General features: G+C 33.2%; 1 protein-coding gene across 2 annotated transcripts; it reads right to left on the reverse strand.

Annotated features, from left to right (window-relative positions):
• Window positions 1-49,373: 49,373 nt before the first annotated feature.
• LOC108909803 (zinc finger homeobox protein 4) lies at window positions 49,374-208,303 on the reverse strand. 2 transcript variants are annotated; one of them, XM_018714234.1, is made up of 6 exons: window positions 208,234-208,303; window positions 188,226-188,264; window positions 153,425-155,795; window positions 146,540-149,562; window positions 138,908-142,094; window positions 49,374-50,100 (listed from the first exon to the last, which is right to left on the reverse strand). In XM_018714234.1, the coding sequence occupies exons 3-6, from the start codon at window positions 155,760-155,762 to the stop codon at window positions 49,475-49,477; spliced, it is 9,174 nt and encodes a 3,057-aa protein (XP_018569750.1). In that variant the 5' UTR covers window positions 155,763-155,795; window positions 188,226-188,264; window positions 208,234-208,303; the 3' UTR covers window positions 49,374-49,474. The 2 variants fall into 2 exon arrangements, with proteins under 2 accessions (XP_018569750.1, XP_018569751.1); XM_018714235.1 differs by lacking the exon at window positions 49,374-50,100 and adding an exon at window positions 121,477-121,731.
• Window positions 208,304-288,358: the final 80,055 nt, after the last annotated feature.

The raw sequence follows: 288,358 nt of genomic DNA on the forward strand, positions 1-288,358 counted from the left end.
CCAAACAATTTAATTACATTTATTTATATACCTGTTTGTTATTAATCATGCATAATTAAGCACAAAGACCTGCGTCACAATTTATTTCAATTTATACACAGAAGAATGTTCGATGTAACTTATGTCTAGAGGAAATAAAACCCATTTCTATTCGAACGGTTAACTAAAAACCAATAAATTTGTCAATTTAACACTAATAGATAATTTATAGAAAAACAGAAAATAAATTAACTAAGTTTTACGTGTTTGTGGCGGGCGATCATTTCATTAACAGATTAATTCTGAATAAATTAATTAACAACATTCGCCCAACGTGTTTGTCACTGCCGTTTAGATAAAAAATAATATATTAATTAATTCAAATATAAATATTAATGGGTCTGTGACATGCTGCAATAAAATTAATTATGTATTTTCGACTATAAAAAAATGCATTAAAGGGGTCTTGGTGTTCTGTAATTAATAATCTAGACTTCGTAGACTTCGCAGTCTGCTAGCTGTTGAAACTCGAATTTTTTATGACAGTAGAATCCAATAAAAATATAAATTAGTATAAAACTAATAAACTTTTGCAATGAACTGTACATTTATTAACACATTTTTATCGTGAGATAAGAAATGTGAAACCTGAAAGATAAGTTTTGTGTTGACAGGAAGCAATAAATTTAACAAATTTTGCCGGGGCAATCTAATGAAATTATGATGTACAGACCGTCAGAAATAAGTTTGCATCTGAAATTGCTCCGCCCATACATGAACTCGACATAGTATCTTATTCCTTTTAGCCGATTGTGTTCCTTCTCAAACTGATTAAGTAAGAAATGCAAACTTATTTCTTGGTCAAGTTTAAACAAATAGTTTAAGAAATGACATTATTTTCAAATTAGCCCAATTTATTTTTTGAACTGTCCAAAAAGTTGATTCAAAGTACGTACATCGTAGATGTATTTGAATTAAGTCAAATGTCATAATGACAGGAAACAATCGCAATAAAAAGAGAATTATTACGGGTCACTCCTACGATATTTTTTTTAGTTACCGTACTTAAATATAACCATTCACATATGTCTGATATATGACACTTTAAAAGCATAAATAAAAACACAATCGTTAACAAGACCCCACACAAGTTCATAGAAATAAATAACCCGATGAAATTTATTTGTCATTCATAAGCTCTAGCAACAAACACGCTGGCAATAACAATGCTCCTAGAAAAATAACCAGAATCTCAGCAATTTATGATCTGAAGTATGCAACTTTGCTGTGTCGGCTTGTGAGTCATAATGCAAAAAGTTACTGAGAATTAATCATTGAAAAGTGCGTGTGGTACAGATCTTACACAGTTGTTGTGCCACAGTTAGGTTGAGCTTTTCTTAAATAAATGACAACGGTAGACCACCATGTGGATCGTTCAAACACATTTAATTGCAGTGAACCCACTGAGATTACAGGAATTTCCGCCACACCATCACTCACTGTAGCAATATTTTCGGCAGAACGGCCAGTACGAGGTTTGTTTTTTTTATTGATTCTATGAATAGTTTCAGAGATAAAGAGGGGGGATGTATGTGATTTTGGTTGTAGGCCTGAGTAAGCCTCACGAAGTTGATGGATTCAAAAATTGAGGCATGTATTGAATTTTGACCAGTAGGTACAATGTAGGCCAGGCAAAGGTCGTTTGAAGGTCAAACTGAAGAAAAGACTTGTATTGAATTTTGACCAGTGAGTGTTAGGTTTTCGGGCTCGCAGAATCTCCCCTGCGAGGAACTGAATTGAGTTTAAGTCAAACGAAATGACCTTGACTTGATTTCCAGGTGACCTTATAGGGCTAAGCTATCCCCGAATTCAAGTTCAGCGACCTCAAAAGCATACATACTGACAGGATAACATTCGTGAAAGGCATTTTCTTTATTTTGACCTTGAAATGATCTTGACTTGACCTAAATGTGACCTTGTAGGACTAAGCTATCCCCGAATCCAATTCCCCCCCAAAAAACTTATATACGCACTGGTTAAAATTCAATACAAGCATTTTTTTAGTTTAATCTTGAAATGACCTTGAATTGACTTGAAAGTGACCTTTAGGGTTACGCTATCTCCAGATTCAAATTCTGCGAGCCCAAAAACCTATACACTCACTAGTCAAAATTCAATACAAGTCTTTTCTTCAATTTGACCTTGAAACGGCATTTACTTGACCTCCAGATGACCTTAAATAGCTAAGCTATCCCCGAATAGAGGCTCAACGATCCCAAAAGCTTTGTACCAACTGGTCAAAATTCATTACATGCCTCAGTTTTTGAATCCATCTACTTGAAACTTCGTGAAGCTTACGCAGGCCTACAGCCAAAATCACATACTTTCATAACAATTCAAATCCTGAGTTACTTTTGGGACACTGACATACCACAATGATATTTTCAGAAAATGTTATTATTTAGATATGAATATGTATACAATCTTCATACAAATAAATGTGAAATTTAAATAATGTTATCTTGCGCAGAGAAGCATATTATTTTTCACATCCGGCAAAATTAACTGCACTTCTGAGGGTACTTAATAAACACATAAAGGAAGAAGGAGAAATTCGAGAAAGAGACGTGTTAATTTATGTAGGGATTCCTGAATAATAAAGAAAATGAATTCAAAGTTTACACTTCTCGCTATATATTGCTTGGTATCGAGTGGAAAATATAAAATCTCAATTAGTGTCATCCCGTGTTTAGTCGTAATTAAAGTTCGACAGTTATACGACAGCTTGCTGGGCATAAAATTAACGTTAATATTCAAATTCGAAAATCAAACTTTTGTTTATAGCCACGGATATATCCACTCTAGGTTTTTCATTACTGGTTTTAATAATTACTTATTCCATTTAGTAGATTCGTTCGCCCACACCCGTGTCAAATGACAAATGATAATCGTATGAAATAAAATTTACATTGTTAATAATTTCTAATTAATGACATTTTAAAGTGAACATGCAAAATGTTTTAAGATATATAGCTTTTTATTGCCGGACCCGGATTTATGAATTTATAATTGAAATTAATGAGGTTTAATTACTTTGTTATCTCGCGCAGATATCCTTATCTCCGCCAGGTGTATCTTGTGACTGTAAAACTTTTTTTCAACGGCAATTAGCTGGAAACCGCTAGCTCTCATCCGTCATCTTGTTTGCTTTGCCGTTTAGCGATGTCGATGTCTGTTAATGGCTGTTATATTTTATTATTTCGCTTTGTCAATATTAGAATTTTTTTATTAACACATGCGCTAATCAAAACTCAAAGAATAATAATTTGACATGCTCTTAACTATAGTCTGTTTGGAAATGAAAGAGAGTAATAAAACCCCGAGATAAGAACCGGCCATGGGCGTGATAATATTTCGTTTCAGGTAATTATCGGGTAACACTAATGCTAACAGGTAATTGGTGTACATTAGTATATTTTACTGGATACATCATAGGGCAGGAGCCAGTGTATTGTGACAGATCAATCCAGTCTTAGAGCTGAATATACGAAGACGTGCTAGTGCAGTAGAGTAAAATTCGACTTGTGTTTAGTGACTATTGTGCCAGTGGATATAATATTGTTTGGGTAAAATGTCGAGCTTATCAGATTACGTACCTGCTAAACGCGTGAAAAGATGTGCGCTGTCTCAGAATGAGAAGATTATTATATTAAATGTATTTAATGCATTGAAACACCAAAATCCTACCAACAGTGTTGACGACATCGTGGAAAAGTGTTCCAAAATGACAGGGATTGGAAAATCGACTATCTACAGACTTTTAAAGGAAACAAAAAATGAACAAGATACTGTAAATCCCCCAAAATCATCTACAGGGAGGTCAAAAGTCGTTATAGATGATTTCTTCAAAAATGTCATTCGCAGAAAAGTACACTCATTTTATTTTAAAAAAGAAATACCAACGCTAAACAAAATTTTAAGTGAACTTTCAGAGGACAACGATTTGCCAAAAATCAGTAGAAGCAAATTATGGGCCGTCTTACGAGAGTTGAATTTTTGCTGGGAAAAGCAGAACAGGAAGTCAGTTCTTATCGATAAAGATGAAATTATTTGTTGGCGAAGATCCTACTTAAGATCAATTAGAAAATTCCGTGACGAAGGGAGGAATATTTATTATCTAGACGAAACTTGGGTCAACGAGGGATATACTGTAACAAAAGTATGGCAAGATAAAAATGTAAAAAGTTTTCGACAAGCATTTTTGGATGGACTTTCAACAGGGTTCAAGGCACCTTCAGGTAAAGGGCGAAGATTAATAGTGACACATATAGGTAGTGCCAGTGGTTTTGTAGATGGCGGTTTACTTTTATTTGAATCTAAAAATACAGGTGACTATCACGAAGACATGAACGCAGATGTTTTCGAAGAGTATTTTACACAGATGTTGGATCTTATTCCTCCGGGGTCTGTAATTGTCATGGATAATGCCAGTTACCATTCACGGCAGACCGAGCGGACGCCTACGACTGCTTGGAGGAAAGCCGATATAATTCAATGGTTATCCGGAAAAAACATTTCTTTTGAAACAAATATGGTGAAAAAGGAACTTTTGACACTTGTCAATCTTAATAAAGATCAGAAAAAATATGTTATCGATGAAATGGCAACAAATCGCCAAATAACGGTACTACGGTTACCACCTTATCACTGTGAACTTAACCCAATCGAATTAGTCTGGGCGCAGGTAAAAGGAGATGTAGCGCGAAATAATACGACGTTTAAATTAAGTGACGTGAAAATTTTGTTAAAAAATTCCTTGGAACGAGTAACTGCAGATAACTGGCAAAGATGTATACATCATGTACAAAAAGAAGAGGAGAAAATGTGGGAACTCGATAATTTAATTGACGTTACTGTGGAACCTATCGTTATCAATCTAGGAGACGAAGATAATTCATCAGAATATTCAGAGGATGAATTTTAATATACCTACTTTTTTATTTTCTTTATTGTACATTTATACAACACTACATTTACTCACCATAATTTGAATTTTCAAAATACATATATTTTTGTGTGGAATAAAAGTCTATTCATTAAATTTAAATAAATATTTTGATAATAATATTGAATAATTTTATTTGAATTACTAAAAACCCTCTTAACCCGGTTATGATGCTTAAAGTAGCCTCATGTTTTGAAATGCTGTTTTTATATTGTTTACTTATAAGAGAATTGGACCGAGAAATTGAAGCGGCATAGACAAAGACGGATTGTCGGGGATTAAATTTTAGCTACCTGCTACAATTTAGTACAACCCGGTCACGCAAAGTTTTTTTAAAAGTACACCGATAATACATAATATAAAAATATTGAATATAAGCACCAGTACTACATTTATTTACGATTTGCCTACATAATAAGCTTTTATTACTCTCTTTCATTTCTAAACAGACTACAGCAGCATTATATTTTTATTCTTAAATTTTTCTTCAGTTTCACTGCACATTACCAATTTTTTGGAATAAGTGTAGCCCTAGTTATCAACTAAATATTTAAATAAAGTTTTAGTTTAGATTTTCACGATACTTCCCAATCAACTTTTCTTGTCTTAGGCGTAGATGTGTATTGGTACAAAAAATTGCATCGTTCTTTTATATTCAGCAGGCATCTCGTTTGTCGGACAAAGGAAATATTTCTCTATAATTAATCAAGGAGATTAGAATAGATTAAAAGGGGCTGCGGACCATCGGTCCGTCCATTCAGAAAAACGAACCAAAAAATCATTGAGAAGAATCCCCCGTAAATTACAAGAATTGGCGACGAGGTGCCGTCTGATTAATAACGCGGCAATCTTTCTCTCTCTGGGACCGATACCCTAAAAAATTACTTTGTATTCTAGACTAATTTAAAAACTTAAACACACAATAATTGCGACGACCTAATTGCCGGCCTCCGAGCCGATCGTAGAGGCGAGAATTGGGGCTTTTGGTGGACGCAGAACCGAACCCAGTTCTTTATCGACGCTCGGTACCGACCAACCAAAGTACCTGTTATTACCGGCTAATTTGGGCGCAATTAAATGCCAGTTGTAATTATCTCATTTTGTGGCGTCGGAATGGGCTGTGTCTGACCAAATGTTGGGCGATAGTGGTGTGGGTAGGTGAAAACGTCTAGGCTCGCATCCTGTCCGAGATTAGATGCCTAGATCTCGATGGTGCTGACTGAAATATTTATCGAAAGTTCTTCAAAATTGTTAAAACTTTATCTTTATTCTTTGATATACCTAACAAATGGAACAGGCTTATTTTTATTAAACTACTTTCACATGTAACGGTGGTAACGGATGTATGTATAAGTTTCTTTCAGATCATACAATCTGCAGCAGTTTTGGTTAAATCCTATGGATTTTGGAAGACTTTGACTTGTTTCCCCAGAACAGCAAATTTTAGAGGAAGTGGGAGAAAACCCTAGCACTAGAGCTAGGTGGATTACGGCTCATGAAGCTATTCTCAATAATCAAGCACTCCATTCATCACACTGTGGTGCCAGATTAACATTTTGTAAATGAGTATTGAGAGAAACTATCCTGATTTAGTAGCATCTTTTTCACGGATGAGACATACTTTAGAAAGACGTTCATTCATATTTCAATTTTCATGTCATAGATACAAGTTTGGGTTGATCATGCCATGCAGTTGTGGAACCCAGAGATGAATGATTTGGTCTGAACATTTGGATTAGTATTCCAGCAGACAAATAAATAGATCTATTGGACTGCTTAGTAAATTAAAGAACCTTTTACGAAAGACGTTATTGTCAGTATCTGAAAAAGTGCTACTAAATATCAGACGTGGTTTGCGGTGCTTTTCATTTCTGACAGCAAGTTTGGGAATACCCAAATTAAACTTAAGAACAAAGGTGAATTGAACGTTGTGAATCGATTCAATGGACTCTTAGGTCGCCATACCTGAATATGCTTCTTTGTTTGGAGTTAATTTGGGATAAAAATTGGTAAAAGCTCAGAACTTGTAAGTTCTATAATAATGAATAGAGGACAACACAGATTTGACAGATTTCAGTTTTAAGATGTAGATATAGCTTTCATTGACAGCTTGCAAGAACGTCAGTTTGAACACTTTCTCAATGAATATTCTTGTTTGTCCATATTGTATTACAAGTTTATATGAAATTAATCTCATCCATTTTTATCAAAGAATTTACTGTACCCATAATTTATTTTTAGTGGAAACTGTAGTTTCATAATTAAGAAATTAAAATAACGTCTTAAAAAAATGCTCCAAAAAAATGCATTTTTCATTGATATAATAGAAAATAACAAATAAATAATAAACTCGTGAGACCTCCCATTTCATTTACCATTTTTCTATTTTAATTTTTACTTCTTATAAGAAACGATTTGATTGACATGTTAATGACTACAACATTAAAAATTCTACAGTTAATTTGTATTTTCAGTGCACACCGTCTACAACGTTATTGGGATCACATTTTACAATTTTCTTGGAAACAATCTGTTGATAACTGGTAAGGGTAATTTATCACATTACTTACACAAAAAAAGCAAATATAACTGCCATTATAGAACAAATTATTAAGAAGAAAAGATATAGTAGATATTAGCCATTATGACAAGTGCTAAAATAGGCAATATCATAAAAGTAGGCACATGAATGAAATATATTTTCTTAATAAAAAATCAAAATATTGTTTCTTTAACAAACTTCAAAGTGTAAAAGATTTACAATTAATTTAATCCATAAGATGATGATAATAATTCATATGTATCAGCTTAATAACGCTGCCAGATATATTCTAGGTCGGGTTTTCAATATATTTTGATAAAAGTGATGTAATTATTTATTTTCACAAATTCTGGAAATTTATAAAAACTTTGTAACAACATTTTACAAAGAATGTCACTGTACANATGTATGTATAAGTTTCTTTCAGATCATACAATCCCTTCTGCCCCAATATTTAGCAGTTTTATCAGCGGTTTCAAAGATGGTGGCAATTTGGTTAAGTCCTATGGATTTTGGAAGAGTTTGACCTGTTTCCCCAGAAGAGCAAATTTTGGAGGAAGTGGGAGAGAACACTTGCACTAGAGCTAGGAGGATTACGGCTCATGAATCTATTCTCAACAATAAAGCACTCCGTCGATCACACTGTGATTAACATTGTGTAAATGAGTTTTGAGAGAATCTATCCTGATTTGGTAGCATCTTCTTCACGGATGAGACATACTTTATGAAGTATGAAGTAGAAGACAAGTTTGGGTCGATCAGCACCCCTAGATATGGAACTCAGAGATCAAGAATGGTTTAGTCTGAACATTTGGATTAGTATTCTAGAGACAAATAAATAGATCTATTGGACGCGTAGTCAATTAAACGGTTCTATATACGCAAGTGCTACTAAATATCAGACGTGGTTTGTGGTGCTTTTCATTTCTGACAGCAAGTTTGGGAATACCCAAATTTGGCTTAAGAACAAAGGTGAAATGAACGTCGTGGACCGATTCAATGGACTCATAGGTCGTCAGACCTGAATATGCTATACTTCTTTGTTTGGAGCTAATTTGGGACAAAAATTGGTAAAAGCTCAGAGCTTGTAAGTTCCACAACAATGATTAGAGGACAACATAGATTTCTTTAAGAAACTTCAAAGTGTAAAAGAATTACAAATAATTTAATCCATAAGATGAAGATAATAATTCATATGTATCAGCTTAATAACGCTGCCAGATATATTCTAGGTCGGGTTTTCAATATATTTTGATAAAAGTGATGTAATTATTTATTTTCACAAATTCTGGAAATTTATAAAAACTTTGTAACAACATTTTACAAAGAATGTCACTGTACAATCAGATTTTTGTTTCATCCTTGGGAAAAATCACCATCATTTTCGTTTCAACTTTCTTTTTTTTTATGTTTTCTTTCGACACATTATAGTATTCTTTGTACGTTTTGTACAACCGTTGAAAAGCTTATAAAAATGCACTTTTCATGTTGAAATAAAGCTGAAAAGGAATTGTACTATAAAGTTTTGTCATAATTAAAAAATTCGCAGAAATAAAAAACATATCTTTTTCCAAAATATCTCTGAACACCCAACAAGCTAGAGCTACGAAATTGAATGACCTGAAATCATTCCTACTGTCTTTCGCTCTCATAATAGATGCATCATCAAAATGTCCAATCGGCTATAGTAGATTTTCATATAAGTACTCAAGTTTCAATCCAATATCTGCTATTTGGTACATTTAAATGAAGACGTAGAGAGCAAGGAATTATTACATTCCACTTCTGTTGAAAGCATATTCGATAGCTATTTCCATCGCTTATAAAGCATCAAAATAAAGTTTTTTTAGCTATTGGCTCCTTAGAAATTAATAAGGTTGCACCATGTAACTTTATATAGTTATTATTTTATAGGATCTTCTGACGTTTTTTTCCTTCGTTTTTCTGAATGAACGACCGCTTCAAGGTTCCGCCGTTAATCTGTTCCTAATCTTTTTGATTAATTATACAAAAATATTTCCTTTGTCCGGCAACCGAGATTCTCCACAACTTCACAGAAACGCCTATGAATATTTAATTGATGCTCGGCTAAAAACCAGTAGTTGAGCCTTTTTTATTATTATTTTAAATAATTTATTAAGCGGGACTACAACGAAAATAAAAGATTAACGGGAGAGTTATTGGACACAGACGAATTATACTCGTAATAAATTGAATCTTAAACGTATACAGCTCGGATTTGAAATTATTAATATGTTTATGAGGAAAACGATCATTTTTACGGCAACCCGACGATTTATACCTCAACGATAAAGCGTAGGTATGGGTATAATTAGTTTCTAATTTCTCATATTACAATATATTTCCATATGCCTTGACTAATAATCGTGTAAATATTAACAAGTGGTTGCTAGGGAGATACCCCGACAACTCTATCAACAATAACCAACTAATCATCTCTTCCGTAATGTGGCATTTGAAGCAACTGGTAATTACACAAATGAATGTATTTATGTATTTATAAAAAATTATATTAATTTGTTCGACTGTAATTTCGTTACTAGGTGCTGAATTATTTCCTCACATAAAACTTATTACTTTCGTCCAAAATATACTACACTGAAAAAGTGTTAATACAAAAGTTGTTACTAGAAATTAAGGGCATAGAAAAATTAATTTGAGTATCATTTATTTTGTTTTCTTTTAACACTCCCCAGATTAGTAGAACCACCACTTTCATTCAAATATTACAGGGCTACCAATAGATACCATCATATATAATTTTTTACGAAACTAGTTTGGCCCGACTAAAAATTTTAAAACGATATTTTGCTCACTTTTGGAGGAATTGGAAAGATTGATTAAAATAATTATCCCTCTAAAGCTACCATATACAGGGTGATACAAATTAGTAGCTCAAGCAGTTAACCATATATTCTTTGGACTAAAAGAATGGCACATTTCTTAAGCCAATTTTTTATTTCAGAGACCAATTTTCACAATACAAGGTTGTCAAAATTAAAATTTAAAAAATGGTTTTTTTGAATAACTCCGGTGATTGGGAGATATTTATTTGAAATTTAGCACATAATTTGATTTTAAGTCGGCATACTTTTTGTGTAATTTTGGTTTCAAATATCAAAGCGCGAACGGAGAGGAGGGGGGTTGCAGTACCCATGGCCCCCTTTTTTTTAGTACGCCTATGCTTTCCGAATATTTTTTGTCAGATAAAGCGGCGATTTCTTCTATTTTTTTCACTCTTGTAAGTTTTTGATTTGGGGCTCGGTTTAAGAGATATTGTAACTTTTTTGGATATGCGACATCAATTTAGTTGACGTTAGACCTTAATTTTGGATTATGGATAAATATAAGTAAATAAATAAATTCCGTTAGAAATTTCAGACTTATGCTACTTTTATCAATTTTTTGTGCTGGATTCATTTATGTAAAGAAAACTATAGCATTGCATTTAAAATATTTGTGAAAAACCCATAAAGAGGCCTTATTTTGAAATAACGCCATCTATAGGTTTCTATACTGAAGTAAATGACATTACGCACTCACCACAAGATAAAGCATGAAAAAACCTTTCCAACGAGGTATAACACTATGGGCTTTTGATGAGTTATTCCCCCACCCTTTATGTGGAGAAATAGAACAAAATGTCAATAACAAAAGTTATGCGCAATGAATCCAGTTATCTATATTTTTGCACCATTTAATATACCTTAATAGGAAACATTTCTGAGAAAAATTCAACTTTATGTTTTGGTACGTAGATTCGAAACGATTTCTTTTGATCGATTTATTCAATATTTTTTTTCCCGAAGCTCTAGCGCCTATACTTTCCCTAATACCGTACCTCGCCAACCTTAATGGGACACCCTGTATATATCCCGTGTTCATTTCCTTTTTTTTAATTAAATTTTTTTTAATAGATAATTTTTATTTAGATTTTATTTGCGCTACTGCAACTATTTTTTTTCTTGGTGTACACATGATGAAAGGGCTTCTTTTTCCTCGGTATTAATATTAATTTTCCCCATGTGTCTATGTATAGGTATAGATGTAACACCTACATCATGTATTTGTTTGTATTTCAATAGGTGGCTAATAGAAAAAAATTCCTCACCTCAACACACCTTAAAATAACAGAAACAAATTGATATAAATTACATTCGTTCGAATTAGATGATTAAGATAAATTATCAGGATGTTAACAAAGGAGGATCTATCAGATGACACATTTGTATAACCAAGTGACGAAAATACATTTCATGTTAATTTTGACCTGTAACTGATGAGTCCCATGTAAAGAACATTTAGCTTTCAGATATACCACTTTGTCGCATTAGAACGCTGAAAGAGTTTGGTGAAATTATCTACGGCTAACTTCTAAATGGAAGTAACATTTATCATACACGTTAATGTGTCTCTTCTTAGAAAAAACTCGGGGATCTATTTCCTTTTTCATGCATTAAGCGAGGAAGATGTTTCGATGTGGGTATTGTAGATTAGTTATCTTAATAGTGACAAATGAAAATTACCGCAAATTTAGGTGCGGAGTTTCTAAAAATTGCGTTATATCATAGCCAAGGTTTTTATCCATTAATCGAAGATAATTTTCCCCATGCATTCATTTTACAGAAACGTTATTTGCTAATTTTAAAATGCTCTTTTCAATTCCTAAATTAGATTTGGTGTACTAGCACATGATTATGTTTGTTTAAAGATAATCTTATCATTAGTATGTAATTTCCGGTAAGACACCTGTACGACTCCGCTCCAGAAGACATACAACAAAGATGATGACACTTGGATTCAGCAATCCACAGATTGATAAATCACAAAGCCCCCAAACGCCTAGTTTTAAGGGATGTAAATCAGTTTCAACAAACGTATGAAGATTTTCTGCAGCCCAGTTTCTATCATTTTGGCTATTCACATAACCTGATATGTGGAACCATGCTTCGTCAGTAAAAAACGAGAAGTCAAACAAATTATTAGGTATATATTCATGTTGTCTGGATACCACTCAAAGTACTGCAATCGTCTTCAATTCTATAGACTATAGAAAGTAATTATTTGCATAACAGTTACCTTGTATGGGTTTAAATGCAGTCGTTATTTTTAAAGATTTGTGACATGTTCCAACTGAAAGTCCTAAATTTGTAACTTGAGGGGTTATTTCTTCATTTATCTATCTACCGTTATGACCAGTATCATAACAATATTAATTTTAAGGGTTTTAATAACAATAAAATAAAACAAACAAACAAATAACGACACAAAGGGCTCGAACAACATTATTAATTAATTTATTGACACGAGACAGCGTACCGAGGTTTAGGGAATGCGCGATCCATAGCAAAATTTGAAATGACTTTATCCATTATTAAATTAACCCGAGATTCTAAAACTAAGTAGACTGCTCAATGTGGAACCCAAGGAAAAACTGCCTTTTCAGGAGATCTCCCCTGAATTCGACACCTCGCCTCGACACTCCCATTTCTTGGGTCCAGACTTTTCTGTCCTTATCTTACTGGCAGGAACCCTGAATATCGGGACGCTTTGGCATAGCTATGTCAATAGTTACCTAATGGACTGAATTTACATTTATATAAGTGATTCTGTGACTAACTGGACTTACAAGTAACCCTAGCCTTCCTCTAGTGACTCCGTGTAGCAATACGGGACGGATTAGTCAATCTCATTTAATCTATTCTTATAGCTTGGAAAATCCGCCTGAAAACCAGCTATTTGATCAATTATTATTTTTCTAACAACTTCTAATAACTTTCTAAATGCATTTCGCGCGTTATTTGGAATATCGAATTTTCTGTTTATACCAGATGCTCAACACATGGCCCCGACAGCCTAAGTGAACTTGTTAAAAATTATTGCTAATTGCAAAAATGTCAATTTAACGTCATCGGTCATAATAATTTGATGAGGACGTTTTGCGGATGTTTAAATAGACAATTTAATATAACTACTTTTAATAACGTTAATTTAACTTTGCCAAATGGACCGTTATTCTTCCAACGACAAAGTAACGATTTTCTAACGTAACACGAGTTATTTACTAACGATAAGGACGCGTTGAAAATACGTTTTAAAAACGTTTACTGAGTTCTGTCTCCTGGCTGTCTGCCCCAGTACTGTACTACCGATTCAAATTCCTTCAAACGGTCAGCGACGCTCGCGTTCCTTGCAAGTGTTGCAGTTCGGTTGGTACCCCTGGAGAGCCCGGGGTCAGATCTCGTCTCACGAACGAACACAATTACACCGTTCGTGGGTGTATAATCGCTTCTCCTCGCGGACCTCCCACCCTTTCTCCAGCCTCTTCTACGGCCAGGCGACGGACGGAGACCAACGATCCGGATTCCTTTGCCGGCCGAGAGTCCATATAGCACTGAATATAATAGGGGAATTAGCATACACTGTGCCGCAGCGAGTCAGATGAACGACCGCGATGGAAAGTGCCGCGGCTGGTCGAGTATGCGCCTGGCCTTCTGCTATAAGTACACATTATTTAATAATTATTCTGATAAATCAAAATAACAAATCATATATTTGAGCTCGCGGTGCGGTCACGTTAAAAATAATTTTCTTTAATTACAGTTTATTACTCCTTACTTTACCACCGATGAATGTTGATATTTAAGGCTGCTTTCGAGGGATCGATTACGTATGCGAGCGGCTTATTAATGATCGTAACAATTATGTAATTATTATTCGTTATAATCGGGCGAAATAATTGGCCATGAGTTATGTTCTCACAGGAAGTTCGAGGAAATGAAGGGAAATCATCGCCGCGTTCGACATTTAGAGGTGATTAATTTCATTTGTAATGGATCATCTGCGGGGACAAAAAAGTTGTTTTCGTAATCGCGATTCCGAGGCCTTTATGCAGGTCGAGACTTTTCATTACAGTACTGCAAATGGAGTTATTAGGAGAAATATGCATATAGCATGGCCAGAGGCTACGTGAAAAGCACATAATGGCAGAGCAAAGTATCGATCTCCATACTAACGTTTTGCATTTATTATATTTACGGCTAATTCTGTAGACACATTAGATTTCTTGTGCATATATTCCAATATACAAAATTGGATTTAGACCTGGAAAATCTCGTTCATTAAAATTCTCAACGTCATATACACAGGGTGTTCTACAAACTCTGTGACAAACTCTGACAGATGATAGCTGGGTTAATTTCAAACATTTTTTCTTATAAAATATAAAAATAAAATGCTGTAACAATAACACAGCCCCACAAAAAAGGATCGGATCTGGTATTTGTGTATCTATGTATTTCCATGTATTTTTTCCGCTGAATCCGAATCTGCCTTCAGATTTGGCCCAACGGGTCTGAATGTTCGGGAAAATTAAAAAAACAGGTCAAAATTCACAAAAAAAATCACTTACGATCGACGAAATTTATAAAAAAACAAATTATTCCTCCAGCTCACTGGTCGTATGATTTTTCACTCGTTTAATTCCAATTTATCATCATAGTCAGAAAAGCTGGTCCAATTTCATTCAAAAACAAAAAATAGATCAAAATGCTTAAAAACGCCATTTTCATGGCATAATTCGTGTTGCAGAGTTCTGGATCCATCTTTTTATCCACCCACCTATTTATGAGTTCATACATCCTTCTATCCAGTTGTTCATGCATGAATACGCATATTTATTCATCCACCTGTACCAACTATAAAACCCACCCGAATTTTCACCCCCAAGAACGGCGGTGACAACATTTTTAAAATTATGGCGATGGTACTGGCTCTTTGAAATTCATGAAATTGATATTTCTATTGCAGTTTGCCGACCCCTGTTCTAGGCTGTTATCTATCTCTCAGTACAAAAAGTGGATAGATGGATGGATGGGTGGGTTTTATAGTTGGTACAGGTGGATGAATGAATATGCGTATTCATGCATGAACGACTGGATAGAGTGATGTATGAATTCATAAATGAGTGGGTGGATAAAAAGATGGATTCAGAACTCTGCAATACGAATTATTATTACACTTACATTGTCTTTTTTTCAGCTACTTCAGCGACCATCCCTTGAAAAAACGTTGATTGATGTACTTCGTTAAGGAAATTCTGCAGATATTAAAAACAGTACTGTATATTTGGTTTTACATTGAGTCTTTTTTGTTTGTGGAGTCTATGCCAATTTCGATATTTTAATGGGGAGATAGACAAGGAGAAAGATAAGAGTCGGTAAGAAGTCTATGACTAGATTTTCGGAAAAAATTGAACGTGAAAACCGCATCTGCATATCTTCGTTCGTTTGAGATACAGATAGAGTTTTTTATCTTCAGTTAATTGTGTGATATCGAACTTACAATGTTGTATTTTTTTATTTTTGTAAAAAAAATTATTCTATATGTAGAATTCAGTAGCTATAATTTTTCTATAATTTCCAGTTTTTCAGTTCTAATCAATGCATCTGATATATCAATGAAAAAAGTTCACTACACACTGAATTGTATTATAAAAGATTTCAATCGTAAAAATATTTGGTGTCTATTCATACCTCTACAAATGTATTTGTCTTGATGTCATGTATGACATCATTTGAAGAAACATTTTGCGCATTTAAACATTAAAAAATAATAGGTATAATATAAATTTATTTAAAATATCCCACAGCATTTGGATTTTAGCAAGAAACTGAATAAAAAATCATTTTAGAAAGTCGAATTTTCAGGAAATAAAGAAGTTATTCGACATCACAAATAATAATTATTAGCTGAAAATAAAAAGGCATTATTCGTCATAGCATATTATGTGCAATTTAAACATCAACGCAATAATATTTAGGAATAGTCTGAATACTATAGAGAACATAATTTATAAACCTTAACATTCTATAACTAAAACTGACTTCTTGAATTACTTAGAAGATGGTGATCACCAAAACTCAGGCACGAATTTTAAAGAGGGTGGAATGTTATCTTTGTTTCAAATCATCCGAATATCTTAATTTTCCCTCTTTTCGTTTAGATAACTTGGCTACCAGAAACACAATTTGCATTAATTCTTTTATCTTGACTTTGTATAAGTATATTTTTAATCCATTTATGTTTGACCAAAAATTGTTGAGAAAAAGTACGTTATTAAATACAGTCTAAAAAGTACAAAATAAAATGAGTTGGATATATGTTTATTTCTCTAGAATAACAAAAACAATTTTGCATATTATGCTTTGTCTAATCTAATATAATAATCTTTCATAAAAGGGTTTCATATAAACAAAATGTTGTGTATTAAAAACTCAACTGTTAAATTTTGCCATTACTTCAAATGTAAAAAATTACTGTAAAGAACATATTTTGTTTTCGATTTATCCCGAGGCACAGGAAGTAATAAATTATTTATATAATGAAATGCAAAACAGTGGGCGCTGATATCTGGAAAAAACCAATGTGAGGGGGTTGAAACTTCCCCCAATCCCCAACCATCCCCACAACCGATGACCGTGGATGTCATTACGTGATTGCGGCTGGCCAAGTAAACATCTCCGACGATTTATCAAATCCGAACAATACCTGTTTGACTGTTTGCACCGCCCTTAATAATCTTAATGATCGGGGATAAAATCTCTATATAATTTTATTCCTCTTTCCATGAAGTAGCTCTAGGCCACGTCTAGTACACCACCTCGTTGCAGTTTCCTTTTGCTTCGCATAACTTCATCGTTGTGCGCATCAACGGGACAGGAATTATTTTGCTAAATTCTAGGACGCACAAATCGCTTCAAAATTCGTTATTTCTAATGTTTTCACCATAAAGTAGTATATCGGAAAGGTATAATTTGCACTTCCTTTACTCTGTGTCAGTTTCAAAATACATTAATTGACACATCTGAGTAAGTTGATTTGATGTAGCTCATGGAACCGCTCATCAGGTGCGTGTCCCTGAAATATCATTTATTAGTTTAGTACCGATGTTAACCTCTATCCTATCCATTTTTCATAGACCCAGATTGTTTGAAACTGAAACGATTTGACATTATCTGAACGGATATTAATTGATTAAGATCAAGTTTTTGGTATTTTTTCCAAAACACCTTGTATATAAATTTAAGTTTTAGATTATCCTTATTTGAAAAAATCTATTCAAATATAGAGTTAAATTAGAAATAACAATAAATATATTATAATTTATATTTTGAGATAATCTATACATTAATCGACTGTGTAAATATTTATTTTACGTATTCATTTGTTTTATTTTTAGCAATTTCTGTACTCACAGCACAATACATTCGTGACGTAATAGTCCACTAGTTTTAATTTATTTTTTTTTTTCTATTCTACCTAGGGATTTTGAACCAAATCTTGTAATTTATTAGGAATTCATTAATTTTTTATACCCCGAATTCTTGTATCGCGACTGTATTGAACGTGTTAATCTCACTATTTACTAAAACTTCATTTATTTCACCTATCAGAATAGAAATCTAAATTTGGTAAATTGGTCGTAAATTTACCGATTTCTGTTTTATCTAAACATTCACCTTTTATTAATTGTACACGTTTTTCTTTCCATTTCAGATTAATACGATATTTATTTCCGCGTCTGGCCTTATATTTACTTCATTTGAATATAAAACGGCGTAATATTTTTACTTAGCAGTCGTTTTTATTTAAATAATAAGCATTAATAGCTCATAAAACAAATTTTTCAATGATTTCCGTCGCGTTAAAACATTTTCAACCACGAATTAAAATAAATATCCAGAATTATGTTGCTAGATTAATTTGTATTACAAAAGTAGATGTATATCTCTGAATTTACGTACGTATAATTATTGCGTAGAATTCTTATTGCTCTGTTTCGCCGTTGTATTTCAACCGAATTTTGAAATGACCTATTTTAACTCGACGTGTAGTTTATGTGATTTTAACATCAAAACATGTAGGAAAACATCTTTACGTGCTTTAGAAAGTAAGTACATTATTAGTATATAATAATTTGAAGTCAGTGTGAACTTCTGAAAATGCGAGGGATATGCCCCTCGAACTACAACGACGTTTTAACCGATGACGTGGCAACTGCAACTGCAAAAAGAAAAAATATATTTCTTTTCAAATTCAGTTTATATTTTACTACTAAAATCATTTAATAATCAGTGCATACTTTTGTTTAAAATGAATTGTAAGCATCGAAATAAATTCGGTACTCCATAATAAATATTATGTAAATATATTTTAACGATTTTTTTTACAGTTTTTTAGGAACCAAACTAATACTCATATTACAAATAATAGGTCTCAAGGAATTTTAATATTCAGTTGCACCCAAATCACCGAAAATGCTCTGGTATTAAAATCCGAAATATCCAGATTATCTGTAATAAATTTATCGAAATTTGCAACACCCTGCACTGTAATGAATAAGCAGGAAAATTAATTCTTAAAATTTCTGCAAGAAATTTAAAAATTATTACTTTAGTGCCTCCAATAATTTGTATATTATTACATTCTGCAGACCCTAAGGCGGTTAGCAGAAACACGCGAATTTTAATTAACAAATAAGTATTACTGGCATATTACAAATAATTATTTTGTTTTAAATGACATCATTATACACGCTTTTACACAATACTCGAATGTGAATGTCACTTCTTTCTAATTGTTTACGATTTTAAACTAGTAGTAATAATAATAATTTTTCTATGTTAATTTGATTAGAAGCTAAACAAAACATAAAAAAACAAATATAAGCAATCATTGAGATGTATACACCGCAATCTAATTATGTCACAAACAATTTCAAAAATAGTTTTTAAGAAATAGAATAGCTAGAAACTTTTATTTTGAAACATTTGTTTGAATCAACACCTTTTGTCTCCAATAAAGACTGTATTGTCTAAAGTAATTCATTCATAATCTGCCATATCATTAGATATCTGCATTAATGATTGCATTAATTATAACAATAGCGTTGCACATACAATTGTGCAAGCAATTAAAATACCAACATTAGCAGTATCCGCAGCAATATGATACAGTTATTATTTGCTAACCACATCTGGATTAAAGTTAAAAGTAGTTAAATTAAAGTAAAAGATGAAAATTTTTGAAATTAAGTATTTTGTTGCATAGTTTATAAATTCAATGTAGAATGGATCCTCTATAGCCATTTACATAACATTGTTTACATGTATATACCTATTGTCCTCACTCAGACTTGGTTTTTAATTAACTAAATATTGAGCAAAAAAATAAATCACTCATAAATGATTAATTAAGATATACAGTGTGAAAATTAATTCACTTGGCGGGGCCTCCTCCTGTCCTGGCTCAGACCCGCCAGCTGAGATCCCCCGCCGCCGACTAAGGCCTGTCTCCTGGCGATCACGCTTTTCTGGAGCATCTACCAGGTCCCTATTAACTGTGGTTGAGATTACAGAAAATATGTAAGTGGTGCCATCTTCACGGGGCGATTCAATTTACTCTGATTTAGGTACAAGTGCACCAAAAACGAGTTTATGTGAAAAATTTATTTAAAGAGTACCTATATTTGAGTGAAAGCGCTCACTTTTAGTTTAAACAGGTGTAGGTATTAATTACAGTTCCAAGATACGTGTATTTTTGACTCGACTTTAACAGTTTCCAATAAAACGTCATTACCTTCGAAATCACGTCTTACTCCTTGGTCATATTTCTCAATTTCAAATTCCTCCGAACGAGGAGGAAGAGCCGCCGAACTGCCATGAATTACTTCCTCCTAATTCGACACGATTATCCTTTAAAAGTGTCCTTCGTAAGCCATTATCAACTGATACAGAGTGGAGCTATAGATCATGTTAAGGCCGGGCGTAATCTTCATTATTTCTAATTGTCCCGGCACTACGTGCTAACGGGAGGGAATAGCCCAGCGGAACATTGGGAACGGCTTCGAGGGCTGGTCGCAGGACGCAGAAGGTTCGCCTCGACGGCTGTACACATATGTATCTATACCGGGCTAGGGTAGTATATTACCATTAGAGTCTGTGTGCTCGTCCAAATAAAATACTCGCCCGGAATACGCTAGGAATGACATATTTACGAGGGCGGATCCGCAGGCCGGCTGTTATCTTAATATTGAAATATTTTTGCTGAAAATTGATATTGTTATGAGTTTGATATGTACGAAATCTGGGGCTCTATTTGCATTATTTAATTTGAGAATATGCGCAATATATTTTATATATGTCGGGATAAAAGAGGGAATATATCAAAATTATGAATTTTATTTGAATAAAAATAATGCAATAAGCAAAGGGGGGAACGCCTTGCTGGAGGATATACATGGAAGCTTCATGATGCTATAAGAAATGTTTCCGTAGAATAACGTAAGATACGGACAGGCCTAAAATGGTTTACCAAGATCTATTGTATTTCATAATTTCGTAAGTTCTAAACATATAATATTTATTGCTTCAAATGGAACGTAAAACTAGCCAAAGCGTTTCAAAAATCACTTAACTTCCGAATCGGCGGATCGTGAAGTAAATTTTTACTACACTTTCCAATGCAGTGACAATGAAAAATATTTTTGTACCCCCGCTAGAAGCCTGTCTCGCGCCATCAAAGGCCACCAGAAAGTCTTTAACACACCGTTGGGCTGAAGAGAAAAGTACAAGTTTTCGCTACACTTTTGAATTAAAATTTTTAATTTCAACACCCTGTAGTTGCCAAACTATCAACTTTTGGATAAGGCATGTTTGCGCCAATGGTCACCATTTCACGTGTAGTATCTTCAGCTTTCGACTTTTCCATTGTTAATGAATCATCCTGTATAAAAAAAAACTAATTGTAGATTTATGTAACACTGTTACACCCTGTAGAACTATTTTAACAATATGTAATTTCTCCTATGTCAATACTGTTTCTATACCTCATCTATAATATTTTTTAACATATTTCTGTGCTTTTTGCTGTTTTTAGGTGAAGGTGACACTTTGCGAATATTTATGTTAATAATAGTAATAAATAACGAATTAAAAAACATTTTAATTCGATGATTGGATTATGAAACATTTTGTTCCGAACGTACTATTTCGATAATACCCAGTATGTAATCATCTCTGTTCCATTCCAATCTCGATCTGAAGTACGGAGAGCAATGCAGCGGCTTTTTTCCATAATTAAGTCCTATAAATGGTTTCAGTTATTTTCATCAGTCTGTCACGCATGACTCGTTGTGTGTAAACCAGTTTTTCCATTAGGATATTAAAGTTCCTCTTTATTTTTTTTTTGTTTACTGCAAGTAATTTGCAAATCAAAAGCTCGGGTTGGAAAATATTTAGTAGCTTTGATTTTAATTTGATTAATTTTTTATGAGAGTTTAATAAAGTTGAGTACCGCGATTTGCTCTATCGGAAAAACAAGGGAAATGGGAGAAACGACAATTTAAGATGGGATTGGATCTCCACGACTAAATAACGTGTTCTGTTAAGTTTTTTATACACTCCTCAATATTTGCATTACTTCACGTACATACATTATTATGGACATTATTTTTTACTGCACATCTATACAGGGTGAGTCAGAAAGAATGGGTCAACAATAAACTGGAGATACTAGACACCAAAATATTATGTTTGCGCTCATCATGCCTTATACAAATGTCGCTGGTTTAAGGAATACAGGGTGTTCAAGGTTTAAATTTTATTTTGAAATTTCTCAATAATGGGGCGCCTGCACATAGTACACTTGCCGTTAGAGAATGGTTAAATTTAAATTACCCGAATCGCTGGATTGGTCGTGGTCGTGATGGCCCTGTTTGTTGGCCTGCACGTTCACCCGACCTAACGCCTATGGATTTATTTTTGTGGAGACACATAAAAAGTATTGTTGCCTCCTTAGAAGAACTACGCTTAAGAATATTTCAGGCAACAAATGACCTTCGCAATAACCAAGAACTGTTTGTGCGAGTGCGTTATAACTTCAACAAACGTATTAGGTTATGCTTGCAGCAAAATGGAAATTATTTAGAAAATATTCTTTAAATTTAGTTTTGCATTTCTTGTTTTTCGTTTGTATTAAATTTTATTTCAGATAAATAACTTTACCTAATACATGTCCCATAGTCATAAGTTATCAAACATTTTTCATTAATTAGTAGCAAATTATTCTTACTGTTATTATTAAATTACCAACTTATTGACAGAAAGTGTCAATTTATTAATATGATAAATAACAACTTATCATAACAAATAACAAATATCCGCCTACTTTATTTTTACAAATTTTCGCAATTACCCCTTTAGTGAACGATGACTCATCTATTTTTTTTACTAGAAAACTATCGGTTTTATCGAAAAATTGAAAAAGGTAAAAAAGTTGCGCAATAAATCAGTCTTCCCAACAAATATTTTTAAATAAATAATTTGCCTCATATAAAAAATTTCTAATAAAATATTGCAATGGGGTTGACTGTTTTACTCCTTTATAAAATAAGCCAATGATCGAACAAATATTGAAAAGTTATCTCTTTATTAGTAGGATGCTCATACCAAGTTTCGTGTCTCTAGCATGCGCCATGTTAAAGAAAAAAATTGAAATGTGAATTTCAATCCCCTCCTTTAAGAGGGTATATCGCCTGAGGGGTGCAATTTTCATATAAGGTATTTTTACTTCTATCCTCTTATTTTTGGCTCTACTGGTACCATTTTTGCTTCTTCATTTAAAAACACGCTGTAGATAAAAAAACGGTCAAGAAAGTTAACTTTCCCGTACTGTTTGCTTATGGTTGCTTAGCAGCGAACTAAAATACTAGAAAACAGTATATTGGGGTTTGAAATTGTCCCGAAAAAATACACATTTCTGAAGGATTGAAGAAAAAAAATATTTTGCTCAATATTTTTTACTTATGGCTTTCAATTTTTATAAACTGTAATAATTGTAAGTATGAATGTCAGCAAGTGTTTATGCAGCGCAAGTTATGTGACGATTGTAGATACTCTCCAATTAAATACGTTTCCTTTGAATACCCTTTAGCCAAGGTAAACGTCGCAAGAACACAATTAGACAATCGAGTAAATTAAATTAGCTGCCAAGAAAACATTCCGTGGTGCTTTATCGCAATTAAAAGCAAACACATTCCCGGTCGACGATACAATCTAATAACTTATATCAACCGCACAAATATTTTATCTCTTATTATTGTTTGCCATCTTTTTCAAATTACACACCCGACATTACGGCGGTGTGTACATAAATCCTGATAGAGATAAATCAGCGGGCACAGATTGCAGTAAATTAACGGAAAATGTGGCGCTCTAAGAAAGTGAAATGACAACACCGATGAAATTAAAAACGTGCTTCCCCGCTCCATCACGATTCTCATCCGCAAATTCCGCTCTAACAGGCACTAATTCCCATCAAAATATTATAAGGATATCCATTCGATTCCGATTCCAATATGGGTAATGACGGGAAGATGGGACGAGAATGGTCTTTATGCAATTTAGAAGGCGAACAATTTCATGAATAATGCTGGAACGGAGACTTTCGGTATAATTTTATACTGGCCGTTTCTGGATTCCATGAATTTAGACCGGCTAATTTGGTTTGTATCGGAATTTGTTAATGCGTTTCATTTGCAGTATATTCATATCTTGATTTGAGAGGGTTCCTTTGAATAATCAGTTCCAGAAACTCCAAGAATGTTTGCCCAATTCCCAAGTAACATTTTTTGCAAGTTATTTTTGTAAACTGTCAGAACGTAACTAACAAACAATTGCTGAACTAGGAATTAACACGGATGAAATTTGAGTTTTATTGGATCTTGATGTTAATATTACCACGAACAATTGGGAAGAGGTTCTTTAACACCAAAAAGGTCAGAATATTGCAAAAAAAATCTCTTATTGGATTGACATATGCACTCATAGTATTTCAATTAATAATACAGCCTGGCAGGAAAAAATTCAATGTGTGATACACTAGACCACCATACCCATACGTTCTTGGGGTCACTGATTCCGAAGCCGGTGTCCGTTTGATGAAGTTAGCTCATATTCAAGATTATGTCAAAGTCCTGTTTTTTTTGAAAGTAATACTTCTGAATACCGTTGGGTCATTATGTCACACATTCCCTTTCCGGGTATTGTCACAATTTCCAGCATATTCCCTAGCTAGCAGGATTTGAAATATCCTCGCTGTGAAATCTATGAGGCATGATGACAGTAACCAAGATTCACTAAAATTATGTATTTATCTGATGAAATATGATCCATGGATTATAAAAAACGTATTTATTTTTGTATTATGAGCGAGATTGACAATATTTTTGATAAAATAAAACTATAAAATACAGCAAACCGCCATGATAGGTTGAACACCAATCAGAACAAATTACGTCACATCCATGTAAATGTCATTCTGTGTCATTTGTACTTCGACAATATCCACAGTATTTATCTTCGTTTAAATATTTTATGTTTCCCAACTATCAGTTGCTTTAATTTAAACAAATTGGAGAATAGATAGTTGAAGATACATTTCAATAACGAATCATTTCATCTCTTTGAAACTTTCTGTTCTGGAAACGTTATCAAAAAAGCCTTCGTAGTATCTGGGAAGAAGAACAAATTACATCATTTTCCACATCTTTTTATCCTCTCTAAATACTATATTTTATGAAATAGTACACAGTAGATTAATTATAGCTTTTGATCCACCTCCTCCAACTTTGTTTCCGTGTTCCAATGGTTCTAAAATTATGCCAGGAAATATCTTAAATCCTGAGCGCAAATCTTGTTGTTAGCATTTTTTAAGAAGCGGTTTTTTCGTGGATAAGTTGGTTATCCAACAGAGCCACTTCATTTTGGTCACTTTGCTATGTTTCGGAATAATTATGCGAAAATACCTACAGAATTGAAACTTCTGGTAGCCAGAGTCATGTGACCTGCTCACCTATGACTATCAGGAATCTTATTTTATCTGCTGTAATTTTCCACATTTGTTTCTCAGTGCACCTTGTCAGGTGTGTATATACAGGGCGGCCAAGTGAAAACGAAACAGAGCCATTTTCAGGAACTGCGTCAAGATTGTAGAAAAACGCTCAGACCCGTCGATTTTAGATCAAAGGGGGACATTATTTGCTGGTATTTTTGACTCCCTCGCTTTCACTCCAAAATATTTAAATGGCATTGGGGGTTGAGTAATATTTCTTTTGAAAGCTCTTACAATTCCCTTTACAACAGACTTTAAATTTTATAATTCCGCCAAATACTTATTAAGAATTTTGATTTTAAAGTTGAAACTTATGTACAAACAATTAGTAACGGTAAAAATGTCAAGTCATTCGAGTAACGTACGCCAATGGTATAAATTTAATATTTCTTGCTTAACATTGGCTTTTGGCGATTTGTTATCGCTTTCGTAAAAAAAAACACATTTGTAAAAAACAGAAATGAATGCTATACACACACAATGAACGTAAAATTAGTGGATTCCAAATTATTTTCTAGTATTATTTGGAAGCGTTGGTTGGTTGGTAGTTTATTTAATTGTGTTTTTGAAAATTAAACACTATGGTTTATTTCATTGCGGAAAGGGTAGATATCATTTCGCTTTACTTTATGAACAATAAATGTGCGAATAGAACAGCTCAGCTATTTAATGAATAACATCAAGATCGACATGTCAGGAGGAAGTATGTTCTAGAGTTAGTAAAAAAAATTCAAGAGACAGGGAACGTAGCCAATAAAAAACGAGAAATTGAAAAACCTATAGTTAATGCAACTAGAAGTTGCAGTTTTGGGGCAAGTTCATCTTGATCCTACATTAAGTACGAGGCAGCTGGCATCTGTATCTGGGATCAATCGAACTAGCATACAAACCATTTTGAAGAAGAATAAATTCTATCCATACAAAATACATTTAATTCAGGAACTTCATAAGGATGATTATGACCGCCGTTTGCAATTTTGCGAAATAATGAGTGAGCGAGCAGGGAACGATCCACAGTTCCTTTTTAACATCTGTTTTTCTGATGAATGCAGTTTTTTCTTGAACGGGACGGTAAATCGTCACAATTGCCGCTATTGGTCCGATTCAAACCCAAGAGTTTTTCACGAGGTGCATACACAGCAGGAAAAATTAAATATATGGGCTGGAATTTTCGGTGACCGGCTGGTGGGTCCTTTTTTTCTACCTGGTAATTTGACTGGCCAAATGTATTTGCAATTACTGGAAGACGCTATTGACCCTGCCTCGACTGATATTATTGAAAATGTTCCAGAGTATGATGAAGATCATTTGATTTTTCAACAGGACGGTGCTCCTCCGCATTATGCGTTAATTGTCCGTCAGTATTTGGACCAACGTTTTCTACGGAATTGGATTGGGAGAAGAGGCAGCATTGAATGGCCCCCACGATCACAGGATTTATCGCCCCTTGATTTCTTTTTGTGGGGAAACGTAAAAAGTAAAATCTATAAAACACAGACAGTGTCGCTGGAAGATTGCATCAAAGAATCGTCGACGAATGCCGTCGAATCACTCCGGAAAAGCTTCGGAATGTGAGCTAACGTTTCGAACAAAATCTGTATTCTTGTATGGAAGCGGTCGGTCATCAGTTTGAACATTTAATCAACTAAGTAGTAAGTAAGCAACTAAACATAATTTAAATTTAAAAATATAAATTTTGTTCAAAGTATTGGACGGAATTATAAAATTTAAAGTCTGTTGTAAAGAGAATTCTAAGAGCTTTCAAAGAAATATTACTCAACCCCCAATGCCATTTAAATATTTTGGGGTGATGCTTACCTTTGCTTGGGGGTGAAAGTGGCGGAGTCAAAAATACCAGCAAATAATGTCCCCCTTTGATCTAAAATCGACGGGTCCGAACGTTTTTCTACAATCTTGACGCAGTTCCTGAAAATGTCTCTGTTTCGCTTTCATTTGGCCACCCTGTATAATATTTCTTACCCCGCAAAGAGCCATAATATTTACACATGCACAAAAACCGCATTAGTGTCATACCAACATGCAAACAAGTGTAATACAATTATATTAAGTAAGAAAACGGATCCAGCATGCGGAATGATTTCATTATCGTTTAACGTGTACGTTTTAAATCAGAACTCGGCTCTCAGATAAGGGAGCAGGAATGCACAGAGGCTGACGCAGTATGCAAATGTCGCATTCGAGCTTTCTCGTCATAGGCCGTAGTTAGCACACCTTTATTTTGCAAAATCGCGATTCGCAGTGCAGTCCACGTGTGCTCGTGACAGTCAACGGAACATCATTAGCTAAATTGAAAGCTGCATCTTAGGAGGACAGTCGACCAGCCGGGGACTCAACTTCGCATATGAGCCACCTTCGCGAGTATCCCACTGCGCAGCCGACGTGTTTGAATAGCACTCCAGTATGTAGATATAAGGAAAAAGCTAGTTTTCGGTCCAAATGGCTTTCAATCGATAGAGGACGACGGAATTGGAATATTCTACATCTTATTGAGAACTTCATTATTATCAATTATTGTTGTAAGCCGCTACCAAATATAGGCGCATGACCAAATTCTTACGCGGTTGCTTAGGATTTATTGGCGGCCGGGCATAATAATCTATTTAAATGTTCCGCTGAGATGTATGAGATAGACGTAATAGAATATTTTTATCTCGGGAAGATAGAAATGTTGAAAATGACGATAATTCTGAAGTGCACAGTAATTTTAATGTCCATGGGAAAGTTATTATAATAAAACTTTTATTGATTCGGTTGGCTTCGGAAGTTTGATAGATAAAACTTCGAGTTATATGCGAATAATAGGTCCAGTCTCAAAAATTGACTGATTTACAAATAAGTCGATATCAAATATTAGTAATAGTAATAGTAATTAACTTAAATATCTCAGTAAGGATACACTGTAAAAAAAATCACTCAAATGCACTCAATTTTACTCAATAATGTATCAATTTGCGTCAACACCTGATTGAGTGAAATTTTCACTCAATTAGTATGAATACAACCAAAATTTTATGAGTGAAACTATTAGAAACTATGAAACAATAGAAGTGAATGACTTTTGACTCAATTCTGAGTATGTAAAACCAATTAACAGTTAACTTTTTCTCTACGATTTAAATTGAACTAAACTGAGTAATTTTGTACTTTGTACTACTACAATATATTATTGTTTTTAATTATTGTAATCAAACCAATGCATTTAATATAATGGGAACAGACAAAGACAACGCACGACAACCATAGAATGGAGTGGAGTCACTCAGTAATGAGTGATACTCAGGTGACACTCAGTTTTAGTTCAAATATTATCACCAATGAAAAAAATTAACAAACAAATTAACAAAATGTTCAATATTGGGTGAAAATGTACTCAACGTAAATTTGCAATTGGAAAATATATTTAGACTATAAGGCTTAGAGGTCAGCATCAAAAGTAAAAATTCTGATTAATTAAAGAACAATTTCAGACTGATAAAAATATATTCTGACAAGAAAGTTCTGTTAAAAAGAAATAGAAAAGAAATTAATAGTGAATCCATTCAAATCATATTGACAAAAACAAACTGTCTGCTAAAACATAATTGGCTTCAGAGTCATCATCAGTCTCAAACCAATCCCACCACAATAACAATAAAGATGTTAGTAGGAAGTTTAATCAAATTTATATTAAATTCAGTATACTAATATCCCCATTTTTTTTCGAATATTTTGTTGCGATGAAAATGTCACAATAAAACATAATCGTGAAGACTGAAAAATTCATTTTGAAAATGTTCGCTTTCCAGAATTAAATAATTATCTAGAGAGGATTTTTTTAGTAGAATATTAACTTAGTGCCTATCCAAGAGTTATTCAAGTATATTTATAGAAAGAAACTAAATATTCAATATTAGTAACTGAAACAAATGTCCAAACACAGAGATTTAACTCTAAAAAATGAGTTTATTTCATAGAACTAGATATTAGTACACTACTTAATGCGCAACTGTGAGAGCATGTAGGAGAGTGGAACAGCATCAACCATTATTGGTTTTATATATCAGAATAGAGTCAAAAGTCACTCAATTGTTATTAGCAGTAACTCACTCATTTCTGATGCAATAGTTTCAGTCAGTTGTACTCATACTAAAAGAGTGAAAATTTCACTGAATCAGACAGAAAATGAGTAAAATTGAGTGAGATTTGAGTGATTTTTTTTACAGTGTAGACATTATTTTATACTAAATGGACAGTTTATTATCTCAATGAATTTTGGAAAGTCACTGAAATTATACTCGCAATTAAATTATGATAAATTAACCCATTGAATTTGTTATTTGTGCATTAATTCTATTTGGACAAACTGATGTATTGTAATTGCTGATTTTTCAGGAAATCTAACGAAGACAACGAACTAAATGAAATAATATGTAAATTTATTATCAATTGAGATGAACACACTGTATTTCAAGACACGACACCGAGTAATAGTAGAGAAAAATTCATGAAATTTTAATGTAGACTATAAGAAAGACATAAATTACTTTTAAAGAAAAATAAAAATCTCATTTCATAGTTATTTCATATCAAAATTAAAATATGATCATTCAAAATTTAACTAATACATTTTAATAGAGAAGCATGAAAAAAAATAAAGTTTAGGATCGAAGTGGAAGCATGAAATCAAAAGAAAAATGCTACAAGAAAGGCCAATTTAACAATTTTACAATTAAATAAACGTTAAATAAATTAGTACAAAAGAAAATTCAAATATTATAGTATCAGAAAAACACATAAGCTAGAAGTTTATTATAAAAATTGTCATGCCGAATTCCATATAAAAATATCTTGTAAACTAGTTTTAAGATGTAAAAATTTACTACGCAGTTACAAATTACAAATTACGCCGTAATTTATTAAAAATAAAATCACATCGCAATATGTTGGAGATAAAGTGCGCAGTTAGAAAACAATACCTCATGGATACAAGTGACCAATACAAAAAGGACAAATCAGAAATTTTACCTTCTAACGGAAAACAACACAGTATTGTTTCGAAGTAAACAAGTTGGAAGAAAAGGAAGTTGGTCCCAGCCACAGGTTAGGGGTGCATGTTATCCTGTAGCTCCCCAAATAACATCGTAGAAAATCAGGGAACAACCAACTCACACAAAAACCATCTACAAGAGACGAGAACAGCTGTAAACCCACGACTAAAAGCGAGGTTAGAGTGACGATTGAACATTCCAACGCTGAGATAATGGAAAATGTAAGTCCAGTTGCCTAAGCATACTCTCCAAAACCTAAATTAGAGTGTTTGCGAATTCGAATCAAAAACATTTTGTGAAATCGAAAACTTCATTTCAAACCATAGACAATATCAGTGGATAGAAATTAAAATCATATTTTTGAACATTTCATAGCATAAGGATTAGGTAGTTTAGTTTCTGTGTTCTTAATTTAAATTAATTTGTTCCGTAATACATTTAAAACAGTACTAATTGGTTAACCAAACATTTTCTAAATCATGTTAGGTAGAGTTAAGAAATTTATCAGTTATTTAGTCATGTAAAAGTCCATAACAAATCTAGTTTCTGTGTTTCTTAAAATATTGTTCGGAATTTAAAGATGAATAATTAATAAATGTCATATTGTTAAAATCGTTAAAAATTTGATTTCATTCAGTGTTTCTTACTCAAATCAATAGTGATAGTAAATTTGAATAATATTGAACCGCTTCTCTGAGATAAGAACTCATGCTAGTATTCTGAATAAGTGTTTTTGAGGGACAGTGTATCATTGATTACTAAACATTCCTATCTACACTGTAATAAAGTGTACACTGTTAATATTATTTATGCAAGATAAAGCTGCCGGAGGAGAGATAAGCAAAACCAAGGTAAGAAAGTATAATTCGTTGAAATTTGTCATTGTTATTGCTTAACTTTATACTGAGAACCTGCGTCCAATAAAAAAATTTTGCTTTCAACACACACGAATTACATTCTACACAAAAAAAGGTGCCCAAACGAATATTTAACCATTAAACATTACAAAAATTATATACTATACTAACTAACAAATACATAATAGACAAAATACACTGAATTAAATTACACACAAATCAAATTAAATTAAAAATTAAAAAATTAATATTAAAAATAATACAATATATCTTATTACTAACTGTTATTATTAAAACGTAGATATCAATAGATCTTCTTAAACATACTCTTCTTTTAGAACAGATATAATACTTCCATTTTGTTTAACTTCAGGAAACTTCCCATTAAAAGTTGCGACAATATCTCGATATGTATTCCTTTTATTTAGATTGATATTTTATTAGAAAGTACATATAGAAATAATTAAAGCATAATAATAGGAAATAATTAAGGCATCTTTTCCAGTAATAAAAAAAGGTAAGTATGTCAATTAAATTTGCTTTTCAAGAAATAAATTAAAATTTAATTGTGCCAGCAAATATTTTAATTCAATTTAGCTGTGAAATTATCTTTGAAAACCAAATATTTTATACTTTCATCCAAAGAAATGTCTTATTAATCCCAAAGAAACCTTTAATTCGCCAGACACAAATTGACACTAACAAATTTTATTTCTCTCAATTAAATCCTTTCCTCAATGCGAAATTACAGTTACAAAGTATACAAATCAATACAAATAAGTACATAAGATAGTTGATCATCTCACAATTTATATCAAATAAAATAACAACTGTGCGCAATAGATAATATTAGTAAATTAGGTAATATTTTGTAGTTGAATGTTCATTCTGTACTATTTCGAATTTATTATGAATTTCCTCAAATACCCGCGGGTTATTAGGTTGTGTAGTACAACAACCATATAAACCAATATATCTGCTGACATATAAAACCAAACAGATGCCATCCAATGGAACCGCTGCTGCCTCACGACATCACCGGCAATCTCGCGGTATCCCTTACCTCCCCATCGAGGAAAGCCTGGGCAGAGCGACATTGACGCACGGGAGAGTCACATATCAGCTCCGGTATCACATTCTGTATATATGGGATCTTTACATAATGACATCGATTGAGTCTATCGCCGTTCCTGTGAGACTCTTTTCAATTTTCAATATTTCCCTACGAGCTCTTGATGTTTTATTCATTGCACTCAGCGGCAGCGCCATCTTGAGGGACTCAATCAGACAATCTTATTGGGATGCATGTGTACGCTTCTCATCTGGCCGAAGACAGGCAGGCGGCCCCCGAAATGCCGAACACCTTAGCGTGTGCCCTAATGTCTTTCGGTGGAGGAGGAGGGGGCCATGATAAGTCGCACAGGTACGCTTGGGAAACTACAAAGAAAATGTGTATAAAGGCAAAGTATAAAACAGCTCATAAAACTAGATTTTGGGGCACCTATATCCTGTTCTTTTTTTTTTAGGTACATTTTGCGATGATTACGTGTGTGGTCATGTCTTCCAGTATGAAAAATTTAAGGAATCCTGGTATTTCAACCTTTATTGTCGAAACATGGCGATTGTCTTGTTCTATTATTGTCGTACCAAAAATTGCGAATTCTTGTTTAGAAAACTCTGACCCAAATAGCCACTTTTTGTTTACCTTTTCCTAATAAGCTATAAATATTACACTCAGAGGTTCTGCTTCTGGTTCCCATGGCAACGTGTGACCTATAACTTAAATAATGTTGGTATCCATGCAGAGTTAAATAATCTTTTCTTTGTAATTCAGAAAGCGACATGCAAAAGAAGGTAATAGCTACAGCTGTCCTTTTTTTCTTTCGTCTTCGATTAAGCCTTGCTAAGCGGAGTCCCAGTCGGGATCATTAATAAAACAAACTTAACAAATCACAGGTAATTACCATCTAACTTTGTTAAAATTGGTTCAATTATAGAAAGTACAACTTGTCATTTACAACATTGTCCCTAATTACAGCGTGACAGAGCCGGACGAATAGAATAATGTCCAACTCTAGCGCCTAAGTAATTTTAAATGTGAAACACAATTGCTCTAATTACAGTGTCACATTTAGATGCCATGGGGAACTAATAAAAATAAAGTACGTAATCAGTTTGTAATTTGGATAAAATGCTCTAATTGGAGTGAATACATTATGCTTCCACTGAAACTTAAACTCATCAATCATGGAACGTACTGTGTACGAGTCAATTAAATAATCAATGCTATAAGTGAGACGTATATCTGGCTAAAAGCAAGGCAATTTAAAGGCAAATGTATTAACGATTTATAGAAGAATTGAAAGAAAATATATGGAGGTAAATCAAGCACACCTAGGAACAGAACATCTGACACAAATAAAGCGAATTAATGATGGTTTAAAGTTAATAAGATAAAAAAATTAAACAAAGAAATATAGGATTTCAAATCCACAACTAAAACCCACGAGAAAAATCGTGTAATAAAAAACAGTGCAATGAGAAAAACCCAGCAACAGTTTAGGTACTTGGAGAAACATTGAAAGTCAGAAAATAATTAAAAATAAAACAAAGGTCAGTAATTTTTACAATTGTCAAAAGTCAAATAGGAACAAGAAGAGGATTTAGGCAACTTAGAATACAAATGCAGGTATAAGTTGCAGAATAAATTCTAGGGAAACCTAAGCAAAATAAGAAGGAACCAGATACAGAAGAAAGAAAATACCACTATTAGGCTTATCTGGAAAGATGCAACAGACACATCAAAGTGTTTTACTCATTAAAATATCTGTCCATTATATTTGTCAGCTAAAGCAGATATATAACGTGCGTAAACAGGACTTTTCAAAAATAGATATTTCTAGTGGCACCATATTAGCAACATGTATCGGAAAGTTAGATCATCATCACTTATATACTCTGAAAATTTTATGACAGATAGAAGGGCAGTTATTGCTGCTAAAATGACAGTATGTTTGTGTCATCGAACAAAGAGATTAAATTTTGTTGTAAACTTGGTAAAACTTTTAACGAAACAGTAAAATTTATAACTTGGTTTTTTTAAATGGGACACCCTGCATATTATTGCAATTTTGAATTACTTGGTTAATATTAGGTAGACTTTATTAAATGTAGATGATGTTTAAAACTTTCCGTTTTCAAGATAATCAGTTGTTTATGAAAAAAATCACGATTTCAGCTCTCTAAATAAGACTAGATAACTTCTAATCCGTATGAGTTAGAAACCTGTAGTTTTCACAGTTCGTTTTCTCATAAATTACTCTATCTTGTAATCTGTGAGCAAAACTGGTACGTTATTCAGGCTCGGAAATACTGAGACCTACATTTAATAATCTTACGAGTTGAAAAACTTTTTCCTCAAATGACCCATATTAATTGACGTGCCCTTTCTACTAATATAAGATTGTCCATACTTATCTTTAGTAGTTTTCCAGAAAAGTCAGGTTCTTTTCTAAAGTCCGAAAAAGTAAGTAGCTATGTAACAGGGTCAAGAAGGCCTTGCAAAACCACTTTTCTCTAACATTTTCTCATGCCTGAGACTGACAGTGTCAATATTTAGCTAAAGTGTAGCTAAAGGAATGTCGCCTAACAAATAATCTAGAGTGTTTGTTAAAAAGTTAAAGAAACTGCTCCAGTTAGATACTAGTCAAAAAAGAATGGTCCAATGACATGGGTTCCCAAAATTGCTCCCCACACGTTCAAAGATCATCGTTGGCTATGAGTTGTCCGGAATTGGTGAGAATTTACTGTGTCATAATAATGGCAATTGTGACTATTAACGAAACCATTTTAATAAAAAGTAGCCTCATCGGAGAACATGACCCGTTTAAAAAAAATCATTTTCGTGCTTTAACATCTCAAGTGGCCACTGACAAAACTCCAGTCTCCGTTGAAAGTCTACTTTTAGTAACTCTTGGTGTAATTGGATGCGATAAGGAGGTTCTGAGCTGTGCTTTTGTAAAATCCTATGTATCGACGTTGTTTTAATACAATTGCAAGGCCTTCTTGACGCTGTTACATAGCTACTTTTTCGGACTTTACAAAAGAACCTGGTTCTTCTGGAAAACTGTTAGAGATAAGTATGGACGACCTTATATCAGTCGATTTGGCTTTCACCCATGACAATTAATATGGGTCATTCCATTTGAAAAAAAAGTTTTTCAACTCGTAAGATTACTAAATGTAGATGTCAGTATTTCCGAGTCTGAATAAGGTACACGTTTTGCTCACATGATTCCAACAACTTTAATTAAAACAATTTTTTTAAATTGTACAGTTATGGAGTTACAGAAGAATCCGCCTTAGGTGAAATACTCTGTATAACACTACAAAAATTATAAATATAAAATTCTGGTACGAAATCTTAAAGAGAATATATTTATTAGGTAATAATCGAGTACATAGTGTGTGCGTTCTTTTTAAAAATATTTCCGAAAAGCTTGTAATTATCGTAATTAATTATAGACGAGCTTTTTTGAGAACAATTCCAAAACATAAACCTAAAAGTATAACCTAAGTATTGTAATCCAAGTTTTGAGGTTCCGAAACCATCATTAACTAAACCACCCTTCTTAAATAAACCAAACTTAATAGACCAATTTTCCGATGGCAATTATCCTTGCATCGCGGCGACTGCTATGTAATTACAACAGTTGTGGCACAGCCGGTCATCACCACATCGTATTAAAAATTAATCAGTCGGCCTGCACAATTAACGATAAAGAAAAAACCGGACTCGACTTTTAAGTTTTCTCGTCACCCCGCCAGTAGGCTTAAAATTACAAGACTGCTACATTGTACTGTAATTACATTGTCACTGGTGCGGGAAAAAAACGGCGCGGGGACTCTGAAATAACTTTTTACGACTCTCCCGGCCTTTGTTTTGCGTGAATTTTTCACCTCTAAGTGGGCATTAAAATTTTAAAGCAGAGTACCCGGCTGGTAAGTCTCGAGTTAATTAATTTTCTTCCTCGGCGGCGTGTTAATTTCATTAGCATTTAAACGAGTAATTACGCTTAAGTGCTGTTAGCACAATACTCGCTGTGAGTGCAGTAGGACGCTAGATTTTAGATAAGAATTAGAGGTGCAATTATGGCTGTTTAACACTTGCTGCTCAACGTAATCATGTTGCTCGTGTGCGGGAAAGTATTTATGGTTTTTAAATAACTGTTGTCTGCTCGCCATGTTTTGAGGAGGACGGCAAACGGCCCCAGTTAGTCTTCATTCCACCTTGGAGCAAACATAATTTAATGAACATCTCCACGGATATGTATTAGGTATGTTAGTAATGTTAATAATAACATAAATAATTGTTTGCTAGCTAAGGAATTTAAAACTAAAAGTTCGTCTGGTCCTTATGATGTACCAAACGTAAGAGAGCAGTCAATAGTTGTTATTGTTGAGCCACTAACACACGAGTATCTATACAGAGCGTGACGTGTATAATCTATAAAAATTAAACTACAGCTTCCTGATGATATTTGTAATAGGAAAGTCTTATACGAAAAAGTTCTATCCTCGCGTTTTTTTTTTTTGTAAATTAAAGTTCATTTATTCAACGAAAATGAAGGCCGAACCTGTGTTATTTATTAAAAACTTTGGAAATGTCTTTATGCGATCGGAGGATAAGGTTGCATACCTTATATTTTAAATCGGTATAATCTAATACTGGTAAGGTTACATTGTCAAAATATTTGTGCTGTCAACTGATTTTGTATTTGTATTGAATTCATTATTTACTTAATTATTAAATACTAGGTTTTACCCGCGGCTTCGCTCGCAGAGTGATAGAAAATCTTTCGTAAAAAATATTTTTTTTTTTGAATAAAAAGTATCCTATGTTACTTCTAATACCTCCAAGAATATGTGTACAAAGTTTCATGATGATCGGTTAAGTAGTTTTCGCGTGAAAGCGTAACAAACAAACTTACATTCACATTTATAATATTAGTAGGGAAGTGAAAGATTCCAGACAAAATTGTATTTCCACGATAGTGACAGTGTAATTTTTATAAAGAAATAAAAAATAAGAATAGCGTGCCGATTACATTAAAAACGAGATTCCTATTTCTTACTTTGCTTAATTTTATAGTTTGTGCGCAAACTAGTTTTACAATGAACCGAGAAAACAATGCATTTACTATTTCCGAATGTGTAGATATGGTGTTAGTGTATGGTGCAACCGGAGAAAATGCGCTCGCGGCGACTAGGTTGTACCGAGAACGATGACCACAACGTCACCCCCCCCCCTGTGCAAATACAATCCTACAGTGCGTTCAGCGGCTGCGAGATACGGGAAGTGTTATTCCTCGAGGGGAAGGACGTGGTCAGCAATGAACCTTAATGTTGAAGATGCAGTCTTGGAAAATCTTGACGAAGACCCACAATTAGTACTCGACGACTCGCACAGCAAGTAGGAACCTCTCGTACCGTACATCGCATCTTAAGGCGCCAGCTGTTGCACCCCTATCATCTGCAACCATTTCAACAGATTTTACCTCTGAATTGTGATCAACGAATGCATTTTTATGGCAATGTGCCACTTAAGTAGACTTCCCTGCTTATGTTTGTGTAACAGATGAGGCGACATTTACCCGTGATGAAGTGAATTTCCATAATATGCACATATGGGACGATGAAAATCTTCACGCGATTAGGGAAGCTCATTTTCAACATCGGTTCTCAGTAAATATTTGGTCTGGCATAATAGGCGATGTACTTGTGGGTCCCTAATTCTATGAAAACGACTAAATGGACCAGCATATGCTAACTTTTTGGAGAACCGGTTGCCTGAATTATTGGACGATGTGGCATGCATGTTTTATCTTCAAGATGGGGCTCCTCCACACAGTACTCGAGAAGTTACGACACTTTTGAATGAAATGTTTCCTCAGCGATGGATTGCACGCTTTGGTCCTGTGCCGTGGCCACCTCAGTCACCCGATCTAACACCAATGGATTTTAGCAGAGCAGTCGATACACAAGTTATTATTATCTAAATAAGCCGATTATGATATATAGGGACACCTTTAAATTGGGTAGTTTGCATTCCTTGTACAATAATGTAAATTTCCAGCATCTCAATCAACGTATCGTGAAAAGTGTAACATCAGAGTCCTTAGATGTAACTATGGGTGTGCCTCAAGGATCCATTTTGAGCCCCGTTACCAAAAATAATGAAATATTTAAATACAGAATTTTCTCAATACTATGTATCTTGCTTTGTGTATTCTATTTTACTTGAGTTCTGTAAACACTTTATATATTCTGGCACCAATAAAGTAAACTTATAGTACCACAAAGTAAAAGTTTTTATTCCAAACCGTTTCGAAGTTATTATGAAATTCCCTACCTTATTTTAGGCCTTTACAGGGCCTCATCTTCGTAAATAGACTTAATTGAAAAAAAGTTTATTGGAAAATTTTCGTAATTTTCCATGCCACCGTAGTGTGCTTTGTACCACATACTTACGGATCACCCTGTAGAGGATACTAATTAAATAGGAAATCTGTAACTCCGTTGTGTTTCAACGAATCTTGACGATTTTTTTTAACTTAAAGCTCTTTTCATAAGATTTCCGAATATGTAATAATATATAACTATATCACGCTCGTGCGTCGTATATTTCATTTTGCAACTAAGGCTTAAAAATAAAAAAAAATCCGGGTTGCAAATTTGAAATTAAAAATAAAATGATAGATTTCAATGTATTATTATGAAATTTACCATGAAAAAAATCAGAGCGATTGTGGAAGATGCTCGGGATAGTCCAGACGAATAATTAGTTAATTTGTTTATAAGGCCATAACTTGTAAACTATTCAACTTACCGATTCCAGATTTCGTGTGAGTTATTAGACAGTGATAAGGAATGAGAGGATGCGATGCCAAAACGTTCTGGTAATAATAACGCAGTTTATAAATGTTTAATTCAAAAGTCATAAATAAACGTCTTCTGTTTATAATATTTGATCTAATCAATATTTTTTGACGCTCGAGGGCTAGTTTTGTAGGCCTTTTGAAGACGAAAAAAAGGTACCTTACTGTTTTCTCGTGGAAATGAACGGAAAAAAGTGATAAGCGAAAAACGTGAATTTACGTAAAAATTATACAATTAACCAGCCTGTAAACAATCTTCACCCCAGTTTTATGACTGTGGAAACTAATATGTTATTGTACATAATATTTAGCATCTATAGTGATAAATTCAGCTTGCCGAAACAAAAAGTCGCGTCCAACTCTAGATTTCCTGGCCTATACAAATCAAAAACAATTGCATATGGCTGGAGCTTACTTTTTGTAAGAAAATGGATTATCCCAACCAATTGGATTGGTTCAACATTTAAGAAATTATGTGAATGCCGGTACGCTTGCTGGAACATTGTAAGATACTTTATGAATCGATGTGTTGATGCATGTATGGACAGCAGTGCAGAAAATTCTGAGCGCATGTTGTAAAAATCAGGTGAGTGGACTGCTTATTTATTTACTTATTTTGATAAATTTCATTTATTTTTATTTATTACTGTTTGAAATTCTTGTTAGATGACTTGCTACTGTTTTATAGTTTACTTAATTTAATATAATTAAAATTTTGTGTGGGATAATAAGTTTCCTCCTAAAATTCCCCACCTTTCCATTTCGACAACAATGCATGTGTATGCATACTAGTACATTCAACGGCGACTTATGACTATTAGGAAAAAAGTTATAAAGAAAAATACAATTTTCACAACCAGATTATGATTCGTATTTCTAAGATAGACTAGAAATATGACACCCATACATACAAAATTGTGTAAACCAAGAAAACAGGTAATAAAACAATAAAGACAAGTGTATAAAATGAACCTGGAACATCTGACGTAATTCTTAGTTAATTGATTCACCATTTTACTTCTTTGGCATTAATAAACCAGCCATCACTCCGCTTCCAGTCGATGTTCGCCGCTGCTACATATGAGTATTTTCTATAATCGAACCCCAAATACATATATACGTTAGGTGAGGATCAAGTATCCAAGCGCCCTGCTGCTTGGAGCCCCTCAAACGCCGCTCTCGCCACCGAAATCCGTCTGGCCGACTGCGCGGGGTTAAAAATCCGCCTGATGAAAAATAAACACGGCTTTCGTTTTTCCTGGCAAAGCAGATTTCGGCGTAGACTTCAAATAGCCTTTTAAGAATTACCGGGGCCCTTACATCAGTAATTGCCTTAATTATTGAGTGCGTCTCTGAAATTATAATGGCATATTACTAATTTAGTATGTTAATGGCCTTGGGGAGAGAGGATATTTTTAAAAAATCTCCTGATATAGTGTATTAATATTCAGTGGCTGGAGCCATCAATTAGTGAACCGCTGAAACTCATACTTGTTATTAAATTATCACGGAATCGATCCCTCTGACGGATTCCTTGTCTTTGGAAGCGCTGAATATTTAAGTCCGGTCCAAATTAGATGGGATAAATAAAAGAAGAGGCGTATTAAAGAATTTAAATTACATGCATTGCGCTTGTGGAAGAGTGTAATTTAATAAACCCAATTTAACCCTTAAGTACCTACTGACGTGTCCTCTGGCAGACTGCCTCTATTTTTCAAATTGCAGTTCTCCTTTTAATTAAAAAAAAAAATTGAAGTTTTCCCTCAGTTTATTCTCAAATGATAATATCGGACATATTTTCTACGCATTAAGCTGATATTTATACAGGGTGTCCCATTAATATTGCGGAAAATTCATATAAACATATGAGACGTCACTGCTTTTTCTTAGGTATCATATTTTTTTTATAATTATGCGATTAAAAATACAACTTTTTTGTCTCTTTAATTTTTTGATATCTTGCTTCGTTTTCGAGCAAAAACTTAATAGCTTAAGTGTGTGATTTTAATAAGTACTTGAACAGTGTAGTTGACAATTCCTGCTTGTCAAAATGAATTACACAAATAGTGAAATGTGCGATATGCATTTTCTTTATGGCCTTGCCAACGGTAATGCATTAGCCGCCAGACGCCTCTATGAGCAGAAATACCCTAATCGTATAACTCCTCATTATACTATCTTCACCCGTCTTCGTCAACGAAAACTTACCGCAGGAAACGGGCGACCCCGCACAGCAATAACCCTACAATTGGAGGAAAATGTACTTCATGAAATTGAGGACACTCCAACAACAGACAGATTGCTAGAAACTTAAATGCAAGTCGTTGTACAATTTTCAAGATTTAAAAAAATATTTCTCTATACCCTTATCACATCCAACGGGTTCAGGCAGTTTTACCGACTGATTTTCCGTTAAGATTAGATTTATGTCGATGGATACGACACAAAAATTGGGGAAAATCTTCAATTTCTAGCAGAAGTACTATTCAGAGATGAGGCGAATTTTTCTAGAAAAGCCATAATGAACTTCCATAATAATCATGTATTGGGGGGCGAGAACCCAAATGCAATATTAGAAGGCCGTCATCAACACCAGTTTTCACTTAATGTATGGGTCGGAATTGTGGGAGACCACTTAATAGGCCCATTTTTTTTTACCACCGAGGCTTACTGGAGATGTTTATCGACGTTTTCTTGAGGATGAATTGTCCGTACTTTTGGAAGATTGCCATTAAGGTTGCAAATGCATTTATGCACGATGGTGCTCCACCCCATTTCAGTTTAGCTGCACGTGAATATTTGAACAATATTTACCCAATTCGCTGGATAGGTCGAGGAGGCACTTAACTCTGGCCACCGAGGTCTCCCGACTTAAATTCGTTGGATTTTTTTCCTTTGGGGTCACCTCAAACATTTGATTTATACGATTCCAGTGCAAACCATAGACGAATTAAGAAACCGCATTGTCGCATCCTGTGAAATACAGCCGGAATATTTGAACGGGTTCGCCAATTAATGTGTCGTAGGATAGATGCCTGTATTATAGTTGAGGGTACACATTTTCAACAACTGTTGTAACCCTTGTGTATGTAAAGTATTTTTCATATCATTGCTGCTTGTTAAATATTTTTTCTTATGTTTCTGTTAATATTAATTATTTAAAAATATATTATTTAGTGAGTTATTGTTTCTCAGCTTGTTACATTGTTTTTCCTTCAAATGTATTGTTAAAATTGATTAATAAATAACTAAAACATTGAATTTATTTTCTACTTCCCTTAAGAATGTGCATATGAAAGGAGATTAATTTTTTGCGCAAAAGAATTTGTCTTTTGTTTTCTGCAATTACATAAGAACAATTTATTCCAAAATTCAATCGATTATCTCTATCTTTAGTAAATACAGTCAACTGCATTATATCAAATATTTATTCACCTTTACCCATTATGTAAATGTTATTATTTTCCAAATCTAATGATATAACAAGCAATTTATATTTTAGGCATTTGTAAAATATTTACAAGTAATAAAACTCTACGAATTAATGTAATTTGTGGATAGATGTGGACAATAAAAACTTCCGGATGGAAAACCTTTTTTTTCCATGGCTGTACAAAGATGTTTGTGCTACCAATTCTATTATTATAAAACTTTAAATTTCAGCCTTTATTCATTTACTTCGATAAAATGTCGACCTTTGTTAATGTCCCAATGTAAAGATATTTCGAATTCGATATAGAGATATTCGATATTGAATTCAGTGTCGATTTATTGTAAGATTTACACTTTTTCTATCATATACGTCATTTCAATGTTGCGCTGGTTGACGAACGATAATTATTAACCATAGAATTTGATCAAATTAGAACTGATTCGACGAAATTCGTGTAGCAAAAGTTAACCACGTGTTAAATTTCAATTAACTGAAGCAGTAAAACCACAGAATCTAACTCACCGTGAATTTTTTTGCGTCGTCCTACATTGTTTAATTTATTTAACATTAAAATAATCTTGGGAAATGGCCTGAAATATAGGATATTAATAAAGTTTTTCCTGCGGGACTTCATCGGCAATTGTATGGGAACTAATAAATCAATTCAATTTTTAAGAAAAAAATTTGCGTATTATGTTGCGGCGTAATAAATTGCTATTAGTTTTCTGAAAAACCACAAGATACTGTCGAAAGCGTATTTTGTCGATACACCTAATGAATAATTAAATTATCTAAAATTAATGGTGACACTATTAGGATGAATATACAGTGATATAATAATCCGCGAGTTTATCTTTGATTATAGACAAGGAAAAAAAAGGTTTTCATATATCAGAAATGCTCCATCACGGCAGATTTATTTTTCCGTAACCTCAAAAAATTGCTCAAAATCAGTGGAAATCTCGATATTTTGTTAAAATAATTAAGATTTAAATTAAAGTACACAGACATGTTAACAGGGTGAAAACAAACACTTTTTACACCTACACTTTTTCCTCTAAAATGCCCCCTTATGGAGTTACAGCCATTTTTAACAAATTCTCGGCATTATTAAAATGCTCAAGAATGCATTTTAGAGAAAAAAGTGCAAGAATAACAAGATTTTATTTTGACCCAAGAAAAACAAATATACGAAAAATTAAAGAAACAAAGTATATGTACAGGGTGGTCCCGAGGTAATGGGCCAAAATTCATAGGTAGATTCCCGAAACAAAAATATTGCGATTTAGCCAAACTTACCTTAGTCCAAAAGTTGATAGTTAAAAAGATACAGGGTGTTAAATGTAAAATATTATTTTAGTTTATTTCCATTTATTTCTTAATAAAGGCAAATATCTACACAAAATTTTGGGGTTTGGGGTTCTTTGGATAGAGGAATTGAAATTTGTTCACATTTTGGTTATAGTTCATAGAGGGCGCCAGCTGCCGTAGATTGAAGGTGTTGGAAACGACATAACTTTTTTGTACTTTAAGGTATCTCATCTTTGGTATCAAATTCTTGTTTTCTTTACACAAAAAAGGTAGACTTTATGAAAGTAGCTGTCTCGCACCCTTTCCAAGATATTTGGCTTTGAAACTTCCAATGCTAATAGTTGAAATAATTAAAATAATTTAGAAATGTCAAAAACAATGGTTTATTTAGAATTAAAAATTGTAATGCGCAGTTAAATGGTAAACATTAGTAAAAAATATGCCTTTTGACAATAATTGCACAAAATGTCCTCTAACTTCAATACATTTATCAACACGTTTATTAAAAGATTGTCTTATTTTAAAGTATAAATCCTTAATGCGAAATGACTTTGCAGCATTTAAAACCTGCTACTAAAGTTCTTCTCAAGTGTTTATAGTTTCTCCATAAACAACTGATTTCATGTAACTCCAAAAACGACAACATCGGCATTCTATCTCAGATTTATGTATACGAGTATACAATTTAATTTGTATTGTAATGTAATTTTAATTAGATACGAATAATATTTAATAGAAATTAGCATACAAATGACAGCAATAAAACATGTGGAAGAGATCAATTATTTGATTTTCGTCCAAATCCAACTTAAGAAACTTTATCGCTAAATTAATAATACTTGTAGGTACTTAATTGTAATTTAATGCAACAGCATTGAAAGTTTCAAAGTCAAATATCTAGAAAACGGTGCGAGATAGCTACTTTAATAAAGTTTACCTTTTTTGTGTAAAAAAAGTTGAAAAATAAGAATTTGTTACCAAAGATGAGATACTTTAAAGTACAAAAAAGTTATGTCGTTTTTACCACATTCAATCTACTGCAGCTAGCGCCCTCTATGAACTTTAACCAAAATGTGAACAGATTTCAATTCCTCTACTCATAGAACTCCAATCCCCAAAATTTTGTGGGGATATTTGCATTTGTTAAGGAATAAATTTGAAAAAACTGAAATAATATTTTACATTTAACACCCTGTGTTCGTTTAACTATCAACTTTTGGACTAAGGTAACTTCGGCTAAATGTCAATATTTTTACTTAGGGACTTTACCTATGAATTTTGGCCCATTACCTCGGAACCACCCTGTATTTCAACTATCAACAATGTCAATATACAAAAATGTTGACGATTTTGGAGAGAACTGATTTTGTAAGAGTGAGTGTAGAAAAAATATCGAAATCCAAAAGTTCTAGACAAGAGACAAATATTCCAAAGAAGTTTTTTTTATAATATCCTACGTTTTATAAATTCTTAGATCGTTTGAACATTCTGTACACTATACCCATTAATAATATATTTCGCTGGACTAAGAAACTGTCGCCGTTTTGTAAAATATGTATAATTTTGAGTAAAATATGAAAAGTGCCAATTAGACCAGTGCTAAAGCAATGATCAATTGTGCTAACCTCACTAGAGTGATATGCATTCTTTATATATCTACGTGTTTATATTTAATGCCGGTAATTAGGAAAACTAGCACCTGAATTTGTGGGTCGATAGTGACACTTTGATTAATCGATAGAATAATACAGGGTCGTGAAGACAAAACCGCCTTTATAATTTACAATAGCGACGACCTAAATGATGCCAACTATCAATTAGAAAGATACATAAAAATAAGCACTGTTTTGTCTGTAAACACCTTTCTGACTTCGAACTGACAGTTTAATCACTCGAACATGTTAGACAAATAATTATTCATAAAAATGCTTAGACCCACAATGGTGCTGGGTTTGTTAAAAGAATTCTTCGTAATTATTAATATAGTTTTAGTTGGGCGCATCGAAGGCTGGCGGCTTAATTCTTTTTTATGAAGCGTAATTACACGACAGAATTTGAATTTAATAGATCATTTTGCCATAAGATTGTTCTGCCCGGAGCAACCCGTAATCGTTATTAATGTCGATATTAATCCTTCACTTTTTAAAAACCAGCAATGAAAGTATAATCACAGTTATTAACATTGTTTCTCGTATACTTACCTTAATTTCTTATAAATCGGCGAGCCTTAACACCACGGAACAGTCCGGATCTGATAGTTAATCTTTATTATCACGTGGAAAGGGAAGGGATGATTTATCGGCGACTTTCTAGTATCGTCTAATATATTTCATGATAATAACTAATCCAATCATATTGATTCAAATAATTACATTTTATCGGATAATAAATTTCCTCGTGGTATGCCTCGCTTCAATAATTATTCGGTTTTATGTAAATTCGAATCCGAAAGATCAATATTAATAATTTCGATTCCAAGGTAAATACATTATAAAAGGTGGTATCATTATGCAAGCGGGAAAATGAAATCCATTAACCTTTTTATTGCGGGGTATTAAGTACAGTTAAGGAGAATAGTAAGTAGGGTAGGTAAGTGATATGAAAAATACACGGGGTTATGATAAACTATTTAGTTTATTTGACTTTCATATACACTCACAATTGAGAGCGGCTGAAGCCGTAGGATACAAACATTTACCTAGTAATTATTATTATTAATATTCATCATCTGATTTTTTTTCTGGAAAAATAACGGAACCATAATTCTCCTGATTGCTTTAACGTGAGACTATCAACTCAAAGTTTGAATATTCCGTTTTCAACTGTAGAAAATGTAAGAAAATTGTGGTAGGCTAACGTAAAAACAAAGTATTTTAGTCGGTAGCAGCAAAATAGCAAGACGGCAGACCCGCTTTAAATGCGTACACTCTCTCAAACATACAGTCTATTTTTTCATTATACTTAAACTTAAATAAAAATATTTACATCACAAAAAATAAATTACCTATGCATTCAAAGTTATGTAAAACTTAACCTAAAATCACTGTTTTGTCAAGTCTTGCGCGGCAAAAAACATATAAACATCTCGAAAAATAAATGCCAAATAAAAATAATTTATACAAATGTATTCAACACTTAGATACTAAGTTTTCCTCTCGATATATTTACAAAGATGTTCGCTAAAATATGCTCCTTCTATTAAATTAAATATTACTGGCTATACACGGATATCGGCCTATTAAAACTATAAACAACAATGAAACAGTTGCCGATCAAGAAATGGCGAGATGTCTGCACGCTGAACGAAAACAATGTGCACAAAATATAACAAAAAGAGGGTCCAAAGAAAATGGGCACCAAACAACAATACAATAAAATACATATGTACAAAAATCGTGCAAAAATAGGACCAGTAAAACAAATTCATAAACAACTGAAAGGGCTAGTGATTCGCAAATTCATTGTTCTACTTCAAGAGGAAAAAACAACAAAAATGCAAAGATCAAACAGTAAGGTGCATCTCCAATGTGAGTTAAATTTTTTTGGGTCTACCCTTACCAGTACACCTCCTTGTACCTTAATATTTATTAAATTCAAAAATTAATTTAACTTTTTCAGTATTTTAATAGCATACAAATGGAACATTTAACTCACATTGGAAAAATGGTCGCAATGGAAAGAAAAAATATGCAAGCAAAGCAGGGAGTGTTAGTAAAAGGGAACCGTTAAGCCACATCTTTGTAAAAATAGGCGGAGAAAAACAGATTGGACTCGGAACACAAAAGAAAAGACATCATACGCACCTTCTATAAATATTAGTTTTAATTTTTAGGAACAAAGTACCATAACAAATGGGGATGCGCGAGACTCGTCTCGTCGACGATGCCTTTCCTTTTGGTCGGGAGCGGTGTATGAATGAGAGACAAAATAGTAAGTATTAGTAGTGACAGGTCAACGTTAATATCAGACAGGTAAATGAGTATTGTCTAATAGTAAGTAGAGAGCTTGGTAGAGATACTAGATACTTTCCGCCAATGTTTGTTAGTAGTTTTTTGAGGTATATAAAAGTAAAATGAAATCGAAAACAAACGTATAAAAGTTCAACAGTTTTATGCTGTCTTTCACCTCAATAAATTGCGATATGAATTATATAGTAGGAACCACGATACGGACGCTGAGGTCCAGCAGTATTCAAACAATAAATACACACAGACTGCTCTAAACGTAGCAATAATAATGTATCAATAATAATATAATATGAATAGTAATAATAATCGTGTAATACGTCAGAAGGTGTCACATTCACTTAGCATTGCTAGGTTGCGACAAAGTCGCGCCGCGACGTCCGCCGCCGTAGGATCGGGGCGTGGGGAAGGGGAAGGTGTCGGGGAGAGCGGGCACGCCGGGGGACGCCGGGCGCGTCGCGCTATATCAACAATCACACTTAGTTCCAAAGAAACTCACTAGTATGCGAGGCAGGTCATACCGAAGTATTCCCCATTTTTGAGTTATTTTGGATACGTAAACCTAATATATTTAAAATTTTAAATATATATCTACTACTATATATACGTACAATGCCGGTGAAAACCAACGTTAAAACATAATAACTATATTATTACTTAAAACACCGTATCGATTATTATTAGTAGGAACCAATTTTTTTACTGCTGGCCAGAGGTGGATTCTGTCGCTCGTGATGAAGCCGCATTCGTCCGTTCACTCTCACCAGCTGATATATTCAGTTACATATACATATATATGATAAATACAGCATTTGCCTTATCAACTTTAATAATTAGTGTAATAATAATAAAAGTTTTTGTAATAATTTAATAATAATGAATAAAAAAGCGACCGGGCTCGGTGCGAGTCGTTTTGAGGAACTGTCGAGCCCGGCCGATAGGAACTTGTTTTACTGGGCCGGTAGGCCCTGGTGGACCCTCGCGGGTACCGCATGCAGTATCTACATCTCGATAGGAACATTTTATGTCGCAGTTTGATATACACAGAAAGTCGTCAGGAACTTGGCCGAGGCCGCTGTCCAGAGCGCCGTCTTAGCCGGAGACCGCCAGCAGAAGCCCTCAACTTATTAGTTAGTAACTATACGTTGCAATAGGAATCATCAGACCTAATCAACTATACAACATATACACAACTACACTGACACATCTACAATAACATAACATGATAACCTTTAAAAATATATAGTACATCAGCTGTAAATATATAATTTGATCATTGCTTATGACTTTCGCTAGGTTTAGGTAGTTGGTTGGGTTCGGAATGACAACCGGCGTCGAGTTCCTCTGCTAGCCGGAGCAGCGCGACTGATACTCCTCGTCCTCCGGGGCTCTCTCCTATTTATCTTTCTCTTCCGTTCATGCCATTAATGCCCGGCGCTCGTCAGAGGCTGGGGCACGTCCGCCGGCGTCAGGAATCTCCTCTTGGGCTCGGAGGGCTGACAGAAGGTGTTCGAATTGGAGTCCATCACCTGCTGGGGTGACTCCTGAGCAGCGCGGGCCGCCAGCAACGTGATCTGGTTCACCACGTCCTCCATCTCGTGGCTCAGGGGCGATTCCGACGGCGGAGGTAGCAGGGAACCCATCTTGGCGCTGTTGGTGCCGGGGTTGAGGTGCGCTTCGCTCTCGCAGTGCTTCTTCAGCTCCATGAGGGTCTTGAAGCGCTCGCCGCCGCAAGATTTACACTCGTAGCCCGTTTGTACTATTCGGAAGGCGCCGCGACACTCCTGGTTGCCGCCGTAGCAGTGGCGTTGGTGGGTCAATAGCGGGGATTCCCCGGGGAAGGCCAGACGGCACTTCTTGCATACGAAACACACCTCCACGTCGACGTCCCGCGCCGGCAGGTCCGGGGGACGCTGGAAGGAGTCCGGCAACTTGAGGGTGGTGACGCCGGGTTCCGAGTTTCCCGCCGCCACCTGTTCCAGGACGGGCGCCGGCAGCGGCAGGAAGGATGGGCCCGAGCCGGTGTCTAGAAGCAGTCCTCCGGCTCCCCCTGAAACAACGGAAAGGTGGTTAAATAAAAGAGAAACATGCCGTTTATAATTAAATTAAAATTATAAATGTTAAGCCGGTTATACATGTACGTAAATTCAATAACGCGCAAGCAATAACGTGCGTTAGATATGTTTATTTTCAGCATAATTATGTAGTGGAATGGAGAAATGAGACACCCCCCCTAATCATCCACATACATACCCACCAACAACCGACACACAGCTACTATGACAGATACTAATGGCAGAAAAATGTGAAACAACCTAAAGGACCCCGCACAAGCCTTATGGAAATGGATCTCCTCTGGATCTCTCTCAAATTTTGGGAATGAACTCTTCAGAGCATCCTGATCAAAAGTTCTCATGTGCACAAAACCCGGAAACCGCTCCCAACCTCCCAAAATCACCCCCAAAGGTCAGGGGATGCATTTGGCTCATTATACCACACCATCAAAAAAAGTATCAGACCCACACATGCAATATATGGTTGCGCTGGACATAAATATGTCATCATTTTTGCTCTAGCATGTATCAGTCTTTAGCAAATCGCTGAAGAAGCGTCATAAAACTGAAGAAAGAACATTGTGGCCTGTGATTCACATGCGATAGGTGGTTTCCGGTGTATTTTGCACGCTGAGCTAGAAGAAACTATCGAAGAAGACGAGGAACCTATTATTGGATATTACTGCACATGTCAATCTGGTGCAAGAACATTGGGAAGTTGCTGCCATGTAGCATGTGTCTTGTGATACACGGGATATGCTGGGCATCAACCTCATATTAAATATCCTAGTACAGTATTGTTTGAAGTGATAAATAATTCACGATAAGTTTGATTAAAAATTAAATATATGAAAGAATTAAAAATGGCAAGAAATACACAAAAAAATCACAGTCAGATATAAACAGATACAGATAGACAGAAGCAGACTCAGACAGACGTAGACACAGATAGATGCAGACTCAGACAGACGCAGACTCAGACAGACGTACACACAGACAGATGCAGATTCAGACAGACGCAGGCAGATGCAAACGCAGATAGACGCAGACTCAGACAGATGTAGACACAGTCACAGACTCAGACAGACGCAGGCAGACGCAGACACAGATAGACGCAAACTCAGACAGACGTAGACACAGACAGATGCAGACGCAGATACAGACATAAGAACCAGAAACTCATTACGTCCACGCCGTTGGTACTGGGTAACGCAGAAAATGGGTAACATTTTTGATATGAATCCGCATTTAGAGTTGATTCTTCCGTTTTCAGTAAAACGCTGAAGAACCATGGTGGTCTATCTTCAGTTTTCTGAAGCTTCTTCAGCGATTTGCTGAAGACTGATATGTGCTAAAGCAAAAATGATGACGTATTTGTGTCCAACGCTCAAAAATGCACCGGAAACCATATTATATTGCATGTGTGGGTCTGATACTGTTTTTGGTGATGTGGTATATTGAGCCGAATGCATCTCCTGACCTTTGGGGGTGATTTTGGAGGGTTGGGAGCGGTTTCCGGGTTTTCTGCCCATGAAAACTTTTGATCAGGACAAATGCATTCCCAAAATTTGAGAGAGATCCACCGGGATCCATTTCTATGAGACTTGTGCGGGGTCCTTTTATGGCGACATCGCTATTTTTACAATTAAATAAATATTTGTTTTGTAGTAACTTGCATTACTTTTGACTGTAATTTAATTGGTGTGCGCTTTTTTTTCAAAAGTTATGCTTGTATCTGCAACAGTGGCGATAAATAATACAAAACTGGCGATGCTTGGAATCGATTAAAAAATTGGAATGCATATTTATACATGCGATAGTGGCTATTTTTAAAATTAGTGTTAATACACATTATAAAATATGCTTTTTATAACTGGCTGTACAGGAACGGAAATAAAAAAGCTGCTAATAACAGCCGTATAAAACGTTTCGATTTTTACAACCTTTTAATTTTAAAATGCTGGCTATCCGAGCCATAAAAATTAATGGAATATTTAAGACATTGTATTTGGACAGGATCTATCAATAACTCCTTATCCTTATCCTTAGGCATTAATAATTATTGCTACGATTTATTTTTATAGGCATGTTTGATAGCGCCCGATGTGTTCGATGGCTAATTAGTTTGATAATTTATGCACGAAATATTGTTCTTGCAGTCGTTGATCCGGTCTCACTGAAATAAATGTTGTTGTGACTAGCGAGTGGGCCGAGACTTAACTACGTTTTAATCTGGACGAATCTAATACACAACCTGATACAAATTTATACAAGAACATGTAGCGTTGGGCCTGCCTTAATTCCAACCGACCATCAGACTATTCTTCCATTCCTCAAACTTTCGTCGCGCTTTTGGCTCGCGTAGCGCCGCTGCACAGAATGTTCGGTTTTAATGTATCGACAACTGCGTTATCTGCCGTATTCGAATCTAATGGTGTATTTATTTATTTGGGGACGTGTGGAGCATTTTTAATGGCGCTCCGTTAGGGACTTTATGGATTTTAAATACGTTCTAATCGGGATCGTTGATAAACTTGTTTCGGCGCATTCTGCTGATTTACTGCAGGTAACTGTCTCCACTGCTGAGACGCGTAAGTCGCATTACCTAATATTTCATTTTTATATTCAAGCTCTCCGAAAATGCTATCTATATTTGGCCGGGTATTTGTCTTTTGAGACTGTTGACCTTGCTAAGTCATCGATAGTAATGTCCTCTCTTCAGTGATATGTCGCACGGCAGGAATACTGTTTACAACTCAACACGGGTAAACGAGAACTTAGCCGTTGAAATTGTTACATTTAAAACTCGAATAATATCAAATTGATGGAAGCAGTACATTGTAAAAAAATTAGTGAAAGCAATAAAGGTACGAAGTGAATTCATTTAGTGGAATTATTGAGTACATTTTCACTCAGAATTGAATATTTCGATAAATTTACTCATTTGTAACAATATTTGAACTGAAACTAAGTATTTTAACTCAAATATAAGTATCCGTTAAGTAAGTTCTGCAGATAAACTCGTATTTGGTACACTTGTAGATAAATTGGAGTAAATGTCCTCATTATTGAGTGCCCCCACCGCATTTTATGGTTGTCGTGCGTTGTCTTTGTTTATTCCCATCGTCCCCATTGGGTCATCTCGTGGCGTGGTGTATGGCGTGTAGTGCTGGACAAGTGTCCGTTAATACGGTTATTTTGGTGTAAATTATGTTTAAATACAGGAATTTGATTACAATAACTAAACACAGTAATATACTGAGTCTCGATTAATACTTGGTTAATAAACGGATAGTTAAATTGTTACCTATTCTTACTTACGTATCTATAACGTACAAGAAAGGTTATGGCAATCTATTCTTCCGATCAACTAACCAATTCCTTTAATCGAAACCTAATATATTGTCTCTAAAACAGATCTGTGTAGAAACCATTGTGGCTGCTTAGTAGTTTATGACTTCAATAAAATGATATTTAAATTAAAATTGAAAGAAAATATAAAACCAATTGTGAGTAAAAAATTACTTTATATACTTTGGAAATTTTAAATGTACAAAATTTAGAATAGAGTCCAAAAGTCACTCACTTGGTAGTTACTCGGATTTGAGTAAAATTCACTCACTTCTGTTGCAATAGTTACACTAACAGAGTGACAATTTCACTAAATCCGGTGTGGACCGAAATTGGTACATTATTGACTAAAATTGAGTGAAATTTGGGTGAAATTTATTTACAGTGTAACATTATTACTCAATAGGGTTAAGCCATCTTCTGCCTCACGAAATATCAGCCAAATTATATGAGCCTTAGTAGAAAATATTGATAAATAATGTGACATTTCGAGTTATATCCTTATATCGCTCCTAGATCCTGAAAGTGAAGCAGATAAAGTAGAGGTAGACATCAGGACAAAATAGTGAGATAGAAATTGAAGGAGTAGAAGAAGATATACAACAGTTTTAACAAGCATCTCAGGAAAAATTACTTTGAATTAGTTTAATACCTAAACTAACGTAAAATTACAAGCTTTAATAATAAAAAAAATTATAATATACAGGATGGCATAAAAGTATGGGAACCACAAAAAATGATGATGAGATATGCATTTTCCGGAAAAAACAAATATAGGGAAAATTAGGATTTTTCCCTGGCTATTCAATGGTTACCATGCCATGACCACCGACCACTGACCACGTGGTCATTATGGGGTCAAGACGATTTTTTTAAATGGGAACCCCCCTTTTTGACCCCGGAAATGGAAAGAGCGGAAAATTTTACGTTCAGATATGACTTTGACCATTTCAAAAATTTCAAAATGGCGGCGAAATCAAGATGGCGGACGAAATTTTGAAAGTTAACCGATTGTCACCAAATTTTGTATATGGAGGTTTTCGAGGTCGCTGATCACGAATCCGAGGTCAGATGTTCAAAATTCAAGATGGCGGATCTAATATGGCGGACGAATTTTTCGAAAATCAACCGATTTGCGCCAAACGTTGTATACGGGGGTTTTTGGGGTCGCTGATCACGAATCCGACGAAAATTGAAAAATTCAAGATGGTGGACGAATTTTTTGAAAATCAGTCGACCCCAAAAACTCCCGTATACAACGTTTGATGCAAATCGGTTGATTTTCGAAAAATACGTCCGTCACATTAGATTTTCCATCTTGACTTTTTTAAATTTAAACATTGCCTACATATGTCAAAAATATTAAATATCCTCTAAAATCCTCAATCCTACACAAATCACTATTATTTTTTTTTCCATCTAAATCTCCAACCTGTACCCCGCAGTGTATTTGTACCAGTTTCCATCCTACAAATCTTAATCACGTCGTCAACAAATTAGTAACGCACAAACTGCCCATGAATTATTTATTTGATTATTTATACGGATGTTGAGATGGAAAGTATCTTTCCTCCCATATCTCATCTCGAAATGACTCGATATAATTAATTATCAGGCACGAACAGTTGAAGGCGAAGAAATAGTAACATATTCAACGGTATCAGATGAAAAAAAATTGAGGGAATATGATTATCGTAATTCGGTATCCGTTATAAGCACCTGTTTGTAACGCCTGTAAGGTATGTTGTTACCAAATAGTTACGAGTAATACTTTGTGAGAAGCAAATATGGTCGCTGCACTAGTTCTAGTAGACAATACCTGTTTTACTCATGAAAAAGAGTAATGTCTATAAATAATTTCTAAATATTCTGTGATTATAATATATTTTTAATGAAATCCAGTTTACATTGAAAGATAAGGAATTAAGAATAGTGCAATTCTATTCAATGTTTTTATTAGATGTGATATAAAATGATATCATACAAAATTTGAAAATTATTTTAAGAGATACTGAGACATAAAAGGCATCTGGCCAACTGCCTTTCTTGTAGAAGTAATCTAAATTTCTGTTCTTTAAATAAAAGTAACAACATTTTTTGCAAATCTTGTTGGTCGAATCGACATATTGTTTTCTCTAATGGAAGATTCCCTTTCAAACAAAACACTTATTACGTTCTGTCGACTATAGCTAATTATTTGTACATCTGACTAGGCGAGGATCTAATACTAAAGCTTGACTGGTAATAAATCCACAACGTTAACGAAACGGTCATTAATGCATCTAAACTCGAACGTTTAAAATTACTCTCGAGATATTATCGAAACGATAACCAATGTACAACATGTACAACCATTTGGAGTTTTATTAGATTAAGGTAAACAAGGTAAAACTATTGTATCTCATTAGGGTGTATTTCAATTATGCTAAGGGGTACATAAAACCTATAGCTATACTATGGTAATAACTATTTAGATATATTTTTCAAGTTTTAATAATATATTTGACGTGATTTATATTTTTATACGCATATTAAAGATTCCTAAGTTACGTGTTAATAATGTATCCCAAACTTTAGTTTTAATTATAAAAATAAAAAATTACAACTTTTAGACCTTGTGTAATTGTGATTGCAATACAATATAATAGACTAGGCGATATCCACGGAGATTTTTGGCTTTTTGGCTTTCAAATATCACTAGGAATGAAATTTTTTCTATGCGCATAAAAAACACGTGGGCTTAACTTTTGGCGGCACAATATGTTAAAAAAATTCGAAAAATGTCATACTTTTCTTCCTATTTAATTATGTCAACAACAACCTGCAGTCACGCTAAAAGAAAAATATTCATTTATAGTCCAGACGGTATCTGTTTCAATGAGTCCATATTTGGGTGAATCCACGGAGATTTTTGGCTTTCTGGTTTTCAAATGCCACTAGAAATGAAAATTTTTTTGTGCGCATAAAAAAATGTGGGCTTAACTTTTGGCGGTACAATATGTTAAAAAAATTCGAAAAATGTCATAGTTTTCTTGCTATTTAATTGTGTACCTTTTCAAGAGTTGATTGTAGGCGGAAATGGAAGAGGAAATAATGTTTGTAATTAAATTTTACAAAATATGATTAGATACAAATCGAATGAATCATGATTATTATTGTAAAAATCTAAAAAATCGCCAAAAATGGGGTTAAAATCATTACTTTTTAGGGATTATTTTGGGGTCATTAAGTTGGGTATAGTATCTTCATATTTGGCTCAAAAAAATTCATGTTATCATTACACCAAATTTCATCAATTTTGAAAAAACATTGCAAATTTTCAAAATTTTGCACAGCAAAAACCAAGGCCCTTAGATACTTGAACATTTAATCACATATAGAAGGGCTCTCAAGCTTTCAAACGCTTTTTGAAAAATTCGAATCCGTCAATTAGGAGAGCTCTGGCGCTTGTTTAAACATTGGTCGAATTTTTGTACTTATAAACAATTAGAATAACTTTGTAAATATTCAATAAAATCAAAATTTTTAAAGCAGGTTTTAAAAGTTATTGGAACGGCGCTTATTTAAAAAGAACAGATCAATTGGTCAATTAGTTACGTAGTTATAGCCGATCAAAGTTAACCGTCATTTACACTAAATGTACTGGGACATCCGAGCTAATTTTTCGAAAAATACCTTTGGTATTTCGAGTACTTACCAGGTCTAAGTTTGCAATACTTTTCTTCATTGGCAACCTACTTTAAAACGTGTTTAAAGTTATTTATGCAAGCGAGAAATTCAAGAAAATCGTACGGGTGGTGGTGGTGGGGGAAGCAGAGAGCGCGGCCGCTTCGGCCTGCTCGAAATTGAATCGGCGAGTTCAAAACCGCGACGCGCTTAAAAATTTTTAATATCTCAGCTTCTAGAGGTCCGATTTTGATGATTTTTTTTTAAATCGATGTCTCGCGATTTAAAAAAAAAATTAGCGTATTTTCAAATGCCTATCGTTAATAATTATTGGTCTTTCAACAGTCCGATAATTATTTATCTTTAAACTTCCTTTAATTATCAACTTTATTTTTTTATTGTATCAAAGGTAAGTGCATAAACTTATATACTGTTTATCAAAGATCAAAAACAAATTTATTTAAATATTCTAAAATTGTTTAAACAACAATTATTTTCAAAATATGTCGAAAATTAGTAATTAATTAATTAATTATTAATCATCATTTCTTTTGTGATTAAAGTATAATTCAAATATTATTTACTGTTTAAAATATGAGCAAATGAGAAATTAACTGATTATATTACAAAAATACAAAATTATAGTACAAAAATTCGACCAATGTTTAAACAAGCGCCCGAGCTCTCCTAATTGACGGATTCGAATTTTTCAAAAAGCGTTTGAAAGCTTGAGAGCCCTTCTACATGTGATTAAATTTTCAAGTATCTAAGGGTCTTGGTTTTTGCTGTGCAAAATTTTGAAAATTTGCCAATTTTCAAAATTTGAATTGAAATTGAAATTGTTATGCAAAATCTATCTAACCGATTTTGATGAAATTTTGGTGTGATACATAACATGAACTTTTCTTGAGCCAAGTATTAAGGTCCTATACCCAACTTAAAGACCCCAAAAAAAATCCCTAAAAAGTAATGATTTTTAACCAAAGTTTTGACGATTTTTTCGATTTTTACAATAATAATCATGATTAATTCGAGTTGTAACTAGTCATATTTTGTAAAATTTAATTACAAACATTATTTTCCTCTTCCATTTTCGCCTAAAATCAAAATCTTGAAAAGGTATACAATTAAATAGGAAGAAAAATATGACATTTTTCGATTTTTTTTTACATATTGTACCGCCAAAAGTTAAGCCCACGTTTTTTTTAAGCCCACAAAAAAATTTTCATTTCTAGTGGCATTTGAAAACCAGAAAGCCAAAAATCTTCGTGGATGTACGATTCACCCAAATATGGACTCATTGAAACAGATACCGTCTGGACTATAAATGAATATTTTTCTGCAGGTCGTTGTTGACTGATAAAGGGAAAATTAAAATTCGAGATTAAGGGGGGGGTCCATTATTGAGCGCGGTCCTGCAGACGGCTCAATTATTGAAAATTATTGAAATTCGAATCCTCCGATCATCAATCACCAATTGAAATTGAAGTATTTTAATTATATTTGCCGGAATCGGAATAATTTTAATTTAGTTTGAAGCGAAAGTCGATGCCCGAAACTTTTTAATTTTCAATAACGTCGTCTCAGTGTAGCAAATAAGCGGAGAAAGAGATATTTTATAATTCAGAAAAACGCCCGTCGGAAGCAAAAATCCATATCTCACCCCAAGCCATCCAACCCCTCGCTATTATAACTCGCGGAGCGAAAAAGTAAATTTTAAGAAACCCTCGCCCTCGCTTTATAGTCGGCCAACTTCGCGCAGGCCGTGATCTCAATCGCTCTATGACCGGTGTTTACATGGCTAGATGCAATTAAATAGGCAATTTATTTTTTTATGTGACTCCGGATTTTTTAATCAAAACCGCGATATAATTAAAAAGTGGCTCAAATGTAATTTTGGCCGTAGTTATTGCACTGTTACCGTTGCTTTATTGTTAATGAATCCCATGAATTTTTCCAAACACTTCAGGCCTTCTCCATAACGCCCTTCTTTTAACCGAATATCTTTTTTTGTAGGATATTTAATTCCACATAGACATCTTTCAATGTAACGAAAGTAATAATAATAATAATAATAATAATAAAATATTTGGCCACATAACATTCAGAAACTATAAAAAATAAGTAGAGTTTGCTCTATAAACTTTTTTCCTGGGAGACGTGGTAGTCGAGATACGGGGTGTTAAAGTTTCCAATGTCTTCATATTATTTTTTCTTAGAAAAATAGAGCGGCACCTCCAGTTCCACGCCACTGGTTAAAGCCACAAGGTTAAAGGCCAATTCCCACATAGCAGCGCCGCAGCAGCGCGGCGCGTCGCTGCAAATGCAGCTCCAAAAAATATCCATATTTTTAAATGGAACAGTTCCCACATAAGCAGCACAGCGCGGCAGCAGCGCAGCGCGTCAAAATTCAACGCCTCTGAGAGCGTTCCTTGCTGCTCTGACCTTCGTCGCGCTGCCAAGTGGACATTAGGAAGCAGCAAACACTGCTGTGTCTTCGGCAAATCTCGATACATATCGCTCACTATTTGGCTATGGGAGAGGTACCAGACGTTTCGCGGTGACTGTTGGACTTTGTAATCACTAATTATATGTAGTTAGTAAATGCAGGTAGTTTGATTTTGTTAGAGTAATATAAAATTACTGACAAAACTCTACGTTTCTAAGTAGGATTAAAGCAATATTAATAAATTATATATCTAGGATATCACTAGACGAGGAACTCGACATTTTGAAAATAAAATACGTTCGATCTATTAGATAGTCGGAACACTACTCTTCTAAAATATTAACCGCTGCGCTGGTGCTGCACTGCTAAGTGGGAATACCTACCAAGCTTTTGCATCGCAGCGACGCTATGAAGCGCTGCTGCCGCGCTGCTGCGGCGCTGCTATGTGGGAATTGGCCTTAATATTACATTCAGTAAAAGGTCTAATTAAAGAGCGCATTATGAAGATATAGCAGAAAAGAAATATATTTTTGTAAACTTTAACACCCTGTATCTCGAATACCGAGTTCCGCAGAAAATAAGTTTATAAAGCAAACTCTAATTATTTTTTGGTAATGTTAGATACAGTCCCGCAGTTTCTGAATTTAAAGTGAAATCACCCGGTATATTATCGTAACAGACATATTTTATAATATAAGCTCCTCATCTACATAACCGAAATAATAGTTACATTTAACAAAGATTCAAATATTCAGATAATACTTATACTACTAGTACCAGTAATTGTAAGTCAAAGAAAAAAAATATATTGAGATAAATCACAAATTTGAAGTTTAAATATTATGAAGTCAAAATTAACAAATGTCAAATAATGACAGAGTTAAGGCAGAAGGCAGATGCAAAACCAATATTAGGTTAAAAAAAAATGGTAATGTAAATTAAATAAAATATATTAAACAATAATTCAGGGAAATTAATATAAAATTTGTCAGTAGAATGTTAGAAGAGTAAATAATAGATAATAAAGTATAAAGTGAAGTGAAGGAAAAAAAAAGATAACGTTATAAGAATATAAAGGAAGGTATAAGGACCTTAAGGAATAGTGAGAATCAAGGGAAAAACAAAAAAAAAAGAAGAAAAAAGAAATTAGTTACAGAATAAAAAAAGAGAGTGAGGAAAGTCAAATTGGAGGAATTTAAAAGTTGGAAGTAAGTGCAGCAGAATAGTAAAATAAAAAGGAAATTTATATTACATACAAGTTGATGCATAAAGGGAACCTCCAAGGGGCAAGATAATGTGAAATTAGTGAATGAAAGTAAGCTTCAGGTATCCAGTTTGTTAGAATTGTAAGATAAAGAACTACGCAAGAAAAAAAAAGTACCGTAATTAATTTGTGTTATAGCTGTTTTACATTGACAATTTATTGATCAATTAATTCATGAAGTCGCTTCATCAAGAAATTGGACAAGTGTAATGCACCAAATCTGCTGTCAAATAACTTCATGAATTTATTCATCAAGTTCTTGACGAATTAGAGCATGTTCTAATTTTCGTCAATTTCTTCGTGAAGTTCGGAAGTACCAACCCAACAGATTTCCATCCTCAGATCAGTAATGAGGTTATGTTATATGTAAATAATTGTGTGGCGTCGTACTAGTTTTGCATTGTTTTTACTGGTTTGTTACTTACAAACACTAATATTTATATAATAGGTATGTGTCTAAACGGTACCGCTGTTGTATCACTACGATTATGAGTGGAAAGGTGACATTTTTGAAATTTATTTGCTTCTTTGATTCGTTGGTAGAACTGATTCATGCGTCAAAAAACTTGACAAAGTCTGTAGCAGTGTAAAACCACACTGTTTACCAATAAATTCGTGAATTAATTCATGAAAAACATCGTCAATTTATTCATCAATAAATTGTCAATGTAAAACAGCTTTTATGCAAGTCAATATCACAGTATCACAAATCAGTTACAAATTTGACAGATCTGAACATTTAGATTAATAATTATTACATTCAAGCATATGCAATTGTATATAATCAACTTCATACTAAAAACATAATATTATTGAAAATTTATTACATGTATAAAACAAAATTACTTTATAAAGTTTATATATAAAAATAATTGAGAATTTAGTATTTTTAGTAAAAATTGTTACCTGAGAATTATTTTTACAATTATTGCTTGTAGGAATACAAGAGATATTGAATTTGTTTTAACCATCCTTGAATTCACAATTTATAATAAAGACATAATCTGAGATGAGAGTGTATGAATAATAACATAAATTAATTCAAATAAGTAATTTCGCTAATATTATTATCATAAAAAAATTATTAAATTAATATTAAATATAAATTAAACATTTGCAATTATTACAATATATTAAGAAAATTGTTGATAACGGAATTAGAATCCACTGAATTGCCATAATAGTGTCATATTAACGACGAGATTATAGAAAATATGACTGGTAAAAAGTTTGTTGGCATTGCCGAATCTGAATTTGATATCGGAAATGCATCTTAACTATTGACAACTGTCATGTAGATGCTGTCAAAATGACGGAATAAATTGCTTTTTCGAGAGTGATTTCTGGGGAGTGGGGTACAAAATCCAAATTGGACGTTGAAAATGTCTTTTGGGTAACTCCAAAGATGAGTAATGTTTCAGGAAAAATCAAATTTAGACTAGTATTATCATTTCCAGTGTATAATTTCGAATCTGCGACCCCAAAAACCCCTGGGAGATCATCTTTGAAAAAAAAACAATCCATGTTATAATTTTGGCTGCCAAGAAACATTTTTGATGTCAAATTTGAGATAAGTATCTTCAAAAACCGCTTGGGTATTACTATTTTGACTCCTTTTTATTTTGATAATCTCGATGTGACAGCTGTTGGCTGTCAAAATTATTTTATCATTTTGACAGCACCAATATGACAGCTGTCAACTGGCAAGAGGCATTTCTGGTATCAGATTCGGAATCGACGATGTTAATTTTAGACCTCAGATTCGTAATCAGCGACCGCGAAAATATAAGGATCCGCGGTGGAAATGTTCCACTGAAAAATGTGTGCTTCAAAGAGTTAACCTACGATTTATTTATTTTACTTTTGTCACAACCAATTTCAATTTGTCAACGGTATATATTTATCTCAACGAATTAAGCAATGTTCTATGCTGCCTGACTTGACTATCCGATTCATTCATTTTTTCCACCTGACCACACCACGTCGACGTATTTCACCTATTGAAACCGGCAGCTGAACAGTAGTCACAACTCAAATTTCTATCAGGCCCAAGGCATAAAGCCGAACTAATAAAAAAACAAAGCGTCGTTGATGTTTTCGATCCGGGAATGTGGTAATGTTTATCTAAGGAAACATCGGACGGACACAATTCGATCCCTAACAAACGTTTGTGCCAAGTAATCTTCTTAAATTGGTTATATGTCGCCGCACGTAACGACACAAGTTATAATTAAAATGGATACATAGAGCGAGGTTCGAGATTGTTCGTAATGCGGCGGATTAGTACCGCCCCCGTGTTACCATTACAATTGCTTTAGTGTAAATTGTTTACGTAATTATTTTAACTAGTGTATCCCTATTAAGACGCTAATTACAATTTGTTAAGAGCGGTTCACACTATAATTAGTGTCGACGTCACGTCCGCCTAATACACTGCCTTCCTGTTTTAAACACTGGGTTTTTAATTTGGTCAGATTTTCTAATTATCGCCATGATTCAAGCCAGGGACCGTCATTAATATGTTTACGTCAGATTAAATTAAATCTCGTGACAGCCGACATCACGGAAAATTTAATTTCTAAATTAATTCGGACGCTTTTTTCCTTTATTGTGCTGTTCTTGATTTGCAAGATTTCAGGAAAAAATCAAAGCGTATTAATTTCCTTGAATTATTGTCTAATTAAATATACCTAAAAGACAATGAACAAAATACACCAATATTTAAAAAATATATCTTTTTTGGTGAAGTATAAATTGGTATATATAAAGTTTCAAGCATGACATCACTGGACAACTGTCATTCGCAATACGTGTGGAGAGCTACGTGGCCTTAACGACTCCGAATACTGAAATCCGATTTTACAATCGTCGTTGCGATAGTGTTTACAATAGCTTTTTAGTAGTTAGTGTCAAAAAAGCAGTTGAATTTGCCGATATAAAATAAGTACTATAAAATTCTATTTATTCCTTTCCTTGCGAAATTCTTTCCAGTTTTTGTCAGTTTTTATCACACTTTGCCCCCATGCCGGTCGAATTGTGCGAGGTCAGGTTTTACAGTGGACCAGTTTCCAGTGCAGTGCAGAAGTATTTTTAAATCATTTTCGACCTGCCTTTTGATATTTTTCTTTAAATTGTATTTCTAGGAGTCCCCTGTACATCCATTTTTTTAATTTCTGAATCACCCTGTAATTTTAGCACATATTGAAAAAACTTAATAATTTATGTTGATTTATAACTTTACCGTTAGATGATTATGTTATGCAGGTAAAGTTATATTCTAAAATATAGTGACGCAGTAATAGGAGTTGCGTTAGACGCGACTGAAGAATTAGACTAGAGACCTGTCCATCATTGTAGAATCAATTTTGCCAATGTTTCTATTTCGAAACTTTCCGAACTTTGTTTCCTTTTATTTTTTTCTGAACATTGTTAAAATTTTTACACTAATGATACATCGTTAAAAACTGAAAAAATACTCTTCTCAGTTTCTAAATATTTCAAATAGTCTTAAAAAAAGAAAAAAATTATAGTAGATTTTCGAAAATGCAACATTCCCTTCTTCTAACATGTTGAAAATCTAAATTATCTTATCTTGATCTGCCAGCACCATTACGTTAGTAATATAATAGTCTCAAACTTTCTTCATTTAACTATTTTTCTGTCCCTTATAGTTTCTGAGATCCTGATACATACACGACCACATGGCAAGTAGCTCCACGGCCTATAACACTAATGGTGATACAACTATATCAAAATGGATCCATTCTATAAACACTAAACAGTTTTGGATTAGCACTAGAAAGATATCTTACTTGTAATAATAAAAAAAATTTCGTTGGTAACTTCAAAAAATATATCACTCAAGGATCTTCCACTATGATTAACACTACAGAGACTTGTAAATATTTTACAATTTGGATGCGACTGAGAAAATCACATGATTTGTAACAAAGCAAATAAAAATGCTTCAGGAAAAAGATTAAAGATCTACCACGACAATTAACGTTACAGAGATCTGTTAGATCTGAGTAAGAAGAATGTGTCTTGTAACAGAACGAATATGGTGACAGTAACTTACGGAAAAAGTGTAATTCAAATATCTTCCGCTGGTGATCTATGCTATAGAGATATAAGACATTTAACGACTTTTATGTGACTGCGAATATGATTTGTAACAGTGCAAAAAATAGTATCTGCAGGTAACTTCAAGAAACGGTATAACCCAAACATTTTGATGTGTCTGTAAAGGAGAAGAATAAATTTGCTGTCACTTACTTCAAGAAAAACGATCACTTAAAGATCTTCCGCTGACGATTGACACTGTAGAGATCTGTAAAGCCTCTACGATTTTGATCTGACTGTGAAGAATGTGACTTGTAACAGAACGAAAAAATGGTGACAGTAACTTTAGGAAAAGGTATAATTCAAAGATTTTCCACTGCTGATTTATGCTACAGAGATATAAAACATTTAACGACTTTTATGTGACTGCGATTATGATTTGTAACAGTACCCAAAAACCTGTAACTGTAACTTCAGGAAACGGTATCACCTAAAGACTTTGGTGTGACTGTATAGAAGAAGAACGAACGTAATAGTGAAATACTAATTTACTGTCAGTTACTCCAGGAAAAAGTATCACTCAAAGATCTGACGATTGACGCTATAAAGATCTATAAACCCTCTACGATTTTGATGTGACCGTGAAGAATGTGACTTGTAACAGCGTAATAAAAAAATGTAACAATTTCAGGAAAAAGTTTTGCTTACAGATCTTAAGCTGACGATTGGCACTACAGGGATCTTCAAACAATTAACGATTTTGATGTGACTGTGAAAAATGTGACTTGTAACAATGCTATAAAAATATTGTCGGCATCTTCAAGGAAAAGTGCCACTCAAAGATCTTCCGCTGACGATTATAACGACGCAATTGAAATGTATGTAAATGAAACAATAAAGCGTGCCCCAAATTCGCCCCCTCCGCGCTGTAACCCCATTCCAAGGAGGCAAAATTAACTTTATTACAATTTAAGCCCAAAGATAACGGAACATCGGCTTTAAACTTCAGTTTAAATCTGTTAAGCCGTTAGAGTAATGTTCAAACAATGTGACAGTCGTTAATTAGAGTACAAGGGCTATTAAGTGAACCCTTCCTCGCAGCAACAAGTGGCAGAAAGGGTTGGTGAATGTTAATTTTACAATTAGCCCTCGAGCCGCCCTCGACGGCTAATTAAAACCTATTAGCCGTGCTAAGTGCCGCAATCTCGGCAACGAGCCGTCTGTGTAGCCATTTTAATTAGAACCGTCGAGTCCGCGAGGCTGGAACCAGCAGGCTGAGGAATTAGGGGAATTAGAGCTGGTTTACATTCCGGAAAAGAGACTCCTTTTTAGGTCACTAATTATTCCTGTTTAAATTTGATAACTCCGGGAGGAGTTTTGCTGAAGTTTTACACCGGGTTTTACGGCGGAAATGTGGTTTGTCTCCTGCTGGGATTAATTTGGACGAATTTGCTTCTTTCCCTTCCTTTTGATTGTTTTACACAAGTGATTAGGAAAGAAATAGGTGTAGGGACAAAGAGATATAATTCGTTTTGAGTTAATTGCTTCTATAAAATCTGGAATATTTTGAAAGACGTAGGTGGATTAAATTAATAATTTATGCATTTTAAAATTTTATTAGTGAAACCATCAGTTTTACTTTAAATATTATCAAAAATGTGTAAAATTATCAAAATGCCCAATATTGACTGAAAATGTACTCAATAATTTCACTCAATGGTGAACTCAGATTTCACTCAGACCGATTCATTTACAGTGCACTGTCAAGGTGCTTATAAGCAAAAGTAATTAGTGAGCACTACAATTTCAAGGACTAAGACTCAAATTCATAGATCTCACTAAAGTTCGACTCACACTTATCTCATACTAAACTTACCTTAGTCGTATTCATAAACAATTCTACTTCAATGAGTCACTTAAATCGTACTCAAATCGCCCTCACAAATGAGTGCTAGGTTAGTGACATATTAATGGTGTTTGACGTCTACTTATATGTTCCTAATTTATTAATTTTGTGGTTTCACAATATCCTAGCAGTATATTTTACAAATAATTAAGTCCAGGTATTCAATAAAGGATATTCTGTAGGTGACGCTATATAAATTATAATTATTTTTTGGAAATTGGTAATTAGGGAAAATGGTTTATATGAGAATCGTTTTTATCTGAATAATTAATTACATTTTTTGATTTTCACTATTTATTATTTAAATGTTACTTATTATGTATATATTTTCAACGTGAGTTATTCAAATTCAAAATAAGGATATACTGTGACATTAGATTTCCACTGATCACATATTTTTAGTAATATTTGAGTATCCAACTGTTCCCTTATCTAGTAATTTGTGGTTTGATGCACACTCAAGTTAGTCACTCATTTATACACATTTCTGAATACCAGAATGAGATGAGGGCACCCTAAGTTGAGTGAAGCATAAGTTTGATATGAGTGAAAGGTTAGTATAGGTAGATTTAGGTCTCTGAATTTGGCCCTAAATCTTGAACCTTAAATTTTTGAAATGTAATGTTGATTTATATTGCTAGATATACTATCGTATTGGGAATATTTTCTTCAAACTATGAATCTTTTAAATTAGTGTTCCATAGCTGGTGCTTTTAATTTTGTTCTGCAAAGAGTATTTGATTCTTAAATTCAGTCTATGATATTTTTGTTCTCCAATATCTCCCTTCGTTTATTTTCATTATGACTGTAGACAAAAGCTACGGAATACAACCTATGTAATATTATTGATTAATATTAATTTATCTAGAAGTAGAGTTAGTTGTTGCAGCGGCAATATCTAGAATTCGAATGATGAATTTCTTAAATTTTTGACATGAAGGTTTCTCAGAATGATTTTGAATGTTGATTTAATCAATGACTTTTTTCTTTCGAATATGTATCTTCATTCATTTTCAAGACGGGGTCGATGTAGACCAAAGTAGATAATCAGCAGCTGCTTATATCTTAAATTTTGTCAGTTTTAAAATAAAATACTGTTTATTTTTAGTGCTGTATCTTGAAAAATATTACTGCAGGAATAGACTTAGTTTTTGAATTTTTTAACTATATGTGATTGCTGCTTTTAATTTTGAACCAGGGATTTTCCTGGAAGATTTAGGTTCTCCAATATCTGTAAGTACTAATCTTTATTCATTTTCAAGATGTTCTTGATGTGCAATCACTCAGAACTGCAATTAATAGGACCTATATCTGGATTCCTACGACTTTTGGAATGCAATATTATTGGCAGCTTTTTGAAAATTATTCCTAGACTTCAAACTGAATCTCTTAAATTTTTGTCATGTGTGGTTGCTGCTTTCAATTCCGACATGAAGATATTTCATGCAGGTTTTGATTGTTGAATTCAAACTTTAAAGGCGATGACTTGAGTCTTATTTCCGAAATGTGTATCTTAATTATTAATTTACAAGATTCTGTCGATATATGCCAAGGTATATAATCAGTGAACAATAAATTCAATGTAAGCTCTTAAGCTTATAATTCCAAAACTGATGTGAGAATATTTCTTAGACTCCAAACTTTAAATATCTTAAATTTTTTATTCCATGTGCTTGCTGCTTTCAAATTTTACGTGAAATTTTTCTAATATGTGTAGGTACTAAATTTTTTATTCATTTTAAAGACGCAGTACATGATAAAAGCGACTGTAATCAGTGATCAGCATAATTCAAAGGGGCTACATTTTGGACCCTCAGACTTTTGAAATGTAATTGAACAAACTATTGCAGTGGGCATATCCTCTGGACTTCAAACTTTGAATCACTTAACTTTCCTTTATTGCTTGACAATTTGTAATTGCAAACTTTTTAAATCAGTAAATTTTTTATGCACCTACAAACCTTCGCATATGAGACCAAAAGTAAGTTTTCCTTTATATTTAAAGAAAAGAAGAATTTTAATACTTTTTCGTATAAAAATTGAAAGATTGAAGAAAGTTGTGACTTGCTTAAATACTTATTTCATTTCGTAACTTGCTAATATATTTCTTTAACTTCCTTTTTTTCCTCCCGGGAAGTCAGGAGTTTTCTACGACATAGGTTTGCTATTGGTTAGGCTTAATTTAAGAAGATTTGTTTCGTACTACGAAAAGATGATAATTTGTGAATTTTGAAGCGAAATATATTTAATTTACATACATTTCTGATAAAAGTATTATTTTACTTTAAGAAATTTTTTTATGCAAATAAGAAAAGTATTTTCTATATATTGTGTGGCAGGAAGAATGAAATGTTAAAATAAATCATTCCTTTAAATTTCGCACAAATTATTCAAAATACAAACATTTAGTTTTAAAAATTTGGACAATAAATTTGTGCAAAAAATATTGGTATACGTATTTATACAAAAAACACCTAGGTACTTAATTTTGTATAAAATTTAATTTTAGTAATTTCTAAGTCTGTGATGAAAATAATCCTAAAAATTTATTTCCTAACTGCACATTATCGCACAAATCGTTCCTGTCACAATCTTACTAACAATTTGGAGAACTTACATAGAACTGGAGGAAAATATTATATTTCTCTGACTTAATACATACTTTTGGCTAAAAATCAGACATATTTTGTGCCTTTCTAAATCTTATTTTTCCTGAACGTATTACGAAGACAGGGCTGAAGCTAGGGTCGACGTCTTTTGGAGCGCGGATTATAAGTACTTATTATCCTGCTTAAATTAAAAAAAAAACCGTTAATTTTCTCCGCTAATGAAAAATCTTTGTTACCCGCGAAATAATAGAAAAAATCCCGGATCTCATTATTTCCCAACAATCAAAAAATCCTCATTATCTCGTATAATAACAATCCCCAATAAAAGTAATCGTTAATAATACGCTGACGCTGCTGATAAGTATTTTTCTCTCTCTCCGTCCTCATCCCCGCATATAAATTAATTTGCTTTCGTCCTCTTTTAAAGCCTTCTCGATATAATTTAGAGAGGATGTTTCGTGGGGGTTGCATTTTTTATGTGCAGATATTCCGCCACCCCTTAATAAGGGTAGGAAAAAAAATGAGTCACGCAAACAGTACACCCTCGGGGATCGGGGACTCCTTACGCACTTAAAAAAGGAGCCGCAGCTTTAAATTATTGATCTTTCCGTATCAGCCCTGACCAATATTCCGATAAGGCTCGCACAAGACAGGAAGATAGACTAATTTAATCCCCACACACACACATCCAGATCTCTACACGCGGGCCGAGGGAGGAGGAAAGTAGATTAGATGCCGTCAAAGTGGGCTCGGATGTATGCTGATTTCCAATTGTTTCGTGGGGGGGCGGACGGAAGGATCAATTAGAGTGAATTTAAAATGCAGTTCTGTGATTGAATTTCGAGTTCTTCTGATCCCGCTTACTGTCGAAACAGAGACGCAGGATATATAAAATGTTACCTTCCACTTCTATCCCTAAATGTAATTCCTGAATATTTTATATATTTTGTTCAATAATTTACGTTTACAGTCACTCATAATAATTAAAACAAAAATCACAAAATAAAGCAAGCAGATAAACTAGTTTCCCTTTTGGGATAAAATTGTAATATTAATGGTATATGCAACTTACCTCTCTTTGTCTAAAACCCATCTTCTGTCAAAATATTTTTCTGGATATAAACTAACGTACATTATCCTTGTACTATTTTTCATAAAGCTATTTGACTGGATACGAGTTGCATATAGCCTTTAATATCACCATTTTCATATTGCTATTTGAAAATTTCTCATACTCTTATACACAGTGATGCAACTACTTAGTGCAAGGAACTATATACAGTGTGACCCACGACCCCACGTGCTTAAAATTATTAAAGATTACTGACCTTTGCTATTGAGGCCAGTATTGGTCCATAGTCACATTGCGAAGGTTCGTACGCTGAAATATTGAAAAAAAAAATGCATAAGATACAGGTACACTGCTACAAATCGTATTTACAGAAACTTTAACATCTTTTAAGCACGTCAGGGGTCGCAATGTGAAAATCTCAAACTTAACTTTACCAAATTCGTGATCAATGTGAATGACTTACAAATTAAACAACATCTGAACATGCTTAAAATTTCTGAATCGAGTTAAAATATAAATCGAAATACAAACAAATATGTCAAAGGTTTTTTTTTTTAAATCAGAATGAACAAAAGTTGCCAATTATGTTCCTGATCGGGATTTAGCGCCAAAATTATAAATAAACATGGGATATCTGTTGATACAGCGACACAATCAAACATTTGTATTAAATATTGATAAATCATCTGTCATAGCGTGACGAAGAAAGACCTAGGGGTCCGCAGGGATCATTATCATTCACATAAGATAACATACACGTGCAAAGCGACTGATCAAAGACACAATAGAAACGCAGTGGCGTAAGATCTGCTTTTACTATAGGGAAGTTAGTTAGTAAAGCTAATAAAATGTGTCTCAAAAACTAGTTTGATTTGATTCTACTTTTGAAATATTAAACAAACAACAGTTTGACAGCTTATAATTATATCATATTATTATATGTAATCCTTGAATTAAGAATATACCCAAGAAAATTAAAATTATAGTTTACTCAACCAAAAACGTTACTATCACACCGATGTGTTTCCAACTACATACATCATGAAGATCCAAATTTTATCTAGCAGTGTTTAACGTTTAAGTCCCATAATCAAATAAGACATTTCTTAAGTACCCTTGAAGAAGGTAGTAACAATTACCCATGTGGAATGAGTGACAAATTTATTAACGCATTTTATTAAAGTCTCTATTATATTAAGTGTGAAAGAATACATCAATTCAAATGAGCAGCAACATTAAATCGTAATGAATTGTATATATGTAGACATAACTTTTGTTTGTCAGTATGAAATTATACTGACTTGTCTTCTATATTCTTATGTTAATCAAAACAATATGCATTCTGTAATTGGGTATTATTTTATCTACAAAGTTAGGCTTGTATAAATGTCTTGTGGTTCTAAATTCCAATATCTATTACGAATAATATCTATATAAAAAATAGGGGCATCATTTTGTAGGTACAGAGATTTTCTGTAAATTTAAAATAAGAAGGATATACTCTGTTCAAGAAGAATAGATATATTTATGTGATATCGTTAATGAGGATCCTTCAGATATCTTATTAATATTTTAAATTTACAATTAGATTTGCATCTAAACACAAATTGTGCAATATTACTCAAATCTCGCGCTTTGCGTAGAATATGGTTTTAGAAGATTAGTATTTCATACTTCTGTTCAATTCCAATGAACTAGACCAAGAAGTTAAAGTTTATATTGAGGATACGTTTCGAACAACCTCTGTAAAAGTAGTTCCCTCTTGAATACATTTAAAATTCAGTAGGATTTCGTTGACAAAAACAAACAGAATACTTTCAACAGAATGGATATTTGAAAATAAATATAGATTATCTTGAGTAAATTTTGAATTTATTCAAGTGATAATAAAGGACTTTGTTCAGGTGATAATAAAGTACTTGTTTTACAGAAATCGTTCAAAATTTGTACAAATACACTTTCATATATCAACCGGAGTTTCCTGAAAGAAATTAAATTTATTTAAAAAATGTCTTCCTTAATAGTATAGGGAATTTGAATCAATTTTTTTAAAACTATCGCTTACGCGTGACCGTAATCTATTTTTAAAAGAAAACTTATATGAAAAGGTTATTTTCTATGTACTATTTGCCCTAAATATATTGAAGGTAATTTAAGATCACCCTGTAGAGGAACAGTACCTACAATGGGGTATTTGCACCAAGCAAAAAGTTCATTGATTGGTTACTGAATACAGTGAAAGCTAATGCGAAACAATTTCGTTAAACATTCCGTATGTAAATTTTTATTTGATTTAAAATTTTTTAAAACAGAAAACTTATTATTTAAGTAACTTCTCTCCATTTCTCGGTTATTAAATGAAAGGAGGAAGACAGTGGTGTGATATTTTAGTTGAACTTCCCCTTAATAGATGGCGCAACTAAGGCAAGGTCTAATACATAACAGCTGCCCGCCAAATTCGTTTTAGCTTTATATTTTTTTAAACTCGCATTTAAATAATGATTTCGTACAAAAATAAAACAATACAGGGTAAGATTTTTGTCAAAATATCTGAAAATTCGGTATACTTTTTCACGTTCTTGGACTTGTTGATTCCGAAATCATTTCATATGTCAACAAATTTTCATTAATTTTTCTGTTTTAGTATTTTAATATCACTCTACAGGTATAAATTTATTTAGTGATTATTAAAGTGAGTTAGTAGATAAAAAATTGTAGAGCTTGATTATGATTATAGGAAAGAAACAAAATTTCCTTTCAAGATGGGAATATTTGCCCTACGGACGTCACTGTGCTGGTGACAAACCCCCCGATCATCAGCTGTGTGCGGTCGAGGAAAAATAAATAATAAGAATAAATCCATAACTGGCCCGATCAAAAATAAAAGAGCGAGACTGTAGTTCTGTATAAGAAAGTGACGGCGATTTTTTAATAGATTCATGTCGGGCTCTCGGGACAATATTGAATTCCGTTGCCAGGTAACGCGGGACAAAAGGCGGATTTCATATCTTTTGTTACTCGGGCGTATTGTGGGTGCTCTCTCAGGTAGTCTGGGTGTATTGCCGGAATGCGATCTCATTCACCGAAAATTCATATACACTAACATTTCGCCGTTAAATTATTTTACAGAATGAGCGGAATATCGACGCACAGGCATCCGCCGGAGCCCCTTTCAAAAGCGACGAAAACAAATTTTGTTATTGAAGGCACACGTGGCTGGAATAGTAAATTGAAGCCCACTTTGCATAAAAAATATCGAGCGAAATGTTACAATGAAGGAAAATATGAATAAACATATCTCGAGGAGAGCGACAGGAGCAGTTACTGACATTTTCATTATTTGAAAAGATCCGCGTTAAGGAATAATAAGTTTCATGAGTGTGGGCGAGATACAACCTAAAAGTGTTTCATATTTTAAATGTCATTGTTGTTGGCACAAAACATTGTTTCGTTCCTACTGACAAAGAGCGACCTACTAAACTGTAGGTACTAAGAAAGCGTAGCTAAAGCATGGAAATAAACTTTTTAACTATTGATATCGTGGGAGACAACTCTTCTAAGTTTTACATGCCTTGTCCAGTATTGATCTTACCTATTTACTAGATATTCGGGGCGTAATTCGATGTCAGACGGGGCATATAGCCCGCAGCGTAGTTGTTCCCCGCAATAGCATTGGTTAAAAAAAATTTGTGTTGCACAACTTACTTTTTACTCCCGATATAGATAGACCATTTAAACTTGGCCCAGAGGTTATGACTACTGTAGTACATACATAAATATAGCGTGTATAATGCATTTATAAGGATTAGAATTTTTGTTATTATTTCGAATTATGATTTTTTCATTTTATATGGCCTCACGTTGGGCGCCAAAATTTTGTGTGGTGGAATTTATAAGTAAATTATTTCCCATTTATTTACATTGATTCTCTTATTATGAATTGTTTTGATACTATTCTTGCAAATAAACTATTACCTTTGTTGTAGTTCTTGTATTTAGTGAGTAAATATATTTTTTTTTTATTTCAGAGTTTTATCAATCAGAATTTAATACTGTTATTTACTATTTTTGTCAAGGTTTGTCCACTTCTGATTTTTTTGGCTACACTGTTCTTGTTTCCTTTCCTGGATTTGTTTGCGCACCCTGTACACTACACCTTACGTGTTTGATTTATTGCGTGTTGCCTATCTTCTGTTGTGATAAAGCTAGGATAGATCTTGTTTTTTCCAAAGTCAGTTTTCTTCTGAATTTCTTTTTGCCTTCAACTTATCTTCTAAATTGTTTTTATGTTTGCAGGTAGATCTTTGCTAGCTTTACCTCTACCTTGCCTCATTCACGATTTTTATCTCGTAATCTCACTTGTAGAGACTTACGTAACCTCACTTAATTTCTATTAACAATATTTATTTCAGTTTATGGTGCTTTTGGGTCTGAGCTGAAATTCAGTGATTTTTTATGTTTCAGGTCGATGTTGCCTCTTATGTTCGTTTCTTTCTCGTGATTATTTCTTTCAAAACTTATTTTTGCTTCTACGATATAAGTTAGTCTTCCTTTATTCCTCATATACGTCCATCATTGCCATTGTGTATCACTCGGTATTATGACGTATGCATATCTTTAGAAATGAATAACAATAACAAATACAATCATGTGGGTAAAATGTAATTAACACAAATAAATTAAAAGTAAGTTAATTATTATGAGTGCCTTGTTTGCAATATAGTGGCATTGTAATTATCAATATCTAAACACTTTAGTTGTTATAACCAAATTGCAGTTGCTAAAAACAGCTGTCACAGATACATCATTGTCTATTATCACTATTTAAAGGTGCTCTTTCGTAATTATTCTTGTAGTGTTTGATCACCTGCTCATAATAAGAGATAAACACAGCCACAGCCGCAATATTTTTGTAGTAAGTTTGGTTACCATTTTAAATTATAATTTTTCTATGAGGTTGTAATGAAAGATCTACTTAATTCCCAACAAACTGCTAAATTAACATTTATTTCCACCTAAAGATGTATAGTTGTTACGATGTCAATTAGAACCTGTAAATCTTAAAGCACAGGACCGTATGCACTTCTCCTGAAATTTCTTCCTATGCTTTGACCATGATGTGTCTCGTAATTTATACTCGAATAGCAATTCGGCGAGTCCGGTATTCGTAAACTAGTCCACATGATTACGCCAGGAAATATAGAGTTGGACGCGACTTTTTGTTTCGGCAAGCTGAATTTATCACTGTAGATGCTAAATATTATGTACAATAACATATTAGTTTCCACAGTCATAAAAATGGGCGGAAGATTGTTTACAGAGTGGTTAATTGTATAACTTTTACGTAAATTCACGTTTTCCGCTTATAACATTTTTCCGTTCATTACCACGAGAAAACAGTAAAGTACTTTTTTTCGCCCCCAAAAAACAACAAAAAAACCACCCCAAGAACAAAAAAAAAAAAAAAAAATGACCGCATAAAAAAAAAAACAAATAATAAACCGGAACAACCCCAAGAACCTCCAAAAACCCAACAAATTTTTTCCGAAGAAAATTCAACAAAAAAAAATGAAAACCAACAATTTTTTTAAAATTCAAAATTGCAAACCGGTTTTTTTTTATTTTTTAACCTTAGTTGCAAAATGAAATATACAACGCACGCGCGTGTTATAGTTATATATTATTACATATTCGGAAAGCTTATGAGAAAAATGAAAAAAGATTCATTGAAAAACAGCGGAGTTACAGACTGTCAAATATATTATTTTCAAGCGAATTTCGCTTATTGAACGGCAGGACTATGAATATTATGGTAGTTTTCTTCGGACTCGCTGTGATTCGCTTCCCCCACCCTTCCGCCGCGCCACGGCTCGCCGAAAATCAAGCGACCCACTGACTTTTGACAATATTTCTTATGCACTTAACATACTTCCACAAATAAAATATTTTTGTCTGGGAAAGTACTCGGGTTGCCGGTTATGACAGTATTTTTTTGCCGCTACCAACCTAATTTGTTTAACAATAGGCCGTCAACTTTGACAGTCTCTAACTCCGTTGTTTTTCAATGAATCTTTTGAATTAATGAATTTCAATGATTTTTTTTAACTTAAAGCTCTTTTCATAAGCTTTCCGTATATATAATATATAACTATGTCACGTTCGTGCGTCGTATATTTCATTTTGCAACTAAGGTTAAAAAACAAAAAAAAAATTCAGGTGGCAAATTTGAAATTAAAAAAAATGATAGATTTCAATGTATTATTATGAAATCTACCATGAAAAAAATCAGTGCGATTGTGGAAGATCCTCGGGATCGTCCAGATTAATAATTAGAGTTAATTTGTTTATAAGGCCATAAACTATTCAACTTACCGATTCCAGATTTCATGTTATTAGACAGTTTTAAGGAATGGTATGCCAAAACGTTTTGGTAATAATAAGGCAGTTTATAAATGTTTAATTCAAAAGTCATAAATAAACTTCTTGAGTTTATAACTTTTGATGTAATCTATATTTTTTTACGCTCGAGGGCTAGTTTTGTAGTTTTTTTGAAGACGAAAAGAAAAATACTCTACTGTTTTCTCGTGGAAATGAACGGCAAAAAGTTATAAGCGAAAAACTTGAATTTACGTAAAAATTATACAATTAACCAGCCTGTAAACAATCTTCCCCCCATTTTTATGACTGTGGAAACTAATATGTTATTGTACATAATATTTAGCATCTATAGTGATAAATTCAGCTTGCCGAAACAAAAAGTCGCGAAATGGTCATTTCCCAGCTCTTTTTCCTGGCCTATTTCGTTCGGCCAGTTGCTTTATTTATATTATTTTAAAGATCTAAAGAAAATCTGATTAAAAATTAACTCGGTAATAGTCAAATTTGAATCATATTCGAGAAAACTGCTATAATGTCCAAAGTGAAGAGTGAAATTTTCACTCGATCCATTATGGCTAGGACACTGATACATTACTGAGTGTGTATGAGTGAAATTTTACTCAATTTTTTAGATTATAAGAAAATATTTTTACATATGGACGAGAAAACGTGCCTTGCCCTGCCTACACACCCTGTAAACTTGCTAGCACGTGATTTTTTCCTTTGAATTGAAAGAAATACCGAATTTGTTCGTATTTTCAAATACCGATCATTTTCTATGGATTTGTTTGGGAGTTTCTCATCAGTTCGTGAGATACGCGATTGAAAACGTTATAATTAAGTAATTTGGCCCGAAAACGACTATCCGCGGGGTTATTGGTTTCTTTAACAAAACGAAAGCTCCTTGTTGGCAGTTAATATCGCGTATATTAAAATTTTAACTCGACTCCCCCGCTCGCGAGGTCTTGGGTAGGGGCGGCGAGGGGCGGGAAGGGAATTTAGCGTGGCTTGAGTTCAATTTAGAGCATCTCATATGTCAATGTATGCGAGATCGCGATCTCAGCGAGTCGGAACGTTGTGAGGACGAGATAGAGCACGAGGAGGCTGGCGGGGCTGGCGCGAAAATCCCGCACAGGATGAAAAGAACTGAAATTCATTACATGCTTGGCTTCATAGGGAGATTGTATTTTTTTCGTTTTCGAGTATTTTCCAGCGATGCCCCAGGGGTGGCTCCGCTGTTTAGATTACGGAGCGGCTGCGGCCGCGGCGCCGTCGTTCGTAGCGTTAGAATCGCGAAGATTTTATATCGCGGCGTGCCTGCCGTGAGAGGAATCCGAAACGTACTTTGAATTTAAATTCTTTTAATAGTGCGCGCGTTTCCTTTCGGTTGACTTCTGAATGCCGTCGGTATTTACAATATTATGCGATATTAAACGGCGTTGCGAAAAAATAGGGAATTTTTCTGCTGTCAGAGACAGATGGGTCGTTGGAAAAACGGGGAACCTGGGGCTTGGAACCGCTTTTACCCGAAACGTCGCTCGTGGAAATATTCGAAACGATTAGACAATTAGCCCAATCATTATAGACATGAAAGAGCCTGTTTCGGGAAAAAAATACTATTAGAAGTTTCTCTGCGGAATATTGTTCGGAAACCTGTTATAAATAAAATATCAAAAAATCAACTCGAGGCTAGTTGGGACACTTTGTTTTAACAGAGGTCAAAGTTATGGAAAAGTGGTTTTTTGACTCACGTAAAAAAGCTGTTATTCATAGCGAAAAATAGTTTATACAAAAAAGGTAGGTATTAAATAAGCCTATAGAATGAAAAAAGTCCGATTAAATTCCGATAATTTGTTTATGCACAAGAGCTCAAAAATGGTCGAAAATTGCCGTTTTTTTCAATTGCTAATAATTAATGCAATTTTCATCGCAGACACTTGTAATTCAGTATTTTTGTGGCTTTTTACACCCGTAATAAGTGGTGAAGATTTCAGCTCGAAAGCTTCATTGGTTTGGCGTTGGCGGAATTTGTTATCTAAGAAGATGCTATTTTCAATTCATTTCTCCCAAGCTCACAGGCGTTGTAGGGTTTTGATCATTAGTTGTTTTTGTACCTAAATAGTTGTATTGACATAGGCATTTACTGATAATTTAATTTTTCAAATTTAATTTGTTTAAAAATGACTGAAAAAATGTTAATATTTATTACATCGTTAAGCGCGTATGCTAAGCCTCGCCTTCCCCACTCGTTCGCTAGACCAAGTAATAGAACGCATCGCCGCTATCTTCTTTTTCTAAATTAAATAGTTGAATTCATTTGTTGAACATTTGTTAATGTTCTTTAATAAAAATCAAATGTATTTGATCCTATTGCCCTTTTATTCTTTTTCTGCACTCTATTCGTACAATTTTGAATTAATTATATAAAATTATTATGAATTATGAAATTTAAATAATCAATTTTTACAATATTTTATGAGTAGTAATATTACTTAGAACGCTAAATTCAAAGAACATAAGCTGAAGCCGCTAGACGAAATAGCGAATCCGCGTATGAGAGAGGCGTGCGCGCGGCTCATAACGCTTTATTAACAATTAAAAAACAAGGCTTTAGAATAATGCCAGTCTCAAAAACTCTTCAGCATCTTGTAGGGGGATGTTTAAACTTTAATTTAGGTACCATTTGTTTAAAAAAAGTTTGTTTATACGTTTAAACAAATGGGCACCAGATTTCCGTCTGGCATCATCTTGGTACATGTTAAGGAACATCTCACGAATCTAAATATGCAAAAAAATCGAGTCGGAAAATTTATCCCACGAATGTGAAATTTTCGCCTTGTCTAGATGATTTAAAAAAAATGAATAAATGTTGAAATTTTGTACCTGAATGTAAAAAACAATTCAAAGAAATATTATCATAAAATTAATGCACTGTAAAAAATCGGTCTGAGTGAAAGCAAAAAGATACGTAGTGAATACAATGAGTGTAATTATTGAGTATATTTTCAGTCAATATTGATTGATTTTGATATTTTACACATTTTTTATATTTGAACTAAAACTGATTTTGAGTTTCACTCATAAAATTTTAGTTGTATTCATACTAATAGACGAAAATTTCACTCAATCTGATGTAGACAGAAACTGATACACGATTAAGTGAAATTGAGTGAAAACAAGTCCAATTTTTCTTACAATAGTACTAAATTAAACTAAAGAGTTTGGTCAATCTTTAAAGATAGATTCTACATAAAAAAATAATAAAAAAATGTTGATCAAGTATTTTAGCTACGCCCTGTACAATAAACACAATCCTGCCATTTTATGTAGACAGTAGAATGCTGAAAATGAAAATATATACAGGGTGGCCCAGATTTAATAGGCAAACTTCGGGAAAGTACTAAGCGTCAAGAATTAACATCAGTTTGCTCTATGAACATACGCACAAAAAGCCACCGTTTATGAGATACAGGGCGTTGAAATTAACAAAAATAAAACAATTTTCTTAAATATCTGGAAAACCACTTAATCAAATTTATTCAAATTTGGTACACATTTTTTTAATAATATTCTCCTAGTTCTGTATACATACAGTCCAAATTCAATAACCAGTGGCGGAGAAACAAGGATATCGTTTCCCTATTTAAACGCCACTGAATTAATTGGTAATATGAATATATTTTATAACGATCTGAAACATTCCGGATGGAAAAACGTTTTTTTATTTTTATCGTGAATGAATGATTTACAAGTTTTGAAACATATTATGTGTACATACAGAACTACTACAGAAAAAAATGTGTATCAAATTTGGATAAATTTGATGAAGTGGTTTGCCAAATATTTAAAGAAGTTGTTTTATTTTTAATAATTTCTTCTAATTTTCTAGTTTTGGACAAATTTATCAGTATTTTATGATAAATATTTGTCTTTAGAAAACATTTAAAGAAAATATTTGGGTTGAATTTAATTATACAATAATATTAATTATTAATTTGACCCAATAAATTGTTCAAAAAACCTCTACTCTACAAGTCATATATTTGTATCTTCTTACTTGATGCAGTAAATTGAGCAACTTTTAGAATAAAAATCTCTACAAAAACTATCAAAAGCTAATCAGTCATTGAAAAATCGTCAAAATTAACCAATAAATTAGAACCAGTTCTATTGTTATCAATTTGTTCGTCGATGTACAAAAAATTACCGTAATTTTTACATTACATTCATTTTACAATTCAGTTGGCAATTTTTTGGGAATACACAGTCCACCTAGCAACGTAACAATGTTACCTTAATATTTTATGGATAATTTCATTTTAAGATTTTTACAATATTTATTTTCTTTGCTGTTGGCAATTGTTGAACATTTTTATTCTAACAGATGTGTGGTAGATTAACCACATTAAAAATGATAAAATTATACTGAATATATCAATTAATTTCAACTTAACTATTAATTAAAATTAATTAAATTAATTAAGAATAATATGAATTTCTCATTTAGAACAAATTTGGAATTTCAAGCATATTTTCTTCTTTAGTTTTCAAAATTAAATAAAATTACATTATTTTTTTTAAACAAATGCTCCACGATTGTATGAATCACCCTGTATATACTAATTACACTGAGGTATTAGAGCGGTTGCGTAATTATACCTAATTTTGTAAGTACCATCATTAGTAAATTTATAAAAGAGCGGGGCGTTTTTTGCAGACAGACATGGTTCTGAAAAGGTCTCCGTTGGCCAAAACCACCGTAATTATAGTAACTATAAAAATATGCCCGCTCTACTAACTTAAATATACGATAATTAGCTTTGTTGCATGTAGTTAAAAAATTTGAAGAAACGTAACATTTGGCAGAAACAATAAAAGAACTATCGCAACAATTTCTTTAATTATTCCCTACTGAATTGGTCATTTTGTAACAGCACTAGTAATTAAAGGAGACTTAATGCTCCTAAAGTAACGTTTATCTACCCACCTAATTACCTACTAGCTTGAACATGAATCCACTATTTTTCCAAAATGTTGGTCTTTGAATCGGAGCGACATCTGGCCCATTACGGTAATTACCTCTGATTATTCAACGGCGGTAAAGAACTGAGGAACCAAAACTACAATGCTGAATGGAGTCAATAAAGTATATTTTATATAGTATTTCCATAGTTGTGATTTTATTTATATTCCACAAAAATGAACAAATTCATTGCAAAAAAGTACCAATTTAGTTTCAAATGTTTGTCAGTTGCTATGTTTATTCGTCTCTATTAGTCCGGTCAAATTAGTCATAAAAATAGTGGTTAAATAACGAAAATTCCGACAGAGTTAAATTTTGGTGGACACCTTGGGTACACCATTAGAAATAAAGTGTGAAAAGTCCCCAGCGATCCCATGTGTGCTAATAAAGTCATTCTGGATCAAATATCAAAATTTGAGGTATTTTGGATTTTTTTCGAAAACGGTAAGTTTTATCAAAAAAGTAGTTCAGACAAAAATTATAGATCTTAAAATTGTCTACAAAAATGGCCCTTATACTTTTTTTTTCTAAGAATCACCATTCCTGAGATATCACTATTCTAAAAATTGAAGGAGTCACGTTCTACATGATATGCACATATATGCCACGTATATACATAGTTAGACATTTAATACAAGTAAAAATGCCTATTTGTGTCTCTTATATGTATGAACTATACTATTCTGAGAATATACACTCAAAAGAAACTCAGTCCCTTAGTCAATCCCTCTACCCGCATGGCCTTGAATAACATCTGGTTACTCTATTGTAAAAACTTTTGTAACAAATACACGAAACAAGAAGCAAGTACAACTACCTTGTCTTCCTCCAACATCGGCTTCTGCTAATCAACACTTGTATCGAGTATACTATCCAGTTCAGACATGGCTAGGCAATCAACTGAACCCAGAAGACTGAGGTTGGAAATTAACAGATAATACTTTGGAACCGATTCAAACTTTACTCCCACCTGCTCCGGAAAAACCCCTAAACACTATTTTTTGCAATTGTAAAAAAGGTTGTAGTGCTAAATGTGGCTGTAGAAGAGTATAGGGTTACTGTGTTCTCCAGCGTGTACTAATTGCCAAAGCCAGTCTTGCTCAAATGTCCAATTGAATACAACAGACGAAGATTCATGTGATTTCGATGAAGAGACAGCTGATTCATCTTCATTTGAACAATTTATGAACATCCAGCAAGAAGAAGAAATCGAAGAAGACATGACTTTTGAAGTCGACTTTGAAGAGTATGAATCACATTAAAATATCAAAAGAAATCAGAACTACAGTTAAAGTCAATAACCAATATCAATAATCATCATGCAGTTAAAAGAGTATTGTCCATGAAAATTCCGTCATAACAGTTCATGGAGGTTACCGGGGAAACCACGTTAAAAAAAAAACGTGCCAAAGTATACTACCTCCAGGTGTGTGGAAATGTGTGCATATCATGTAGAACGTGACTCCTTCAATTGTTAGAATCGCGATATCTCAGGAATGGTGATTTTAGAAAAAAAAGTATAAGAACCATTTTTGTAGATAATTTTAAGATCTATAATTTTCGTCAGAGCTACTCTTTTGATAAAACTTACCGTTTTCGAAAAAAATCCAAAAAACCTCAAATTTTGACCTTTTGACGAATAACTTTTTTAGCACACATGGGATCGATGGGGACTTTTGACATTTTATTTCTAATGGTATACCCAAGGTCTCCACCAAAATTTAGCTCTGTCGGAATTTTCGTTATTTGAAATGTCTATTTTGACCGAACTATATTACGAATATAAAATAGTATCTAATACATTCTGTATCACAGGTTCTGTTTGGGTTTTGATTGTCAACTGTGAAGAGAAGCGAAATTTAAACGATAATATTCTCTTTTTAAATTTATATGTACAACTTATCAACCCATTTTTCATTTCGGTGTGTAGCTTTCTCACCACGGCTTATTTTTCACCCTATCCGTTTTTGTTTCGAACTAATTCTCGTCCGTTCCAGGGAAGCGAAATGAAAAATGGCAGACAAACAGTTTTAATTCGCTGATAGATGTATATTCCCTGGAAGAAATAAATTGTGTAGTGAGAGTTAGTATCAAAATATATTGACCTAAGTAATGACTTCAATTTATCAACGAAAACTTATTGAAATTCTGCGTTCGTGGGCCGAATACGTGCCGGATGTGGAATATTTGTTTAGGTCGGGATAAGGGGGTGTTCCTTCGAACCTGAACTAATTTGTAACACCGCTTCAGGTAGATGAAAAACGCGCACAAAAGAATGAATGAAACTGAACAGTTTCGGAGGGCCTTCGAATAGAAAAAATTGATCATCACAACGGAGCATACCGAAACAAAGAAAATACGTATTTCACGTAAACAACATCGTTCGAAATAAGAAACAGCGCCCGTGGGTTGCCTCTAAAAATTATTGTAGGCGATTTTACAGCAATAAATGTTATTCTTACACAGCACACTATCTAGAATGTATAACTTAGTTAGCGAAGGCTGTTTTAAATGACCAAACTTAACCAATAATTTAACTCTATAAAAACTGGTATCATTGTTCTGTAGCCATAAATTTAAAGTTTTCACATTAAATCCTTTTCAATTCTGAGCTCTGCTCTTTTTTGTGGCCAGAGATTTAAGGTTTTAAATAGAATGGACTGCATTTCTTTATATTCAAATGAGCGTAGCGGCTCTCCCACTTTACACCCCCTTTTACTCACATTTTTACCATTCCTCCGATATACATTACCATCTTAAAGCGCACTTATTCATCCTTTGTTGTGATTTCGTTAGAAAAAGGAATCTGAAATGAAAATTATCTCCCCGCCTTTAAAGAAATAATTAGAATTTAAATATGAAAACAATTCAAAATTCCCTTCTTTTTTTTATATACCTCCGAATATACAGCATCAATATTGAGGTTATGTAACAGCGGTAGGGTGTTTTATGAGTAGTCTAAATTTTTTTTAGAAAATGATTCTTGACAAAAACTTAATATTATTTTTTTAAACTTTATAATTAATTTTATACATTATTTATTTATTTATTTATTTATTTATTTAAGAAGTAGGAAACCCAACAGGATTAAAAATCCCAATAACAGGGTAACACTAAACAAATAACAAAAAACAAGGTGATGAAGTACAATATAAACATACCTAATCTAACTAATGTGAGAATACAAAAAAAGGNAATAACAGGGTAACACTAAACAAATAACAAAAAACAAGGTGATGAAGTACAATATAAACATACCTAATCTAACTAATGTGAGAATACAAAAAAAGGCAAAAAATTTCCTATAAGAAATTATACACTTCCTCACAGAGGTTTTATATCTGTTCAAAGAAATATTAGAGATATCAACTAGTTGACATAGATTGCTATTAAAATATCTTGGAATTCTATGAAACAGTGAATTTAAATTATAATTACTATGCTAGAGTTGAACATAGAAAACCGAGAATTGACGGTTAGCATACGCAGGGGCTAAAAAATTTATCAGAGACAAAATAGAATCAAAAAATTGTCTACGCTCTCCTAAACTAAGCAATTTATGTACATTAAGAGAGTTCTTATATGGAACGTGTAATAATTCGCGATTAAATCTATAATTAACATTGTTAATAAATTTGATTTGAACAAGCTCAATTCTGTTTATATAATTAAAATATAAAGGAGACCAAATTATCGTATTATATTCTAATTGAGACCTAACCAAAGAAAAATAAAGACAAAACATACTTTTAATATTTTTAAAATCCTTGGTAAGTCTCAAAATGAAACCCAACATTCGAAAAGCACGTCTGACTACATAATCTATATGAGCATCAAATACCAACTTATCATCCAAGATGACTCCAATATCCTTAATACTATAAGCTCTTTCAATAATATTAGAACCAATAATAAAGTGACTCTGAAAAGTATGTCTATTTCTAGTGAAAGAGATATGACTACATTTCTTATCATTAACAAATAAGTAATTAGACTTACAAAAATGATATAATCTATGAATATCTTCCTGAAATTCAACAACATCAGTATCACTTGAAATTTGTTTGAACATCTTAAGGTCATCAGCATACATCGAGAAATGACAATGCTTAAAGCAGTTAGATATTGTTATTTATATATATATATAGAAAACAGTAAAGGATCTACATGACTACCTTGAGGAACACCCGACGTAACTTTGCTAATATCAGAGCTGCAATTCATAATCACAACGTACTGGAAACGATTGGTTAAATACGATTTAATCCATGCCAAAAGGTTGCCAAACACACCAACACATCGAAGCTTATTAAAAAGAGTATCATGGTAAATCTTATCAAAAGCTTTCGAAAAGTCCGTGTATACAGCATCCACCTGAACATTTTTAACCATACTATCAGAGATGAACTGTACAAAAGGAGCAAGGTTAGTCACAGTAGATCTACGACTAAAAAATCCATGCTGGCTTTCGTTTAATAAATATTTTATTTGATACATTATTGCTCCTTGTCACCTTCAAAGTAGGTACTCTCTTCCTCGATTCACAAGCTTTTCTCGGTGCTTTTTTTTTATTTCGCGAAGCAATCCTTCGATGTCATCAATAGTCTGAAAATGGCGACCTTTCAGGATTGATTTTAATTTCGGAAATAAGAACAAATCGCAGGGAGTCAGGTCTGGTGAGTGAGGATGACAATAATATGATTTTTTGCACAAAATTGACGAATTGACAAAGCTGAGTGTACGGAGGTATTGTCATGCTGCAAGAACCATGAGCTGTCTTGCCACAACTCATGGTTCATCTTCAACTGACTGACGATCACTTTTAAATCGTGACACCATTCGTAACATTGTGTACGATCCAGAGCATCATCTCCGTAAGCTTGTTGTGTTCACAGTTTCACGCGAAATATTAGGTTGCATCGTTGTTGCATAGTATCCAATTATTAAAAAAAATAATCTGCAGCAATCTACATTGTTAATTTTGTCAGTATTTTTCGTAATCTTTTTCATTATCTATCAAAAAAATACTTGATTTGTTGATTAGATAATCAATAGTATCTAATAATTTGTTGTTGGAACATTGCAACACCCTATAGATTTAGACTTGGACCAACACATACAAAGCCCTGGACGTCTTTTTAGTTTTTTTGCGTGGGAATTTTGTGCAAATACAGGTTTCTGAAGAAGGAATAACATTTCCTATTTAAAAGTTGAGTTTTGTCTACTGGTATAAAAGCCCTAGTCAAGATAAACATAAAATACGCAAATGAAGATACATTAAAGTTCGAAGACAAATTTATCCACTGTCTCGTAACGAGTTCAACAAAGCAGAACTGAGGCTATCTGTGAAATAAAAACTATGTATAGAAAGATTTATGGTAATCGAAGAAATTGAGTTTATAATGGCGTGAGATGTTCCGTAGACAATAGACAATAAAAAATAAATTATAACCAAACCTTTAAGAGTCCGTTACGTTTATTTAATACGAGTTAATCATGCAACATTTAAATATAAAATGCCCCGTACGCGATGGTACGTGATTTTCTCGCAGCAAACTCCGATAGATGATTGAGTAACGGCCCCCCGAGCGAAGAAAAACCCCGATTTTTTTGTCGTGCCAACCGTGTGTTTTACACGGTTTGTAATATTTTAGTTTAATGATCCCAGACGTATTTAATAAACCGGCGATTAACTATACCGGGATTGTACCTAGGCAGGAAAAATTCGAATTTATGGCGGTCGTTTGCCTTTTATAGGTTTCCGAAACTGGCAATATTTTAATAATCTGCTACATTTTAAGAATTACGACCATCGGGAATAATTGCGATGTTTATACAAGAGCAATAGTTCATGCCGAGGGCAGTCCTAGATACCGACCAGTACCGACGAATATAAAGAAAGAATTTAATGACGAATTATGCTAATAAATCTAACTTTACTCACTTTCTAGAACAAATGGATTTTCTATGGATCGATTTCGTGCTCTTCAGATGCCGACGAAATCAAAATGTCGGGGTAAATAAGTAAGTACCTAAGTATATTCCACGTTTTATCATTATTTATATCGTGCTCTCTCATAGTGCATCGCATCAGTGTAGAAACTGGCACCTGTTTTCTATCATCCCAATCATTTTATATGATTGGGATTGCTCTAAAAATAGAGTTTGTTTTTGCACCAGTATCCGGTTTCTAATTATCCGTAGCATACGCCATTAATTACTGTTTTTACAGAACAAATCTCAAATGCTTGACAATATGGTGTCCGTGCAGGATTTTCAAACTGTCAACAAACTGTTTGCTCCAAACAGTTTTAGGTAAAACTGGTTGGAGATATCTGTCGACTGCTAATTCAAGATGTGCATTAATTTCGATATTCTAACTAGCCTGTTATTGGTCGATTGTTTCAGTTCGGTTATTTAAGTTAATTTTTGAACATATATCCGATATTTCTTTTGAAATGATACATAAAGTGTCAGTACTAATTAGATATAGTAAGTCATATATGGAAGTGACAAAATTAAGTATAATTAATAGACTGAGCCAAAAAAATCGACATTTTTTTTTGAAAGATATATGGAGAATATCATTCAGAATGACGAAAAAAAAATATCGTGCGAGTTTGAGCCCTTAATATTAGTTTTAAGAGGTCTATCATCATTAGTTTCGATTTTTTATTCCTGATCCCATTTTTGCGTCAAAACTCCAAACCATCGAAATAAAAAAATTATCTACGTATATTTTTTAAGGAAATTGAACGCCCTACAAAAAAGGTCTGATTGAGGTCCCTTAACATTTTTGTATAAATTTAGGTACTCCTTATTCACGATTGATGTTGAAGTAAAAATTAAATTTTTGTTTTTTTCGTTTCGTATCCAATTTTTTTCACTCAATGGAACAAATTGATATTATACATCATCGACAATTATTATTCTATTAATATAATCACCAAAAATATCCAAAATTCATAATATTCATTCAGTTTCCTTCAAAAACATATGTGGATACATTTTTTTACCTCGATGGTTTGGCAGTTTTGACGCAAAAACGGGATCAGGAATAAAAAAATCGAAACTAATGATGATAGACCTCTTAAAACTAATATTAAGGGCTCTCACGATATTTCGCCATTCTAAAAGATATTCTCGATGTTCAAAAAAAATAGTCGATTTTTTTGGCCCAGTCTAATAATTAATTCTATTTTTTTTCTTTTCATGTCAGTTTGCAACATCAACCGTTCTTGCAGCGCAAAATCCACAACCTTCAGCAAATAGCCCATAATCGCCATGCGTACTAAAGATAATTTGCAAATCCTCAGAAATTTGCTGCAGAAACTTTTACCCCTTCATTTAGTTCTCAGTTTTCTCCCAATTCAGTTAATTTTCTTTATTTTATTCATTTCATTTCATTGTTTTCTTTCATTATGATGGTTTTCCTCAATTATCTTCCCATGAATCATCGTTATTCCTGTTTTTGCATTTAGCATTTATTCTTTAAACTACATATTTTATAGGTGCTATATGCATTTAGGTATGCGGATGAATTATTATTATTACCACTGGCAGTATCGGCAGAATGTCAACGAGTATTAAACAAACAAAGGGATACATATTTTCGGAATATTCCTTTCATAAGCGAATTAAGGCAGTCCGTATCCCCAGGGCCTATAAATTCATCAATTAGCGTTAATTTTTGTGCAGCTGCCACTAAAATCGATAGATTTAGAATTCGTAACACAGCTCGGATGGGACTAAAGTTTTCCTATAATAAAGTCTAAAATCGCGCCGACCAAGTAGCGATTTCGCCGGCTAGGTAGGGTGGTATTGTTAACTAGCCTTTGTAGAGGTGTTTGCGACGCACATTAAGGACCATCCCGTGATTCTTTGTATGAAAAAAAGTATTTTTCATGCAAAATTCCCCTAGTTTATTGTATTATAGGTGATTAATGAGTCGGAAATGTACTTTAGAACGAATTAATATTTAAAAAAAGTGTCTAACGTTTTAAACTGGTCTAAAAAGTATGGGAAACGATACCAAAACACTTTTCCGAAAATAATCTAGTCTGTTTTAAATTTTTCTGAAGATTTATTCAAATCTTTGAGCCAGAACTTTATTCTCTATTCACTTGTCGACTTCGCTACCTAGGGAGTAGTAAGGAGTCATAGACTGACTCGAGGCAAGTCTGTAAAACTGCGTTTAAAAAAATTACACCTTCGCGTTTTTTTTCAAAAATTCATTTGTAAAAATAAATTTAAATGGCAATGTAAACAAAGCAATCAGTTTTTAGGTAAAAAATGGAAAAAAATCAAAGTTTAACTTGAGGATTGAAAACTGATTTATTAATACGATTAAATCTTTCTGTTTGAACTTTTTCGAAAGTTTGGGGAATAATATTTCAATCATTTTGGCAACTCAAGTAGTAATAAGTAAGAAGAGAGACGCAATTCAATGGCGTGCCAAGCGCGTCAACCGAGACATGTTGAGTCGCTGCTTCAGAATGCTTTTCACGTTCACGTCAAGTTAGTATACTGTTGTCTTCCTTATCGTGCGGGTGTTGCGTATTTTATTCCTATCCGTTGGTATTTATGATGGTGTATTTTAGACGATTTAATTTGTTGGTTTTTAATAAATAAAGCGTACGCTCAGTTCTGACAGCCCTAGTAATAAGTCAAGTAAAATATATGACAAATAATCAAGTCAAGCTAAGTAGCGAATTAAAAAAAAGCCACGTTATCTCCAAAAAAACACAAAGTTGTATTTCACTTGTGTTAAAATTGTACACTGTAAATTAATATTAACCATTTTGCAGCATTATCCTAATGGTACACCAACTTGACAAAATTAGGTATCGTTTTTTTTAACATGTCATTGTGAAGGTTATTAGATTACATAAAACCTTGATCTTGAAACTGGTTAGTTAAATTAATTTGCGGTAAGATTGCTTTTTTATAAAAAAAAAATATGAGAGATTACGAAAATGCGATCTAAATATAAAGTATAAAGCAAAGCTGACGAAGTTAATAGAAAGACAGATAGAGGAATTATATTTAAATAATCACAAAATATTAACTATCCTGAAAGACGGTGTAATGTCTTTTCCTTCTGTACATTTTTTAAAGAAATTCGGTGTCCTTAATTTCGGTTATTTTAAGACACGTGCAAATACATATTAACTTTCTAGTCATTTCTAAACTAAGTAGATCCATGAAATTTAAATCCATGTTTGAGACTATATTACGTCATTCTCCATTATTAAATGGTACTTCCACTTTTTCGTTGTGTAACTAATTATTGTCAACTAATAAATAATAAATAAATAATTTTTTAATCGATTATCAATTTTTCATTAATTTCAACTAATAATTACGTGAAAAACTTTATAAACAAATGTTTATTCATTTTAAATCTGTTAAACCGAACAATTTTGTTGCATAATAAATGAAAAAATTAAGCACAAATAAATATTGTCAATTTAAACGGCAATTTAGCTACCATTAAAAAAATAAAAGTTCATTCACTAACTATTTTTAGACCGATGGCGAATTTTAATTCATTTTTGTGATTAAAACCAAATGAATTGGACAAAATTAAAGATTTGCCACGAAATAAGAATCGATAATCTAAACAGCATTTTAATTAATGAAACAGACATTTCATTCACAATCATTAAAACAATAGAGTTTTTTAATTTTTATTTTAATGATCAGTACCAAGTCATGTGGAAAATTCTGTTGCAAAACCGATACGTTCGCAAGCAGATCGTAATTGTTAATGTACATAGCAGATTAATTAATAGAACTAAAAATATGCTTATGAAATTCCCATAGTCACTGTCTGCTGATGTATGGATGCTTTGTTTCGTTATGACGACAAGAAATATTCATTGATTTCCTGACTAGATAATGCACTCACAGAGTAAAAAAATGTTAAAAACAAAGTTCGACGTTTTGACCTACAGCCGCTGTTTGTGTTTTTACAGTGGCTTGAAAAATTCTTTCGGACGTCTCTCTCGCGTAAGTCTTCAACTTCTGGTGATCCTCATGATTGCAAAGTCAAGTTAAGGTGTGTTGCAATTCGAAATTATTATGTCCACCTATTTAGGACCAAGTTAGATAAATTTAAACTAGTCATAAGTGGTTCTTCATTTGTAAATATTTTTTTTTGGTGAGACTTCTACTTCATATGAACTGAAATGAAGATTTAGTTACTTCTTTTTAGTTTTTGTCTTTCTCTGTAATTTTGTCTCTTCTGAGTCTCAAAATTGTAATATTTTGTATAGAATTTATGAGTTGATTGTTTAAATAAATTAATGGTTTCAGTGAATTTTAAATCGACACCAATGGAGGCATGTGTTCTTTCCTCAGCGAAAATCACCCCTGGCGAAGCGAAAAACTGAATTTTCGCATTCCAAATGAACGTAAAAGCATGAAACAATCGAAGGTTACGCCTAAGCCGCCTCGATAAAAAGTGAAATTGGTATTACGACGTGAGAACTGTGATGTAACGGCACATTCCCGGCGTCTCATCCAGTAATAAAGTTCGCCAACGACCGAAGAATGCCAAATATCCAGAGAATCACCATCGGGCATACCCAAACAGAATTATGACTTGTTATACGGCCCTTCGATCACATGATCATCGTTACGGTGGGCTAATGACGCCATTTATGACATTTTATTTTATGAATTGTTTGGACACGCAATTTTTGACGCCACTTCCTGGTTTATGAGAAATTTTACTTTTATTGCTGACGGCGATGTGTGACGTGGCAGTCCGAGAGGCCGTTATTTAACGGTGAAAATATGAGCGGAATTCTGCGTTAATTTTTAGGCGGAGAAAAAGTTAATTGAATTATTGTTTAAATTAAAATTAGTAGGCGTCTGCCGAGCGTGTCGGGTATATGATATTAAATCTGTAATGAGTTATTAAAAATTTCGAACGAAATCTATTCGCAACCCAAAAGCGTTTAATTTTTAGTACACTTAATGGCCAAGTCATTTAAAATTCCTTAAAAAGTGAGGCAATTTCGCGTTTTACAAGTAAAACGAGCGAGATTTTATAAAAAAACTGATATTCTGTTCTGAAAGTAAAACATATTTTTAAAATTGCACTGCATAAATGTAATAGAAGTACCAATTTGAACTAAAACTGACTAATTTCATTCAAATATAACAACGATTTTAATATAGAGATACTCTTAAGTAAAAAGTCTCATTTGTCTCATCCCCTTCTACCACAATCTGAGTAAATCTCCAAATCCCTCATTCAGAAATTAATTTTGCTAGTACGATGCATTGTCTCCTCATTCAATTAATTTTCGTATCGTCCGATCAGTTTCTGTTTTGTAAAAGTTAAAGTATTTTTTCATTTAATATATTACGTTAAATCCTCTAGTTCATTATTTTTAATACATTCGAGTTTCTTTTAGGTATGTTGATTACCTTTTCTTTTAAGAACAGTTCAAGAAAACTTGTTAACTTTTATAATATTTTTGAATACTTATATAACTCAAAAAAATTTCATCGCATTTGTTTTAAGCATAAACAAATAATTTAATTGAATGTTGAAAATTAAGTTTTTTAACGACGATGTCAGATGAATTAACAAATAATGAAATAGCGACTAATTTCGCTGTAATCAAGTCCGAGTAAAAATTTTGTTACTGCATATATGAAAATGTCATCCATTTATTTATGAAACAGGCAAATGTACTTGATACTTCCACAGTGTTATTACCATAGATAGTACCTACAGCTGCGGATAATAAAAAGTTTCCACCAAAATTTCACTAATTTATGAACAATAAAAATAATTGACATGATAACGATTTCTTGTTTAACTAAGAATACACAATTTTTTAGCAAAATAAATAAAAAAAAATTTATTTTTTGTCGAAATTTTTCAAAATTTAAGCCAAACGTTCTGTAGCTCTGAGTTAGTATAATGAGACAACATATAAAAATAAACTTTTCGTCGATAAATGCGTACCCAAATAAATAATAATTGATTATATCTTAAGTTCATTAGTTTCCTAATTAAAACTTATATAAGACTTTAATTAGCAGTTTCGTAGGTTAAAAGCCATTCCGTCCGGCCTTGAGAAAACAAAAAAACAGATGTCGTGGATATCCCTACACAGAAAAAAGTTAATGAAGAATACAATTTAAGTGAATAATACTAGTCACATATTTTTATAGCTTCCTACGCACAAAAATAACAATAATGTCCATTTATTAATGTTTAAGCAAACACAACTAATTACTTCTTAATTATTGTGACATAAGTCGTCGGGAAGAATAATAATTTACGTTGTTTATTTAAGTATAATTATACACGGTAAGCAATTTTTTTAAACCTTCGTGTAATTATTTAATTGTTCATCGGACAAGACCTTGACAAAGTAATTATGAACATATAATAATAATTATTTAATTACAGTATATCGTTAATAGCTTTATTACGGGGAACATAGCCAGGTGGTGTATGACTTATTCCTTCGGTCCAGTGTAGAAGACCGATGAGTAATTGAAACATCAAATAATTTGTGACATTTTCGGTCGGGATGTTATAAGAAACAAACAGTTTTTACACCGTTCCAAGTGTCTGTGTTAATTCAGTTGTGACCGTTTTTTTGCACTTCGCCACATCTTAAAGTTTGAATTCAACATTCTTGCCTGGGTTTCCTGATAACCATTTTTTTATTTAATTTATTTAAACCACATAATAATTTCTTGATTTGTATGCAGGTATTTCAATTCTTATGTTAATTAAATAAAACTTTCAGAAAAATCTTCAGTCTCTTCAAAGGCCATAAGAATTTTTTATTATTTTGATTAAGGCGGGATTATCTATTTCTGTTATGTTTTTGTAGGTATATACTGTAAAAAAAATGAAAAATTTTATTCACGCGCTAATAACGTAAGTTCAATGGTAATTATTCCCAGTAAATAATAAGAAATACACATATCAAAGAATATCTTATATCATTTTGTTTGGAAAAGGTTCACATACAGGTAAAAACACAAAATTATTGTCCTGTTACCATTTCAGCGACAGGATTACCATCTTACAAAAGTTCCTTTCAAATTTCAGGATAAGTGAATACAAAGCAGAACCCAAAATCATTATTTCTAGTGAAATAAACTAATTGTATTTAAATACTAGGCATGTGGAACATAATAATAAGAATGCTGTTACAAATTTAAATTACCACGTATTTGCGTCTATACAAAGAGCACAGAATTAGACTAAACTGGAAGGTTACAAAAAATAGTTGTTAAATTAGAATATCTGTTGTGCTGAGAAGTTTGAATACTATTGGCCCAAAGCATATACAGATATTCTTAAAGACATATTAGTTAGGGATATGATAGACTGGAGAAACAAAAATCGAAAAGAATTATAATGGATTAAAAAATAATAACTAAAAAGAAGTTTGTGTCTTTCGATCGCGATCCAGGATACATATACTTTCACTCTCTGCCTTAAACACAGAGGTTAAGCTTGGTTGGCGAAAAAAAGTTGTTTAGAGAGAATGTTTTTTAATGAAAAAAACAAAAAAACACAAAAAACATCCCGTGGGTATGAGTTTTTCAAGAATTTATATGCTCGGAAAAGGCTTGCAAAACCTTACGTATAATAAGGTTTAATATAAAATGTCGAGAATCGAAATTAGATAAAGAGCACACATACATGACAGAAGCCAGGGGCAGACCCTGGCATTATTAATGTTCGATTTCGATCGAAGCATTAAAAAAGGGGATACAAATTGAGAAACGTATTTGAATATTCTGTGTGTTTTTGTGTGAGCCATTCGTCCATGATTCCAATTTCGTGCGGGACTTTTATATAACCCTTGGTCGTTGAGCTGACGTCAGGACCGTAGTAGGTTGAGAAAGACTAGAGGGCGATAAAATAAATTTCATTCATAGATACAAATGAAATTTAACTTAAATTAAAAGAATGGTTAGCAGATTTCACAGAAACTAGCAAATTTCAGTATTAAAATATGTTGTTTTTTTAAGTTGCTTCAAATTCTGTATACCTTACGCATTACACAAATCTGCGTATTTTTACGTAGGAATTTGGTACAGCTATTACCAGAGATATTTTAATCTAAATTTTCCCACACGTATCTATTTTTAAACCAGAAGTTTTGTAATAATTGGATAATAGGTTTACATACTTGTCGGTGGTTATTTAATTATGACAGAGTTGAATGTTACAAGAAAATGTGAAATAATAACAGCCAATTATGAAATGAAGAATGGGACCTTGATATATCCTCAGAAAGAGAGAGCGACATATCTTTTAACTATTGTAAGTTTTTCAAATATTCTATAGTTTCCTCAGAATAAGAAGGGCGTTTATATGTACAATTTTTTCCCCAGTACTTTAGAAAATGTAAGTTAATTACATCATCTCTTCACTGTATCAGTTATATAAGTTTTCTTCTGGGTATAAGACTGATAATACATTCAAAATAAGGGAAAAAAGCATATTTTTACCTCGTAGGTATGTTTATGTTTCCTGAATTTTGCACACCTGCTTCTGTGCAAATACAGAAAGTCGTATACGGTGTATAAACATAAATCACACCCTGTAGAATGCTGTTAGGAAACTATTAACATATGCATTAATTACAATTATTGAGTGGACAAAACAGGAAAGGCACATATTTTGATGTTCTTTAAATAGTCTGAATATATTGCATCTTGCAAAACTTGGACAAAAATTAGTACTTTTTTCGAATTTACTTACTCCTATGTACAATGTGGACGTAAGAATAGATAGTAATGTGAAATCATAATAAATTGAAAAGTCTACATGTTTGAAATATGAAAACTGAGAGCGATATTGGTACTCTGGTACATTTTTAACGACAGATTGTTTAATATTTTTGATCACACACTTTTGTTAGTTTTTGTACTTTTACTTTAGAAGGTATTAATCTAATTCAAATTAAGTCTAAACAATTTTCCGCAATTTTCATGTTATGAAGTCATATATGTTCTTTGACACCAACAACTAGGTATGCTAAAAAGACAAAGGCAAGCTTTTAATTAATAATGAATTATATTGCAGGAAATAACTACTCTGAGGACCAAGCACTGAATAACACCCGCATTATCTAAAAACATGTTCTGTCACCAAATGAATGAATATAAGAATAAAAAATATATAAGAATGTATTCAAACATTTATTAATGAAAATACAAATACAAAATACGTACTGAAATAATCAAATAATGTAAGGTTTCAAAAAAAATATCTATTTTCTTGTTTCCAACCGACCACAATGGCTGATTTTTTCAACTAATTTTTCCAAAACATTTACAAATAAGTGAAATATTGATAACGGCAGTATAAAAAATCTGACAATCTGCCGGCTGCTTTTGACCGCTATCGGTTCACCCGTCTGGTCCAGTCCGACCCTGCCCTCGCAAAGGGTGAAAAACAAAGTGAGTTGTGTTAATCAATCAATATCTCCAATAACATCGTTCGCCCACGGCTTCTTATGTTGGGAGCGGAGTTTGTCTAACTAACCGGATGATTTAATCATCATCTAAGCGGAAACACTGTCTTAACAATTTAGCTACCGAATTAAAAACACTGGCCTGCACGGACCAAAGCCGGCCTTATCGTCGGATCGCCCGTTCTCGATTACCAGAACACCGAATTGGCGGATTGGGTTACGGATTGCCGCGGAATATTTTAAGTTGATGAAAAATTCGCGACATCTGTACCATATCCGTAAATGAAAATATTAATTTGATGTGTTGTGTAAATATAACCGTAGATAAGTGGAATTTGAGGCAAATATGAATTTTAGAAAAAGGAAAATACCTTTTGGATCCTCAAACACATGAAATGTGATGGAGAAATAGTAAAATATTAATTTCTCGAACGTGAAGTAACTAACAGTTAAAATAATCATAGATCGAAATATCCTAATTCTTAGAAAAACAATTAATTAATACAATACGATAGATCATAGCAAACCAATAATTTAGGGACTTATTGAATTTACATGATTTCCATTCAACATTGTTAACAAGATGATCTGTTCACATTTTTAAAATCTGATAACACACTTGCGGTTACACTCTGCTTCAAAGCTTCAGTCTTGACACGTGGTCATAAAATAATGAAGAAAATTAAGGACTAAACCTCTAAAAGTTGTAATAAGCGTGAACGATTTACAAGTTTCAAAAAACGCCGAAGGCGACGGGAGATTGTCGTCAAAAACAAACACGATTCCTGCTTTGGCCATGCCGGTTAAGCGATTGTCACGCTTTTTGAGAATTTTTAAGTAAACTGTTTTTGCATGGCACGCATCTTTTTTTCTGAATTTCAATTTGGCGATAAGTGTCCATTTTAATATACTCTACACATTGCATGTTTAAGTGAAGATGTATCACAAACGATTCCTTTGGTTTCAAAATAAAAACGATATTCAACAGGATAAGGTACCTACTCTCCCGTTAAAATTAAAAGCAAATGCAAATATAAATAAAATATGATTACCGATATAAGGAATAGATTAGTAAAATGTAAATGTTTTTTTGGTTAACCCAGACGTGTAATTTTGATGATTCTATAACTTTTGAAGAATTGCGAAATGAAAGGATTTCTTCTATCGAGTGCAACAGAGGAGTTGCGAGAGACTCTCAGGATTAATTCCTGATAAATGAAAAAACAAGAAAATTTTTCTACAACAACATATAGTTTTTGATCTATTTCTCCAGAACTATTGAACGGTGACGGCCCATTAGAATTATTTCAGAGACTACTTCGATTTGAATTTTGAAAATTTGGGATACCGGGTTTTCAGGCATGCCTTCCTCAACTAAAATAATGACGGTTATACCGGAAGTCGCCATCAACTTGCTTATTTTAAATGAAACACCCTATATATTATTGCAATTTTTAATTCTACGTGTTATTTTAGATGGACTTATATGAAGTTTCCCTATTCCTAAAATTAACCGTTTTCGAGATATTTAATTTTTTTCAAAAAAATGGAGAGAAACAGTGACTAGCTTCAAACCATGTGTACTTTGTAGTAAGAAACATAAAGCAACAATATTTATAGGAGGGGGGGGGGGATAACTAGACCCCTAAGTTTTCCATCCATACTTTCAAAGCGGCCGAATTGCATACAGGGTGCTAGAAATTTAATGCCGAGTTTAGTTAACTTTAAACCTTCATAAGTCGATTTTTTTAAATGGAACACCCTGTATGTTTTTCTATATTCTGATACACAATTTTATTCTCTTTCGAACGGCATCAGGGTCCCCTATACCTATCTATTTTAGTTTTTAAGTTATCTACTATTTTTTGTGTAATCATCTAAAATCAAGTAATTTCTTGCGAGGATAGCTGTAGAATTTTTAGTAAAACTTTAAAACAAACAACTAAACTGTTATTCATTCACAGACGTTGCTATGGGATTCTAAGCAGAACATTTACAGTTTTTAATAAGACATATCCCAATTTTCCACCAATGAACAGAATAAAGTTAAGAAGAATTCTAAAAAAGCAACTTCATACATAGTAATACACAATTTTAGTTATGTATGTTGATAATAATAATGCTCTGAGATAAAAAAAAAAACGACTTAAAAAGTCATAAGTGTTCAATATGACCCCCATTAACAGCTAAGCACTTGTGGATTCTAGAGATAACACCATCAGTCACTGCTTTTGCTATTTCAGCTGCAGGCAATTCATGGAACGCTATTCGTATCGTATTCGAGCAATCAAATCCTCTTTTGAAGCAACGGGTGTAGAATAAACTTTTTGCTTTATTACTCCCCAAACATAAAAATCTAATGGAGTGAAGTCGGGAGACCTCCCTGGCCAATTCGACGGTCCTAGGCGTCTCATCCATCTATCTTCAAACACTTCAGTCAGCTGTTGATCGATTTGATTGTGACAGTGAGGTGGAGCCCCGTCTAATTGATACCAACACTTCCTTAGTTGGTCTAAAGGTACATCATCTAGAAAATCTGCCACAACCGTTTGCAAAATATTGAGATATTTATCGGCATTTAAATTTTCTTCGTAGATATGGTAAGAAATTTGGTTATCTTTAATTAGACAAAAAACATTTAAGCTAAATTTATTTTGAAAGTTTCTTTCCCGGATAACGTGAGGATTTTCAGATGACCACAAATGCGTATTATGTCTATTAAAAATATCTTCTCTCGTAAATTTTGACTCGTCTGTCCATATAATATGTAGATCTTCTTGGTATCGCACTAACATCGTTTCACAAAATTGTACACGTTGCACGGCGTCACCCGGATGAAGAGCAGAAAGTAGCTTAAATTTGTATGGATGCATGTTATTAGTTCTTAGCATCCTGTGAATGGATGCTCGTGAATTGCTTAAATCATACTCTGCGGCACGAGTTGAGGATTCTGGATGAACATTAAAATAGGCTAGCACATTTATTACATTATCTTCATTTGAAGTTATTGGTTTTCTGATCTCGCCAGTTTCATGGCAATTTTCAGCAAAAGCTGACAAATGGCGTAGCAATTAAGAAGAGATTGAGGGGTTTTAACTGTTAGAAAATGAGTTATATATTCTTTTATAAAGTAACTGATAATTATTAGATAAAATTATTGGCTTTATCAATAATCCCCTGTTAACGAATCTCTAACATTCTCTTTGTGCAGCCTTCAGGAAAAAAAATGACAGGTACAAAAGTTTTTGTTGGGAATGGACCATACATATCTGTAAAAGGTGGACTATCAAGGTTCTGACGTCACTGGTTGTGGTAACGGCTCAAAGAAACTGTATTTTTCACAATTAACTCCTTTTCTCAGTGTACATGTTCACTCTCAACGTCATAGCCGATTAGTTAACCAAGTCTTGTCCGGTAGATGGATCTTAAAATTCATCTCAAAGATTAACTGAAGTAAAAAGAATTTCTTTGTTACAAAGTATCGTAACTATTCCCAAATAAAATAAACCTGATAAGAACCATCGAATTTAAATTAAAGCCTGACACCAGCCACCCTCGTCCGAAGAACGTGAAGGGGTGATTCGGCGGACGGTCAAACGCACCCGCCGACGACGACACATGTGGGGGCGCGCTGGGGCCGGAGCGGATCCATTTCGGATGCAAACTGCCAATATCCAATCGAACGATATGAAGTATTTAAATTCGGCGGAGTGGAATTCGCATACCCTAAAGCTATCGACGCCCCGGGGAGATAGAAACGCGAATTTAAAATATTCCAATTTGACTTGGACGCAGATAAGTTAGAGAGGAGTCGGCCAAATCACTTTTACATGTGAGGAACGACCAGACGAGCGAGCAAACACGCTTGGCCCGCGTGGATGGTATTGCCGTACGGCCACCACCCCCCATTTAAGTATCGCCATTTCTTTAAACCGCTTAAATTGTCTCTAGAATAAATCGAATAGAAACGTCCTAACTGCTCCGTTTGTCTTGCGAATGGTGGAATGTCATTGCCATTGGAATACATTAACGATGGATCGCGCCGTTGGAGCATCTATCTCGGTTCCTTAGTCACGGTCGTAACTGTGAAATTTTATTGTTTCATCAATTAAATTGCTGGTTATTTACTCGCCTGAATCACTGGACTAGGAAGACGGCTTCTTAACTGCTCTCGCCGATACGTTTCGATTGACGATATGAAATAAATCCACAGCTCGGCAAAGAACGAAGAAGATATCCAATTTAAATTGTTATGAAGAACGGAATGTTTTTGCGATCGCCAGAGAATAGTTGTTCGAAAATGCAAAACGAAGCAATTGTGTATCAAACAATATTTTTTGAAAACTGCTTCGAAATATTGTTAAAACTTAAAAGACATACTTACAAACATATGTCTCAGCTTGTAATTATAGTTTTACAATAAAATTTAATATGCATTTTCTTTTTAACTCGTACAGAGTATCCATTTATTATTATAAAACTTATTTACAGGGTGTCCCATTAATATTGCGAAAAAAATCAGGGGAGTTTCCTTGACCAAAAATAAGAAAGAAAGTTATCATAAACCTATGTCCGAAAATGCTTCGTTTCGAAGATACAGGGTGTTGAAATTTAGAGAAAATACAAGGTTTTTACTAATACCTGGAGAACCCTAATTCCGATTTTTTTTTAAATTTGAAATGGTTGTTTATAAAAACAGTAGACGTCTTCTGACGTAATTTGATTTATTTTATCTACTCCAGCGACGTCCGGGGCCTCACTCCTGTTGATATTAATAAGTAAACAGATGATACGTCACTGCTTTTTCTTAGGTGTCATATTTATTTCTAATTTAGCGATTAAAAATACAACTTTTTTGTCTCTTTACTTTTTTTGATTTCTTGCTTCGTTTTCGAGTAAACAATTAATATCCTTTCATATGCACATTCTTAAGGGAAGTAGAAAGCAAAAATAGTTAAAAAATTCAATGTTTTAGTTATTTACTAATCAACTTTAACAATACATTTGAAGGAGAAACAATGAAACAAGCTGAGAAACAATAACTCACTAAATAATATCTTTTTAAATAATTAATTTTAACAGAAACATAAGAAAAAATATTTAACAAACAGCAATGATATGAAAAATACTTTACATACACAAGCGTTATAACAGTTCTTGAAAATGTGCACCTTCAACTCTAATAAAGGCATCTATCCTACGACACATTGATTGGAGAACCCGTTCCAATATTCCGGCTGTGTGTCTAATTGTTTCACAGGATGCAACAATGCGGTTTCTTAATTCGTCTATGGTTTGCACTGGAGTCGTATAAACCAAATGTTTGAGGTGACCCCAAAGGAAAAACTCCAACGAATATAAGTCGGGAGACCTCGGGGGACAGGATTGAGTGTCGACCTAAACAGCGATTTGGGTAGATATTGTTCAAATATTCACGTGCAGCTAAACTCAAAATGGGGTGGAACACCATCGTACATAAAATAAATTTGCAACCTTAATGGCAATAGGTTGTCTTTCAAAAGTACGGGCAATCAAGAAAACGGCGATAAACATCTCCAGTAAGCCTCGGTGGTAAAAAATGGGCCTATTTAGTGATCTCCCACAATTCCGACACATACATTAAGTGAAAACTGGTGTTGATGACAGCCTTCTAATATTGCATTTGGATTCTCGTTCGCCCATACATGATTATTAAGGAAGTTCATTATGGCTTTTCTAGAAAAATTCGCCTCATCCGCGAATAGTACTTCTGCTAAAAATTGAGGATTTTCTCCAATTTTTTGTCGTATCCATCGACATAAATCTAATCTTAACGGAAAATCAGTCGGTAAAAGTGCCTGAACCCGTTGGATGTCATAAGGGTATAGAAGATTATTTTTTAAAATCCTGAAAATTGTAGAACGACTTGCATTTAAGTTTCTAGCAATCTGTCTGGTACCTACTTGTTGTTGAAGTGTCCTCATTTTCATGAAGTACATCTTCCTCCAATTGTAGGGTTATTGCTGTGCGGGGTCGCCCGTTTCCTGTGGTAAGTTTTCGAAAACTTCCAGTTTCACTAAGACGTTGATGAACACGGGTGAAGATATTATGATGAGGAATTATACGATTAGGGTATTTCTGCTCATAGAGGCGCCTGGCGGCTAATGCATTACCGTCGGCAAGGCCATAAAGAAAATGCATATCGCACATTTCACTATTTGTGTAATTCATTTTGACAAGCAGAAATTGACAACTACACAGTTCAAGTACTTATTAAAATCACACACACTTAAGCTATTAATTTTTTGCTCGAAAACGAAGCAAGATATCAAAAAAAGTAAAGAGACAAAAAAGTTATATTTTTATCGCATAATTAGAAAAACATATGACACCAAAAAAAAGGCAGTCACGTCTCATATGTTTACTTATTAATATCAACAGGAGTGAGTCCCCGGACGCTGCTGGAACAGACAAAATAAATCAAATTATGTCAGAAGACGTCTACCGTTTTTATAAACAAACATACCAAATTTCCAAAAAATCGGAATTAGGGTTCTCTAGATATTAGTAAAAACCTTGTACTTTCTCTAAATTACAACACCCTGTATTTCCGAAACGAAGCATTGTCAGACATAGGTTTATAGGAACTTTCTTTCTTATTTTTGGACAAGGAAACTCCTCCTGAATTTTTTCGCAATACAGAAAGAAAATCAATCGTGTGACAGTTTGTCGGCAACTCCTTGAACAACACAATGACGATGAAACATTCATTCAAATGATCATAACGGAAGACGAAAGCTGGATTTACGGTTACGACATTGAGACAAAAGTTCAATCATCACAATGGATTGGCAAAAGATCTCCACGCCCTAAGAAAGCGCATCAACCTCGATCCAATTTTGGATTCTGAGAACGAAATCAGTGAAATGTTGACTGTATGAGTTATAGCGAATATTGTGTAGCAGAGAATTTACTTTCTACGTGTGAGATATCTGTGGTTAGGCAAAACTAAATATATAAATTCAATCATTTTTTTCAATAATCCATTTGGTGCAAGAGGATATAAAAAATTTCTCTGTAGTAAGGTAGAAACACCAAACAAATAAAAATAGTGTTAAAGCACTTACAATAAAAACAAAACCAATGGTTTAAAGCTATGATTTTACGCCAAGGCTAAGTTTGTGATAGTTTCATTTTTTACTGGGTGGTACCTGTTTACAAAATTTATAAGTACGCCTATGCGGCAGTAGGCCGATTACATTAATTTCGATATTGTCATCTAAAGAAGACTAACTTGCGGAGTAGTCGCTATATTTGTGAGAATTATATCAGTTTCCGATACTATAAAAATTTTGTAAAATTCGTAATGTTAGTATGCATCAAATGTTTACGTATAAAACCTGAACCACTAGCAATTTGCAAAGTTAAATCACACTTCAAATCTAAATTCATTGAAAACAAGCACAAAGGGACCTTCTTTTAAAAATCAGCAACTTTGAATACACCAAAATATAAATTATATTGAATTGGCACCAGCTGCTGTGATTTATTTTGTTTCAACGGGTAACTTCCCTTTAATCCCATTAAGCTTTTACAAAAACTTCATATGCGGGAAGACCGAGCTCGGCTGTCATTACTTTAAAATGAAAATTTATGACCGCCATTAAATCACCGATCTAGTTTTTTCAATTCAATAATATCAGTTACAAACGTCTAGGAAAAAAAGGGTGATTTCTAAATATATGAATTATATGGAATGGGGTGACACGTGCGAACGTTCACGGTCCTATTTCACCCTTAGTTTAATAATGCAAGAACTTTAAAATAAATCCAATATCCAATCCCGGGGATGAGAAAAAGGATGTTTAGCTTTAGAACGGCGATGGGCTTTTTTGTTTAAGGACTGCTCCCATGACTGGTCGGCTATCCTAATCCGAGATTTGGGAAACAAAGTGTTGTATAACGGAATGCCTCGGTGCCTTTGATATTTGTCTCACAACTCGGCCGTTATTAAACGTTTTACAGCAGGCCTGTACCGTACATTGTAAAATTTTAATGCGAATATGCCCGGGTAATTTTCTCTATGGTTAAAGAAAACGTCTAAAATCGTTATTCAAATTTAATTTAGTATAATAGCTTATTAAATGATCTGTAATTGCTTCCAGCCAATTTTATGTTCTTTCTGGTAAGGTCTGACGGGTACCAAATTGCTACAATATTACAGGGAAAAAGAAAAGTGAAGGCGACTTTGAAAATTTTTAAAATTTAGTTTTTTGTAGAGGCTTTAAGTAACAGTTTAAAGAAAATGATGGTTCATTTTAATCATTAAACTTGTTGTTTACCAATAAAACTGTACTACAAGTATTTAATTTTTATAAGTTTAACAAAAAACCATAAACGTAGGGTACTTAATATGAGAAGGAATATAATTAAGAAATACCACAAATAAATGCATCCAGACATGTAATTAGATTTTAAATACAATATGCCATGATTAGTTTTGTCATGGATAGAAATGAGAAATGTTCTCTTTTATGTAATTTTATTCAAACAAAAAGTTACGCAACCGTTGCCTTTTTATAACTGCACTCACCACAATCCGCGTCATTATACAATAACATGTACATGTCTGTCTCTGATCTGAAACTTCGCATCGATCAATTTACTCGATATGTATCTAGCGGTGACGTTATGCCTACCCTGTCTGCCTGGCGTGCTGGTGAACAATCCAGATTTTTTGCTTAAAGACGTTGCCCGTGTTTCATTTCATTGTCGTGTGTGTTTTTATAGAAGTCAGTAGCATGTCTACATGTTTATTCATTTGATTGTTATATTTTAGTTTTTAATTGTTCTATACAGGTATCTTTCTTATTTTAAAAGATACAGAAATTGTTAAATGGGCAAACATTTGCAGAATTTTATGGCGATTACGGTTTCGTTTTTCAATTTAGAAAATTCCGTTTAGTTCCGAAGATGGTCCTTCTTATGATGTGAGGAATCGATTTTTGCTGTCAGTATTAACGTATCTCTGTAAGAATGGTCGCTGTAGCACTTAAATAGCGGCCTGTGGAATTTTATGAAAAAAAAAAAATATTTCGGCTCCAGAACACGTTTTTTAAATTTGTGTAAAAATGGCAGCAATATATTCCTGTAATTTCTGACATTATCGAGAAAGGAAAGTCGAAAAATATATTCAAGAAAAACGCGACCAAAAATTTTTTACTTTTTTCCAAAATCATCTTTGGACACTTGAAATAAATAAAATCGGTATCACTCATTTTTACCATGAAAGTACAACTCTTAAGAAAAAAAATGAGCCATGAATCGTTTCTCTACGACTATTCGTAGAGCAAGAAGAGTCGATTTTCGAAAAATCGATATAACTCGAAAAATTTTTAATATTTTTTATTAAAAAAAGGTACTTTTTTGCTTGCCGAGTGCTACATTTACAGCAAAGTAACAAATTTCAAAACCTTAATTTGCAAGATACAGCAAAAACAAAAAAAGTCGATTTTTGACGGTTTTTTCGATATATTTCGAAAAGTAATACAGCAATCGATCTATTTAAAAATCGAATCGATAGGTTTTTTTAATAGCTACAACTTTCTCATTTAACTTTTTTCGATTGGAGTTCAATTTTTTTTATTAGCGAAAAAACGTTTTTTGATTTTTATTAATTTTTTAGGTTAACTTCGTCGTTTATGCGCCACAGGAAAAAAACATTATCTTTCTTAGAAGTTTTTTTCCTATATCACCATATTTTTTGTTGCTATTTTTTATAAATTTAACATAAGGCCATGACAGATTGATTGGACTAGTAATTTATACAGAGTTTCTATCGTTGGAACAAATAAATTTAATAATTCCAATAGAGCAGGGCAGTCGATTCTACAGTTTATTAAATTATAAACAAAAGCAATAGCTGAACAGTTTCTTCTAAGCAATAATGACTGCAATTGGAAAGCTTGAAGTAACACCTTATTGTCTATTCCTCTCTCAGGACATACACCATTTCTCTTAAGAGAAATAAACTTCAAGGTCTTCTGCTGCACCCACTCTATTTGACAAATATAATTACGATATACAGGGTACCAGATAATGGATCCGTATTCTAATATACTTCTAATGAGTGACACATACTTGTATTATAATTTCATTGAAGCAACATTCGAAAAGTGTCTCATATTTCTAATAACAAATCCCAAAGTTTTAGAAGCCGAACAATGTAGTATTGTTAATATGGTCCGTAAAAGCCAATTTAGAATAAAAAAAATACCTAGATCTTTATAAGACGAACAACGTTCAATAGCAATGTTATTAATAAGATAATTATAATTTAAAACTGTTCCCCTTAGATATTATTTAGATATATTCAGTTTCAATGAGTTTGCAAAACACCATTTATTTATCTTATGAAGCTTCGAACAATCATTTTCTGATGTAAAACTACTAAATATTTTTAGATCATCAGCAAATAATAACTTTTGACAGGTTATATCAGATGTTATATCATTAATAAATATTAAAAATACAAGCGGCCCTAAGTTCGACCCTTGTGGTACTCCTGATTTGGCGATATATGTTTTTGACTTATAGCTCGCATACTCTACAAATTGGGATCTGCCTAGTAAATAAGATTTAAACAGGTCTATCAAAGTATGAGAGAAACCTATATGTTTAAGTTTTGATATCAATAAGTAATGATCAATTTGATCGAAATTATATGTAATTTCCAAGATAATTTCTAGAAAATGTATACTTTTACAAAATCATTTGGAAAATGTTCAACAGCACCTAATGTGTACAATATAGGGAAATTTTCATAGATTTGTTCGGAATATATGACACATATTGTATTTGTTTCTGTACAAATTATAATCGCCAGTGTAAATTTGTATACAATATTTCTACGGTATTTCTCTGAAAGAAATATCAAGAGAATATTTCGGGCGAAATAGGTAATGGTATTCAATCGATTAAGCGGAAGATGAAGCGAACTTCAGGGAAATGAGGTTCTCTCATTTCATTCAGGCGTATGAAAGACTCAAGTTTATAACTTGAACTCTTACCCGAACAAATTATCGCTCCAAAGGTCGAATCGGTACGGGCAGCCGCTCAAGGATCCCTTTTTTGCTCTAAACAAATCTAATTTCCAGTGCCTTGTACATTAATCTCCCGAATCTCTGACTCCGGGTAATCAGGCGGGGAATATCGTGTTTAATTTTCGTTGCGAGCGCCCACTCCGATATTAATAGAGATCTTACATAAAGCGGGTAATGAGAGTAGCTCGGGTTAAATAAGTAATAAACCCTGTATAAGTGAAATGCAACGCCGCCCCCTCCGGGGGTTGGTTTGTATGGCGCAGGTCTTAATCGACGCCGCCTCCGATGTTCACGTATAACATCCGCCAATTAGCCGCCACCACAGCCGACTGGATTGGGCCAGAAAACACAGTAATTACCTACTAGGAGGAAATTTTGCACAAAACTACTCTCTGTTTCCTTCTCGGGACAACGCCTCGATGAGGGCAGCCGCCGCCGCCGGGAGGAAATCGGGATTTTGTAGCAGGCCAAATAAATGCGCAGGAAAATACATTCAGATTCTTTTAGGAGAAATTCGCGGCTTTCATAAACAAGAGCTCCATTCTAAATAACTGAAAAAACACCTATACATAGTACAATGTACATATTTGAAACTGATTTAACCCCTAATCAAGAAATCAAACGTTTACAATCGGTGTCACACACATTTTTTAGCTTTAAAAGATAATATCTCTTTTTATTCGAATAAAAAGAAGATGCTGTCACAGGACTTTTTGTTTGTTCAAAGTTATTATTTGATCTGTAATCAATCCTCTACGTAGCAGCTACATTTTAAATTTTTTTTAATAACAGAGTATCCAGTCTTAAGAAATCATGTTATTATCTAAAATAAAAATGGCGATATTTAGGCAAAAACTTTGAAATGTAACTTGGTTTAACGCAAAAAATGTTCTAAAATGGTATCTGCTTATATTTTGCCGAAAATAAAAGCTGTTTTATGTTTCTTCTGCAACTTCCTGAGAGTTTTAAAATCAATCTAATATTTTTTTATCGATAATATAGTGTCAAAACTCATTCTAATGTCTCCGTCAGTTTAAGTTTCTCTCAGTCTTAGATGTCTAATATACATGATTTAGCTTAATATGTTTTTTGAGGTTATTCGACAATACATTTTGGCTTGGACCGTTATACAGGGTGATTCAAAATTCGTTATAAAGAATTTAGGGGCGTATTCTTGAGGTCAAAATAAGACTTTTTTTCCTATAAACTTGGGTCCACAAATGCTTAGTTTAAAATTTTTTATTATTTTTTTATTTTTTAGGAATAATTTCCAAACAAATTTGAATGTTGGCATAAAACTTGGAATACGGGGGTTTTTTAGGATGCTAAAGTTAAATGTGGCATTGGTTTTGATGCCGCCTGTAGAGGGCGCCACCTATAAGGGTACGCTTGAATTAATAGGCCCTAACTTTTTTGCTACCTTGTACATTGACGTTTCGTATTAGTGCATTTATTCCCCTATCAAATTTAAGCAAAAGAGATATACTTGGTTGAAATCTCTCAGGCCAACCATTTCCGAGATACTGGCTGATGAATAGTTAAATTTTCAAATTTTATCAACTATTTACCGTGAAAAATTTTAAAATTTTTTCACCATCTAATCAGTAACGCAATGATCTTGAATTTTACCTCTGTACATTTTTTTTTACAATGAAACCGTTTTCAGGTGTACCCTTATAGGTGGAGCCCTCTCCAAACAGCGTCAAAACCAATAATATCCTAAAAAAAACCCGTCCCCCAAATTTTATGCCAACATACAAATTTGTTTGGAAATTATTCCCAAAAAACCAAAAAAAAAAAAATAAAAAACTTTAACATCCTGTATATAGAAAACTAAGCATTTGTGGATCCATGTTTATAGGAAAAAAGTCTTATTTTGACCTCAAAAATACACCCCTAAATTCTTTGTAGGTACTGAATTTTGAATCACCCTGTATAACAAATACTTCAAAGATTCAACGTTTTTATATGTTCTGATATAGTTCTGAATATCTTCTTTTCACTATATTCGGTTCACAATTATTTTTCGTCTCAAAATTTGATATTGTTTCAGTGGAATGTAATAAACCTAATAGTATAATAGTGAGTGGGCTAGAACATAATGCTAAAGTGTCGCTAGGTGCAATTACTTTAAATTTAACATGACTGGAGAAGTAGTAGCAGTAGCAGGCAGATTTAAGATTTATTAACACATGTAGAAACTACTACTATACTATTAAATATTGGTACATGAAACATGAAAGAAACACTACTTGAACAGCACAAACTGGATCAATATTTGTATCTATGCTCATTTATTTGGTTTCGCTACTGTGTGAATTCATTGTAAAGAGCAACCAGTACCAACACTTTCTGTTTTTCTACAAATTGGCAAAATTCGTAGTGGACAACTGCAGTTGTACATTTTCTACAAATACTAACATGAGCATAGAAAGTCAGAATCTTCATGAGCGCTGTGTCGTGTTTAGATAGACGTGTTAACACGACACGTGTCAGCACGTTACGTGTTTGAAGTCACTTGTTAGTAATATATCCTGAACTCAAGCTGTGTGAAGTCCGAAATAAGATTATATTTCCTCTGTCCCTGAGAGCCGTAAACTGTATCCAAACATACAAGAAACAGTATAGAAATATTCAAATGTTCGTGTTTACAACAACTGTTTCATAACCATCATTGAGCAAAACCATTTCAATCCATTCATACTGAACAGTTTCAGATAAAAACACATTCAAAATATCGCTATAACACATCAGAATAGCTATGAGCTTATTCGCTGTGTCGTGTTGTGACAGGGTGTGGTCCTATGTGTCAACATGTCATATTGGTAGCTTAAGCTGCCAGTAAAAATGTCAGTACAGAACCTCTATTACAGAGCCTATTATCTGTGTTGTATTGTCATGGAATGTGTTAATAAGTGTTAACACGTTACATTTTGGTAATGTGTCTTCGCGTCAAAAGCCCTAAATAAGCTTAAACACAAGACAACACTTGTTATTAACATAGCCCAATATTATAACATTGAAACATGGAAGAAACACGTATTGAACATTTGTGAAGGTACCAATAATTATCCAATATTCGTGTCTGCTCTTATTTATGGATGATTTAACCACAGTTCTTCATTCAGCTAATTCCTCTGAATGTGGAGATTCTTTAGTCGTTTTATATCATCTCCGTAGCTTCAAAATAATGTAATCAGCTTATTCGTTGTGTCGTGTTGTGATGGGACGTGTTGACGCGTGTTAACACGACACGTGTTAGTAATGTGCCTTAAGCTTTATTTTACTACTACTGCAATCGGTAGAATTAACAGAACAATTTCGCGTAGGATTTTTATTGGTTTTGATGGAATTGTTGAACACGAGAGGTTAAGCACCTCTGTTAAATGAGCTCCTGCTATTTTATACATAAGATGTTTCGCATGTCCCCAGCCGTTTCATCCTATAAGGCACGTCGCCGCAAATGATATGAATTGTTAATATTTCAGTTGGTGCGGCTGCAATCGCGGGAGCAGAATTTCCCACTCCTGGGAGAAACACGAGGAAACGAGACACGGCAATAAAAAAGTAATCATGTCAAAGGCATTTGTTTTCTCCTGAATGATAAAAGGACGAGTTGTTGTCCCCGAAGTATCTAATAACCCGGATAATTTTATCATCTCCCTTGTTTGCCGGAGAGAAAATTAAAAATTTTATGTTTTTAATCCTGCCCAGCCTTGATGGGGATCCGGCAGTGTCGAGTACGAAAACAATTTTATTTTGCGGGGAAAATTAGAAAAATATGGACAATGGGAGGAGAACAAAGTTTTTTTTTAATTAAAGTTTCAAAAAATATGTAAGAATGTGAGGGAAAGCTAGGCAACTGAAAATAAATGACCGAATGAGATTTCACAAGAATTAGTGATGGAGTTATATTAAATTTTTTAAATATTAAAGCATAAATGTATTGCTGTGTGACCCGCTTTATAGGTGTAAGACCAGTAGAGGGTAGTGAAAATTGAAGTGGTAATATTTTGATAATGAAGCATGGGACTTCTATGACAAAAAAGTTTCGAACGAAATTTGAGAAATAAAAAATTGAAATTGGGCTCATCTCCCCTAAGATCTCGAAAAGGGTTGCGTGAATATCTTTTTTTATAATTAACTCATACGTATATGGAATAAGGTATTTTTTATTTTTTATAACGAAATTTTATTTTTCAGAATTAATTCAGATTCAGAAGAAAATAAATAAACTAAAATCAAAACAGCAGGAACAGTTATAATTTATTTTTATAATTTTAAATGAGCAGTGTTTACAAACTTGGGAAGGATATTTGAATAAATAGACATGCAAAAATTCGATTGGCAAAATTACATTTTACAAATAAAATACTTTTGTAACACGTGCAGACCACATTGATACGATGAAAACTTTTTTGGAACCGCTGATATGTCTATGAAGGCTTATTCAGTAGCAAATAATTAACAATTAATTTTATAAACTAATATTTACTGAAATCGTAATTCTTCAGGGAAAAGTAATCATCGTATGCATCTAGATTTTAATTTAAATATGTTTTTAGGTTTTAATTCCAATTCTGTGTATATACTAGGTACCACAACCTCTCTCTCATAAAATTATTCCGGAATTATTTTATTTTGCATTTACATTTTGTCTTTCCATCCTGCTGTATTTTTTTCGAGGAATGGCTCCCAAAGCGGGACAAGATAATGTGATTTTCAGCGACCATAAATACATTTAGGCTGATCAGAAATCAATAGTAAAGAAGATATTCTTTTACTGTACCTGTACAGAAAGGACGCGGTAGTCAGAAATGCTTTAAATCGGGAATTCTCTCCAATTTATACGTGGGTGGCTAGGAACGAGACAGTTTGTAGGTTCAACTTTCACAAAGATCCCATTCCTACAAGTCATATGAAAAATTATTACGCTGAAGTATGTGAAAAGGAAAATATTAAAGCAAAAACGAACGCAAAATGATACGGTCGTTTATATAAATGAAATTTTATACAAAAATGTTATATATCGGAGTCATACAAGCGATTGTGTAGTTGGAACTTGGAAATTAAATATTTTTTATTTCTTTTTTGCCTCAAACCCTGGAAAATCCAAAATTAACGAGAGATATGTTAAATTTTTTATTTAAAATTTAGTAAAAAATCAAATAATATGTATGCCTTCTGTTTCTCTCGCACAAATAAAATTTTTCTGTGTATACTTTCTAAATTGTTGTCAAGGGAAAAGACTAAAATTGGACATCTGAAACAAAAGCGGGGGGCTTTCCTGGAAGACCTAAAATCCTCACCTTTTACACTTTACAAACTTTTGCTTGTAATAAAACTAATTACTAATATTTTACAATCTCATGCTTCTGGGAATAAAACCATTCATCAATTTTAAGGCATCTTTTACCTGTTCCATACTACTGGGGATCTCTAAAAAGGTCCTATTTTTCGTTGAGCGAAAAATACACGACGCTCTCTTCTAGTTTTATTCTCTGTCACTAATTAATTACTTCTGAAAATTAAATCATCCATTTCTGTCACAAATAGCGTAAAAGACACCATTTGTCAAATTACTAATCGTTACTTTGCAGTACGTCTTGTTTTCAAATCAACGGTAGGTAATTATTGGGAAAGTGCTTAGTTGCATGTTTTTAAAATAATTTTGAAAATATTATGCATTGAACTTTACATTTAGCAATATAGACCAAGCGGGATCTGTTTCAAAACACCTATGTATGGATGTTTTATATAGTATCGCTAATTTTTGCTTTAATGGCTCTAAAATGATATAATAAAACATAATTTCACTATGCGCGCGCTTCAAAATGGGTGCTAAACTTATTATTAAACGAATAGTGAAAAAATTGGAAAAAAATCCATTTTTTTTCTCTTTTTTCAACACAGTTCAAAAACTATTCATTTTAGAGAAAAATTGAAGAGGAAAAAAAGATTCGTACACATGATATACCATTTGCAAATAAAAAAATACGACATAATTATTGTAAATATAGCAAAAACATCAAAAAGAAAAAGTGAAAAAAAATATAATATTTTTGCGAGTTTTTTTAAAAGTACTTATATTATAGGTAGGATCTTCATACTTGGTCAAAAAAATCTTTTTGATATAATAAAACATCACACCAATTTTCGTTAAAATTGGTCCGATAGTTTTCGAATAATAAATTTGCAAATCAGAATTTTGAAAAAATATTGAAATTTTTGCAACTTTAACTGAAACTAAATTAAGACTTCTCTAGATACTTGAAAATTTTATCACATAAAGAAGGGTTGAATGCCCTTTTTATGTGATAAAATGTGATACTACTATTTAATTTGCTTTACTTTTTGCGTATTTTTCTTTACTCTATTATTGAATATTACTCAAATTTTAGGCTCCGTTAAATTTGCAAAAATTTCAATTTTTTTTCAAAAATCTGAATTGCAAATTATTACTCGGACCGATTTTAACAAAAATTGGTGTGATGTTTTATTATATCAAATAGATTTTTTTGGCCAAGTATGAAGATCCTACCTGTAATATATGTAGATACTTTTTAAAAAATCGCAAAAATATTGTAATTTTTTTCACTTTTTTTTGTTGTTTTTGCTATATTTGCAATAATTATGTTGTATTTTTTATTTGAAAAGAACTGTGTTGAAAAAAGAGAAAAAAATGGAAATTTTTCCAGTTGTTCCTTATTTTTTTAATAATAAGTTTAGCCTACGTTTCGAAGTGAGCGCATAGTGAAATTATGTTTTGTTATATCATTTTGGAGCCATTAAAGCAAAAATTAGCGATACTATATAAAACATCTACACCAAAACAAATCCCGCCTGGTCTAATAGATGAGTAATAATAGTTAACAATAGTTTATAAAATTCTTGAAAATACCGCATCAGTGGCGTACAGGGGGTTGTGTGACCCCCTCTTTTTTAAAATGTTTTTCTCGTCTACAGATCTCTTGAGGGAACGACTGATTATTTGCAAATTCTGAAAAAATGCTCTTGTCTTAAAAATGTTAAATGTACTATTTCAATTTAATTAAGTTCATTTAATGTGCTGATAATTATTGTATTACTAGAAACTAAATAATGTCAAAGGTTAGGTTTTGCATTGGCAACATGATTCGAAATCCTTCAGCAGTAAAAATTGTATCTGCAGGTAATTTATGAACAACTTCATACGACCAGCCATAAACCAGTTTTATTACAATTGAAGCTGTGAGGAAAATAATTACAGACGGCTATCAAAAACCCCCAGACACGAAACCTAACCAAATCGTAAAAAAGCAAAACCAAACATAAACCCAAATTCGACCACTTTTTAGCCAGCCTTAGGGCCCCAAAAAACTGCACATCTCTTCGCGAGGACAAAGATTTAAGTCGTCAGTGAAAGACGTCTATCTTGATGCCCAACTGTCACCCATCAATCACATGTCGGAGCAAATATCCCCGATAATTTAGGATTCGCCATCTAAACAAAACATGTTCGGTTGTACGTTAAATTAACGATTATTTTTTTGCCTAGACCCTGGAATACCAAGTAGTGATTTTAAATTTGGCATAAAATGAAAATGGAACAGCTCCGACAGCGCATCACGGCGGCCATCTTAAATAATTAGCAATTCTAAAATTTCATTTGTTTATTCCAGTCCCAGACAAAAGAATATCGGTGACATATTTAAATATTTAAATAACGAGCGACAGTTTAAACCAGTTTGACGTTTCACGTCGTCGGGGCACATCATGTTAAATGAGGAGTGCATGGGCGTGCATGTCGCTTAATTGCTGGATTTTAAAGGTAACAATTTATTTACATCTTTGGAGACGAGGCGACATAAAAATTTTAAATTTGGATGCACTCAAAATTTAATTTAAATGGTTAAGAATGTCAGATAATTGTTTAAAAAGAAACAAAAATAGACAGCAACATTCCGATTAATTAATATAACTAGAGCTTGAGATAAAGAAGTTATACCCACCTATGAGTGTGCATATACATGTTGTTTTTTAAGTTTATGTCATAAATTTAGGAGGTTGTTCTTTGATTATCTTAAATCAAAAGGGTCTGAAGCCACTGGTTTGCAAAATACAGATTTTGTTGTTGAAACTAAAGAAAATGTCACAAGCTGATGAAACTTAAACTCTGCTATAATAATTAATTGAAGGCAAAAATTCACGACAACTGACGACATTCAAATCTACTAACTAATGATGGGGATACTAAGAAGTACGTATACTTTCATGAGAGAATTTTGACGTCACTGAGCACTAAAAATAGTTGAATGTTGATATAAATACGTACAGCAAACAAATTTTCTGTTTCATTACGCTAAAATCCCATTTTAGTTAGTCATATCACTGCCGTTTAGTCTGTAAGACTCCTTAACTCCTTTTATTCAGCTTAGAGTAGACTGTTAGACTGAAAATGAGTAGTTAGTTTTTTCTATTATTTCCATCGATTTCTACTCTTCATCTTTCCAAAGTTTGCGCTGCCGAACCAATAGTAATTTTTTAATGACCCCACATATATATTTTTTGAACTCACTTTTAATCAGTACCTTCTATCGTTATAGCAGTCACAGGGTGCAGGAATGACATAGAATAAGCGAAAGTTAACACGACAGACATTCGATAATATAAGAAATTGTTGAACAGTGAACTATATAGTGCTGGCAATTTCTGGATAACAACAGCAGAAGAGATACAGTTTTTAACCTTCTTTGTTTGTCATTAAGGATTTGCATTATATATTTCTGTCTTTTTCGATAATATAACGAGCTTTGTAACCGAGCTATGGCCACTGTATATTAATAGCTTTGTTCCTCGTATAAAATACGTATTTGATAGCAGACAGATTTCTATGAACAACGGACAATGTCTAATGAACAACTGAAATGAAATCTGGGAGACTCAACTAAGTACAACTCTGTTACCGTACATTACTTACTATTTTTTGAAAATGCCAGTTTTTGAGATTATCTCCATAATAAAAAATGTTACATTTCAATTTCCTATACAAATGTATGAAAGAAACAGTATCCATCAATTACCAACTGTTTTATTCATATATCGAGCATATTTTATGTGAATAGAGGAGAGGAGTACTTTGAAGTAGACAAAGACCAGTAATATATAAAATTATTAAGTTCAGTTATTTTCTGAACATACCTAGTTAGCTAGTTAAGCTCCAAATTATTACTTTTAAGAGAGTGACAATTCATGTACCTATAATTGAAATTAAATATCCCACATCTTGGATGTAAGAGGGGGCAAGCTAATTTTTGCTGGAATATCTTCAGTATAACTCGCATAATAAAAGTGTAGATTCCTAGATCTCGGCGAGGTCCGGAACATTTTCAAAATTGCAAAAATGCTTAAAAAATTTAAAAAAATACCCATTTTAACTGAATTTTTTACTTGTACCTTGGAACCTATGAACTTTGGAAGAATATTGAAGAGGAAAAAAGCTTTAGAATTGAATTTTGCACAATATACTGTCAGTTAAAAATGTTTAAATTTATTAACGATGTTGCAAAATAGCCGTAATTGATGAAAAAGAAGGCAAAATAATCATGTTTTTTGGATAATTTTTAAAAAATATTATAATTGCTCTGAGGTCATTCTAATTTTGGTAAAAAAAAACTTTAGAGTATCAACAGATTTCAATTTTTCAAAAACCATTTGAAAGGTTGAGCGGTCTTTTCTATGTGAAAAATTTTTCAAGTGTCTAAATTATTTGGGGCTATGCAACATTTTGAAAATTCGAAAATTATTTTTCAAAATTTTGTTCAAAAATTTATTTTGCGAAAACTATCGAACCGATTTTAATGAAATTTGGTGTGTGTTAATTAGAATGCCCTCAGGGAATTTAAAATATTTTAAAAAAAATATCCTAAAAACTTGATTATTTTGCCTTTATTTCATCAATTATTGGCTATTTTGCAACATCGATAAAAAATTTAAACATTTTCAACTTACAGTATATTGTGCAAAATTCAATTCTAAAACTTTTTTCCTCTTCAATATTCTTCCAAAATGCATAGGTTCCAAGACATAAGTAAAAAACTCAGATAAAACAGGTATTATTTTTAATTTTTCAAACATTTTTGCAATTTTGAATATGTTCCGAACCTCGCCCAGATCTAGGGAACTACACTTTTATTATGTGAGTTATAATCCAGAAAAAATTTTCTTGCCCCCTCTCACATCCACCTCGAAACAGATCCGCCCTGGTCTATAGTTTCTTGATATAAAAAGGCAGCTAAAGTGTAGACGAACAAGAATATTTATTCTAATTTGAGAAACGTATTGCTCTCAGGTTTATTATTTCAGTTAATAATTCTTTGGTCGACCAAATTATTAAAATTGTGATACTTATAAGAAACCGTTTTTTCGAATTTTAATATTTCACATGGATAAACATTTGCGAAACACGCTGTATGTTTCATCGGAGTATCAATATATAATTAATATTAATGGTGTCCATTGACGCAAGCAGTTGCACAACCTTGTGTTTCAAATTAAATATTATTTGCACGTCTGTAAAAACCGGCAGCCAATCACAGCCCGAAAAACGCCTTTATTAATAATAATTTAAATTAATTTTAGCCAATCAAATTCTCATTAGCAGCTCGGCGACCAGAAAAAAGTACAATGTAGAGCATAATTCAAAGCAATAAGCTGTGGCATTTTGTGTACTGTTATTTTTGCATTTTTAATATAAATATTAGTTCCAAATGACTGGCTGCCGCACAAAATATCTAATAAGAGCGCTTTATGTGACCGTTACAAATCGTTCCGAATATGAAATGGTTCTGATTCAAGCGACAACGCGGATAGTTGCGTTATAATATGTATAATTTTCAGGAAAACACAAGTAGGCGGGTTTAATTAATGTTTTGTGGTGAGTCGCAATCTGTAACGTAATGCTTAAATAATGACTATATCATTGTATCACACACTAATGTCCACGGTGTGTTTAATTACAAAATATTGCGTGAAAATATGCCGACAAAATAGTCCATTGCACACACAACTTTCCGACTCAAAAAAGTTTATAATTGTCAAAGCTTAATAGGAATATGAAATTGCGTTGCTTTTTCTGTGGGCTGAAATATGTTTTGAAACCAACTCGTTTTTTTAGAGAATTTCTCTGCCGTAATTGAATTTTTCTAATTTGTTTGGAATACTAATTCCAATAATTTATGCGGAACTTGTACGAAATAATGAAATTAATTTGAGTAATCTGTTTTGGCTGTCAACAAGTTATTCAAGATTTTCTTCAGCGGACGGAGAAACGCTCAAGTTATTCCGAAAATATTAACAAATGCCTTTGGGTTGGACGTAGGAAGGGGACAAATATTTATCCATTTAACGAAATTCGTGTTTCCATAATTAGGCCCCTTTCCTCGTAATAGCGCAGGTTAGCTTCAGGTTATGTAACAATTTTACTGTTTTCAAACATGCAATAGAACTTCGAAAAATTGATCACATACTTTATACAGCAGAAATATTTAAATATTTTTGAAATGACGCTTTTTATTAAACAATATTCTATTAATCTAACGAAAAAATCAAGTACAGCTCATTGTTTAAATAACTTAGCAAAAAAGAGAGAGCAGACAAATTTCTAAATATATCCAGTGATTTTTGAAAGGCTTAAACTTCGTGAATAATGGTCGTACAACGAACGAAAGGTGGGTTTTAGAAACCTTGAATCAATCCTTTTCAAGGACCTTTTGGTATGTTTGAGAAAAAAAAAATTTAGTCTGTATTAATTTGAAGAAGTGCAAAAAATTACTTTTTCTGGTGTTTTGGAAAATCAATTACTACTTTGCAAATATTGCGAAAAGTACTGATATTTGTAGGTTTTTTATAGCTCAATACATGCCCTTAATGTTTGTAAATTTTGAAATCGATCGGTCGAATCGTTTTCCTTTCCTGGATCGTCAAAGTTTTATAAAAAAATATATAGGAGCAGGTTTATTGCTTCTTAAACATCAATTATTGATTAAGATGAAACAAACTTTTTTGCGTTATTTTTCTCACAATTTCTCGTTAAGTTCTCATCAAATATCGGAAAAAAAAATTAATTTTTCAATTTTTTTTTTAATTTCAAAAAATGTTTTTTTCTCGACAGTTGACATATTAACTGTAACATTGTAAAAAAGAGGAAGCAAAATTTGAAAAAAATGTCGAAAAATTTGATTTTTCCTTTCAAAATTGACAGTTGTATGAAGATAACGTTTTTTACTCAATGATAGAAGGATGTCTAGATTTCAAACTTAACTTTTGTTTTAGCAAATAAGGTGGTCCCTACTTACCTGACTTAACTTTCAAAAAAATTCAGTTAAAACTGAAATATTCGACCTCTTCATTATTATTTTGATAATCATCTAAGAAAGGTTAACCAAGCAATGTTTCACATTGCTGATAATTTTAAATCTCTACATTTGAAGTCATCCACATATTATCGTTAAGCTTTGAGTATTTTGATACCGACAAAAAAACATTAAGAAAAATAATGCCATATTTCCACTGATGTGATATATAGCAAATGTATTAGAATATTTCTTTTTGTACAGGTAAAAACATTTCATTATATTATCAGTTGTCTAATATTAACTTATTTATATATTTTCAAGATAAAGAGGAGTTTCTGAAACAGCTGCCAACAACAAAGGTGTATTGACGTTTAAAAGTGAAGAATAACCCAAGAAATGTCGAGAGAAAGATACTGCGTTGTGAACTAATACATATAATTGATATTTACCGCAATTTTTAATAAAGTTTTCATTTAACATACCTATCTCAAGACGACAAAATGTCTTCTAATCTAATCACTTTTTGACAAGTTATTAGTCCAAATCGAAAAATATGAAATTTGATTTAGTTTTGAAACTTCTTGATGAATATCTAGGTCCCAAAGTTATTGACATTAAATTAAACAATCTAGTGAAAATCGTTGAATAAAAATATTTTATTAAAAATAATTTATTACACATAATTTTAAATTATTTTTCCTTATCAGTAACTTACTGGAAGCAACTTAAAACCTACTAGGAACTTAAAATTAACTGTATAAAATATGTACAGAATTTCGAAAAATGTACAAAAAGAACTCAAAATAATATCACATTTTAATCGACATGGAACTTTAAGCCTCTATCTTCTCTATACACTGTTTTCGGACCTCTTTTTTTTCTCAACCGTCGGCCTGCCCGAATTCTCAAACACTTCGCACATCTGTCCCAGAACTCAAAATTTAGAGAAAAATTTAGCCTGAAATAAAATTAAAATTTCAAACAAAAAGTCAAAACAAAATTAAAAGTAACTAAGAACTAAAACCATAACCAAGTCACAATCAAATCACACACTCCAGTAAAATTACAACAAAATACGTTAAATGCACGTTTTGATTATGACTACTTAATTTTGCAAAAAAAATATAAGAAAAGAAAAAAAATGTCATACACGGAGAAAAATATTCGCTTAAATAATTCGCATACTTAACTGATATGAGTAAAATGTAAATGTTCTCTTAGTTTACTCACAAGCACATTAATCGATAAGAATTTGGAATAAAAGGGTCTGTGACGCACTGAATTTAGCTTTAACTAGAATGTACAAAAAAAATGTTTGTTTTTTCTTACTAATGTATTAGAAGTAAGTTTTCTATATATAATTTATCTAAAANGTCATACACGGAGAAAAATATTTGCTTAAATAATTCGCATACTTAACTGATATGAGTAAAATGTAAATGTTCTCTTAGTTTACTCACAAGCACATCATTCGATAAGAATTTGGAATAAAACGGTCTGTGACGCACTGAATTTAGCTTTAACTAGAATGTACAAAAAAATTGTTTGTTTTTTCTTACTAATGTATTAGAAGTAGGTTTTCTATATATAATTTATCTAAAAATGCAATTTTTTAAACAAATACTTTTCTCAGTGTATAACACACCTTTTTGAACCCAACTCTACTCTTCGCAGTGCCAAAGGAAACAAACGTATTTAATGCGTTCGTTAGACGTCGCAGAACCACACCAGGTCCGTAATTCCAATTGATTGATGGAACAATAAAATCGTCCATTTTCATAACAGGGGATATTTAAAAAATTTTCGTTATTTATAAAATTACAAGATTTATCACTCGTACTTTGTATAAAATTCTTTGTTTAGCCATATGAAAATGATAGTTTAATATAGTTACCCTCGCGGACATTAAAGCGTACTTAAACCGACTTTAAAATTATTATTATTTATATTAACATGGTGAACAACGCGTTAGGTTTTGACTGTTATAACTTTTTTACGGTCGGACACCTATACGAAACACCTGCGGGGCCATTAAAACGTTGGTGAGACACCTAAGTTAACTTGGTTGGTCAGCTCGGTACGTAAATAACCATACCGTAATTTATTACCCTGTCCCAGGTTTAATTCATATTCCTCCTCTTTATCTCGCTCTTCGCGGATCCCTATTTGCATCCACTGCTCTGTCTGAACACCGTAAATTTTGTTAAATATTTGTTGTCCGTTCTATTCAGTTTATATTTTCACTATTGCCAATCTCGGTGCTTATTATCCGCTCGCTGTTTTACGGGGCATTGTTACGGAATGGGAGTACGGTGAATCGTTTTCGTGCTGGTGTAAATTAAGGGGCTAATGTCTGGTCCTTGTGGTGCAATAAATTCCGCCATAAACAAGTATGTAGCTACGAATGCAATAAAAACGAGAACGCAAGTGCCTAGACAAATAAGTCATTCGTCTGTTGAATAAACAATTACGTTTGATATTAATAGAATGGAATGGGCAGGTACGTATAGTTGGTTTCAAAATACCGAGGAAGATCATAGAAATTAATAAGTTTGTACACAATTTCCTTTTTTTTTGGTACCACAAGTTGCACCAACTTCTCATGTTGTTTGAGAATGCACATCTAGGAAACTGACTTAATAAAAGTGGCAAAAGTTAGCAAAATGGTTCACCAAATGGCGCTCATAACAAGATAAATGCTTAACATCGGTAATTTCTAGTAACCTACACTATGCGTTTTCGCCTTCATTGCACGACTACTTGAGGAACTGTAGCTTCAGGAATGTTATTTAATGAAATCAATTTCTCCAGTGTGTGTTTTTGTATTCCTTCAATCACATTACGTTTCATGACATAAAGTTATACCTATACAATTTTTTATACTAAATATCACATGTTAATGACAATTCCATTGACAGATTAACAAATAATTATCCAAAACTCATGACTAAATTTCATGATGATCTTTGTCCAAAGTGGTTAAAGGGTAAATCTCAGATCAGAAACAAGAGTGGGAGTATTTTCAAGGTTTCCAATATTATTTAAATCTTTAAATATAAATAGGTACGTGTAGTTCTGCAAACGACCAATTTTTTAAAATTCATGTAAGATTGAGGGCAAATGTAAACCATGTACTTATTGTTTAAATACGAATATAAAAATTTCGAAAGGATTTTTTTAATAATACTCAAAATATTGTCGAAAACTTCTGGAATTGTCCTTGAGATACATACTTCACCAAAATTGATGAACATAAATGGAATTCCGTTTATCCAGTACAAATCGTCGGTTCTACTTTAGTTTTCGTTATGAAATCAAGTCTTTTGTAGTAAAAATTATTGATGAACAAATGAAGTGCATTCATTTATTTTTCTAGATTCTTATTTTAACTGCGTTTTCCTTTCGTGAAAGGACAGTATGTGAATTGATAGGAACAAATAAACATACTAAACATGACCCGTCAATGCAATAACAACAAATTAATAGACATGGTTAGTAGAAATAAAAAAAATATATTCAATTTGCAAAACATGCCTCTACCAATCGAGTTTTCACACTAGATTTGTTTACCTTTCAAATATCCAGTCCAAATTTATAAACATCCTGTATAAATAATATTTTGAGGACTATCAAAATTTAATAAAATTTCGTAAGCAATTCAGCTTTGAAAAATATTTATTTGCATTGAATGGAACGAAATGTATTGGTTAGTCCTAGAGAGACCATAACAAATGCTATTCTTTCTCTCAGTAGTTCACAGATGCACAAAAATTTAGTATTTTAATGATTACACTTCAACTGGTCTTAGTCTGAAGATAATGAGAGAGGAGGAAATTCATTTGAAACAATCCCTTTTACAAAATAACTATTATAACAATTAATGGTTATATTTAAACTGGTATTATTTTGAAGATAATAAGAGAGCGGTGAATTAATTTAAAACATGACTTTTTATTTAACAAAATAACTGCTTTTTCTGTGATAATTTGCTAGGGTTAATATTGACCACCATCACACTATCCTATGAATGTGCACATATGAATTCTTTGTACAGGGCGATCGATTTAACTGGAGAAATGAGTTTTTCTGGGAAACGGCTGAGAAAAATAAATTATTTTAGAAACTATTGCATTTCTGATTACTTTTACTTGAAGTTAGGGTCAAAATATAGAAATTATCTTTACAACGCTTACGATTTTTTTCCAGCAACATACATTTTTTAATATGTCACGATAAAGATCCCTTAATTTTTAATATTTTTCCTATACCTATAACATTTCTTTATGTTCCCATTACTTAAAAAGTTGTTGTCGATTCCCAAATCGTACTTTGTTAATAAGACACCATGTTGTGATCGTTCATTAGTAGTAGTTACTGAAAAGTAGCAGTAATAAAATGTTTTCCCATGACGAAAAAGTGAATATGCTGTTAATTTCCGGAGAAAAATGCATTACGGGTAAGAAGATTATACGCACTGAGATATCCCGAAAGAAATATTCTAGATCATCAAATATTTAGCAAATTGGAAAATATTCTCCATCAGAATAAGAAATCATTTTTAGTTAACAGGGTGAGAGAAAAAACAGTAACCGCTGATGAAAATGTGGCAATTATAATAAACTATTTTGAAAATCATCCTGAAGCATCGATTAGAAAGGCTTCGACAGAGGTAAATTTGACATATAATGCAATCCAAAGAGTTTTAAAAATTAACAAATTTCACGATTATAAAATACATAGTGTGCAAGAATTAAATCCTGCAGATTTTAAACGGAGAAAAAATTTTATTTCTCAGTTCTTAGTTACAGTAGATGATGATCCTAATTTGTATAACCACATTTTGTGGACAGACGAAAGTCATTTTATTAGTCATGGCATTCCAAACCAGAAATATACTCATCATTGATCGGACGAAAACCCACATGTAATAGAGAAGGCACTTTAATGTCAATGTATGGTGTGAAATTGTAGGGCTCTATTTAATAGGTCCATATTTTTATGATGGTCTCTTAACGGGACAAAGGTATTGCAATTTTCTTGCAAATGAAATTCCTATTCTTATAGAAAATGTGCCAATTCAAATTAGGAGACGCCTGAGGTTTCAACTGAACGGGGCTCCTTACCATAATGGTGCAGTTGTTCAAAACTATTTAAATTTGCACTTTGAAAATAAGTGGATAGGTACTAATGACCCTTTACAATTTGCTCCGAGAGCCCCAGATCTAACCCCTATTGATTTCTTCTTGTGAGGAGCCCTAAAAAATATTGTGTATAAAACTAAAACAAACAGTATCGTTCATTTGAAGCAGAAAATCACTGCTGCTTGTGGCGAAATACGTGATAATATATTAAAAAAAGTAACGCCCAGTGAACTAAGAAAACGTTACAAATTGTGTTTAAATAATAATGGTGCTCACATTGAACACCTATTAAAACATTAAGTATTGTGTTTATTTATTTTTATGTTTATTTATTTCAGTTGATATTCCTTTTCTATTTACGTNTAAGCCATAGAAATCCATGTGATAGACAAGGATGGCTATAATGAAGGCGTCTAATACAACGCCCATTTCGCCCTTCCACAAATAAGAAGTGGATCTTATTTGCAAAAAGGCGAAATGGGCGGTGACTATGAGAGACCTTCATTATAGCCATCCTTATCTATCGCATGGATTTCTATGGCTTACTTTATCGCTCTCACGTAACTTCTGATAGACCATCGGTACTTTCCTACACTGTATGATAGGTGGGTTTGTAATTCTTACAAATTAATGTAATTGTTGTATACACAGTTATGTTATTAAATTGTTTATAGTGAATACGTTTTTTATTGTAAATAGAACCATAGTTATTGATATATTGAACTAGCAAGAGCATTGAAAAAGATCTATATCGATGATTACGTCGTTGCAATAATAAATTATGAGATAGAGAAATTCACTAGAGCTTTTTAAATAATGGGAACATAATAAAATGTTATATAGGAAAAATATTCAAAATTAAGGAATCTTTATCGTGACATGTCAATTTTTTGAAGCGCCGCGACGCCTAGCGTCGTAAAGACAATTTCTGTATTTCTGCCCTAACTTCTAGTAAAAGTAAGCAAAAATGAAATAGTTTCTAAAATAATTTATTTTTCTCGGCCGTTTCCCAGATAAACTCATTTCTTCGGTTAAATCACAATAAAATATTAAATGTCAATTTTCCAATAACTCAAGTTCTGTTAAAAGAGCTTCTCATCTAAATATTCAACAAATTCGGTAGATTTGTTCTAGTAGACTACTCGTAGGCCTTAAGAGACGATTTCCCATGTACCTTAAGAACTCCAGGGTCAGTTACCTTCGCCTTTTTATGACTGAAAAGTGAAGCAGGAAATGGGGATATGCTTTAGAAATGTTAATCAGGCGACGTAATACAAATTTAATTATTGCTAGTCCTTTGCATATAGCCTGAGTGTACGTGTGAAGTGTTCTAAAGTGTCTATTAATCAGCATCAGCCATGTTCCTCATCATTACGTAATTTTATGTATTCAAGAGACAAATTACCGGCGTGTTAGATGTTTCATTGGGTATCGAGGAGTTCTATTCATTACTTAGAGGATCCCATGCTACTTCCAGTCTATTGGCTGGAAACAATTATGCCCGGCTTCGGACGTAAAAGAAATCCGGAGATACGAGCGAGAACGGAGAGAAAGACGGTTACCGAAACCTTGATTCAGCAGCCGGGCAATAAATTCCGCTTAATAGATTGACAAAAAAGCAACATATACAATGTACAGAAACTAAGAGCAAAGGAGCACAGCAACACTGGGTAGTTGTGTAAAGAGAGACGTGTGGAGACTGGGCGGGACTACAGATTCATTCTACTTTTACAATAAGACAAACAAGACACTTCGTTTCTATAGCTACCGTAATACGCGCTTTCATTGGCGGGCCGTCTTACTTACGGTCGATTATAAACTTATATACATCGCGGTACGTACTTTTTACAGTCTCCAGCTCGCTGTATATGCTGCATCACATCGAGGGGTACTCTCTCGAGATACCAAGCGCACACATGAGACGGTTGTTCAGCTGCCTGCTGATGATAATGGACCAAATGAGTCGCAGCTATTCTAGATTAACAGAATGCCAGGAAAGGCAAATATCAAATGATTTTCGTGCCCTACAAATAGTGTAATAAGAGTGTACGGTCGGAATAGAGCAAGGAAATAAAGGTTTTGATTTTGTGATTAGGCCAACGCGCAGGTTTCTTCATGCAAACCCTTCAATGCTTCATAAAAAGTCATCGACGAAAATTTGAATATCAAATAATTTTCGAGCACGTCACAATAAGAAGAATATTCAAATATGGCAACTGACTATTTCAGTTTCGATTTTATTTAAAATCCTCAGAAAAAATAATTCTATTATTGTGTGATGGTAACGTTAAACATAATGATGTTGGAATGAACATACTTTTTCCTGCTATAGATGTTTTTAGAGACAAAAATCATACTTTTTTGTGATTATAAATATCCAAATATATGTATAGAAATTTAAAATACTAAAACTAGTTTGAAGATATTTAAACAAATTAGTTGCCTAAAGATCATCTTCAAACAACCATGTCAACTTCGTAAGGATTCAAAATTTGCCTCTAGTTCATTTGATTTTTTTATGTTACTTTGGCAGTCAAAGTTTCAAGTTATTTTTTGCAATAGGTTATTTTATTATTGCCCATTCATGGGGCTTGTAGAAGAGAAAAAATTGTGGTAGAAGTAGTAGCAGTACAATATGAAGAAGACAAAGATTATGTGGTGCATTAAAATAAATAGCTCAGAGAATATTGGTCATTTCAGTTGTACATCATATTATATCGAAAACGCTGTTTACAAAAAATTGTTGACTTTTCATTAGATATGCTATTGGAAAGATCTATACAGGGTGATTCACAATTTATCCACAAAAATTTGGGAATAGATGCGCCGCGAAAAATGGAGACAACGTCGTAAAAAGAAATTTTTGTAAAATCCTTAGTTTCCGAGAAAAAAAGTATTGTACTTTCCGCCATTATACGTCTGAACAACTGTTTGTAGTCTCTACTCAATCGCGTTTTACGTAATTAGCCTGGAGAGCCACATGGCCCCAGCAACTCCGAATACTCAGATCCGATTTTACAATCAGTATTAACGTCGTTGATAGTATTTACCATAGTTTTTTAGTAGCTAGTGTCAAAAACGGCTTACGTGTATAGCAACTCGGAGTTGATGGATATCGTTTTAATTTATGGTGAAGCAAGACAACATTTGTGTTATGGTGAAACAAGACAACATTTGTGATAGTTCGTAGAAACTGTGTAAGACGGGTCCAAATGTGTTTACACGTCGGTGGATAAAAATTTGAACAGTTGTAACAACAGGTATGTGAAATAAGCTTTTTAGGTAACGAAGTAATTGGAAACGTTACTGGGAAAATTGGAAAATTCAGGAAAAACTGAAAGTGCTTTTTTCTACGGGATGAACTCTAGACAATAACACACGATTCGAACGATGGATAGGCGTAATCCTTTTTTGTTTTGTTCGATATGGTCCCGGAAAAGTTGTGAGAAAAACAAAAATTCGGGAAAATTACAAACGGAAGTTGGAAAATTCGCAGAAAATGCAAAAATCAGAATTTTTGTATGCACTATCGATCACTGACGATAGGAACGACATATTTGGTTGATTTTTTTTTGGTTTGTTCGTTATGCCCCCGGGATGGAATTGAAAATAAATCAGGAAGATCTGGAAAAAACTCTGGAAAAACCTATTCCAGCCAAACTCCTCAAATTGAATATCCATGGCCACATCGTTAATAGATACAATGATCACTCATAAATACGTTTTTTTCTCATTTTTACTTTGTTTACACATTTCTAATAGCTTTTCACAAATTTACAAAACGATAACAAACAAATTTATTGAAATTTGGACATGACAACGTCTGACGGGTCATCTAGTAATTAATAATAATTTTATACACTACATCATCAACAGGAGTAGGTTGTAAAGAAAACTGGTTAAAAGATATTTCTTTCTTGTTACCAACTGCGATAACTCGGTCGAAAAGCAAACAGTTACAGTCTTGCACAAAACCGTAGAGCGTATCTTATTTCTCTCCGATACTATTTGCCATCGGCCTCATTGTTCGTTGTTACCTTTAATCTTTTCGTCCAGGTGTTATTTTGTAGAAATGCGCTGTTAACATACCCCGATTGTCCCTTTTACGTTCCTCTACCTGAGATTACTTATCATTACAGATAATATAAACAGCTGCATTGTTTGACACGATTTCACAAAACACAGGATATTTTAGTTTCAAGTTTTTGGTACGTTGGCTCCAAAGTTGTTATTGGCAATTCCCAGAAATTCCGACCTTTGTTTAATTTCCATCTCAGCCGGCAGATTAACGAATTCTTCCAGTTTCGGGCAAATGCCCAGGCGCATATTGGTCCATATGTGAAAACTGGGATTTTAGGTAAAAGGTTCCCGTGCTATTGAATGAAATGTACCTGCCTGCTATAACGCTGCTGATTGTTATTTATTAGGCATAGATTGGAAATAGTTTTACTGTTCTGTCTGTCCTCTACCCTAGAAACTATTTAATACAAAAAATAAACAATACCAAGTACGCTTAACGTTTGCGAATGATTAATATTCGTATGTATTTAAGGATCTTCAAATTATTTTTAAAGATTTATGACGCGACGTTTGACATAGCTAAATCAAGTTTAGACAGGTGTATAATCGAATTTATACAGGGTGTTAAAAGATGCAAAATGCAGGCAAAAACTGCTTCAAATGATACGCATACCCAAAAATGTTTCGCTTCAAACGTACAAGCTATGAAAGTTGTAGTAGAAAAATTTGTTTTTCGTTTATAATTTCCAAGTACGTTGACTAAATCAGTTCAAATTTGGTATACATATTTCTATACAAGTTCAGTGAATTTTTACTATTAATTACGTAAGTTACTTATATTCAAAGGTAAAATACACTAATAAAAAAAATTTAAGGAAAAAAATGTTCACGAATTTTTTAGTGATTTTCGAAAGGCTGTATGTCAGTAAAAAATGGTGGAATCGAAATAAAGAAAAAGCAATTTGAAGCTTTAAGTCTCCAGTTTCAAGATCGTTAGGCAAAAATTGTTTTGGGCTACAGTTACAGACCAATCAACAGAAATAGCTATCTACATCTAGAAAAAAAATGTCCAGAATTTTTTTTAGGACTGTCGATGGACTAACGAAAATTTTTTCGAACTCAGTCAATATAGACACCAGTTAGCTTAAAGGTAGATTTTCTAACAAACTGTAAAAAGTCATTTTTTTGCACTTTTCTCAAACTGATGTCAAGAATGAAAAAAAATTCTTTCGAAAATTGTGACAGCTCTTTTTATACAATTTATTCAAGTCTTCAAAACTACCCTTGGATTTATTGTACAATATTTTTTTACAAAAATATAGATAATTATAGACAAACGTGTTATTTTTCATTCAACCAACGATATCTTGGCAACCAATAGTGGTACGGAAAACTTTTGAAAATCAAGTTGAAGCTGAATAAATGAGCTAACTGACTAACTAACTGATTGATGGAGTTTGAAAAAATTTTCGTGAGTCCATAGACAGTCCTAAAAAAAAATTTTGAACTTTTTTTCTAGATGATTTTTTTTTATTGCTCGATAACCGTAACCGAAATAAAATTTTTGTTTAAAGATCTTGAAACTAGAGACTTAAAGCTTCACAATGCTTTTTTCTTTATCTCGATACGACCGTTTTTCACTGAGATACATGTTTCCGAAAATCACTAAAAAATTCATAAAAAATTTTTTGTTTCTTTTATTTTTTCCGGTAGTGTTTATCCTCTATTTTATTTGTAAAACTAGATATTTTTTCGAAAATACGCTTACCATATAGCTCAATAGATCTAAAGTAGCTATAAAACCGTTTGTTTCACAAAAAATATATTACAGGGATTTTTGTTGCATCTAAATACAATTCTAAATATATCGCAATTAATAGAGATTCAAAAAATCTTTGGAATCGAAATTTAAAATTCTCTGAGGGATAGCTTTAGGCAGTTTGGAAGAAATGATCATATAATTTGTGTTTTTTTCTTAGTATCTGAAGCTAAAAAAAGAATTCGAAAATGAGTCGTTTTACAAATGAAATGCAAGAGATATTCTTTCTCTAATTGTATAAAAATTCGTAAATTTTTAAATTTAAGTACATATATTTCAAAGTTTAACACCCCGTGTCTCGAAATCGTACACGCTATATTCATTTAATGAAATCAGTTCTAATTGCTCTTAGTTTTTGGAAGACGGTTTCTTTTTATGTCACCCCAAACTTTTTGCCGCTTCCAATAAAACAGTTATTTGATCAAACAAGCGTGGATAATCGATATCCGTAGATATTTATACAGTTCCTCCGGCTAATAGAAAGCCTTTTACGACAAGAAACAATACGAATTCGAGCCGGTCTCATATTATAATTTTAATTATGTATGAGGCAAATAAACAGACAACTGCCATCCAGCCATTGTTACGTTTATGTTAATTATTAAAATATAATTTATGGTCCCCGCTGGAATCGATCAATGTGATTGGTTCTGGGCTCGTATTTCCGATCGGCAATAAATTTAATGAACAAAAGATGAAATCCATAACTAATATCGGCGCACGGAGAAAGTCGCATGTGCCGTTTTTTACCCCACACACGCTCCGACGGTATAGATTTATTTCGATACATAAAAAATACAACGAACCCCGATAGGCGGCTTTATTGTCTTTGAGCCCGGCTATGCAATATGTTACCCAGACGTGACTCACTGTATTCATTTTGTCGTGTTTATGCTAAATAACATTATTTTCGGAAAACCGAATTTACATTATTAAAATCCCAATGAAACCGCGACCCCCCCCTATTTTTCCGGCTCGATACAATCAGTTTGATATAATGCAGCTTATTTATGACTTATAAAGTGTACCGTATCAAAAATCCATTTCTTTTACGTACCTACAGGCGTAGATTTCTTATTAAAACTTGGATTATAATAATTTATGTGAAAAACATTTTTCAGCAGCAGTAGCGGATCGCATTTGAGCCCCCAAAACCTACGCCCATGGGCGATTGCCACCTTGTCAGATTTTAACAGAAAATGAAATAATGTGACAGAAAACTTGCCTGTATTATTTATTTTTATATGAAATCATTATTTAACTGGAAATAAAAAATATACTCAATTAAATAAAAATTTGTTGCATCTGATGAGTTAAATGCGTGATTAATATTATGGCATTTATTTCTCGGACACTCTGTACAATAAGGATTTTTATTACTGTAATAATCTAGGATATATACAGGATGGGCCATTAGTGTGAGAAAGTGAAATAACTCCCTTGTTACTCATAATACAGAAAAAAAGTTTATATAAAAGTTATACAGAATCACGAAACCTAAATTATAAAATTAATTTGATACATACAGGGTGATGAGTAAAAACGGAACACGTCAACAATTACATTTTTTAAATGAAACATCCTGTATATTTTTAAACATATGGATTTCCGAGAAAATTCTATATATGGCAATATAAAGAGTTTACCATTTTAGTGCGGTGTTGCCAAGTTATGTAGAAACTTCTTTGAATTTTGGAAAAAACATGACCACGAAGAAGTTGTATTAACTTTCAACTACTAACACTTGGAGCAAAAATATTTGACAGAGTTATAGGCAAATGTTAGGCAAAGACTATATTAGCTGATATCGATATTTTATACAGGGCATTTTTTATAATACGATCATATTTAGAAAGTATAAACTTGATTTTCTAAAATTTTTCAAATGGATGTATTTTATTGTTCTATTTTATTGACATATCGGTCCACTTCAACTTTTATTAAGCATGTTTTATATCTAAAATTGTTAGTCTTTAAGATATAGCAACATTTCTGAAAAAACTTAATTTTTTTTATTTTATAGAATACCACAAATAAATATTAACTAATAAAATTAACTCAAAATGGAATGATAAATTATGAAGTTGACACAATGTGCCAGTTTTTTCCAAAGGCATTTCGTGCGACCGAAAATAATAAAAATAAGGTTTTTCCAGAAATGTTGCTATATCTTAAAAACTAACATCTTTAGGTATAGAACATACTTAATAAAAGTTGAAGTGGACTGATATGTGAATAAAATAGAACAATAAGATACAGGGTGTTCCATTTGAAAAATTTTAGAAAATCAAGTTTAAACTTTCATAAAATGATCGTATTATAAAAAATCCCCTGTACATTAGTTAATATAGGAGTCTTTGCCTAACATTTATCTATAACTCTGTCAAATATTTTTTACTCCAAGTGTTAGTAGTTGAAAGTTAATACAACTTCTTCGAGGTCATGTTTTTTTCAAAATTCGAAGAATTTTCTACATAACTTGGCAACCCCGCATTAAAATGCCAAACTGTTTATATTGCCATATATAGAATTTTCTCAGAAATCTATATGTTTAAAAATATACAGGGTGTTCCATTTAAAAAATGTAATATTAGGCGTGTCCCGTTTTTACTCATCGCCCCATGTGTTTCAAATTAAGTTTGTCTTTTAGGTTTTTTGATTCTGTACGACTTTTATATCAACTTTTTTTCTGTATTTATGAATAACTTTGTTACAAATGTTAAAATGCTAGCCTGAAAACAGCATAACTTGATATAATTATCTTTGGTTAAATCATATCTACGCAGTTTCATTGCTACACTCTGTAGACAAAACTAATTTTCAATAAGGATTTGGATGTGAAACTCGTCATTTGTGTATGGCATTTAAAATAACAACAAACAAAATTGATAAAGCAAATAATCTATTAAGAAATTAATAAATTGAGCAAAAAATATTTTATATGAATTCAATCATGATTTTTTTATACTCATATTAATAAATTAATTTAAAATCAAGGTCCTTATTTTGTCTCAAAAAATATTTATGCAAGTTCTAAGAATAACTATACTGAATATTTTTAATTATTTATCTACTAGTCATTAAATCTAATGAATTAAATTTTAATACCTGATACTTGTTTGTTTATTATTTTCCCATATAAAACAGATTCAGTAGACGTTTAATTTTAATTTGTTAATAATATAACCACCTCGTTGTACATATCGTATTTTAAATTAAATCATTCTGAATTTTCGGAATACCAGATATTTCGAAAATTATACTCCTCATTCCTAACATAATTTTAGTCAGTATTGCGAATAAAAGTAAATGATAAAATGTAGTTTATCTCATCTACAGTACACTGATAAAAAAAAATCTGAATTTGGTTCAAAAAATAAATAGTTTCCAGTTTCTGACAAATGTTTAAGTTACGGAGAAATGTAAATTTATGACCACCACCTGTTGAGAACAAAGAGGGAAACAAAGTCCGACCAAATTAAAAAAAAAGTGATTAAAAGATTTAATGTCAGTACCTACTGCTACTAATTTGTACTGTTTATCATATAAAAAGAATTATCATCCATTATTTTGAAACCCGTAAACCGGTGTGATAATTTATCTAAAATTTATTTATATAGACGTATTAATTAAATATAGGCAGGTGTACAGATTATTATAATGGATAAAGCCGTTGATATATGCTAAAATGGAAACGTGGGAGTAAACTAACTGTTTTAAAAAAGAAAAAAAATAAGGTGAGGTTAGACTAAGAGCGTATTTTTCTTAGAAGATGTATTGTGTGGTTTACGTCGAGCATAGGTATGCTTTGGTAAGTACATTTCTTCGAATCTGACTTTCTTAAGAACAATTTCCTGTCGGCGTGAAAATTACAAATTAATCCGTTTTTCGTGACGGCGCCCGCCCAAAGCATAATTAACCAAAAACAATATAAAAATAAAATAAAAACAAGCCAATTACTGTTAGGTAAATTATAAATGAGATAGCTGGCAGGGATATCACTAATTACGTCGACCATACAGTCCCGGAATGATAAATGAAGAAGTTCTGGCGGTAATACGAGAAAAGTTGAGTGTTATCTTGAAATAGGGAGTCACGAAAATATACAGGGCGTGTTGTGGTGAGACGTGCGTCATATATTATTGACAGGGCCAGCGCCAGAGCATGGTGGGCCCGCTTTACGAATTCATATGAGAAATACAAAAGGGGAATGAAAAATTAATTCATATTTCTCATTTTCTAGGGGATAACAATTTATGTACCACAGCAGGAAATTGGTATTTTACGAAATAAATAACATGCTATCAGATTAAGTATACCATTTATATGGCGAGAGCATCCCATCTTTATAATTATTGACTTTGCTCGACTGCTGAGGCAAGAGCAAACATTTGATCTTAATAGTACCTTAATCAAATGTACGTATTTTCATTTCGAAACGTCAAAACATTAAAACAAAAGTACTTTTTTAAATTATTTCAAACTTTATCAGTTATTACTAACTTGAAAAAAACCGATTTTACAAATTAGTCAAATTATAAGTAAATTGAGATAGAAAGAGGGAGAACTTCTGTAGGTAAAAAGTAATTTGTAGCATATTTTAGAAGTAAAAAAGAAACATTTTCTGTGTAGATAAGGTGCCTTTTTCAAACAAGGTATGAAACAAATTATGGAAGACAGTTTAAGTCCATACTGGGTGTTTCAGGATTAAGTCGACAAACTTTAAGGAGATATTCCTCATAAATAAATAAGAAAAAATCAAGTATAAATTTTTTCCAGAGACGCTTAATTTTCGAAATATAGGGCGTTAAAGATTTTTTTAAAAATTTGAATTTTTTAAATAACTTGTACACGAAGAAGGCTATTTAAGCCAAATTTGGCATGACACATCTTCTTATAAGATATCATTTTTCCATAAAAGTTGAAGTCCCGTAATCAACCAGTGGCAGAGTTATGGGGACTGAAAAAATTTAGGAGTATTGCAAAGGTCGTTACGTTGTTGCATTACGACATAGTCACATTAGATGTTAGGTACTTAAATATTTCTATTGTTTTCATCAACATCATTTTTTTTTCTAAAAAAACACCCTATATCTCAAAAACGAAGTATCTCCTAAATAATTTAATACTATTGGTTAAACCCAAGAGAATGAGAGACAAAAAGGCTTATTTGACTCACACAAACTCGAAACTAAGACCAACTTTAATAGGTATTAATTTTTTTTATAATTTAATGAGTCTGAGTCCCCATAACTCCGCCACTGGTTGCTTGCGGGACTTCTACCTCTACGGAAAAATGGTATCTTATAAGAAGATGTGTCATGCCAAATTTGGCTTAAATAGCCTTCTTCATTTAGAAGTTATTTAAAAAATTCGAATTTTTTAAAAAATCTTTAACGTCCTATATTTCGAAAATGAAGCGTCTCTGTAAAAAAATTTATACTTGATTTTTTTCTTATTTTTTTATGAGGAATATCTCCTTAATGTTTGTCGACTTAATCCTGAAACACCTTGTATATCACACTTAAAAGAAAATCGTCATATTTTGAAATTTTCTCTTTTGATAAATCTTTGAATGGAAAAATAAAAACAGATGGCTAACAAATTTGAGACATTAATATATATTTTAATTCCAAACTTCTATTAACTTTTTTCCAAGTTTCTACAAAAAAGATCACTTATATTGATTGCGTGGAGAAATTGAAAAATTTTAGGCCAACTTCCTTCTTTGTAAAGTGTATTTCAATTATGACTTTTAATGAAATTAAGTTTGTGGATATCCTATACGAAAAAGGCACTTTACTTATAAAGAAAATATTTTTTTTCGTGTAAACACTTACTTAATGTTTCATAAATAAAACTTCGTTACAGATTATTTCTAACCAAGCATATTCGGTTCCTAAAATGTCAAATATCTGCTTTTAAAATTTCTTACATTAATACCAACGATTAAGACAATACGGAGACACCCAGTATATAATCCATGTTGGGAAAAGAAAGAACTATTTATGCGTTTCTCAATTAATAAAATCAATAAAAATGAAATTTGTAACTATTTCTTAATAGAGGACACTATGTATGTGTTGGTAGAATTTTTAAAAAAGGAATATTTTTTTTTTTAGAAAACGAAAGATAAAAAGTTTTTTATAAACAAAATTATATGGATACGTTGACCCCTTAATATCTTTTCTTCCAGTGACTGTTTTTCTACAAATTTGATATTTAGTACGAATTGAAATTGGAATAAGAAATTGTATTTTTTTATATTTTGTAAATGATTTTAAATTTTGAAACTGTACATACATATTTGTAAAAAAGCTACATCTCTGAAATTGTATGTACCTTTTTTTGTTTCTGTATTGAACTTTAATTTCAGATTATATGCCACAAACAACAACGTTCCTATAAACACGTGTTCTTTTTCGAGATAGAGGGTGTTAAATTTGAGAAAAAAATGAAAAAAAATGGTGTAGTTTTAACGTTGTAAACTTTCAATAGTTTTTTTGTATTCTAAGCTACTTTAAATTTGACTCAATACTGCAACAGAATACTGAAAATTTTCCAAAAATGTATTCTGGCCATAAGTTGCTGAAAAACACCGTTTTCAAGATGATAAAATAGACTTAAAAGTTCAAATTAGTTAAGAATAATGTTACCACATTATCTACGAATTAAATTTATAAGAATTATTTATACGACCATCCTCAATCTTTTCTTGCAAGCTTGAATAAGCCACGTTTTAATTAATTTTTAACACCCTGTATATCGAAAACAAGATGTTTATGTTTTTTTTATTAAAATACTGTTATTGAATTCGACGTTAAAGTTTGGTCTAGTATTTTGATTACTCCCTGTACAATAGAGTTCAAAATATGGATTCCTTAAACCCGACGTCCCTATATTTAAGCGTTTGAGGTGCATATCACATAAAATTATACTTTAATATATGTTCTTTATGATTTCCTGTAACTGGGAATGTTAAACATTTTGTTACAATTTTTCGTTTCGGAAAGCTGAAATCGTAAATCTCTGATATCTTCTTAGTTTATGCTAAAAATTGGCAACGAATTTTAAAACACAGGTTTGCAATGCAAGATTAAACTCTTCAATCGACAAAAAACTACTCTAAGCAAGACTAGCAAAACTTTACTCACCATTTGCGCCGAACATGGCATGATGGACATATTGGTTCTGGACTCCGAAGTTGGCGTTGTTACCCAGGGCGTATAACTGCTGGAACAGCGACTCTGGACTCTCCTCCTGTTCCCCCTTGGAAGGGGCCCCACCCATCTGCATCCCAGCCATCTGCAGGAGTTGTAGGGGGTTGTTGTTGTTTAGATTCTGGGAGGGATTCGTGGTGGAATCAGCAGAAACACCTCCAGAAGCTCCGGGTAGGGGTGGTACCGTGAACTCCCCTTCTTGGCCCTGTTCTTTGTGCTGACTCTCCAGATACATCCTTACATTCGCGATGTGGGTTTTAGTGAAGATGTGATCTTGGATAGAGTACTTGTGGGAGTATTTAAAGTTGCAGTACTTGCAGTCGTCGGGCAACGGGGGATTATCGGAGTCGGTTTGACCGAGGGCCTTCTGCAAAGCCATTTTGGATTTCTTTTCTTTCGCTCTGGCGTTTTGAAACCACACCTGCACCACTCGCTTGGGTAATCCAATTTCTCTACCCAAACTCTCGCACTCCGCCATTGTTGGGGTCTTATAGTCGTGAAAAAGAGTTTTCATTACTTTCACTTGGACTGAGGACATCTGCGTACGAAATCGCTTCGTGCCTCCCACCGAAGTGCCGCTGTTCATCTGTCTTTGAGTGTTACTTTGGGTACTGCTAGCTGGCGACGTAGGGTTGCTTTCGTCGTCGTAAAACTCCGTCGTTTCGGACATCGAATCGCTTCTTTCGTCGCAAAGAGATCGTTCACTGAGATCGGTTAGAGGACCGGGATCGCAAATGTTGCGCTCGTGATCCATAGATACTTTCATAGGTCTTGATAGGTCCACTGGTTTGGAGAGATCTAAAGGAATTTCACCACTTTCACCTTTTTCAGTCTTGATTTCGCTCTTGTCTCCGTTGGAGGACGAAGCGTGTGCTTGTAATTCACTGATATACCTCTTCATACTCTCCTCGTAGTATTTCTTGATGGAACTTTCCATTTCAGGGTGAAGAGAAGGAAAAAGTGGTGGCATCATGTTTGGGTTCTGTTGCTGAAATTTGTTGTCGCTGCCAGAACTCAAACTAGGTGCTGATTCGAGACTAATTTCTTCGTCGGGTAAAGCGTCTATATTGATTTCACCTCTAGCGCACTGGTCAGCGTGTTTGGTAGTTAAATGAGATTCTAGAGCTGACTTCACTTTAAACAATGCAGGGCAAAAAGGACACCGCTTGTTAATTACTTGGGCATGCGCCCGAAACTGACCTTTTCTTTCTCTGGCACGGGTATTCTGAAACCAGACTTGAACTACTCTCTTCTTCAATCCAACCTCTCTGGCAATGTTTTCCAACATTTTTCTGGAAGGATTGCTTTCGATTTGGTACTTTTGGTACAAGTAATCCAACTGTTCCGGTAAAATAGTAGTTCTTAATCTTTTGTCTTTGGGTTGGTCAGATGTGTCGCTTTCTGCATCAAATTCATCTATCTTCCTTTTCTGACCAGTCACATTATTCAACATATTTATAAGAGGATGTTGAATGTTCTGGGTGAGGTTTTGAGGTATGGCATTATTTTGCTGTTTGGACATGTCCCCCAAATTAGAATTTAGTTGCTGGAGCTGCGCATGTTGTTGTAATATTCCAAAAGGGGAATCCGGAGGATAAGTTGGAAAAAGATTAGGATTCATTAGATGAACAAGTTGATGCTCTCTCCAAAGCTCGAATCGAGGAAAAACCAAATTGCATTTATCGCATTGAAATGTACTTTCTTTAGAATCTGACGGAGAAGGGGAGGAAGCGGGGTAATTCATTTGGTTTGGGGTGGGTGTGGTAGGAGGATTAGGTTGACTGGGACTATGGGCGGGATTTGACTGACTGTTCTGTTGCATTGTTGACTGCTGTTGCATTTGATGTTGGGGTTGCTGGGATTGTTCGACAGTTGTGCTCGAATTCGAATCTTCCGAACTTAAAACCGCTGCGATTTGTGCAGCTGCAGCTTGAGCCTGAGCAGATCTTTTAGCATCTTCCTCTTTGAAGCAATGGGTCTTTTGATGCCGAATTAGTTCATAGTAACGTTGGAAAACTAGAAGACATTTCTTGCACTGGTAATTTAGACCTGGAGTCCTTTGGAACCGGTTCGCGCCTGTCTCGTCGGGTATGCCAGGGGCGGGTTCAGCAGCTGGTTGATTTTCGTATACTTTGCGGGCTTTTTGTCTGGCATTCTGAAACCAGACGACTATAACCCTAGGACTTAAATTTAATAGTTTCGACAGATACTCCAAGTCGTCATCTTTTGGATAAGCGTTGTTTTCGAAGAATTCTTGTAGAACTTTTATCTGGTAGTCTGTGAATCTAGTTCTATTCGCTCTCTTTCCTGTTGATCCCCCAGAGCCTTGACTGCCTGGATTACTGTACTCTCTACTAGGGCTCAAGCATCGGTTTGGGGTCAACGGAAGCATGCCTTGCAGGTTGTTAGGGTTGGGAAAATTTTGTTGGTTTAGTTGGTTTAGTTTGGGTGGGGGGAGCATGGGACTTGCTAATCCGTGGTGTGACGACATACTTGTTATATTCATGGTTGGGGTACTAGTTGTTAGAGTATCGCCCAACTGTGAAGCGATAATTGAGGTAAGCGTGAGATTGTTGGGTGTACTGGGTTGTGACACGTTCTGGTTATCAGAGCTGGCGACGGACGTCGCGGGACTCTGTGGCGGTTGTAGATTTAGCGGTAAGTTAAATATGTTAGATTTTTCATCGATTGGTTCATGGATTTTATCCTCGCTAAATTTTGTAGTGTCTTCTGAAGGTTCTTCCTTCAGTTCGGTCTTAATCTCTTGTTGACTAGGTATCGGCGAGTCTTTGGGTTTGTTATCCTCTGCGCTGCTGCCTGAACTGTTCAATTGCATCACTTTCGCTTCTCCCGTTTTCTCGTATTCCTCCAGATTCAGCGTCGTGGACGGTGGATTGTTGAAGTTGTAAGGGCTGTCCTTGTTGCGCTGCCTTTCCTTGAACAAAGTGTTTCTGAACCAGTGCTTTATGACTTTGGGTGGTAGGCCGCTTTGAGACGCCATCTCGTGGATCTGCTCTTCGGATGGCGAGTTGTTGATATCGAAATGGGCGCGCAAAATTTTCAGTTGGTCGTCGGTGATCCTAGTTCTGGCGCGTTTTTGGTTAGCAGCAGCGTTGACAGCCTGCACAGAAACAAAGAGTACGCGTTTAACAGAATGACATTACTGCACCATATTATACAGATTTATATGCCGGGTCCGGGGATACATGTAGCCTTAATAAATTGTAACAAATTGGCTATAAATCAATTACGATAATTATCACAATACAAGGCTACATCTTACAAAGGGCAATTAAAATAATCAACAGAGCCGGATCGGTTGGGACAAATAATCCTCGGACTTTGGAATGCGTAATTATTTTTCGATTTATTATTTTAATTAACGGCTAAACCATACCCGAATATATGCTGAATGCATAACTGATAAATGGCACGACAATTTATACTTATATTTGCACCGCGAGAGTTTTTAATTAGCACATGTCACACTTTAAGATGCAATTTGTTTTCTTGTCGCCGTCAAGTACTGCATATTAAAAATATTTAACAATTAATAACTATAATTCAGGCCTTCGTGGGGATATGGTTTGTCCATGTTGTAACGGTGTGGTTCTTCGAATTTTTTAGCACGAATTTCACCATATACATGTCGCGAAATAATGGGATCATTAGTAAAACAAACTTTCAGCATGGACTTTCACATATTATTTGCCATATAACGCTAATTGATGTTTCGTGTAAACTATATAAGTGCAAACTTTGAAAAGATACCCTAAAAAATTCTTAAAAGGTGAGTCAGAAATACAAAGGACTATTTTATAAGGCAACTACAGGAAATTTTACTTAAATTGACAAAAATAGCCTTAATAGAACATTATCAAGTGTTAGTACCTAGATACAGTTGCAAATAGATCCTATTCACAATTTTTGTGAATTAACTTCTAAGAGATTTTATCAAAATATTCTAGTTTGATTTTATTGTTTTTATTTAATTCCATTGATTATTTTTCGGTATTTACTTTATATTTTCCTAATTTGTTCTATTTTACTACTTTTTTTTTATTCATATGTGAATTAGTGAATATTATAAAATTAATGATAATTAGAAATCACAAAAATTTTAAAATTACGTCCCCATTTGTAAGAATAGCGATCAGATAACTTGATACTACAAAATATTTATATATTTATTGTGATTTTATGATATACATATTTTTCAAATAAACTCAGAATTTACTAATTTTTGGTCTACTTATGTGATAACATATTTATCTTTGTGTAGTCAATAACAAGAAAATTATGCTGCTTTGTACAAAAATACATGAACTATTTTTTTAAGTGAAGTGTTAAAACATAAAGTCGAATATAACATATACCTTGTAAAGCATAGGTACGTAAAAATATTTCAAGAGGTGATTCCTTGTATCTTGAACCTTCAAAGTACACGTGAATTTTCTTTCCTTCGAGATATACAGGGTGTTTGTAAATAAGTTCGAAATATTTTAGGGGGTGGTTATTTTGTGAAAAAGTTCATAAGTTTCCGAGATAGAATATTTATATTTTAATTTATTTTTATTAATTATTTCAGTTTTAAAGATATTGACTCGAAATTTGAAAAACGCTTCAGAGGGATAAATGTGCATTTTTTGGGGTGATCCGAATATTTCTACTTGCACCAGTGGCGTTCGTGAGATAATGCCACAAACTTTTCTAATAAAAAAATGATACGCCACTGACTTTTTCCCGTTTTGATATTTTTTTTTAGAAATTCACCATTAATTCTGAATGAAATTGGTGTCTTCAATTTTTTTCGTATGAAGCACCGTTTTTTAGGAAAAAATAAAACATATTTTATTGCAAGTTGTGTATTTTTAATTTCTATTGGCACATTATCTAGTAGGTTGCTGTCAATATTTCTAAATAAAATACAACTATCAAATTCCGAGTCAATATCTTAAAAAAACTGAAATAATTAACAAAAATTAATAAAATATTAAAATTTAAACCCTCTGTATCTCGGAAACGAAGCATATTTCGACCTACGTTTATACTAACTTTTTTTCACAAAATAACTTCGGCAACCACCCCTAAAATATTTCGCACTTATTTAGAAACACCCTGTATTTGAAAAATATTACATTTATTTATTTTACCAAAACATTATCGGAAATATTGAAATGCGCTGGTACTAACAACCCCAGAATTTCGACCCCGTTGACAATTTGGAAATTTCACTAGTACCTATATTGATTCTTCTTCGAATTAAAAAAATGTTTCTTCAATTTATTTATAGAATCAGTCGTTCTCGTGTAATTTCTATTGTAAGTAATGTTGTCGAATAAATTGATGGTAATTATTAAACTACTTGTTTTTCAGAGAAAATTTATAGGAATTTTTTGTTACAAATACATGGCTTCCCATAAACAATGGTACAACAGCGGATTCCACCCACCAAAATATTACAATTTGAATTAGTCGCATCAAAGAACCTGTAATATTTGTATGTAATTTTGAAAAGGTTATTTAAAAGTAACGGAAACAAATTTTTCACTTAATTTTTTCTTAACATAATCACAAATTAGCATCATCTTCTTTCTTTGACTAATATTGATTAAATAAACTTTAAATTTCTCCTGTATAATTATGTGAGCAGCTGCTTTCACTCAACACAAGTACATAGATAATATATATTTTAGCTAATTAGACAAACTACGATAAGCCTACTTGTATCGCTTTTCACTATTTTTTAAATTGAAATTAGTTTTGAAACAGTTTCAAAATGCCATCTTTTTAACAAAAATAAATATGATTCGATTCTGCTAAACTGATAAATTAAATATAACAGCTATTTTTTAAATTACCCAAGACAGGAATATAAAAGACTTTGACAATAAATTAAATTCACACTTCCGAAGAATATTTAATACTCCCACTGTGCATATACGTGTTAAGTAGTTTCAATTTATTATAACACTTAACAATAATTAACATAAGGCCGGTAATTTTGAGATCTAAAAACACTGCGCTAAAAACCATATTTAAAACTTTACTTTGCAGCAAATGTGGAATACATACGTTTTTCTTTAAATACAAATATATTCTTATATAAAAAATAAAGAACAAAGCCAAATAATGACATTACATTTCCAATTAGTAACATTGAGGTTATTTGGAGAATTACGGTAAAGGTGGACATATCAACCTACATGTACATCTGGTAGAAAGATTTAGTACCCATAAAACGAGAATGATTGTATCAATTCGAAACTTTTACATTTGTGTGATTAACCTAGCTGATGCTAATCTCTGCGTTGATTTAATTAAGTCCTATGAGCTCGAAATCCTCTATTTGAAAACAATATTTATCATTATAATTTAAAATAAGTTATATTCTTCTCTGTTTCTCGAACATCTTGTTTGTAAATAAATATCTACGGTTTATGTGTATATAAATTAAATAAAAAGATATACCATCAAGGGATTATTTTTAAAAAATGATATAAAGATTTGGTCATTAAAATAAATAGCCAATGAGGAATGACGTGTAAAGATGCATATTCCACACTGCAGAACACCTAATAAACATCCCTAATAAAGTTTATCCCTCAATGAACCGATTTCCTAGAAGTGACAATTATTTTCAGTACGTAGAAATTTCTCCACAGTTTTATGAATGTATTTTTTTATTAGCTGTTACTCCACACTATCTGTACTTTCTACAATACATAAACGTTATTATTTCTGTATTTACATATTAACGGTTTGGTTTCCATAAAAAAGAAAATACTTAATAAATTACTAAGGTATGACAAAGTTGTTTGCACTTATATAAGCGTAATAATAAAATCACGAATTTAACATTTACACCGAAAAAATCCAAGGCATACGTCAATATTAATTAGTGGTTAAAAATGCAAAAACCATCGTATACATAAATCACTGGGTTTCTCATATAAATATAAATTGTAGTGCCTCTTTCAGAAACCATCTAATTTTAACTTTTTCTGTAAATGTTAGACATGACACAATAACTTGCTGCAGAAATGCTAATGTTAAATTCCTGTCGACGTTTTAAATATGTGGCAATAAATTAGTCCTTAAATAAACTGATCAGTTTAAAAAAAACTCTTGTAAAAAATATTTTTTGTATAAATAAGATAAGGCGGCGACATTTATTTAAGTTTGAACGTTAAAATGTATATTCTGTATTCAAATTAAATCGATTATTTGTTTTGTTTCATTAATACTAGCATTTAACGGATTAGAGGTATTTGAATTTTTTCGAAACACGATAATAATCACACCTAAAAACTAAATATTTGTATACAAACTTTATAAAATATTAGACGTTTATGAATGTTGGAACATTTAGATAATACGGGAGATTTATTTTAATTTCAGATTTGTTTTATCTGAAGATAATAGTGAATAAAAAGTTTAAAATAATGGACAGTTATTAGGGAAATATTTAGATTTCACAGGCTCTAATCAACGTCGGGATTATTCCGAAAAATGTTAATAACATTCAATAAACCGTGACGAAATAGTTTTCAACATTAAACTTACCGCTTGTTGCTGCAGCATGGCCTGTTGTTGTTTCACCAGCATGGCCTGTTGGTCTTGGGGCCCGAACTGGGAAATTGGATCGTACGGCGGGGGCGGCATCATTAGGGGAACTAGAGGCGGTTGCAGATTCATCGCCGCCAACGCGTTCAAACCCAGCGGTAGTCCCATACCCATCATCTGCATCATCGGGTTAAAATTCAGCTGCTGCAGTTGCATGACGTTCAACGCCGCTTGCATTTCCGACATTTGTTGGGCCAGCGCCATGGGGTTCTGGGCCATACTCTGTGCGATCATCGCCTGGATATTTGCAGGCAAAGAATCCGTACTGCTCGCTGGAGTCGTCGACGACGTCGGCGTCGACGGCGCCGTGGAGGTGGCTTCTGGAGGCGTCTGCAGATTTAGCTTAGCATGTAGGGACTCTTTAGATTCATCCTCTTTATCGGGAGTGGCGACGTCACCTGAACTGCTGGTGGAGGCGGCGGTAGTGGTAGGGGTGGTCCCTCCGGGAGTCGACACTCGCGGCATGGTGTTAAGCGTGGAGGACGTCGCCGCTGTCACGACCACCGTTTTCTTTTCGTACTCGTTTTTGAACTGTTGAGCATACTTTTCTAAGAATTCGAGCGGCACTAAATCTTTATGAACTTCCTCACAGTGAGACTTTAACACCCACACACTAGAGAACTCTTTATTGCAATGTTGGCACGTGGATTTACTTACTTCGGGTAGGCTGGTCTCTGCGTCCTCCTCGGCTCGGGCCTCCGCTACGTCGGCTGTTGTCGTAGTTTCGCAAGCGGGCTCTTCCGTGGCGGGTGTCAGTGGCGGCGGCGGCGTCTGGGCCTCGCTGGCGGCCTTCTCTTCGGCCTCGCGCTGTTGCTGTCTCTGCCGCCTCTGGTGGCTCTCATTGTACTGCATCACTAGGTCGAACCCGAAACTCTCCAGGAGGTGTTTGTACATGTGCGACCCGGTCTTCTTGGGTATATTTAGTTTAACGTTTCCTTCTTGTGTGTCTGGAGGCGGACTTTTGGCCTGGCCGGGCTCGGGGGCCGCCTGGAAGATTGCCATCGGCGTGGCGAACATGCAGTACAGCTGCTGATGAGCACTCAACTGGTCTTGAGAACTAAACAGCGCCCCGCACTTAGGGCAGCTCATCATCCCTTGACTACCTGAGAGTCCAGGTGACGGAGGGGTGGGAGAGGGTTGTTTGTCCCCACTACCTGGCGCTGGGCTGGTTTGCTTGGGAGACTGCATGGCTTCGGGTTGTTCGATTAGCGGCTTGGACAGATCAATCTGGCCGGCCATCGCCAAATCCTGCAGTTTACTCGCTCTCGTCTGGTGTAGGACGCTCCTCATGTGGATGTCGAGCGTGCTGCCTTGCGTGTACGCCACTTTGCAGATGTTGCAGCGGTAGCGCTTCTTGTCGTCTTCTTCGGACGACGTGCTTTTAGGAGTCAACGTCAAATTCTGCGGTTGCGTCGTGCCTGTTAACGGCGATACGGGAGGGTTGTTGTTGTTGTTCTGCTGCTCTTGCATGGCTCTCTTCAGCTTGTGCAGGTGGCTCACCGAATTATAATGAACTAGTAATATATTTTTTTGTGTGAAACTCTCCTTGCATACGTCACACTTATACGGCCTATTAGGATCGAGGTATTTCTCCATGGGGTAGCTCAGTTTCTCGCCTTTTCGGTGTAAAAGGGTTTTGTTGTGGGCTGTTAAATAGCTTTGTCTTGTGAAGGCTACTTTACACCGGTGGCATTTGTATTTTCGATTAGGGTCGTTGTAGCTGTCCTCCGCGATGGCCTGGCTGTTCAGGTAATCTTCCAGGAATTGCTGGTCCTTATAAATGATGCTGTCGTCCGAGTTTTCGCCATCGTTCTGATTGCTATCGTCCAGTGACTGACTGGTGTTCAGCTCTTTGTTGTCTTCGCACTCGCCAGACTCGTTGTCGTCGTTGCGCATCGATTCCTTCTTGAGAATGTCATTCGTGGAGCTGTCCAGCACTTGCCCTTGCAATCCGGCCAGTAACAAAGGGTTATTCATCAAACTTTGCTTATAAGCGTTCAGTTCTTCGTCCGTCAACTCTGAATGCACACTTTCGACGTGTTTATGCAGCGCGACGAGCGACCTAAAGCTGCGTCCGCACAGTACGCATTTAGTAGCATCCCTGATCATGTGGTACTGCGAGTGCAGCTGTAATTTTTCTAGTGTTTTAAAAGCTAGAGAGCACTGGTTGCATCGGTACTTGTAGACGTGCTTCTCCGACACCGACATGTTCGCGATCGAATTTTTGGCGTGTACTTCCTTGAAATGCATTTGTAGAGTATGCGCTGTTGGAAAAAACTGGTTGCATCCTTTCTTCCAGCACAAGTAACCGGGTCCGCTGGGGGTTTGTTTGATCTCCAGGTGTCCGGTCTCGTTTTGGTGGTAGCATAACTCGTCGATGTTCCGAAATGTCTTGAAGCACGTTCCGCAGCGTTCTGACTCGGACTCGATATTGTCGTCGCTGGTCGGCGACAGCAAGTCTGGTTCGACGTCCGTGTGGCTAACGTCGCTCTTCTCATGTTTATTAGATTCTTTGGAAGACACTGAAGTCGGAGAAACGATCTGATTAGGTGTCGTTTGCGTTTGGCTTAGGGAATTGTTCGGTGTTGGTGTTCGAGACGTTTGGTTGAGCCAGTGGCTCTGATCTACGAGCATCAGCAATCTCTGCAAGCCCTCGCTGTTGACCGAATGAATCTGCATGACGTGGCGCTCTAAATTGCCGCGGTCTTTGAAGGCGTCCTGACACAACGGACAGTGTAACATGGGTTCGGACATGGGGGTGTTATTTGTGCCGTGCTGGGCGAGTATGTGGGCCTGTATACGCATCTCGGAGTCGCTGCTGTATTCGCAGAAGGGGCACATGTGTTGCGGGGAGCCGCTTTCGCTGTTGTTGGCGTCTTCGCCTTCCTCGCGCGGTTCCGATTTGACGTGATCTCTGCTCGCCTCGATCTGGCTCAGTTCGGAGTTGATGCTATCTCTGCGCTCTATAGGAGAATAAAAGAACATTATAGAGGTAAAATTCGGGTGGGTATTGTTACAGTAATGACAGGGATTAACGGTATCTTTGTGGAGCTTAAAACACCGGGCCCCTGCGACAATAAGAACAATTGTTTAGCCGCCGCTATTGTGTACGTGGGCCTGAGGCTGCGGGACACGCCCCTTCGGCAGGCTTACGTACGATAAAAATATTCCTAATTACATGGGTTAAAAATTTTTAATAAAATCCCCGCAATTACTTATATATCGGGCATATGTTGGGGCACTTGCAGCTACGCCAGGGGTGTCAGACTATATCACGAACCGTAACACAATAATTACCAACATACACCCCGTCAACACAAAAAACGTATTATCACGATGGTTTAAAAGTACAAATTTCAAGCATTGTTTGGAGGAACAAAAGGTGACGCTCGGGCGGATTCCAACCTGCTGTCGAACGACACCTAATTATGTGAAAAAAATTACACACTTGCAGTGTCTTGGATCGATATTTAAGGTTAATAATAATTTTTATAATAGTGCGGTGAAGCGGTTCATAACGCTTTTTATTTACAGTCGAATTTCTTTTTTGTACAATATATTGTAGCATGTAGTTTAAAGTTGTAGGTACCGTTAATACCTAACACGCTATTTTATTGGTCGTTTAAATAAAATGGACTAGAAGTATCATCGTAAAATAAAGTACGTTAGTAAATATTACTTTATGAACGCGGTTCTTGATAGTCCTTTTGAGAACAGTCACATGCCTGTAATAGATATATTTTATATCGAGTATTTCGGGTCTACAATTATAACTCATTACTTAATAATAATTAAGTATTAATTTCATACTTTAATTGCTGTAATTACGTATTGGAAAAGCTTACATACGGTGTGCACAAACTCTAAGAGGCAATCCTTTCGTAGAAAGGATTACATAAACTTCGATATATACGATTTTTGAGAAAAGGTCCTTACTATTTTATAGGAAAAAAATAGAATAGATAGAATAGACTACAATTTAGTATTTTTTAGATATTTAAGAAATAGTGACTTTTATCAAATTACCTCATTTTCTTGGATTTTGAAGTAAATTGCATGATATTGATAAAACGTTCTCTTCCCTTTACGACAGCAATCACAGTTTTCAAAAGAATTTTAATTAATAGGTTACTTCATAAAAAATTAAATCTAAATGAAGTTGATATAAAAAAATAATAAACAAATATAAATTAGAAACAAATTACGATTTGACGATTTGTTGCGTTGGTTTTCGAAGTGTTCGCCATCATATTATAAACGTAACAAAATACTTTTTCTTAAATAAACTAAGTTCTTTTTATCAGAAAATGATTTTTGGAAAAATTTCATTGCCCATTTTTCGAAAATGATGCGTTATTATTTTTACCTGAAAACTATTCCCTTATAGTTTAATACACTTTCTTCTGAAACACCCTGTATGTCTGAAAGAAGAAAAAATATGTAGGTACCTACATATAAATTTGTAATTGTCAAATACCTAAAAATTATACAGGGTGTCTCATAATTAGTGTCCAATAATTTACCACCTGATTCTATTGCCAAAAATAAGAATATTTTTTCATATAAACATGGGTCGTGAAATGCTCCCTAAGGAGCTAGCCCCCCGCCCCTAAATGGGTCCTTAAAAAATTAAATTTTGATACCATGAACGCTCATTAAAAGTCGATCGATCATCATAAAAATTTTCAAAAATTTTGATCAGGGGCGTCTCAATTGAGGGGGTCGCCGGCAAAAATTTTCCCCAATTTTTTTGCTTGTCGAAATTTTCTAGTTCAGATACCAGCATATGATAGACCTTCATACCTTCATTTCCTCTTTCGATAAAATGCTCCATTTCCAAGAAATACGGATTTGAATGCTTAGAAAAGCATACTTTGGAAAGTGTTATAACATATTTAAACCGATTTTTCTCGAAAACGGAATACTTTTTCGATATAAAACAACATCACCATTTTTAATAAAAAAAACTCAGATCTATCAAATTTTGCTATTTAAATTTGAAAATAGCAACAAATTTGGGGCAAATTTTACTCGAGCCTCCCTGTTTAGGACGCCCATAACCAACTTTTCTAAGAACTTTTCACGTTGTTTATAACAATGTATAATGGTATGATAATATATCAAAATTCATAATGGTACATGTACCCTATTCAAGAAAATTTTTTTGAACTTTATTAATGTATGTAATTAGATCCATTTAAAAAATAAATAATTTTTTGAGGCACCATTTAGGGGGGCGTAGCTCCATTTCTCGAGCCATATTTATATGAAGAAATATTCTTATTTTTAGCAATAAAATCAGGTGGTAAATTATTGGACACTAATTATGAGACATCCTGTATATAGGTATATTAAATTTTAAAATCAGCAATTTTCTAATATTTTGTTGTATACCTAACTAATGTTGTTTATTTAAATATTTTTTTATTACAACACCGTAATTTTTTAAGATAAATCCAAAATCAACATTTTAATTAAATCGACTGCATTTTATATTTACTGTAAGCAAATCCCAACTTTGCATTTCCCCAAATTAATCAGCCCTAAATATTTATTGCCACACTCGTATTGTATTTTACAACTAACAGTTTAAAAGATTTATTTTATTCGTGTATTAATCTTTCTAATTCTATTACCTTAAAGAGTATTTGTCTCCTGATTTGTCTACAATATAGTTTAATTCATGATAAAGATATAAAATATTTATACCTAAGTAAAATCGGTAAATTATATTTTATTTTCTGCGCCAAACTGACGGTATTCGAATGAAAAAGTCATTATACAAAATATAATTAAAATAACCAAATTGTAATGGTGGATTCTATATTACGAATTAACAAAAAAATATGTTTAATTGCAAAAATTTGGCATTTTAAATTATCACCTTATTAATTAAATAAATAAAATATTTACACAACTGTTTTTTTCTTTGCGAATTTGTATAAACTTTTTTTATTTTTTAATTTAACTTTGATCCCGACCAAAAAGCGTTTTGGCATACGTTTGTGCCAAGTTTCTTAAGCATTTTTATTACACTATAAGTATAGTCCAAACTCAAATTAAAATAATTTTTAAATTAAGGACTATGCTCAACTGAAAATGTAAAAGATCTTTGTCACAATATTAGTTCCTAAACATTGAACTTTGTTGTCTGAAACAATAATAAATTTTTCACTTACTACAAACACCATACCGTTTTCACAAAGTAAAACAGCATCATGATGAGACATTTCCGAATCTCATAGATATTTTCAGAATGATAGTAAATTCCACGTTTCTGTTTATTTTAAAGTAAGCAGAGTACTACCTTTTCCACTGTTCTTAACCTTGAATCTAATTATATCAGAGTTCAAATGAAATATCGAGTGAATTATGACAAGCAAACTATTTTTTTTTTAAATAATATGAACAATTTTTAATATGAAAGGAAATAAATCCAATATTAAGTAACTTAATTAGGAATATTTCCATAGAGGAAAAGCTAGTGTAAATAAAAAAATAAGGACTACACGATGACTTAATGTCAATGGAAGGAATTTTGTGAGGGTGTATAATTTATTGCAGATATTAAACTATATTTTTCTACCTACTAACAATTTTTTAGTTGGGTAGATATTGTTTTAATTAAACGAATGATGTATGGTTATGAGTTAATTGAACTTATAGACTGAGGACAGTAATTATACTTTCCAAATTAAAATGAAAAAGTTTTCAATGTAAAACCAACTGTTACATAAGTATATTTGAGTCCTTAAATGCTCAATTAACGGTAATTTACACATGATACTTCTAGTTCCATAAAAATAAACAAAAAAGAAAACATACCTGGTGTTTGCTGCTGTTGCTGCTGATCCATGGGTCCAGGTACAACATGGAAGACATCTCCGATTTCCGGGGAGGTGTCTTTACCTTCCGCGCGCCTCTGGAGCTGGTGCAGCTGCTCCATGTGAAGATGCTTGAGAGACCGCACGTGTTGGAGAAGAGGTAATCTATTAGTGGCGGAAAAGCCGCACAACGAACAATGAAAAACCCTAGGCTGGTTCGGGTTGAGGATGGAACACCTCTCCATGAGGTGCTTGAGGAGAGCGATGCCGGCGTCGTGACGACCCGCCGCGGCGTGTAACTGCAACTTATGCGCCGAGTTTGTGTAGTAATCGCAGGCGTTGCAGCGGATCTGGACACCTCCTGGCGCCGAGGCGTACTTCAGTTTCCATTCGTTACGAGGCCCGCCTTCCTTAACGTGGTTCACGTGTTGCAGTCTCTGTAGATGCTTATCAGTCTTGCAGTGGAGTTGGAAGTTGGCTTTCAGATTGGTTTTGTAGGTGCAAAGCTTGCAGACGTAGTGCCCGGCCACGACGGCCAGGATCTCCTGCTCTCGCAGCCGCGTCCGATCGAGCGCCAGGTGTCGTCCGAGTTCTTCTAAGTTGTCCGTCTGGAACACGTTGCAGACGCAGCATTGGTAAGTCTTTTCTGGATCGGGATCCGCTGGTTCGGGAGGTGGTTCCATGGTTTCCGGGTTCAAGCCCAGATCTGAGTGGGCTGTCATGTCCGCCGGACCACCATGGCCTGGTAACTGCCCTCCTGTCATCATCTGGATGAGCAGCGCTTGATTGTAAGCCATATCGGCAAGGGCCGCTTCTGGTTTATCTCCCAGACCGGGATACATTCCGTAGAGGCTCTCCATGTGTTGCTGAGGGTGTTGTTGGTGATGCAAGGCGGACAGCGTCTGCATATGCTTCACGTTCTGTTGGAGTACAAGCATATTGTGCGTATGCTTCTCCGAGGTCATGTGGATTCTCAAGTTTCGGGCTACGTTTGTCTCGTAGTTGCAAACGTCACACCTGAAGCTAGGTTTGGGCTTGTGCCCGCTGCTGACTGGGGAGTGGTGTAGTGGTGGGGCCTTGGGAGACGCCTGACGCGCTTCTGCGTTGGGAGCTCCCCCATTTTGAAGCTCCTGCATGTTATTGAGATGCTTATCTGACTGCATGTGTATACTAAGATTGCCTTTGGTTGTCGTTGAGTAGTTGCAGACTTCGCAACGGTAAGGTTTGTACCCGCAGGTGTAGGTTTCTCCCCTGGCTAACCGCGGGTGCGGCTGACCGGCTATACAATAAATACAACTAGTTTCAGCTTCTGGGTGTTTCTCTTTCATGTGGATCTCCAGAGTTTCTTGGTATTTGTAATGCCAGTTGCACTTGGGGCATTTAAGCGTTTTACATGAGTTTCTACTGTGTACGTTGGCCAACCCTGCGGGTCCTAGACGACCGGAAGCCAGGATCATCTCGCAGCGAGCGCATTCTACTCCAGACGGCCTGCCCTGGAGGTGTTCCGGACAGACGCCTATCGTGGTTCCGGTCATGAAGGCGGGAGGGGCCGCGAACGGCGGCGACGGGGACTTTCCGGGTGTGTTTCGAGATGAGGAACATGGCGGCGTATCGGTGATGGGCGAGGGTCCCTCGTTGCGGTTTTGTACAGAGTGAACAGGAACTATTTGATTTGTATTGTGGTTGTCGTGCGATGCCGTGCCCAGAGGCTCCAGCAGGGACACCATGGGCCTCTTCTCGGCGCCCACGCACTGCAGAATGGCGGAACAGTCGGCGGCCAAGACCTCGCGCTCGTTCTCCTTGAGGGTGACGCCGTGCTCGGACTGTGCGTGGTTGGCGAAGGACCGTGCGAAGCCGAAGCTCAGCTTGCAGACGAAGCACATGAGGATGGGTTTCACTGGCACGGAAGCGGGCCTCGGGGGCCGAGCGTCTCTGAGCGCCACCACGCGGTAGCTGTGGACCGCCGGCAGTTCTGTGGGGCGGGCGGGCTGCCGGAGTAACCGCGAAACGTACACCGCTTGAAGGGGCGGCACGATCTCGGGCACGGTGGTGTTAGGGCCGGCAGTTTCGCTTTCGCTCTCCGAGTCCTCGATTATGTACGCGGAACCGTCCGGATTATAGACGATCTTGCCGGAGAACTGCTCCACGTCGGATGTGTTTTCCTGGTGAGACATGGCGGGCGAAGGTAGGCGCGTGGGGGGCGGCGGCGGTGGAGATGCGCCCGGCGCTGCAGGTGGTGGGCTCGCCTCCTGCTCAGGGCTCATGGCGTCTGGGTGACTATTCTGCCGGTCGGTGCGGCCGCCGGGACTCTGCTCAGGCGCCGCGGACAGAGTGGGCATCGCGGCGCATCACATGTTCGCCAAAAGGACGCCCTGCAACAACAGAAACTTTTATTAAATTGCGCTTCTACTTTTAGGTACAATTTTCATCTTAATATTACTTTAACGGTATTTTTAGTTTGCAATTCATAGATATCTAATGTAAATTGGATTTAAAAACAACATATTTTACAATGTAATAACTTGTTACAATTGAAAATGTAACAATGTAAAAATTGCACGCTAAGTGGACGACATACGCGTTCGATGTTAATCGCAACTTTCGCACTTCGAAGGCGTTTAGAGAAACAAACGTCGCACAAAAAACATTATTCGTCGCGTGCAAAACAAGCAAAAGAAAGAATATTAACTGGAGGCGATGCCAATTTACCACTGTTACCACTGTTGTTGGGGAATGAAAAGGCCCTTTGTTAACCTGTGGCTACACATTATATACAATTATTATTACAGCCGTTGAATTTCCACATTTAAAAAACACAAAAGCGACGTTCAATTTGTACGTATAAAGGTAAATCTTATCAATTTCGGAGGAATGGGGGTCCTTACTTAAGGAAATAAAGAGGTGAGCAGTCACGCTAAGCCTGATAGTGCGCGCCTTTTATCGAGGAGGAAAATAATTAAAGCTGTGTTAACATTGCGATGCAATAAACGGTGCATTTATGAACTATCTTATTTATTCGTTATGTTTGTTATCAATGTGTGAAATTAAATATTAACTAAATCTCACGTTTACAACGGAAACGCGCGTACCATGTTTTCGCAGATATATTTTTTTTGTTTTGCGTTATCGCTATTATTGTCGTTAGCATCGTAAGTGCCGCAATTTTAACTGTCTTTCCAGTTCATTCATTCATTTACTGATACGTTGAACAAATTTACTTTTGGATGGAGATAAATCTAATATTTCAAATATTTATTTAAAAAACTGAAGTGTGAGTTTCTCCGGAATTGAAACTTAGAAATACAAATAATCCAAAAAAGTGTGACCAACACAAAAATAACATTTTTATCGGAATAAAAAAGAAAAGTCCAATCTCACAAAATTCTCTATTTAAGTAATGTTATCGATTTCGTGAATTTTATTATTATTTATTTCACATTTTCAGACCTGAATTTTTATTGAAAATATTTCCTACCAAGAATAGTATTTTTCAATAATAATCTGTGAAGTAATTTGTTGTTCACGAAATCAGTAATATTACCTAAATATAGAATGTTGTGATTGGTTTTTTATTTTTATTTTAATGGAATTAACTCACATAATATTGACCTGTCTATTTCATTATCATATTCATTTGAATATATTTTTTCATTATAATTAGTTACAATGGCCATCATATGAAAAACAGTTATATTTTTCGAAAAATGTCATAAAATGATGTCAATATTTCAATTATGTTTCCTAAGTGTCAAAGATGCACGAAGAATAAATTTTTTGTTCTAAAAGTCTTTTTGACACAAAGGGGTTGTTCTTGAACAAAAGAAACTTTCTCTTACACCTCACACTTATTAATTTTATTGGATAAATTGCTTGATTAATTCCTCAGTAGAACAATAATTATTACAACTAACATGAATTTCTTTGTTCAAAAATTGCAAATAGGTTATTATGTTAGCAGCGAAACTTTAACCACTTTCGAAGAAAACCCATTTGAAACTCGGATTTTATTCTCTATGGAGTCTACAATGTATGTTCTGGCTACTGAAGTAGACATCCAAACCATATATATTGCTAGAGGAAATATCTGCTCCGCAATAAAACCACCTGAAACGGTGGTATAGTCTTTCGGACATACCGATATGATTTGAAGTGCTTCTTATTACATTAACAGCTATTAACTGATGGCGCATTTTCATTAGCACATTTAATGAAAACTCTACAATTTTTAGTAAACTGTAATATAATATAAAATACAAGCGAAATGACATACGTCCTTTGAATCCTGCTGTCAGAACCACACAACTTTTGCCTTCCATGTTCCTATCCAAAATAAGCCAGTAAGAAATTTTCACACATTTTCTTTTCAGCGTATCACTTTTTGAAGTCACCATAAGCTGTTTCATATTGTCTTGCAGGTATTTGAGACAAAAATTCTGATAGTTTCAACAGAATTTGTCAGCGTGCCAGGTATAACAAATGTGGTGACCAAAAGCAAATGACTATTGGTATTTTATCTGGTTTTTAACATTATCGACAACTTTACGCATTTCGCGTGTGGTCACGTGATAGCACGTGACGTGACCGCAGTCTTCTTCTGTCTTCATGGCATATTCTGCAAGAAGCGGATTGAAGAACAGATGACTTTTCAACGTTATGACGCTCAGCCGCGTCGAGCTTCTGCCCTAATTAAGAATACTGTCGTAAATAAATCCTAATTATTGTAATGCGCGGAGATGGATGGTAACCGGCTCGGATTCCTTTGTCTGCGTGGAGGTACGGATACATTAGATATTCCGTTTTTAGAGAGAATAACGATCTATGTAATTGATATCTCGAGGCAATGCAATCAAGAACGATCTAGTGGTTAAATATTCAAGCTGTTGCCGTATAACACGAGCTCCTATCCGAACAATATTGGCATCTGAATATTAAAACCAAAAATTATATCGTATGCACGCAAATAATCTAGAATTAAAGCCGAGTTTACAGTAAAACATCTCCCAGATTGCAAATCTGTTTGGCCAGCAGGTAAAATCGAACGATAACTATCGATAATTTGCTCCTATTATCCTTTTTTACGCAGTCGTTCCTTTATTTATTATAAACGGTTATTAGAACCTTATGTGGATACGATGTAAATTATAATCCAGATCTGCCAATTTCTAATGCCATAGTTTTGAGAAATGATAGTTCTAAGTGTAATTTTAAGGCATTTTTTGGTCTCGGGGAGGTGGGTGCTGCCATTGCAAGCGTTTTCCGAGATCGCATTATTACTGTATATAATGGCATGTATCTATTTCATTTGAAACACAGTTTGAAATTACCAACTGTTAAGCAGTGCTAAACGCTTTATGTGGATATGGAACTGCGTTGTAATCCTGACGAAGTAGCACATAAAAAATTAAACTAGATTATTGTTAACTACTTAACAAATATTCTATTCTACGGATGGTGTCTATAAATATGAATGAATAAGTAAATACAGTTCGCTACACCCAGAACACCATTGTAATTTTTATTAACAGAATTTGATCTCCCTGTTGAAGATGAAGAAATACTCCGTCATGTCAGTATTTTTAAAATAGTTAAGATTTTGAAATTAAAGTGCACATACGTGTTAATAGGATCAAAATATTCTTTTTACTCAGGCACCTTTTTCTCTAAAATGTCTCTTTGTGGAGTTACAACCATTTTTAACCAATTTTGAGCATTATTAAAATGCCTCAACAAGAACGCATTTTAAAGAAAAAATTGCGAGAAAGATCTTTTTATTTTCAGACCCAGACTAAAATAAAACCTTTTTATTCTTGCACTTTTTTGTCTAAAATTAGTTAAAAATAGCTGTAGCTCCACAAAGAAGCATTTTAGAGAAAAAAGTGCAGAAATACAACGAAAAGAAGGTTTTTTATTAAGAAAATAAGACATTTTGTAATTGTTAGACCACTTTCAAGCATTTATGCCTTTTTCCAATTACGTAAGGATTTAAATTTAGTTGTAATATATTTTGATTTCAATTTTCTACTTCTGTGTAATCCATTTTAATTAAATAATAATGCAAGCTATCAAACAATAACAATGTTGTCATAACATTACCTGTCACTGTCACAGCCTACCATGTAACATTGACCATGAGTAAATAGGCCTCTCACGGCCTAATTAGTGAGATTTAGTTAAAATACCTTTAATTTTAAAACAATTACAAAATGTCTTGTTTTCTTAATAAATTTACCTTCTATTCGTTTTTTAATATTATCTCGCTTATTGTTAGAGAAGGACCCAACAAACCCTGTATGACTATACTAGACAGGGAACGTTCTATCCAAATAAGTAAAAACAGACATGGTGTTCCATTTAAATTAACAATTCATTCATTTTTTTTTCTACTAACATTTTCGAAAACTTCATAAAAAATCGTTCAACTTTTGTATTTCAAAATTTTTTATAACTTTTGAAACAAAAAAAATTAAAGGGGGGTCAAAATATAGTGAATCACTCTGTACCTATTTTAATTTTAAAATCTTAACTTTTTTTATCAAAAAATCGAAATTTCCACTAAATTTGAGATAGATATTTGTTGAGGTTAGGGAAAAATCCTGATGTGACGAAGCATTTCTAATGGCTACATCGTCTTCAGCGGGTCAAAATTCACTGTAAAACAGTATGTGAAAACAAATTTTTTTCTGTGCCTTTAATTTAGACCATTTTGAGGGTAAGATGTAGGGCAAAAGTATTGTTTTTGAGCAATCTTCGAACCGGTTTCCAGTTTAAAAGTAAAATATAGTGATTGAAGAAGAGGGCGTTATGTCTGTCGAAACGTTTAGAAGTTTAAACCGACGTGAAACATTCGTCCCGAAAGTTTGTTAACAATGTCACGGAAATTTGCAAATCAAACAAGGCAAATACTGTATTTTAGATCAAGATTGTACAACAAAATTTATAAGGACTTAATACGTTTTATATGCAGAGAAATGAAGAGAAGCGTTAGAGTGCCTTTTTCCTGAAGAAACTGCTACGCCAGTGCCTTTGACATCGTGCCATGGATCTCAGTTATCTCCAGGAAATGCGTACAATGTATCCTTGTCGTGACGATACGACGAAAAACAGCTGGATCGTTTGTCGGTTGTCTCACCTATCACACACTGATGAGGACTAATAAGCTGGAAACCGGTCTGTGCCTGGTGGGTTAAACTGACGAACGATACTAGCTGTTGCGAGTATAATTCAATGCCGGTAGGGGCATATAATATAGCATTCAGAGTAGTTGTTTCTCGCAACACTGACAATTAAAAGCATATCACATGACACAACACGGTAATCAGAAAAATACACTGATTTCGAAAATATAAAAGAGTTTTCAAATTTTCCATGGCAGCTGAACTGAAATTCACCTGCATGCACCTTCGATCTGATTTTATCGAGTTTCTATCTCTTGAGATAATCGGTATTTAAATAGAATGGCACTAGACGTATGAGCTGAACAAAATTTTATTTTGGCTTATATACATATACATCCATATTCGCAAAAAACAGATCATTATATAACTGGGCTTTGTTGGTTAACAGTTAAAAATTAATCAATCAATTAAAAGATATTTGTATTTAGTAGTAGATAAATCGATATATTATTCATAGTTGTAACAATAGTACAAAATATATGTATAATAAATAAAAGGTTTTATCAACGCGAAATATTGCATTCATCTTTGTTAACACAAAATAAGAACTACTCCAATCGTTGTTATGCATTTTACGCAATATTACGCATTTCTGAATTGGGGAAACACAAAGTCAAACATTATTCAATGCGATCAATATAAGACTTGTTTAGATAACAAATACTTGAGTGAATATTATTCAATGAATATTGTTATTATGTGAATTTTTATTTATTATATTAATTTTTTCTAATTTCTTACCTACTCGGTTGTGCAGGGCTAAATAAAAAATACATTTTCAAAAAATCGAATCCAGAATGAATTAATCTTATTCGTATAATGAGAAAGGATAATTCTGAAAAACTTCTGCTGTGCTATCCAAAATGGATGCATCTAGCACCCTTGTATCTACCTCTATATACTTATTAGTACGAAATTGAGGCAGAAACCTGTCCGAAACTGCATCGGGTAATTACAATAATTAACATAAAACGAATATTAGCCGAAATACTCTGGCGTTATTAATAAAATTATAAGGGGCAATAAAAACAGCAGGTTATTATATTCGGTTTTACCTAAACGACCCGAGTACAAAGGATGATTCCTTTCAAATGCCCAGAGTACCAATTTGAAAGATTTCGTTGGAAAAATTTTATAATTATGTGTAATTTTGATTATAAGTGAGGGTAGGGTACGCTGAGGCGCCGTCTCAAGTCGACCAAATCGCTTTTTGTGATGGCAATCGGTTCGGGATCCGATGGTACGCTAGATGGCCTAATGCGGTACTTGTAATTACTATTTCCCACACCACGACCATCTAATCATGGTAATAATTAAGGCCTTTTTGTTCACTTTGCTTTTTAATTTCGTACTGCTTTCCCATGGCCACTCACGATCGATTTTTTTTTTATTTGAGGCACGAACCCGCATTTTCTACAAACGTTCCTCAGCCAGAAATAATATGCTTCCTCTTCTTCGAATTCGCCACCTCGCCAAATATTTAGCGAAGCTGTAACGCAAGAGGATGGACAACAATTTACTTTAAAAATGTACAATAAGGGTATGCCCAAAGAATCATTTATGGCGTATGCTATACACACATAATTTTCTAGTATTATTTGGAAGCGTTGGTTGGTAGATTATTTAATTGTGTTTTTGAAAATTAAACCCTATGGTTTATTCCATTGCGAAAAGGGTAGATATCATTATTTTCGCTTTACTTTATAGAACAGCTCAGCTATTTAAAGAACAACATCAATATCGACATGTCAGGAGGAAGTATGTTTTAGAGTTAGTAAAAAAAATTCAAGAGACAAGGAACACCTATAGTTAATGAAGCTAGTGTAGTTGCAGTTTTGGGACAAGTCCATCTTGGTCCTACATTAAGTACGAGGTAGCTGGCATATGTGTCTGGCATCAATCGAACTAGCATATAAACCATTTCGAAGAGGAATAAATTCCATCCATACAAAATACATATAGTCCAGGAACTTCATGAGGATGATTATGACCGCCGTTTGCAATTTTGCGAAATAATGAGTGAGCGAGTAGGGAACGATCCACAGTTCTGTTTTTCTGATGAATGCAGTTTTTTTCTTGAACGGGACGGTAAATCGTCACAATTGCCGCTATTGGTCCGATTCAAATCCAACAGTTTTTCACGAGGTATACACAGCAACCGGAAAAATTAAATGTATGGGCTGGAATTTTCGGCGACCGGCTGGTGGGTCCTTTTTTTCTACCTGGTAATTTGACTGGTCAAATGCATTTGCAATTACTGGAAGACGCTATTGACCCTGCCTTGACTGATATTATTCAAAATGTTCCAGAGTATGATGAAGATTTTTCAACAGGACGGTGCTCCTCCGCATTATGCGTTAATTGTCCGTCAGTATTTGGACTAATGTTTTCTACGGAATTGGATTGGAAGATGAAGCAGCATTGAGTGGTCTCCACGATCACCGAACTTATCGCCCCTTGATTTCTTTTTGTGGGGATACCTAAAAAGTAAAATCTATAAAGCACAGCCCGCGTCGCTGGAAGACTTGCGTCAAAGAATCGTCGACGAATGCCGTCAAATCACTCCGGAAATGCTTCGGGATGTGCGCGAACGTTTCCAACAAAATCTTTATTTTTGGATGGAAGCAGGCGGTCACCAGTTTGAACATTTAATCAACTAAGTATTAAGTAAACAACTAAACATATTTTAAATTTTAGAATGTAAATTTTTTTCAAAGTTTTGGACGGAATTATAAAATTTAAAGTCTATTGTAAAGAGAATTGTAAGAGCTTTCAAAAGAAATATTACTCAACTCCCAATGCCATTTAAATATTTTGTGGTGATGCTTACCCTTGCTTGGAGGTGAAAGTGGCGGAGTCAAAAATACCAGCAAAGAATGTCCCCCTTTAATCTAAAATCGACGGGTCTGATCGTTTTTCTACAATCTTGACCCAGTTCCTGAAAATGGCTGTGTTTCGTTTTCATTTGGCCATCCTGTATCTTGTTTAGGTGTTATTCCTTACTTTATTCAAACATTAGCAGACTTGATAAATTGCAAAAGTTTGAGAATTCGTGTAACACAGGAAAAAAATAAGAAATACATCATAATTTAGCTTCACTTATCTGTCATTACGTTATTAGATTGAATTTTCCTGCTGCTGTTATATCTCATTCCTATATGGAGAGAACGAGGTTTAAGAGAAAAACAAGATGTTCTTCGAATGTTAGCGATGAGAATCGACAAATACCCGAAGTAATTCCACAGTAAAAACTTCATGTGGATGTCGACTCTGCCCCATCTCGCGGCTTAAATATTGCATATTTCCGGCGTTCCCCGGAGCCATTTTTAAATGTAATACATGCTAGAAGTTAATAACAATGCAAAACAAAGTTCCCGGGCGAAATCCAATTTTCTTCGGCGGGGTAATAAGAAACGAAAACAGGGAAGAAAAGGGGAACAACAAATAATAAGAAAACACGTATATTCGTTATAAAGGAAGGCGTATTATGATGGAAGGCGCAGGCAGGCCGGCAGGGTCCTGCGGAGGGTAAATGTAACTTCATTTAGGCCATGTATGTGAACTTCATGCATAACTTACGTGGTTTTTCCGTGCGGCAGCGCGGGCCCACATCAAATATTCCCTGTGGTTTCGGTTTAAATATAGGAACATTGCTCTGACCGATTGTAGGGCTCGCCTTAATATATTTTTCTCGTAAACTTAAATTTTCACCCCGATCGGGCGGGGAAACCGCGCAGGGAAATTTAACAAGGATGTATGCTTATTTAAACGCCAAAGATAAACGCATATATTGTTTATATACTGTTTATTGTACATTAATATCAGTAAACGTTCATCATTAGTTGAGGATATGTCCGAGACCAGTAAGATACTTTAACCGCAGTATTTATGACTTTTTTTGCACGCCAAATACTGAACGAATTCAATTAAAACCAAAAACGTTTACGTTTTAAAAATATGTAAAACAAACAAATCGCACATGAAAAAATTTTCTTTTTGGTTACTACGAGACTGAATATTTATGAAGCTTATATTTCAACATATGCTATAGTTAATTGCTTTTCTTAAGAGGAAAAATATTGGATATAAAGTGAAAAAATCAAGAATCTTTAGTAGAGAACACATGTACAAGTTTTTAAATAATTCTCCTAATGAAGTCTATTTAAATATTAAAGTAGGATATTTGGAATAGCAAGGGTGTGCAGAAGGAAAGAACTATACAATATTAAAATAAATGTTATAATAGTAAATATTCCCGACACTAAAACGCATATATCACGAAGTTTACAATAACAAATCAAGGAAACGAGACAGTTAATTATTAGGAATTTTATAAAAAATATCTTGCATTATCGGATATGCATTCCGAAAGAGTTCTGCCACTATTCTGGCAAACCAAGGAATAGATATTTTACTTAGGCCTTAAAAGGCACGGTGGGTGGCGTTCGTCCTCTGTACCCGAGGGATATATCGAAGATTCTGGAAAATAAAAATCAATTTTCAAATAAAACGTAATATACAAATGTTTCAACAAATTCAATAAAGGTGTCAAATTTCCTGATCATGCAAAAAAGTATTGATTATCATCGGTGGGCTTACTTATACAGGATGATGCGTAATGGTATGTCGAAAGTAAACTACACTAATAAGGTGATAAATTTTGAGAATTTTCTTAATAAAAAAAGTTTTTAATTCTTAATAAAATGTTAATCAGTTAAAAAAATATTCCTGTCCATCGAGTATGTCAATTTATTTACTCTTCAAATGTACTCTGCAGGTTTGTAAATTCCCTGCCCAAATTAATTTTTATTACCTCCTTTTATCATTTTATCACCTACTATTGATAAATTTTGAAACAAATATGAAAAACTATGTTAGTAAAGAGTATTAAATAGCAAAATTATAACGTATAATATCAGTGATTGTTAATTATTTATTAATAAAGTCACTAAACTTCAAACATTATCGTGATAAATTAATTCTGTATTGGACCAACCAACAGTTACTGCTATATTCATTTAAATCCGATTGAATAAGAACAATACCCCTAACGATTTTGTGGTAAAACAAAACTGCCGCATTTTGTCATTAGACCAATCAAATTAATTTTGTGCGATTGGGCAATTTTCACCCATTATGTAAAAACGATTTTAAATGAAATGGCGGAATTAATCCACAATTGCTTATTAAAATTAAATTGTATAGAAATTGAATTTCATTACGTTTTTATCCATACAATAACATTTTGCCTAATAAATTGGGATTGTTTAGATCATTTTCGACACGGAGCTGCGAATGTCACGAGAATATTAATTTAACACACATGGGCGTACGTATAAAAACCAACCGAAGTATTACAAAAATAAACATTTAGGTGTATATCACAGTGTAAACATTTTATTAATATTTTCCACATATTGAATGAATCGTTGAACCAAATTGTCACTTCAATTAAAGTTCATTTTTTGAATAATATCCTAGGTTCAGCCCATTGCAAAATATTGTAAGCACGCTCGTGGAAAGGTAATCATGAGCGATTCGATATGTGTATGTTTTTACCTAGGAACAACGCAAACGAATTTAAATTATTAAATAGATAAAAACGTTCTAGTTTTCCTTATATGTTGTTTATAATTCGACAAATTACATGTTAGGGGATACATAAAAACTTACTTCAATAAATATAAAATATATATTCAGGGAACATCCTAAGTGAGTATAATAAAATGTGGATCATATTCTCTTACAGATCAGGCATGTCATTATAAAAACTTTTTCACCAACCCAATCAACCTTGAACGATGAGAACAGAACACAAGAACGGCCTTAAAAACAATATTAAATCATGTTTAAATTGTACCGAAAAAGATGCATGAATTAATTATTCAAAGATAGGAATATCGGAATATGATTCAAACAACTTGCTTTGGAAAAATTACTTGTAATAAACGAAGCTCGATCATTACTAGTTAAGCTGCTGTATACACGGAGTTTTCTAAGTTCATGCCATTATTTCAGAAAATCACTCTTGAATCACATTAAATCAAATAGTCTTAATTAATTAGTAGTCTAAAGTCACTTATTATCGGTGTTAAATTTTAAACAAATAAATCAGTATTTTGAACTGAATATTTTGAAAATTAGACATTTTCAGATAAGTATTACCTTTTTGATTTAAAAAGGCTGTAAAAACTATTTGTTTCACAATTATTAATATGTAACTATTTGAACTTTTTGTGCGAAAACTAAATCCCTAAACTAACTTAGGTTTTGAGTATAGTATTTCGACTACGCCGAAAAGAAACATTTGTCTCTAAATCTAATCCAATTTTCATCTAACCCCATGCCCCAAAATATCTGTCAAAATATAGACTTTATATACATATTTGCTTTTGTCTACCTAAAAATAATTTTTCATAAATTTCTTATAAAAATATATTTCTAGATAGGTACATACTTCAATGTAACTCACTTAACGTTGAATTTTGATGTAATTGACCTATTTACCAATGTTCCAGTAGATAAAAAGTTAAATATTGTGAAAAATAAATTACAAAACGATATGAATTTAAAAAGCAGATCAAATTTAAGCATCGACTATAATTAAATTAGGTACTTACTATGTGGATAAAAACAACATATTTTCAATTAAAAGATGATTTCTATTAACTAAATTTCTAAATGGCTATGAGACAGCCGCTATGTCGACTGTCAAGTAATACAATTCTAAGAAAAAAACATAACTGATGAAGTCTGTCTGACTGATGATGTTTTCGCAATTTGGCTCTATAATTTTTATTTTTAGAGTACAAAAATAATAAAGAACAATCGATTAAATTCGTCTTTGTAACTAAATGAATCAATAAATAGGTACTAAACAAAATCAAATGTAAACATAAGCATAAAGAAAAGTGTAGTAAATTATTTGTACTTGAGCAAAATTAAATCAAATTTTCAAAAATGAAACAGATTCGTAAAAATTATTACATAATTAATATACAGAAATATTTGCTATGGCACTTTTGAAAATTCTGCAATAAAAATAATTGTCAAAGAAAACAAACACAATTTTCTATACTTATACTTAAAAAAAAATCACTCAATTTCGCTCAATTTTACTCAATAATGTATCAGTTTCTGCCCACACTCGATTGAGTGAAATTTTCACTATATTTCAGTATGAGTACAACTAAAATTTTATGAGTGAGACTATTGCAACAGAAGTGAGTGAATTTTACTCAAAACCAAATTTCTGCTATCAAGCGACTGACCTTTGACTCTATTCTGAGTATGTAAAACCAATTAAGAGTTGTCACTCTCTAAATTTAACTAATATTGAGTAATTTTTTACTCAGACTTGGTTTATATTCTCTTTAAATTTTAATTTAAATATCATTGTATTAAAGTCATAAACTACTAAGCTGCCACAGTGGTTTCTACACAGATCTGTTTTAGAGACAATATTTTAGGTCTCAATTAACACAATTAGTTAACTGATGGGACGAATAGATTGCCATAACCTATATCGTATGTTAGAGATACGTAAGTAAGTATAGGTAACAATTTAACTATCCGTTTATTTAACCAAATATTAATCGAGACTAAGTACATGCCATACATCACGCTACGAGATGACCCAATAGGGACGATGAGAATAAACAAAGACAACGCACGACAACCATGGGATGGGGTGGACTCAATCAATAATGAGGAAAAATATAGTTTATCTGGAAAATTTATTCAACGGGTACCTATATTTGAATGAAAATCCTCATATCATCACAAATGAGTAAAATTATCAAAATGCTCAATATTGAGTGAAAATGTACTCAGTCATTTTACTCAATAGATTCACTCCGATTGAATTTACTCACACCGATTTTTTTACGGTGTAGAGTAAGTGTAGACCTATATTAAAGGTTAATCTGAAAAATTAAAGAGGATTGGTAATAGGTTTAATATATTAGAACACTTTTTCAAAACCTGTCACTAATGAGCAGATGTATGTTCTAAATCTCTCAAATTGAAGAGGGCGAGTCAAACTAAAAGAACTGACAGGTAGGATTACCAACAAAAGTTAGTGAAGTGGAGATTTTGAAAGTGAAGCAAAAATTTTGAAATTTTTTTCGCTGAGTTTCTTTGATTTCTGAAAGGTGAACAACGATAAAAATTTTTGATTTGCGGATCCCGATATTAGAATCTTCAAGCTTCGATGTCATTTTTTTTTTGTTGTGCTACGACTATTTTTCCTTTGGAAAATCGCTATTATAAAATATTTAAATTTTTTGACACTATGACAGCTAAATCTAATCAATCGGTAATAAACAATTGCAAATACATGATCTGGAAAAATTATGTAGATAGAGAAACTATTCATCTTGTCACCAACATCAGTTGCTGCAACTGTTAAATGAGATAATCGTTGTTACACCGACAGTTATCCCACTGCAACTATTTCTGCATCATTCCTTTAAGAGCGACATTCGAAGCGCAACGCGTTCGACTATCTCCCGGCGAAATCCCATCGAAAAAGTTGTTGACCCAATCCGGAGGGCACCTGGTTTGTTATTTTAGGTCGAGCCCCGTCTCGGCGTAGACGGCGAACGGGCAAATCTCCCCTAGCTGACCGCTACTCCAGTGGTTTACAACCCCCATTCACTTCTGACCATTCATGATGTGCCCTTCCTTATTCTATTGTTGCACAACGGCCGGTCAGGTCATACTATAAAAACGATGATGATGGATCTGAGCGGTCCTTTGTATACCTTCGGCGTAGATCCGCGCTGAGGGCCGATGGTTTGTGTGAGAATCCGCGCGGAACAGGTTATTTTGCGCGTATGGCATTCGGTAATTACGAAATTGCATTAGCATACCGTTTATAATATTTTGCAAGCAGGTATAATGGATTACGCTGTATATTTAAGAGGGTTGTATACAGGGTCTGCCACGTGAAACTTCTCAAACTACCCATAACTTTTAGTTGCACGGAATAAATATTTAACTTGACCGATAGCTCTTGTGTTCAAAAGGGTGTTAAAAATTTGAATACGAAAACTATCGATGAATGAAATCGAACATATCCTAAGGGGCTTGGCCACCAAAATCACGCGATCTTAGGCCATTCGACTTTTTCCTGTCGGATTCGTAAAGTCCAAAGTTTATTATGCTCAAATTAATACCATTCTTGAATTAAAGGCAGAAATTTGGAGAGTTACCAACGAAATTCACCCGCAGGTATTGAAATTTATACATAAATATCTGATTCAATACTCGAATAATAGAAGCAAAAATGAAATTAGAAAAGCAGTTTTATTTTCGTATAGCTACTTATAGAGGGTGTAACTTTGAGAGAAGGTCATATTTTTAGAGGTTTCCTTTGACTTTGTAACAATAGTTCATTTTTTCAAATTCCTTTTTTTCGTAATTTTCTTACCCCGCCGCAAGACAAGCTAGTGTAACTTCAAACTACGGCGCGCTTTAGTCGCAGAGCACACACAATTTGAAACGGGCTGTGCATTGTTGTCAAATCTTATTTTTAAAGGAAAACATGAAATACATAAATAAATAATTAATAACGTATCTCTGTGCCAATATTAGTCAATATTTAATAAATCATGTAAAATTTATCGTTTTTTTTTTTAGAAACAATAATAATTTTAAGAAAATGATAAAAATTGGAATCTGAAAATTTTGGAAATCAAAAATTTCTTTTATTATAAAATTTTGGAAATCAAAAATTTCTTTTATTATAAAATTTTGCTCAATTTTAACCATTTCTTTAATCTCGGATAGATTCTGAGGTAACGATGTTATCACATCCTACTTGTCTGACTTAGAACACTGTATACCAACAAATATCACCAACTTATATATCAATTAAAGCCCTTTTCATTGCCTCAATGAGGTTAAAATTTGAATAAAGTGCATTCAAGAAAAAATCCATTTGAAAAAATAAGTTCAGTGTAATCGCTATTTACTTTACTTACTTCTGATTGCAATGTTGTGAAATACGTGCTCAACTGTTTCACTGTAAAATGTTACAGTGAAACATGATTTTAATTCATGTAATTTCACATTTGAAATAAATTTTGAAAATGTAAAATGTGAAAATTACTCCAATACATTTTTACATGGTTTATCTATCCGCTTCAGATTTGCTAGAATTTTTTAACATCTTGCACATTTGGCTTTTTATACAGTGTTAGAAGTTTCACTGCCTTAATTTTAACAGGCGATAGAATACATTAAAATAAACAAAAACACCTGATATGACATGGGTCCTAAACTCACCATTTTCGAGAAAAAAATTATCAAATATTAATATTTGCTGTATTTTGAAAACTGATAATCTTACGCTCCTGTAATATACAACTTTTTTGTTCATCTATGATTACTCTACCTCATACTGCATAAGTTCTTATATTTTTCTTTCAGTGAAGGAAGATCATGATTCCCTCTACTGAAATGTGAAACAAGTTATAAGTTTTCCTCTAGTCAATCACGTTTTGTTCCAATTTTACCAACTTCTCTTTGAAACTTCAACACAACATAATGTTTGTAGCGTTTCGACTTTAGGTAAGCAAAACGACACACCGCTTACCTACATGATACTTATATATCTACCCTTGCAACACATTCTCGAAATGAACACAAAATTTTTTGTGAGTGCTTAATTATCAATTACTGTAACAAGTAAGTAACATCTTTTAAATGAGCCTTCTTGTACCTATCAGTAATAATATAAATCCCTTTTATAAACGTTGTTTAAATCTTAGGTAGGTAGGTAAGAGAATTAGGCTTTAATTGGTTTATAGAACATTATGGGATATAGAATTATACAAAATTTTGAGGGCAGGTCAAAATATATCCGTCTAACAATGACTTGATACCTTAGATGATAGTATAAAAGGTATTTTCTGTTACATAATCGTCAAGTGCGTACAAACAAGTGTAAGAATCTATTACCCTGATTAAAAGCAGTTTTGTTTGCATCAGTTCCAATTACCTAAAGGATTTTTTGTGTGGTTACATAACCTATTACTATTCGTTTCGTCGTGAAACTCGTCTGAGGATATTTTTCAATTAACTCCATAATAAAAGGATATTTCAGAGACTTATCACTTTAATTTTCCTTGATATTTTTTAGCCGGAGCTATGCCTTTGTCTAGAGAAGCAATTAATTTTTGTAAATTCCGAAATAAGCGGTAATTGCTGATAAACCGCACATTTCTAGCGGTTGCGTGTGTATTTTGTGTAATGACATAGCAGAACTTATTAATAGGTTCATCAAAGATTTCTTTTCATTACAGGCTTTTTCACCGGGTTATTTATAATTATAATTATAAAATAAATTAAACTTTTCAAAATTTTCACAGTTTCGGAATATTATGTTTAGGTAATAGGACTTATAAGTCGAAGATATGTGTAAAAACATCGCTCTAGTCAGTACTAGAAAGTCGTACATAGAGCACCTGAGCTAACAATAAATAATAATATATTTGAATTACCTTCATTTCTATAGTAATAAAAATACTATTGGAGCTGACGCAACTAAAAAATTAGAAACATCTCTTATTAATCGCAGATCATCTTAATTATTATTTAACACAACCGAGCTCTCGAACACCAATTAGCACTTTCATCCTAACTTTTTTTAATTGAGCGTTTCTTATCGAGCAGTATATCACAAATCCGTTAGATCTTCGAAACATTCACCTTCGTAAAAATAGTTTTATAGGCGGTGCTATTTCCACCAAGGCCAGCCTCATAAATTTATATGGCTATTTTATAGAGTTCTCGGTATCACTGCAAAGCATAGGGATTTCTGCAGCTGGGACAAAAGGACTCCTGTTTCACAAAACACGGTTCTAAAGGCGTAGGGTGTGGTGCCTTGTTTTGGTTAATTGGCTGCAGTGAAGTAGCTCTTGATATTTTTAAAGGAGGTACTTTTTTTCGAAGAAAGGGCTACTTTATATTAGATTAGCCTAATTATAAAAAAATTCGTTCTGCGTAGACCTAAGGGTTACATGATTATGTGAAAAATGAATATCACAAATATGTCACAATTTTACCAAACACGTTGAATATGTCACAAATGTGTTAAAATTTACATTAAGACTTTCATTGCGTCTCTGTCTGAACAGAATTTAAATAAAATAAAATTAAATTTCAGAAGAATAAAACGAAATAAGTCGTTTTCAATTTTTTTTTATTGATAATTGTATTCAAAACATTTTCGAGAAATATTTAACACTTATTTATTTGTTTCCATGATTTTCTATAAAGAAAGAAAGAGTTAGATATATGATGGCGTAATTTGTAACAGATTGCACATTATTTACTGTTTTTCTGACAACAAAAGACAAAAAAAAAAAACAATTTTCTACATATTATAGGATTATACGTTCATAGATGAAACTCGTGAAAGTATTTTTTGCAAGATATTTGGGATAATTTATTTCTGTTGTGAGAAAATATGAAGCGAACTAACCACAGATATCCTCCCGACAATATTCAACTATAAATTATGCACATGTTAATAATACGGCACACACTTTCAATCATATCGTTTTACAGCAAGCTCAGTTGCTTTGAAAACTAAAATTAAAAAACGAAACAGACAAGACTTATTAAGTCAACAGGAAAATGTCGACATCATATTAACAGGTAGAATGTAAAAATTCAGTATCGCCTTGTTCAAACTATAAGAGAGACATGTCGGTTGGGTTTTCTTTTTCTGTTTATTATGTTTTACGCTAGGTATTTTACAAGCCAATACACAAGTTTTGGAATGGGTAAAGCTTGAAAAATAAACCAGATTTACCGACTTCATGTATTGGATAAGGTCCTTCTTTGATTGGGTACCTTTAAATAATATTTTCTTGCCGCATTGAAAGATTAGGTAAGTATATAGGGCGGACTTTCTTTCATTTTCCGCCACCGATATTTCTCAATTGTAAAATAAAGTGGTTAAATCAGAAAACTATCAAGTCTCTGAATGGGAGCACATATCTTAGACAAGTTTGTTTCACATTCAAGTACAGACCGGGACAAATAAGTTCCGAATTCAAGCAGGTTGAGAAAGAAAGCGTTCGGCTAGAACGAATAAGATGTATGGGTGGCGATTTGGGACAGTGGCTATATTTCCCTTGCCTCATACAGAGTGCATTTGTGAGCGGAGCTGTCTCAGATGCAAGCTTATTTGTTTTGATCTATACCCTAACCTTTTCTAGTTTGTATTTCTTACTATTTACGAGATGTACCAGTGGTGGCAAATGAAAAATGGCCCACCCCATTTTTTTAAGGGTAAATACATCCTAATGGACGTAAATTACTCGGTTTTAGTTAATAAATAATTTCGAGAGAATCAAGACCGATTTAAATAATATTTAATGATTTTTAACGTAAACACGGTTGGCATTACAAGTTTAAATCAAAATGTAAACATAATTCATTAAAAAATTGTTGAAACATTAGTCAATATATTCTTGCAATTTCTTCAAGAATTTATTATCATCATCATAAATTGACGACAACTTTGCATATTACACACGACAATTAATTCAAAGTCAAAAAATGTTATCAGTTTCATTGACTGTGTAAAAATTCCACAATATCTATAACCGTAAATCTATTTTTAAGCAAGAGTAAAAAAACGATTTTACACAGAAAAATCATTAAAAATTTCTCCAGTCAGTTATGCATATTAAAATAATATTTGAATAAACACAAAAGTTAGATAATCCACTATTTCTTGACATTTCTAATGAAAAATGACCAATTACAAGAACGACACCCTTCTCTTGTGCTTTTCGGACTTTATGCTGACCCTCTTACCTGTTCCACAAAATAAACTGTACAACACAGTTTCGATACCCTCCAAGAATTTGTATGTAATAAATTTTATTCTTGTTTAAAATAAACAAATTATTTATATTTATATGTATAGTGTGGCAAGTACAGATTTTTTTTTATTTTTGACTGCTTGATTTCTAAAGAAGTATTTCCAGACCAGTAAAAATTATATTAACTTCACACTGGACATGCGTTCCTAACCTTGTTCTCGCAGTTTATCTACACCAACGCCAAACGCTGGGCAAACACTTCTTGTTCTCTACGGTGATTTTGTTTGCTATCGACTTGATTTATTAATGTTGATTTATTTATGTCTAGGCAGGTGGGCAGCTGATTTTCATTTGTTTTTCATTATGAAGACCTCTGGAGGCTTGCAGGTAAATCGTGGCCAAATCGAATTAATACATACATTGTTTAGCAAGGCCCTGTGGCGATGTTTAAAAATAATTTCACTTCGTGCTATTCGTTCATGTCTTTACGATTATCGAAGGAAACATACTCGGCACTTTTTTACCTATAATTTTTTATCCGTAAAAAAATTATAGGTAATAAAAATAAATATAGACGAACTATCAGAATATTAGTTATTTTATGTCGTAGGCAATTAAACTACCTACAATTCAAGGTATCTAAAGTCATATTTAATTACTTATTTATTTAAATACTTTAAATTTCTACCCAGAAATATAATTTCCTACTTTAAAAATGGGCAGCATTTAAAATAAATGTCTGATATTTACGGTTAACCGAATTCTATTCTTAATTTTATGATCTACATAGATTTTATAGAAACATGTTTTGTATTGTATATTAATTTATCGTTTGTTTAATACAAAATTGAATAGTTTTGGTTAAATAGCTCCATCTATCGTGCTACTTCCCACCTACGCCATTCTGTGACCTACAATTTTCTTTCAAGAAAACATAAGATTGATTATAATATGATACGTTACTTGAATAATTCCTACATTAATACTAAATTTTAAATATATAAATATATTTTAAGGAACTGGTAGTTTCGAAACAAATATGTTTCCAGTATATGATTGTAGCTAGAGAGTCCGAGATAATAAATTTCAAAACTATAAAAGATTTTAATTAAATTATATATACTTACAAATTTAACTTCTAAGAAAAATTATAGATTACAGCAAATATTTCACATAGTTTGACGAAAGTATATACACTTGAATAGAATAAAATAACATTTACGGCAAATAATTTCATTTAAAATTATCTGCTCATGCTACTAAATTTCTAAACAGACCATTATATATTTTATTTAAAAAAATCTATGCTATAATGGTGTTTTATAACAACCCCATGGTGTTTATGAGATGCAAGAAGCCTTAATTTGACTCTGTGTAGGTCTTTTTATGGGGGGCTATAAAAAACAAAAAAAGTCAGAATCTGAATATAATATGACCTAAAGGAGAAAATACTGAATGAAGTTAACAATATCAATGAGGTGGATAACAGTGCATTATAAAAAAAACATGCATGTAATTTACGTAGTTTGTCTAGAACAGGATGAAAATAATATAAAACCCCTTTTACAACAAGATCCTTTTTTCTTTAATTTAGAAAACATACCTCTGATTTCATGGCAAACTTGGTTTTGTGCAAGCTCAGTAAATAAACCAAAATATTATTAAAGCAAATATATGAACATTGTAGTCAGCAAAAATAGAGAAAAAACTACAAACATACAGGGCGTTCCAGTAAAAAACACAAATGTATTATACGTAACATTAATTTTTTTTTTATTTCTTTGAGGTCACAACAAAATTTCCTGAAACTTTTATTATTTCCTTTAACGTGAAGTAATATATCCTAAAAAAGAGTATTTTATTTATTGATTGTCTTCTGATGTGCCTCCCGATGCAAACCACCATTAAAATTTGTTAAGTTGGTAATCCGAAAGAGCCTGTCCGAAAAAGCGTGATGTAAGCCTTCGTCAATGCATTCCGTAAGGGGCTCGTTAAAGGGCCTTGGGCATTAAGAAATTATGTAATGAACTTCCCTATCTAATTTCTTTCTAATTTGATTAATGTTCGATCATCTACCCTAATTTGTTAGGCCAAACTAATGGCGCCGTTATTTACTCTAAGGGTAATAAATCACTTTTATGCGAAAAAATGGATGGGTGAATTCTTTTTAATATTTATTTAAATAGATTAAGACATGCACTGTGGTCCTACACGCAAATAACAGGGGGTGATGTTATCGCGACTGCCTTCGAAGATATAAATTTATGGGCATGTGCGAACAATAACCTACTAATTTGTGACACCTTGTATAACTGAGACCTTCAAAAGTACTCTTATTCAAATTTTAATTCATATTAATTGCTACCGCTATATTTTTATGTTGTTGGTGTGCACCACCGATTTGTTATTTACTTAAATCTATTGGATTTTTTTTCTAATGGCACCAGTTACGTTTGTATACTGAACTGTATAAGGACCTGCCCCGAGCTGGTAATTTATTCCAGGCGAGGAGTTTATTAATAGCGTCGTTGTCATTATTACTTCACATAACGTTTATAATTACTCATTTCTAGGGTTCGGTGAGAGCAACAGAATTTAATAACCCCAATAAAACGCCCAAGCCTAAATAAACTCACATGAAATTAGCAGTTACCGATAGAGAGCAGAGACGGACTCAAAAATGAGCAGAGGATGCTTTTCAGTTCACCATTTGCTTTCATTTGATGCCTTGAATCCACACAATAATATAAATCATGCGTAGTAGACTTATTTTACAGTTAACAGTTTAAAAAAAAAAGAGAAAAGTAGCTTAGCAGAAAACGAACGTTAAATATAGTAATAGAAATGTGTCTTTACTGAAAACGACTAATGATAATTCAATTAGAAAACAGATTTGTATTTTCAGTTATTGTCACTAACGTTTGGAATAAAATAATTTTGTTTATACAGGATGTTTATAAACTTGGAGAGGAGTTTTTAAAGTGAAGCAGAATGCATTTCAATAATCAAAACCGATGAACATTTAAAATAAATAATAATCAAAATTACTAAAACCTATTGAGAACGTCTGGAATCCTACGTAAAAAATTCCAGATTTTTATTTCGTATTATGATGGTAAGTCAATATGTTTTAAAAATTATTGTTTTAAAAAATAAAAAATTGATCTTGTGTAAAATAGAAAGCGACTTCGGTAAACGTGATGTGAAAAAAAATCAACTGTACATGCTGATATAAATTTAGTAAACTGAGGGTAAGGGTACAAATGCAAGTTTAATTTTTTTGTCAATATTTAATTCGTAAGAAATTGAAACGTGACAAATAAATTAGAAATTCGTTACTATACAGTCCCTGTTTGGAAGCAAGCATTAACATGTGTGAAATTATTTCCAAATAAGGTGCCTTTACTTTACATGTCATGTCTTAGTCATAAACAACCGCAACTAAAAATTATGCAATTATGAAAAAAATTTGAATTTAAAATAGTATATTATTTAAATAGGGAATTAAATACTCTAGGTATACGGACTAAAACTATGTTCTTGATTTTTTAAACACTACTCTTTTGCAAAATGTAAAACATAAAAGACAAACTTGTGATTGTCATTAAACTGTCAATGTCAGTAACTACAAATCAAATTCTTTTTTTTACCGACTGTTAAACAAGATCTAATAAATCTAGTACATAGTTGTAAAAATGAAAAAATGTCATACCATTTTGTGTGAAAAAATCGTTCATCTGACTTTCATTTTTTATTTGGTTGTGCTCAGTCGAAATAAAAAGTCCTCATTTAAAACGACATATAATTAGTGGCACAGAGTACAAAGCAAAAAAAATATATATCAGGATGGTGTCAATTAATAACTATTTACCCATGTAATTTCGAAGGTGTTTTTATTTTGGATTTATAATTTTATATCTGCAATATACAGTGTGACTAAAATGCGTAGCTAAACTTTAATAGTGAATTGTTGTTTCTATAAACCAATGTCCGGAACTTCGTTTTCGAGATGCAGATTCTTCATTCTTTGAGCTAAGAAATGGTGATGTTCCTTTATTATTACGAAAAAACGAGTGAAGTAATTTTATTTTGATTGTCCACAAACGAATGGATATTCCACAATTTTCTATGTATAGGTACCTACTAGGATGTTGTTTCGGAGGAGATTTAGTAATTTCATCTACAATTTTGTTCAAGTTGGACTCGATATTTCCAAAGAACTGTACAAAAATATGTTCGTATAGCATATGCCCTATAAAGCATCGTTTTCGAGATAAACATAACGCCAAGTATCTACGGGAATTATTGTTAAAAGTGACAAGACATTACTATAATAGTAATAATAATAAAGTATGACATTACATGGGGGATAAAATATTATTCTGTAATAAATACCCAACACAGACAAGATGGCGATGCTACGGTCGTTTGACAGTTTTTGACGTTAAATACTTTGTCTTGTCATTACTTACTATTACCATTAAAGTTGTGTGAAGATAAAAAAACTGTTACAAGTTAATGACAAACCATTGCTGGTTAGGATATCTGAACCCCTACCTCACAATTGTGGCCCCACGATGGGCGCCACAATTGAGAGGTAGGGGTGGGAGAGATTGTAAGAAATACCCAACACAGACAAGATGGCGATGCTACGGTCGTTTGACAGTTTTTGACGTTAAATACTTTGTCTTGTCATTACTTACTATTACCATTAAAGTTGTGTGAAGATAAAAAAACTAGTAAAAGTTAATGACAAACCATTGCTGGTTAGGATATCTGAACCCCTATCTCACAATTGTGGCCCCACGTTGGGCGCCACAATTGTGAGGTAGGGGTGGGGGAGATTGTAAGAAATACCCAACACAAACAAGATGGCGATGCTACGGTCGTTTGACAGTTTTTGACGTTAAATACTTTGTCTTGTCATTATTTACTATCACCATTAAAGTTGTGTGAAGATAAAAAAACTAATATAAGTTAATGACAAACCATTGCTGGTTAGGATATCTGAACCCCTACCTCACAATTCATCATTACTTTTGTTTCTTGAGAAGTTTTCCTTTATTAATTTGTACCGGAAACTAGTAAATACATACATAACAATAGTTGTTAAATTCGTCAAACCAAAGAATTTTTCTTTGATTAAAAGTAATCGACCTTCATTCGTTATTTTGACATGCTCAGTAATGTAAAATTACTTATGAAGGGAAAGTTATGTTAAGCATGTAATTTTACACTTTGTTTTTGTAATTCACTGAAAATGTAAATTTACAAATCGATAAATTCACAGTTTTGTTTGTATATTTCATGAAATATAGTAAAAACACATACAGATTAGAAATAATTAATTTTAAAATGTAAAATGTACAACGTTAAAAGAAAATATACACTCAAGTGCATAATTCTATACAAAGTGTTATGCATATTCAGTTCTTCTACATTTTCTTTTTATAGAAACTATTGCAAACAATTTTTATCGGTGTATTTATTACATGAAGTGAATTCTGCTTTAGAAAAGTCACTGTTCTCTCGGTGTAGGTGCCACCTTGGAACACATTCGAGCCGATTCACCCCTGCCTCGAGCAGGAGTAATGGGCTCACACCCATATGGAGCAAAACGCCAGTTCCGCCATGCAAACGGTTCTCATACATATCACTTTCTAATAGGACAGGCAATAAATAAAGTAGCAACAAATGCGTTGGTACTCTCAACCTTTAGTCACGAGAGCGGCGAGGATTTTTGCATTCGCGGATTTCAATTAAGGGATTATCGGCACATGCATAATTACCAACGTACGTCTTTTGAACGCCGGTCGCGCCGCTCCTCACGAGTATTTCCATGCCGGCTACAAATCGGCCAGTAGTTGGGTAATGATAGGCTGTCACAGCGGTTAATCACATCCGACGGGCATCCCCTGGTTCGAATCCAGCCGCAATGCCTCAGTAATGTGCGCGAGAATATGCGTGTCTCTAGATATTGAGTTGTACACGAGTGGAATTGCTATTTTGCGGCCAGGTAAGTGCGTTTTCCCGTCTGTTTGGTGCAGTGTTTGGTTCACTTTCTCATTAACTAAACACTAACATATTTTTTCCAAACTCGTAACTTTAAGTTATGTAAAACACGTGAGTATTCCGCTCGCTGCTGACAAACTGCTGCTTAGGTAACGAACAAAATTAGATTACGATCACGACAGCAATATTGGAGGAATCTGTAAGTGTCAAAGTGTGAACAAACTTGTGGGCACGTTTTTTTGGAGATTATTTAAGTGAATAAACTAACAGGTTTAATTTAGCACCATTCAAGGACATAAACGTGCGCGGAAAAATTACCGGGAGGGCATAGATACGATAACAGTTTTTTCATTTCATGGAACCAATGTTTAAGGGAACAATTTCTTCATTTCTTTGTGCACTTTCACCCTCGCGAGACGCCCATGCCCAGGAACTGGTTCAAACTATCAAGTTATATTTTTAAAGCGAAATGTGCCTCTGTTGGCCTGTTTGTGTTGCAGTTTTTACGATTTCTTTCGAAACAACAAAAAAAAATTAAACAGAAACGTACGTAGCAAAAGTTTATGACTCAATATTTCTGATTTTGCCTTAAGTGAAATTCTACACAGGGTGAATCTTAAATCCAATGTACTTATATTGTGTAAATGAATCCAATGAAAATAATATCTTAAAATAAGAAATACCTATTTATGAATATGCAGTAACTTTGAGTGGAGATTATATTTATACATTTGGAGACAGATGTACTGTCTCCAAATGCGGAACAATTGACGCCTTTCGCTTCGTCACCGTTGACTCGCACTATCTCCCTTCACATGCACTGTGAATGCCTACAATTCATGTAGTCCAGTCATTGAAGGTAAAATACGGCGTTACTATATAATTTTCCCAACAGCACCGATTTGCACCAAAATTTGGATTTATGTTTTACTTATCCTCTACTTCAAAGTTAATCCTGTGCCAGGGCTTGCTTTTTATTTTTTAGGGGTTTAAACTACCCCTATTTGAAAATAATTATAGAATTGTAGATTTGAGCCTGTAATAGGTTGGAATCATCTTTAAATAATAATTATGATGAAATGAAAATTGTCAATCCCTAAAAACCACCCCCTATGAGTAATCATTAAAAAATAATGTTGAAAAATATTATTCAGCAACTTGGAATAATTTAATCATATAGTGATATTAAATTAAGATTTCTTTACTGTTTTAATTTTTTATTATTTATTTATAAGTTTCAACCCTTATAAAAACCACCCCTTGCAAAAAAATCGCACAATTATAGTTCAAACATTTTTTTTAGTTCAAAATATAATACAATATTTTTATTATTTAAAATGTAATGTAGTTATTTTATCAAACCTTAAAAAAACTCCTACTGATTAAAATTTGCAATCAAAAATACGGAAAATAAGAATTTTATTTTATGGATTTTAATTCTTTTATTTTTATAACCATTTTTTTTGTTGCAAATAACATAAATAATCAAAAATCCTCTTCACTCTCGTCTTCCTTTTCTATTCTATTCCTAAAATTCCATTCATCAATGCTTCAATATACGTATACTGATATCTGCAAAAATATGTGATTGGTTTTTACCCACAACTCGCTTAGTTTTTATGCAATCAAGCCCTTCAAAAAACCATTTTGTAGGTTTCTTCAAGGGCTATAAATCAAATAAGTTAAATTTTCTTTCAGGGTTTGGGCTGAAAGGGCTTGAACAAGTTGCTATTTACGAACATATGCAAACTTGAAACGGCCATATCTTACTTAATTTTTATGCCAACAGAAAAAAAAAACAAAATTTTCTAAAAAGCAAAACCTACAATTTTGTACTCTACAAAATTTTACGTATCATTAATAGTTTTTGAGTTATTCTGAAGAAAAGACATTTTTTTCAAAAGCTCAACTTTTTTCAAAACTAAGCATTTTAAACCGGTCAAATTTCTAGCGCATATTACAAGTTTATAAATAAGGTAAATTCTAAAGTGGTAAGGATTATTTTCAATTGGGGTGGTAAAAAAATACGGACCAACTTTATTTTCGTCATAACTCGCTTGGGTTTGATGGTCGGTACATTTATAAAAAATAAAAATAAAGGTTTTTTCAAGCACTTTAAAAAAGGTTCTATGAATATTCCCTGAAAATGCATTGGTTTTTGGTTATTTCACATTCAAACTTTCAATTTTGGCGTTTGACGAATAAGAACCATCCTTCAACAAGCTATTACTCCGCTTGTATTGGGTCTACAGACACCATAAATACACCATTCTTTTTGTTTTTTTATAAGCTACATTTTTTATAAGAATGATTTTTTTGATAAAATACTTACTTTTTGAGTTATTCGCGTAAGTGTTTTTTCTTTTTGGTTAAAAAATGTACACTTCACTCGCGAATAAGTCGAAAACTATTGACTTTCAGAAAAAACTTTATAGACAAAAGTTGTTTAGAATTAGTCAATATATCCATTTCCGGTTATTTCCGGTTAGTTATTTTAAATAAAACATTTTTCACCCCCGAGAAGAGGTGGCATCCACCCCCATGGTAAAAGCAACCCACAAGGTCAACTTTGAAGTAGATACATCCTTTTTGCAAAAAAAAACTATCGAAAATCAGGACGAAATAAATACATATTAAAATTTTCGAACGATCCCATTGGCAGTCTTTTATTATTATTAATCAGGTTCAATTCCCAAGAAATCCCCGATAATAAATTTGTTAGAGAACTCCGATAAAACATTTTAACATCTGTTCAGTTTGTTAAACTCAAAGCAACTAAATTAATTTAAAGCCTTCCTCAAATCTCATACGCGATTAAAGACGTAAATTCCTTAACTTTTAGTCCTTCTGTTGCCCATAAAAACTACGTCAAAAATGAAATCATTCTTAAACAAACAGACACGTATAATTAGGCACACGTTAATATGCAAGTCATAAATATTAACCAAATTGCTACTTCCTTAATTTTTTCATGCCCAGAAGAATTAAATAAATGCAAAATAATGCCGGTAAATAATACAGCCGGGACCGAATGAATAGAATTATTGATTGATAATAAATGCGATGAAAAATTAAGGCTATTTATTGGTAGCACTAACAAATTGGATACATTTATATGAGATCATTTGAACACTGAATATTTATTTGACTGGTGTTTTTATTTAGAGGTCAATACTTTAGAAACTTGAACACCTACATTTATTTATACGGATTTTCCTGGTGATACAGTCAGCTGTTTACAGGTCTTAATGTCGGAACTGAATTCTTTAGCAGTTACTCATAAGACAAATAATTACTTTGGTTCACTATTGGTCTCCTAGGGCGAAACAGCGAATATCCTAATTTACTGTCATTACGAATGGAGCACAACAACCATAAAGTCAATAATTACTATCTTAAAACGCTGGCGTTGACGCAACTCTTGTACGAGCGATCCGCTATGGAAATAATTTCTAGCTTACTCATACTTTCTATAACAAATTATATTAATACTTCATTTACGAAATTGAACTTATTATTGTTAACGTGTTTTTGTAGTATTTGTTGTTGTTCCCGCGAAATTAGAAACCGTAATTCTTGGCAAAAAAACTTAATTATAGTACTTACATAAAATTATGGCAAAATGTTATACGTACGGTTTTTTTCGCGTAAGGAGGCCTACAAAATACACCGAAATATGAGAATAACCGCAACTTTTTACTTTTTCTTAATTAATTTTAAAGGAACTAAATTTAAAACTTCATGGTCAAATGGAAATTAATTTTAGAAGCAGGCGCTAAAAAATTAATTATATACTTAATTATAAAAACCTTACGCAGGTGTTACACATCCTTTCTAAACGTATGTCCCAAATGAGGTCCCCGTGGCAGATCAACAATACATCTAAAAGACAAATTCTGGCGTGTGTAGTGTATGGTGAAATATATACCAATTCCCAAGAAGAATATATACTCTATTTCCTCGTTGCTCAAATTTCAAGCAATTTTTAATATTTTAATGTACAAAATGTTGATAATTTTATTAATTCCTGCAATATGGCGTTGAAAGAAAGTCTGAAGAATTCAGCTGCTCGTACCGTCATCAACATAAGAAAAAAATATGTAAAGTAATGAAAATGCCTCGTTTTCGAGACACTAGATAAATTTCTGTCACATTGAAATGAAAATTTTTATATAAACAATAAATACACAAAAGAAGAAAAAGCTGTAACATTAAGTCAATTTCAAATTGAAAGTTTTGATAAAGAAAAGTGATGATTGTGCCTCAATGTGAAATATTCCTGATTGAATAAAACTAAATCTATAAAAGCAAACCCTTGTCTGACTTTTATGAAACAAGGGGTTTTTATTCAAAGTTTTCTTTGTAGTGCAGCAAAAATACCCGATTAAGTAATTAGAGAATATGAAACACCACAGTAAGTAATTACAGAGTATAATAATAACAAAGCTTTTTAAAAATATCACATACACGCAAAGATTTTTATAGATGTGAGATATACAGGGTGTTACGATATTCGCAGACACGGACTGTGGGATCATGTTAAGCTGGTCACAAAAAATGTCTCTATCATTTTTCAATCAGACCGATATTTTTCGGGATACGGCAGTTTTAAATATCCGGAAATAATAAAAATTTTCAATTTTTTATCATTTGATAAACAGTTATGACAAACGAATTGTTCAAAATTTCCACCTTTTGCTGCTAAACATGCTTCAGCACATTGTGATTACCAAAATAATATTTTCCCTGGACGTTGTCTTGGCAGAGACGATCCATTTGCTTGGACACCTCATTCTGCAGACCTAACGCCATGTGATTTTTTTCTTTTGGGGCTTCCTAAAAACGTTGGTGTACAAAACACCAGTGGTAAATTTGAATCAATTGCAGATCTGCCTGTTTCAATCAATACAGCAAATAATATCAGAGATGATACGTAACTCCATTAGAGCAGTAGCACAACGTGCTGAGGTATGTTTAACAGCAGACGGTAGGAATTTTGAGTAATTGTTGTAACTCGGTTGTCGTAATTGTTTATCTATTGATTGAAAATTAAAATTTGTAAATATAAATATTTTTATTATTATTGGATATTTGATACTGCTCTATATCTCGAAAAATACTGGTCTGATTGAAAAATCATAAAGACACTTTTTTTAACACCTTATCTAGCTTAATATGATCCCATAGTCCGTGTCCGCGAATTCGTTTTACAAAAATTGTGTGGTAAATTTATTTTAACCAAAAAAAATAAATAAATAAATAAAATTCCACGTTTCTAGATTAAAATTGAAGAAATATTCTTTTCTTTGAAATATAGACATGAATTAAATCGACAGATCAGATCGTACATCCAAAATATTCAGCGTCATTGTCTAAATGTATTTTCTTAATTTTTTAATTTACATTGCGGCAAAATACAAACAAAAAGAAAACATGGAGGTTCTTATATGGCATCACCTAATATACACGGTGATACACAACTTATCCAAAAGAAAATTGGGATCAATGTCGCAAAAAAATTTTTGTAAAATCATTACAGTTTCCGAGAAAAAAAATATTAAATTTGTAATATTTTCAACCTTTACATTGCTGGGCTACTGTAGTCTCTAGCGTCATTCACCCACGTGCCCCAGGCGATTCCGAATACTGAAATACGATTTTAGTATTATCGTTGTTGTGATAATGTTTACATTAGTTTTTGACGAAGTGACACGAAAGGCTTATGTGTATAGCAACTCGGAGTTGATGGATGTGGTTTTAATTTATGGTGAAGCAAGACAACATTTGTGTTATGGTGAAGCAAGACGACATTTGTGTTAATTCATAGAAACGAGGCAAGAAGAAATTTTGAACAGTTATTATTTTAATTAAAATTGCAGCAGAAGCACTTAAGATATAAAATAGGTGTTATAAAAACAAGCAGTGTTTTTTTTTATAAAATTACATAAGTACTGTACTGGAATTGGTACTAGTGCAACAATAGCGATGTTAGTAACTGGTACCAACTTTCCATCTCATGAAACATCAAAAATCATCCAAGATATTTGCGTGTACCTCGAAAATGAAGCATTTCTGAATCTATGTTCATGAGAATTTCAACCCTGCATAGATGAGAGAGACAAATACTCTGCGGACTAAAGCCACGTCTAGTTACACCAACAAACAGCTAAAATCATTCGTCAGCAGAACGCAATGGACATAAGAATATCAAAATGGATTTATTAAAAGTAATAATGAAAATTGAAATCCCATCTAATGCTATAAATATCATTTACTTTACACTTTGCTATTTTAATTCACGCAGTGTTGTTAGTCCTGCGCGTAGTTTTACTTTCGTACTATAAAACATGGTCTATTATTATTTTTATTACACTTTTAGTTTAATCGAGATTGTGGCAACTTTTAATATGCCCAGATAATGGAGAACACGAAATATTTAACTCCGTTACATCATATTTTGTTTCATTTGAAATACCTTTATGTTAATATTAAAAACACGAAATGTGTTGTAATTTTATTTATTATAAATCCGTACTTAACCGCTGCAATAATCGAAATAAAAAATTTGGATCGAAGGGGTGGCGGCCCATTATTTTACGATTACGAGAACAAATAATTATGGAACAATGACGTGTAATAATAATTCAATTATTCGTCGAGAAGTTTCTACGCAACGAAATCGTCGGCACTAATTGCTTTTTTGTGATAATCAAACAAACATTAATTGTTAATAGCCAAAAATGAACAAATTCCGTGTCCGATCAGATATGGTCGACCAATCTAAATTATCCGGCGAACAATTACTGACAAGACAAAGCCAATTTGATTTCATTTGCACTCTCACAAAAATAAATGACAATCTGGGAAAACAATCTAGATTTTATCGAGTTGTGTGTATGTAGATTGTTGCTTGGCGCGAACAGGCATTAGTACGAATCACGAACCGCGCTTATCTGATCGTTCGGATAGTTCTTAAAGGGGGAATCTTTTTAAATTTAAGTATATTCCGAGTTCGGAACGTTTTAAGGAGTTTATATTTCGCATGACTAGCTGAAAACTGTTTCTCCATATAAAGATATTACGATCCAAGAAAATGGAAACAATTTAAACTTATACTGCCAACACGCTTCCTTTTGAAAACATCTAAGGAAGGGTGAAAGCAAAACGAATATCTGCGCGTTTAGAATGTTATACAGAGTGTCCCGGAAATGGTCGGAATCCTTGTACAATTTTGAGGAAAGGTTCAATTCATAGGAAAATGTATCCTCAAAGGCCTACTTTTCGATTATTGAGTGACCCCATCCTATTCTATGGTTGTCGTACGTTGTCTTTGCCTATTCCCATAGTCTCCATTAGGATCTCCTGGCGTGGTGTATGGCGTGTGGTGCTAGACAAGTATCTGTTTATCCGGTTATTTTGGTGACAATTTTGTTTAAATTTAGTTGTTTGATTACAATAATTAAAAACAATAATATATATTGAGTCTCGATAAATATCTATTGCAATAGTTTCACTCATAAAATTTCACTTAATCGAGTGTGGACAGAAATTGATATTTGATTATTGAGTAAAATTGAGTAAAATCGGGTCAATCAACCCATATCCTGAAAGCTAAGCCGTTTAAAACATAAGTTTGTGGGAACTTTTCCCCCCAGAATTAAACTAGGATTTCACCATTTCCGTTTTTCCAGACATTAGTGGGACACCCTCTGGGACAAATTTAATGGATTTTTGTTAGAGGCGTTAATTCTTAAGTCTCGGTAATACTCACCCTGGCCACTTTGCTCTTTGCTCTTAACTTGTCCAGCTTCTGAGAAAAAAAATAACACCAAATTAAAAATAAAATCTTTACAGGATTAGAAATTGTATTGAAAAAATATGGCCGTTTCGCCTTTACCGATTCCAAATAACTATCTTCTTTAAACATTAAAAATAATTTTATGATGAAAATTAGCTGCAAGCTATAACTTTAAGTGAAAAATCAGTGATTTTGGGGTAACAGTTCTTGGTTAAAGTTTCAAAATGTAAATAAAAACAAAAAAGTTTATTGTTAAATTAAAAGTTACTGAATTTTATCTCTACTTTGATTTGACAAAAACAAGAAGATAACTTTAAGTAAGAAAGGTAAATCGTAGCTTCTTATGCAATTTTTAAGAGTAATTTTTAACATTTCAGTTTTCTCGGTGTATTTAGAAATGGTTTTTTACACTGTGAAATTTCTCACTAGAAATAAATTCTAATGCACCGAAACGTTCGTTTATCAATACAACTAATTTTGCAGGTAATTGGCAAAATTGTTTTTATGCATTGCCGAACTAGAATGCCAGCGGATTAAGTGAATGGCCGCTGCTGAAAAACGTATAAAAATTTTTTCTACGACACGAACTTTGCTGGTGGAAGTAACTGTCAATATAATAAAACGTTTATTTATCTTTATAACTAGGTTCGTAATTGACTAATTATTATTTTTGCGCACTGGAAAACCAGGGTTCAACTCGAGTGAGTGTATAGCTGTTTAAAAAATTATAGAGTACAAATCGTTTACTACGTTGTGCTGTTGTAAATAAATAGTTGAAATGTTGCATTGTTTTTTATTTGTATGTTTAAAGCGCTGATAAATAAACAATGTAGAGTTATAGTAGATTCTTTAATGCTTGTTTACTAAACACATCAAGTAAATATGGAAACATGAAAGCGGATTGTTTTGAAGACATGAAAGTGATGAGTGATCCAGATACTTACGAAGACACAGATGAGAACGAGAAAAGAGATACGAACCAAGACAGTAACAAGAATTGAAAGAAGAAAACACCGATTATTTAATTGCTAAGAAAAAATATGGACACAGTAACACGACGAGATATTATGCACAAACTAAAAAATAGGTAGGTACATTAAATGGTATTACACAGAGATAACTTGTCTTCAGAGCTGCACTTCCAGAACACTCTGTATAGTTCTTGAGACACCTCCGGTCTTCGATATCTACATCCATTAAGTTTCACTGTTATTTTCGTACCAGACCCACGGTCCTGATTCGAGTTTGGGCAGAGGTCAGGAGATTTAGCGGGCGTAGATGGGTGATCTGTCTTCGTAGTCCAAATAAAACCGTTAGTGATCGACTCGAAGCGGTGCTATTTGGTTCAAGTAATTTATTCAAATCAGGACGGTATTCGGTTACCTGTCTTCTAGGTGGAGATGCCCAGATAGCTCGGAAAACTTTCTGAATAACTGGATTAAATTTTCAATTTAAAAGTTAATGTTGCTGTGAATTTAAAAAAATATTTTCATTTACTAAATTTAAAGGATTGCATCAAGAAATTTTGCATGTTGTCCAATCAACTGCTGGGGACATGACATGAATCTTATATAAATTGTAGAGGAATCTGAATTAATGTTGAAAAAATAATTTAGAGAAAATCTGGATCAAACTTTTCTTCTATATACAATGTCTTTCACTCGAAAAAGTTGTGAAATTGTACCGCAATTTAATAGATACTACTTATACAAAACGTGATAACATATGTTATCCTGTGGCAAAAGTAAGAGCTGAAGAAATCTAATGATAAGGAGAGGTATTAATCAAAAGTTTTCACTTAAGTGTTAAATATGCCTAAATAGGTAGGTATATTCATCGCCTTCACAGCTGTATATTATGGATTATAATGTGAAAAATGTTAAAGGATATTCTCGGCAACAATAACTATTTACATCAAGTAAAACACAGTAATAAATAGATAATCTAAATAACTGCAACTGTTCTTATGTGATAATATTATTAGCTAAAATAATTTGCCATATAAATTTCCTAAAGAAACTAAAATAATATACCTACATATTTTCATATAACATACAAAAAAAGAAACCAGCTACAGTCCACTATTATAGTTTGTCCAAAAGATATTTAGATATCCAATTTTATAAGGAAACCTTAAACTACGTTAAAAACCAGGGATTAACGCTTCGTTCAGTTTATCTTTTCGTTATGTTAAAACGTTTTTCTAAGGATATTTTTTCAGTTGTGAAGAAAATTAAAAAATTAATGAAATATACCCATACGCCAAAAAAGTCAGTTATGAAAATAGTTTTGCCTGATCAAAAATCCCACACTTAAGAAAGTGGTATATAAATTACAAAAAACGCATCACCATACAGGGTGTTTAAAAAATAAGTGCGTTCTTTGAAAAAGGTGATACAGGGCACGAAAATGAGCAACTTTTATTAAGCAACTAAAAGCTTGTGATTTCGAGAAAATTAATCAAGAAAATTAACTAGAATGTAAACCGACCCTGTGCATCTTGTGCACGTGTGTTGAGTGTTACAGAATTACGCAGCAGCCGTATAAAACTTTGCCAGTGGTTTCGACATCAAATATCGGATAAATGTTATTTTACTAGAAACTCCATATTTAATTTTCACAACATTCGCTATTGGTGTGATGCAAATCCTCAAGATGTACAGAGATCTCGGTTCTAGCAACGGTTCAGTGAATGTGTGGTGTGATGTTTTTGTTGAATTTTGACCGTCGTTTGAAAACATATTTATTAGCACATGGAAACAACTTCGAACAATTTTTGTAGAGCATATATTATACCACACCCTCTTATTTGATTAATTATAAATAATCGGGATATAGAATTTTCTGGAATTTTCATTGGTATACAATTACAAGGCGAGTAAGCAAGATTTGAAATTGTCGTCAACTAAGGCAGTGAACAAGAATGATGCATAACCTACTTTGATAGTTATTGGCTGAAATAAAAAAGTTGCTGGAAGCTTGGATATAGTTCATTCGGTATATCCAGCTGCATTAGTATATCTCAGATGATTTAGCTAGACTGTAGTTTTAGACTTGCTATTAAAAACAACATAACTGACTTGTCCAGTAACAAAAAAATTCAAAACAATCGACCTCGCACAACAGTTCAAATTCTTGCTGGACAGATTTGCTTGAACAACTTTTTGTATACTTGCCGCATAATCTTGATTTACCACCGAGTGTTAATTGGGATTGAATAGTTCAGAAATGAAATCGAACTGAAGAAAGGTCTTATTAATTTAATAAAATATTGGCAGCAGAGTTTTGCCATAAGACGTTAACGACATTAAACATGAAAAGAAAATGGCTTTTTCAAGGACAAGTAATGTGTTCTTTACAGATATTTTAAAAAGAATCTACCAAAAAGAAACCCGCTACATATTTCCAAAGTTAACAGTTACATTTTACGTTTCAGGTGAACTATAAACTTTTTCCAAGTGGACTCTTCGAAATTACAGACCTCTTAAAAGGGCAACTAACAAACAAACATCTATCAAGTCGAGGCACAGGCAATGCCATCGACATAGGCAGTTTGCGGTGTGCACGGCAGCGAACAGTGAAGCAGTTGATTGGAACCGAGCTGCAGTTTGCGCGGAGCAGCGTGGAGTCGTAATTTTAATGCGAGCGATCGTAAAATGGTGCACAGACGATTTACAGTAATTAACGATTGCTTGTTTACACTACTGTGCGCCGACGACGCGATTTACACGCACGAATCACATTATTTCGGCCTTGTGAGGAGCTCTCGCCGACACCGGGTTCGCCGGAGAAAATGTCGCAAGTGGCACTGAAAAAAAGCTGTAAAGGGTGATGAATTCGGAGCGAAAAAGGAGTCGGACATAACGACTGCAAATAGCCGGCGATTTTTGCGGGGATTTTTGTTAAGTGTAAGGTCTGATGTGAGCAAAAGCAGATAAAAAAAATATAAAAACAAGTTTTTATTAAAATGCACTAACAGAAAAAAATAAACCAAGAAGTTCATAAAATCCATAATGTTGTGTAAACCCCAAACCTACAAAAGGGATGAATATGACTGCTCTATTGAAGTGTCATCAGCAAAAGTATGATAAATAGACACGCACTATCTATAATCAGTATATTCATGTTCTTATGCGCTTTAAATGCTTGGCTTTAAAACCACCTCCAAATTATCCATTAAAAAAAGAGAGATACAAATAATAAATTATGAATTTGCATATAATATTAACAAATTCTAATTAAAACTAACTAGAAAGGCAGGCAAACTCCGCTGACGTAGATATAACATTTTTTTGAACACCCTGTAGTTTAGTTCATAAACGCTCTGTATATGAAAGTCATCAACATCGGAACTTCATAATTATCAATATTATCGTCGTCATCAAGTCAACATGAAGTCATCGTCATCGTTTCCACCTTCATCTTAATCTCCATCTTCATCTCTATCTCTATCTTCATATTAATCGTCATCGTTATCGTCATTTTTATCGTCGTTCTAATCTGTCCGTAATTCAGACTTTGGTCAATTATGTAGAACATCCAGTACATGGATTTTCAAAAAAAAGCGTCTGGTTAGTAACTATATAACTTTTCATATAGAGATTTCAATAAATTTCTGAAATATACAGAAGCCTCTATACCGATATTTCTGACCTGGGTCAGTAACTATATAAATTTTCATCGAGAGATTTCAATAAATAATGTAGGAAAGTAGGTGGTGAAATGAGAAAGACAAAGTGAAAAGAAAAAAAATTGCCCGTAATTCAGACCTGAGTCAATTATGTAGAACTTCAGTATATGGATTTTGAAAAAAAGCGTCTAGTTAGTAACTATATAACTTTTCATGAAAAGATTTCAGTAAAAAATTGAGAAAAGTGAAAAGATAAGTAAAATCAAAGTTCACCAGTGTCATTTTTATGAAACATTCGGTACATACAGTGTTGCCGCCCAATAAAAACAAAATGTATCAGACACATATATAAACTGTGTTAAATTACCCAAAAAATGTACTTCTCTTCTGCTTCTATGGGATACTCTTTGCCATTTAGCCATAGACCATAAAAGTTTCATTTTCATAGTACCTTGCGAAATTGACGATTTTTTTTGCGAATTGTTCACATAAACGTAAAATTTGCTTTAATACTTTGAGATATCGCAGTAAGGTTAGGTTATTTATATTTAAATTTTTGCGATAAAATCTAAATATTTTTCACAATTCCTTTAAAAATTTAAATTTTTACAATTTTGAAAACTCGCTCTTGCTATCATCCTACTACCTTGCATAGAAAGAGATATGTGTCTGTGTTCTATCCTACCTTCTCAACTCAACCAATCACACGAAGTGATTAAAAGAACACCAATGGAAATCAAGTTCAACCAAGTTCATAGAATGTGGAGTAACTAAAATATTGATTATCTCCAAAAAATGTGCTGAAAATGTAAATGTTGTACTTTTGTACATAAACGCGTTAAAATGTGCAAAAAAAGTACAATTGTACGGCAACACTGGGTACATACCTTTGCAAAAAGCATATGATTACTACGATATAAGATTTTTCATAAAAATATTGCAATCAATAAACTGAAATATTTCTAATTTAAACTAGCAATTTCTTTTTGCCGGAATACTATCTGCTTAATATTCTTAATTCATTTGCAAAACTGTATTATTACAGAAACTAAGGATATTCCATTAATTAATTCTCTCCCTTAAATCCTTCCTTTTCTTTTATTATCATTCAACATTAACTGTTAACATTAGAAGTCAAATTTTCGCATTTATACCCTTTAAAACGCTACAGACAGACCCTTACACCATTAGTAGTTTTCACATTAACTATCTGCCATCAAACTCTTCCCAACGATGTTCGAATCCCCATCCACCACCGTCGTGTTCAGAGTAAATGAGAAGTGACATTATACACCCTGCAGGGTTCAAGCCCGGACCCCACTTGTAACTCCGCTCGCGAACTCTAATTTGAAACTCCTTCCTGGCGCTGCGCGTGCTAAATTTACCTAACGAGGCGGCGGAGGCATTGCAGATAAGATTTAAAACGGAATTAAATCGCTCGGATAAAGCAGGCGCTGCTTTTGGTGGGCCTGTTCCGTGGCGGAAGGTGTTGCTGGAATCAAGTCACTTAGCGCGCGTGGATACGCACCACAAAAATGTGTATTAGGTCGTAGCTCTTTCATAATATTACTAACTTGATGGCAATATTTCAAATTGCCTACTAAAGTGAGGAGTTTGGGATATGAAATTTGAACGAAATTCGGGGAAAGGGATCAAACATATCAGCAGCAAAATACGGTATTTAATGAGGTTCGCTCAAAATAGATTCTTTGTTTTGTAGTCTGAAACTTATAAAAGCAATTTCAAGTGAAACCCAAACAAACATAAGGAAATCATGGAAAATGTCTATCTAAAGTGATAAAAAAATAAAGTTTGAACCTCTTGTACAAACTTCTATGCGAGATCTTTCGTGAAACAACCATACACCACTTGTACCATCTTATATCCTTCAATTAGTTTTCTAATCATCCTTATGTAGGTACATCAATTCAAGAAGATTCACTCTAAACACACTTGGTGTGTTCTGTAAAAGCAAAATCAAATTTCCCTACTAAGTAAACAATAACTCCTGTGAGATCCGAAAAATGTTAAGGAACATCGTGGTACAAATCCAAGAAGTTCCATAAGGAATCTATGAATAAATGAAGCAATTTAACATCTATAGAGAAAAATATTTCGTGTAACGATTGTACATCACTTTTGCTAGATACATTTCAGTAAATTTCTGTCTAACCGTGTTGCTTTTTAAAACCATATTAAATAAATGCAGATTGAGGTCAAAGGAATTCCAAAGAAATTTGAAAGAATCTGAAGGAACAAGTCCAAGGAAATCTAGAAGAACTTTTGAAATAAAGAAACTTGGTACATATGTTAGAACTGGAACGACCTGCACAAAATTCCAAAAGAGGTATTATCTATACTATATCACTATATCTCCTGATGTATGATCTTGATGTATGTACAACTGTGGACTTAATAAAGTTCCCGACCTGAAACGTTTAAAAGGTTTAATAAATCCTGTTAATTCAATCCTCCTTTTAAAGGCCCATGTCCAGTTTACGTTGGTAATTTTTATTATCCATAGTTATATCACGATTATACGAGATTCGTTCTAAATAAATACTTTATCTTGCGTTCTGAAATCCTAATTTTAAAGTTAAAACAAAGCAAAGTGCCTACTAAAATAAATAAATAATATAGTAAACATAATAAATAAATAAATTCGAAAAATTTCAAGAAACAAAACTTCAAGGAAATCTTGAAACCATTTCTCTAGGTACCATTTAATGAGATTTGCTTTAAACAAACACTAGGTCTTATGGTTTGGAACCTATAATTAAAATTTAAACCAGTCATTTTAAATAATTTAAATTAAAAGCAATGTGATAATTAACTTTTCCATGATCCAATTTAGGTAGGTACCTAGTGACGTCAAGGAGTTTTGACAAAATTTGTAAAAAAATCTCATGGAATGAAACAAGTCTACGATCTACACAAAACTTTTGAAGTGAAGAAACTTTGGTATATTAAATTTGAAACTATGTGCAAAGTTCTCGATAATATATAGGTCCTGTACTAATCGAGCGCAATATAGACCTATTAAAGAAATTAATTCTAAACAAATTCCTGGTCTTCTGGTCTTAAACCTAATAATTCTAAATGGAAAGCAAATCGATCGTTGGCTTTTCAAGATTTCAAATTGTCCATTGAGGCAAGAAAATCTCGAAGGATTCGAAGAAATTCAAAGCCAATATTGATTGAAGTTTTCAGAATGAAACAACTTTAACACCTATAGAGAATTTGAACAGCCCAAAATTCCAAGTGTGATCTTTCTTGTACACTCTTTGTATCATGTTGTATCGCATAAAAGGGCTGAATTTTCTGATCTAGCTCTATGTTCCAACATTTTAACTATGTTTTTAAATGTTTGATAGACACTGTTCTAAAGTATAAAGGAAGGTGATCATTCGCTTTCTAAAAGTGTTGTTAGTGTTAGTGCACCAAATTAATTCATTATCACTTTATTAACACAATGTTACTGGGAAATAACTTCTGAGATGTTCCTTCTGACAGCGGTGCTTTGCAAGTATTTTTTAAAGCAACATTTTTGCTACTTATTCTTAAAGATATTAAGCAAACGTAAAAATTCATAATTTATGTCATTCCGAAGGTGTTATAGAATGCATCATGACAGTTGCCGGGTAACTAACGTGTTTATACGGGCATGGGTATGCAAAATATACCCATACCGACACGACCGTACATAATATTTGTACAGGCTGAACAGAACCCGTCCATTTCCGCAGAATTAGATAAATGCGAACGCTGGTTGTCGACCGCATCCAAATACAAGCCGATCGGAAAATTCCACGGATCGCGGTACGCCGTGAAAGTACGACATTCCCGGCCTAAACAAATGATCCTCGATTGTTGCGGAATTAATTTCGCGCCGTACACGTGTTCCAGAGATAAATTTTAAGTTGCAACTCCGAAAACAGCTATACCAAATTTTATAATTATCGTATCGGAATCTAGACGAACAGGTTGCGGCTCGATCTCAGGGTGCTATGCTCCTGACGCGCCATTTGTTTCCAACAAGCGAGAAGCGGGATCGGCTGTCTGCGCTCGCCACTTCACACCGAGCTAAGCCAACTTCGAGACGACGCTATGTAGTGCCGTTTTTATGGGCCCGCTCTACTCGCACTACTATCAACAACGCCTGTGATTAATAATACCTATCATTTCTCTCGATATACAATTTTGTTCTGCACAAGTCCATAAATTCAAGTCCAAACGGACTGTACTAATATACACATCAAAACAGTACTTAGTCGAAACTGTAGCAATAAACATGACGCATAGTTGCTTATTATTTCCAAAGAAGCTAAGCTTTTTATAAGTTCTTAATATGATAAAATAATTTTGTATATTCCCTGCATGGAAATTGCAACATTCTGTTCATTTCATATAGTGTGCCGTGTGTTCAGCTTAGGCATTCCCTTTCCTGTCTTATGCGTGCAAGTGGGAAAAATGTATTATCACCTTTTCGTTATTCGTTATTCCAGATATGGGATCCGTAAAAAAATCCAGATTTTAATAGTTTTACATGAAATGAACATTCGTACTTAAAAAGAAGTAGAATAGATAGTGCTCCTTACCATTGTCGATGAATAGAGAAATTGACGTCTACATGGAGAAGAGAAATCATGGAAAGGTTGAATGGAAAAACATATTGAATATAAAGATATGCCGTTAAAAGTACGATTATATTAGCAATAGCACACAAAAGGAAAACCCAAATACATAAGGTATGTAGTGGATGAGATGGCTAAAGCTCGTAGTAATTATATAGAAGGCGACTAATCAGGTAACAGCGGAAACAATAAATGAATTATGCTAGTACAAAGAGAAGAGCACCAAATGTGGACTTTGATATTGAATTTGATTGAAATTATTGTCGATTGAAGATTGACAGCGTTAGTGGCAGCATATCGCTGTCGCTGTCACTGTCACTGTGGTGTTTGTGTTTTAAGTAGTTTCAGTGATTGCACGGATTTTGTGTGTACATAGGTGCTGGTAGGCCATCTTTGCCACTAGGGCAGATTTGTTGAATTCAAGTTTAGAATAAACTAAACAGTATACCAATATACCACTGTCAGTGCAGATTTGCAAGGATAATCTAGTTCCAACCAAAGTCGACGCATCTATTTTGTTCTATATTTAATAGTTTCCCTAACTTGATACGCCCCTGAAATCCCGTCGCACAGATCTACATGTTGAGACTGTCACTGCCTTCAGTTTTGGAGCTTTAATATAGCGCCGTTTTGCCCTGCTAGCTATTACCAACAAGGCCTGCGATTAGTAATACCTGTCATTTCTCTCGATACACAATTTTGTTCTGAGCAAATCCATAAATTAAAGTCGAAGCGGACTGTGCTAATATCGAGGCTAATATACACATCAAAACAGTACTTAGTCGAAACTATAGCAATAAACATGACGCATAGTTAGATACTTGCTTATTATTTCCGAAGAAGTAGTGTGTTGTTTAGATAGGGAATTAGCGTTACCTCGACTCTAATCTTACACTTAACACTAGGAATGGTGCTAAACAAAAACGATCATCAACAATGATGGACGATGTCATTAGCCAGCACAAAAAACAAATACCGAGATAAACGAAAGATGCTGGTTACATATTTTTGTCATTGCATCCGTCCTTGTCTATAACAGATATAATTTTGATAATATTTTGAAGTTAAATCAATTAAACGGGTTTTGATAATTACGAACGGACAAATTAGAAACCCAGAGGTCATTCACTGCTCAGAAAAATGTACGTCCATTGCCTCAGGTAATATTTTATTGTATTCCTAGCAAAAAATAAAAAATATTCTATGTATATTTCCTATGAAGTGTATATCTTGTCTTTCAATGACTAACCCCTCATCATGAACCATTTATTCTTGTTAAATTTATCACTCAAACACTTCACCTAAACAAATGTAGGTATTGATTTAAATTTTCAATTCCTTAATCTTCGAAAAAAAATAAGCAGGTACAAGAAGAATAGGATTCAAACTGGAATTCGTTTACCAAGTGTAATTTTAAAGGAAATTACAAATTTGCCAGTATGTTATGAAAAACCGTCACAAAAAAAAATATCAGGATGCAGAGTACAGGATCAATTCATTATAGCACTCATCGAATTCTTTACAACTTTTTGCAACATACACCTGCTGTTGCATTATGGGAAAATACTTAATTATTTCACCAACAGCTGAAAAATTATTTGTTCACGTACATAATGCTTCCGCATATAGTTTTATATCTTACTGGAACCTCTTAGTTTCCAATTAATCTCCAATTAAATAGAATAAAGTTTTTGAATTTGTTTGAATTGGTTGATTGCCATCTTTTATTGCCAAGAAATGAAATAACATCCGTATTTTTTGTATATAAAAAAATAAACGAATCTGACCGTCGTAACGAGCTAGACTTGCCTTAACTGCATCATGTTAATATGAAAATCAACTAAAATCTCATATTATGACTCTTTCATTTAGCAATAGAGAGACAGCGGAGTTATTTAATGGGGGCGTTTATATGCGCAATTTTTTATCCAGCGTTTTAGAAAATCTAAGCAAGTTAGAAACAATATCTCTTCACTGTACCACCAGTTATATATGTTTTCTTCAGGGTATAAGGCAATACATTTAAAATAAGGGAAAAAAGCATATTTTTACCTAGCATGTTTTTATCTTACATTTTGTGTGTGTTGCACGCAAAGAAAATCGCGTGTGGTACTATAAACACAATCACACCCCATAGAATACTTTTAGGAAACTATTAACATATGCATTAATTGCAATTGTCGAGTATCTTTACAAATTTGCGTGACAAAACAGAAAAGGTACATTTTCTGATGTTTACATGTTCTCCGTGATCTACGTGTTTTCTCTTACTAAAAGTGCGATTTCTTGTCTATAAAACGCTAGCTTTAAATAGGAAGCTTATTGTAATAACAATGCTATACAATAAACTAAAAATATGAGAGCTAATAATAGAACATATGTAGATTATACTTTCCTCCTAAAATAAGCAATTTAATTGGTCAAGCTGGTCAAAAGCAATTTCACCAACCAATAGCCGCCTCAAGTAGTCAGATGGAATAAAACTTCAGATTACGCCTTCGTACCTAATTCATAAATATTTATACACAAACGCTTTTGTAATTTTAGCGTCAGGAAGGATTATTAATAATTAATTTCCGCCTGGAAAATACCTACAAAAAATATGGGAGGCCCATCGAGCACAGAAGTTTTATTTATTACGCTCATTAGTAATCATATTCATTTACTACACGATTTATTGTAAAAGAACTTGTATAATCGATTTAAATATGCAAATTGCCGGTTAATAATGTAGAGTAATGGATAAAGGCATGTTGTGAATTTTTTACGCATGCACAGGCAAATAGGTGAACAGAATGACATCGGCAATCGCTAGCCCGTTCCTGTTTTATTGCCCATTCATTTACCGTATCTAATAGCGTTTAGGTAATTGTTAATGTTTCTTTAATGAAAGAACGATATGGGTGCACGTTTCGAATTTTCATGTGTGTTATTATCAGGAGATTGTAGATAAGCGGCTTATTTTACATTTCCCGGGAAATAAACTACAACAGATTAATTAGCATATCACCTAAAGTTATGTATAGACATCGGAAACTTTGTGGCGACAATCAAATAAATAAACAGTAGTAATCTATAGCGTCAATACGCGTTGTAGTAGCAGAAATACACTAAATCTGTAGTTAAGCCGTGTACCGCTCTATACGTACAATTTACAATGCTACTGACTGCCATAAAAACACATGCATATACTACAACTATGCAAAGTGTCAAACTCACTCACACAAGTACAGACTACAATCAAATTTACGGCTAACGGTCCTCAATAAAAACCCTGGATTGTTCACCGGCACGGCAGGCGCACAGGGCAAGCATTAGGGTGCAGTGTATCGAATAAATTGATCGATGCGAAGCCTACTTATGTGTACAACAAATAATGTATCTTTATTTTCATGAAAGTTTATCTTGAGAAATTTGTTTTACCGATACCTAATTACCAAGGTTGCTGCTTATCAAGTAAGCGTCACTTTTTCTCAATAAACTTACATTTGTAGAGATCCACTATGCCAATATACTTTTAATTAATTATGCAGGATTTACAGTTGTGTGATATGTGACAGAAATAAAATTTTGTGGAATATTACTGCAATCCTTTATGTTAATAATTTAACGGAATATTAAATTATTCATCACGTCAAATCAAATGTAAATAGAATATTAATAATATTCTAAACAATTTTAGCAAACCGAATTGTAAATTATAAATATTCGTTTGGTAATAATAATAAAACAAAGGTTGTAAGGAGTAATGGTGAATTAATTAATACCACTACTAAATAATGTCACACACCCATCAAATGATTAAAATTACTTTTTAAAATACATTGCGTATTTCGTGGAAAATGTTTAATCTGTGTAGGTTAACCGCATGTTTGAAAGATTAAATCTATATTGTATTTACCGCTTCTTTTAACAATGCAACTTTCGAATATTACCTTTTAAGAATTAATAGTGAACGTTTTTCTTTGAAATATACTTTTGCTAACAGTAATTATGTATATTTTTCTAATGTTTGAGAATACACACACAAAGTTGTGTACCCAGGTATCTTTCTTAACCTTCCATCTCACACTGGAGTACGTTATAATGCAATTTCTGTGATTTTAAAACGAAAATAAATTTAATCAGCTGACTGATAATTTTAAATTGTTTAACAATTACTTCAAGTACTTTGCAATACAATTATTGAATAGAATCAGTTACATGCTTTTCCAAATGCACTTTTTTATTATTTTACTTGTCATTTTTAATTTTCTTATTATTTAATTTATGTAACATGCATTTACTTTTCTCAGTGTAAGCTAAGGAGAACGAAAACTCGAAAATTTCTATTGCAGTAAAAGTATGTGACAAAAAATCATCTATTCCCAGATAACTGAAGTGCATTTGGAAATATTAAACTCTATAAATGTAAAATATTCTTGTCAAATGTCCAACATTATTTGATCTCCTCAATTTTTTTTCCAGGTTTTGTTTTTCCAAAATATAAAAGACAGGTAAAACCACTTGTGTATAGATATATCTCTTTTACTTAAGATTTAAGTGCAAGTCGAGAAATTACATTCATGTTTTTATTAAAAGAAAAAAAGATTGGAAAAAAACGTTGATAAAATCACAGTTATACTATTTTGTCTAAAGTTTTCGTATAAAATTCCGTAAATGCGAAATCACCCCGTAATTTTGCTTTGATTGTTAGAAACATAAATGAAAAACAATTTCATCGCCAAAACGTCAAAACTGGCAGATGTCCTACATCGAAACGATTCTTTCCAGAACCCATTAAAACAAAGACTACGACTCGCAACACACGAATCAAACCAACACCAATCACCCCTCATTATATACCCCAACCGAAACTCACAATCAGGGGGTGCCGCAGAGAACCGCGACTCAGGGAACTCGGACGACACAATCCGCGTGTAAACACGGTTGCGTGTCTACCAGTAATTAGAACTACAATCATTCCGAATTGTCATTACTCCTATTAGCCTCAAAACGTACCAATGCATCGGCTAATAACGTATACGCATCGTCTTTTTGTCCGCTGATTGATTTAAAAGCCTTACATTATGCAGACAAGGACAAATAAATTCATCGCACAATTATTCCAGCTCTATTAGTGCTTATGTGACGCCTATCGCAAGTATTTTGTTCCAGACAATTAATAATCAATGGATGCCCGATTAATTATTTAAATAAGCACTGAATTCGGTCAAAACGTTTTAATGTTGCCGACATATTTAAAACAACTAGACATGTAGAACTTGTGGAAATGTTAGCTAATGGGTACTTGAAGACTTCCAGAAACGTAATTTAAATTAAATAAAACAGTGTTACGTCTACCTATTGTTACTGTGTATTTATTTATTATATACTTAGCATTTATTATTTATATACTGAGAAAGTAAAATGAAATACCTGCCATAGAAATTACTTATTGCAGCATTAATTATAAACCTCAGTTCTTTTTTTGCTTTCTCTACATCATACGGTTGAACATAGTACATAGTTTTCTTTCAAAAATATTTTCCAAATTTGTAAACATTATAATGAAGTCGTCAAAGTAAGTTTTCACTTTCGTGCACAATCTGCCGATTCAAACTTGGACTGGCAAAAACGTATAAACGCAACGCAAATATCTTTAAATTATTAAACCAATGCATAGGTTTGGTCGTTCGAGGTTTCATCATTCACAAAAAATTAAAAAAAATTTTGTCATTTGTATTGCGCCCATTTTTGTAAGTGAACCAGCAGCCTCAGACGTCGCAATAGAGTTAAAAACCACACCTGAGCACTGACTTCTTCATTGCCGACATTATTTTACAAACAGTGTGTACGGCATATAAACATCGATTTCCCATCTAACCAGTCTATTTGAAAAGAATAACTATAAAAATATAAAGTGAAAATAGAATTGTCTCTGCGCCACGTCCCATACATAAAACTTACTAGCCTCATAAAAACCCCATCGCCGCGGTGCTTCGTACTTGTCCCAACGCATCAATGATTGTATTTTTATATACTTTAACCGGAAAATGGAGTTTAGTAAATTATTACCTGCTAGTCACTAATCACTGTCAGTTTTTCAGAGCTACGATGCACTTTGGATTGTATGATAATCGCGAAATTAGAAATTTTGTATTGCCTTAACGCAAACAGAAACTTTGCAGAAACATGGTAGTTCATTTTAAGTTCCTTCAATGATTTGGAAAGGAACTCGTACAGAAACGAAGCCAAAAATATTCAAGTTGATATTATATTATATGATTATATTTAACATTAAAATTAAAAAAAACAAAAGGTTAGAACCTACATTATAAGAAATACATTGTAAAATGTAACAGTAGGTACAATGTAAAAAGTAACAATTTAAAGAAAGTAACAAATAAATCAATATACCTAAGAATATTTTTGCTTATTTTCTTTTTCGTTAGGTACAGTAGCGGACAGTAAAAAGTCTCTACACTAACGCCTAATTATTTCTCACCCTGATCTTTGAAGGCAAGTTGAAATTAAATTATTTCTGTTCATATTTATTTCAAATTAAAATTTTTCTTCTCCTCGTTCTTCTCTCATACCAACTACGCCAAGTTTGTATCCTCATTTTGTTATATAACAGTGTTTCAAGAATTTACTACCATTTTAGATACATTTTAAGTTTTACATCCGTTTTAACTAAGAAACATATAAGTCTTGCTTGTTTTTAATGTTATGCTTATGCCTTTTATTAAAACATTTAGGTATAAAATTTCATATAACACATTTTGTGCATTTTGTAACTTAAAATATCATATTGTCGGTGCTTTTATTCTTACATACTACCTACATTCTATTTTGATTCACTTGAGGCTGCTTTTCCTCAATTGATATTTTGACTTATCGGATTTTTACTAGATTACGGGTGTATTTTTGTACAGTTTACTCGTCAGTCATTAAATACTATCTGTTTTAAGACATATGATAATTACAAAATCAAGAATTAGGTGTTACCCAAATGGAGACAAATGGAGATTTTTATGCTTTTATGCTTTTATTTAGACTTTTTATCTTCCGTCGATGATTTAGAAAGAGTCTCGTACAAGAATGGCTTCAAAAACATTCAAGTGAAGTGGATAAAAACATACTTACACTGATAAAAAGAATTATGTAAAATTCCCCGTAAATATCCATGTAAAATTGAGTGCAAAATTATTTGTTCATCAAAATTACATAAAACATGTAATTTCTCACATTTTGCACAGTTGTCAATTATTTAAAATGAATTGGTATCATCCAATTGGTTAAGCCAAATCAGTTCACTGTAAATTAACGCTAGGGCTGTTTACATTAAAAATAGTAAGAACACGAAAGATTTACACTAATACATTTTAAAATGTAAGACTAGATACAGTGTAAAATGTAACAATATAAAGTAACAAGTAAATATATTTAGAAATAGTGCAGTCAAGTAAATACCTAATTTTTTACTACGTGCTGTCATTTTTACATTTTTTGTGTGTAAAATTGTGTAAAATTGAGTACTTATATAATAATTCACAATGTTTATTATACACAAATGCTTCATCTATGGTTAAAAACTGAATTGCTTGAAGAATAAGTTCGATCTAAACTGCTCTGGTCCTTTATAAAATAATTTTTTTTTATTCCTCTTTTTTTATGCACAGCACCTTTGCTAATATTGCAAACATTAATATTATGGAAAAAACCTCCAATTACCCCAGCCTCATGAATCACTAGCCCTCTAATTATTTCTCACCCTCAATTCGGCTATTTCCAGGAGTCTCCTAATCCGATTACGCTGCAAAAATTACTGAAAAGGCCCGAAACGCATCATTCATAATTCGGCAAAAGATGTCGCGCTATCAATGAATCATCAATCGAAATACGCAACTAAATTAATGGATAAATCACCCCCTTTAGTTTTTACCCCCATATAATTGAAGCCCGAGAAACAATATGCGCACTGTTGCGATGTATTGGGGGGGTTGCAATTCTGTTATCGTCGCAGTGGCCTACGTACGGGGGTTGCGTGAGCAACTGTCACTTGTTTACCTTACAAACAATGCCTTCTAGTGGGTTAAGTTCTTGGTTTATTTATGGCTTTGAACGGTTGTAACAGCGCTTGTGGTCGACTGGAATTTTTTTAGAAACGGAAAGGAAAAGTTACCCTGTCTTTCTAATTTTCACTCGAAATAAATAATTTAAGAATAAAATCCCACTGTAAGAAACCATATTTTTTAGAAAAAAAAAATTAGGGGCATTAACATTTTAGTTTTCATACTTAAAGCCAACCTAATTTTAGGTGTCCACAATTCAGAGGTTATTAACAGAAAGACATTTTTCATATAATTCCTTTATTTTGTACTAATAGAAACATATTTAATTTAAAATTATAAAATGATATTATATACACCACGTAGATATTGTTATTCATTTGAGCAACATTGAAAGAGATTTTCAACCAGTTTAATTTCAGGATATAAGGGAAGTAAGGTAACAGTATTACACTTTTTTTTGTCTTCTGTTTAACAAATAATTTTTTTCGTAACTAACATTGTTTACTGAATAGGAACGGTGTTACATTAAGATTGGTAGTGGTACAAAGTAAGCAAAAGTTAAATCAAAACATACAAATATATATATAACAACAAAAACTAACTAAAATAGTGTGTAACTTATTCTTAAGGTTCTAAAATAAAACTAATAAAATACAGCAGGTACTAGTGTTACTATAATGTTACTGTTATTTCGATTTTGTTGCAACACTATTCTCTACACATACTACCAAGAATTAAATAAAAATTATAAATTATCTGTCATTGATAAAGGTTATGTTACTACCACACGATGTGACATACATTAGCGGCAGTATTCAGTATTTGGAACTCGAATACTTTACTCGTGTAACACATGATGTTTCAATTATTATTTTAAGAAACAAAATATTGTGTTTTTAAATTATAAAATTTAGCTCTTCTGAACTGAAATGAATATAGGAAAAACATTACAAATGTAACGCCATTTCCTCTGGAACACTGTTGACGCACTTCCACAACAACCGATTACACAAAACCATACATAAAAATTTTGGATGTTTTTCACCGAAAACAAATTCAGTTTATTTACAGAACTTTAAACATTGGAACTACAGCTAAAATTTGAGCGGGAAATCTACACTATCGCTCCATTATCGCAATCCGCAATGGCTTTTGCTGCCGTTCACTACTATTGTTTGTTTATTCAGCTTATCTTTACGGCAAACAGACTAGAGAGTTTGTTTTGTTTTACAAAGCCCGCCAAATTTTATCTGCAAGACAAACAGGGTAACTAAAATATTCAATGTCTGCTTGATGTTATCAACACACTGGCAGATATCTGCATAACTTTATCCATAGTCACACATCTACAAACCAAGCAAAAATTTAACGGCTTGGTGTGATTTGGTGTCCTTAATAAAAGTGTTTGATATTTCTGTCAGGTATAACAATAAAAATAGGTACTGTCCGGATTATCTTTTATAACTTTGGAAGCCCGCTTTCTCCGCCCAAAACTTTATAACGGCCATAAAATAATTCACCTACTACGCCTAGCTTAATGAATCCTTTTCTTAATTCCAAATAAAACTAATCTCTACTTGATTTGTCACTTGAAACCAGACAAGTGAAAACACGGCTTATATCTAATCGCTTGTAAAGGGAATTGTTTCGCCGCTATAAACGAGTAGGTATATTTATTGATATTGTTTAATGTAGATACCAGGCAGGAGTTTTTAACCGATAAGTGAATGATTATTGATGCATCTTGGCCTGCGGGGAAGCAGTTTGTTTCGACTTAAGTCGTAAGTGGGTATTACTCAAAATAAATATTTTTATCTCTTTCTACATCAACACCTTCATATGTTAACTTGTTCCTATATACAAGTAAATACTACACTACTTATTACAAGCGCAGGGAACTACATGCTAAGACTACCAGCACTGCTTTACAATTTCTCTTTAGCTTAGTTTTTCAGCGGGAAATAACTTTGAAATTAATAATTCCTATTCATATTTATTTCAAGGGTTTCAGGTGTATCAGTTACTAGTATTTTCTCATCACAACTACGTGAAATTTGCGCATTCATAAATAAAGCAACACAAAATACAGCGCTACAAGAATTAATTACAGTTTTAGTGAAATTTGAAGCTTTATAATCAATTTATTGAATGCTATTCTTACATCCAACACTTTAGACAGATTAGAAGCATTTTTTGCATCTTAAAACATGAAAAGTCTTATTAGACACTAAAACATAAAATTTTACATTTACAGCTATTTCTGTAGGTGTGTTCAAACTTATGTATGATCCGCATTTAATTTTTTTTTTTAATTGAGACAGGTTTTGCAAATTTCCCGATTAGATGGTTCGATAAGCCGACGTTTTTTCCCCGACTTACTCTCCGGATCTTCAATTTGTTATCCGAGATTATCCCTACATGTTTTTTCATCGGCCCTAAGCTGCGAACCGAGTTTTTCAGCTTCTCCCCTTTATTTTTGGCCATTTGCTCCGCCAACACGGTTACCACCCGGCAACTGAATATGTAAAGCCCCGCACACGCCGGCCCCGCACCGCAACCTACTCCGATTTTCATTCAAATGTTTCCGAGCACGTGCCTACCGCGATTCCTCAGCGTTACCTGCCGCCCGAAATTTGCATAGCAGAATCGAGATGATTTACCTGTAAGCATTCCTATTGAGTGTAATTGTATAAATCCTCAACACCTGAGTCACTAAAACTCTTACAGATCAAATTAAAAACACATGAAACACTAACACAAAACAAATGAGAGTCGTTAACACAGCACTGAAAATCCTTGTCGTCAGTGTAACACAACAAAACGGGACTTAAACTATACAGGTGTTCATAAGTGTAACAATTAAAACGTGTGATATCTTAACGCGGACAACATAACCGGTCCGACTTTGAGCTTCAACTGTTTTGTGCATAATGTTGACAGCCAATGAGGGGCGGGACCAGGAGGGGATAACACCCCCTCCACGACACACCTGAGAGAGTGGGGCTGGTAGTGGGGGCCGCAGCGCGGTTGAACGGACGCGAAGTAAGTTTCGAGCTGTTTTGGTGCTTTGCAACAATTCCATTTTTTCAGCGCGACTGATTGAGCTTCTTCGGCTCTTCTTTCAAAGTTTTTTCATTAAGAGAATATGATTCGGTACTATTGTGCTCCTCACAGCCGGTAATTATGTTATTTCGTCTGATTAGACCCAGGCGATGCTTTTTCGTTATTAATATTAGATGAGTCCCGTAATGGCCGTTTTATCGGCAGGCCAAATGAAAAATTCGTGCGAAGTGCTCAGGTAAATTATATCATTATCCTAATTTGGATCAAGATATGGAGGGATTTATTCATTTCGACGAATCAGAAAGAAATATTTCACAGAACAGTCTGATCCCCAATAAGCTAGTACAGATTCCCATCCACATTTTGATAGTTTATTCAAACTTAAAGATGAATATTGTTAGAATGTTCATACTTTACTTTGTATGTTCATTTAATTATTGTAGTAGATAACAGATAAATATGAACCTCTTCTCAGAGGATTACCATCCATTCACATTTTTATTTGGTGCTTAAAAAGCATTACTTTTAGCAAAAATTATAGTAGTCTTATTCAGGATAGTTAACAATAAGGGAATAATGAACACACGAACGCTAGCAAGGTTCTGAAACTTCAAAGGTTTTTCCTTTGAAACTGAACTTACAGAAGTTTGAGAAAATATGTCTTTATTCAGCAGGCTACTAGTCTCAATCGTTTTTACATTATTTTTATTACCTACCAAAGAACTGCAGTCATTGCAAGAATTGCCTACTAACGACTTGCATCAATTGTTAATGCTGCAGTGTGGTAACAACTTACAAGACTGTATTTATATTGTACTTTTTGATAAAAATCCCTACCAGTTAACTTCTGACTGAAATATGACTCCATAAAATAATCGCTTGCGCTTTCATTTTTCAGTTTACAGCTGCCTTTTCGACCAGGTGAGAAGATTACTTTGCTACTCGGTGTTACGGGTGACGATCGCAAAATGTCTTCGTCGCCTGCTGAAATAAAATTATAATCGGGCACGACCATGATGGATCGCTCCATTCCAAAGAACCTTTATCGATAACGTGATATTGCCGACTGCCGTATCTCGAGCAATACAGTTATCACATTGTAGCTTTTACTCCAAGAATTTTGTCAACACATTGGACGGCTATATACTTAAATATATTCTTCAACTTCACATTTATATCATCCTGCAATGCATGCATTCATTTGTTATACCTGTAATCTTCATATCAAAATATATGCGACTATTTACATGGGTATGTCTGCGTCTTCATTTGAATATTTTTCACTCAGCGACAGTGCAATCCATTTATTTGTGGGTAGGCGCGTATTTACAAAATAAAATAAAATCTACCTAGGCCAGCACGTGACAAAATATATTTGAATAACAATTTTGTCGTGTGCTTTGAAGCTTTGCATATCTAGCGCCAATTTGAATACGTTTAAGAGTTACCCTTTGCAAAAATGCAACTAGAAAGGTTGATTATGGAGTTTAGTGAGTAGAATCGCTGTATCTGTAATCAATACTTAGGTACGTTCTTTTATTGTGCAGGAAATCTATATTTACTGCATTCTTTGAAGAAAAACTATCTATATTTAGGTTGGATCAGATGAAATTAAAACTATGTTGAAAATTCGCATAGAAGGAAGAATGTAACCACTTGTATATAAACAAACTAATTCATTGTTTCAAGAAAGAATCTAAGGAAGAATACGAAACAGTAAGAAAAATCTCAAGGAATTCAAAGGATTTTAAAATACAGCTCCAGGTGAAGGTAAGGTAAGTGAGGTAAGTCCAAGAAGGACTGTCCATTAAGAAGAGGTCATTTGTGATTCTGTTAAAAAACTTACTACATTTAAAAGCTGTTTATACACCTTTGTTGAGCTTTAACGTAGCGAAAATTGGTCATTTTCACATGACGGCAAATCATTTGCATGACAAATATTGTTTATTGTACACAAATTAACTTCTACTAAACGAGTTATATTTACATGTGACCATAATTGCAGGCGATACGCTTTTGTTTGAAATATCCGACACAACTAATTTGTCTGTTGATTTCGAGTGTCACGACGTGCATAATTTCCCGAGCCGATATTTTTTAAAATTGAAGTTTTAATCATTTTGCCGTTCCCGTGAAAGCAGCACACAAAACGCATTCAGGAATTAATTAATTTAATAAATGTCAAACAAAAAACGCTCTTTGAACAGTTCAGGAATCAATGGAAGTGGAATACCATTTGTTGCCTTTCCTTTAGATAGAAATTATTGTTTTTTCTATTTAAATTCTGAAACCTACAATTACTCATTGTTCAATTTATGTGCCCAGTCATTAGTGGTAATGACCCAAGTGACTAAATTGTCATTTAGTAAAATCGTTTTTGCTACTCCTTATTAGTGAACGGTTTTTGACTTGTGCTCTGTCTCGTAATAAAGATCCAATAAAATATATTTAACAGTAATTTAGACATCGGAAAGTTTGTGGCGACAATCAAATAAACAGTAGTAACACAGCCAGGCTGACAGGACAGGCATAAGGGTGCCGCTAGATACGTATCGAATAAATTGATCGACGATGCGAAGCTTCAGATTAATTATTTATTACAACTGCTTTCCTTATGAGTAAGAAATTATTGTTTTTTTATGTTGGTACTTATTATTACGTACTATATCTATATATTTATTTTATGGTAAGTTCCATGTGAACCGTTTAGTGTAGAAAAATAGACACCGCCCCTTTTTGTTTCATTCTGTTAGGCCAATAAGGCAACGGTTGTGACACTTTTTGTTTGAATAAAACTACATAAAAGAAAACCCGACCTACAGCCTACCCTGTACCACATTGTAGCCGCCCTGACATTTCTGATCTCTAGTGATTACTTACTGAGATATTTATTATAAAGATTTTTGTTTTCTATGTATACAAATTTAGTTTGACGACGAACCAGTGATTAGTCAATTGATATTTATGCTAAAAAAGTTTTTTGAATTTAAAATAATTTATCGATAGATAATCTTTCTCGATCACGCAAGTCTGTGTAGAAATTCTTCTTGCACATTATGAATTATTTCTGGGGTAACTCTGTGTATTTCATCTATAATACAATTTTGGAGTATTCTAAATTATTTGGTCTATTAACGTACACTTTGGACCTTAAGTATCCCCATAAAAAATAGTCCAGGGAATCTCGCGGGCCATTCTATCGGTCCTCGTCTGCCGATCCACCTCCTAGGAAAACAATTGTCCAGAAAATCTCGAACAGGGCGCGCATAGTGCGGAGGTGCACCGTCTTGCTGAAACCATATGGTGTCATCAGGAATATCAGGGTCATTATCGTTAGGAAAAATTACTGCAAGCGCTGGAACAAGGTCATTTTGTAAAAACTCTAAATATCTTTTTCCTGTAAGGGTTCCTTCAAAGAAGAAAGGCCCTACTATTTTGTTGTCAACTATTCCAGCCCACACATTCAATTTCTGTGGGTGTTGAGTATGTGTCTCTGCCATTCAATGAGGATTTTCCCGACTCCAATACCTGCAAATTTGACGGTTCACTGTACCATTGAGACAAAACGTGGCCACGTCTGAAAAAACTATTTGCCGGTGTAAATCTCTATTTACTTGACATAAATCCATCATAATTTCACAAAAGTGTAAGCGGCGGTCGGGATCATCTTCATTGAGTTCCTGCACAAGCCGAATTTTGTAGGGATGATATTTTTCCTGCCTCAGGATACGTAGCACTGTGGTCTGACTAATTTCATTGTTTAATGCAACCAATCGTGAAGTATTATGAGGATCAAAATGTTCTGCTTGCGATCTTCACTAACGTTTGGACATCCAGGTTTTGGAAGATCTACAACATTGCCAGTTTCTCTAAATTTAGATTCTATCTTACTGACTGTTGATTGGCTGAAACAGCGATCTGGATGTTTTTCATTAAATAAATCGCAAACTTCCTGCTGCGTTCTAGTCTTATCCCCGCATCCGATAAGAATTAAAATTTCAATTTTTGTGTGACAGTTAAATGTGCCATAATACTTTAAATTCAACAATAATTTTTATATCGTTTACAATACTTAGAAAGTCGGTATGACAGTGACACTTTGTAAAGATTTACACCTACGTGATCCATAAAAAACTTCAGGCATTTCGAAAAACTAAGTTTGATAACGTTTTTGCTTTATTTTAATTGATTTGGGTTTTCTAACATTCAATCGTCATTTACTCGAAAACTTTCCTATGTAAGATGGCAACATTTTAATATTGTCGGATCGACAATGAAACGATTTTTCAGAATCAAGAAAAAAATAGGGGGTTGTTATTTAAAAAAAATGTCGATGACGTCATTACTTGAAAACAAATGACGGTTGAAAATCGCCTTTTCTGCTAAAACATGTATTTTTTAAATTAAAAATCGACCTGTTCGAGGATTTTTCCCAAAAAAAAATTTGTTTCGTTTTTACTGAATTTATTCCATACTTTAGGCGCGTACTGTATATTAGAAATGCGCAAGATCGATTTTTTCGTATTAAATTAACGTAAATTTTTAACGGAATTATCAGGTTTTAATACGCCGCCCCACCTTCCACACAAACCCGGTGTTTTTCATGGAACCTTACTCGACGTGTTGCTAACAAAACCACCTTGCCGAGATCTAATTCCAGTGCGGAAAAAACCGGTAAACTGCCTCTATGAGCAAAGTTGAGAGGTCGAGATCTGACAGATAGTATGATCGACAATCTGTGAGTCGGTATGCGGTGAAGCAGTGCCCGCGTCCCCCCGTCTAGCCGGCTGTGATACATCCACACAGCATCCGTATCGGGCCAATCTCCAGTATGTAACTCATCTATCGCCGTATAAATATTTTAGCAACTAGTATCGGCCTGTTAGTTATTGCCACTACGTCCCGTACACGATTTCACAATGCTATTATTTACAAGGATACCGGGATTCTCTAGATTTTCTCTACACCAGTGGAGATATCGGTACGTCCTAGCGACGTTTGTTTTCCTCACTGCATGTTTCGCTATCTTCTTCATCACACCGAGTCGAACAGTCTTTAAACAGGGACATTTTCAATGGCGATGTCCGAAAACTAATCCGTAGGCGGCGTTTACTAGTACGAAATGGTAAATGAAAATAGTTGTTTTCTAAAATAAATTACTACATTATTGTGACCTTCAATTTTGTGCAAAAAACTGTCACAATTGTATATATCATGTATAAAAGTATTTTCGTATAATTCCACAAAAAAATGTAAGTATTACTTTCAATGCAGTAGAAAATAATAATATTGTTCTATTAAATTCTACAATATACAGGGTGTCCCAAAAGTGGCGCCCATCCTTATGGGTTTTGATTAAGGGGACAAAAACAAATCGAAAATCAAGAGTGGAAAATGTTCCGATTGTTTTTCTGTGCTGAGTTATTCAAAAAATTATTTAAAAAAACTAAAAATAAACATTTGGACTGGGTTATTACATATTTATGTAGTTCAAAGCTGTATTTGCTGCAGCTGCATGTTTATAAATGAAAACTTACCATTGCCATTGCTGCATGACATTCCGTTAGCAGTTAGACTAAATTATTGGTTTCAACATGATGGAGCTCCATCACATTATGGTTTACGAATATAAAATTATCCGAATCAAAACTTCAGAGACAGATGGATTGGAAGAGGAGAACCATGGCCTTCTGCATCACCAGATCTGAATCCCCTAGACTTTTCTTTTAGGGTTATTTAAAAGAAAAGATTTATAGTCCGTATATTCCCTGCTTTCGCGTTAATAGACCAAGAGATGCTACAAACAGTTCATGCTTCAATGTTGAATCGTGATAATCTTTGTCTTGAAGTAGAAGGCAACTTATTTGAACACCTGTTGTAAAACAATTTCTATTATTTATGCACATTATGATTTTAGTTTGTTTTATTATTAAAATGTTTTTCTATATCCTTTTCAGGTTAAAATAATTCCTTACACCCAGATACAACCGACAACTATACTTATCTACTATTGGTTATAAGGTCCCTATAAGCACAGACCTGTTTTGAAACAAAAAAATTGGATTTTCACTTTTTTAGTTTTTTGAATATTTTTTTGAGTAACTCAACGGAAAATAATCGGAAAATTTTCCGCTTTTGATTTTCAATTCGTTTTTGTCTCCGTAATCAAATCCCAGAAGGACTTTTGGGACACCCTGTATATACAATAAAATAGAAATTAATATATGTATACTTTACCTCAATGTTGCCTATATTTGAAATGCAATAACAGTTATTTGTAACATCTTTGACGCCTTTATTATATTAGATTAGTTAGCTTTAGTTGTGTCATATATGCAGACGTGATAGGTCTTGTTCTTGGTATCCTCCTGGTTGTGAATAATTATACAAAATAAATTATATCAAGCTAATTTGCTTGACAAACTGAAATATATTAATACGGTAATGTAAAGACATAAAAATTATAATCATCTTTAACCTTATTTCCCAAATTCGTTTATTAACTGGGCAAGAATAATTTTTGTTTTTTTTTTTATTTGAAGATTGCATTATTTTTTTCTATATACCTATACCTGTTGCTTGTGAAAACTTCAGTTAATGTAATCGTTGTTTACTTTAAATGTATATGTGCCCAATAATTTGTGGTATGTATTTTTTTCTAATTTCTAGAAAATTCGTACACTTGCATTTTAAAAATTTTTCAATAGTAGTATGGGCGCAAAAGTTAGAACATATAGAGATTCTCGGAAAAAATCTATGAAAAATCTATGAAATTATGATTTAATATTTACTGTATCCTACTGTACAGTAGGAAGTTTAACAAAATTGTGATAAGGTGAAACACATTTTCAATAAAATTGTTGGTAATGTGCGACAAAATTGTGTAATTTTTTATATAAATTATACTCAACAGTAGGTACTACAACTGTTTAAATATAATTCTCTTCCGTATTCCAAACTTATACGATTTTTTTCGACTGCCACTAACATGGCATTTGTGAGAATGGTGTGCCAAAAAAAAATGGATTAACTTATGGTGTTTCGCCATAAGACAAAAATCTTTAGTAACATCACAATGGGGAAGACATTATATTGATTTTATTTTGTTTAAACTTTAACAGCTATGTAAAAAACAAACCTAATCTAACCTCTCTGTTGACATGAATATCGTTGATTTCATACGAACAAATTTTTATACGAATTCGCTCCCAATATCACCTTACTTCATTTGTTTTTTCTAAGGTTACTTACAATTTTGCCAAATATATAATAGAACTAGCGCGTTTATTTGTTTCTATAATGCAACTATCACTGCCTGCATATTATTACACTTTTGAAGGGCGTTGATCCAATTTTAATTGTCTATATAAATTACTTTTTACTTGCTATTTAACAAAGTTATTGAATTTTTTTACCGCAAATGCAATATGCACCACGGACAATGGAACTGTTCCTTTGTGAAAACAATATACCTACTTGTTTAAAAAAATAAAGTAATTTGATTAGTAGATAAATGGAATACAATCTATTTGATACATGCAAAAGTGTATTGCAGGAAATAATAATGTACCAATATTGAAAAAAATAGCAGATGTAAGGTTGATTTTTGCAAGCGTAACAGAAATGTTGTAAAATATCTTGAAAACGGCGTCCTTTCAGCTCTGATTTTAATTTCGGAAATAAGAATAAATCGCAAGGAGCCAGATCCGGTCAGTAAAGAGGGTGAGGGAGGACAGTAATCTGATTTTTGCACAACACTGACGAATCGACAAAGCTAGTGTGAGGTGGGGGGGCATTATCATGGTGCAAGAACCATGAGTTGTCTTGCCACAATTCTGGTCTCTTTTTGTGGTGGATTTTTTTCAAGTATCCGTTGTAAAACGTCTCGATAGTTTCACCTTGAGACAAGAATTCAAAACCCACAATTCTATTAAAGTAAAAGAAAGTGAGCATCACTTTGACATTGGATTTTGGGGCGTGGAGATCTTCTTCCAACCCATTGCAATTTGTCTCGATGTCTGTTGTTTGGTCATCAAACCAGGAAACTTTGCTGCAACTCGATGCATGTTGAATTTTTCACTCAAAATCTCATAGCATGACCCAATTGTTAACCTCTTATGCAATTTCTCTGTTTTTTATATTGTACAGAGGAAATTGTTCCCACTTTAGAGTTCTACGTGAAGGTAATCGTAAGAGATAATTAAAATGTAGATGTTCTATAATATAGAGATTATCTTAAGTTTTGTCAGGATATATTCGACGAAACGTCAGCCTGTATTGTATTAATTTAAGATGAATTGCGTATTTAAGCATTATCTCTAGAAAAGCATCATTGACACCATGTATACTACTTTTCCCTCACTTACTCCACCAAAATTTATTTAAAGAAATTACTGAGTATCGTTTTAAAACATTTAAAGCGGGATGAATGGATATGAAATACAAAACATCCGCTTCTCCGAACAAATTTTGAAACTTCTCGACAACAAGAGTGCGTGCTATGGAGCTTCAGAATATCGATAATGTGTATATTATTATAAAGCTCCACACACTCGTAAGTCCTAACTTGGTAATGCAGGGGGTGTTTGCTTACTTTTCTAACTGCATTAAATATTTAGGAGCAGGTTTTGAATTATTTACGAACGCAAGCGAACGTAGACTATGTTCAACTCCTTAGATCACGAGAACTGAATATAAGTTTTAATTCTGCTTTGAATATCCGTCAGTTCGCGTTTTAATTGTTCTTTCTCGATATTTCCTCAACATAATCCAATGTTTGGGGTCTTCCTTAATTCAGCTGTCAAATTTGATACAAATAATCCATTAGAGCTGAAGATAATACAGAAATGATTGAATGATTGAAGAAAAGAGTATTTTTGCATTCATTTCGACCAAGAAACACTTTGTGGAGGCTTTGCCGAATTAAGCACACCCAGTATATTAAATAGACATTTTTGGTTTAAAAATGCAATGTTTCCTTGGCCTGGGTTGGCGTTTACCAAAATTTGATCGGCATCCTCTTATGGTTTTATTAGGAGAGAATGATTCAATAATTGCAGTCATATAAACTAAACGCTATTACTGTTGCAGTGCCATAATCCATTGTAAATTACCCACTTCGTAAGAAAGAGGTTAAGGTAACTATACCTCTATATAGATATTCAAATTGCCGTCTAAATTTTTTAACACATGCGCGTGCACAGACTCCACACGCGTCTTACGTGTCGCTTTCCACCACAATGGTACACCTCCTAGACAAATGAATATCAAAGGACCTTGGTGCACCAGACTACTAGATTTTTCGATGCACGACAAAGTGATGTCACCAGTCATCACCCTTGGAGGTGTCAAGATTTGCATCACTTTGCATACTGCCTTAAGATGATCGCATGCAAATTTAATGTAAATAGTCATAGGTAACACATTTATTATTGTTATGCCTAAATAGGGTAAAAGTCGTTCTGGCACGAATCGAGCCATAAGTATTAAGATTATTATAGTTTGCATAAGTGGTGCCCCCTTTTAAGCACGAGCTGTAGATATTTGTCTATGCAAATAGAGGTCATTTTGCAGCGAGGTAAACTATTGTTTAGGAAGTAAATAGCTATGCTTTTATTTTTATTTTCAATTAATCTTGGTATGGGTATATATTTTAAAAACTGGGAAAATTCAGTTTAAATTGAAAATAGATATCGACGAAAATGTTAAAAATTTTTTCATGAATTCTGTGATGATAAGGCTATTGTTAAAAATACTGTAAAAGTAGTTGTTGCATAATGTAATTTTACATTTTTATTACAGATATATTATCTAAATTAATAGAAAGTAAAGGATTGGCAGCTTTCTGAGCAGTTAGAAGAAAGAATAAGAAATGCTTTTGATCAGATTCAAGCAATAATAAATTTCGAACAAATTACATTTTCTTTACTAAAAAGATGTCGGGCCAGTTTGTGGAAATGGAAGTTTTGAGCATTTACTAAAATGAAATCATTAAAATGATGACTAATGTTATTAATTTATTTATTCGAATAAATAACTGAAATATTAGTGCTTGTCATGTGATTTAAGTAAGTTTTTCAGTTGGTTTTTTAAGTTTTACTCGAAAATCAGGCTTTTTTAGAAAAACATAAGAGAGTAGTAATATGTTGAAAATTGAAAGATGAATCCGAAATTATTGTTGTTACCGTAAAGCAGTGGTGCACTATTTTATTTAGAAAAATATGAAACTAGTTTTTAAATTATTTAAAAAAATAAAAAATATGTTTTGAAGTTCCTAAATAGATAAAAACTTTTTAGGAAAAACTCCCCTTAAAATTCACCAAACAGTACGAGGTTTCATTTTTGGTTTCATTTATGAATCACCCTGTATATAGGCACAGAAGACAATAAATATTTCCCCGAAACATGCTACCCATATTTTCAAAAAATAGTATTCGATAAACGATTACCATTATTAGTCACCATTATGTTTTATAGGTCAGAATTTTATTTGTAATTTTAAAGATTTAAATTAATGTAAAATTATCGTGCACGTTTCAACTTGAATAAATTTAGTTTTCAGCCCAACGCCGACGAAAAGAATTCACAAACAAGTTTTCATAACCTACATGCATAAATAACATGGATTTTATTAATTTTACTCGGTACATAATCTGAAATCATATCACACAAAAACTATAAACCCCAATTGTAGTAATTACACTTTCCACGTGGTTTCATGCACACACTTCGACACGCGATATCCGTAGCGACGTTGCCAAATGGCCAGAAAGTACCCGTTTTCTAGAATATTCAAAAGGTAAAAAAATCGTAGAGCGTATCTATTGGAACCATTTGGAAAAAATCTAAATTTCAATTCGTCTATAAGGCTATAAATCCTTAACATTCTATATCTAGCAAAAACATACGGTATTTATTAATAAATTTAAATGAAAACAAAATTATTTGAGCATTATTTACACAAAAAAAGTATCTTATTATTTTTAGATGATCTTCATGTGAAAATCAAAATGTGTTACTCATTTTTTATTTAAATTTTATGATGACGTGATGCACTTCTATTAAATCAAGATATCTATGCTTTTAATTAATTAATGAATAACAAAATAAAATATTTTTTTACAAGTATTTAGATCTGAGGATTTTCCTTCCAATGCGGCAACGCCGCCCGTACTTCCACAACTCCTGGCATTTTTCCCGGGACTGTACCCTATCCTAGAACAATAAGAATGTGTCGCCCACTAACGGAGACGGCGAGAACTTTCTAAGACGCCAGTTTTTTCTGCCGGACATCTAGTGTGTAGTAGTGGAGGCGTTGTGGAAGTTGGAGAGACGACGGGCATCCCGACGACCCGCCGCTAGAGCGACGCGTGCCTCCACGGATCGTTTTCAAGATCAAGGAGGCTGCCAGAACAGATGTGTGGAGAGGTTTCTATATTCGTTGTTACGTACCGGAGAAAAATGATGACTATAACGCTAGTTTACGCCTATAAAAATATTTCTAAGGTTACAAAAATGTTTAAATATGTAAAATTTATTGTTTTTTAAAACTATAATAACTTTGCGGATTAAATACAACGGACGGGCAACGATGCTATACGGGGAAATTAAAGAGTAACTTTTCAGGCTATATGTCTCTGAAAAGGTAACTGTATTTATATTTATTTGTTTAAGTATGAATATATTTTCAATAAACAATGCTGTATGAGCTAATAAAAATATGTTTTATTGTCATCAAGAGCAATGTGAATGCTCCAGAGATTTTTAGTACTAAACCGGTGTGTTGGGAAAATATCTTTTTTGGTTTGTTAGTTTCACAAATGTTGGAGAGTATTAAATTTGATGCAAACAAAGTCGCAATGACTTTAATTTTACACGGGACACATTTTGCATTATTCTTTTTATATGTATAATATGAGTACACTATATTCACGACGTCGAAACACATTTTTAAAACGTTGGCATCGCTGATGACGAGCTTTATCCTCTAGCAACAAAAACACGTATCTGTGAACGTGAAATAAGAAATGTACAGAGGAATTTATTAAAAAATGATTATTATGATAGCAGTGGAGCACATTTATAAAGGAGATCTATATATACCTACATACAAGGTGAGCCATTAGTGTGAGAAAGTAAAATAACTCCCTTGTTGCTCATAATACAGAAAAAAAGGTTATATACGTTATATAGAATCAAGAAACCTAAATCACAAATATTGATACATACAGGATGATGAGTAAAAACGAGACACGTCAAATATAACATTTTTTTAAATGGAACATCCTGTATATTTTTAAACATATGGATTTCTTATAAAATTTTATATATGGCAATATAAACAGTTTATCATTTTAGTGCGGGGTTGCCAAGTTATGTAGAAAATTCTTCGAATTTTGGAAAAAAAATGACCTCGAAGAAGTTGTATTAACTTTCAGTTACTAACACTTGGAATAAAATAATTATACAGACTTATAGGCAAATGTTAGACAAAGGCTCCTATATTAGCTAACATCGATATTTTATACAGGGCATTTTTTATGATACGATCATTTTTAGAAACTTTAAACCTGATTCTCTAAAATTTTTCAAATGGAACACCTTGTATTTTATTGTTCTACTTTAGTCAAATATCGGTCCACTTCAACTTTTATTAAGCATGTTCTACATCTAAAATTGTTACTATTTAAGATATAGCAACATTTCTGAAGAAACTTAATTTTTATTATTTTATAGTGCACCACAAATAAATATTAACTAATAAAATTAACTCAAAATGAAAATGATAAATTATGAACTGACAAGTTGACACAATGTGACAGTTTTTTCCAAAGCCATTTCGTGCGACCGAAAATAATAAAAATTAGGTTTTTCCAGAAACGTTGCTATATCTTAAAAACTAACAACTTTAAGTGTAGAACATACTTAATAAAAGTTGAAGTTGATATGTGAATAAATCATAACAATAAAATACAGGGTGTTCCATTTGAAAAATTTTAGAAAATCAAGTTTGAACTTTCTTAAAATGATCGTATTATAAAAAATGCCCTGTAAAAATATCGATATTAACTAATATAGGAGTCTTTTCCTAACATTTGCCTATAACTCTGTTAAATATTTTTGCCCAAGTGTTAGTAGCTGAAAGTTAATACAACTTCTTCGAGATCATATTTTTTCCAAAATTCCTGTACAACTTTTATATAAACTCTTTTTTGTATTATGAATAACAAAGGAGGTATTTTACTTTCTCACACCAATGGCCCACCCTGTATATTTCATGTATTTTGGCTTTTTTGTGCAACTGCTAATAGTTGTACTTTTAACATCGTGTCTTTATATTCAATTTGCTTTCCCGTCAACCATTATATGGCTCTTCTTCTCCATGCAGATGTTGTCAATTTTTATATTCGTCGACTATGATAAGGCGCATTATCTATGACAGTCACCGCACCAAGTTCAATGTGAGACAAAATAAATGCAAGCAGTCCTGCCAAACCTTGGAGACCGTAATTCTTCATTTGTCTATGTTACGTCGAAATAATAAATTTTCGTTTCTGATTTTTTTAATACTATTTTCGCCATACTACAATTTCATTCTTTTCTATTAGCATACTTTTTCGACATGTAGTAACATTCATCGATACAATCTAGGCAAATCTTCAACTTCTACGGTTACAGTTTAAATTTTCTTCTTCCTACGAATTGCATATTTAATGCCGTTGTCCGTGATCTGTTAATTTTTTTTCTTTTACGACTACCCTGATTGACACCTGCACACGATTCAAAATTAGAAGCACACTAAATGCAATAACTAAAACGTGGAAATAACAATAAGTTTTTCCTACTTGCACGCATATGACACGAGAGGAAACGTCTAAGCTGGAAACTATGCGCAAAACCATATTATCGGATTTGGAACATTCTGCCTACTATTTTGGGACTACAGTTCGATGGTGTGCGGAAGCCTTTACATAGCCAAGCCCAACTCCGCTTTCATGTGGATCTGCCCCAAAACAGACCAGTTGAAACGTGGTCATATCAACGCTTCTGACAACAATTTCTATGCGTGGGCGCAAGCATCGAGAACGTAAAAACAAAACACACACACGGACGTTTTTTATTCGCTAATCCGAATCGACGACTCGCCTCATTATAACCACCTTTTTCCTCCTTTCTTTTTCCATTCGTGTGTCACTTTGCGCTAGAAGGAATTAGCCCACTTACCCGCCCAAATATAAATAAATGTTGCCCGTAATTATATTAATAAATATATTTGTAACGCGCCTTCACCAATTCAAATTTAAATATTCCATTAATCATCCGGTAATTTACTATTGTTGTCATTGTTGATTGCATGTTTCACACGGCGAGCTCGGACGAATTTGGTTATCGGCCGAGAAACGGGTCTTATTTTAATTTAATAGAGGTCGATAGGGATTGTCGAAAACCTCTTTCGGTTCATTATTTCAGGACTGCAGGAGATAATTCCGTGTTAACGGTGTTGGTTCTGTTGTGGCTGATTGAAAAACCGACGTTGGAGGGGGGCTAATAGTGTACAGTTACACGCTTGTTATCATGTCATTCACTTATTTGGAAAGCAAATATATTAACGACGGGTGATAAAGACGCGTGCGTTATCGAGCGGTTCTGTCCAAAAATGAGAACTTGTTTAAAATTGATACCTACTTGTGGTTTCGACGTACAAAATGTCAGATATTTATGGTAAAGACAACGATGAAATTTTTTCATTTGATTTTTGCTGTTCTGTTCTGATATTTTTTTGGAAAAGAAAGTTTAATTGTTTTCAGTTCCAGAAAAATATGAATAAGGTGATAAGGTTTTGCTCTTTATCGATATCCTTCCAACGTTTTGACCACCATCTAATCTTTCTTCTTTTTTACGTACATATTCATTTTAATTTCAGTTAGTTTTCACTTATGATGATCATTAGAAACTACCAAAAGTAGACCTGTGTTTTTCCTTTCAGTGTCATAGCGATCATCTGAATGAACTAGTGTTATTATCAAACATCAATAGATAATGTATGCAATTTCAACATATCATTAATAATTACTAATTGAAATAGTTATTTTTGATTCTAGATTGCGAAAATTCAAGAATAAGAACTATATTTTATTACCAAAAATGTGGAGAAAATTTTGACCTTTACAATTAATTTACTTCACATGTATATCACTCAACTAAACTGCATATATTTTAATATCAAATATTCTTTGACGCATCATTATCCCTTTCCAAATCTGGTGCTTCTTCAAAAAATACCCAGTGCCTTTATCAAAACACTATTATTGTAGTGAGCAGCTTACCATCCTCCAGTGGAGTCAGTTTTCAGAATTGTTTTGTTTTCAGATGGATGTGAGAGAGGGCAAGCTATTTTTTTCTGGATTACCTTCAGTACAATTCACATAATAAAAGTGTAGATCCCTAGATCTGGGCGAGGTCTGGTACATTTTCAAAATTGCAAAAATGTTTAAAAAATTTTACTTATATCTTGGAACCTATGCATTTTGGAAGAATATTGAAGAGGAAAACAGTTTTAGAATTACAGTTTGCACATTATACTGTAAGTTAAAAATGTTTAAATTTATTAATGAAAAAAGGCAAAATAATCAAGTTTTTGGATATTTTAACGTATAGAGTATAATAACACACCAAAATTGTCAAAACCAAAACTAAATTGCGAATTGATAAATGTAATCTAATTGTTTAAAAATTAAAAAAAGAGTGTTAACTTTAAAAATTTATTGTGGCCGATATAATAATAAGAAAAAGTTAAAAAATTTATAATTGCCGTAGGTAGAGTTAGAGCAACTGATTTTAATATCTAAGTGGGACATAATTTTGAGCACAGTTTTGTACTAGCAATAAATTTAGTGTATTTTTATCACATTCTGATAGATTAGTCTTCGTTAATCGTTAATTATAGACTTCTAAGTAATGGTAATATGGAACTGGGTTCATTAATTGCCTTCACATCAGAAATATTGAATATATTTTCCAAAACTCTGAAATTTTATGTCTGTTTTAATATATATTTACCTTATAAATTATATTCAGAAGAAAAGACTTGGAAAAGCATTGGAAATTGTGTAATCAGTGTCACTGTTTTGGGTGCGAAAAAAACTGTTATAATTGTGATTACTGTTGTTAATAATTGTGTTTTTAAAAACACCATATTTAGCAGAATTCCATCAGTTTTTTATAAGATAATTTACGATTTTTAGATTGTTGCAATTACAAATGTTTGAATATATAGTTTTAGTTTTGGCATTTAAGAAAACGCAAATTTATATAATTCTAAAACAATTCATATATGTGTAAATATAGGTATATGAATAAAAATCTGTAATAAAGGTAATACACTTCTAGTTATTAATAAAACTAGGGCGAGATTCCATACTGCACTGAAAATGTTTCCTCGTTACTGATTGCTCACTACACACATTTAATGACAGAATTTTTAAGGAAATGAAAATGAAGAAATAGTTTTGCACATATTTTGTTGTGAATTATCAAATCTTTAAAATACCGCGTCAACCAAATGCTCATTTTCCTTTCTGTGAAAATGGTTCGATGACAGCCTCAAGAAATTTGGTGTCTTAAGAACAATTAGAAGATACAGTTTACCGTAAATATATTTTGTTACAGCGATTTTCTTCGCCTGTTTCTGAAATGTTTGGTTTCTTGGAATTTCCTTGATATTCCTATAAATTTATTGGCATCTATTTTATAAATATACTTAATTTTTTTTAATAATTTCATAACACTACTTCTTTGGCTTCCAGTAAATTCCAATACTTTTTCAGTTATAAGAAAATTGATTTAAAATCGTTTGCCGCATAATTGAAAAATATGCTTCTAGATATATGTGGAAGCTTTCCAATTAACTAAACAAATATTATTTTTATAGCAAAAATCTATAAAAAACTACTACGCACATCAAATACACTGAATTTAATTTTTCTATTGTTAAATAAAGAACGTCTGCACCTTCAACTGTATTTTGACCTCTACAGTATATAACATTATTTGCAGTCAATGTGAAAATAGAATTTTTTCATTTTTCTTTAATTCCAAGAAAATCAATTATTTCCCGTCGCCAGCCAGATTTCGAAGAAACTAAATCTAATGTCGTACGACGCTAAAAATAAATATGTATACTATACGTCTTGTACTATTTGTCTGGATACACCTCATTGGTCTAAATAAAATCGATCTACAAAACATATATTCGCAATGGAGGAAGTAGGTTTATGTTTATTTGGAACAGTTGAAAGAGTACGTACATACCGAAAATAATACTTATTAAATACCTATTAATATTAATTTAATTTATTGCAAGAGATATATTGTTTGAAATGCAGTCACATATATTTTTTTCAGATATTTATATAAATCATGTTGGAATTATGGAATGTAAAAAGTAAATGAATAATTCATTTTTCAGATTTAAGAACTCCTATTAACTGTATGAATTTTAGTAATCTTAGACAGATACAGTGTCTTTAAGTTTTTAAATGAAAAGTTACATCCTTAGACAAGTAAGATGACAATATTCACATCAAAAACTTGAACTGGTTTAGAATTCCAGTACAACTGACAGGCGTTTTCGGCTTTTACTGGTCACTATTCTGTCTCTAACTTAAATCAGTCACCATATATCCTTAATACAGGGTGTTTCCTAAGTACGCTCCGTAAATTCATGTCACACTGTCTTATGGTATGTAAAGAAAAAAGTTCATATAAACCTGTGGCTGGAAATTCTTAGAATCCGAGATACAGGGTGTTAAAAATTTTAAAATAGTAATACATATTTGAAGTAAATTTGGAACAGTCAATGTTAGGTTCTTAAAATTTGGCAATTATTGTACGTTCGTGAAGAGTTGCATTTTTAGTATAAAGTCAAATTATATCTGCTGCCAGAGGCGTGTGTCAGTCGACATTTTCGTCATAAAATGTAGAACGCCAATGGATTTTTTAAAATTTTTGTTATTTTCGGAGACGCCTAACATTTTACAACAAATTTTTTTTGCTTAAAACTAAGCTATTCTTACAAGAATGGCTGGCAACTACAAACAACAATCATAGAGATAATCAGTTTCGACACAAAATCAAAGCGGATGTTGAAAATGGCCACCTTCTGATAAAACGCACGATTCAAATTGTTTCATCATTGATTGTCTCACTCGTTCATCACAACTTTGAATTATGCGATTTTGTAACTCGATTTCATCTACTACAGACGTCTTATACACAAGAGACTTGAAGAAATTACTTTTTCAGGTGCCAAATAGTAGTTCAGTAATTGAAAATATGTAAAAAATTAGGAAAAATTCGGTAGAATTCAATGAACTACTTTACCCCACCCGAATTTTTGGGATTCATTTTCAAAATGGCGTCCAAAGTTCGCAAGAAACAGTTTTTTTTCATTTATAAAAAAAAATAAACATTTTAGAAAAAAATGTTTAAAAAAAAGCTGTAGGAATTTTTAATACGCTAATCTAATAAGCCCAAACCAGTTTTGATCGATAAATAAATTAATTAGTTATTGCAAAAAAACCGCTAAAAATTGCAATTTTTTCAAATACTTAGTTGTACCTCTTTCAAAATTAATAATTTTTTTTGAAACTCTTGAAAGCATAGCGCTTGGTGAGCAAATAAAATGATTTTTTCAAAATTGAAAAATATTGTTTAGTTTTTACGAAAATCGAGTTTTTCGAATTTTTTAATAACTACACTATTATGTGCAAATATTGCGCGAGCCTCAAATCGATTTCAAATATCGCAAAACACGATCCAGAAGTCGTTTTTTTTTTCAAGGCCATAAACCTTTGATTAACTTTTTGATTTCAATTCGTATCAAAATGTCGATAGTGCCATTCGAATGTTTACATTTTTTAACGAATTTAAAAAAAGTCTGTCCTTCGACCAACAGGGGCCGAAAAAAAATCGCCACGATTTCATTTATTAATATTAAGGGCTGAAATTTACACATGTTTTAGTTGAATACTTGTTCTTGAATATGAAAAATAGTCTGCAATTAAACTTTATTTTTATGAGCCAGTGGGCCTGGGAGGGGGGGGGGGGTGAGTTTTTATCGGTTATGTATTTGTGTTTACATACATAATGGTACGTATCTAATTGAGATAATAAAAGAATGAAAGTAATGTCGGTTAGTTGAAGAAATAAAAAGGCGGAAAGTAGAAAATTCTTGATATTTTTTTCGATCCTTTTTGTTGCGATATTTGAATTCGATTTGAGGCTCGCTTTTTTTTTGAAAAACTCGATTTTTGCAAAAACTATAAAATATTTTTCAATTTTGAAAAAATCATTTTATTTTGCTCACGAAGAGCTATTCTTTCACCAAGTTTCATAAATAAATATTAATTTTTGAAAGAGATACAGTTATTTGGAAAAATTGCTTATTTTAGCGGTTTTTTTGCAATAACTAATTAATTTATTTATCGATCAAAACCACTTTAGGCTTATTCGATCCGTATTAAAAATTGCTACAACCTTTGTTTGAAAAATTTTTTTCAATAGTTTATTTTATAAAAGAAACAAAACTGTTTTTTGAGAACTTTGGACGCCATTTTAAAATTGAAGCCAAAAAATTCAGGTGGGGTCTTTACCCCTCCTGAATTTTCATTGAATTCTTTGGAATTTTTCCTAATTTTTACATATTTTCAATTACTGAACTATTTTTTGGCAAAAATGAGGTATTTTCGACAATTTGGATTAATACATAAAAGTTTGGCTCTAATCTTCGTTTGTTGTCAATTTATTGAAACCAGAAAATAAATGGCATATTTCTCGTAACCCGCAATAAAACCGAATCACACTGTATATTAACACTAGGATGGATCTTGCAGCAGTTCGTGGGAAGCGTCAGCGTGGTTATATTCCTGAAACATTTTTTTGAATAAACGCAACTTCCTCCCGCGACGCCGCGCCGCAGGTAAAATAACGAAAACGGTCTTAACTCAGTACGATCTAACTCATGTCTGACGCATAAATCTGGAAAGATAATATCGCAGCGAGTTACATTTCTATCGTTACGGCGCGCTGTTGTTTATTCTATACTCATATTATCCTTATCTCCCCTGATAAACGCAGATCGCGGCTGTTCAATTAGAGGATGCCCACTCCTAATTGAAAAGCTAATTAAATAACCACCAGGTACTTCCACACTTACACACAAGTGCCACTTAGTTGAAGGATGGAGGAAACAGTCAGGCTACATTTACATGGGCATTTGTAAAGCGGAACAAATTGGACGACTTGTAAAAACAAAACCCTAATTACTCTCATTTCCATAAATAAATAATTTCTTGTAATGAACACCTCGGGTGTGCGAAGATGGCACGGTCGGACGCCTCGATCGGGATCGGTTTCCAAATGAAGAGGTCTGTCTGGGGAGACAGAGGCGCCGATAGCCCGACGGCGAAGGGGGACATTCTTTCAATAAGAAGAAGAGGACAGTTCGTGTTCAAATAATAATCTATCCTCGAATGTAAGTAAATGTAAAATTATGTCCTACAATGACAAGACAAGACTGCTGATTTTTTTTTTAATGGATTTATAAGAATTTATTGAAGAACATACTAGTTAAGTAACTATAAAAATGTAGGCTTTATTTACACAATTCTAAAGGCTCTCAGAACATTAACATTTTATTGATTTGGACAAAGTGGAGATATTTAAGGAATATACATTTTATTAGTTACAAAATTTATCTCCTATTGGATTGTTGCTTTCTTATTTTAATTTTAATAGTCTCTACCGTAGGCGAATTATGTTTTCAATTATATTCCTTTTTTTAAATTATTAATAATAATTTAAATGCCGATTCATACATTGCAAAGAGTATGATTTAGGTATTTCATGAGTATACATTCACAGGATGCTAAAAACTAATGATATGCATCCATACAAATTTAAGCTACTTTCTAATCTCCATCCGGGTGACGCCGTGCAACGTGTACAATTTTGTGAAACGATGTTAGTGCGATGCCAAGAAGATCCACAATTTTACCAACATATTATATGGACAGACGAGTCAAAATTTACGAGAGAAGGTATTTTTAATAGACATAATACTCATTTGTGGTAATCTGAAAATCCTCATGTTATTCGCGAAAGAAACTTTCAAAATAAATTTAGCGTAAATGTTTTTTGTCTAATTAAAGATAACCAATCTCAATATTTTGCAAACGGTTGTGGCAGATTTTCTAGATGATATACCTTTAGACCAACTAAGGAAGTGTTGGTATCAAATAGACGGGGTTCCACCTCACTGTCACTATTAAATCGATCAACAGCTGACTGAAATATTTGAAGATAGATGGATGAAACGCCTAGAACCGTCGAAGTGGCCAGTGAGGTCTCCCGACCTCACTCCATTAGATTTTTATGGTTGTGGAGTAATAAAGCAAAAAGTTTATTCTACTCCCGTTGCTTCAAAAGAGGATTTTATTGCTGGAATACGAAGAGCGTTCCATGAATTGCTTGGTGTTATCTCTAGAATCCTCAAGTGCTTAGCTGTTAATGAGGGTCATATTGAACACTTATGGCTATTTAAGTCATTTTGTTTTATCTTAGTGCATTATTATTATCAACATACATAATTAAATTGTGTATTACTATGTATGAAGTTGATTTTTTCGAATCTAATGATCGAAGTAGTCTCTGAAATAATTCTAATGGGCCGTCACCGTAAGACACCCTGTATAGGTACTTTTAAAAAGTTTACAACATTATCTCGTTTTGAATTCATGTTCTTGATTTAGTTTGCTTTTTTCGATATAAAAATTATTATTATTATTATTCTTGTTGTTGTTGTCGTCGTTGTAGTTATTATTAACATTTTCTACTTTTTATTTTTTTTTAATTTTTATTCTGGTAGTTATTTAATTTTATATTAATTTTTAATGTTCTGTTCATTTTGTGCCAAAATTTACTTCACATATCTGAGAATTTTTTTCCTGACGCCACTGACAATAATAATTATATCGGAGGTGGTGTATAATGGCAGTGTTTTGTCATAATTTCACACTGTGTTTATACGGACGTCGGGAGTACTTCGTTTAATTAATTAGTACTCGTTCCGGTAATTGCCCCCGTAATTTACATTCGTTAGACATTCTCTTTGCCTTCGTCAGCATTATTAATTTTTTAAAAGACAAGGAGGAACGCCACTTAGCCGGTTTTGTTGTGGGCGTCATTTTAGGAAGAATTTCTTAACGTTACGTACCCCGCAGGCAGAACGTTTGGGGTGGCGGTAATAAATATCATTAAGAATTGGACAATTAGATGTAAGAAAGCGAAATTTTACAACATGCGCAATGGTTTTATTAAATATTCCTTAAATTTTATGTGAGCATTGTAACAAAAACGCATTTGTAATGAAAGAAATTAATAAAAAAACATACAGAACATTCCAGCTCCTCCCGGTGCAACTCAGGGTTCCATTCTGGGGCCATTACTATTTAATATATATACCTAGAATTCGTTGTAAGTGACAAAGAGTTTAAAACTGTAGAACAGTGCATTTTCGAATAATAATCCAATTTTTTATATTTAGATATCTTTCACTTTCACTGAATATGGAATACTTCTGTATATCATTACAGTATTCATATTTTATAAAACTAACGACTTGCTTTTAAATAGTTACTTACTTTTAAATTATTACCACTTTTATGTTACTGAAAGAAAAAGTTTATAGTGAATATTGCAATAAATTATATACCTATCGAAGGTGTAAATATTCAACGCGTTCCATTGGCGCTTATATTTATCACTTTATTAATATTTATTTGTTTAAAATTATCGTAATAGATAATTAATGTCGAGGTTTATAGAAACGGCTGTAAAGCCTACTATTAACGTTTATAGACACATCCATAATATTCAAATTAAAGTAAATGCTAAAGTGACTTTAGATAGCACACAACAAGTAAGCAATGTAAACCCTATTACCCGCATTTTTTTACATACTCAGTTTAACTGAATTGGATGCCTTGCCTATATACAAGTCTATTTGTAATAACAGGTAACATAATACGTTACAATGAAATTGTAGGTACAATCCGTACGATATTTGTTTGCCTTTCCGCCGTCTTCCAGACAAGAAAACGTTCAGTAGAACCTTCACAACTCGTCGATTAACCGTTCCCTAAACCGATTTGTGAAACAGAAGTCATGTGAAGAAGCAAGTGCTTGAACTTGTTGAAATGATCCTGGTACTAGTACGAGAGGATTTTCTTTACTTACTGGACAAAGTGGGGCGGTTGTGCGAAACACACTGTGAGAAAACGGATTGCATCCCTATCATTACCAACCAGTAAAAGAATTTATACCCCACGGATTACCCCTAAGGAGTTCGACTTTGTGAATGGTGGAGCAATCATCTGGACACTCTTTCAAGAACCTTTTTCAGTGACCAAGCTACATTTACAAGACATAGAATCAGTAATTTCCACAACAATCATGTGTGCCCAATCGAAAACCCTCATACTATTCGAGGAACCCATTTTCTCCGTAAACGTTTGGGCTAAAATGAAGTATCGGACCACATTTCTTCGACGGAAATTTCCCATTATGGACTAATTTGCTCAATGAAAAGTATTCAAATCGATAGATAGGTCGTGGTGATCCTATTACTTGGCCACCGCGATCTCCGGATCTCAACCCGTTGTGACTTTTTCATATGGGGATGGGAAAGCCTAATTGCAGTATCAACTCATTGAGAAGATTCATACAGCATTTGATGACGTGAAAAACAAAATGAAGAACTACAACTGGTAACTAGAGCTTCGACAGAGGTCTGAGTTATGCAATGCGCAAGGCGGTGGTCACATTGAGCAGCTTTAATATGCCATATACGAAGTATCTCGGATACCTCGGTGGCCACCCTGTATATTTCATTCGATGTCTAAGAAGGATCTTAACCTCAAAGGAAATATTCTTAAAGTTCATCTCTATCATAGCAAATTCCAGTTTAACTAACAACTTTGTTTACGTCTCGAGAAGAGGAGGGAGGCGATTTATATTCCACAAAGTAAATGTGACTCCGATAACCTAATACGAATCCTCAAATAAAAAATTATTCAAACAAGACCTATCGGCAATATGCGCACCTCTAACGACAGCGCTTCAGTAAATCAAACTACATAACTACCAGCGTCGACTTATATTTCAATGTAATTTTTATAGAGCGCGCGTATCATTTTCTACTTAACGGAACATCTTCATCTTGGAGGATTTAACATCGAGCTCGCGTTTTCCATAAATCAAAATTTGATATTTGACACACACTTCGCAGCTTCTGGCTGTATGATGAATGAAATGGGAGGCCCTAGCAACTACGCGGAGGAGAGCATCGACGTACGGGAGTGCGTGAGCGGGGTACAGTTTAAAAGCGAAATTCGGAGACGACTATACTGGCGCAGTGTCGTCCTTTAGACTGTATGGCATACGTTAGGCCAGGGCCGGCTTTGGAACATTTTCAACATATGTTTATTAGTCGAGTTTGTTAGATATATGTTTACTGTTATCGATATTTTGGTGATAGTTTACAGAAATATTAAGGAAAGTTGGACCAGTACTGTACTTTTTATTGTTTCTACCCTGAGCGATTGCAATTGGTACCAATTCATTGAATGACAGCTGTCGTGTAATTATTTTGCCGTCAAAATTTAAGTAATGTTGGTCCATTTTATGTGATGTTCTTTAGGAACTGAATGACATAGATGTCATGGTATTGGTAAATGATTCGAATATTTCCAAGGTGGTGGTTTTGATTGATACATTTCGTCGATAAAAGGTATCCTTCAGAAAATGCCGGTCAGTTGTCAAATTTAGAAGTTAGTTTTTATGATTCTTTTTATTTATTATTATTTATGTTTTCTTTTTCATTTGAAAGTGTGTCTATAAGAAGAGTTTGTATTCAATATCTTCAAAACATCTAGAACGACAATCATTCCAAGGTTTCATTTGCAAATTATCTCAGAACTGATAGACCAACTGTTTTGTGGGAACTTTTTTCAAAGTTTAGTAATTCTTTTATTTTTGAATGTAGAATCTAATGATGAAGTTCGGTAGGATAACTATTAAACATTCGGTTTAGTCAATTTTTGCGAGGTGGTACAACTCAACTTTTAAAATAGATTTTGTAGGGAAGAAACCCACCCCATGTGCCTTGACCTTTTTCCAAATCAAATTTTAGAACAACTGCCAACCTAGTTCCTTGAAAATAAAATAGTTAATGCTCTTTAAAGTTTAATTTATTTATTCCTTCAAGTTCAGGAGACATTAAAGAAAAGCCCCCTTTAGAGACCCACTTTGTAAGCTCTAAAAGTACATGTAACTACCTACTAAAATATAATTGTACAAGTATTTTGCTGTTCATTGTAAAAAATTAATGAAAACTTCCTGTGCTAGATTTTATCTGCTGTCGTCTCAAGATATTAAAGAACTTCACAAAAGACGTTTCTAAATGCGATTCATAAAAGTTTTGTCAAAACTGAAATCTGCTGACTTATTTCAGGAGTCTATCTGGTACTAAGAACCTGCTTATGCACTAAAATGTTTCAGAATATTGTCCACAATGCCTGAAAGGCATCACATATACATAGACATTTGAAATACAGCTTCGGAACTTTTATATTTGATTTCCATGTTTCTAAAATGAATGGCACGGAAGTTCACAAGAATTAATAAGACTGTAAAAATATTTATTAAATTAGTTATAGTTACATTTAAATCAGGATGGGATAAATTGCACTATATAATAATCAATCAATCGATACGTGAACTTAAAGCACATGCATTATTTATACCAAGCATTACCAAAGCAATGTAACCATACGTACTATTAACTTGCATATCGGCTAAAATTCTATACATAATGATGGAACAAACACTTAACGATTATTATTACCGTTATTAATTTTAGATAGCTTCTATGATTATTTGAGTAATAGGATTATTTTCTATTCATTCATATATTGTACACTATATTAATAACAATTTGTTAAAGCCAATTTCTCTTAAGTGTATTTTAGTGATACGATCTTAATTTTTCTAAAAAGCAGCTAAAGAGCAGTAGTACATTTAAATATTGTCAAAAACTATCTGCTGCCTTAGGTTTTGTTCCATTAATATGTTTAATTTACTTTATATTGGTAAACTGTATATATTTAAGAAGTTAGCCTCTCAATAATTATTTTATTGATTCGTACCTAGATATGAAAGTAATTATTATATAATTTCAGTAATATAAGAAGCGTCGAAGAAAAGCGTTCTAAAATTTCTTAAAGTGTGAATGACTGTAGCAATTAGAAATTTGTGTTATGTATGATTTTTTCTGCATCACAAATGCTGTTCTCTTTTATTAGCACAATATTTGGTAGATAAACACAATATTTGGTAGATAAAAGTGATAAATCTTCCCCCTTGGTTTTTTTCTGAGAGTATCAATTTGGTTAAAATTGAAATATGGTCCCAAAAATTGGGGGAAAATTCCATACGTGTTCTTTGACCAACTCTTCTTTATCTTTTGAAATTTTCCTCCCCAAAAACAGAAAGTGTAGCAAGTTTGATTTGATTTGATTGATATTATTTGTTTGCTTTCATTTTTATCAAAAAAGATAAGATGTTTTTAACCATGAGAGATAAATGCATGAATTATTTGTGCCCAAGCGCTGTTTTCCTGCCTAAAGATCCAACGCTTAATAACGAAACGCGTGAACGGCGTAAAATCAGAGCGTCGGCAAGCGGCAGAGCCGGTCCTGCGTCGATTGCATCGAAAGTGTCACCACCTAAGACTTGCTAAGTAGAATTCAAAATCAATAAGTATTTCTTGTCTGTAAGTGTTGCGTTCGGTGGAATTCGTACGGCAGGGAACACCCATTCGGAAGTATTCGGCGATGGATTTTTTACGTGGCGACGCCTCGATTTACATACAAGCGCGCTTTGTTAAGATGAATTTTAAGAATGCTCTTGTTCGTCTATGCTTATCTGCATTTTTCACCTTCGGAGGGCAATCCTCCGTGCACTACGGCGTCGTTCTCCAGCCGACACGGAGCATCAGCTCACTCGCACAGAAATAATGTCATCCACTGCTTTTACGAGTTTTACCTGATACTTTATCCTAGCCCGTAGTTCCCTTATACGTTTTGTCCCAGTCCGCATACTCGTAAAAATGAAAACAAATTTTAATCGTTTTTTTAGAATTTGCTGTACAGGCTGTCCCGAAAGAACATTGTTACATGATTTTTGCGTTGGTACGAAACTAAACTACAGTGGAGTCGGGGTGGATTCAGATGGTACGAGAAAAATAGTTCTTATTAGGATTATTAAATCCATAATTGTATTTTATCGAATAAACAAGGGCGGCGAGTGATTTTCCAAGGCGCACACCCCAAATGTGTTAAAATCATTGGAGCAAATCTATCTAAGTGGTTCAAAAGAAAAATATATATAATAAAAGAGTTTTGTCAAGGTAATGATCGCGAAAGTATCAGAATTTACTCAGAAAGACATCCTAATCGCGAGGAGCCTCAGCCTTTGCAAATATCGAAAGACGCCTTCGCGGAAGTGGTAGTTTTGAACGGAGAAATGAAGATCTAGGTCGAGAACAAGAGATAGAAGAACAAATTTTGGATGGGATTGAGAAAAACCCTTAGATGAGTACCAAACATCTAAGACCAATAACCCTAAGACCAGTACCAGAGAACGTTTCTAAAAGTATTCCTCACCCGGTCTTAAGGAACAGTTGTTATACCATGATCACCTCAATAAGGTCTTCTGGAGAAAACTTTTTTCATATATAATTTCAAACCTTTCTCTTTTACAAAACGAACATAAATATTCTTACAAGGTAAGTAAGATATTATTTACAGAGACGTAAAAAAATATCAACCCTAATTACGAAGTTTATTTAATCTTCGCTTTAAGACAGATACATTTTTTATTGCGCTGCTTTCTGGATATAATTGAACTGACGACAATATAATTTTCGTACTGGTTGAATATAATGCGAATATATCATTATTAATAGTAAAATTTAAACACCGTAATGCTGCTTCTTTTAAATAGTACGTATTACTTAATAAACTGTTCAGTTATGATACGCATGACTTGTTAGGAAAATATTCTCTGCTGAGCTATAATTTGCAGTTTAATTTTAATATTGTTTTAATATTCTTTGGCATGCATACTTTAACGTAATTATTTAGCATACGATAAATAAATGTTACGAACCTAATGGAACGGTCCTGCTATGTTACTCTAGATCCACTAACCTGAAACAAAATAACTTGCATATAATATCTATAAATAAACATCTTTATAAAAAAATGCTACAAGTATTTGTTTGCAATTTTATATTTTCTAAATCCAAATTTATAAAAAATAAACATGTAGTTGTTGTGGCGGGGCCACCTTGGTCAACCGATATAACTCCAATGGACTTTTATCTTTGGAGTCACTTGAAGTCATTGGCTTACAACACTCCAATTGCTACGGTGCGGTGGAAGAATTGCTAAACCGTATACTTGAAGCTGCTGTCACAATTAGGGGAATATCTGGAATTTGGAAAAATATTTGCCAAAAATGGGTGCGTCGGTGCCATGCTTGTATCCGCGCTAATGGGGATCAATGTCAACATTTTCTCTAGAAAAGGTAAGTTTTATTTCATTTTGTTTCATATTTTAACTACAGATGCTACGGGAGGTGGTTTTGTTTGCGAACTCTTGCAGTAACAGCAATGTATTTAAGATAGTAATTACTATTCACAGCCATACAAAAAAAAAGTTGGGTATACTTTTTATGCGACATATATTTTTCGTAGTAATTTGGCCTCCTGAACACGAATCTGGGGTCAGAATTGGCCCATCACGTCACAATTTTTTTCTAACCTTAAAAAACTTGTGAAAAATAGTGAAAATTGATGAAAATTTACTGGGAAAATTTGGAAAAAAATTTATTTCCACATCAAATAGTACATTTTTATGTAAAAGACTCTGCTGAATTCAAATCCACTGTCAGAATTGAGCTAGAACGTGTGGTTTTTTTTCTAACCTCAAAAAACCGAGCAGGAATCGCTATTTTCAAATTCTGAGCGGATTTTGACCAGATTTTGTATAAAGGGGTTTTTTGGGTCGCTGATTACGAATATGAATTCACATTGTAAAAATTCAAGATGGCTGATCCAATATGGCGGGTGTACTTTTTTGAAATCCACCGATTTCAGTAAAATTTGGCATCATAAGGATTGCTGGTTGATCTCACCTTCATTAATCACACATCTGGAGCCAGATTTTCATAAATCAAGGTAAAAGATTCCACTCCGTCTAAAAATGTGACTTCGCTTAAAAAAATGACTTAAGGACTCTACACATGTAATGATGTGTAGTGTGATGTGCTTGTTTCCATGGGACAAGACAAAAAAGTTTCTACTTTATTCTTTCATTTATTTAGTCGTGCATGGGCTTATGGTTTTCCAATCAGATTTTTTTAACTACTATGCAGTTTTCCTATGGCATTTAGATGCTTTTATTTCTTAATAATTTTAAAGTTCAAGGAAAAGGACACATTACTGCCACACAGCACATCACTGCATCTGCTTATGCCTTCAATCTAAAAATGTGACTTTGCCGAAAAAATGCCGCCTACTCGGCCTAAAATTATGACTCTGCCTACAAATTTTACCTTGATTTATGAAAATCTGGCTCCAGATGTGTGATTAATGAAGGTGAGATCAACCAGCAATCCTTATGATGCCAAATTTTACTGAAATCGGTGGATTTCAAAAAAGTACACCCGCCATATTGGATCAGCCATCTTGAATTTTTACAATGTGAATTCATATTCGTAATCAGCGACCCAAAAAACCCCTTTATACAAAATCTGGTCAAAATCCGCTCAGAATTTGAAAATAGCGATTCCTGCTCGGTTTTTTGAGGTTAGAAAAAAAACCACACGTTCTAGCTCAATTCTGACAGTGGATTTGAATTCAGCAGAGTCTTTTACATAAAAATGTACTATTTGATGTGGAAATAAATTTTTTTCCAAATTTTCCCAGTAAATTTTCATCAATTTTCACTATTTTTCACAAGTTTTTTGAGGTTAGGAAGAAATTGTGACGTGATGGGCCAATTCTGACCCCAGATTCGTATTCAGGAGGCCAAATTACTACAAAAAATATATGTCGCATAAAAAGTATACCCAACTTTTTTTTGTGTGTGGCTGTGATTATTATAATAAGTAAATATCAGTTTTTTTTAAATATCTATTTTTCTTAGTTTGTACATTTGCATTGAAAAATTCTCCAAAAATTGAGAAGTATCTTTCAATCTTTCAACGACGATTTGTTTACGCGGCTGGTCTACACCACGTAACTCATCGTACAGCACACGGACAGGACCGTTCCAGAGAAAATATTTTGATCCATAATTGAACTGTAATTTACAAAAAAAAAAACGCAAAAATAGAACTTTTTCGTATAAGACTTTTCTATTACAAATATCGCCAGGAAGCTGTAGTTTAATATTTACAGATTATACACGCCACACCCTGTAGATATAAAACAGCAGCAAACGAATCAGTGAAATATAAAACTGTATAGATTTTTATTTATTGCCTGCGCTCTCACATGGAATATTTAAAACGCGCCTCATTAAAATTTCACTTGTAACAAGGTCAGCCCCAAACAATCATACAATTATGCATAATTCTGAAATTAATTTATTATAAAATGTCACAGTGAATTAAGGCTGCAGCTGGCCACCACCTACATTTCCATGTTGCTATTCATGGAATAAGCGCTTTAAATCCTTGTCTATTATTAAAAAGCAGAAAGGAGTCGTTCTGATTACAGTATTATTAGCGTTTTAACTCATATTACACAGCATGTTGCCTATTTGTAGTCTCGTTAGGTTTTGAATATTGAACGATCCGAATCAATACCCTGTATTCTTACGCCGTATTTCTTCGGAATTATTTACAGGAAACCGCAACCCGTTTTGTGCCACGGCAAACAACATTTAGTCGTATAACGAAAGAAATCTCACCGTTTTCCCTAGAATATTAATATATGGGGTCGATACTGTCGATGCGCCGAGTGTTTTGCATAAAAAGTAATTGCACTGTGTCAGATACCTGGATTAGAAAGGGATATAATAGATACAGTTTTATTTAGCAAATCAGTTGAGTGTAGAGAGCGTACGCGATATTAAAAAACTGATTAATTTTACAATAAAATTAATGGTTGTTTGTTGTGATAAAAAATTTATTCGTGATAGAAAACCCAGGCGTTAATTAATGAAACATTTCCAACTAAGCTACTTACAGTTCTTTAAAAAAGCAGTTTTGTATTATCAAACCTCTTTAAGTGTTTTAGGCTGTAAACCTTTTTTTTGTCCGCGACTGTAGACGCAACATTATAATTTGCCAGTACAAATTTCTCTTTTTTCCTGACAGGTAATCCCTGAAACAGTAAAAGATTTTAGAAAATATTGGTGGAATATAAGCTAAATTAAAAAATTTGTTGCAAATGCTCACTAGTTCCAAACTTACACTGAGAAAAGTATACAATGACTGCGTTTAATAAAATAACCAATGAGTTTACAATCAAAGTTTAAATAAGGAATATTTACAGAAAATAATGTAGAATTATGTATTTTATACAAGTTTTCAGTTGTGTTCACCTTTTAAAACTTTTGTAATTTATTATTACATATTTTGTGTCGCTAATTTTCACTGAAGCAGATAACAAACACTGAAAAATATTCCTTAATGGGGACTTTTTAAAAGTCTATTTTAATAATATATGTATATGGTTATTATTTAATGGAAACTAACCTTTTAAGAAAAGAAGAAATGATAGATAATTGTTTTCTAATATCTTTCTGTTAAATTCTATAAACAAGCGTTCAATGTCGGTTACATTTTTTTAATTGACAAAACTCTAGTAAGCATTTTGGCGTTATCAAATTCTACAGAAGTATGTAGTTTCCATAAATTTGATCGATTTTTACTGTCGTTGCTTAAATCAAAGTCATGGTCAAGCGAACTTCATGGAGCTGTAAATGTGTATTTTTAGAAAACATTACAAGAATTATGTTCTTTTTTAAAATATTTCGTTCAAGACGAACGATTACCAGCTACAACAATGTTTTATTTATTCAAGTTGTTTACGCCAACATAATACAGTATTTTCGAATATTGTTAAAGCATAATAGAGAATTAATTGCAACTGAATTCGAATATAATCCATTTTTCCTCTACTCTTTGGTGCAATCTAAGTTAGATTTTCAATAGTAGCGGGGACATATTATTGTCTACAGTCTATGTACATTCATATTGGAGCAGAAGTTCAACACTGTTTAGAAAAGTGAATAATTGAAGACATGTTTTCAGTGAATGATCATTAATGACCAACACATCAACTTAGCAGTTTCATTTGCTAATATATAACGTGTACCAATGAGTTATCTGAATGTGACAGAAATAAAATAGTCAGATTGAGAAATATCAACAAAAATTTCACGAATGCGCCGTTTATGGACATCATTTGCCAAAATGGTGCACTACTCACTTCTCTATGAGGCAAATGCAAGCACAAATTCTAACAGTTTCAAAGACATACACCTGATGTACTGTTTCATGGGATTCACCAATATCGAATGACTTCTATATGACTTCACAAGTATAGCCGTCGTCTTCTATGGTAGATGTAACCTACATTGACAATATTGCTGATTCTAATAAACTGTATAATGCAAAGCAATTAATATTAATTGGTTTTTAATAGCTGTAATCATTATCATCACTCTTGAAGAAGTTTTGTATTGTAATAGCTGTGAATAGTAATTACAGAACTTTGCAAACAAACTTTTAGAAATTTATAAGTATTTTTGGTGCAATACCAACGATACTTATTTCCCCAATATTGAAAGCAACTTGATACTAACTCATTTAATAACAATTTTCCCAGTCTCGTATATTTACGGGGCACTTTGATGGCCCGGACTGCGGTGTAAAGTGTCCAATTTAAAAAAAATTGTAATTATCGCCGCCCTCTCCGCTAGAGGGCTAATTATCTCCGGAATGGGGGAGTAAAGAGATCCGAGAGGCTCTCATTACTGAATTAATGGAGACATTGTTTGGAGCATGGAACTGCAAGCTTTACATGCAAATTAACCTCTTAACATGCAAACTAGGAAATTACCAGCATCCCTGCCACCTCGACACGCCCCTAAATGAGAAGGTTTTTGCCCAGAAAAGCCCGATGAAGCTTTAAAGGAATTAAAACACCTCTGGCGCGGAATTTTTTTGTATCGGTCTTAATGGGGGTTTTAGAGGAAGTTTCAATTTTCTTGTGGAATTCGCAATGGCCGCTAATGCAATCGTTTTCTGATGGTGGATAAAATCGGTGGCGTCATTGACGATATTAACGAACATGTGTGAACAAAATAATCATGGGGTGTAAATATTAAAATCATTAGAAGTAGTTCTTTTTAAAAATTACATTCAAAATAGGCGAGAGATCGAGAGGATCAAATATTTTCGAATTCATTTGCATAGGACGGAAATTATGATCCATATAAGTGTATTTTAAGAACAGTTACATCTTTTAACTTATTTTATTATTATTGCACCAATTTGTAGCGTGAGACAAGTGATTTGATCATAAGTTCAGTTTCTATTTCGCCACGGTAGCGCAGTCAGTCGAGAGTGCGGTGGCAAGCATTTCTCGGCTAGGCTTCCTACTCTGGTCCGGGTTCGATCTCCGGTGTCGGCACTGGCAATGTTGATGGATAATGGGTGTTTGTCCGCGCGCGTTTTTTCAAGTGTAGCCCCCTTCCGCACAGCCTTTGGCTTTGGATTTGGGGGTTGTCTCATTTCTGTGGTGTGTTTTATGTCTATTTGCACCAGATATTGTTACGCCTATGTTTTCAGAAATCTAATTCCTGTTCTTGCACCAGGGTCTTCAAATTGTTCTTTATCTTCTCTCCATTCGAGACTATCTCCATTCTAACCTGTTCTTTTGATTATTCTCATCTTTGCTCTAAATCCCCATTCCGTCTTTTCCTAGGTCTAATTATGTACCGCATGTCAACTGGTGATTTATTTTTCCAATTTTTCTAAAATTTCATTCTTCCATTTGTATGTCGATTTAATTGTAGTTCGCCATCTTGTTCTCGACACTCATCTGACAATTCATTGGTTATATTATTCATGATAGGTCAATATCTTCAGCATCTACAACATTTTTATGGTATCGTAATATATTTAGGAGATTTACAATTATAAGTACTGTTAGTATTTATAAATTTCGTCAATTACTGTGCAGCAGCAGAATTCTCTGGAATAATTACCAGTTGAGTCTGAAGAAAATTAAGGCTTGCTTTTTGCGCTTGCTGAATTCTGAATGGAGGATTTCACACACACTTCACAAATTTGTCCAAATTGTCAGTTTCGTATCTGCTTCAACGGCGAGCAAATTTTACAGAAAATTACTTGTATACAATGGAACCATTTTGTTTGAGTCCTCCGTTTATTATGATGTAATTGATAAATAATACATCAACCGGATTGTTGGCCGCTGGGGCACGACGAGACTGAGAAAAACTACTTTTTCAATCCGTCTCTGCATTTCGTTATTCGCCATTGCAAGGCAGAGGATATCCGAATGAATTATTACCCGTTTAATTCCTAGTGAGCTTTTTCCTTGCCGGACTGCCCATTTGCAGAGCAGCCTTTCAAACAGTAACCCATTACCACTCTATTTGCATCCTTCAAGGAAAGTTATGACCCCAGTTGCAACTGAAATCATTTATCTGTGACAACCAAATTGAATAATGACAATTATCCTCGAAAAGTTAAACCAGGTGATGCCTTATTAGGGATAATAAAAGAACAATTCACAATTCCTCGATAATATTTTTAATCGTTTCTATCGGACCACAGACTGGGTAGAGTTAAATGTAATGTCCCGTTCGGTTATATTTAATGTCCAGAGATTGGTCGGGTTAGTCTATGAGAAACACAATAGAAATTTTCTATTATATGCAAATCATTTTAATCATCTAACAGATAATTTGTAATAAATACAGAATTATTGCATATCGGCGAAGGATTTTCTTTATCAGCTTGGTGACTTTTATTCCTAATATATTTTCTCATTCTTTATGAAGGTAAATACTACCGGCATATGGTCTTTCATATGTAAAAATTGGCGTCAACATTGTAGTATTGGATATTTAATGTGGTTTGTAATGTGTCCTGAATTCTAAAAGTGTAGTAAGTCATATAGTACCAAATTTAGATGATCCGCAGATTTTGTTATGAAATTGAAATTTTATTTTGGTAGTTATCCACAAAAAAAGCATAGAAAAAAGCGCAGAAAGAAACTAAACCACTATCAAAATCAATTCGTCTCTAGACCTTTCAGTTATACTGAATATCAACAAATACGAACTTTGTTTCGCAAATGTATCTTTACTAACTGTTATCAGCTCCAAACGTCTCTCAGCTAGCAACGCATATTCCCCCTGGCCAGCGAGATTTTCCATTCACGTGAGTCAAGAGTCACCCATGAAATTTATTGTAACAAACGTACACAAGCGGCCGTCACCGGGCTAGCTGATTTATTATTAAATAAAAGATTGCTAACAATTTCTTGCTAAAACTGTAAAATTCAAATCGCGTAGGCGCTACGTCTGTTCCATATATTAGAAAGTGTCAACAATTTTTTTTGTTACACAAGTTGCACTCGCAGCAACAAGTGATCATTAATAATTAGATTTCCACTATCTCCAATATTAAATAGATGGTCGACTCGTGAAGTGAAAGAAAATGAAGGACTAATAATTATTTCACTGTGAATTATTTATTGCTGTGTAGGTAATTCACAACAGATATACCAAAAGAAGATCTTCAGTTTCTCGTATTTAATTTTGAAATTGATGGAACAGCATACTATGTGAAATTAGTAATTGATTAGTAATATTTAATAATCATTAAATAGCACTCAAAAAACGCACAAATGACATTTCTTTTTAAGCAGTGGGTACAGCGATGTTTGATTCTATAACCAACAATATTTTTGGAAAAAAATTGATATTTGTATTAACAAAAAAAATTATTAAAGTTTGTTGCTTCATTTACTAAGTTGTTCAAATAAGTACCTACTCCAATTTTTGTATGCCTCAGTTATATCCATTTTATAATGATAGACATAATACTTAAACTATTGTCAACTTAGAAGAAAGAGTGTGAAATTTTTAAATGTATATTTAAGTCGAGGGTTATTAAATAACATTTACGTAAATTTCGTTCGTTTTTGCTTTACCGTAATTACAGTTTTTTAAACTCACCGCATTAAAGAATTGCAGATATTTCCGTGGAACTGGAGCACATAATTTATTCCAGGAGTATAAACCCTAATTTTCTCTCTTCCTTAGGAAACAATGAAAAATATACCCCTTCAGACCCTTTTAAAGGAGCAAATACAGTGAACAGAGCTTTCGTGCTAATGAAATAAAAAATGATCATCTTAATGTATTCGTTTCAGGTCTTTATTACAGTGGAAGGATTATAAATTAGCATCTCGGGCCCACTAACAAATCCTTCGCGATTAAAAAAATGGAGAAAAAGACGTCCAATATTTCTGCCTGATTAAGTTCGGCACCAAGTCCAGTGTAAACGATAACGTAATTGGGAAGAGGAAATAAAAAACATCAAAGGAAATCCTTCTCGTACCTTTAATCCTTTTATATTGTTTCAAAAAATAAATAAAATGGAATAAGTTTGTACTAGGCGGAGTATCCTTAGCTATGAAATTATCGAAATTTGTTTATATGGAAACTGAAGGGAAGATTATATTTAAAAATCTGTTTAGGCATAGAAAATAATTTGAAACAATTTTTTTAGGTTAACTAAAAGTATGAGTTTTGTTTTAGTTTCAGAAAATAGGTAACACCATATACTGGCTTATGAAAGTCCAATGAAATGTAATGATATTGTTTCAACAGAGCCAAATTGAAGTTGTACCGACCGATACTGACTTTCAAAAAACCTTTGAATTGCTGTTGTTACATAAACTGGAACGATTTGGAGCCACACTTCCTCTATTTCACTCATATTTTTTATTAACATTCAGTAGTTGTTGGAATGAGCAGTCCCAAATCCCCAACATTTATCCCTTTATCAAGTGTGCCTCAAGGCTCATATCTCGGACCAGTGTTTTTTAAATTTTGTAGGTGATCCAAATTGGATCATGGATTTGTTCACTCATTTGTAACTGCGACATAAGTATTCAGTCTCTTCCAATGATGGTTTCTGGAGTAGCCAAGCCAACAAATCCTGTTAGAGGATGTAGATTTTGAAAAAGTTTTGGCTTCAGAGTAAGTCGAGCCATTGTAGATATGTTTTTTCAGTACATCTATATCGAAGATTGGGGATTCTTTTAACTATTCTACACCTAATGTTACAATTATTTGTGAAAAAATAGGGCGTATAAAAATTAAAGCCTTAATTAGAAGCGCTCAGAGCCTTCAGATAATAAGTGAACAATAAACCAGGAGATAATGAACGGGGAAAAATGCCTCATCAAATCCATTTAAGAAAGCAAACAGCAAGGGGCAGAACTTCCCCGTTAATGAAATAAAAAATGATCTGGCTAATGTATTCGCCTCGTGTTTTATTATTTTTAAAGACTTCATCACGACTCAACCCTTTCATTAAAACACAAAGCCAAATAATCCCGCAAGCCGCCAGTCATAATAAAGATCGGTTCTTCCTTCCAGAAGGAGTTAATACTGGCCGACAATTAAACCAGTGTTGACATTCCATTCCACCCCTTTCAATTAATCAGTGGCGCGTCGGTTTAAAGTCTCAAGAAAACACCCCCCAGCGTGGAAAAAGCCGCGTAGTGATTATCTTAAACGTTTTAATCTTTCATTAACACCCCTTTTCGTAATAAACGTCAATTAGAACTTTAAGTAATTATATATTTAAAGGCTTCGAGCTTGGCGGCCTGGTTGGGGTCGTGCCGCCGCCGCCGCCGTCGCCGCCGCCAACGTCGGTTTGCATAATGGACCAGCCAAAAGGGGTAATTAAGGGGATGCTCGCTATTAATTAACAAGGACCTGTTGCGCCCCGGAATCTGACTAAATGCCCCTGGATATATTCTAAAATCTGTCGAGATTCCCGGAATTACCCGGATTCTGTGATGGCATATCATGCTCTCTGACGACCACCTGTTGCATTGGAAAACTACAAATCTTCTAAAAATCAAGTGTAACTGTAGTAGGAGTGAAAACTTTTATTTTCATTTTTAACATTTAGTTTGGCTCAATTGTTTTGGGGCGAAACAGCTTGCAGTTTAAGATTCATTTGGTTGAACAAGTTGAACAGATTTTACTTGTATTGATGGTTCATTTTTATCCTCGAGGATCATCAAAACGGAACTGACTTAATATATATCCGAAGGATGTTTTATTTTTTTCTGAACCCAACCTTTAAAAAATTAATATATCAAATCTTCTACGCCCTTATGTGATCTATAAGTTTAAAACTTTAATCTAGAGAAAATATGGAGGAGTTCAAATGCTTTTGCCTTTAATGTACTCTGATTCTATCCACAGGATCAGCGACATATAACTAGTGTCATCTAAAGGTAAAACTGCAAACGATAAAACTCACTACGTAAACTTGTGCATTGTTTGTTAGCATGCAGGTTGTTAAAAATTGAATTTAAGGCTGATGGTGCTCATTAAAATAAGAAAAAGAGTTTCTATATGTATATATTCTTTAAATTACGGTCAAACGTGAAAAGGTCAAAAATTTAAAGCTCTGTCTTGTCGCAGCTATCAAAAAATTTATTCCAATAACATTTACCATGTCATGTTAGACTTGACCTAGAATTAGGTTATACATCGAATTTTAGTGAAAATTTAACAATTTCTTTTGAATTATATATTTTCAATATTAGCTTCTGTAAGAACTTTTATTTTATCTGATATCGAGACATGATAAAAAGCAACTTCAAAGACAAATTTTTAATGATATGGTACCAGACAACTGCTTTACGGACTAGAAATTGTCTTTATATATTGAAATTGAATTATTAGAACATTTTTTTTATTCAATTTGAATTAGATTAGAATCATTAAAACCGTGTGTTCTTAATATCTGTACATATTTTTTTATTAATTTAACTAACGACATAACTGTCCAAAGTTTGTTGTTTTGACGTGGACCTGTACTGATGACTGACATTACAGAAATTGAGTAATGTAAAGATTAAGCAATCCTACTGTTCATAATTTTCGGACAGATGAACAGACTGAGACGAAGTAAATACTGACATAAAGCCTTAAGTATGCTGAATCTAGAGCAATACGATCGAACCTAGTAGCTTTAAAATTGTAAGCATGAAAGCACTTCGAAAATAACTCTCGACAACTATTCTCCAACCAATCTTGGTGGCTTATATCTCGGTAAATAGAAATCAAAGATGTGATGCCAACTTTACAAATTTTGTCTTCGATGGAATGATTTTGGTAAAACTTTGTTTTGTTGTTATTAACTAGTATATATAAAAAACAATACTATTAAAACAGTTAACACTTTGTCTTATCTGTGTCATTGAAAACATAATTCGTGTGCAGTTTGTCGAACAACAGAACAAGTGCAATTCATTTTACAATAATTCTTACCTGGTATATCGGTGACATATTATTAGATAAATAATTAGGTATCAACGAATGTTTGTTTGCAGTTACAAAACAACTGCTTTTACCGCGCGGTTACGATTTTCACTGTCAATTATTTTCCCTGTTAAGATCCGTCTGCACTGAAGGAGAATTGCTAATGTAATAAAATTCTTGCTCACATAATTACAAGCGATACGTATCTACTATACACATACTTCCACGTATACTGCAATTATAAGTACTTAATTACTACCACTTATAGTCTGAACAAAAGTACAGCATAATCTAATTACTAATAGATAGTTAATTACTGGGTAGTGTAATTACGAAGGAGTATCATTAATACATACATTGTAGTGGAATGGTTTAAGTCGTTAATTGCTCCAGTCGTTCTCAGTTGTTTTAATATTCATGTGTTCCTGGAAAAGTTTTTAAATCGGCCAACAGAACGCTCGATTGCAGCGTTATGTGTCCGCTTGAATTAATATCGTAAACACATTAATCAAGGAATTTGTATTAAACAGAGGAATATGTGACTGAAATCTCTATAGTTATATTGTTGGGACTAACGGACTATGAAGCCACACTGAGAGAAAGGTTAACTTAAGTTTATTAAGATAATATTTCGAATTTTATCCTGATATTACTACTGTCAGTTTCTAATAAACCCTTTGAAAGTTATAAAAGTGTTTTATCCCATAATTTACAACTCAGAGCTGTGACAATAGAAAAAATTGTTATACAGGGTGATTCATGATAATGTCATTAAGTCGAACCAAGTATTCGGAAGGCCTAATAAAGTCAAAATCAAACTCGGCGGATCCTAACTTTATTAACAAAGTACTGTGAACGGATCAATGAGTGATTTTTAGCCATACTGTCATTTTAAATTGGTAGGTACTATAGTATTCTTTGAAAAGCAATGTCACGTATACATACTACAAACAGAATAATTAATCATGTCAGTGGGCACCTGAGATGTTAAATCAAGATGATGATTTTTTTAAATGGGCCATATTCCGCGATGAGGCTACTTTTCATAAAAATGGTTTCGATAATAGTCATAATTGCCATTATTATGACACAATAAATCCTCACCAATTCCGGAAAACTCATAGCCAACGATGTTCTTTGAACGTGTGGGGAGTAATTTTGGGAACCCATTCTTTTTTTACCAGCATCTAACTGGAGTAGTTTATTTAAACTTTCAACAAACGCTCTAGAAGGTTTATTATGCGACATTCCTTTAGCTACACTTCGAAGAATGTGGATGCAACATGATGGTGCTCCACCTCACAATACCGTTGCGGTTAGATAGTTTTTACACGAAACTTTTCTCAACAGATGGATTGGGCGCGGGGACCAGTGAGTTTGCCTTCAAGGTGTCCACATATGATAAGTTGCGAATTCTTCTTATGTGGATTTATAAAAAGCAAAGTTTACGTTACACCATCAAATACCGCGGAAGATATGTGGCAGCGCATTACAGTAGCATTTCAAGAAATTACGCCAGACATACTGACCAATTTGAACAGCCTTTTAAAAACCGAATTCGTTTGTGTATTATTCAAAATGGAGGACACTTCGAGCAATTGATGTAAATCAGCATCTAACTTCTTCTCCTTGTAGTGTTCTGAGTTTCAGTTTGTTCCAGTTTGTTTCGTATTGCGTTTTGTTTTAGTTGTTGTTAGTGGTCCACTATTGTTTGTCAAACCACTTTTTTAACATGTCAGTAAATATTGACACTGTCAGTCCCAGGCCTGATAAAATGTGAGAGAAAAGTGGTTTTGCAAGGCCTTCTTGATGCTATTACATAGCTACTTTTTGGGAGTTTAGAAAAGAACCTGATTTTTCTGGAAAATTGTTGGAGATAAATATGGACAATTTTCTTCAAGAACAACTGATTATCTCGAAAACGGTAAGTTTTGAACACCATGTACATTTAATAAACTCTACCTAATATTAACCAAGGAATTCAAATCGCACTAATATACAGGGTGTTCCTTTCAAAATAACAAAGTTATGTAGCGCACACGCCAAATGGAACACACTGTAAAGCTAAAAATATTTTTTTTACATGTCGCACATGATTCCAGACAATTTTTATTAAAATCATTTTTTTATAAATTTTACAGTTGCAGAGTTACAGAAGAATCCCTCTTAGGTGGAGCACCCTGTATTTTGCTAATTAAATTTCTTTCTTATTTTCATGCGTCTCCTACAAAAAAAAAGGAGTATAATGGAGCAGTTGTCTCCTTGTTAAACTGTGCAGTTTACCGCAGATCCAACTGCATCGCTGGGCACATCATGAAGATATAATTGTTGTAAAAGTGGCAAATAATTATGTAACGTTATACGTCTGCGTATGAAAAGTTCATGTTCTCGAGACTGCTTACTCCTGCACAAATTCCGATTATGAATTCCGTGCATATGCCAATAAATTAATTATTAATCACGGTGCGCATGGGCTGCTTATCATACATAGTCAAGCCCAATGTTTGACAATACGTGTTTTGCTAATTAAACCATTTATTATCTAAGACCTCGTTTAGTCGTGAATATTTATGCGTTTTACGATTATTTTTACCGATTAACTTGGTTTAATGACACCTAATTTAATGGTGATATCACGCCTATATTTACAATGAAATTAGATATTCAGAGAGGTATCCAGAGCTTTCGATAACAAAAAACTGTAATCACAGGAATGGGTATTAACATTCGACTCGCACGGCACACAAATTGCAAACATGATATGAAAATGTAAGTGCGGAGATGGGTATCTGGATTAGTCATAAAATACGTTATATAAATGTTACTCAAAATACTCTTTTTAAACGTACAGGATGGTACAAGTATTATGACAGAAACTTTGGGAGATCAGGATTGAGAAACCGATCCATACGGAGCCGATTTCGGCAGCTTTGAGGGGTTTTTTGTATGTTCCAAGCAGATGGACCAAATGTAGTCAAAATACCTCGGCCTCGGTTTTAAGAAAAATTATACGCTGATTCTTGATTTGTTGAAAAGCATAGCACATTTTTTATAACATAATTGGTCGTTTCTTTTTGGTTAATTTGAAATTCAAGAAATAAAAAGGTTTCAACACAACGATAGACGACTGAAAAATAAAAAGTATTCTGTACCTCCTAATTTTTTTTGATTCGTATTGCTACCTGCAGAAATAAATATGCAAAACACATACCATCAGTTCAATGTCGCGATATAAAATTTAATGATAGTTTATTCTACACCAAAATTACTACTTCATTGTCTGGAAATGAATTTAGTACCCAATTACATGAAAAATAACAATAATAACAATAATTAAGAGTCCAAGGTACCTCGTTTTTTTAATAATTGAAGATATAAAAATTTTGCACACGTACATAATTTTTCATTAAGAGAAACTTTTCTTAAGAAAGTTTTTTCATATCTTACACAAAAGAGGTATGTTACTAAGAAAAAGAATGATTCTATCATAGAAAAACAGTTTCGCGAAAGTCGTCTCGATATTGCAGATTTTCATTTATATTTACGATTTATACCTCTTAAATTCCAAAGAGAAATGAAAAGAGAAACATTTTAGTTGAGGACAAAAAAATTTAAGAAAATACAAATGTATTGAAAAATACTATACAAGGTGTCCTACTAAGATCGGCGAGGTACGATATTAGAGAAGCCCTATAGCTTTCGAAAAAAAAATTTGACTAATAAATCGACCAAGAGAAATCGCTGGAAATAGCCTTCAAGTTCGTAGCTCGGCCACTAGGGGACGCAATATACATACCAAAAAAATAGAGTTGAATTTTTCTCAGAAATGTTTCCTATTCAGGTATATTAAATAATACAAATATGAATAACCGGATTCATTGCGCATAACTTTTGTTACTGACATTTTGTTCTACCTCTAGACAGAAAGGGTGGAATGTCTGATCAGAAAATGCGTTTTGTTAAGGATTGGCTCATCAAAAGCCCATAGTGTTAAACCTTTTATATCACGGTGAATGCGAAATGTCATTTACCTTAACATGGAAACCTATAGATGGCGATATTTCAAAAGAATGCCGTTTTATGGATTTTTCTCAAAAATTCAATCCAATGTTATATATAGTTTCCTTTACGAAACTGAATTCAGCACAAAAAGTTTGAAATCTTGAACGAAGTGTTGTTTATTTATTGGCGCTATATATCCAGGTTTAGGTTGTTTCACGTTTTCTTGAAAACGCAAAAAAGACGCAAAAAGGGTTCTATATCTTTTTTTTTTGTTACTTGCAAATTAGTGAGTAAAAAATAAATAATGATAATGAATTGAGGAACACGACGCTAACGAAAATATATTTAATTACCAAAACAAAATACGTTTATAAAAGAACCTACCTAAACCCACGCAAATGAATGAGTCAATATCAATCTTGAAAATAATAAGAAAAACAATAACAAACAGATATTATGTAAGGAAAGAACAATTAAATTTTAACAAAAGTAAAGATATTTATACCATTATTTTCAATGTAGGAATTTAACTTTTGCTGCGTGCATAGGTAGGGTGTTTTATATTATACTAACGCATCACTATACAGGGTGGCCAATTGAATACGAAACAGACCATTTTCAGGAACTGCATCAAGATTGTAGAAAAACGCTCATACCCGTCGATTTTAGATTAAAGGGCGACATTCTTTGCTGGTATTTTTGATTCCGCCACTTTCACCTCCAAGCAAGGGTAAGCATCACCCCAAAACATTGAAATGGCATTGGGGTTTGAGTTATATTTCTTTTGAAAGCTCTTACAATTCTCTTTACAACAGACTTTAAATTTTATAATTCCCAATACTTATTAAAAATTTTGATTTTAAAGTTGAAACTTATGTACAAACAATTAGTAACGGTTAAAATGTCAGTCATTCGAGTTAAGTACGCCAATGGTATAAATTTAGTATTTCTTGCGTTACATTGGTTTTTGGCGATTTGTTATCACTTTCATAAAAAAAAAAACAGAAATGAACGNTGTTCAAAATTTTATCCACCAACGTGTAAACACATTTGGGTCCGTCTTACTTAGTTTCTACGACCTAACAAAAAATGTTGTCTTGCTTCACCACAACACAAATGCTTTACCATAAATTAAAACTACTAAAAAAACTATTGTAAACACCACAGATAACAGGTAAATACTATCGCAACGACGATTGCAAAATCCGATTTCAGTATTCGGAGTCGCTGAAGCCACGTGGCTCTCCACGCGTATTGCGAATGACGCTAGAGACTACAGTTGTCCAGCGATGTAGTGGTTGAATGTACTATAACTTCAATAATTTTTTTCTCGGAAACTATAAGGATTTTATAACATTTTTTTTACGATATTTACTCCATTTCTCATGCCGCATCTATTCCCAAATTTTTTTGGATAAGTTGTGAATCACCCTGTATGGCAACACAACACCAAAATCCATCAAATATGTGGACTTTTACTTTAACGTATTTTATAGCTGTTCTTGCGATTTTTGAAGGGAATTAAAAACTATTCAAGAAATTCTGATTCGAAGATATACATTTTTCTCATGTAAATTTAACATTTTGGCCTTTCAAAACTTCGAAATATCTTAAAATCACTACATATGTCGAAATACCACGAAAGTTTCAAGATACATGACAATTTTCTTGATTTATGACTGATTAAATTTTCCTCAAATTTGGCATACTAATTTTTTCATTCTAAGAAAGTTTTCTTAAGTACACTTTGTATACGAAAGTATACTTAAGATATTTGAACTAAATTTTGCACAAACACAATTTTTTATTTTGAGAAAGTTTTTTTAATAATGTTTTGCGATACGTCGTGCTGAAAAATCACTTTTAAATCATGCAAGTCCAACAAATGGGTGAATTTAGTGTACAAAAAGTTGAATTTGTACTTGAATTTGAAACCTGTATTCTAAGTCACTGATGATGAAAAAGGAACGAAACGCCAGGTATACTAATCATTACACATTCACTTTTACAAAAATGGTTATACTTGGGCAGCGATTACCGAGACCCTTCTTCTTGTTAGGAAGATCGCGGGCCCACATTACCACACCAGAGCTCGATCTAATCCAAGCTGGTACATTATAGTGGTGGTTCTGCCGGCCGGTTAATTACATACCATTTGCATCTCGGCATGCACGAAAAATGCCCCCCAGTGATGTAAACAAAGTAATTAAACGATTATTCCGTTTAATTATGGGCCACGAAATGCCGATATAATAACTTCGTGGGAGTGGTAGTGTGAGGTCTTTTCTACCTTCGAGCTGGTTTCCTTTATTCTCGCGAAATTTCTCGTTGAGGAGATAATCGTTCGCGTTAGAATTGCGGTTACGGTATCTAGGAGGGCACCGGACGACGCGGTTAATAATCCGACAGGTTTTAAGGGTCACAAAAATTATTAAAAGAAGAAGTCATAGCTAGCAGTAAATTAAAAATGATGATATTTTCCTTCCACCTTTAATATTTAGTTTCGCAAAGAGAATGATGTATTTTTGTCAAATTTAAACCAAAAGCATATAATTTTTGAAAAGCTAATTTTGTTTCTTTGTATAATTCTTTATTTGCAATCGACAGGACACATTTAACACATATACAGGGTCGGAAAGACCCCATGATTCATCGACCGTTACGTGGAGCGATAAAGTAAGTCATAGAAATCCGTGCGATAGAGAAAGATGGCTATAATGAAGGCGTCTAATAATCACCGCCCATTTCGCCCTTCCACAAATAAGATCCACTTCTTATTTGTGGAAGGGCGAAATGGGCGATGACTATTAGACGCCTTCATTATAGCCATCTTTCTCTGGTTTATAGTTTATCATCATGAGAACCATTTCCAATATGAAACAGTTTTTAGGTTGTTCAGAAGAAAATAATGAAGTCTGTGTCACAATTAAAATGAAAGAAACAACTTCTATGATGTAGTTAAAATAAAACAAAAATGTTTAAATAATTTACGTTTTAAAATTAACACTTATCCACGACCATCGACATCATCCTTTCAGCATTATACTATCGGAGAAGCCCTCCAGTATGACCAAGGAAAAACTTCTCTCTCATTACATCATTCCGTTCGCCACGTCACTCACATATCCCGTCGCTTTTATTTAATTAGGTCGAGATGGATTGATTTTCCAAACAGAAATTAACAAAATCCAATTAACCAGTGTCGTATTAGAAGGCTTCCCAGTAGAATTATCACCGACCCGACTCGATCGCCAGACGGGCTAATATATGGATCATTTTGCGTGACAATGAAGGAATTTAGAGCGAGACTGTGCCCCGAATGCGTGATTACGTTAAGCTGGGAATTAAAAGGCTCAGTTTTAGCGGAGTGAATTGATCCTTGCAGGGCGGTCAACTCCGGACGTTATCAGCACTCCGGGTATTACAGGAACGGGGCTAGGCATGTCCTGTTCTTTTTACACCGATGGAATCGGTTCGATTGAGCATTATTACCGATGGATATTAATCCGGATTGTTTCCACGGTCTTTGATTCATTGGGGCTCTGGAAAGGTTTGGATCGTTTCGCTGGAGTGTACCAGTTTTCACTTGCTTATAGCCATTTTAAATGCAAACTCTGGAAAATGCTGTGGGAGTAGCAAAGGAAGGAAGACAACGGAGATGTTCTTCGAAGAAAAATGTAAGTTATGGAAGGCATCAACACTGTGGTCTAATGTCTCTATGATAAAAGCTAGTTTGCAAATCAAGAACAACGTGGATATAAGCATTACAAGCGTTTTTAAAACGAAAAAGTGTAGGATATCGGCCAAAAAATCGAACTAGCGAACAAATTAATACATTTTTTAATGAAGCTCCAGACACCAAATATTTAATGATAAAAGTTTTTTTGGTAAAAATAATAATGATATTACATCATGGTGTACTTGTAGATCAACCATGATGTCGTTTACAAAAAGAACAAAGAGTAAGGGTCCGAGTATAGATCCTTGAGGCACACCAGATAGTTGATGAAACTTGTGCGATTTAAAGCAACGATACCTATTTTGTAAATACGATTCAAAAAGTTGCAAATGTGATTCGGACACACCAAACCCATCTAGTTTGTACAGCAAGAGGTCGTGGTCGAGTCTGTCAAAAGCTTTAGTAAAGTCGGTATAGATAACATCGACATGCTTCATCTTGTCAAGTTTTTCGCTAATAAACTGAGTTTTTTGAACAAGGTTAGTAACAGTGAATCTGCCCTTAATAAAACCGTGTTGCTCCCACGCCAACAGTCCGGATAAGGATCTGTATAAAAAGACAGAATCTCAAATATTTTGGAGAAATTGCAAATAATAGAAATTGGCCTGTAATTAACCAATTCATTCTTACACCCCTTCTTGCCCACTGGACACACTCTAGATAGTTTCTAACATTCAGGACAACAAGAAGTTTTTATTAATAAATTAAACATAGTTGTTAATAGGGCAGCAAACGAAGAGGCACAGTCCCTTAGGCATATTACTAAAGCATTTTTAACACTGGTGTTAGTTTCTTTCACACTACTGTTAAAAGTGTTTTTGACAATTAACGTTTATAACGTTAAGTCAATTTTTAGTTCACTTATCAATGAAGTAAAAAGGTCATTTTTACAAAAGTGACTTTCAAATCTTGCAAAACGTGAAAGTCTGTTCTTAAGCAACTATTTGAGTTGAATATTATCCATTTTAAAATCATGTGACTGTTTTCTAGAAATAGTGATTTCTTCTTCTAAAACTTCAGACTGCAAATTGAGCAATTACCTGGTTACCAGCTAAAAAATGTTTGTTCTAATGTTCGATATAATTTTGACTTTAATTTGGCGATTATATTATTTAAATAATTTTTAATTTACATATTTATAGACCACATGTAGAGCTGACCCATTCATCTACACAGAAATAGTTTCGTTCTGTCTTGGTGAACATAACATTTAGCAAAGTTTTGGTAGAAACAAATTGCTGACGAAAAGGATTCAGTGCTTATCTTTTACATTTATCTACTTTTGAATCACACTGCAGAATAGTCTAAACGTTTCAGTTTGTAAAAAACCGTTACAATTTTAAAACCATGCCATATGGTATATTCATCACAGTTTAAATGTCAACCAACGAACTTCTGCTTTAGCAATTTATTCGTTCGTGTGAATTCTTCTGACAATACCCAAGGAACACCTTATAAAGGACATTTGTAGTCTAAGAGACATTATGGTAATTCAAGCAGCATACCTCTAATGTGGCTCGAGTTGTTATCATCAATGCATAACGATCATTAGTACTTACTGCTACTCATTACATTTTTTTGCCTGCAGTATAATGAAATGGTAACGTAGTTTTAATATCTAAATATTTAATTGCCGTAATTAATGCCAATGTTCGTTCTGAAAAATAAAATACCATTAATAACCACTTTAAAGAATTATCGGTATTGTCCTCGTTTCCTCTGCAATTACCAGATTTTTTGCTGGACGTAATTATTCGAATGCTGGACATTAAAATATAATTATTAATGCCTTTCCGTAGCAATATTAAATTAATATTTTGTAAAAATGTACAATCTTAGGAAATATCGAATATTAGTTCATGTTGATGGCACGTAATTGTTTTCAAATGAACTTCGCTAATTTACCTCATCGTAGTTTGTATTGGGTGACACAGTAACCTCAATGGGAATGTTCAAAATATGTTGAATGGGCAAAGTTTCAATTTCAAATTTGTTAAATGAAATTAGGCATTTCGTATTATATTCTCTCAGTCATCTTTACAGGATTAAACAATAGTTTATTTAATTTTTCTTATAAAAAAATAAATTTTACACACAACACACATAATAATAGTAACTACTATATCCACTAGAGAATGAAGGTGGCTTTCTGCAGTTTTTTAACATAATATTCATGTAAGCAATTTTTATGAAGTTTTTCATAATAATTCAAATTATGTCTTTCACCCAACTGTGGTAAATTTACCTAACTCGTTCATTAAAAGACAATTATTTGAAATTTTAATGTCCACTATTTAACAGTGACAAAAACCATGATAATGGACGCTGAAAAGTAATGACGATACCAATAATAATTCTTTAAATGATTATTCTCTATGTTTTATTAAATATAATTACCAATACTGTAAACAGTAAGTATAATATACTGGTAAATTAGTAATAACATTAATAACAGTCTATGGTGACATAAATATTAAAATTTTAAGATCTTTTTTGTCAAAAGTAGAGCGTAGGGAAACTATAAACTCTCAGATGGAAAATGAAGTGCCATCATATGTTACCTATTTTCAATTGCAATGCGAGTATTAAGTTACATTTTTTTATTATTTTTTTAAATAAATATCTGCAGAGCATTTCGGTGTTTTAATTACATGAAAGTAACATGGGAACTAACCCTACGTCATATTTATAGATTGTATTAGACACTGTTTATTAATGATATATTTATCGATACTATTAAACAGTGTCCCATAAAGTTGAGCAAACAACGAGGTGGACGTAGTTCATAACCGAATTAATGTAATTAATTAATTGTCTAACCTACACCGTTCCACGTCGAATTATATATTTAAACACAAGGCGATACTGGGTAATTGTTGAAAAGTAAACCATTATTATTAATGACTGTCTATTTGAACCAGTAAACAAAAAAGTGTTTCATATCACTAACGTATCCAAATTGCAAGGGTATCTGTTGAAATAAATGAAACAATATCACGTTAACTACTAGATACAGGGTGTAGCATGTATAATCTATAAAAATTAAAATACAGTTGCCCAACGATATTTGTAATAGAAAAGTCCTATACGAAAAAGTTCTATTTTTGCGGTTTTTTTCGTAAAGTTCAATTATGGATCAAAATGTGCTCTAGATCAGTCGCGTAAACAAATCGTTGTTGAAAGATAGAAAGATAAAACTAGTTTGTGCACAAACTAAAAAATTAAGCAAATTAAGAAATAAGAATCTTGTTTTTAATGTAATCGGCACGCTATTCTTATTTTTTACATCCTTATAAAAATCGCACTGTCACTTTCGTGGAATTACAAAATAAAAACTTTTGTGTGGAATCTTTCACTTTTTAACACTGATAGGTCGATGGACGATATTTAATAATTAAGTGAATAATGAATTCAATACAAATAAAAAATCAGTTGCCTGCACAAATTTTTTTGACAATGTAACCTAACCTTCTTTTAGTATTACTAGTATTAGATTATACCAACTTAAATTATAATAATACCTTGATTAATTTATGTTTAACATACTGTTTGTATTTCAATGTTGCAATTAATGGTCCTAGAGATGAGTCTTGTGGTACATGTTTAAATGTGTCGAGTTTTTATATAAAAAATGAAAGTATCTTAAAAAATAATATTTGTGCGTTTTGTAAATGGAAGATGTTAAACGATAAACTACTTTTGTTAACAAAAAAAATTCCCTTAGTTTAAAAGCTGCAGAAATGCTGAAAATTATTTAGTTTATCTTCCAATTTCTCATTAAATGTCATTAATTTGAATTTGCAAAATATGTAACAATATACCTACAGAAAAAAAACGAGTACATTCCTAACACACATTTTGTGATAGACTGATGTAGTACACCTGAAGAAGAAATCCTAAGTAAAGTATGGAAATAGTAAGATCTTTCTATAATGGATTTGTTACCGGGTTTCATTATTTTTTGACTTGTTAAATAATCGAGGTGTAAATATGTTTTTGTGAAACTGCATCTTTTTAACTGAAATATTTAGTATTATCATTGGAGTTAATCTTATGTGAGAAAAGACATATTTCATTAAATTCATTTATTCTGCAACCGGTTTCCTGGACAATATTACTTCAATTTTCAGACAAAACAATAATGTTTACAAAAATGTGACAAGAATTCTGATATAATAACATAAACCTGTTGGTTTATAAATTGTTATTTATAGATTTTTTCATTTAATTATATAAAACAAAGCCTGACACATTGTTTTAAAAATTCTTGTTACCTGAAGATGTGAAGTAATATTGTTCATGAAACTGGTAGCCAAAATAATAATAATTAGGTAATTATTTCTTTTTGATCCAATAAAAAGACTCACTCCCACGGAGTCGTACATACATTCTAATTGTTTTTATTTCATTCTAGAAATATGTTCAAAGAAAAAAATGATACTTATTTTAATAAAAAAAAATATAGAAGAGACTGAATACCGACTGTTTTATGCATTACTGAAGGCGAGTCAAGTCATATCTATTACTGAAACAACCGGCTAATTCTTTTTTCTTTTACTGAATGTCCTGAACTGTGTTGGATTTCCCTTTATGTCCCGTCCTATTCTTTGAATGTATTGTTTGTAGGAGCCGGCGATATCTTTTTGATAAAACAGACATTCCAAAAATAGCGTACGCCTCAACAGCAGAGCTTGTAATAAATATTAAGTTTTTAGAAAACTGAAAAATGTACACATAAATTAATTGCAGGATCTGGTATTGAAATCATAACATTTAAAGAGATACTTCTTTTACTAATACTTGCTCTCCCATTGAACTTTTTATGGCATCATTTAAAAAAAATACGAGTTAGTTCAGAACATTATTTCGTTTGTAGTTGAGAATTCGTTGAATTAATTCTGAACTCCTGAGCTTTTGTAAATTCTTTAAGTGTTACATGTTTGTCCTTGATAGGCCATAGTATTGCTTTTATCCAGCAAAGCAGAGCATACAAAATGTTTCCATTTATTTCATAACGACATAATAATACACGTGTATTTCTTTTAATACAGAAATTCACAATATTTTTTAATTATTAACTCCTTGCGTTTTCTGATGTATGTCTGTAGAATTAGACTAATTAGGTATATTTAAGGAGGTAGTCAAACTTCTTTGGAAATTTCGACTTTCACTGTACATTGCAGTGGACTTTCTGCAAAATACCGTGGCCTCGCTGCGAGACCTCCTGATAATCCAATTTATTAAAAAATCGAAAGGCCCCGCTACACTTCCTAATATATAAAAATTAATCACATTATCAATCGGAACGTTCCGAGGGCCAATCCGGCCGGCACGACTATTCCATCTAAGAGATTAGCAAGACAGATTCATTAATTAAGGCCCGATCATTCATTACGCTGATTGCTAGTGCTGCCCGAATTTCGTAGAAGCGGGCGTCTGGATGCACTTACTCGTTTTTATATGCACTTTGCCTGGGTTTATAGGGTATCGAGTAACTCGACATACAGATTTAAGCAATACATGAAACTAATAATACTTCGTCAAGAGGAGTTTCAGAAGCATTAACTTCAAGCTCTATTTCCATTTTATTAATTTGTGTTTTACATGATATTCCTTAATTCGTCTGCCTAAATTCTATAGGGTGTTTTTAAATGAAATAGAAAAAATTATACTAGTGAATGTAGGTAGAGCCGAAAATAAGAGGATTGAAGTAAAAAAAATACCTTATATGAAAGTTGCACCCCTGAGGCGATATACCCTCTTAAAGGAGGGTATTGAAATTTACATTTTAATTTTTTTCTTTAACATGAGGAATGCTAGAGACACGAAACTTGGTATGAGCATCCTACTAATAAAGAGACAACTTTTCAATATTTGTTCGATCATTGTCGTATTTTATACAGGAGTGAAACAGTCAACCCCATTGCAATATTATAACGAATAAATTGTTATTTATCATATTAATAAATTGACACTTTCTGTCAACCAATGAATTGATTAATTATGGCAGATAATATTTATACCAATGTCGAATATGTCGACATGCACCAAGTGTTTTTCGAATCCAGAAGAAATAGTGCAGTAAGATTATACCATCAAAGATATCCAAACCGATCGATTCCTCATAGACAAACATCGGCTTCGGTGGAAAGAAGGCTTTGCGAAACTGGTAAAATTCAGCTCAATCGTGAGGGTGCCGGAAGAAGGCGTAATACCTGACCTGTTGAAAGTGAGGAAGCTACACTGAAACATCTAGAACAAGACTATGGTACAAGCACAAGACAGGTGTCCAGGCAACTGCAAGTTTCTCACAGTCTTGTGTGGAATGTAGCTCATGAAAATCTTTTATACCCTTTTCACCATCAACCCGTGCAAGAATTAAATGCCCCTGATTTACCTAACCGCGTGGATTTTTGTCAATGGTACATTAATATTTCCAGGCATGACTTAAATTTCCTAATGAATATACTTTTCACCGATGAAGCAAATTTTCCTAGAGTAGGTGCAGTAAACCTTCATAATGTTCATTCATGGTCGGAAGAAAATACTCATGAAATATTTGTTTCAAGATGTCAACATAATTTCAAACGTTTGGACGGGAATTGTAGGAAATACTCTAGTAGGTCCTTTAATTCTTCCGCATAAGCGTGGAGCGGCCGAGTATCTTAGATTTTTAAAAGAAAAATTATTTGGAGAATATTCTTTAAATTTAATTTTTGTGTATCTTGTTTTTTGTTTGTATTAAATTTTATTTCAGATAAATAACTTTACCTAATACATGTTCCATAGTCATAAGTTATCAAACTATTTTCATTAATTAATAGCAAATTATTCTAAATTATTAAATTAACAGCTTATTGATAGAAAGTGTCAATTTATAAATATGATAAATAACAATTTATTTGTTATGACATCCGCCTACTTTGTGTTTACAAATTTTCGCAATTACCCCTTTAGTGAACGATGACACATCTAATTTTTTTAATAGAAAACTATCGGTTTTATCGAAAAAGTACAAGAGGTAAAAAAGTTGCGCAATAAATGAGTCTTGCCAGTAAATATTTTTAAATAAATAGTTTACTTCATATAAAAAATTTCTACCAATACTTCAACTTAGTAGATATTAAAATATGTCATCTTCAAACTGATATCTTCGTAAGTAAGCAGAAGGTAATTTCATCACGTATTTATCATTATAAAACTGGTTTTTCTTAAAGCTAAAATGTCTCATTAGCAAATTTCTGGTTATTTTATACTGTCTTCTAAGGAGATACAGAAATATACAATTACTTCAAATATATAACTGCTGACAGGAAACATTGTGACTAATAATAAACCATTATAAATTAGATTCCACTCGTGAATGATAGTAACTGTAAGGAACTCATGACAATACGTAGATATTACCAAGTGCTGTGTTAGTTACTAATTTCACACAATTAATTTTTTTAATCCAGTTCCTGTATCAAACATTTATGTAGTTACTGAAACCATAAACTGTGAAGTTTTCATTCATGAAAGCTTTTAGTCATTGCACAGAGTTTTGCAGTTCGTAGTTAAATTATATTTTTGTTTATTAGCATGTAAGCTTAAACAATGAATTGAACTGAAAATTAAACAGTAAGCCAACTATATATGTATTAGTATTTCCTGTAGTTTTCAAATCATGCTTGAAGATGTATCAAACCACGTGGGTAACTTGATATTTTTTTAAGTACTTGACTTGAATATCTACCGTAACTACCTGTTTTGATATCAAGCAAAAAGCTTCTTGACTACCTAATGCCCAGCCCATTATTTACGAAAGCGCCCAAATCATGTACTGTGAATGTCAACCTTGTTTGTGTGAGAACAACAAGACAATGAACAACATTTTAGAAACAAATCAGTTCCAGAGCTGTTGGTCAGAATATGTATTAGGAGGGAGGTATTTTCCAAGAATACCATTAGAAGAAAGTGCACACGAAATTATTTATTTGAAAAATCGAAGTAGAACTCTACTTTCTACTTCATTTTCATAAATAAATGCTATTACTTATAATAGAATATAAAATGCTTTACCTCCAATGCTTCACATACTGTGAAAATTTATCTGTAGATAGACATCCAATAGCTAAATCATTCATTGGCCATCTCACCTATGCCATAATGATGAGATCTAATAAGTTTGAAACGGGGCTACGTCTGTGATTTTACTGTCTCATTAGTCTTATATATGCTGTAGGTGGGTTTCGACGTATTTTTGAGATATATTGAGAGATTAGGTGATCTTGATGGTAATTATTAAATGAATTACCCCTGATGCTTCAACGATATTCTAATTATCTAACATATACTATAAACTTCAACCAGAAATTGACTGTGAATGACTGGAAGTGGTTTTGCAGGAAATCCAAATTAACTTGACAGTTGAATGGTTTATAAGAAAAATATGATCGAATCAATTGACATTATTGAGAATACCTCCCAAACATTTAAACTTCATTTATGTTTATAACCAATTTCTCTATATCAATGTGGATCTTCACCAGATAGTATGTATGTATTCCAATACTTTACTATATCTCCTTGAAATTAAACAGAAGAGTCTTCTGGCAAATTCATTAAACTCTTTGAATTCAAGGTAATGTGGTACAGATAGTAATGAGCAGTTTCCAGGTGTCTGTGTGCTGCACAGTACGGGATCATCCATCATTGCACAATTTCACGAAGGTCAATGGGGATTTCGAATCTCGCCAAAAGGCCAAGATTTTGTTCGGTGCCAAATATCTTCCTCCCAAAATAGAGAGAAATAATTCAGCAACCGCGCATTTTGTTGAAAGAATTTCAGACAAAAGGTTTCTAAAATACTGAATTAATATGCTACAACTTTTTTTCCATTAAAATGAAACACTGGTTTATTGACAATAGAAACCATGCAACTAAGTTCAATTCCATATTTTAGTTTTGTCAGTACTATTATCTTCACATATATCGCGTCATTATTAAACCAGTCCACTCGCATTTCGTCGTCTTCCGAGCCGCTAATATCGAGGTTTATAAAAAGCAGGACATTTCGAGGACCAGGATGCATTTGCCGCAAACTCCCGACCCAAACTTGAACTACCCAACTAATTTAGGATGACGTCACGGCTCATTACGTATGCCAACGTGAAGTAATCATTAGATATTGATTGGCGTTTTTTGCCCCTCGAACATAAAGAAAGACTACGCTTGCGCCCGATTTTAGTCACGAATGCCGGAATTAATGGTTTTTCAATTTCGGTGACACTTATACAAAGCGGTAGTGAACAGATTGGTTTAGTTTCTACTTTGTACAGAGCGCGAACAATGAAATCATTCAGTTTTATACTCTTCTCACAATCTGTCAAACGGGGCGGTTTATCATGAGCTGTAATATAACGTCTTGTGAAAAGATATCAAACTGAAAACTCGAGACCATATTCTTTTACAACAAAAAAATTCTTGATATATTCGAGATGGATTTAGAAAAGTGTACTGATCGTTGTAGTAAGTTATCAGTTGCATAATTATTATATGATAAAGTTATCAAATGTATAATTGGTAAAAAATAGAACAATAAGTTTTACAACAAATATGATCAATAAATAAATAAATGTTTCTCATCTTTTTTATAAATTCTTCTCTGTAACATTTATTCTAAATACTAATTTCATGAATCATATTTATCGGTAGGTACTTAACTTTATTAATTATTTCGCGAAGATGAATTATAATTCTACAAAACACATTGTGTAACACTCAGAACAAATGACGTGCTTCTTCTACACACATACAGCTGCCCGTCGTGCGTACGTTTTCATTATCTCAATCAATTGCTGCTAGTCTAACCTATTGTCGTTATGCATTACCCACATGCATGTATTATTTTATTATTATTTTTAATAATCGATGTCAAATTGCTGGAGCACAAGGCATTGTAGCTTGGCCCATTGTTTGGTGGATAAAAGAAACTATTAATGACTGCATCATTAATATCCTTCTCTTCGTTTTCCTTTTTGTTTCTCGGTGTCTTTCGATTATAAGCTTTCGATGAACGGCGTCGATATATGAATATTAAATTAGTCGTCACTAGTTTATTATTTGTTTATTTATTTCCCAGAAAGGGATGTATTATGTGGAAAACACAGTTATTCTAACATGTAAATAAAATCACAACTTTTAAACTTTCCTAGCAAATAAAATTAGCAGTTAAAAGTTGGACAGAGTAATGATTTATTAGTGATGAAAAATAAAATTGCAAAAAAACAACGGAGCAGGGAACCGCATAATACAACCAATGTCAAGAGCCAGTAGAGAAAATATTCATAGCATCTTTTATACTGCATTGTAAACGTTTGTCGATTAGGTAGGCGACGCAGGTCGGCCTAAGTTTCGCGTAATAATTCCTGATCAATTTTCTGAGCACATGAAACTTTAGACTAAATTTAGCTTAACGAAAATTGCTTAATTCCACATCCTTCATTACAGTTTTTAATGAACGCACATATTGCAGATATACATAGTACATACATTGTATAATTCGTGAAACGGTACGTGAATTATTATAAACTATTGTCACACACATATGTAAATATCTTGTGGGACACAACGGAAAACGGTAATTATAAAAAGACAATATGAAAACAAACATGGAAGTAACAAAATTAGATTTTAATACGTACTTATGCCGAGAATATACTTTGCGATAACTGTACCCGCATTTTTTAAACTTTCGTAACGACACACAATGTAATTTCGAGAGAGGAAAACCGTAATTATGTGGAACAGTGGAATCGGGTGTATTTAATATTTAATTATAATTAAATATGTGTAATTATGTGTACAACATTCACAAAAAAGTTCCTAATCAGTGGAGCATGTACGATGATGTGGATTTATTTAATTACATTGTAAAAAGCATTTAGAGTATGAAAATTACGTTTTCATTATACTGTCAACACGTAAGGTCTAAGGACAGTTTTATTGGTGGCTTCCAACTGTCAACCGGAAATGAAGAAACTCAGCCATCCTGTCGCAAAAAAATCTGTAGTTGTTTTGCGGTCGTTGCACCTAAAAAATTTAATATATTTTGTTTTTGCTTGTATAAACATATGGCTGGTATTGGGCAATCGTATTTTTGTTAGATGTTAAATAGTTAACTTAAGTATTAAATATTTACAGAAAGAAATAATAGTGTATTAGTTAATTGTTTATTTAAAGCTTTTTAAGTCTTTTTTTTCTAATTAAAATGTACCGTACGCGCTTAAAGTACGGAATAAATTCAGTAAAACCGAAACAAATTTTTTTTGGGAAAAATCCTCGAACAGGTCTATTTTTAATTTAAAAAATACATATTTTAGCAAAAAAAGCGATTTTCAACCGTCATTTGTTTTGAGTAATGACGTCATCGACATTTTTTTTTAAATAACAACCACCTATTTTTTTCTTGATTCTGAAAGATCGTTTCATTGTCGATCCGACAGTATTAAAATGTTGCCATCTTACACGTTTTCGAGCAAATGACGATTGAATGTTAGAAAACTCAAATCAATTAAAATAAAGTAAAAACCTTATCAAATTTAGTTTTTCGAAATGTCTGAAGTTTTTTATGGATCACGTAGGTGTAAATCTTTACAAAGTGTCACTGTCATACCGACTTTCTAAGTATTGTAAGCGATATAAAAATTATTGTTGAATTTAAAGTATTATGGCACATTTAACTGTCACACAAAGAATTGAAATTTTAATTCTTATCGGATGCGGGGATAAGACTAGAACGCAGCAGGAAGTTTGCGATTTATTTAATGAAAAACATCCAGATCGCCGTATCAGCCAATCAACAGTCAGTAAGATAGAATCTAAATTTAGAGAAACTGGCAATGTTGTAGATATTCCAAAACCTGGATGTCCAAGCGTTAGTGAAGATCACAAACAAAACATTTTGATAAGTATGGTAGATAATCCTCATAATACTTCAGGATTGATTGCATTAAACAATGAAATTAGTCAAACCACAGTGCTACGTATCCTGAAGAAGGAAAAATATCATCCCTACAAAATTCAACTTGTGCAGGAACGCAATGAAGACGATCCCGACCGCCGCTTACACTTTTGTGAAATTATGATGGATGTTTGACATACATTCATCATAAATAGAGATTTACACCGGCAAATACTTTTTTCAGACGAGGCCACGTTTTGTCTCAATGGTACAGTGAACTGTCAAACTTGCAGGTATTGGAGTCAAAATCGACCTGTTGGAGGATTTTACCCAAAAAAAATTGTTCTCTTTTCCTCTGTTCCTTTTTTCAACACGTGAGTACCTATGAAAAGTAATTAATCAATCAATCTTATTATTAACGATTTAAATAAGGTTTGTAAAGTAAAACAATTTTGAAGTTTCATCATTGTCTTTCACATTTACGTTTAAAATTTAGTTGTTCTGAGTGATGCCGAGGGTAAAGGGGTGAAATAATTATCACCTCCCGCATCAGAAAATCAGATATCACGATACCACTTTATAGGGACAAAGCACGTAACCCGTTGAAAGACAGAATAATAAATGAATTCGAATATTCACTCCAAGTAATTCACCCTATTTAACTCGAAATAACCACCGAATACAACCAAACATTAATTTTTATTATAGAGAACAAGAACTTTCGTGTAATTTATACGATTTGCATATCAATACCTGCAGGGGCCCTACAGGGTGAACCGAACCGAAAATTTTACTAGGTTTCTATTATTTTCTGTCTTAGTTTAAAATAGATTAGGAGGCTTTTATCAAGTCTCTTTGCCCTTTAATACATTTTTCTGCAATGTGCAATTCATTAAATTTAAAAAATGTCCAGTATTAAAAAAAAGATAAATCGGTTTTTCATTTACAGGGCCGTACTAGTTCATAATTTTAAATGAAATTTATTTATATTTATTTGTTTTAAAGTAAATTTGTAAGGTCTTTTTAAGAATACGTAGAAGTGAATAAGAGACAAACTGACTTGTACTAAATGTAGGTAGCCCTAGATATATTCATTTTAAAATATGTCCGAATTTTTCTTAAAATATTTATATTTTATTCACAAACACATCAAAAGTATTGTGTTACAGTTAAATCATCCATATCTCCTGTTTAGTAATAAATAAAATATTTCAAATAAAAAAAATAGGTACCATTTTTTGTCCGCCCTGTAGGATTGACGGTTGAGGTGTTCGACTGCACCAAACTACAACACCGTGCCCAGTTTGTCTTTCCATGTAACCCAAGACGGCGCAGCGCCAATTAGGGGTGGTTTCGGGGCGCAATGAGGGGTAGTTTTAATTGTTGGCCGGCTGTCTGTGCGGCTTTATGTTTTAAAAACACGAGAGAGTCGTCTATCGATCGCCGCCGCTGAAAAAAGCAACCGTCGCGGTGGTGCTAAGTGCGAGTGTGGCATGCACGCCATCTTAGCAAACCGCAATTAAAACCTACCCTGACGTTCACCTCTCTGTCCACCCCGCTGCTGCCCCCGCAGACTCTGCGGAGTGTGCATTTTCCGCCTACGGTCGTCTAGACTGACATGCGATTGCCCACTGCCTCGAACCCCTATACGGGGTGTAAGAAGTTTTACTGCCATTTGACTTCAGCATGAGATAGAGTGATCATAAATGAACAAAAAAGTAGTATATTACAGGAGGCGTAATATTAACAGTTTTCAAAATACAGCGAGTATTAATATTGGGGAGTTTCATCATAACGTGGCAACTGCGCTTAACCTAATGCTACACAGCTGATCCACACTACATGCGCACGCGACAGACTTGTCCTACGGAATAACAAAAATGTAAACAACTATTATTGCCAAACATTTATTAAATTTCCAATTTTTAAATAAATAAAACAAAATGTATCGATTTTTTATTATGAAGTGTTGTACTTAACTTCGACCGTTTCACTCAGTAATACTTACGTATGGTGAACATTTTAAAAAAGTAAGGAGAAACACCTCAAGGGAAGGAAATAGTGGCATGCAAAAAACACTCCGACACGGTCGAATCCAGATACCAACTGAACTGCGTACTGGTGGTTGCTGGACACCTTAGTACCTCGTGTTAACTGCCGCGCCATTGTCACATTGCTCGATATGAATTGTATCTAATTTTATTACAACGCTAATTATTTTTTAGAATTAAGCATAGAAGTTCAAAAAAGTGATAAACATTGTATTTTATGGTAGTACATCAAGTTTTGATAATTTTTTTCTCGGAAATGGTTGAGTTTAGGACCCATGTCATATAAGGTTTTTTTTGTTTACTTTAATATATTCTATTGTCTGTTAAAATTAAACTTCTAACACGTTGTATACTAATTCATGACTAAGTATTACAATAATTCTTGCAGTCAGAAAGCACATTCAGAAGATGGTACCATTACAATTAATTTTTTTTTTATTTCATGAGATTCCAGCGAAAATGCTCCTATATCAAGTTTCGTCTAAAGCACCACTGGCGCATCCGCGAATGAGATCACCAGCCGCTTGACTGCGGCATTATCAGGTTCTGTTTACAACGCTCATTTGGACACTTCATCGCCTTTACTCTTACTCTGAGTTCCGACCTGTGCGAGACCGTTTTGTAACCGCTGCTTCTTGCAGTGCACCTGCACAATTTTTCATCTCGCATAGACTGCCATCTCGATATAATAAACTAACAAATATACGGAGCACTTCCTGAGGGATCTAAAATGTTGAAAAAAAAATAGATAATCATAGTTGCTTCTTTTATAGGTATGTTTTTTTTTCCTTAGAATGACACAAGAAACACAAAAATGAGAAAAAATATTTTTAGTGTTAGGAGTCTAGTGTCTATTCATTTGTTCAACAAGTGTAACGTTCAGTCTAAAGCCGGCTTCAGGTGATCTCACTTGTCAAACATTCGTCAAATACACATGTGTCAAATGTATGTAGCTTATATTGCCAAAATCTGCAGAATACAGTTGTATTACACACACGATGTGAAATATGAGTACATGACAAATATTTCACTCAAATATTTGGCAAGTAAAGCCGTGCTCTCTTTACAGCATCCACACGATACAAATCCAATTGAAATTTTATTTATATGTTACAGTTTTGTAGGAATATCATGTTTATTAGCCCAGTCATTATAGACATGAAAGAGCCTGTTTCGGGAAAAAAATACTATTAGAAGTTTCTCTGCGAAATATTGTTCGGAAACCTGTTATAAATAAAATATCAAAAAATCAACTCGAGGCTAGTTGGGAAACTTTGTTTTAACAGTGGTCAAAGTTATGGAAAAGTGTTTTTTTAACTCACGTAAAAAAGCTATTATTCATAGCGAAAAAAAGATTATACAAAAAAGGTAGGTATTAAATAAGCCTATAAAATGAAAAAAGTCCGATTAAATTCCGATAATTTGTTTATGCAGAAGAGCTCAAAAATGGTCGAAAATTGCCGTTTTTTTCAATTGCTAATAATTAATGCAATTTTCATCGCAGACACTTGTAATTCAGGATTTTTGAGGCTTTTTACACCCTTAATAAGTGGTAAAAATTTCAGCTCGAAAGCTTCATTGGTTTGGCGTTGGCGGAATTTGTTATCTAAGAAGATGCTATTTTCAATTCATTTTTCCCAAGCTCACAGGCGTTGTAGGGTTTTGATCATTAGTTGTTTTTGTACCTAAATAGTTGTATTGACATAGGCATTTACTGAGAATTTAGTTTTTCAAATTTAATTTGTTTAAAATTGACTGAAAAAATGTTAATATTTATTAAATTGTTAAGATAGGTAATTATTATAAAATAAAATAGTAACCTCTTTACTTTAGTTTTCTTCGAATTTAAAAAAAAAATCGTTGTTGTAAGTTGATTAGAAGCTGAGATAATTTTTTTTATTTATTTAATCGCAGTGACCTTAATTATTAATATTAAGAGCCGAAATTTGGAGAGAGTATACATTAAGAGCTATATTTTCATGTCCTACATTAACATTAAGGTGAATTCAACTATTTAATTTCGAAAAAGAAGATAGCGGCGATGCGTTCTATTACTTGGTCTAGCGAACGAGTGGGGAAGGCGAGGCTTAGCATGCGCGCTTAACGATGTAATAAATATTAACATTTTTTCAGTCATTTTTAAACAAATTAAATTTGAAAAATTAAATTATCAGTAAATGCATATGTCAATACAACTATTTAGGTACAAAAACAACTAATGATCGAAACCCTACAACGCCTGTGAGCTTGGGAAAAATGAATTGAAAATAGCATCTTCTTAGATAACAAATTCCGCCAACGCCAAGCTAATGAAGTTTTTGGGCTGAAATTTTTACCACTTATTAAGGGTGCAAAAAGCTTCAAAAATCCTGAATTACAAGTGTCTGCGATGAAAATTGCATTAATTATTAGCAATTGAAAAAAGCGGACAATTTCGACCATTTTTGAGCTCTTGCGCATAAACAAATTATCGGAATTTAATCGGACTTGTCTTATTTTACAGATTTATTTAATACCTACCTTTTTTGTATAAACCTTTTTTTCTCTATGAATAACAGTTTTTTTACGCCAGTCAAAAAACTACTTTTCCATAATTTTGACCATTGTTTTAACAAAGTTTCCCAACTAGTCTCGAATTGATTTTTTGATATTTTGTTTATAATACGTTTCTGAACAATATTCCGCAGAGAAACTTCTAATAGTATTTTTTTCCCGAAAAAAAACTATAATGACTGTTAAGGGAATTCTATTGATAAGCAATACTCAAATTCTGTGGAAATGATATTTGTATATCGAGGCGATGTTTCGAATTGCATTAGCTATGTCCTGTCCAAATTTTGTTCGTGCAGCTCTCTTGGTTTCGACAATGCAATACCTATGTATGTTTTCAGCCATGAAAATTGAATAATTTCAAATATTTCGAATTTTCGCCACCAAGAACGGCGGTGACAGCATTTTTAACATTAAAGCGATGTTTCGCATTGTATCAGCTATGTCCTGTCCAAATTTTGTTCATGCAATTCTCTTGGTTTCGACAATGCAAGTAGAAATTTTGTTGTAAATTTACTGTAGCCAAACCGGTTTCAAAACCTAAACAAAAGGTAAACCTAAAAGACAAAAAAAGGTTTTTTTTCTTCATAAATCAATTATAGCTTTCAATTTTTTATCTTCCATTATTCATTCAGAGATATGAATGTTAAAAAATACTTTTTCGTTCATAAATCGTTGAAGTCTTTCTTCTAGTGTACATTAACATTGAGAGCTAGCGCTGACCCATCAGAAATCGATGAAGAGTCATTGTCAAGGACCCAACCGACACATTAGACATAACTGTAACAGTAGTTTTGCTCGAAGTGGTTAGTAACCTGGTTCCATATTTACCAATTTTTATTATCCGAATCATCCTAATTCGTCCAACTTCCGTCCGGAGACCGCGGCTCGCTATTATTTTTCGTTTATGTGCCGGATAGCCTCTACGCTTGTCGCACGTGAAGTTTTTGTCGCAAAAATGCCCCTTTTTTGCCTTTTCCCTGCCTCTAAACTGCTTCCCCGTTATTAAACGCTGCGGAGAATCATTAGTGGTCACGAACTGTAATTAAAGTGTCTTATCTATTTTTAAATAAACAGATGATTGTAATAGAGGTTCACGTTTTCCAACACTCGGCCAACGCCGACTTGGAACGTCGTTTTTTGCGCTCTCTTTTTTAGCTAATGATATTTTAAATGAAAAGTAAATTTGGGTTTAATTATCCCTTGGAACGAGTTCGTGGAGCCACTAAATTTCTTTTCTAATTGCTGCGGCTAAATACTAGCGCTAGTTCGCAATTTACTAACATTTTCCGGCAGGTCGTAGATAAATGCTTTATATGTTCATAAATCTGTACCAAAAAAAAATAAATTAAAGGTATATGTTCTGTGTCTGAAAAAAAAGTTGAATTCTGATAAAGACTGAACCGTATTCTAGCTTGCTTCTGATAAATGACACATATAATATCTTGAAACTATTAACATCAATAAAACTATTGAAGTTTTTAGTAGAAAATCCCCTTAGATTATTCGTCAAAGATACCATGTCCCCTGTTCTATAATTAAAAGTTAATTTAAGGTCAAAAGTAATGCCCATACATTTGGTCTAAAAATAGCGTATAAGTATGGTATCATCAATACTGTTTTTTTAAATTTTACTTCAATCCTCTTATTTTTGGCTCTACATTCACTGGTACCATTTTGTGCTACTTCATTTAAAAATTCCCTGTACATATATTAGACTGAAAATGTTATGTAAGTGTTCAATTATCTGAAGCACATCTAGGAAACGACAAATTTTTAATGTCATTTCATATACATAGTCAATTAAATCTTTTTGAGTAGTTGTCAAACTCTGTTTCTGGAAGTCGAATTGATATCCAATCAAATTGCTATTGAGAACTGCAAAATTTGCATGCAATATCATGAATGAAATTGAACTTTAATTGATCTAAATATATTCTTTGTTTGGTTGAAGAAAAATTACTTTTGTTAATTCGTCGATAGTTGGAATTACGGAACAACAGAAACGACAAAGCAGCAATTACTTTATTCATAGCGAACGGTAAGTATTATTTAATCGTTATTAGAGCCGTAGCCTGACTTTTCCATTCTTTATTACAGTGAACGCCGCTGTCAATATCCTTGTCCACAGTGGTATGCGAGAGACATACTCACATGCACATCTTTCTACGGCAATTTACATTGACACTAATGAATTACGTTCATTTTTATATATTATAATTACCCGTTACCGTTATTGATGGAGTTTCATTATGGATGGTTATCCGGTGTTGCGGCAACGTCGCCGGTAATTATTATTTATAATTATTGGGCATAATTACACGGGACAGTTTGTGGCGTGCTCGATAATTATAAAGCTATTTACTTACCCGCCATAGTGGGTAATCACTGGCAACCTCCGATTGTTCACCACACTCACCTCCTGAAACAAATAAAAAACGAAACGATTTTAATTATACGGAAAAATGTCGTGCTCGGTGTTTACAGGAAGCTATGCAGAATGCGGTCGTTTTAACCGAACAATTAGAGAAATGGAATATTCGACGAAATTGTTGCAGTACTGCTGTTCTCTGGTGTACGTTCATGCGCAAAGTTTGAAATTGTGGCAATTAAGGTTTTTTGCCGGAAAATAATTTGTGAGCTGTAATGAAAATAATTTGTACCGGCTTTGTGCGCTAGGAAGATTCGTAAAATAGAAACCATAGGGATACTTTTGTTTCTCAAACCTCAGGCCGGCTAATAGATCTATCGATTTTCCAATAGTTATAAAAGGCATAGTGGAATGTGTACCACAGCAGAATGAAGATGTATTCGAATAACTTACTTTACAAAATATTACGAATAATGAGTAATCATCACGAATTTAATACTCATTCAGTAAGTGTTCATAATTGTACTGAATTTGCCCCTTTGATTTGATTTATTCCAGGTTTATTATTTTTTCATTATTCTACTAGTGAAAGTTACTTTATTCCACTAGTGGATAAAGTATCACTTTAGACGGTTCATATGTGTGGATAAAAGTCCGATTATAAGGTGATTGTGGATAAAAAATTTATTTTGACCACTAATTTCCACACTACATACTGAAGAATCGTATAGTTATAATATTTATTTTTTATTCTAAGTTGCGAAGTATAAAGAGATTAAAACACATGTTACACCATCATTATATAAGAATGTTCTTGACTTTCGGCACACATTAATATTATCGTATAAGTATGCTTATATTTACCTAATTAAAATAATATTATGAAAATATTGCCTCAAGTGTGGCATAATTTTAACAATTTCTCATTAGACCAGAGCGGATCTGTTTTGAGGTGGATGTGAGAGGGGGCAACCAATTTTATTACCAAATTAAAATCGGTTCTATAGTTTTCGCAAAATAATTTTTTGAAAAAATTTTTTCGAATTTTCTAAATATGGCACTCAAATAAAGTATCTAGACCGCTCAACCTTTCAAATGGTTTTTGAAAAATTGAAATCGGTTGATTAGGACAGCCACAGTAAATTTTTAAAGTTAAGTCTTTTTTTTTATTTTTAAACAATTAGATTACATTTTATCAATTTGCAATTTAGTTTTTTTCAAAATTATAATTTTAAAGATACTATTTTTTCTTAATTTTATCTGTATTTAACAAAAAAATAATTTCCAAATATTTTTTTTTAATTTGTTTGAACAAAAATTACTATTTAAATAATTGTAATAATTATAACTAAATACATTCATATTCAGTGTTGAAATATATACGTAAACAAATTTTTTAACTGATAAAATGCAATAGGATAGGGTAAAATATACAGTATATCCAATGCTTAAATAATAAACTTTGTTTATAACAAAATATGTGCAAATTAGACAGTTGGCATTACGATATTCGAATTTCTTGGCTCGTGAGATATCGGATTAAAAAAAAGATCGAAATTGGTCCATTAGAAGCGGAGATAACGCAATTTTTTTCGTACCTTCGCATTTTGAACTTCAGAATTCAGTCTCGGAGCGAAACCCCCCTCCCCCACTTTTCGTGTTTTGAGTCACTTTTCACGAGTGCAAGAAACAGCTTTTCCGATGATTTATCTATGTTGCCGATAACTTCTGGATATGAATATTTTTCCAACTTAGAACTCAGAAAAATGAAGTCACTGGATCAAAGGTTATTGCTAAATTGTTTATAAATTATCGGTAAATGCCGATAAACTTTAACCGCTTATATCTCGAGAACCAATAGACGAAATTTTACTTTTTTTAAAAAAAGAAGCGCCTTTCCGAGTACTTCAGAATTATAATTTTTGAAAAGAACTAAATTGCAAATTGATAAATGTAATCTAATTGTTTAAAAATAAAAAAAGAGTGTTAACGTGTTAAAAAATTACTGTGGCCGTCCTAATCGACCGATTTCAATTTTTCCATTTGAAAGGTTGAGCGGTCTTTTCTAAGTGAAAAAGTATTTAGATGCTTTATTTGAGGCTGTGCAACATTTTGAATATTCGAATTTTTTTTTTCAAAATTTTTTTCAAAAAATTATTTTGCGAAAACTATAGAACCGACTTTAATAAAATTCGGTGTGTTGTTTGATTATACTCTAAAGTTTTTTTTACAATAATTAGAATGCCCTCGGAGCAATTAAAATATTTAAAAAAAAATATCCAAAAAACTTGATTATTTTGCCTTTTTCTCATCAATTATTGCAATTTTGCAACATCGGTAATAAATTTAAACATTTTTAACTTGCAGTATATTCTGCAAAATTCAATTCTAAACCTTTTTTTCATTTTCAATATTCTTCCAAAACGCATAGGTTCCAAGATATAAGTAAAAAACTTAGATAAAATAGGTATTTTTTTAAACATTTTTACAATTTTTAAAATGTTCCGGACCTCGCCCAGATCTAGGGATCTACACTTTTATTATGCGAGTTGTACTGAAGGTATTCCAGCAAAAATTACCTTGCCCCCTCTTACATCGACATTTCCAGTTATCATTCCATCTTCTTCGATTATTTTCTTTGTTTTTGCCATTGCCATTACTCGTTTCCGTTGTACTTCGATTATTTACTTAAAAATCGAAATCATTCCACTTCTAATTTCATGCAAAATATCTCAATCGATGAGAAGAAAGCATCACAACGCTTTACGCCATATAATACCTATATTTTTAGCGATGGTGGTAATAACAGGCACAGAAAAAGATGTAAAGCTAGATAGGTTCTGGATGGCGAATGCGAGAAGCTCATCTAAGGAAGTTTCCCAGTGCCTTCATACGCGCTATATGCTGAAAACAACATCGGTGTTGGCAAAACCGCTGGCTGTAATAACGCAAGTAGAACCGCAGGCTGCCGACTGCGGTTACCGCGGTATTACGGGCTTCATTAACGGCAGCTCGATCATAGGAGGAACATGTTAAACCTACAGCTAAACCTCTAAAAGACCTCGCTAGTATATGTGAGATATATTTTGAGGCTTCAAGTCCATATTCTAAATTATTAAATGCTTGAAATGTTTGAATTTAAGTAAATTTTATTATCTTCAAACTGATGATACTACCAGACATATTAGTTCGCATTAGTTCTAGAATAAAATAATGTTAGGTATCACAAAAAATGTATAATAAAATAAACTAGATATTCTTCATAAATTGGGAATGCTGCTACTGAACTATTAAGGTTAAAACAATAATTATAATCTTATACAGAATTTTTGGTTTGAGGATCTTCGTTTCATTAACAATAAATAATGTTGATTCTAATCAAGTATGAATGAAAATAAAAAAAATGTGTTTCTCCTATAATAATGTCCGATAACTAAGGAGCTGTATCGTTATTAATGTTCTAATTTGCATCTTGGTTTCCAAGCCTTGCCACTTTAGTTCGGAAAAAGAGGTCGAACAGCTCGCTTAAATCATCTGTCTGCATTAACAATTATTTCCTATCCAATCATTCGTTATTTCCATTCAGAACAATAGAGGATGCTAAAATAAGTATAAAACATTTGATTCACTTGCAGGAGAACTTTTATTACTTCACTCTACACTTTTGTTTGAAGTGGAAAGACGTTATTTGTTAGGAAACAATGAAAACTCTGTAAATAAAAACGCTCATAAAATGATAAGCTCTTAACGATTTTCATTGTATAACGATTTTATTATTTTCGGTCTTATTTTTCGTTACCAAATTCCGTGTTAGTTATGGCTGACGAAACAAGTATTACATTCTCTATGACCCAAGAGATTTTCTTTTTTAAAAATATATATCTACCGTTATTAGTTCTAGTAATTTTATTTTATTTCAAAGGTACAACTAAGCCAATTGAAATAAATTTAAATTTGTTCTCAAAAAATCTCATAAAAAATGGGTTTTAGCATAATTTCTAAAAAATTGGTACCTAGTGAAAATACAAGAACTCCAGTACTAATCGATCCCATTCTCAATTTCTCAATAAAATTAATATCTCCCTTAGATATCAACCGTACTATTTTCAAACAATGAGATAGCATTAATTACAGAACCTGCAGTCGAGTGTAAATAATCTAATCTACACTTCATGTATTATACAAAATCTGAATGAATATAACGCCACGAAAACGCTGAGGTTGGAAGAATTATCATTGTTTGCCACTTAAAGCGGAGTTAATCAAGAGATAATTAATTTTTCGGTTATAAAACAAACAATTTATAAATGATTGATAGCGTTTCGCTAGCATAAGCATTGTTTGTACAGTTATCAATAAATGATAATGTTTTATGTTTATACTGTAACGATTTATTTATTATTTCCTTGGGAAAATTGGAGAATCTGATTTGCCATCAAGAGAAGAAGAAGAAAAATATAAGCCATGAATGAAAATTGTTTACGGTTTAAAAACTGAGGTCTGACTTTGCTATTGTTCCGAATTTCAATTCAGACAGTTTTTCTAATTCTAAAAACATCTAATTTTGCTACACTTTTGAATTATCTAGCATAATTTGGATGGTTTGCACCAATTCAATTAAATTTAATATACCATTTCACTACCAAGTAAAAAGATTGAATGCAGTTCCAAGTCTTCAAAATTATTGGCTAATTTTCAGCTTGAAATGGCATTGAACTGTTCCAATAGAATTTAAAAATTCAGGAGCCAACGAACCTAACGTAGCAGTAGTGAAAACCGTTTACTAGAAATCATTCCCGGTATATACATATGTCATGTCAGACAATCGTTTATTGTCATTTTAAATTTCATAATCAGCTTAGCTGGCATCGATACCGGAAACAAATATCGAGGTATTTTTATTAGCAATTTCAGGATTTACATCAAATAGGGCGAATTGCGAACACCGTAAAACATAGTTTGTTTCCTTCTGAACGCTGCTCAAACCGTGATATTGGACAAATCAGTTTTTCGAGTTTCCTTTTAAAAATTGGATTTGCTCCTAAAACCGATAACTCTGGAAGCGCCGAGGAATTATTTTAGTGTATTTTACGAATGACAGTACACTAAAATAAAAACAGTCTGTTTATACTTCTGCTGGATCAAGCAAAATGAATTCTGTCCAAGTAAATCTAAATGTAACATAACTAGCACACTATGCAGGGTGTACAGATAGTCTTCGTATTTGTTTTTTCTTTAAGGGATGTTACTTGTAAGGGGTACATTTTAGTCTCTAGTTAAATTAAGTTCAAGTTTCCGATGTATAAATTTGACTGGATATTTTAGAATCATCCTGCATACGCATGACAAAATGCCTATTAAATAAAATCCGAAATATTTCCAGTAGAAAATTTGAATTGACTGAATATTACTTCTTTATTTGTCTGTATTTATTGTACCGCTATTCCTATGTAAATTGTACATTCTTTGAGATGATTTAAAATTTACATTAAAGTACTAGAACATGTGATGGTTACCTGACAGGAATGTAGATCTATGTATAGCAGTGTACCATATGGTTGACTAAAATTTTCATGGAGGTCAATACAACTGTGAATATGTGAATAGTTTGAAGCTTTATTTTTCAGCATTAGTTTCTTTACCCTGTTTTCATTTAATTTGGGACCAGATTCATCTAGAATGTCAGTTTAGATCTTTGACTTGTTTACTTGGAAATTTTTGTATTTCATCATTATTTTTATTATATGTATAACTATTGACTCCACTCATATTGCCTCGACTGATTACAGAATATATTTATTTGTCTTCTGTGAAGTTCTAAGGTGAGATAACTATATCAATATTTTACCTTGAAAACAAAAATCTCCAGTGTATTTTACATACCAACGAAGATTGGGCTTCCATCGAAAACAGGAATTATAGGATTTACACCGAACAAATTGAACAAATAATGAACCCATTTAACGACACCCTTGAATTCCACAAGCCGTGCGATAAGATCCATTTAAAAAAATAAGATTGTTTACAGGAACATGATTAATACTACGGTTACAGTATAAACAGAACGAAATTACAGATAATTGGTATTACCTTCTAATAAGGTCCCTATTTGTTCAGTTATCAGGTTTCAACGGTTATTTATAGTTTACTTAATAACGACTTGAAGATATATTACTATGCGCGGCATTATTAATTTAATATTTATTTAAATATCGTAAATATGTTGCAGCTGGTAATATCTCACGTCTGCAGATATACACCAAATATTAGTTTAGGAACAGACAATCGGCATTAATACGTCTTAGATTCTTGGGTGTTTGTTCAGAGATAATGATGTCGATAACAATGGACGGGCGATAGGTGATATAGTTTCCGATGAATTCCTTCCTTTATTTGATAAATACACCGATAATATATTTCTCGTCGACAAATTAATTGATGCATAGGTGAGGAATTACATCAGCGAATTCTTACAATTCCCTTACATTAAATCTAATTTCTACGTATTTCTTACTACTGAAAAAAGTAAATGATCACCTAACAGTATTCTTGTGAATGTGATGGTAATGTAATATTTCCAATTTACCAAAACAAGACAACCCAAAATGTGGGTATTAAACTGGATATAACTATGGACAATGTCTGTAGATATAATTATAAAGAAAGAAACTAAAATGAAGAAACAAAGTAATAAGTTGCCATCGATAATAATGATCAATTCGAAAATGTCCTTAAACAGTTCAAGACAATCTTGGACTTGCCCACGGTCATTATATCTATTTTAAAAATCTAGAATCTTTGACGAAATGTTTGGTATAATTTTGAGGGAAATCATTAACTCATATATTAGTTACCATTTTGACGTATCAGAATTGCCAATATGAAGTTTTAATCAAATAATGTATTCAAAGAATAATCTGTCTAAACAAATTCTAGGGGAATAGTATTAACTCCTACTGCTATTTCATAATTCCATTGTAACAGCTCATATTATTTACAGAATACGTTTCACCGGAAGATCCATCACTATTGAATTGCTATCCTAGCATAATTTTTACTGGCAATTTTTAGCCGGTAGATTCCTGGAAATCAATCAATGGGGCTGAAATTAGTCCTGATATTATTAAACACAATAGGAAGTGACAAAAGATAATGCTTATAATGGTTAATCGATACGGTTAATAAATTATATTTATTATTTACTCAGGGAATTACAGCTGGAGTTATTATTTATTGTCTACGATGTTTCCTTCCACGTCATTTATAATACAATTTTCGCCTGTTATCTATTTTGAGATTGCTGCTGTGATTACATATTTTTACTTCACCCAATGAATGAATATAAATTTGTTAATTAGAAATGTAACCTACATTGGCAACAGTTTGATCGTGCAAGTGATTATTTTTAAAAATAACCACAATATCCTAAACAAATTCGAAATTAGACATCCTTCAAACATCATTTCCCTTTACTTAGGTGCTTGTGGAAAGACCCGCACAAATAAATTACTCTCTAATTCAGTGTCTACATTCATCAGTTTAGACATTGGAAATTCCATATTCTTATAATTATTCCTTTGTATGTAAAATGAAACTAATACCTAGTTTGTTCTACTTTCTGAAAAGTTATGAGATTAGCAGCAACGTTGGCTGTAAAATAAATTAATACAGAGATCAGACCCAAATGTTTTGATTATGTATAATCAGTTTTAGGTCCTCCATCATCTCATTTATCTAATTCAGATTCATTCGCTACATTTCAGGATAAGGGCTAATGAGGCTCTTTATCAGAAATTGATGGAAATGGGATCTCGACGTTAATCACTACATTAATTCTTGATTATTAGTAGTTCGACTTTCGTGGTGTGACCAAAAATGGACTCAATAAATTTTGACACAAATACCCGAATACTTTTTGATCGTCATAAAGTTTTTGCAATTTTAATAGAATCCTCACCCTCACCCTCCTATTTGGTAAAACTGAGTTGCTTTCATTGTAATTTTTACCACCCTACCATCTCATTTTTAAGACAAAGAGAACTGAGATTAAGTAAGACAAATAGAGTTAAATCAAAGCCAAAAGGAAATCATCAAACAATTAGATAATATAACTTCAATCTTTATATCTTAATAAGAGTGGCTAGAAAAGGTGCCATCATTATCGTTGTGGTAAGTATACCTTATTACTTAAATCGTACTAAACCGTATTTTTATCACTAGTTTCAGTTTATAAAAATCATAGAAATATATTTGCAATGAAGATTCAGATGTTGAGGGACAATTCATCTGATGAGCTAGAACCTAAGGCATTGCTGCTGAGCCGAAAAAGGCTTTCTCTTACAAATATCTGCTGAAAAATGTTAAATATTCAAAATACTCGTGTTACTGATGTTGTTCTCTTGGTTGCGGACGATGTAGATGATCTTTATGTGTTTTATGGTTAAAAAAATATATACGCCACCATTTCTGCACAAGTCCACAACCGTTTTGGAATTATTCCTGTAGTAATATTTTTATGCCACCATTTTCTTCGTCTGATTTCTTTCCTTCCACTTTCCGTGTCGAATGAGTTTCTAATTCAATATCATTAGTCACATGTTGCATTAACTCATCTTCTCAAGTTCTTCATCTGGGAACTATTAAACCTGAAATTCTCTGCATTTGGATTTCTGTTGTTTTATATTTTCAAAAATGTCAAGTGCAATGTGTTTTCATGAGAACACTTCCAAATTGATTATAGCATGGAGCATTGAATTTTCTTAATCTATTTCTTAAAAATTACCTCAGTTACGACAAAAACTCAAGGAAGAAAAGAAAATATTACCAAAAATCTGTCTTAATATCAATTTTTGGACCGTCATCAGTTTAGTTAATTCTAACTATTTCAAATTCCCAGTTGATATGTGTTTAATCAAGTTCTCGACATCCCGTAGCGTATCTTATATAAATTTCCGTCGTTTTAAAGCAAGAAGATAGACATCTAGTAACATACTTAGGTATTTATGGCAATAGTGAGTAGGCATGTTGTCATTATTTTATGTTTTCATTCTTAGTTATGGTGTAAGAGAATTGTCAGGCCCCCTTTTGCTATAAACCCATTTCTGTAGTAATTCAGAGAACCTGAACAAAAAAAAATTGATATGATTCAAATAGAGATCTCTCTTTGGCCTGGACCTGGTTCCTAACGGCACCTTAACAACCGTTACCGATAATAACACACTTCTTATCCGACATATCTCATTAAAAGCGTATTTGCCCCAGTTCGTCGGTTACCTAAGATTTGCAAATAAGGACTGGCCCCGAATTTGAATGCGTGAAATTTGGGCAGCAGTTGGTGCGAGCAAATACCATTATTTGAGTAGCATTGTTGCGGTGGGCGGCCACACAAACCCCTTAACGACATTAGTTTACAAGGGATTCGATTTTGTCACCCCCTGTCGAACAGAAACCGATTAAAACAACCCCTTCGGCGATAGAAAAATTCGATACGTTGTCACTTCGATTTGCAAAATGTATTTTTTACGGTGGCTCATTCATTTTGTCGATAAGAAGGCCTAGGGTATTGTGAGCCGCTATAAATTTCATTTGTTCGCCTGTAGGCAGAAAGCGAGGCCCTTTTCTAATGACAGAATCATAGGGTGACGCAACAATATGTACATAAACTTCCAGTCAAAATTGCAAGACGTCCCTACTGGATCCGTAACTCATTCATTTGTCGGAGCAATAACAATATATAACTTTTTTCATTAATTATTTTTACGGTTGCGTCATTTTTGTGTTTATTGTTCTGTTCGATTCTTTGTCCGAGCCGAGTTCGCACCAGTAGTTAACAGCACATTGTTCCAGTGCAAGGCAACATATGTTTCTATTTAGATAAATGCGGCTCAATTGTATACTAAGGTTTCGGCTTCGATATCTGTTTCATAAATTTCTGTTGGAAAATTTAACAAATAAAAAGGCAATTAAAAAATGCTGTCGCATTATATATTTTATATATGGCTGCTTAGAGATCCTGTATATGAGGATACAAAGGTAAGTACAACTTTTTGGGTAGATTATGGCCTCTGTAAAACAAAAACAATAACTAGGCGTAACAAAACTCAGTACCAGAATCGATCATACCTAATAAAATGTAATCAAACCCATTTTAAAGAACAAAATTCTATGTATACCTCTCAAATTAGCCAGGTGTGTAATTCAGCTCCACTTATTGTGGGTGTAAGGGCACAATATAAAATTTCTTTTACAAATCCAGGTACCCAGAATATCTGGCTGGTTTATGCTCATTTAGTTTTAGAAGAAATAGGATTTGTCACCCAAGAATATTATCTGCAAACCGCTCCTTAAAATATGCATAATCCGAAAATAAATCTTACAAAACCCGTATTTTTTTTCTTCAAAACCATATGCGAACTATAATGGAAACTTGTACACAAAAAATTGTTGTCTTGTATTCGTTTATTAAATTTTAATGCGAGAAGAAACCACAACAATGTAGCAGGATAACAGTAATTAATCATATTAATAATAAAATTAATGAATTACAATTTTGTATTTGGGAGAAATATATTTATTCAGCAAATGAAAAACCGTAGAACCCTTCGCTTGGTTCCATACAAGACAGGAACTTGTTCGTTGAAGATACATTCAATCTTCTCTAGCGTTCCTCACATTATTTTCAATTACATATATTACAAAATATCTGCAAAAAGATGGTGTGTCTTTTATTAGTAAATTGGTTGCTAAGAGCAGAAAATTTATCCTGGCAAGAACATAAATATCAAGTGAATGATATTATACACGATAATTAACTCGTTATAAGACTGGTAACTGACAGTTGACATGTATTTATTGTTCGTGTTTTTGCCACTACAATATCTACATCGTGATTTTCACTAACCTCGACTGTATAAGTTCATTCTATTTTTCTCAAGTTGGACATTGTGTCTATTAACTAAATACATATTGCAGTGCACATTTATCTTAAAATAAATTTGTTTGTAAAAGTGGAGTGCTCTTTTCAAACGCCAACATTTATACTTTTTAAGGTAAGATGGGGTCGTTTTATAACCAGCAACAGTTTGACTAAAACATACCCAATTTCAATTTTTTCAAGTCGTTCGCTATCAATGCTCTTTTTACACATGGTGCATACTAAGGAACGGTGGTAACCGTAATAACTCATTTAAAAAAAATTTGCTAGGATGGCTCTCAATACGCCTATTTCAACATGCTACGCTTATATAAAAATTATATAGCGGAATTTGTATCGAAAGCGATCTATTTTAAAGGGGACGAACCCTCTAGCTCTAAGTTTTTACATTTGAGGAGGAATAAAACAAGGGGTGACTAGATTACGGTATTACATTACCAGGAGTTCCATACAACTGATGGACGTTATTTTTAATGGACGAGGGTATTATTTTTTGCATTATCGAGGGAAATCCAACCCCAAAGATGTACACTGCAGAGTAGCAAAATTTATGTACTTTTATTACAACGGCTGAATAGAACCATGTTATTAACAGTTTTTCTGTGAAGAAACTAGGGACAAGGAATCGAATATAAATACATGATTTTTTTTAGACAACTTGTTGAGGACCGCTACTTTCAATGTGGCATTTATGTGAAATTTAAATAATGGCGCATTTTGTCAGATGATCCATCAAATAAATTTATAAATATCTTAATGTTTGTGGTCTCCTCCTTCCTTTGCGATTCTTATCCTTACCACTAGGCTAATTCTATGTACACAGTACTGAGTATTTACCCCATAAAATGTGTACACCAAACCAAATATGTACAGCATATGCCATATTTCACTGGAATACACTACAGTTCACTAAAAATAAGTATTATTAAACGTAAAGTCAATTAAAAGAGAAATACCGTCCGTAAAAATAACAAATCGACACATACGTGAATCCAACAATCCAACGTTAAAACATAATTATGCGCAGCTGTATTACACTACAAAATTTGATTGATTTTAGTATGAAAAACTACAAAAGTTCCTCACAGAAATTTTCAGTATATTTTAAGTGCTGTAGTACTTAATATCTTTTGTATAATAGTTCATTAAGAAAACTGTTACATTTTGTTTTTAAGTAATTTAATTGATTAGCGTACTGCAATTTTAAAATTTTTAATCTGTTTTCTTCGAAAATGAGAACTAAAGCTACTAAAATTTTGCGTATAATGTACTACGTAATTTTAGATCTGTGCAAATACGTAGTTTTGAGTCATTGCAAGCTGTCAACAAGATAAAATAATATTTATTGCTCCTTTGCACATTTGTTGTGCTTTACCTTGAAATAAATTTTTTATATTTCAGTAACGGTTCCAGATTAATTTGTCATATAGATTGTCGCGTGGTAACCAAGTTATGTAAAACGTACTGCCAAGACAAGAAGAATAATAATAAAAATATATTTACCAAGAAACAGCAACTAAACAAGAAACAAGATTAACGTTACGTATTTACAACAATTGTTCAAAATGCGAACCACCCACATCGATACATTTCTGACATCTTCTATTAAAGTAATTAATTCGCGCTAATATAATGTGGTGGTTTTCTTTTAATTCATTACACCTGTCTTCTATTCGTTGCAGCAGTTTGTGGTCTTGTATCTATTGGAGTAGAATAAACTTTACTTTTCATCTCTAAAACGGGGCTGTCCCAGACCAATGTTTAATAGGCAAACACATATTATTTTAAAGAGATCTATCTGCTCTCGAAAGTTTCCTACATAAAATTCAGACCACCCTGTGGAATCTGTCATTACGGTTTGACTAAATATTTTACTTATGTAGTATAATACTACAATAAATTATTAGCTACGTTTTCCAATATTTTTTGCTGTTTTACTAACATTTACTAGTATTTTATTAGAAGTCTTATTTAATAACTAGTTATTTTCAGTATTGTAAAACATTTATTTACAATTGAAGATCAAAATTACAGCTTTCTTTGATATGGTTTGATGATAATTGATCATACATTTATGTTGTTCTTTATTAAATGGTCTCAAGAGCAATGATTTTCTTTAATTAACCGCCTTTGTGCTAATTTTAGTCAAGGAATAGCCTGTATACTTATATAGATACTTTAAAAAGTATTAGGTACTTCATTTAGTTGGTTTACAAAGCAAGTATGTACCACGAATTACCAATAAATTTGCAATTATTATACCGAAAAACTAAACTATTAGTGCCAAAAAATTCACTTATTTAATAAATATGAATTATTTTATATTTTTTTATTCGTGTTTTTCACAAAAAATGCATATTTTATTATGAAGTGTTTCATTTTTTACTTT

Source organism: Anoplophora glabripennis, unplaced genomic scaffold, assembly GCF_000390285.2.
Source record: "Anoplophora glabripennis isolate ALB-LARVAE unplaced genomic scaffold, Agla_2.0 scaffold153, whole genome shotgun sequence".
NCBI lineage: Eukaryota > Metazoa > Arthropoda > Insecta > Coleoptera > Cerambycidae > Anoplophora > Anoplophora glabripennis.

Bases quoted from the DNA above. Each gene is read 5' to 3' on its own strand.
- LOC108909803 (XM_018714234.1), bottom strand. From the start codon at position 155,762: ATGCCCACTCTGTCCGCGGCGCCTGAGCAGAGTCCCGGCGGCCGCACC. The intron at 149,563-153,424 runs GTATGTTTTCTT...ATTCTCCTATAG, and splicing joins GCAACAGCAGCAAACACCAG to AGCGCAGAGATAGCATCAAC. The intron at 142,095-146,539 runs GTAAGTTTAATG...GTTTCTGTGCAG, and splicing joins CCATGCTGCAGCAACAAGCG to GCTGTCAACGCTGCTGCTAA.